This window comes from Culex pipiens, chromosome 3 (genome assembly GCF_016801865.2).
Source record: "Culex pipiens pallens isolate TS chromosome 3, TS_CPP_V2, whole genome shotgun sequence".
NCBI classification, from domain to species: Eukaryota; Metazoa; Arthropoda; class Insecta; order Diptera; family Culicidae; genus Culex; species Culex pipiens.
The window spans coordinates 145987890-146276247 of NC_068939.1; the positions used below are offsets into that span (position 1 = coordinate 145987890).

Consider the following 288358-nt stretch of genomic DNA (forward strand, 5'->3'; position numbering starts at 1 on the left):
ATTTTTTCACAATAAACATGCGTGGTTTTATCAGCAACTGTAAACAATTCTATTGTTTAGTTTCGGTCAACCATTTATGTAATTAATATGGAAAAATTTGCATCAAGATTACCTTTTTCAAATTATTTTTATGTTTACAGTGGTTTTTGAAACGTTTTCTCTGATCTTTTTCGGAAATAAATGTGTTTAAATGTCTGTTAGGTTTTTTGTTGTTTAAAGCCAAATTGGTTAACAAAAAATATTTGTTTATGATGAAAAGTGAGCAAAATCCATCTTTTATTCATTATATTTATCATAAGACCTACACCATGCATCAAAACATCAAATATCGGTAAAATTTGGTATAAAAATAACAGTTTGCCTATAGTGGACCCGGGTCCACAATCGGATTATGGACCCGGGTCCACTATAGGAAAAGGGGTCCATAACAGGCAAAAAAAACTTTTTTTTCAATTGGCTATTTTTCTGCTCAAAAACAAATAACTGATGAAACAAATAGTCAAAATTGTTCAAAAGACTTCAGATTTCTTTGTTTTGTACAAAGGGTTATGAAAAAGTGCTTAAAATATTGAAAATTTGTGAAAAATGTGCTTCGGCTCTACTAGGGGGTCCACTAATGGTTAAAATACCCTAGATATCTGTTCGATTAACCAGGGCTGAAGTCTAAATCGAGCATTATTTATTTTAAAATTTAATTTACCTTAAATATAAAGTTTAAATCTTACCTATGTAAAAGATTTATCAAGTTTTTATTTAGTTAAATGAGTTCTTAATTTTTCTTTAAAACAATACACCCAATTTTTAGTTTGATACCCCTTTTACGCGGAATCCACACACACACTAAAAAACGTTTGTTTTGATAGTGTGCGTGAGCGTCGTGTAAAAAGTGACAGTTCGTCACGTTTTAGTTTGACTTTGACCAACCAACGGGGTAGAAATGAAAAAAGTGTCAAACTAAAAAGTGGCCAACCACCGGGGGTTGAGGGTAGTTCATTTCTCATATCGAAGTATAAGCAGTTGTTCAAGCGCCAAGTTCAAAACTTTCATAGTATAATCTGTTTATATTTGGGGCTGCTAACTTTATCAGCAGTTTTCGCACCGTCGACAGCCCTTCTACAAATTCCTCCTATCCACAGCAACCTGCTACATCGGTGAGTTGAGTGGTGTTTCCCGAGCCAGTCTTATGATCAAACGCTCATTGTTACATCAGCTTGGCGTTGTTTGTACTGCTGTCTCGTTTCCGCGGAAAGAAACAATTCAAAGAGTTGGCATTTTTATTTCGGGAGTGAGAGAGCTCGACTGACGAAATGTTATTGGGTCTGTGAAATTTGTATTATTATAGCATTGTGTCAAATCAAATAATGTTTGCATAATTTTTAAAAGATTTAGTTAGTAATCTATTAAACGTTTAATTTCTTAACATATAAAAAAAATCTAATCTTAAAATATTTTTTTCAAACAAAATATCAAAATTATTAGAAAAAATAGATAAAAAACTGTTAAATATGACAAAAGTATGATTGTTTTGAAAAGAAATAAAATCAAAAATTATAGTCAACAATTGCATGGGTTTTGAAATAAAATTGTGGTGTGAAACAATTTTTATTCAAACATAGAGTTATTTATTTTATAATTGACTCACGTGAAAAAATCATTCTGGCAAGCTTTTAGTTCAATTCATTTGCACAGCTTTAAAAACCCGGAAATATGATTAAGCATAACTTGTACGATAAAAAGTCTAAAAAGACTTATTTGGCCCAAGCAAATATTTTTGAAGTTTTTCATTCCCCTATCCTTTCCAAAGTCCAAAATCAAGGCAAACAAATAATAAAAGTTTGGAACACCTCCAAAAATAAGCTTTCGGTTTTGAATCCTATGTTTAAAATGACCTCCAAAATAATTTAGTTACGGGTTAACATCAAGAAATAAAGCTTTAAAACACATATAAGTATTTTGAATTAAGGTTAGAATTTAAAATTAAGGTCGATTGAGATGAAGTTAAACAGTAACAAAAACAAAAATAGAGAATGTCGTAATTTGTTAGAAAATTGATTGTCCAAGATAAATAATGCATAGAGCAACTCTCTACGAAATCGGCCAATTTCAACCATTTTTATTTTTTGTTTTTTTTTTTATTTGACTCAAACTTTGTGGGGGCCTTCCCTGTGACCAAATAAGCTATTTTGCGTCATTGGTTCACCCATACAAGGCTTCATACAATTTTGGCTGCTGTCCATACATAAATGGTATGTAAATATTCAAACAGCTGTAACTTTTGAGTGAATTTTCTGATCAATTTGGTGTCTTTGGCAAAGTTGTAGGTATTGTTGAGGACTTTTGAGAAAAAATAGGTACACGAAAAAAAATTGCAGATTTTTTAATCAACTTTTTTTTACTAAAACTCAATTTCTCAAAATACATATTTTTCGATTTTCGAGATTTTTTGATATGTTTTAGGGGACAAAAATCCGCAACTTTTGAGCCATAGAGAAACATGCCCTAGTAACATTTTAGGTTTTAAGTAGGCCATAAAATCCTATTTAGGCCGTATGAGGGTTTTCAGAACCATGATAAAACCTGTAAGTTTAAAAATGTTACTAGGGTAGTCAATAAATCTGCCGCTGAGTTATGAATTTTTGATAAAATAGTGATTTTTGGAAAAAAATCAAAGTTTCATGCAAAAACAAGTTTGACATTTTTTTAATGCAAAATTGAATTTGCAATCGGAAAGTACTGTACAGACTTTTTGATAAATGGCTCCGTTTTCAAGATATAGCCAACGAATTTTTAATTTTAGCGAAATATTTGCAGTTTTTCAATTATTTAAAATAGTGACCATTTCTATTTTTTTTTTTTTTTGAAAAGTTCAGAAAATTTGCTATAAAATGGTCTAAGAGACATTGCAGATTGGACCTCGGGTTGCTGAGATAGAGCCGCTTTAAGAAAAAGAAACACGAAAATTGAAGTTTTCTTAATCTCACCAAAACAACCCACCATTTTCTAATGACGATATCTCAGCAACTAATGGTCCAATTTACAATATTAAAATATGAAACATTCGTAAAATTTTCCGATCTCTTCGAAAAAAAAATATTTTGAAAATTTTTAAATCAAGACTAACATTTTAAAAGGGCCAAACATTAAATATTACGCCCATTTAAAATGCTAGTCTTGATTAAAACATTTTCAAAGTATTTTTTTTCGAAAAGATCGGAAAATTTTACGAATGTTACATGTTTTAAAATTGAAAATCGGACAATTGCAACAACAAACTTCCAGTAATTTTTTGCTTTACATTATGTTCTTTTGATTAAACCTTTACATCTGGCGAACTTTGGATAAATTAAAAACCTAGTATAAATAAGCTCTTAAAAACTAACTTAATCCACCTATGTGGTTGATGCCATCCTCACTTTTTACCAACAATGGGTAATATGAGTGGTTTGGACACATATTTCAGCTTTTTTTTTTGAATCCAGAAAAAAACGTACACACATATTATTTAAGTAATTATAACTCGAGACAAGGTTGCCAGATCTTCAATGTTTTGGACTCGTTGGAAGGGTTTTTCGATTACCTAACCAACGATTGGTCAGATGATGGATCCGGACATCGTTTACATACATTTAAGTGAGATTCGGCTTCAAAAAAGTACATAAATATCACTTAAGTGGTCGTAACTCGAGACAGGGTTGCCAGATCTTCAATGTTTTGGACTCGTTGGAAAGGTCTTTTGATTACCTAACCAACGATGGGTTGGATGATGGATCCGGACATAGTTTTCATGCATATAAGTGAGATCCGGATAAATGTGAAAACACATTTTTATATATAACTTTTGAACTACTTATCGAAACTTCAAACAATTCAATAGCGATGTATGGGACCCTAAACCAAGTCGAATGCAACCGGTTTGATCAAAATCGGTCCAGCCAGTGCTGAGAAAACTTGGCAAGAATTTTGAACACATACATACATACACACACACACATACACACACACAGACATTTGTTCAGTTTTCGATTCTGAGTCGATAGGTATACATGAATATAGGTCAACGAGCTGTATTTCAAAAGTTCATTTTTCGAGCAGGATTATAGCCTTACCTCAGTGAGGAAGGCAAAACCATAGCAAATCATTTTTTGAATATTTTCTTCTATTTTAAAAAATCTAAAAAACCGTTTGTGTTTGAAAAAACTTCATCACTTAAAATGTGTCAAGGCAGTACCTGCAAATAATTTCCTTATTTCTTTTTTTTTTGTGTAACTTTTAACGATTTGAGCTTAAGATTTTCCAAACAAAATACATTTTTTGACAAATTGTTGATACCAATAAGCTTTAGAAACAAGAACTTATTTTTTGTGGCTGACTGGTTTAGTAGGATGTTCTGTAGAATCTTTTTTTTTTTTTTTGTTCAGGAATTAATGCAGTTGTTTTTGTTATTTGAAACTAGGTGAGCAATTCTCTACGGAATCGGTCTTTTTTCTTCAATTTTAATTTTTGTATTTTTTAATCTGACTGAAACTTTTTTGGTGCCTTCGGTATGCCCAAAGAAACCGTCCACGCAAAGCCGAGATATTTGCATTTAAGTGAACAAAAAGTGACGAATTTTCAAAATTCTTAGTATATAAGCGTTTTTAGCATAAAACATTGGCTACTATGATTACAAACGGGATGGCATATATTTTGAATATTTTTATTTTGCTCGCTCAAAAACTATATTTTTTAATAACATTTCATGAAAAAACATAAGATTTTCTAGCAATGTGACGTAAACGACAAATAATCATAAATCAGAAGTAATTTTAATATCGTTCATATCTTCAAGCTGTGAACGTGATTTTTTTTTTTGCATGAACTTTTGAATGAAACAAATTCATTTATAAAAAAAAGGTGTTTTCAAAAATAGTTACCCATAAGATTATTTGTTCATATCGCGAAGATCACAGAGCAGTACTTATAAATTTGTAGTTTACGTCACATTTTGAGAAAATCTAATTTTTTCATGAAATGTTATCAACAAATATTGTTTTTGAGCGAGCAAAATAAAAATATCCAAAATATATGCCTTTTCGTGTGTAATCATAGTAGTCCATGTTTTATGCTAAAAACGCTTACATACTATGAATTTTGAAAATTCGACACTTTTTGTTCACTTGGATGCAAATATCCCGGCGTTGCGTGGACATAAATTGAATGTTAAAAAAAAGCAAAATGATCTCCGTAAAAAAATTTATAATCTGAATGCATTAGTTTTGGCTGCAAAATTTTTTGGCTCGTTTAGGGGAGCGATTTTTGAAATTTTTAAGCTAAAAAATACTTTTTTTTCTCTCTAAAACGTCCTGCTATGCCTAAACACAAGCTTTTATGGACTATGTCTGTACAAGAATTTGTTCAGGGGACATTAAACTATAACTTGAAGCCCTAGGCGACCAAATTTGAATAACTTTAGTATGATTGTTACGCGTGCGAGTTGTAAACCATCTTTGGGAATTTTTTGTTGTATGAAAACATTGTTCCTGACATCCTTATCTATCATTCTAGGGGTGAGCACCAAAGATTTGATAACTTTTCATTTTTTTGGGACGCCCTACTGAATAAACATCAAACTTGTTGTACAATCAATAGCCCAATACATTTAGAAAAAAAGACAATTATAGTAATTTATAGATCAATACAAATAAAAAATAAAACAAAAATCGAACATGAAAAACCTACAAAAAGAGAAATTGCGTTCATTTTCACGAAGGTTGGGCTGTTGAAGATACCTTAGAAAAAAAATTTGAGCTGTTTTTGGATAAGTTGGTAAGCCTCAAATGTAAGAAGAAAACAGTTTAATTTCATCCTAAATTATGTACTCACCTGTTGCAATAATCTTGATTTAAGTAGTTTTTAACCCAGTGCCACCAGTATAATTCAGTTATCTCGGTTTCTATAACACCCCATCATATCGGCGTTGATTGATTGCGCTTAATTATTGATGTTTCAATTACGCGTTCTTCCACTGTCTGACCACCGACCCCGAGTCCAACTCGCGTTCTATATGGTTTCAATCCCATGTAGTGAAGATGACAATTCCACCCGAAAGAGGTCAGACCCGAATCAATTTGGGGCACGACCCCCTTGGCACCCGCCCCCTATCTGCGGCGGAGATATCTTCTATCTGCAAACCAAAATTAGACCCAGTAGATGATGGCTGCACAATCTAATTACCCCTGCAGCTGACGTCACGAACCGTGACGAACGGCGCTTAATTGGCAGAGCGCGCGGGTGCTAAACGATGATTAAGTGTCATAATGATCACCAACCAGAGTTTAGAATGTCGAGCTGATGTCGGAGGTTCCCAGAAAACATGTACACAAAACACGGACAAAGTTGTACACAGAACATCGTGGCGCAGGGTTTTAATCAATTTTACACCCCCAATTAATTCGTTCACTTAACCCATCAGAGGGTCAGGTTTGCATCCAGGCAGGGGGAAGTAGCTCATCAAGCTCGTTTGGGTGGTGCGTTGTTTTAGAACATGTTACAAGATCATTTTACATAACTGCGCACCCACAGGAATAATGACAGATTTCGGCATTCCTCTGGAACAACAGCGCAACGTGTCCCAACGATTAACGACAACTTCAATTAACCTTATCAAGAGCGATCATGCCCGCGCCTAAACTAGTTTTTATTAATGTCATGCTCTTCACAAAAAACACCACAAGCACATTACAAGCGTTAACTTATGACTCGAATAACTAGAACTTTACAACAATTACACTCGAGACCTTGAATGCACTTTCCTACAGTATAGAGACACAGCAACTACAGATTTTTGCATATAAAAATTAAAGTATCAAAATAAATCACACACAATCGCACAGAACGCACAGACTCAATCGTCAATAAATAGTCAATAAACAGTTGGATGGAATGGAGTTGAGAAGTTGTGTGATGTTGAAGTCGGTTGTGTTGTTACAACAGTCGAGGTGGGACTTATTTGAAGAGGATGGCGCAACGCATTAGCAACGTAGTGATTCCCACCAGGATGACCGCCGCCACGTTGCTGCTGACGGAGGACGCACCGTTGTAGCAAACCTTGCGCACCGAGTTGGTCGACAGGTTGCGGCGCTTGATCAGACCTCGAATGCTGTGGTTTTCCTGGAATTGAAGAGAAAGGTTTCATATAACATTAAATTTCTCATAAAATGACATGTTCCAAAAAATTTTACAGTCGAGTAACGGAAAATGGGTGAATTTTTAAAACTGTTTTAGTGATATTTTCGATGAAAAATACGTTTTTTCGAAATTCTGAGTACGCCATTAAATCGGGCGTCTATTTTTACATAAAAGTCTCTTTGACACCAAATTTCTATCTCATCACCATTTCAGGCTGCAAATTATTGAAAAACACCATGTTCTAAAATTGAAGGGGTCGTACCGCCCCTCCGTCACGAGATATCAAAAAACGGACCTCGGATTCGTGATCAGGGACAAAAGTTACCCCTTAGGATAAAGTTTCACGCAAATCGAAGAGGGGTCGGGGCAACCTTTCCCGATTTTGTGTGATTTGGTAGAGAATTACCCTGATGAATGTGTAGCAATGTGAAGCATGTAGGAAATTTCACCACGAACACTTTCTCTAAGAAAAATCGCAATTTCGATACTGCGGCGCCAAGATTTTTGGGTTTTTTGAACAACAGGGGCACAAGGATGGCCTATGTAGCGGTTGCCTAGAATACGGAGCATCTTCAAATTACTGTCGTATCAAGGGCCAAAAGGGAGTGGTTGGACGCGAACAGGCAAAATCACTCACGGTGTCCTCAGGGGAAGAGAATCGCCTTCCAACAAAAAACTTTTTTTACCTTTTCAATAAATAAAACTCCAGATAAAATGATTAGAGGTTGCAGAATGAACCGAAAAGCCAAATAAAATAAACGCAAATCAATGTATTTAAAAAATATAATAGTTTCTCGTAGATCAGAAGTTTCTCAAAAATGAAGACCTAAACAATTAAATTTTATCAAAATTGGGATTTTAAATAATTATACATTTTAGCTGCAGGCTATGCCTATTAACAATATCAAATAAGTTACACAATCAATGCATTAAGAACAATACTCTGAGATTTTGGTCATTCGATTTTTTTTGTATTTTTCAATCCGGCTGAAACTTTTTTGGTGCCTTCGGTATGCCCAATGAAGCCATTTTGCATCATTAGTTTGTCCATATAATTTTACATGCAAATTTGGCAGCTGTCCATACAAAAATGATACATGAAAATTCAAAAATCTGTATCTTATGAAGGAGTTTTTTGATCGATTTGGTGTCTTCGGCAAAGTTGTAGGTATAGATAAGGACTACTCTGAAAAAATGATACACGGTAAAAAAATTTCGGTAGTTTTCAATTTCACTTTTTGTCACTAAAACTTAATTTGCAAAAAAAAAAACACTATTTTATTTTTTTCCATTTTCTGATATGTTTTAGGAGACATAAAATTCCAACTTTTCAGAAATTTCCAGAATGGGCAAAAAATCTTTGACCGAGTTATGAATTTTTGAATCAATACAGATTTTTTTCAAAATTCGAAATACCGGTCGCGAAAATGTTTTCAACTTCATTTTTCGATGTTCATTCAATATTACGCATTTTTGAAAAGTTAGTCTTGATTTGAAAATTTTAAAAACATGGTTTTCGAAAAAATCGGAAAATTTCACGATTTTTTCATATTTTAACATTGAAAATCGGACCAATATTTGCTGAAATATCGACATTAGATAATGATGGGTTGTTAGGGTAAGACTTAGAAATCATCAATTTTCCTGTTTTTTAACCTTTGCATGGCAATATCTCAGCAACTAAGGGTCGTATCAACAAAGTTCTAGAAAGCAAAATATATAGAATTTTCTCAACTTTCAAAAATATTTTTTTCAAACGTGGGCAAACATTGGCACTAACTTTAAAAAATGAATAACTGAGCATATTTTGAAAAAAGTTACCTAAAAATGGCTATAACTTGAAAACGGTTCAATTTATCAAAATTTCACTAAAGTACTTTTTGATCGCAAATTCGAGTTCTTAAATAATTCAGTCTGGCTAGGAGTTGCATACAACATTTTTGCATTTCCACTTTTGAATCGCAATCTGTTTTCCGTTGGCGTCCGTTTGTTTGATCATCTCAAAATCCAAACGCAGAGTCGAAGAGTTTTACTTTTCTAAACAAGTGTTAAATGGTTTACTTTTTAAGCACTCAAGTGGGTGCTCTAATGAACTTTTTAGCTCTGTTATTTTTGGTAACGATAAGTAGGCCATTTCGTCAGTTATAGAATAACAGGAAAAGCAGTTATTTTCAAAACGGAATTGCAAAAACTATTAACAAGTTTGAGGACACACAATGCAGGAACTAATAAAGCATCTGAGGCATATCGGAACTGCAGTCTGAATGAGGACAGTGGATTTTACAAACAGTAACACGCTTTAAATTTGGAAATTAATATCTGTTGTACAAAAAAAAACCTTTCAAAACATATTTAACATGGCTCAATCAGCTACACCAATTCAACCAATAGGGCAAATTGGGCCCAAATTACGATACACAGCAAAAAATGGTAATGGTAAAATGCACAAGGTAATGTGTGTAAAAAGACACTCAATATTACACATTGCATGTACCGTTTTTTCTAAACACAAAAAAGTGGCAACCGACGGGATTGCTCGGCTATCAGACCTGGGTGTAATAAAATAATACAAAATTTCTTCTACACAGGCCTTAAACATGCACACGGTGTGGCTAAACGTCGAAAGTTTTGTTTTGCCGGCCTTGATCAGAATCTATAAATTTGGAAATATTCTATCGGTGAAAAATGCGTTCTTCAAAATTTTAAGGTTTTTGATTTTTGGTACATATTTTTAATTGATCTAGCCTCATAGGTGGATCGATCTTTGAAAATTACTTTTTATTACAAATTTGTAGAGAAATTTCTCATCTTTAAAACGCTGTTTAGGGTTTGTAAATCCGTTTTGATTGTCGAAAGATATTTCACTTAAAAGACATCCGTCTTTTATGCGAACTTCGTTTGACCTTGAACCTCTGGGACCATGTTTGCCACTAAAACATCATCCAAAATTTGGATTTTGGTTTTGGATGATGTTTAGTGGCAAACATGGTCCCAGAGGTTCAAGTTCAAACGAAGTTCGCATAAAAGACGGATGTCTTTTAAGTGAAATATCTTTCGACAATCAAAACGGATTTAAAAACCCTAAACAGCGTTGTAAAGGTGAGATATTTCTTGCAATAAATAATATTTTTTAAAGGTCGATCCATCTATAAGACCAGGATTTCCCGAAAAAAATATTTCCCGTTTCCCGGGAAATTTGTTAATTTCCCGGGAATTCCCGAAATTCAAGCAAAAGTATACATTTTCTTAAATTTTTGGATTTTTTTTTTGAAAATGCTCTGAAAAAATAATAAATGAACAAACTCAACATGATTTTGTTCAATTAAATTTATTGTTTGGTTAATATATAATTAACCAGATTATCAGAAATTATGATATCAGGATTTATTTCTTATAAAATTAATTTCTAAAGCAACTACTTGATGAGTATTAAATTATTACAATTAGGTAAGCTTTTTACAGATTGATGTTATTTCATCAAATTGAGATTTTTTTTACGTTTTTGTTCAGCATGACCAAATGAGATGATAATCGAATTCGTGCAAGATGAATTAATTTAATTGGTTGAATACCTAGTATTAAAGAAATTACAATTTGAAGTAAAGGAATTATGGAGCACTGGTGCAAATACAGGTGTTAGAGGGTTAATTGTGAAAAAATGGAAGACTTTTTGTGGAATGATGTTAATTTATCGTATAATTTAAATCATGTGGCATAATAATATATAAAAAATCATTGAAAAATTACTTTCCATTATTTAAGAGGTTCTCAAAAATGCAAAAATATATTCAAAGAGCTGAAACCAGTATTTGTCATAAAAAAAAAACATAATTTCTGCATGTTTTTTTCTCATTCCAACAAACTGGTCACACAGGCAAGTGTGTGTACCTGAGATATTTTTTTGAATTATTGTACGATTGGAGATTTAAAAATTAGAAAAAATGTACATTTTCTTGTAGTTGAATGATTTTGTACATGAGCAATTCCAGCTCAAATCAGGAATTTTTCTGGTACATTTGTACCCGACCCTCTCCGATTTCAATGAAAGTTTTTAGACATGTTATCCTAGGCCTATATAAGCCATTTTTGTGTATATGGAGCCAATAGTACTCGAAAATAACATTTGAGAAGGGCGTAAGGTATTTAAATATTTTTGTATTTTGTAATTTAAAAATTACTGTGTCTCGAAGCCATTGCGTCGTATCAAAAAGTGGTCCAAGACAAACTTGTAGGAAATTGGATGGGCTTTCTGAAAAAAATACACTGAAACAAAAATACACGCCACTTCTATGAGATTTTTTGATTTTTAAGTCTAAAACTTAAATTTAAAGGTGTTGTCACGATTTTTTTTCGTTCAAAATTTTTGAGGAAATAGCCTAAGATGTTACCAAAAGACTGACGAAAAATGCAGGATGGTATGCCTCTCCTAAAAAAATACAAAAATCATTTACTAAAACTGTTTTTTTGAAAAGTGGTCTAAACGTCAAAATTTTATAAAACCCACAGTGAGAATCGATTCTCCAGACAATTTTACATAAAAGTCTCCATATTGACCATTGTCCTATGTCCAATCCTTGGGAAGATACAGCGGTTTTAAAAATAAAAATGATGAAAAAATGGGTTTTTTGTGGTTTTTGGCATTTTCTATACGACAGACTTGGTTTTTCAGTCTCGTAAATATTTTTACCGGAAAGCTCGTCCAATTTCCCATAAGTTTGCCTTTGGCAGCTTTTTGATTTGACTCGTTTTGATATTTACGTAAGCTAATTTATTATCCAGGTTTCTACCACACTGAAAAAAATATTCTCTTTTCAGTTATTAACAATGTAATTAAGCTTATAACTGTAAGCCCTTACATCCAATTGAAATGCTGTCAAAGGCAAACTTATGGGAAATTGGACGAGCTTTCCGGTAAAAATATTTACGAGACTGAAAAACCAAGTCTGTCATATAGAAATTGCCAAAAACCACCAAAAAAACCATTTTTTCATCATTTTTATTTTTAAAACCGCTGTATCTTCCCAAGGATTGGACATAGGACAATGGTCAATATGATTCGATTCTCACTGTGGGTTTTTTAAAATTTTGACGTTTAGACCACTTTTCAAAAAAACAGTTTTAGTAAATGATTTTTGTATTTTTTTAGGAGAGACATACCATCCTGCATTTTTCGTCAGTCTTTTGGTAACATCTTAGGCTATTTCCTCAAAAATTTTGAACGAATAAAAATCGTGACAACACCTTTAAATTTAAGTTTTAGACTTAAAAATCAAAAAATCTCATAGAAGTGGCGTGTATTTTTGTTTCAGTGTATTTTTTTCAGAAAGCCCATCCAATTTCCTACAAGTTTGTCTTGGACCACTTTTTGATACGACGCAATGGCTTCGAGACACAGTAATTTTTAAATTGCAAAATACAAAAATATTTAAATACCTTACGCCCTTCTCAAATGTTATTTTCGAGTACCGTAAAACGGGGTGACTTTGATAGCCGGGGTGACTTTGATAGGTTTGCGATTTTTCCGCAAAATGAAGAGTACAATCAAAATACTTACAGAATTGTTTAGAAACATACTGACCGTGGTAGAGAAGTGTTCAAAGTACCTCAAAAAGAACTTTTCATAAAATTTTGAAAAGTTTAAAAAGTTAGTTAACTATAGTTAAGAAAATGTTGACGAAAGTCATTATTTTAAACTTCTCAAAGTGTCATGATTTTCTCAATGAACCTGATTTTGGATCGGAAAACGGAATGCATTTTCGGATTCTTTGGACAATTTTCCACTAGGAGAAAGTTAAATAAATTTGTAAAAAATAAATAATATGTGTTTTTGAAACACAATTAAAACAAATCTCCAAATTTATAGGCAATTTCAGTTGAACAAATTTCATGTAAAATGTGAAAACTTGTGATTTGTGCTTCGAATTCAGTATAAAATGCAATATAAATCGATAATTTTATAAACAAAACTAGTTTTAACAAATTTCAGGCAAAATTCCGACTTTTAAACAATTTTAACTAAAATTTGTATGTATTTTGTTAAAAAGCTTATAAACTTAGTTAACTAAATATAAACATTGATTTTTTTTTCTTAAAAACAATATCAGCTACTTCAGTGATGGCACATTTAACGTACACATAAAGTTTTAACATCTTAAATATGATTTTAACAAGAAAAACTATGACTATCAAAGTCACCCCGGAATTCAAACTAAGAATTTTTAACGTAACTATTTTTCTAAACACTATTGAAAAAACTTTTTTTCCAAAATAGTGCATGGACTTTGTGTGGCCTACCCCAGTACATGTTTTAAAAATAATAATGTTGAGAAAAACCTTAGCTGTTGGAATATATTCCAAAAACAAATTGAAATCCTATCAAAGTCACCCCGGTTTACGGTACTATTGGCTCCATATACACAAAAATGGCTTATATAGGCCTAGGATAACATGTCTAAAAACTTTCATTGAAATCGGAGAGGGTCGGGTACAAATGTACCAGAAAAATTCCTGATTTGAGCTGGAATTGCTCACATGCAGTCAAGCTTGATCTTGACACTTATTTTAACCATTGAAGTTGATGTCCTTGTACAATTTTGTTGCATAATATTAATTAAAACCAAGATCAGAACAATTTTCAATAAATTTAAAATTTCCCGGGAATTCCAGGGAAATTGGCTGAAAATTTCCCGTTTCCCGGGAAATTTGTAACCCCGGGAAATAGGACGCTCTAGACCAGATCAATTAAAAATCTGTACCAAAAATTAAAAACCTTTCACCGATAGAATATTTTAAAAAATACAGATTCTGATTCAGGCCGGTAAAACAAAATTTCTACGTATAAATCACCGACGGGGTTTTTTAATATTATAATATTTTGTTACAGCCACGCCGTGACGCAGCTTATGGTGGTCCAAATCCGGGCTTTCTCGAGGCTACCCCCTGAAATTAAAGATTGACCCATCACTAGGCTAAATTCCAAATTTGAGCTCATTCTGACCACGGGTAGCCCTCCTTGAAGTTTGTATGGGAAAAATCGGCAAAATGTATGGAGAAAAGCAACTGTTTCAGTATTTTACCAGTGGAGGACGCAATAGCCGTCCAATCTTTATCAATTCTCAAATGTAGAACATTCGTTAAATTTAGAACAACTTTCTCGAAGACACCATATTTTTAGGATTTTTTGCTGAAAAGTTATTAGCTTACGAAAAGAAAGGTTTTTGCGCGGCCATGATTGAATTGCCAATTCTTTTATAAATTTCATAAGCTTTGAATCGACCTATTTTTTACTCTATTTTTCTAATTTTAACAAGACAATCGAACACTCACCTCCGGCGACAGTCCCATCGGTTGGCGCGACAGCACCACCGTAAACAGCTGGCTCCCGGGCAGGCTCTGGCAGAACGTCAACACCAGCTGGTTGTTGACGGCCTTCAGGACCTGCACCGTACCGGAAAAGTGCACGTACGGCAGCTTGATCATCGTGCCCTCCTGCGGGCCCGACGACATCCAAAAGCCAGGCCGACTCTTGTTGAACCGCAGCTTGTACTCCAGGGTGTGTTCCTTCTCCTCCCAGATCAGCAGCAGGTGGCGCGTGTTTTGCTGCTGCTGTTGCCACTGGTAGTTGTAGTTCTGCTGCTGCTGCTGCTGTTGGTTCTGCTGATTTTGGTTTCTTCGGTTGCCGTCTCGATCGCCGGAAAAGCCGTAATCTGTGGCGAACCGAACCGGTGGGCCCTGATCGCGGGACGGGCTGTCGGTGATTTGGGACTGCGATAGAACACAAAGGAAGCATTTAATTTAAATTACTATTCCACCACAGATCGTTGTGATACACTTACAGTATTGGTAGTATCAGTCAGATGAATCACCACGCAAGTATCGTAGATCGTTTCGCCATCCTCGTTGCCGAGATGAGTTATGACTTCACTGCCGTACCAGAGACCCATGATCTGAAAACGACGCGCCCAAGCGAGAAAGCAAATAGATATGTACTCATATTTATGAACGTTAGTTATTAGTGCTGGGTGTCACGTGTAGAGGAAGCAGCGAGTCGATCTTTTTGCCCTCGCCCAAGTCAAGGACGATCCCGCGCATCTCTGATCAATGGTATGAATTCATAGTCCGGATGACGAATGTGAGTAAATACTAGAGGTGCACACTTAGCTGACAGACGATCGCACTGACTGGCAGAACTATCATTAGCAGAACGTTTCATGATGAGTGAAGAAACTGATCTGGAACAATGTTTAATTTATTAACAACAATTAGATCACGCGGTGCCAGCGTGGGATTACGTTAGGTCAGTAGATCGCTTGATGGCATTGTTGGTAGTCTCATTATTTGTATTTTGAAATGATAATTATGAATTTGAAAACTTGTTGCAATCAATATCGACTGTCAATATCCTTCGCTTTCTTAAATCAGTTTGTAGTTTTTGACTATATTTGAAAAGTATAGCTGTTTTATGCCATCAAAATTAAACAAATCTCACCAAATTCAAACTAATAAAACCAAGATATAAGAACAATTTCAAATCAAATGAAATCACCATCCCAGTTCGATTAAACTGGAAGTCGTTGATTCAATTGATATAATTGGATATTCTTTGCAGCTGGCAGGGCAGAGTAACTATTTGTACTTGCACTTGCATTTCCAGCATACATGCTGATTGCCAAGTGTTATTCGAGTAGCATCAAACGCCAATACATTTGAGAAGATTTTTTTTGCAAAGATTTAAATTGATAAACCTCTTGGATTTAAAAAAAAATGTTAACATTGGTTTAAAAACAAGACCTTTGAGATATTTTTAACCCTCTACCGCCCAAATTTCGTTTTCGAAAATTTTTATTTTTCCCGTGTTCATTTTGAGCAACTTTTGTTTTACGAAAAACTTAACTTCTCTTGTTTTATGATTTTCTTGTTTTATTTTTAGTATATTTATTTGCATTTATCTTGCTTAGTTTATCTTTGTTTTTGGTAGTATTTGACCAATTGTACTACCTCCTATCATTAAATTTGGCCTTTCTAATTTTTTCATGTCACTTTTTCAAATTTTTGCTTGTTTTTCCCTTTTTTTGCTCTAGAATGGCACCATTATCATTTGAATTTCATAAAAATGCGTGAAGGCATAGTCTAGAATACTACAAAAATATCTGCATACTTCTTTTAACTTAAAATATAGGAAATGTCACATAAAACAAGTCAAACTTCCAACCCAAACATTTGAAAATTCAGCTTGATTATAGATTGTGTGTGCAGCCGGGACCGTGGTGTAGGGGTAAGCGTGATTGCCTCTCACCCAGTCGGCCTGGGTTCGATCCCAGAAGGTCCCGGTGGCAAATTATGAGACGAGATTTGTCTGATCACGCCTTCCGTCGGACGGGAAGTAAATGTTGGCCCCGGACTAACCTAAAAAGGTTAGGTCGTTAGCTCAGTCCTGGTGTAGGAGTCGTCTCCCTGGGTCCTGTCCTGGTGGAGTCGCTGCTAGGCAGTTGGACTCACAATCCAAAGGTCATCAGTTCGAATCCCGGGGTGGATGGAAGCTAAGGTGTAAAAAGAGGTTTGCAATTGCCTCAACAATCAAGCCTTCGGACACCTAGTTTCGAGTAGGAATCTCGCAATCGAGAACGCCAAGGCAATGCTGTAGAGCGAATAATTTGATTTGATTTTTTTTTTGTGTTTTTTTAAGGGACAGTATTTGTTTTAGTCTCAAAAAATCGAAAAACATTATGGACTGTAGAGGGTTATGTTATTTTGTGATGCTTTCTGACTTTAAGAGAATGTATTTGAGAGACAAGACATCAAATATTTATTTTTGTGGCCTTCCTTATCTAAGGAGATATAGAAGGCTACACCCAACCAGCGGTCGCATGATTTTGATGCATGGCAGCATGAAAGTATATCAGAATCTGCATGAAAACTGTCCTCATGCATTTTTTGCGATATAGGGGTATGACATTTTTGCCCGTTACCGACAATTATTGACATTACCGACGGCAGATTGATTGTATTGCAGAAAAAAAAACCTTAACAGAACGAGGATTGAACCATCAACTTCTAGGTTGCTGATCCGACACGCTACCACCGCGCCATGGACGCTTGATGAATGGTGAGGGACAGAGTGCGAACATAATGTTCTCTCTAGATTGTTGCTCGGGGACGCGCCAGCATTCTATGTGTTGGTGAGAACTGCAGATCGCTGACGTGTTTACACGCGGGCAAAAATGATCTATGGGCTTGCTGCAAAAAATGTAATAAAATATAACATTTTCTGCAGCAAATTCACTGTTGCAGATTTTGAGATATATTTTTCGTTTGGGTGTAGAGAAATAATAACAAATGACTAAAAATACAAACATTAATTTAAAAACTAACTTAATCCACCTATGTGGTTGGAGCCTTCCTCACTCATTACCAAATTTCATCTATTTTTTAGATCCGGAATAATAAAGTACACCAATATCACTTAAGGGGCCATATCTCGAGATAGGGTTGCCAGATCTTTAATGTTTTGGACTCGTTGTAAAGGTCTTTCGATAACCTAACCAACGATGGGTCGGATGGTGGATCCGGACATAGTTTACATACATTTAAGTGAGATCCGGCTTCCAAAAAGTACAGCAATATCACATAAGTGGCCATATCTCGAGACAGGGTTGCCAGATCTTCAATGTGTTGGACTCGTTGGAAAGGTCTTTCAATAACCTAACCAACGATGGGTTGGATGGTGTATCCGGACATAGTTTACATACATTTAAGAGAGATCCGGCTTCCAAAAAGTACAGGAATATCACTTAAGGGGCCATATCTCGAGACAGGGTTGCCAGATCTTCAATGTTTTGGACTCGTTGGAAAGCTCTTTCAATAACCTAACCAACGATGGGTCGGATGATGGACCCGGACATAGTTTACATACATTTAAGTGAGATCCGGATATATGTGAAAACACATTTTTATACATAACTTTTGAAATACTTATCAAAACTTCAATCTGTATAAAGCTCGATCTATGGGACCCTAAACCAAGTCGAATGCAACAGGTTCAGGTCAAATCGGTTCAGCCAGTGCCGAGAAACATGAGCTAGTTTGTTGGTCACATACATACATACACACACACATACACACACATACACACACATACACACACACATACACACACACATACACACAGACATTTGTTCAGTTTTCGATTCTGAGTCGATATGTATACATGAAGGTGGGTCTACGACGTTTTTTTACAAAGTTCATTTTTAGAGCAGGATTATAGCCTTACCTCAGTGAGGAAGGCAAAACAGATCTTTAGGTCAAGGCAACAGCAAGCGTCCAAAGTAGAGCGTCCAATTTCCCAGGAATACAAATTTCCCGGGAAACGGGAAATTTTCAACAAATTTCCCGGGAATTCCCGGGAAATTTAAATTTATTTAAAATTGTTTTGATCTTGGTTGTGCTGCAACTAAGTTGTTTAGAACAGCGACTGAAAGGCTAAAACAAGTGTGAAGATCAATGGAGCATTTCCATTCGAGCAGTTTTTTGCTTTTTTCTACAATGTAGTGCTTCGATTTGGTTCAAAATTTTTCTGGGAGTTCCTTGGCCAAAATAATTAGACCCGTATTTTTTTGTTTGGCCATTAGGGTGGCCTACGTCGTGTTAGGGTGGTCCGAAAAATGGCCATTTTCGTCGATTTTCACAAAAACCACTTTTTTCAAAAAATCATAACTTCGCTCCATTCCAACCGATTTTAGCTGTCTAGGGTGCAAATGAAAGATGATAAGTTGGACTTCCAAGAAAAAAATAATGTGGAGTTTCAAAAATCTAGCCTAACATTTGAAAAAGTCTAATGAAAACATCAAATGCCGTTTTGACGGTGTCTGGACCAAAGAGCCTATATCTGAAAATATTTTTAACGGATTCCTCGGACAATTTTACATTACATATCAAAAATTGGGCGAGGTTTATTAACAGGATTCAGAGATATGATTTTTTGAAAATAAAATCCGGGTTTTTCGACGCGCCGCGCGCGAAAACGGGAGATTGACGAAATCGGCAAAAAATCAACTTTTTTCACTAAAACTGCGATAACTCGAAAATTTCAGCGATGACCTATAGATGTTAGGGTACCAAAAGTTGCGTATTTCAATTACGAAAATTTTGGTACCCTAACATCTATAGGTCATCGCTGAAATTTTCTAGTTATCGCAGTTTTAGTGAAAAAAGTTGATTTTTTGCCGATTTCGTCAATTTCTCGTTTTCGCGCGCGGCGCGTCGAAAAACCCGGATTTTATTTTCAAAAAATCATATCTCTGAATCCTGTTTTGTTTTGTTTTGTTTTGTTTTGTTTTTTTATTTGGAGGTGGGGAAAAGCCCCTTTGAGTTGTGTCAGAGGACACTCTCTCAGAGAGGCACAAAACCACCTCGTCTTAACGCATCAACAAGTTTACAAACTCCAATGATACAAGACGAGCATACTTAAATCTAACAAATTATTACAATTAACGATTAACATTTATGTCACTTTCCTTAAAAATAATATCACAGATCTTCGCTACAAATTCCTAAGATGATTGAGGACTCGATTTTTGATAGTGTTGCGAGGGAGAGAGAAATCAAAAAAATCAGAACAGGAATTGAAAATACGACACATGCTGGATAGTGGCTCATGATGTCCGTAATTCGTAAGTGCTCGGGGAACCCTCAGAAAGTAGTGGGTGCGGAGAGTGCGCCGGCGTATGTTGAAGTCGATGAGTTCCAAAACTGATGGGCAATCGATTGAGGACTGGAGAAGGTCGGTAACGAATGTTACTTTAGCCACATCACGTCGAGTAGAGAGAAGGTCAAGTTGTAACATTTTGCAGCGCTCGACGTAACATGGAGGATTCAACGGGTCGGCCCATAAAACGTGCCGTTGTGCATAACGAACAAATTTCCGTTGAACAGACTCGATCCGCTGGATACTGTTCTGATAAAAGGGCGACCACACAACCGAGCAGTACTCCAAAGTGGATCGGACAAGGGAACAGTACAATGCCTTGAGGCAGCTTATTTGGCGAAATTTTTTAGCGATTCTAAAAATAAACCCTAGAGTTTTTGAAGCCTTCGCTGTGGTGTATGCTAGGTGATCAGAAAATGTTAATTTGCTATCTAGCATTACGCCGAGATCCTTAACGCAAGATGTCCTTGACAAGAGTGTGTTAGTAAGTTTGTAGTCGAATGCAATAGCGGAGCGTTTCCGAGTGAAAGTGATTACAGCGCATTTGGAAGCGTTCAACAACATCCTGTTGTCCATGCACCAGTTGGCGAAGATGTTAAGCTGGTCCTGCAGGAACAATGCGTCACTACGCGTTTCGATGACGGCATACAGCTTTATGTCGTCAGCATAAGACAGCTTGTGGCACTTCAAAAGTAGATGTACATCGTTCATATAGAGCAAAAAAATGAATGGACCAAGATGGCTTCCTTGGGGTACGCCTGAAAATACAGCGAAAGCAGCAGAAACAACATCACCGATCTTGACGCACATCGTTCGACCAGCGAGATAGGACCTTAGCCAGTCAAGAAGCGAACCACCAAATCCCAGACGCTCCAGTTTTGCCACAGCTATACGGTGATTCAATTTGTCAAAAGCCGCAGACAGGTCCGTGTATAAGGCATCGATCTGCTTTCGATGTTGCATGGTCCGCAGGATAAAGGAAGTGTATGCCACTACCCAGTAAGAAAGACTCGAGCCGAAATGGCTCGAACCGCTCGCTAAACTCGAGCCGAATCTCGCTCGAATCGAGGCAAATTCGCCTCGAATTTGGCGTGTAAATGCCTCGAATTCGAGCTCTTTTGACACAAAAAATTCGCGCTACTCGAGCTAAGAAATATTTCACTCGCATCTCAGGAATTATTTCAAGTAGTTCAGACTTCAAACATAGATGTCGCTGTTCAATTAACCGACCGATGCGACCTCTAGCGGTGAGTAGGAAAATTAAGGGATTGTTTTGGTTTGATTTGGTAAACATTGCCAAATTTATCAAAAGGGCGAATTGACTAATAAAAGCCAATTCGCCCTTTTAATAAATTAAGCAATATACAAAAACTGGACAAAAAAATACTATGACACGTAAAGATTTATTATCAGGTAGATTTACAAATTTTATGTTTCGTTGGTTATGTTTTTTAAACTCTTGACGAATTCGCGGCACCACGACGAAATCGCGCCGGGAATCGGGGCCATCCGGAAGACGGACATGGAAGAGTTCACGATGACCTGCTCGTCACGTAGTGTGCCACGTTGCGCTTCAGGTAGATCAAGGCCAGGAGCAGTTTTCCTTGACGCGACGCAGAAAGTCCTTACGGCATCGGGACGACTTCACGTGCTCGATGCGCTTGACCAGAATTGTCCCGTTGACGCGCCTGTTCACGATCACATCGAGGGCGTAATTAACAACGTTGAACACGCGCCCGGCCTTGTAGAAAATGCCCTTATGAAAGGCATCGGTTCCGGCAAAAACGGTTCCAGTGAGTTTCCTGGAACAAGATAAATTATACTTTAGATTTCGGTTAAGTTTTAAAATGTTCATGACTTACTTTAAATAAATACGTCAATACAATTCGGTTCCGTGAACAGAAATTAATATTCCGACTAACTACGTGGGGTGGCACAAAACAGCTTGACTCCCCATCCCTTGCTACTTTCCTCAAACGACCGTCGTGGTTCCGGTCATGGCGGCCGACCTGGCGCTGCTGCTGCTGCGCACGGTCGCCATCGATCGATCACGGTTCCGCAGCAGGTTCTCGATGTGCTCCCGGATGAACGGATCGGCCATGGTGTTGTTCCGGTTGTTCCGCAGGATCGACTCGAACTCCATGATGTCGTTGTTCTTGTAGCTCACGATCAGGTTCGTCATGGACAGGATTTCCGGGCCGTTTTTGTGCGGTTTCGCTTCCTGCGAGTCGGGTTGATGCCGGACTTCTTGAGCACGTTCGCGAGGACGAGGTATTTGAGACAGGTCGTGCGCCGGGACGAGCCGTACTCGTCGTAGTTTTTAAACGCCTCGAAAAAGTCCGTGTGTACCTTTTCGAACTCGCCTTCGCGCGCACCTGCCGCCGCACTCCCAGGTGACGCCCATGATTAAGGGGTGCGGGATGGCTGATTTAATGTGCAGGGACTGTTCGTGAAGGGCCTTTAGCTTTTTGTTGTTTTTACGGTGTACATTTGGATCTCAAGCGCGTAGACTTCTAGCAGCTTTCCCTTTTTAAGGTCGTCCTCGCCGTCGTCCGTCTGGCAGGATTGGTGCAGCTGTTTGAGGATTTTCTGGAGCTTGCCAAAGTCGTTCCGATCGAAGTACAGCTTCCCGAGCTCCGTGTTGGTTTTGAACCAGAGCCGATTGTTCTTGGCGTCTTTGAGCGCTTCCAGCGTGGTCTCGTAAAAGTTTTGCAACTGCTTCATGTTCTTCGAGGTCGAGATGTAGTCCAGAATTGCTTGTACCGGGTCATGATTTCCGAGTAGTTTTTCTGTAAAGAATTCAATGGTTAAACAATAGATTCGAAGTCCCTACCGCGCCGTCCTTCCTCACCAATTTGAAGTTGATCTGAAGTTGGTCTTGTTCCATCAGCGGAATGTAACCAGCGTAACGACGGGCATGTCGATGCGGCTAACGCGGGCTTACCGCCGCAGGAAGTGATTCAACAGCGGAATGCCCAAGTCGTAGCCGATCGTCTTGAACTCCGCGCTCGCCTGCTTGCCGAAAATGTTGAACCGGGACCGGTTCGACGGTTTCTCGGCCGCGATCGTCACATCCTCCTCCCAGTTGATTTCGGCCAGGTCCGCATCAACCTCCGGCGGCGGGGCGTTGAACTCGACGTTACTCGTGTCCAGCAGGGTGCGTTCAAACCCGTTGAACACGGCGCTGGCGCTGCTGGGACGAATCAAACTCCCACACCAACTGACTGTCCACAAAGTCGTCCAGCAGGTTCGCGTTGTTCTCCTCCATCATGGATCGCTCGAGCCGGATGTACTGCGAGCAGGTTGCGCTGTTCTTCACGATCGAGTGCACCTCTTCTTCCCATTGCGATCGACTTCCTCCAGGAACAACTGGCTGCAGTTGGGATCGACGGCCTCCTGGTAGCTCGGGAAGTAATCATCGTCGTCATCGACCTGCTGAACGACCGCCTCCGGCAACAACCAGTTCCATCTGCTCGCTCTCCCAGGCGTTGAATGCTTGCGAGTCCAGCTGGTTCCTTTGGGATCTTCGGCTTGCTCGACGACGCCGCAATCTCGTTCGAGCTCTTGCGCTTTGGAGTGGAAATCCGCGACTCGAACAGGGACTTGCGCGAGTTCGGGATGATCGCGGAGAGTTTCCCGGGCGGCGATTCCTTCCGACTAAGCCAAACCATCCTGCACGGACTTCGCTCCGTCAGGGGAGTCCTTCTGCGAAATGTCCAGCACGATGCACTGGCTTGTACCGGAGGAGGAACCGGAATAATCCGCCGGCTGGAAGAAAAGCAAGGGATTAGTTTGTTTTATTTTTTTTTTAATTCTAAAAATCAACTCACTTTTGTACAACATTTCACTGAGGGATAAAGAAATGGCCAAGATGCGATCTCGATGGTTACTTGACGGCGTTTCTGTGGCATAGTATGACGCATTCTCAGCGTGGTCAATCTTACTACATAGTACTTCTTCAAAACGTTCGTCTCTGCAATCTGGAACCGGACTCGGGTGGACTCAGGAACTTGTGGGCTGGATGGGATACGTTGACGATTTTGATGGTGCTCGATGGAAAAGCAAAAAAATAAAACGAAAAAAAAATGATTACCAAATTAAAATGTTTACACAAAAAAGGAACAAGCTTGAAAAGAATCAGTCTTTTTTTTATTTTCTATTTGTATTTTTAAAGTATTATGTACAGTAGTTGTTCGATAACGTAGCCCAGTCATCGAGGGCTGCTCGCTAACTGGGCTGAACGAAAAATAACGAGGGGACCACCGATGCATAATATTTTCCTGATGAAATATAAACCTAAAAGTTACTCAAATGTATATACAATGCTTACTTTTCATGTTTCTTTAATTGTGAGTAACAATTGAATAAAAGTTTGAAAACTGTTTTTTTACTATTTATTGAACAGGTATTTGGCATCCATTAACCCCTCGGTCATTTCGGTTTGTTTTGGTTTTTTGACTTTTGTCGGTTACCGAACAATATTTATTATGAATATGATTCTGAAAGTTTGACTGTTGTTCTTCTTTTCTTTTCTAAAATTCTAAAATTCTAAAATTCTTAAATTCTTAAATTCTTAAATTCTTAAATTCTTAAATTCTTAAATTCTTAAATTCTTAAATTCTTAAATTCTTAAATTCTTAAATTCTTAAATTCTTAAATTCTTAAATTCTTAAATTCTTAAATTCTTAAATTCTTAAATTCTTAAATTCTTAAATTCTTAAATTCTTAAATTCTTAAATTCTTAAATTCTTAAATTCTTAAATTCTTAAATTCTTAAATTCTTAAATTCTTAAATTCTTAAATTCTTAAATTCTTAAATTCTTAAATTCTTAAATTCTTAAATTCTTAAATTCTTAAATTCTTAAATTCTTAAATTCTTAAATTCTTAAATTCTTAAATTCTTAAATTCTTAAATTCTTAAATTCTTAAATTCTTAAATTCTTAAATTCTTAAATTCTTAAATTCTTAAATTCTTAAATTCTTAAATTCTTAAATTCTTAAATTCTTAAATTCTTAAATTCTTAAATTCTTAAATTCTTAAATTCTTAAATTCTTAAATTCTTAAATTCTTAAATTCTTAAATTCTTAAATTCTTAATTTCTTAAATTCTTAATTTCTTAATTTCTTAAATTCTTAAATTCTTAAATTCTTAAATTCTTAAATTCTTAAATTCTTAAATTCTTAAATTCTTAAATTCTTAAATTCTTAAATTCTTAAATTCTTAAATTCTTAAATTCTTAAATTCTTAAATTCTTAAATTCTTAAATTCTTAAATTCTTAAATTCTTAAATTCTTAAATTCTTAAATTCTTAAATTCTTAAATTCTTAAATTCTTAAATTCTTAAATTCTTAAATTCTTAAATTCTTAAATTCTTAAATTCTTAAATTCTTAAATTCTTAAATTCTTAAATTCTTAAATTCTTAAATTCTTAAATTCTTAAATTCTTAAATTCTTAAATTCTTAAATTCTTAAATTCTTAAATTCTTAAATTCTTAAATTCTTAAATTCTTAAATTCTTAAATTCTTAAATTCTTAAATTCTTAAATTCTTAAATTCTTAAATTCTTAAATTCTTAAATTCTTAAATTCTTAAATTCTTAAATTCTTAAATTCTTAAATTCTTAAATTCTTAAATTCTTAAATTCTTAAATTCTTAAATTCTTAAATTCTTAAATTCTTAAATTCTTAAATTCTTAAATTCTTAAATTCTTAAATTCTTAAATTCTTAAATTCTTAAATTCTTAAATTCTTAAATTCTTAAATTCTTAAATTCTTAAATTCTTAAATTCTTAAATTCTTAAATTCTTAAATTCTTAAATTCTTAAATTCTTAAATTCTTAAATTCTTAAATTCTTAAATTCTTAAATTCTTAAATTCTTAAATTCTTAAATTCTTAAATTCTTAAATTCTTAAATTCTTAAATTCTTAAATTCTTAAATTCTTAAATTCTTAAATTCTTAAATTCTTAAATTCTTAAATTCTTAAATTCTTAAATTCTTAAATTCTTAAATTCTTAAATTCTTAAATTCTTAAATTCTTAAATTCTTAAATTCTTAAATTCTTAAATTCTTAAATTCTTAAATTCTTAATTTCTTAAATTCTTAATTTCTTAATTTCTTAAATTCTTAAATTCTTAAATTCTTAAATTCTTAAATTCTTAAATTCTTAAATTCTTAAATTCTTAAATTCTTAAATTCTTAAATTCTTAAATTCTTAAATTCTTAAATTCTTAAATTCTTAAATTCTTAAATTCTTAAATTCTTAAATTCTTAAATTCTTAAATTCTTAAATTCTTAAATTCTTAAATTCTTAAATTCTTAAATTCTTAAATTCTTAAATTCTTAAATTCTTAAATTCTTAAATTCTTAAATTCTTAAATTCTTAAATTCTTAAATTCTTAAATTCTTAAATTCTTAAATTCTTAAATTCTTAAATTCTTAAATTCTTAAATTCTTAAATTCTTAAATTCTTAAATTCTTAAATTCTTAAATTCTTAAATTCTTAAATTCTTAAATTCTTAAATTCTTAAATTCTTAAATTCTTAAATTCTTAAATTCTTAAATTCTTAAATTCTTAAATTCTTAAATTCTTAAATTCTTAAATTCTTAAATTCTTAAATTCTTAAATTCTTAAATTCTTAAATTCTTAAATTCTTAAATTCTTAAATTCTTAAATTCTTAAATTCTTAAATTCTTAAATTCTTAAATTCTTAAATTCTTAAATTCTTAAATTCTTAAATTCTTAAATTCTTAAATTCTTAAATTCTTAAATTCTTAAATTCTTAAATTCTTAATTTCTTAATTTCTTAAATTCTTAAATTCTTAAATTCTTAAATTCTTAAATTCTTAAATTCTTAAATTCTTAAATTCTTAAATTCTTAAATTCTTAAATTCTTAAATTCTTAAATTCTTAAATTCTTCAATTCTTCAATTCTTCAATTCTTCAATTCTTCAATTCTTCAATTCTTCAATTCTTCAATTCTTCAATTCTTCAATTCTTCAATTCTTCAATTCTTCAATTCTTCAATTCTTCAATTCTTCAATTCTTCAATTCTTCAATTCTTCAATTCTTCAATTCTTCAATTCTTCAATTCTTCAATTCTTCAATTCTTCAATTCTTCAATTCTTCAATTCTTCATTTCTTTAATTCTTTTTTTTCAGTTAGAGAAATTTTGAGAAGAAGATGTAGGAAAATTTGCTTCGATTTTTCTAAGTTACGCTTTGGTTAGATCATCGAGTATGAACGGTATCTTAAATTTGAAATCTGTAGATTGAGGATTTATTACAATTTTCAAATTTTATTATTTTTCTTTATTTAGCTTTGATTCAGTTTTTAGATCTCAATTTTTAAATATTGAAATTTTTTATTTTTTTTTTTGCCAAAATTTTGTTTTTGGCTTTTCCCTCTAGAGCAGTTCTCTAGGATTTCGGTCATTCGATTTTTTTTGTATTTTTTAATCCGACTGAAAATTTTTTGGTGCCTTCTGTATGCCCAAAGAACCCATTTTGCATCATTAGTTTGTCCATATAATTTTCCATACAAATTTGGCAGCTGTCCATACAAAAATGATGTATGAAAATTCAAAAATCTGTACCTTTTGAAGGAATTTTTTGATCGATTTGGTGTCTTCGGCAAAGTTGTAGGTATGGATACGGACTACACTGGAAAAAAATAATACACGGTAAAAAAAATTTGGTGACTTTTTTATTTAACTTTTTGTCACTAAAACTTGATTTACAAAAAAACACTATTTTTATTTTTTTTTATTTTTTGATATGTTTTAGAGGACATAAAATGCCAACTTTTCAGAAATTTCCAGGTTGTGCAAAAAATCATTGACCGAGTTATGAATTTTTTAATCAATACTGATTTTTTCAAAAAATCGAAATTTTGGTCGTAAAAATTTTTCAACTTCATTTTTCAATGTAAAATCAAATTTGCAATAAAAAAGTACTCTAGTGAAATTTTGATAAAGTGCACCGTTTTCTAGTTATAGCCATATTTAAGTGACTTTTTTGAAAATAGTCGCAGTTTTTCATTTTTTTAAATAAGTGCACATGTTTGAACACTATTGAAAAAAATATTTTTGAAAAGCTGAGAAAATTCTCTATATTTTGCTTATTCGGACTTTGTTGATACGATCTTTAGTTGCTGAGATATTGCAATGCAAAGGTTTAAAAACAGGAAAATTGATGTTTTCTAAGTTTCACCCAAACAACCCACCATTTTTTATCGTCAATATCTCAGCAATCAATGGTCCGATTTTCAATGTTAATATATGAAACAATTGTGAAATTTTCCGGTCTTTTCGAAAAAAATAATTTCGGAATTTTCAAATCAAGACTAACATTTTAAAAGGGCGTAATATTGAATGTTTGGCCTTTTTGAAATGTTAGTCTTGATTTGAAAATTCCGAAATTATTTTTTTCGAAAAGATCGGAAAATTTCACAATTGTTTCATATATTAACATTGAAAATCGGACCATTGATTGCTGAGATATTGACGATAAAAAATGGTGGGTTGTTTGGGTGAAACTTAGAAAACATCAATTTTCCTGTTTTTAAACCTTTGCATTGCAATATCTCAGCAACTAAAGATCGTATCAACAAAGTCCGAATAAGCAAAATATAGAGAATTTTCTCAGCTTTTCAAAAATATTTTTTTCAATAGTGGGCAAACATGTGCACTTATTTTAAAAAATGAAAAACTGCGACTATTTTCAAAAAAGTCACTTAAATATGGCTATAACTTGAAAACGGTGCACTTTATCAAAATTTCACTAAAGTACTTTTTTATTGCAAATTTGATTTTACATCGAAAAATGAAGTTGAAAATTTTTTACGACCAAAATTTCGATTTTTTGAAAAAATCAGTTTTGATTAAAAAATTCATAACTCGGTCAATGATTTTTTGCACAACCTGGAAATTTCTGAAAAGTTGGCATTTTATGTCCTCTAAAACATATAAAAAAATAAAAAAAAATAAAAATAGTGTTTTTTTGTAAATCAAGTTTTAGTGATAGAAAGTTAAATAAAAAAATCACCAAATTTTTTTTACCGTGTATTATTTTTTTCCAGTGTAGTCCGTATCCATACCTATAACTTTGCCGAAGACACCAAATCGATCAAAAAATTCCTTCAAAAGATACAGATTTTTGAATTTTCATACATCATTTTTGTATGGACAGCTGCCAAATTTGTATGGAAAATTATATGGACAAACTAATGATGCAAAATGGCTTCTTTGGGCATACCGAAGGCACCAAAAAAGTTTCAGTCGGATTAAAAAATACAAAAATTAAAATTGAAGAAAAAAGACCGATTTCGTAGAGAATTGCTCTCTAGTTTACCAAATCCTAGCAAAAATACATTTTCAGCGTTTCAAGATTCTGCGTTCTGAGATTACAAAATTGAATTTATTATGAAACTCTTTTATATGTTTGTCGCAAAATTATTTTTCTTAAAATGACGCGGATTGGGTTTTGGGATGGCGCGGATTTTTTTTTTTCGATTTCTCCGTAACAGCCCTGAATAAAGGAATTTGAGAGTTCAAGAATTTATAAAATATGGTCTCTTCGGAAAAGTTGTTTCAACTATTAATAGTTAGGACCCGGTGTCTGCGATTCCCGTTATAGTTTATATGGATTTCCAATAAGAATTTAACAGAAAAATCAGGCATCGGGTCCAGACTGTAAAGATCAAGCATCCGAAATTTCATAGGGATTGTACAACTACATTTTACGTATTTTTCCCAAACAACATTCAAGGGCTTACAAGGAATCTATTCCAAAACACCCAAATATCTAAGTTTAATAAAAAAATACTTTTTGAAAAGCTCGAGCAGGTTGCATTCTGTTTTTATTTTTATAAAATGTATTGATCGTGTGAATGATTGTCTGTAGGCTCTGGTCAAAGTAGAAAATATTTTTTTTTTTAAATGTTTTCTTCAAATATCCAGAAAACCGTTTACTTTTAATACAAACATTGTTGAAAAATACCTAGATCTTTTTTAAAACCGTGAAAAATTCACATTTAATTGTATATTTTTCTTAGTTTTTCAGTTTTTTTAAAAATCATTATTAAGGTTCTGCAAAATTACATATTTTTCCAAGTTTTTGTCTCCAAAACCTTTAGTTTTTTTTATAAAAACACAATCAAAAATGGCATCGGCCTAATTCGTTTGAAAATTCGGCAAAATACATAAATTTTATAATTAAACATGACTTCTTACTTTAATTCAAATGTTCAATTGATTTTTTTTGGAAAACTTTTAACTTTAAATTTTCTTTAGGAAATTAAGTGAAATTAACTTATCGTAATTTGAAATTTCCAACAATTTTAATTATTAATTATTTCTAGAGTTTTTTTTGAAGAGGTCCTATAAGCTACCTATTAAAAAAAACTCTAGATTTTTTGGTAAAGGGCAACATTTAAAATGACATCACCAGATAAAAAAAACATATGACATTTTTATGGTTGCTCATTTTGGATGTTCGATAAGAAAAAAATAATTGACAAAATAAAAAAAACGTTTTTAAGTTTTTGCAGAATCCATCGTTAAAAAAATAAAATAAAAAAGTCATTGAAGTTTTTCAATATCTTATATTTCCAATATTCAAAAAGGAAAATGTATGAAACCATAAAAACGCTCCAAACAATATGTTAGTAAAAAATAGAAAATACAAAAAAAAAATGGTGGTCTGGAGAGGTCAGGGTAAAGTCAGGGAATTTTATTTTGGGATTTGGATCGACACCATGTATATCAAATATGCAAATATTTTAAAACATTAAAGTATTTAAAGTACTTCAAGTATTTAAAGTATTTTAATAGTTCAAATATTTCCAGTATTTATTGTATCTCAAGGATTTCAAGTATTTAACGTGTTCAATGTATTTAAATTGTTCAAATATTTCAAATATTTAAAGAACTTCCAATATTTCAAGTCTATCAAGTATACATATCAATTATTTATGTATTCCAGGTTCTAAAGTATTTAAAGTACATATTCAAATTTTTCATATATTTTTAGTATACAGAGAATTTGAAGTATTTAATTGTTTTGAAGCTATAACATATTTGTAGTATTCTTAGTTTATATGAAAGTATTTCAAGTATTTCAAGTATTAAAATTATTTGAAATAGATCAAATAATTCGAGGGTTTCAAATATTTTTAGTTTATTAACAATTTGAAGGACATGAAGAGTTTCAAGTATTAAAAGCATTCAAAGTTTGTACAAGTATGCAAATATATTAAATATTTAAAGTATTTTAAGTACTTGAATGTATTGAAGTAATTCAAATATTCTTATTTTTTTAAGTATTTAAAGTATATCAAGTATTTCCAATAATTTATGTATCAATGTATTAAAATTGTTCAAATAATTCAAATATTTTAAGTATCTGAAGTATTTAAAGTACATTCAAGTATTTCAAGTATTGCAAGTCATTCAAGAATATCAAGTATTCAAAGTATTCACAGTACTCAAAGGATTATAATATTCAAAGAACTCAACATATTTGAAGTATTTAAATTATTTCAATTATTTTAAGCAATGAAAGTATTTCAAGTGTTTAAGTATTTAAAGTATTTGAAGTTTATCAAGTATTTCAAGAATTTTAAATATTTTAAGTATTTAAAGCACTTCTAGTATTATAAGTATTATAAGTATTTACAGAATTTCAAGTATTTCAAGTTACTTGATAATCTCAAATATTCAAAGTTCTCAACATATTTAAAGTAATCAAATAATTTAAGTATTCAAAGGACTAAAATAATCTTAAGTACTCAAAATATTATAATTGCTTAAATTAATTCAAATATTTGAAATATTCCAGGTATTTCAATAATTTTAAGTATAGAACGGAATTGAAAGTATTCAGTATAAGAAGAAGATCAAGTATGGCAAGTGTAAATATTTTACGTTTTTTAAAGAATTTAAAGTACATTAAGAGTTTCAAGTATTGAATGTATTCAAAGTATCTAAAGTTTTTAAATATTTGTAGTATTTGAAGAATATCAAGTACTTCAAGTATTTAAAGCATTAAAAGTATATCAAGTATTCAAATATTTTTCAACTTTAAAGTATTAAAAGTACTTCAAGTATTTAAAGTATTCAAATTGTTCAAATATTTCAAATATTCCAAATATTTCAAGAATTTAAAGTATATCAAGTATTTAACGTGTTCAATGAATTCAAATTGTTCAAATATTTCAAATATTTGAACAATTTGAAGTACTTCAAATATTTCAAGTCTATCGAGTATACCAAGTATTTCAAGTTTTTAGAGATAATAAAGTATTTAAAGTACATATTAAAATTTTTCATGTATGTTTAGTACACAGAGAAATTTTTAGTTTTTTTAAGTATTTGAGGCATATCAAGTATTTCAATTATTTTAAGCATTCAAGTATTTTAAGTATTCAAATATTTACAGAGTTTCTAGTTTTTAGGATTTTGAAGTATTTGATCATTTTATAGTATTTTAAGTAAATCAAGTATTTAATTAATTTCAAGTATTTCAAGTATTTAAAAGTAAAAAATACTGAAAGTACTCAGTACTTTAAGTATATCGAATAAATCAAGTATATCAAGTATCTCAAATATTCAAAGTTATGAAAATATTTGAAATAATGAAATAATTTAAGCATTTAAATTATGTAAAGTGCTTCAAGTATGTCAAGAATTTTGAGTAATCAAAGGACTAAAATAATGCAAAGTATTCAAAATATTATAATTGTTTAAATTACAAGTATTTCAATCATTTTAAGTCTTGAACGGAATTCAAAGTATTTCTAGTATTTAAAGTACTTCCAGTATTTTAAGTATTTACAAAAAAAATCAATCATGTCAGCACTTTGACGATCAATTACAACTCATAAAACTCGTTTTCAATCGAAATCGAGTGATAAATAGCCCAATAGGAAGTGAAAAATTGTATGAATAGTGAAAATCAGGTAATTGGATGGAGTTAGGAGCGAGTTACTAGAATTTTCCCTACTTTCCATAATTTGAAATTAATTCCAAATTTTTAAAATATCTATACATCGTAAATTATTCAGAACATTTGAATAGCTATAATAATTAAAATGTACACACTCAGATTTTTATGCCGAACTTCGGCAGAATTCTGCCGAAATCAGAACAACTTATCGCTCGGCAGAAAAATATGCCGAATCTCGGCAAAATGTGAGTCATTGTGCCGATTACTCGGTGAAAAATGACAGTTAATTTGCCGAAGTTCGGCATTTTTCTGCCGAAGAAATCAGTTGTTCTGTTTTCGGCAGAATTCTGCCGAGCTCGAAAACCAAAAATGAGTGTGTATGTAAATAATTTAAACTTTTCAGTTAATTGAAATCTTTCGTACACTCCTTTATTGCTTTCAGGACATAGGAATTATAAAAAAAAATACCTAAAATATTCAGAACTCTGAAAAACTTTAACTTCCTTGAAAAAAATCAAGCCTTAGTATTTAGAAAAAGAATTAAAATATGAATGAATGTATTCATGAAAACATTAAATACCGGAAATGTTTTATGCACTCGAAAGAATTGAAGTTGGAATACTTAATAATTTTGGAAATATTTGAAATACCGTCAGTGGGGGTGAGATTGGGTCAAAGTATTTTTTACGGATTTTACCATTTCTCAGGTACTTCTCAATGTAACTAAATTCTGTTAAAAGGGTTGTGCAAGGGACATCTTAAGATGACTTTTCTGAAAAAAATCTCGTTCCTAGAACAAATCCTGTCATTTTAGCAGCTGTCTAAAGTTGAGGTACGTTTTTGGCCAAAAATGACCTCTCGAAAAATCAACTTTATAATTTGTTTGTTGGAATTGATCAAAAAGTACCCAAATGTTTGAAAATCTCTACTTCAAATATTTTAGCATGTCAATACGATTCTCTCGAACAAGAAACACTGTTGGATGACTTGTTTTTACTATGTCTTTGTATTTGAGCATCATTTTAGTTTCATTTGACCCAATGTCACCCCCTCGAAGGGGTGAGATTGGGTCAATTTTCAAACGATTGCCATTTAAGGTAGAGTCCATCAAATTACACCATATTTTGGAAAAATGTTAGTAAACTTTCTAAGAACAATTATACGATAAAAGATTTTCGATGTTATTCAAATTGTTTTTGTTATTAAGAAATTACGAGAGGTGTATCGTTTTTTGACCCATAGTCACCCCCACTGACGGTACTTAATTATTCGGAACTCATGAATAGTTTAATAATTTTTTTTTCTTTTGAAAAACATGAAACACTTTGTAATTGAATTTTTGAAATCTCAGAAAAGACATGAAATTCTTTTAATATTCCGAAAAATTACTCCGAAATCATCAAATACCTGAAACACTTTAATTGCTTGAAATATTTTCAGCATCAAAATTTTACTAAATGTGTTAAGGCCAATGCAATTTTTGGTTAAGTTTTTGTCCCTCGGCTCTGGCCGGGGTCGAGGAGGAGGCAAAAAAAATGAAATAACAAACCATAATGTCAACATTTGTATGTAAAAAGTGTTTTTAAATGCATTTTACACCAGTTCAGACGTTTTGAAATTGAAATTTTCGTGTCGACTTTGAAGGGGGAGGGGAGGGGAGGTCTATCGTTAGCTCTAACGAAGGAAAAACTTGACACTTCTCATCTGCAAAAACTCTTCTGAAGATACCAAAGCTCTAAAGCTAAACCATTTCGTAAAATCATATTTCGAACTGCCTCTACTCACCTGCTCAGTTATATCCAGAAGGTTATGTTTGTCCTACACTTTCACCTTCTTGTTGTCCTGGCCCGCCTCCAATTCTACATTTCCTCGCTAGTCTGTGATCATATGAACCCGAACTGCAGCTAACCCGGGCTCGGTTTAAACGGACAACATGTTCAAACTGTTTGAATTTTCTTTGGATTTTTGATGACTTTTCCAACCTTATGTAAAACATTTTTTTAATTTTTTACATCACTTTTCACTTTTATCACTTCCGGTCTGAATTTCCCAAAATTGTTTTTTTCCTTTCATTAATTCGCACCGTTCCACAACACCCGGTTTTCCCCCCGTTCACCAATCAGTCAATATCAGAAAATCATGCGAGTTCAATTTCAGTTCGCTTCTCCGCGGCCGAATGCGTGCAAATCCCAACCGGCAGCTTTGCCACGTAAGGCCGCCGCGGCTTCTCCCCCCACCAAGCATCCCACCAACCATCCCAGCCCATGGTCCAACACGCCCAACCGAGGAGTGCCGTCGTTCCGCCGATGGCAACCCCAGATAGTGCCCGGGTCTGATGGAACAGATGGCAGGTGTGGCGATCGGTTCCACGGTCGGTCGTACTATTGGCCACGCCTTGACCGGCATGTCCTCCGAAAGCGGCACCGGTTCCGCAGCAGGAAGCGTCTCCAGTCCCGCAATACGCTGCAGCTGCGGAAGCGAACGCCGGTGGGTCGTGTTCGCGGAAGATTTAGCAGTTGTCCGGTCCGGCAAGAAATAACACTTTGTCCGCAGTCCGCACACGGCACCGGTATTTATGGGAAAAAATCACGACCGCTTTTCCTTTTCTTTAATTTTTACAACATGTCGATACAACACGTACCAACAACCTGAACATGGTCCCCACCATGTTCCAGATTCCACGTAAACCGATCAAAAGGATTTGCAGACGGCACCTGCAGTCGCGGTAGAGAAAATGCAAACATTGAAAATTTGGCTAAGTCCGATTTTGACAGCTCGGTTTTACGTCACCAGTGCAATATTTCAGCTTTTCTCAGCAGCTTCCGCCTTTCACCGCATGGTGGCGTCGTATTTTGAGCCATGCGACCCCTTTTTTTAGAAATGCGAACTAATTTAGCTCGACTCGGATTTTGGCTGTTTTACTGGGTAGGTTGGAACTGGTGGATCGTTTAGCCATGAACCCGTGTTGCTCCTGCGCAATGTAGCTGGAGCACTGGAACTTGATGAAGTCCAAAACAATCTGCTCAAACAATTTACTTGTTGCGCAAAGAGCGGCGATGCCACGATAGTTGCGAACATCACGTTTTGGCCCCTTCTTGTGTACCGGGAAAACGAAAGATTTCTTCCAACAAGACGGGAACACACCAGTACGAAGCGAGAGGTTGAACAAGAGAGACAATGGTGCTGCTAAGCTGTCCCCACATTTCTTCAGCACTAGGGCGGGAACGCCATCTGGACCACAACTTGTAGATCCTTTCAGGCGCAAGCAAGCTCGGCGGACCGCATCAGGATTCACAAACGGATGTTGTCCAATCGGAGGGCGAACTGGGACGTTGTTGGCAGCCTTAGAGATGATCGCGTCGTCTACGATCTCGTCGTTGAAAACACTGCTGAACTGGGAGCGGAATAAATCGCAGATATCCTCCGGGTTCGTCGCTTCGGTGTCATCACGAACCATCACGGTTGGTAGGCCGGATTCTTTCCTCTGCTCGTTGACGTGGTTCCAGAATTTCTTGGGGTCCCGTTTCAAGCGATTCTGGATGGAGTGTAGGTGCTGATGGTATAACCGATTGTTCAGGTGGCTGTATCGGTTACTAGCTGCCCAGAAAAAGTTTCTCCAGCGGTCGGTTGGATGTTTTGAGTACTTCCTAAGCGCAGCCCGTTTTGCTGTCTTTAAGATCCGTAGGCGCTCGTTTGTCCATGGTGGATATCTAGCGGGTTGTCGCTCCTTCCTGGGCACGAACGTGTCGATTGCTTGACGTAAGATGTTCATCAGAGTTTCGGCAGCTCCATTCGCGTCGAGGTTATGCAGCAAATCGTTCCAGTTGATGTTATTCAGGTAGACACACATACCAGCAAAGTCAGCGTTGTTAAAATCGTGGAAAAAGCTGCAGCTTGAAGCTCGAAAGGCATGAATTTTACATGAAATTGATACCAGTAGGGGACAATGGAAACGATCTATTTTTACAAGCGGCTGTGGAGCAGGTAGGAGACTACAGCAAGTTGGTGTGTCAGAGCTAACGAAACATAGATCTAGCACGTTGTTAGAGATGTTGGGGATATCATTCAACTGTTTTAAGTTAGCTACAGAGTAGTCGTCCAAAACATCCAGTTTAAGCTGATTCGTTGGAGTGTTGGCGAGGTTCGGTATGAGCTTGTTTGTCGGACTACGCGTCCAGCGGAGAGCAGGAAAATTAAAATCACCAATGATCATAACACTATCGTTAATTTTCATCATGGATGTCACCCAGGCCAGGGAATCTCTGTGTTGTTCGATCAGCGGCCGATCATTGTCACGTTTCGGGGGGATATAAACTACACAAATGAACAGCGTTGATGTAGCAAGTGGAACATTGACCCAGACCTGTTCGGGAATTGAACAATTTGGTGGAAACAGCTGGCGTGGCTTCAGAGCGGATCGAATAGCAAGTAGAACACCACCCCCTGACATTTTATCGCTATTGACAGAGGTGCGATCGGAACGGAACACTTCGTATTCGGGGCCGAAAAGCTGACTGGATAGAGTGTCAGCTGTCAGCCACGTTTCAGTAAAGGCGTACATATCGTAAGATGCATCAGAAATGGCGAGTGAGTGCTGAGCGATTGTAGTGTTTAAGCCACCAATGTTCTGGTAAAAAAGGAGCAGATTCGTTTCTAGGGCTGGAGGGACCTTAACTCGTTCCGTAGGTTTGGGTACAACTGGTACTGCGGTATCATCGGGAATGGTGTCAGGTATGGTGGCAACGGAGGATGCGGCAAGCGGAAGCCCGATGGAAAAGGAGTCTGGCCGTGGAAGGGTGGTAGATTGGTATTTCGTGTGTTCGGTACTGCACTTGGTAGGACATCTCGATCTCGAGAGGGAACGGTCGATCGTGTACGAGGAGGGCCGTTAGATTTGGATTTGGTACTGGCGATTGCACGCGTGCGGTTTTCCGTGAACGGTTGAATAGTTACGCCTTCAGGCCAAAAAGTGTGTGTGTTTACAATGGTTTCAATCGAATCTGGCACGGTTATTTTGAACGACAAAAATGACAAAGGCCTACCGTTTGATTTGTTGTTGCTTACGAGCTTGTTACATACTATCTGGTCTGGGTCACAGTTTGTTTTGCTTTGTATATACCTGATGATATTGGCAGATTTTTCGTGTGGTTGAAAACGTGTAACATAATACCATTTCTGAGTTGAATCGGTGGATGCACTTGCGGAGGCAACTGCAAGATTGATAGTGGCTGTTTGTTGAGCGTTTGCAGTGGCGGCAGTTTGTAAAGCCTGCTGGGTGGCGACCTGCTCGGCGGCGGCTTGCTGTGCGGCGGCCTGCTGGGCGGCGGCTTGCTGTGTGGCGGCATGCTGGGCTGCGGCCTGCTGTGCGGCGGCCTGCTGGGCGGCGGCTTGTTGGGCGGCGACCTGTTGGGCGGCGGCTTGTTGGGCGGCGACCTGTTGGGCTGCGGCTTGCTGTGTGGCGGCATGCTGGGCTGCGGCTTGCTGGGCGGCGACCTGTTGGGCTGCGGCCTGCTGGGCGGCGGCTTGCTGTGCGGCGGCTTGCTGGGCTGCGGCCTGCTGGGTGGCGGCTTGCTGGGCGAGTTGCCGAGCAGAGGCGGCATGCTGAGCAGAGGCGGCATGCTGAGCAGTGGCGAGTTGCTGAGCAGAGGCGGCGTGCTGGGCAGTGGCGGCATACTGAGCAGAGGCGGCATGCTGAGCAGTGGCGGCGTGCTGGGCAGTGGCGAGTTGCTGAGCAGTGGCGGCATGCTGAGCAGAGGCGGCATGCTGAGCAGAGGCGGCATGCTGAGCAGAGGCGGCATGCTGAGCAGTGGCGAGTTGCTGAGCAGAGGCGGCGTACTGGGCAGTGGCGGCATACTGAGCAGAGGCGGCATGCTGAGCAGTGGCGGCGTGCTGGGCAGTGGCGAGTTGCTGAGCAGTGGCGGCATGCTGAGCAGAGGCGGCATGCTGAGCAGTGGCGAGTTGCTGAGCAGAGGCGGCGTACTGGGCAGTGGCGGCATACTGAGCAGTGGCGGCGTGCTGGGCAGTGGCGAGTTGCTGAGCAGTGGCGGCTTGCTGAGCGGTGGCTACTTGCGACGCTGAATCTGCTTGCGTAGAGATCTGTTGTGGAGCAGTCAGCTGAAGAGTGCCGAGCTGGTCGGCGGCTAGCTGAGATGAGATTTTTGGCGAGGCGGGTGGGTTGGTTTGCTCGGTTGGTGCAGTAGAATATCCAGCGGAGAACTCCGCCGCAAGGGCTGCAACTTCTAGAGCAACCTTGGAGGCCGCGTCGAAGAGGGGGTCAGAACAAAACTGTTCCGTGTCAACAGCGAGATGGTCATTGGAGTCTGAAACGGGAGGGACTGTAATATTGGAAGCAGCAGTTTGGTTAACTGAAACGTCAACTCTCGTGATTTTCTCCGGCTGCGATAATGATTGTCTGGATAAACTGCTCGAACGTGGTCGTTTCTCGCCATTCATGGCGGATTCGAAAATTTCGGTGAAGTTCAGAGGATCGTTGCCTCCGGCTACGGTGTCAAGGTCAGGAACAGGTGGGCGGATGGTACTGCAGTTGGGTCGAGAGCACAAGGTCCTGGTTAGTTGGCTCAAGATCTGAACTGTATCCAGGAGGGCGCCAACTAATTTCATCGTCGATGTTGTCCGTTGTAGGATAAGATCCATGGTGTTGCTGTTAGATGTTGCTTTCCGTTTTACAGGGTCACGGCATTTCGAACACAACCAGCAAACGCCGGTGGAATCCCGTAGTGGTTTAAAGACGGTATTGTCCAGATTAGCACATTTTATATGCAAGCTGGCTGAACAGAATTCGCATCGAACGCGAGGCGAGCGATTGGCCGCTTTGCCAAGGCAAACATCTGCGTCGCAATTGCTCGATTTTGTCATTTCGATGCGTTGGATTGTTGTTGTTTGGAAGCGAAAAATACTATAGCGGGTCCGGGTGCGTGAGGGAGCGAGAAAGAGTGTATCGTTGGGAGACACTCGCAAGTTGTGATGTGTAATTAAACGACACGAAATCACTTTATCGCGTAAATTACACCTATCTATCACAGTGTCCTGTTAAATCCTTCACTAGTTTGCACCAAAATAGTACTCGCGAAGAAAAACGGTTAGTTTTACACTTGAAAAAAGCGATTTTAAAAGCGCGCATATGAAAGAGTTGTTTACGTTTACGCACAATGGGAGTTATTGAACCTCACCCAATTTTTGATATATTATGTAAAATTGTTCGAGGAATCCGTTAAAAATATTTTCAGATATAGGCTCTTTGGTCCAGACACCGTCAAAACGGAATTTGATGTTTTCATAAGACTTTTTCAAATGTTAGGCTAGATTTTTGAAACTCCACATTATTTTTTCTTGAAAGTCCAACTTAGCATCTTTCATTTGCGCCCTAGACAGCTAAAATCGGTTGAAATGGAGCGAAGTTATGATTTTTTGAAAAAAGTGGTTTTTGTGAAAATCTACGAAAATGGCCATTTTTCGGACCACCCTAACACGGCGTAGGCCACCCTAATGGCCAAACAAAAAAATACGGGTCTAATTATTTTGGCCAAGGAACCCCCAGAAAAATTTTGAGCCCGATCGGAGAACTTTTATTTTTTTTCTTTAACTTTCATATGGAACTGCTGTATATATACAGCAATTCCCCACGAAAACAGCATGGAAAAAAACAAAAGTCCTCGGATTGGGCTCAAAATATTTCTGGGAGTTCCCTGGCCGAAATAATTAGACCCGTATTTTTTGTTTGGCCATTAGGGTGACCTACGCCGTGTTAGGGTGGTCTGAAAAATGGCCATTTTCGTCGATTTTCGTAAAAACCACTTTTTTCGAAAAATCATAACTCCTCGCCATTTTAACCGATTTCAATTGTCTTATACGCAACTGAAAGGTGATAAGTTGGGCTTTCAAAGAAAAATAGTAAGAAGTTTCAAAAATCTAGCCTAACATATGAAAAGAGCGTATGAAACTTTAAAATGCCGTTTTGACGGTGTCTGGACCAAAGAGCCTATGTCTGGAAATATTTTTATCAGATTCCCCGGACATTTTTACATAACATACTAAAAAATGGGAGGAGTTCATTTACAGGATTCCGAGATATGATTTTTTGAAAATAAAATCCGTGTTTTTCGACGCGCCACGCGTAAAAACCGGAAAATGACGAATTCGGCAAAAAATTAACTTTTTTCACTAAAACTGCGATAACTTCAAAATTTCAGCAATGACCTATACATGTCTGGGTACCAAAAGTTGCGTCTTTTAAATACAAAAATTTTGGTACCATAACATCTATAGGTCATCGCTGAAATTTTAAAGTTATCGCCGTTTTAGTGAAAAAAGTTGATTTTTTGCCAATTTCGTCATTTTCCGGTTTTTGCGCGCGGCGCGTCAAAAAACACGGATTTTTTTTTCAAAAACTCATATCTCGGAATCCTGTTAATGAACTCCTCCCATTTTTTGGTATGTTATGTAAAAATGTCCGGGGAATCCGATAAAAATATTTCCAGACATAGACTCTTTGGTCCAGACACCGTCAAAACGGCATTTTAAAGTTTCATTCGACCTTTTCATATGTTAGGCTACATTTTTGAAACTTCTTACTATTTTTCTTTGAAAGGCCAACTTATCACCTTTCATTTGCGTATAAGACAATTAAAATCGGTTAAAATGGCGAGGAGTTATGATTTTTCGAAAAAAGTGGTTTTTGCGAAAATCGACGAAAATCGCCATTTTTCAGACCACCCTAACACGGCGTAGGTCACCCTAATGGCCAAACAAAAAAATACGGGTCTAATTATTTCGGCCAGGGAACCCCCAGAAAAATTTTGAGCCCGATCCGAGCACTTTTGTTTTTTTTTTCATGCTGTTTTCGTGGGGAATTGCTGTATATATATATATATAAAAGAAATAAAAAAAACATGCAGAAATTATGTTTATCATGACAAATAACTTTTCTAAAAAAAAGTCATAATGTTTTCCTTTCATGGACAAAATGGCCAAGCAAAAATCAAACATCTCTTGTTTGTTTTACTTCAAACAACTCAATGTTTTCAAACATTTGGAATTAACATCATGTCACAATCAGTCTTACATGTTTTGATATTTAACCTTCTAACACCCATTGTTACACCAGTGCTCCATTTTTCTTTTACTACATATTGTAATTTCTTGTATACCAGATATTTAACGAATTGAAATAATTCTTCTTGCACGAAACTATTTTAAAAATGTTAAGATACCAATTTGATTTGCAACTCATTAGATCATGGTAAAGAAAAACGTAAAAATTCTCAATTTAATATATTTTTTTATGAAATAACTCCAAATATTCTTGAAAAAGCATACTTAATTTTCCCCTAGCTTCAAAAATTAATATTATCTGATATCAAAGTGTCTGATAATCTGATTAATTGTATATGAGCTATAAATTTAATTTAATTGAACAAAATCATCTTCATTTATTTTTGTCTGAGCATCTAAAAAATGGTTCCAAAAAGTATAGAAAATGTGTACTTTTGCTTAAATTCCGGGAATTCCCGGGAAGTTTACAAATTTCCCGGGAAACGGGAAATATATTTTTTCGGGAAATCCCGGGAATTCCCGGGAAATTTTTTCCCGGGACGGGAAATTGAACGCTCTAGTCCAAAGCAGATTTTTGATTTGGTCTTATTTCCATTAATTTATTTTGATAAAAATTAAATACGCATTTCAGAAACTTGAAATACCTACTTAAAAGTGTCAAGGTTCATTTCTCGGGTTAGTTTTCAAACGGTCCTAGCACCAGTTGTAAATAAAGCCGTTTTTCGGTCGGTTCTCGTTCGATTTACGAATTATCAAATTCATATTGTTTTGAACTATTTATTTGCACGTTTTTCAAATGCTCTTCACTGAAAAACAATGAAAATTTGGTTTATTTCAGAGGAAAAATCAAATAAGTGTCAGTTGTTTGCAAACTAATCAGAGATTTGTATTTTTACAAATAAGTGACGACATTTACACATAGCATGATTTCACTTCACCGTTAAGACATTTATTATAGTTTGTGAAAAAACACTGCACGTCAAATATATAAAACGTTATGAAAAATTAATCTTGTTGACCATACTATTTTTTCTTCTTATAAATGTTTAAAAAATCAATGATTAAACATACATTTCAACTACACGGCACGACTTATCAATCACATGTTAATGCAAGTTTTATTTAAACCGCAATTTTTGGATAGCATAAAAACCAATCTAAAAAGGCAAAAAAACTAAATTCTAAACTGCATCAACCAATAAATCAGAACAACTATAAATTTCAACTTCCAACGTTTTTGCATTTTATTTTCCAGTTGCACCAAAACTCCGAAATACACTCCCCCTTTTTTCTAAACCATTTGATACTGCATATTTTTATCACACCTCACATTAAATTTATCACATCCACCGTGTGCACCGTCGCTATTGTTTGCCTTCCAGTCCGTCACACCATGAAACTCAACCAAGCGCGTAAATCGTACTCAACACTTGGGCGTAAACAACCGTTGAACGCAAACTGCTGGGTGCTTCAGAACTTGGCAAGTTCTGCGTAGCACGCACCATGTTCACTTCAATGGAGTGCTTTTTTTTGAAAATCTGCTGACTCAATTAGACACTTCCGTGTGAATTCAGCGAATTTGCTCTGGGTTGATGCTCCAGAGGGAACCACATACTTGCTCGATGTCCAACCTGGTCTGAGGGTTCAGATCGGTGCAGTACTGCGCCGCCGACGAGGCCCTGCGAATGAAATGAATTCGGTGGGTGTTAGAAGTTTGATTAGGAAGTTCAGGAAGTTCCTCTGTGAGAAGGCAAAAATAAAAATAACCTGATAATATTCCGTACCGATTCTCACTGGATGAGTCATGAAGCGCCGACAGGCCGGTTCCGCTGGCGAGATGTACTACCGTTGCCACAACCAAAACAACCAACCGCTTCATGGTGAATTCCACTTAGAACTTGCGCACCGCCAAAAAAAAAGCCGCAACTTCACCTTTGGTGGTCACCCCCGTTGTTTTACTTCTTTCTTTTTTTTTTGGGAGAAGGTAATTCGAGACTAATTAAATTAAGGTTCACTTCGCTTAGCCGGTCTTTTTCCACCAGGACACACACAAAAAAACAACTTTGATCCGCTTCCAGAACACTTGCCAGTGACGACGACCGAACCGTTCGAACTGCGACCGACGACTAAACGTAGAGTTCGAAACTATCGCCACATTTGGGTCCCCCCTTTTTTTCGTCCGGACGGGCCAGACTCTCCCGACTTCGCGGAGTGCTGATGATGTGCACAAACGAAACGAGTTGTAGTTGTTGGGATGAGCTGGGAGATTGTGGGGAACTGCAAATTTCAAATAACCTACAAAAGTAAATCCAACGTTAGCTGAAAGCAAACTTTCCCCAGGCTCTCCTAAGCTTTAGGATCGTCACTATGTTCGCCAACGACGATGTGCTGACGGTAGCGACTAGTATAGGTTCTGAGTGCGATACTCCCTCGCCAGTCGATCCATGGGACCATGCTTTTGCGAGCGCGCGGTTTGAAATGTGTACATTTTTCGCGCCACTCTTGTTTTGCACGGCGAACTAACCCTTGATACTGTTTTCACTGGACAATAGTTTGCTATCAAAACATCTGAAAAATATTTGTTTGTATTTACTTTGAACTTCTACTTCTATGTTGTTTCTCATTTTTAATAAGTTTAAAAAAATCTTAAAACGAACTCAGATGCTTTTAAGAATAATCTGGTAAAATACAAAAAAAAATATTTATTACAATTTATTTCATCCAATGATTTCTAATAACCCGATAATAAACAACTAGCCTCCTTCGCATAACTTGTTGTAAACATTAGTTTATAACCTGGTCTATTAGAGCGTCAAATTTCCCGTCCCGAGAATAAATAATTAATCAGGTTATCACAAATTATGTTATCAGAATTATTCCTGATAATATTAATTATTGAAACAACTGGGAATAGACCTTGCTTAATGAGTATTAAATTATTACAATTAGGTAAACTTTGAACAGATTGATGTTATTTCATCAAAACAATATTAACTCCTTACTTCCAAATTAAAATTGAGATTTTTTTACGTTTTTGTTTACCATGATCAAATGAGATGAAAATCGAATTTGTTCAAAAAGAATTAATTCAATTGGTTGAATACCTAGTACTAGAGAAATTACAATTTGAAGTTAAACCAAGTTAAAACCAAGATCATAACAATTTTCAATAAATTTAAAATTTCCCGGGATTTCCCGGGAAATTGGCTGAAAATTTCCCGTTTCCCGGGAAATTTGTAACCCCGGGAAATTTGTAACCCCGGGAAATTGGACGCTCTATGGTCTATGTAACCTGAGCTGGACAATCATCATAAATTCAGTGTTGGCATTCTCGTACCCTCGCGAGAAAAAAAATCATCTCTCTCGAGTTCTCGACGCGAGTCCCGAGCTGCCGAGAGCAACTCGCTGATTGCCCGTTCTCTCCGCCGCTCACGATCGAGCTAGCTCGCGAGAAATACAAAAAATTGGCAACGAAGAAAAAACAGCACAACTATTTAAGTTACCCCTCTTTATTAACTTTTTCACTGAGATCTTTTCAAACACGTACGAAGCAAAATGATCATCGTTCGGTCAAAACGTTCATCGTTTGTGCAAAACGAGATAGAATTGAGAGAAAAACTTCAATTTCCGGTCTCTTTTCGCTCAATTTTCTTCCATTTATCGTCGAATTCCTTCATTTTCTTGACATTCGCGTCCTATTTCCTGCTTCCTGATTCCTATTTACATGCATTGGAGTTCATTGTTCATGAAAGTGAGTTCATTTTAAGTGCTCGTTTGAAAACTTACCAATGAAATCGAGAATACCATCGTGTCGTTCGCATTCAGAAACCTGATAAACAAATTGCCATCTTGGAACGAATGGCAAGCACAAGGCGCTCGGGAGCGCTCTCGTCGAGAGCGAGAACGCGAGCGCGAGCGAGGAGAGAAAATGACTACAAGTTCTCTCCCTCGCCCGCGAGTGAGAAAAGTTTTCCTTCTTCTCACTCGAATCCCTTGATTTCATGCAATTAAAGTTTTTTTAAGAAATTACAATAACAATGAGAACTTAAATATGAAATATGACAAACATGAGCAATGAACACGAAACGTATTGTTTTTGAATTAATAATTAGACGAAATAATAACAAGATGTTTTCTTGTAAATAAATAATTATTAGAGAAATAAATAGGGGGTGAGGGGGTAATATGCACCCCCTAAGGGAAAACTGTGATTTCTGAACCATTACAGCATTACTGTGGAAGAATTTTGTTTGATGTTCTAAAACAACTATTATTATTTGTCATCCATGAGCATGAGCATGAGCATGAGCATGGTTGACTGCCAATGAGCTGCTACTCCGTTATTGACAGATCAGCTGAAGTTAAACAATGAATCAAAAATGATCAGTGGGAGCCAACCATACGTTCACTGTTTAACCTCTGAAGATCCCTACTTTATTAGTCAATACCGGCTCCCTCCCAAGAAGCCTGCAGTTCAACGAAAGGGAGGAATGTTAGTCCGATAGTTGAAGTTGCAGACTCATCAAGCACACAGTTTTTCGCTATATACTTGTTGATACCGCTTGAGACCGTTGAATCCACAGCATCTCCTTCAAGCATCACGTGATTATTATTTTTTTGGGTTAGTAGGATAAGGTATTGGAGCAATTCTCTACGAAATCGGTCTTTTTTCTTCAATTTTAATTTTTGTATTTTTTAATCCGGCTGAAACTTTTTTGGTGCCTTCGGTATGCCCAAAGAAGCCATTTTGCATCATTAGTTTGTCCATATAATTTTCCATACAAATTCGGCAGCTGTCCATACAAAAATGATGTATGAAAATTCAAAAATCTGTATCTTTTGAAGGAATTTTTTGATCGATTTGGTGTCTTCGGCAAAGTTGTAGGTATGGATACGGACTACACTGGAAAAAATAATACACGGTAAAAAAAAATTTGGTGATTTTTTTATTTAACTTTTTATCACTAAAACTTGATTTACAAAAAAACACTATTTTTAATTTTTTTTATTTTTTGATATGTTTTAGAAGACATAAAATGCCAACTTTTCAGAAATTTCCAGGTTGTGCAAAAAATTACTGACCGAGTTATGAATTTTTTAATCAATACTGATTTTTTCAAAAAATCGAAATTTTGGTCATAAAAATTTTTCAACTTCATTTTTCGATGTAAAATCAAATTTGCAATCAAAAAGTACTTTACTAAAATTTTGATAAAGTGCACCGTTTTCAAGTTATAGCCATATTTAAGTGACTTTTTTGAAAATAGTCGCAGTTTTTCATTTTTTTAAATTAGTGCACATGTTTGCCCAGTTTTGAAAAAAATATTTTTGAAAAGCTGAGAAAATTCTCTATATTTTGCTTATTCGGACTATGTTGATACGACCTTTAGTTGCTGAGATATTGCAATGCAAAGGTTTAAAAACAGGAAAATTGATGTTTTCTAAGTTTCACCCAAACAACCCACCATTTTCTATCGTCAATATCTCAGCAACTAATGGTCCGATTTTCAATGTTAATATATGAAACAATTGTGAAATTTTCCGATCTTTTCGAAAAAAATATTTTTGGAATTTTCAAATCAAGACAAACATTTTAAAAGGGCGTAATATTGAATGTTTGGCCTTTGTGAAATGTTAGTCTTGATTTGAAAATTCCAAAAATATTTTTTTCGAAAAGATCGGAAAATTTCACAAATGTTTCATATATTAACATTGAAAATCGGACCATTAGTTGCTGAGATATTGACGATAGAAAATGGTGGGTTGTTTGGGTGAAACTTAGAAAACATCAATTTTCCTGTTTTTAAACCTTTGCATTGCAATATCTCAGCAACTAAAGGTCGTATCAACAAAGTCCAAATAAGCAAAATATAGAGAATTTTCTCAGCTTTTCAAAAATATTTTTTTCAAAACTGGGCAAACATGTGCACTAATTTAAAAAAATGAAAAACTGCGACTATTTTCAAAAAAGTCACTTAAATATGGCTATAACTTGAAAACGGTGCACTTTATCAAAATTTCAGTAAAGTACTTTTTGATTGCAAATTTGATTTTACATCGAAAAATGAAGTTGAAAAATTTTTACGACCAAAATTTCGATTTTTTGAAAAAATCAGTATTGATTAAAAAATTCATAACTCGGTCAGTGATTTTTTGCACAACCTGGAAATTTCTGAAAAGTTGGCATTTTATGCCTTCTAAAACATATCAAAAAATAAAAAAAATTAAAAATAGTGTTTTTTTGTAAATCAAGTTTTAGTGATAAAAAGTTAAATAAAAAAATCACCAAATTTTTTTTACCGTGTATTATTTTTTTCCAGTGTAGTCCGTATCCATACCTACAACTTTGCCGAAGACACCAAATCGATCAAAAAATTCCTTCAAAAGATACAGATTTTTGAATTTTCATACATCATTTTTGTATGGACAGCTGCCGAATTTGTATGGAAAATTATATGGACAAACTAATGATGCAAAATGGCTTCTTTGGGCATACCGAAGGCACCAAAAAAGTTTCAGTCGGATTAAAAAATACAAAAAAAATCGAATGACCGAAATCCTAGAGAACTGCTCATTGGCTTTTCGATGCCTCCCGAGCTACGATGCTATGGGGAGGACTTTCATAACAGACCCGTCGACGAGCCTTCCGAGCAACGATGCTATGGGAAGGTCTTTTTGGTTTACACACAAAGTCACTCACACACAATTATTTCACTCCACTATTAATTAATCCAAAATGTCAGAGCGTTTTTCGATCATTATATAGAAATGGTTTTTTCACCATAAAAAATTAAACCTTATTCAAAAAATTATACACAATTTACCCGACGCCGTGCCTTCCGATCAACGATGATATAGGAAGGGCTTTAAAAATCACAAAACAATTAATTAAGATCTCAAAAAAAAAAACACAAAAAACACCAATTACTCAACGAAAATTATGCTCAAGACACAAATAATTCAGTAAGTCATGCTATTATTCGATCACCACAATCACTCACCCCTAACGAACAGCGACACAAAAGCACACAAAAAAATTAACCTGCATAATCACGATTTCGCGTCCCCACTTCCAGCGCACCAATCACAACTATTATTATTTGTCATCCATGTGAAAAAAGTCTTTAAAAAAACACAAAATTGCTCGAAAATATCAAATTTCTAAAAACATTTTTGATTCATTTCAAACAACCATGCGGGGCAAAATGCACCGGGTAAAAGGAGTTTTCACTAGTCACCACTAGATGACACCGATGAGCTTCACAGCGGTGCATTTTGCCCCGACCACGCTCATTGCAGAAAATTTAATCAAAAAGGCATTTTTTGATGTTTTTGAACTTTTATATCTACAAAATAATGAAGATTATGGCAAAAACTATATACCTCAACACTTACAATATCAATAAATGCTTTTTATATTGTCCAAAAATCATAATGAAAGTTCAATGAAAACACAACATTTTATAGTTTTACAGGGTGATCACTCAAATTCCATTTTTTTTAAAATCTCGACTTTTTCCCGACTTTTTTCCAGACTTTTCCAGAATGCTTAAATAATAGGCATTTCTTATCTAAAGAATGATTTCAAACAAAAAACTTTCTATAAGAACAGTCAATATAAACCAGCGAAAAAAAAATCACAATCATTTAAAAAGAAAATCTAAAAAAAACTTTAAAAAACTAAACAATAAATAAAAAACACTTCAAAAATGGAATTTCATTATTATCATTCAGAGTAGAAACACAAACAATTAGTCTTTGAAAAAATAATCGAAAGTTCAACAATACTTATAACTTCCATGTTATTTTTTAAATTGGCAAACGTATAGTTTTTGATACTTCGTTTCAACTGAAAATGACAAAAAGTTAAAGATAACTGAACTTAAAATAGCGTTCCAATTTTTCAAAACTTCATCATCATTATGATTGAAACATAATTGCTGTTATTATTCATTCAAAGGATTTAGAAAAATGTCAAGGAATTCATAAAATTTAATTTCAATTTTGTAATTTTTGATATTAAATTTTCTAATCAATTTTAATTTATCTAGTGGTCAGTATTTAACTTTTTTTTCAATGCAAATTAAGTTTGATATGATTTTATGTTTCCCACTTATTTTAATCAAAATAATTGAAGAAACAATTTTTTTAAACAATTTTGCAATAACTAAAAATTTCTTGGATTATTTTTTTTTTGCAATTTCAATATTTTCTTTATGTTTTCAAAACGTAAAAAAAAAATCAATTTTGGATTTTATTCGATATTAAGGTTTTCCGAAAACTGAAAATCAAGCTTTATCTACGGTAGGTAATTTAGCCATACTCACAAAATAAAGGTCAAGGGCAAAATTTGGAAAAAATATTTTAAATTCAAAAATCAAAAATCAAATTATTCGCTCTACAGCATTGCCTTGGCGTTCTCGATTACGAGATTCCTACTCGAAACTTGGTGTCCGAAGGCTTGATTGTTGAGGCAATTGCAAACCTCTTTTTACACCTAAGCTTCCATCCACCCCAGGATTCGAACTGACGACCTTTGGATTGTTAGTCCAACTGCCTACCAGCGACTCCACCGAGGCAAGACCCAGGGAGACGACTCCTACACCTGGACTGAGCTAACGACCTAACCTTTCTTTTTAGGTTAGTCCGGGGCCAACATTTACTTCCCTGTCCGACGGAAGGCGTGATCAGACAAATCTCGCCTCAAAATTTGCCACCGGGACCTTCTGGGATCAAACCCAGGCCGACTGGGTGAGAGGCTAAATGAATTTAGTTAAACAATTAAAAATATTCACCAAAAAAAACCATTGCCAAACACAAGTTGGAATCTGTTACCAAATATCCAATTATGTGACTAAATGAAATAGAATCATAATTCTAAGCTGGCCATTATGTTCTATTTTTATATTAGTTTTTCATTAACTTTACCTCTTGTTTGATGAACAAAAATTAAAGCGATCATTTGATTCATAAAAAAATATTATGAAAATCTGTGTCAAAGACTCCAATTTTCATTAAGATTTTGAATGCCTTTAACAGCTTTTCAGCTTTAACAGCTTGAAATAGTGAAAAGAACCTTAAATTTAAAGTAAGTTATTAAAGCAGAAATGAGTGAATTCAATTTGAAAATTTTGATTTTTGGCGGATTTTGGCGAATTCGCAACTTTTTCCCGACTTTCCCGATTTCCCGACTTGAGTGGCCACCCTGAGTTTTACAAATAACTTAAGCTGTTTTTATAATGCGATGCTCATATTTTTCCAGCATGGTTTAGCAATGTTTTGCTTTCTATTTCTAAGATTTTTTCCCCGGAAAATTCTTCCAAATACCGAGAAAAGCAGGGGGTGCATTTTGCCCCGGGGTGAATATTACCCCCTCTTCCCCACCAAGGGATAGACCCTTCTGTTATAATGCATTGCACAGTGTTCGGAATGGCAAAATTAAGTGGAATAAATTGATAACTCCTTTATTTGACGTCCTAGCCAAATCGTGTCTTCCGAAGAGTTGTTGTACTTGATAACGACCTTGCAGGGTCGATCGATCAATTTACCCTTCAATTTACCGATTATTACCATGTTTTGAATAAGATTCCGCTTAAAAATTATAAATAAATTGATTAAAAACCGTCAAATTCAGATTGAGATATCTTAAAATAGACACCGATAGACACGGAGATATTTTCAGGAAATGCAGTTGAAAATGTGTACTTTCAGGTGCATTGTTCGGTTTTGCGCCAAAATGCGCCTTTTTAAAAACATAGCAACTTGAAAATAGGCTCAAAATCACTTAAAAAAGGATATAACTCCTTAATAAAGGCTCAACACATTTTGCGGTCTTCGGCAAAGATGCGGAATTTTATGTCATAAACAACTTTTCACAACATAGTAGGCCGCTAAAATGCTAACATTTTAAGTTATCACCAAAAACGTGTTTTTTTTACCATTTTTGCAAAAATGACGTATATCTCGAGTAGATTAAGAGCTACAAACTTGGTGCCTTCGACAAACTTTCATGAAATTTTCTTCTCTGCAACTTTGCCGAAGACACCAAAGCCCTACAACGTCATCCAACAAAGTTAGTTTTTGGTTGAAACCCTTAACTTCAAAAGATAGCCCTTATCAAGTACAACAACTCTTCGGAAGACACAATTTGGCTAGGGCGTCAAATAAAGGAGTTATCGATTTATTCCACTTAATTTTGCCATTCCGAACACTGTGCATTGTTTCACTGCTACTACATTTGCACTTGCTTTGAAAAAGACAATAAACAACAAACAAACAAAAAACTACCAAAACAAAATAAGCGATCGTGAAATGCATCACTAGCAACCAAAATGCTGTTGGGAATAACTGTTTTTAAATAGCTCAATTTTAAAATTCTTACATCAACTAACAGAAAAGGCTCGCAATCAACTCCGTTTTGCTAGTTTTCGTGAAAGTTACTCAACATTCAAGTCCCTGTATCTCACAGTGCATGCAACCACACTTTATTAACAAATTAAATGCGACAACATACGGGTTGCGGTACAACAACACACCTAATTACGATAACAATCAACTTTTTGATGTTCCAACTCCAACGTGGATAATGAAAAAAAGCCGACAGAAGCAAGTGTAAGTGAAACCGGCGTTTTTGTTGCCTTACCTTTCCCCACACCAACAACACGACGAGGTGGCCGAGTGGTTAAGGCGTTGGACTGCTAATCCAATGGGCTCTGCCCGCGTGGGTTCGAATCCCATCCTCGTCGACTCATATTTTAGTTAAGAATTATTTAAATAGTTTGAGATTTAGAAAAGCTGTGCTCAAAAAAAGGTGGGGAGATTGCGGTTTTTGTAATAAAAGAAGTATTGATGATTTCTAAAACAAAGATTTCTAGATTTCTGTTGCACCCTTTTTGCGCACCAACAGGTTAACCTAACCAGCTTAATCATGGAATCAAAATAGGTCAAAGGTCTTCACTGCACAGCTTGAGCTCGTCCTAATTGAATCTTTAACCGTAAACTCCGTGGGGTTGGATGAGGCTAAATTAAAACATTTAACTTTTATCACCACCTTCTGCCCAGCTGGTCCTAAATCTTTCTTAACCAAAGAAAGAAAGTGCCCCGGAGAGGGGCCAACAGATTGGTCGTAATTACAAGCGTTAGGAATTCTGGTGCCAAACTATACCAACCTTATTCCCGGCCAGCTTTGGGTGATGACTGCTACTTCTGACGAGAGAGATAATTGTTCTAATCATCCAATTAACAAACTTCGGAAGGCCCCGCGGACGAATATGGTCAGAACTTCGAAACTCAGGCGTAGGTGGTCATCATCGGCTGGAGTACACGAACCCCGCGACATCTCTGAATGGTTCATAATTTTTTAATCACAAATTTCCTGGCCAAAAGGGGATGATTCAATTAAAAGTATTGCAAACTACGAGACAAAACGACACACTTTTTTCGCTGCTAATCCGGTTTAGATCATTGGACTCAGCTCAGCTGTACTCGAGCGATTCGATGTGATTCTGCTCGCAGATAAAGAGGTAGAACGTGACCAGTAAGACTGCGGTGGCCAACACGAATCCGGCCACCAGAAATGCAAACAGAAGCAGCAGCGAAGCTAGCACAACCAGCCAGGCCCAGTGGGTGTTCCGGATAAAGTGTTCCAAATCTTGCCAGAAGTGAGACGGTTCCGGTTGAACTGATTGCTCCAGGTCAATATTGCTTCCAGATTGTTGAACTTTGATTAAATTGTGCTTCAATGGCTCCATGCTGCGACTGCGAATTAAATTTATTAATCTCAAAACTATCAATTAAGCAAAATTCACCTGGGATATTCGAAGATCGATCCTCGATCGTCCAAAGTCAACCAACCAGTAAGTAACTGCGAACGAATTGGACCAAGTAACGAAATGTATTGTAAACAAAATTCAAAGCTGATTTACGAGAGAGGACTTCGCTCGCTTCGGAGCTTGTGATTAGATAGGGAAGCTTATTTTGCTTTTAAATCGTGGCTTTTTCTCTCTTTCTCTGTGTTTTAAGTTCAGTTCTGTTCGAAATGTTCAAAGGCTATCAAGTGTTTTGGTCGGCTTTTCAAAGGTGTGAGTAATACACACAGTAAACCAAATTATTTTGGGGAAGTTGGAAATTTTATGGATGAATATTTCCTCTTTTTCGATGTAATTTTACCTCATTTTATGTCGAAAAAGTACAATTGCCGTAACAATATTGGGCAGTAGAGTAACCCTAATAAAAATTATTATTTTCCATACAATAAAACAAATTATGGTAATACAGCATCTGGGTATAATGACAGATTGTGTGTCAAACATAAAGTTAAATATAGGGGAGAGTGGGGAGACTTGATCCCCTTTTTTGTATCGCACATAACTCTGTCAATTTCTCACAAAACTATGAACTTTTTGCATGAATTGGAAGCTTAAACATTCAACTATGTTTGGCTGATAAATGTATTTCATCAGAAAAACTCTTCGAATCATGCCAAGCGTTTTAAAAAAATATTTTAAACCGGCATTTTCAAAATTTTGGGGGTAATTTGATCCCCCTTTCAACATTTTGAAGAAATCTTAAGCAAAATGATTCTTATTCATCCAAACTTTTAATTTTCTATAAGTTACAGCAATTTCACATTAAACATGTACGTTTGTGTTCAAAATCTAACAAGTTAAGCATGCAAAATATTTAAAAACTTGAAATTTTCTTTTTTAGACAAAAATTGGGCATGTTTACAAAAGCTGGTAATTTTTGTTTACAAAACTTTTGAAAATGGCTCAAACTGAAGTTAGTTATGTACAACTATACTAAAGGAAACTATGTACGAAAACCCAGCCCAATTATTTAATCTTGAGGCTGATTCCAGTGACTGTAAAAATGCAGGGATCAAGTCTCCCTAAAGGCACTTTTTTAAACAATTGATTGTAAAAATAGTATGACGATAAATTTAAAGTCAAATGCGTAAGGGTTTTTTAGTTGATAAGTTTATCAAACAGTTCATGTATAAACAATATTTTTTTGAATAATTTGTGAGTGTTTTCTATACTTATAAAAACAAAGAATAAAGATCTCTTGGAAGTTTTTTGCAGCACTTTTTAGAAAAATGTGTGTAACTCAATCTAAACATTTTTAATTTTTTTCTTTGTTTTCTACAATGAGTTTTACTCAATTTCGCACAACTTTCTAGAACTAAGCTAATTGTTTTACCCACATGCTGACGAGATACAGGCTTGGGATCAAGTGTCCCCGGGGATCAAGTCTCCCCACTCTCCCCTAAATCAGTAACTGGTGGACACGAACTCTGTCCACATTTCCAGTTGTAATAGGAATCATCCATAAAGTACGTCACGCTCTAGGGGGGAAGGGCGGGTTTTCGCAAGCGTGACAAAGTGTGACAAGGGGGGAGGGGGGTCAATGAGACTGTGACGTCACACTAGATAATTTCTTGAATACTGCAAATTCAGTCTTATAATATATACAGAAAAATCATATAATGTTTGATAAACTTAACTCATAAATCAAACACATGTTTTAAATTTTGACCGATTTTAGCGTGATACTTTATGGATGACGCCATACTACTTGCAATTATTTTGTTTTTTTTTTTTTAACGTAAAACGTATGTACTTGAATATTTAATAATTAAATGTAGAGGCTAAAACAATATCTTTTCAAGAAATTTTAAAACTTAAGTGGAAAATCAAGAGCAAAAAAATTAAAATGCATTCATTAATTTTAAGCATGTTAAAGCCCATTCTAAAATCTTTTGAAATTTTGTGAATTTTGATTTACAGTACCGCAAAACATAATTTATTTATTTAAAACACTTTTTTCATCCAAATGTTGAAATAGAGGCTTGCAATGTCAAAACCTTGAAAAGTGATGATTTAAAAAAAATGTGGCATTTTTTAAAGGGTTAAAATGGATGAAAATAAACATATTTATGCATGTTTCTCTTGTAAAATTGTCTCAGAAGCACGAATATGATAAAATTATCACCAGAAAATAGGATCTAAGGGGTCCCCCGAGCAAAAATTCACATCCTAAAAATTCACTTAAAGTAAAAATGTCTATTTAATATGTTAAACTGCCTTACCCAAAGCGTTCTCAGTCTCAAATGGTAGTCCCAGATGTCCCCTACAAGCTGCAGGTCGAACCGAGTTGATATCTGGATGGAACACTTTTTTATATGAGTTTGAAAATAAAAATTGAATTTTGCCTAAGTTATAACCTTTTTATGATTTTTGACGTTTTTGAATCTTCAAACTTTGTGTCCCGATTTGCCCCAGTTCCCGTTGACCTAGAGTGCTCATATTTTGGCCAGATGCTAGTTTTATATGTACAAACAACCACTGAAAATTTCAGGCAGATTGGTGAGGTCCAAACGATGTCCCATACAAAGGGGTATGCCCTGTTCGTGGACTCGCTCCTACGGCTTGTAATTTCAATTTTATTATTTTCCAAAAAATCACAAAAAAAAACCCTTTGAATAGGTTTTGAAGTGAAAGAAACGTTTTTTTTTTCATTGATTATTGCAATAATGTTTTCCTACCACAAGTTTTTGGACGTCCTAATTTTAGATCTAAATAATTGAAAAGAGACCTCGGTTTTTACTTCTACAAACGAAACCAAAATGGCGACTCCAGTAAAATTTAATCTAGTTTTCTTTCCCGCACTCTAGCCCGGGAACCTCGTTGGATAAATGTACGACTCGTGCTGAAAAATCTTCTTTTTGCAACTTGTTGCATAATAGTAGTTTATGCAACAAGTTGCAAAAAGAGGATTTTTTCAGCACGAGTCGTATATTTATCCAACGAGGTTCACCGAGTTGGATAAATACAAAGAGTGCTGAAAATCAAGTTTTGCAACGAGTTCCATACAACATTTTTTGCAATTCCAAAAAACACACACTGAGTAAAATTTTATGTCAAATTTTCATGTATTTTGTGAATAAATCGTTTAAATCAAAAAAAAATGAAAAGTGTTACTTTTCGAAACAAGTGCTGAAAAACTTTTCAGCACCCATTTGAGTGCTGAAAAGTAGAACTTTTCAGCATTTATTTTGAAAAGTGTTGCTATTCGATTCTGTTATTTTTGGTACAGAAAAGTAGGCTATTTCGTCGTTCAAGAATGACAGGAAAAGTAAGTAATTTCACGACGGAATTGCAAAAACTAATATTTCAGCATCCATTCGTGTGCAGAAAAGTTCAACCTTGTAGACATGTTATTTCAGGCTCGTATATAAGCATTTTTTTGTGGGATTTAATTTTTCAGTATCGAATACAGTTTTACCAGAGAGCTCACTCAATTTCCTATAAATTTGACGTTGACAACATTTCATTAAACTCGTTTGTTTATTGATGTAAGCTAATTTATTACCATCCTACTTGCTACACTGAAATGAAACCAGTTTTCAGTTTTAAGCAATATAATTAATGTCGTAATTTAAAATTTGTAGTTTGTCGTAGCGCTTGCATCGTATCAAAAAGTGGTTCAAGACAAACTTGTAGAAATCTTTACAAGCTTTCTGAAAAAAATCAAAGCGAAAAAAACATTTACTCACCTCACCTTCAAATTTAAATATAAAAATAAAAAGAATCTCATAGAAAGAGCGTGTTTTTTTTATTTCAATGATTTTTTTTTTTAGAAAGCTAAGTCCGATGAAAATATTTTTCATTTGCATGGAAAAGTGTTTTAAAATGTTTTTCAATCATTCAATGTTTTTCAATCATTAAATGTTAAAAAATGTAAAATTTTACAAAAACAAAAATTTTAGCAAAAAAAAACCTTTTTGCGATAATAAGCATCGACGTTTTTCAAAAATTCAAAAGATTTTTAAATCAACCCAAACACGCTTTAAAAGATTTTAAATGCAAGGGAATGCATTTTAAAATGAATTGAACTGATTGCACATAAATTTTCATTGAAATATTGATTTTTTTGGCCTCCTGATTTTTTGGGCTAACTTTGAACGGGGGGAGACAAAAACTTAAGAAAAAAATGTACCAGCCTAATCGAATTTCCTACAAGTTAGTTTTGAACCACTCTTTGGTACGATGCAAGAGCTACGACCAACGGCAATATTTAAATTACTCATAGCTCACACAGCAGTTGCCCCGACCCCTTTTCAATTTTCCCCAATTCCCTGATCACGAATCCGAAGTCCATTTTTCGATATCTCGTGACGGTTTAGCGGTATCCTTTTAATTTTTCTGGATTGTTATTGTTATTTTTGTAATTTTTACTGTTTTTTTTTAATGACGGATTCTAGCAACACACGAGTCACAACAATCGTCAAAATCATTCTCATGCAAAATTAGCTGAACTTTTCAAAAAAAAAATACTTTCAAAAGCACACAGAAAAAAAATTATGGTAGTTGTTCGGACCAACGGTGGCCCTTCAAACTCGCGGAAGTGGACTGTATCGCGGCGGAAGATTGTCCGGGGAAGCAAACACTGGGAGGGTTTGGGTTTTCTAATTTTCTTTTATTCTCCTCCTCCTATCACTTCACTTTCTCGTCTTCCTCTTCTGTCTCTGCTTCTGCTCTGCTGCAGTGTGTTTTGGCTGCACGTGCGACGCGTTCTTTGGATGGATCGGGACTGGTCTGCGCGCAGTAAGCGGGTCGTTGTTGCTGTCGGTGAGGTTGACAGCTGCCGTTGCGCAGCGGCGTAGTCAGTTTCGCCGCACGGGTGGGGGCAAGTGTTCGGCCAGACCGAACATACTCCCCCCGTTGAGTCCTCTCAACAGCATTTCTGGATCTTCGCTCTTGTACCGCGGTTTGGTCTGGGTCGCTGATTGGCTTCGACGTGTGGCATGTCGACCCCGGGTCCCAGGGCCGCTTCAGGATCGTGAATGTTGGTCTGGCTTCTCCAAGCGGTCGTAGAGTTTCGCGTTCATCTGGTGTAAGGTTTGCTTCGGCGCGGTGCAGGTAGCTTGTGTTCAGCATCTTGGTTGCAACCAACTCTCGGTCGATGAGCCAATTCTGCGCAATCTTTTCGTCGTAGAGTGAATCGTTGGGCTTGCTCTGGGTGGCAGGTTTCTTGTCCTTGTTCTGGAAAGTATCTCGAGGTTCTTGGAGCAACTGCAGCACTGCCACAGCATGCCAGATCTTCCGTGGTGTCGTTCTTTCAGCACCTCCGTTGAGTGCCAGATCGTCGGTTCGGTCCGGTGCGTCGACGACGCCTTGCTTCTTGGAGACACTGATCGTTTCTTGTCGTTGCAGCGCACGAAACGGGTTGTAGCTCGCTGTTTCGGAATGGACGATCCTACACCGTCCGCCAAGCTTGATCGGGTTAATCCCAGTAGGCGTGGTTGTTACTGAGTCGCGGCGTGTCACTCTGCCGTTGATACGATTGGGTACTTGCAACGCACAATCATCGGTGACTGGGTCGCTGTCCTTGTTGTGGTCGATCTCTTGGTTGGTCACTTCCTTGGTCTGGTTCTGGGGCTTGGCACATTCTTGGCATACTTGGCGTGGCTGGCATCTGGTAGGAGGGACACCAAACGCGCGAGGTAGGGTTTTTTTCATGGTGCGGTACTGCTTGAGTTTCTCCGGAGCTTTTGACACTGGCGGCATCAGGGGGTTCTTTTCCGCAACGGTTTTCACCGTCTGAAAGCTGGTTTCGGGAACGATATCCAGGTGGACGCGGTGGGTATTCTTGACGGAATTGTGCACTCCAGGCACTCTGCTGCGGGGGATCATCTTCGTCACTTTGGAGCTGCTGTCCTTCGTGACACGACTGAAATCGGCCTTATCTTCTGGGTTGTTCAGATCCCTATCCGAATGGAAACGGTTGATGTCCGGGTCAAGCGCCACCGTCCGGTCCAGAAGCACAGCTTCAGGGTTTTGCTCGGGGATGCTGTCCGAATGGACTTCACAGGAACTCGCACGTTGACGACTTTTGGGAGATTCTTCGTCACGTTCGGAAATTTCACTGTTGGCGACATCTTCAGGAACTTCTGCGAACGCTCGGTCCGCCGAGACAATCGGCAGCCTTATCTTCAAACGCTGCGATCTGGTTTCGTTGGCTACATCGGACTTGGTGCCTCGATGCCGGTTCGAATCTTCGCTTTGCTGATTGTCACCACACGCTGCCATGGCTGACAACGACAACTTGAGACTCACCCTTGTGGCAACATCCCTGGACACTCTAATAGACACTCGGCGGTCAGCTGGATCTAGCTTGGTTGAAACCGCGGAAGTCTCCCGTGACTCGACTTCGTTGGGAGCGTCAGACTTGGAGTCGCTGTTTGTGGTGACACGGCTAGGACAGATATGTCTACGCTTGTCTGGAGCCTTTGCCGCCGACGGCTGCTGTAGCTGGTACTTCGGAACGGTCATCACCGTCTCAAAGTCCGTCTTGAAACTACCTACCGGTTCGGCGCAGTTCTGCTGGAGCTCAAAATCCGGAAGGTTCTTCGGTTCCTCGCTGTGGACACGGCGTGGATCAGGGTGTGTAATTGATCGATAGCGAAGGGAAACTTGGGCAGAGGGGATTGCTGGCATCACTGGGCCCGGCTCTGCTTCGCTGCTAGCTCATCTAGATTCTGGAGTGCCTCCGAAACACGGTCTGGCAAGGTAGGGCGAGCCCCCGGGACAGGACCCGGCAGGGCGAGGGATGCCTCCGAAGTGGTATTCGGCAGGACGTGGCTTGATTTCGGAACACGGTCCGACAAGGACGGGAAAACCTCCGGGACAGGACCCGGCAGGGCGAGGGATGCCTCCGAAGTGGTATTCGGCAGGACGTGGTTTGCCTCCGGAACACGGTCCGACAAGGCGGAAACAACCTCCAGAATGGGATCTGGCAAGGTGGGGGATACCTCCAGAACAGGGTCCGGCAAGGCTGCGGGTGACCTCCGAAACATGGTTCGGCAAGGCCAGGGTTGTCTCCGGAACTGGGTCCGGCCAGACAGGTGGAAGAAATCCGTGGCACGGAATTCGTCACTTAAACATTTTGGAATGTCACTGTTTTATGTCAAAGTGACACACACACACAGGTTTTCACTCGCGTGCAATGTTCAGGAAAACAACACGATCGGACACGTCAGCGCGGGCAGCAGCCAAAGCAGTCACTTTGGAATCCGGTTCGGTACGGACCGTTTATGTTCGGACCAACGGTGGCCCTTCAAACTCGCGGAAGTGGACTGTATCGCGGCGGAAGATTGTCCGGGGAAGCAAACACTGGGAGGGTTTGGGTTTTCTAATTTTCTTTTATTCTCCTCCTCCTATCACTTCACTTTCTCGTCTTCCTCTTCTGTCTCTGCTTCTGCTCTGCTGCAGTTTGTTTTGGCTGCACGTGCGACGCGTTCTTTGGATGGATCGGGACTGGTCTGCGCGCAGTAAGCGGGTCGTTGTTGCTGTCGGTGAGGTTGACAGCTGCCGTTGCGCAGCGGCGTAGTCAGTTTTGCCGCACGGGTGGGGGCAAGTGTTCGGCCAGACCGAACAGTAGTATTCATCAGGAAATGGTGACAGATTTTGTGGCAAAAAAAATGATTAATTTTACCCCAGAAAATGATGAATTTTCATCAGTTTTTGATGAATATTCATCAGGTTCACATTTTACACCTTTTTTATGTAATATTACTCAAAAAAAGAGGTAATATTCAACCTACCAAATTTTCAACATTCCAAAATTCAACTTTTTTCTGTGCACACGATCTAGTTTTAGCGGTTGTAGCTTCGGAAAAATGGTCAAAAACGTTCAAAATCATCACTTTTTCATTATTTTTTGTTTGTAAAATTCTGGTAATTCGTGAATAATACAAACAAACTCCATTTTAAAAAAGCCTGGACCGAAAAAAATGTTCTCCGATCGAGCTCAAACATTTTCTGGGGATGCCTTGGCCAAAATAATTAGACCTATATATTTATTTATTTTGTTTGGCCATTAGGGTGACCTACCTGGTCTCAAAAAAAGCCATTTTTCATCATTTTTAGCAAAAACATTTTTTTTTTTCAAAAATCTTAAATATAAGTTGTCTTGAACGCTAATGAAAGGGGCAAGTTGGTCTTTCTAAGAAAAATAGTCTTAAGACAGAAAAATTTAGCCTATCAATTGAAAAGATCGAATGAAACTTTAAAATGCAGTTTTGGCGATGTCTGGCCAAAAGACCCTTTGCCGGACAATATTTTTATCGGATTCATTGGACAATTTTACGTAACATACAAAAAGATGTTAGGCGTTCATTAACAGGATTCCGACAAATGATTTTTTGAAAATAATTTGAACTTGAATTTCCAACGCGAAAATACGAAACGAAAACGGTAAAAAATCAACTTTTTCACTAAAACTGCAATAACTTTCAAATTTCAGCGATGACCTATACATGGGTACCATTTTTTTGTAATTAAAAGCCGTAAATGTTTTTTCATGAAATATTGTAAACAGATATCAATTTTGAGCGAGCAAAATACATGAGCAGTTCTCTACGGAATCGGTCTTTTTTCTTTAATTTTAATTTTTGTATTTTTTAATCCGGCTGAAACATTTTTGGTGCCTTCGGTATGCCCAAAGAAGCCATTTTGCATCGTTAGTTTGTCCATATAATTTTCCATACAAATTTGGCAGCTGTCCAAACAAAAATGATATATGAAAATTCAAAAATCTGTATCTTTTGAAGGAATTTTTTGATCGATTTGGTGTCTTCGGCAAAGTTGTAGGTATGGATATGGACTACACTGAAAAAAAATGCTACAAGGTAAAAAAAAATTTGGTGATTTTTGATTTAACTTTTTGTCACTAAAACTTGATTTGCAAAAAAACACTATTTTTATTTTTTGATATGTTTTAGAGGACATAAAATGCCAACTTTTCAGAAATTTCCAGAATGGGCAAAAAATCTTTGACCGAGTTTTGATTTTTTGAATCAATACTGATTTTTTTAAAAAATCGAAATATCGGTCGCAAAAATTTTTCAACTTCATTTTTCGATGTAAAATCGAATTTGCAATCAAAAAGTACTTCAGTGAATTTTTGATAAAGTGCACCGTTTTCAAGTTATAGCCATTTTTAGGTAACTTTTTTGAAAATTGTCGCAGTTTTTCATTTTTTATAATTAGTGCCCATGTTTGCCCACCTTTGAAAAAAATATTTTTGAAAAGCTGAGAAAATTCTCTATATTTTGCTTCTTCGGACTTTGTTGATGCGACCCATAGTTGCTGAGATATTGCTATGCAAAGGCTAAAGAACAGGAAAATTGATGTTTTCTAAGTCTCACCCAAACAACCCAACATTTTCTAATGTCGATATCTCAGCAACTATAGGTCCGATTTACAATGTTAAAACATGAAACATTCGTGAAATTTTCCAATCTTTTCGAAAAAAATATTTTCAAAAATTTAAAATCAAGACTAACATTTCAAATGGGCGTAATATTGAATGTTTGGCCCGTTTAAAATGTTAGTCTTGATTTTAAATTTTTGAAAATATTTTTTTCAAAAAGATCGGAAAATTTCACGAATGTTTCATGTTTTAACATTGTTAATCGGACCTATAGTTGCTGAGATATCGACATTAGAAAATGGTGGGTTGTTTGGGTGAGACTTAGAAAACATCAATTTTCCTGTTTTTTAGCCTTTGCATAGCAATATCTCAGCAATTATGAGTCGCATCAACAAAGTTCAATAAAGCAAAATATAGAGAATTTTCTCAGCTTTTCAAAAATATTTTTTTCAAAGGTGGGCAAACATGGGCACTAATTATAAAAAATTAAAAACTGCGACTATTTTCAAAAAAGTTACCTAAAAATGGCTATAACTTGAAAACGGTGCACTTTATCAAAAATTCACTGAAGTACTTTTTGATTGCAAATTCGATTTTACATTGAAAAATGAAGTTGAAAAATTTTTGCGACCGATATTTCGATTTTTTGAAAAAATCAGTATTGATTCAAAAAATCATAACTCGGTCAAAGATTTTTTGCCCATTCTGGAAATTTCTGAAAAGTTGACATTTTATGTCCTCTAAAACATATCAAAAAATAAAAAAAAATTAAAATAGTGTTTTTTTGCAAATCAAGTTTTAGTGACAAAAAGTTAAATCAAAAATCACCAAAAAATTTTTTACCTTGTAGCATTTTTTTTTTCAGTGTAGTCCATATCCATACCTACAACTTTGCCGAAGACACCAACTCGATCAAAAAATTCCTTCAAAAGATACAGATTTTTGAATTTTCACATATCATTTTTGTATGAACAGCTGCCAAATTTGTATGGAAAATTATATGGACAAACTAATGATACAAAATGGCTTCTTTGGGCATACCGAAGGCACCAAAAATGTTTCAGCCGGATTAAAAAATACAAAAAAAATCGAATGACCGAAAACTCAGAGAATTGCTCACATACATTATTTTTTACAGCAAAATAAAAATATCCAAAATAAATGCCTTCCAGTTTGCAAACATAGTAACCAATGTATTATGCTTGTTCACTTATGTACAAATATCTCGGCTTTGCGTGGACATAAGTAGGATGTTGAAAAAAGCAAAATGTTCTCCGTGGAAAAAAATGGTTTATGGATTACAAAAAAAAAATCAAGTTCGTTTTTGTATTTAAAAAAAAAGAAACACTTTATTAGCTTAGGTCATTGACAGTCTTCAATATTTTTTTTAATTTACAGTCCAGACACGATTATCCGAAGTTTCCATTATCCGAAGTTTCCATTATCCGAAGTTTCGATTATCCGAAGGTTTGTATGGGACTTCGGATAATCGAATCACGAACAAAAAAAAATCGTATTTTTTTATTTTCTTGTTTTTAATATAACATTTGAGTTCTACGACCCCATTTTAGTCAAATTTGAGTTGTTGATTGCCTTTTAAAAAATAAAATGTTTTGTTTTTCAATATTGCATCACCGCCATTTTGGCCGCCATCTTGGATTTAAAAATTCCAAAAAATTGTAGCGTAGTTTAGAGGTCATACCTAAGGCTACCAACTGTACGGATTTTTTCCTTACCGTACGGATTTTCGACCTTCTCCGCGGATTTAAAAATTTCATTGCTTTTTTAATTGGGACAAAGCTTTCTCTAATAAGATATTTTTATTTAACTGTAAGTTTCAATCGGACCGCGCACTGGACTTACGAATCCCGAGGCGGGCGCAAAAAAAATCTAAGTTTAAATATAGGTCTTCGGTGCCCTCTCCCCGTGCCATACCTTCACACTTAGGAAACCCGGGAGGCGGAGTCTTGTCGCAAAAAGAACGATACACGCCTGTGGATCCGTTGACGAAACCGCAAGGTTTAAGAGGGCCACATTATAAGGTGTTACGTAGATTCCGTTTGCATAATTTTCCGGGTTTTCCTCAGTTCAAAATTGATTGTCAATGATTGTTCTTTTCAAATTCCTTACAAAACATATTTACTAAATAAAAGATCAAATTTTGGCTTGTGAAAACCTTGTGTTGTGCTTGTATTGTCGCTCTAGCACTAAACCGAATCGAGCGATTTCCACTCTCGCCGCACTTTTTCTCTCCGCCTTTTTCTGTCAAGGGACCATCCATAAACCACGTGGACACTTTAGGGGGGGGGGGGGGTATGGCGATTGTCCACGCTCCATACAAATAAAGTTTTTTTTTGTATGGACAATTGTCCACGAGGGGGGGGGGGGGTTGAGATTTCCAAAAAAGTGTCCACGTGGTTTGTGGATGGTCCCCAAGCTTAAATTGGTATTACTCGATCAGTGTGTAAGCCAACTTTGTTGTGATTCCTCCACATTGTTTTGATTGACGAAAATTTATATTGGTGGATGAACCAACTTTTTTTGTTTATTTAATAAAAAACAAAATATGCACTATTTTTACCTGCAGAAATGATCAACATCATCATCCAAAATCTCCAACGGCATCACGCAATCGTTGATGCTATTAAGCTTGACAGATAAAGGCGGAGAGAAAAAGTGCGGCGACAGTGCAAATCGCTAGTTTCGATTTGGTGCCAGAGCGACAAAATATTTTTTCAGTGACGTATATCCTCGTGTTCAACACAACTTGTTACACTCAGAATTAGACTTGATAAGTTTGTGAAACGTAGTGTCAGATAAGTAGCCGCGAAAATTCGATTTATCTCCGAAACCACAATATTTATAGGACCTTTCTAATAAAAACTATTTAAAAAAAACAGAAAGAAAAACTCTAGAAATGTTTTCGTGAAAACACTAACAACGATATTATTCGTAAAAGCAAACTTGACATTTCGTAAACTATTAAACGTTTAACAAAAATATTTTTAATTCCCAAATTCCAAACTTATCTAAATAATTCCTTGACAATTTTTGTTATACCATGGTGTCATATCGGTAAAGTCTACGGATTTTTGCTCAGCAAGAGTTGGGGAGCGTTCTTTTATTACGTAACGCGAAAAATCGGACTTTAAGACCCCCTCCCCCCCTCGTAACAAAATTTCCATACAAATTAAAAAAAAATGTATGGCGCGTAACACGGCCTCCGATCCCCCCTCCCCCCCTACTGCGTTACGTAATAAAAGAACGCTCCCTTGGTAGCCTTAGTCATACCTATGCTCAATCAAAAATTAGACAACGAAAAAAAAATTTTTTTTTCGTGATTCGATTATCCGAAGTGAAATTTTTCCGAGCCCTTCGTATAATCGAGTCTGGACTGTATTTCGAAATTTTCGTGCAATTTAGGATATTGATTTCTATCGAGAAATTAAATGTGCAACATGGAGTTAAATTTTCTGTCAAGCTGATGTGAAGTTTTCCATGACAGCTGGGAAAGTTTCACTCCATGTTACCGGCTCACATCTCTCTTTTTAATTTCTCGATACAACTTGATCAGAAAAAGATAATTTCAATTTGGCACTTTCCTGTGTACGATTGAAGTGAAATGACCCACATAATCTTTACAATATCTATATAAAAGATAGCCGGAAAATAGTCCTCAACATTCCGTCTTTCCCAATTTCCTAACTTGACTCAGTTAGACAGACTGTAAAAAGATTTGGCCGGCAATCATTTGCGAGAAAAAAAATGATTTGAAATCAATTGATATTTTTTTCTCATCCTAATTAAAAACGGCAACATTAACCAAACATCAACACCCTCTTTTTAACGAAATCTACACGCCAGTCTAAATCTAGGCCAAAACCCTGTCGCATTTTCCGAAGCAACAACAGACAACAAAGCTCCGCTCGTCTAGCCGAGATGACTTCGTGCCACCCCCTTTCTCTTCATTTGCTAGGCTTCCGGCTGAAAAGGCTAGTCCTGATTATAATAATTTCCATTTTCACCAACGTTCGTCGTGATTTCCCGCCCCAAGCCAAACAACATCAAAGCGACGCCGCCGAAACTAGGACAACGCTTTCCCTCCCAAACCCCACTATGCGACGACGACAATCGAAAACAAGTTAAACCAGGAGGAGGGTGAAATTTTCATGGACTTTTTTCGGCACACACAAATAACACAACACAACACCGCGCGCGCATTTGATTACAATTTGAGTTTTGTGTTTTTATTACTTTTGCTGCTCTCGCACACAACAACACACTTTCGTCCTGTCCTGTCTCTCGCTGCCGTTGTCATGGGGGGGGTGGTGTTGTCGCGAGCACTTTCGCGCTATTCACAAAAGAGACCCTTCTTCATCGTACTCGAAAAAACTAAATAAATCCTTTCTCATCGCACGCGACCTATTTGCAACTGTTTGTTTTTCTTTATGAGTTGTTTGTCATCTACTCGATACTACTGGAGACTGACGTTGAAGGGGGGAGGGCGGCAGATTAAGTCTTAATCTCTAGGAAATATGTCTGGTATCTGTGTTCTCAAGTTAAGGAGGGGGGAAAGGTCCAAGAAGTCCTTATCTAGAAGAGAAAGTTGACTCAGCTAGGCTTAATCCACACGCGACAATTCTAGTTACGTTTGAAAGAGTGTGTGTGTGTGTGACTTATTACTGCTTCTTTTAATCCTACTCGCTAAATAGTAATAACTGCTAATCGGCTCTCTTCTAGCGTTCCCTAGATTTTTTTTTTCGCTCACGACAGTAGGTTGATGTTTAGTACTTAAATTCTGGTCACTTCTAAAGTCTCTCTCTGTTTGTGATCTTCTACGAATAATAGTAATGGATAAAAAAAAGAAGAGGACTCTCTCACGTAAATGATACATATACTTTATGTGGTAGCGATGATACAATAAATAATTAATCTGTGTTGAGAATATTTTAAAATTAGTTAATAGAAGTCCGCGGGCAGACGCGCGCACTCCAAAACCACGATTGATGAATAAATGGAAGTTTTTTTTCTCTCTTAGTTTGCCTTGTTTCGTACACTTTCTAGTTTTAAACAGCGAAACAGCCCAGATTTGATCTCGTTTAGTAATGTTTGTGTGTGTGTGTGATCTTTGTTCGATTGAGATTCCAACCAGATTGGATTGCATTTTAGTTTTAGGTGTAAGTTTTGTTTTTCTTCACATTCAGTTTGTGAATCCTAGCTCCAAACGTAATCCTTAACGAACTAATATTTACAATTTTGTTGCTTTTTGGAAAACTTCTTCGTCAACCCAATTCATGTCCTTTTGATTCATGCTTAACTTTAATTTCGTATCAAAACTCATTCCTTTCCTTCGCAAACACGCACTTTTGTTCGTCACTATTCAAAAATAATGTACAAGATTTCAACCCACCTTCCGCTTAACCACTTTCTCCGTCGGGCGCTTCCACCTCCTCCTTCGCCTCCTTCTCAACGGTGGCAGCAGCAGCGGCAGCCGCGTCCAGTCCACCTCCATCCGCAGCTTGCGCGTCCGCTTCGCTCTCCCCGGAGGGAGGCCTCCCGTCTTCGGGTTGTCGCCCCCGACCGTCGTCGGCGGAGGAAGCTGCTGCTGCTGCTGGCTGCGCGTCACCCGACTTGCCGTCCGGCCGCACCGACTGTTAATCCTCCTGGAGGCTCTTGATGCGCTTGGCCGGCAGCTGCAGGTACTCGTCGAAGCTGTCCCCCTCGAGGTACTTGGGCAGCCACTTGGCCAGCTGCTGCTCGAAGAACTTCTCCAGCTTTTGGGCGTTCTTGAAGGTGGGGCTGTCCTCCTGTTGGTGGAAAAATGAGAAAACGCGGTGGTTAGTGAAGCTCTTCAGGGGGCTGAGATGTTTCGAGGTTGGTGAGACGGTTGGTTGGTTGGTTGGTTTTCCCTTCAACTTTCTCTCAAGGTGTTCGTATATTACCATTTTATCACTGTGTTGACAGCTCTGAAAATTAATTCGAAATTTTGAATTAGCAAACGGAATTTAACAGAGCTCATGTTATTATTGTATAGAGAATATGTACAAAAAATCATATGATAGCTATACAATGAGTTTTCTAATCAACTATCAACAATCAAATAAAAGAAGTTTTGATATGCCAACATTAGGCTGTTGCAAATATTTTCCAAAGTTATCAAAGCTAAACGATTTTCTATGTTGATTGAACCTTTTCAAATAAAACTCTTGATTTGTTGCTTGAAGAAACTCTTGAATTATGTCCACTGAGGTTGATTCAAAGTGAATACATGTACAGTCATCCCACATATTCGGAACGGTCTCAGATCGGCCAATGTTCAAAAAATCATAGCAAATCGATAATTGAACTAATCGATTCGCTTTTACCTTCATTTGAAAGCTTTTCTTGCGATCTTTCGAATGCTGTATCGAACATCTGCAAATTTTAACTTTTATATAAAGTTTTTGAAGAATTACTTTGACCCTTGAAGTCCACAAATTTGGAACACTTTTTTCTTACGAATGTAAACAAACTTTGGATCTTTCCAGGAGTACATATTTATTACCAAATAATGACTTCACACACTGAAACCAATGAAACTCAAGCTTAGTGATGTTTTATACATGGTTTACTAACTAACTTTTTTGTGAAAATATCAGTTAAATTCAGGTGTTCCACAATTGTGGGAGGCACAATAACATCCCACAATTATGAAACAGGCCATTTGGAGGCAGTGTTTTGCTGCCCTGCACAAAATAGTCTTGGAATGAAGTTTTTTTTGAAAAAGTACTACTTTTACTAGTGAAATAGCAAGATAATGTCCAAATGAAGGTTCTAAAAATCGTAAGGTCGACAGAAAAGCTACTTTTGGCATGCTATTGACAAATTATCATCAACGTGTTCCGAATTTGTGGGAGTTCCGAATATGTGGGATGACTGTACCCTAGTTTCCAAATAACCAAAACTTTAAAGAAAAATTTGCATTTTTTTTATCCAAGAGAATTTTGCAAGACAATTTGATTTTCATGAAACGACGGAAACGACCTGATTTTATGCAAGAAAAACGTTTCAATCATCTACAGATACATTTATTAGTCGAATAAACAATTTCACAACAATGCAAATTTTCATTTTCTGGAAAAAATAATAAACATTTAGAAAATAAAACAGAAAATGAACATTTCTCAGGAAAATAAGGCGAATGTATCATTTTTTTAAAGATTTTTCTTGAGATCCTTCATACATCGGAATCAAGATCGAAATCGGTTTGAATTTATTCGAGATACATTCATTCATATAGTTCCAAAGGTGCGCCTTACGCTCAGTTGTGGATCACAATTTGAACCGAGAATGAGTCGGCATGACCCACCCGTATGGATCAACCCTGAGGTCGCTGGTTCGAATTCCGCGGCGGGCGCCCTACAATTCTGAGTGTGGATTAATATCTGGAGATTTTTGGGTGTTTTTTTAATACTCCTGACTCAAGGCGGTTTCAAAAACACCCAAAAAGCAAAACCTGGAAATTTGGTTTATTGGACCTTTTCAAAAAAAAAAAACTCCAGACTTTTTCCCCGACTTCTCCTAAACCTCAATTAAAAGTAACAAATCAAAAAAATATTGCAAACCAAAATTTGTTCATGAAAAAATCCAACGATTATAATTTTAAAATAAATTTATCAACAATAAAATTGTCAATTTTTATATAACTCTCAATTTTGATGCAGAGGAAATAAAGTTAACAGTAAGTCTTTGATAGCAATGCATTGCATTTCAAGGTACATTAAATTTTTGAAAACGGTTACACATAATGTTTTTGCTCCTCGGTTTTAACTGAAAAATAAAAGGGATGGCAAAAAGTTTAAAAAACTAAATTTTAATATTTATTCCTGATTTTTATATCAACACACTGTGACGTTTTTGATTGCTTTAATAAATTACCCAGGAATTCATTTTTTATCAGGTTTAATTATTAAAATCAATGTTGATTTTTCATGTTTTCTATTGTTTTATGTTTCAATTTATTTCAATAAAAACTTTACTGTATCCACCTTTTGGTGGTTGATGCCTTCCTCACATTAATATAATTTTGATAGGGTTGTCAAATCATCATCCTAAACATATCTGAATTTAAATGTGTTTAAATAACACTTAAATGCTCATAACTTTTGAAGGGGATATCAGATCTTCGATGTTTTAGACTCGTTTGAAAGGTCTTTTGATTACCTATCCAACGATGATAAATGATAAAAACTTTTGATATGGTTATCAGATCTCCGATGTTTTGAGCTCGTTGGAATAGTAGTTTATGCAACAAGTTGCAAAAAGAGGATTTTTTCAGCACGAGTCGTATATTTATCCAACGAGGTTCACCGAGTTGGATAAATACGAAGAGTGCTGAAAAAATCAAGTTTTGCAACGAGTTCCATACAACATTTTTTGCAATTCCAAAAAACACACACTGAGTGAAATTTTGTGTCAAATTAGCATGTATTTTGTCAATAAATCGTTTAAATCAAAAAAATGTTGAAAAGTGTTACTTTTCGAAACAAGTGCTGAAAAGTTCAACTTTTCAGCACCCATTTGAGTGCTGAAAAGTAGAACTTTTCAGCATTTATTTTGAAAAGTGTTGCTATTCGATTCTGTTATTTTTGGTACAGAAAAGTAGGCTATTTCATCGTTCAAGAATGACAGGAAAAGTAAGTAGTTTCACGACGGGATTGCAAAAAGGTCTTTTTTGCAATTCCGTCGTGAAACTACTTACTTTGCCTGTCATTCTTAAACGACGAAATAGCCTACTTTTCTGTACCAAAAATAACAGAATCGAATAGCAACACTTTTCAAAATAAATGCTGAAAAGTTCTACTTTTCAGCACTCAAATGGGTGCTGAAAAGTTGAACTTTTCAGCACTTGTTTCGAAAAGTAACAATTTTCAAAAAAAAATGATTTAAACGATTTATTGACAAAATACATGAAAATTTTACATAAAATTTCACTCAGTGTGTGTTTTTTGGAATTGCAAAAAATGTTGTATGGAACTCGTTGCAAACTTGATTCTTTCAGCACTCTTCGTATTTATCCAACTCGGTGAACCTCGTTGGATAAATGTACGACTCGTGCTGAAAAAATCCTCTTTTTGCAATTTGTTGCATAAACTACTATTAGATACCTGAGCAGTTCTATTGATTTTTTTTTTCTGTATTTTTTAATCCGACTGAAACTTTTTTGGTGCCTTCGCAAAAAAGCCATTTTGCATCATTAGTTTGTCCATATAATTTTCCATACAAATTTGGCAGCTGATGAATGATGAATGAAAATTCAAAAATCTGTATCTTTTGAAGGATTTTTTTTGATCGATATGGTGTCTTCGGCAAAGTTGAGCTTTCCGGTAAAAATATTTACGAAGCTGAAAAACCAAGTCTGTCATATAGAAATTGTCAAAAACCACCAAAACACCTATTTTTTCAACATTTTTATTTTTAAAACCGCTGTATCTTCTCAAGGATTGGACTTAGGGCAATGGTCAATATGGAGAGTTTTATGTAAACTTTAAGGGGAATCGATTCCCACTATCGATTCTGAAAAATGTTGAAGTTTAGATCACTTTTCAAAAAAAAAACAGTTGTAGTAAATGATTTTTGTATTTTTTTTTTTTTAGAAGAGGCATACCATCCTGCATCTTTCGTCAGTCTTTTAGTAACATTTTAGGCTATTTCCTCAAAAATTTCGAGCGAAAAAAATCGTGACATCACCATAAAATTTAACTTTTAAACTTAAAAACTGAAAAATCTCATAGAAGTGGCGTGTATTTTTGTTTCAGTGTTTTTTTTTTTGGAAAGATCGTCCAATTTCCTACCAGTTTGTCTTTTACCACTTTTTGATACGATGCAACGGCTTCGAGTTACAGTTATTTTTTAATTGCAAAATACAAAAATATTTAAATACCTTACGCCCTTCTCAAATATTATTTTCGAGTACTATTGGCTCCATATACGCAAAAATGTCTTATATAGACCTAGGATAACATATCTACAAAGTTTGATTGAAATCGAAGAGGGTCGGGTACAAAAGTACCAGAAAAAATCCTGATTTGAGCTGGAATTGCTCAATATGGAAGAATCAATTTTTTAACCTGCCCTGCCCATGTTTTACTAATGGTACTAATTACCACACACGAAGGAACCAAACCCAATAAACCCAAACCTAGCTAAGTTAACTCACATAAAATATCATAAAATCACACAAATACACACCTGGTAGAAGAGGTACACGTTGTTAAACAACCGCTTCACGTCACTGATGAACGAGGGAATATCGACGTAATGGTCACTGTTGCTCATTTCCAGCTTGTCACGAATCATGATCAACGAGATGGGGCTGCAAAACAAAACAAAATCCAAATGAAACAACTCGTTCGACGGAACATAATTCGCACGCTTTGCACTCCGCACACAGTACAATGACTCACTTGCACACAATGTCGTAGTACGCCTTGTTGGTGTCCGGTTCCAGGTGCCGGAACGGCATGCTCGTTTCGTACTGGCAGAACAGCTCCAGCACGATCCGCTGCAGGATCTTCAGCTCGAGCGGCGAGATGCCGACGTTGCGCTTTTCGCCGAGGGGTTCTGGGGAAGAAGAAGAAGCAAGGTTAGATTTTCGGCGGCTTGCGCGAGAGTTGGGAGTTCTTACCCGGTGGCAGGTCGGCAAAGTTGTAGCACAGCAAACACTGCCAGGTTTCGCTCTCGTCGGGCAGCGAGTCGATCACCGGTATGTGACACGTCTGGTGGAACACTTTCGGACACTTATCACAGCACATCAGCTCGCCGCCGTCCATGCAGACGGCGCACCAGTCCTCGTTTGGGTCCAGCTCTTTGGGGATGTTTTTCTCGTCGACGAGTACGCTGCCGGGACCGCCGGCACCGCCCACCGCCGCCAGTGCCGCCAGAGCGGACGCGTGCTGACTGCTGGTGGTGCTGCTGCTGGAGGTTAGGTCGGTGGAGCTGTGCACCTGGGGGGAGGTTGTTTTGCCCCGGTGACCCTCGGGCAGCACCTGGACGCCGTTTGAGTCCAGCTTGGCAATGGTGGCCATCAGATCGTTGACCGAGTCCTCGCAGGTTTTGTCGATCGACTCGACGAACTCTTTGCCGGGCTATTGGTGGGGGGTGGAACGAGAGGTGTTTTAATTTGTTTAGCTGGGGTTTCTCGGTTGATTCCCTACCTCATTCGTGCTTGGCGAAGGGGTCTTCGGGTTGGTGGAGCTCACGTTGGGCAGGGCATTCGCGAGCTGTTGCAGGTGATGATTCTGCTGGAGCTGCTGCTGCTGGAGTTGCTGGGCTTGCTGTTGCTGTTGTTGTTGCTGCTGCTGCTGCTGATGCTGTTGCTGGAGGTGATGCTGCATTTGGCTGAGGGCACTGGCACCGGGGGAAGATCCACTACCGCCACCACCGCCGTTCATGAGCAGCGAGTTTCGCATCGTGTCCGGCGATTTCAGCGGGATCTTGAACGACTCGTTGGGACCGTTTCCGAACAGGTGTAGACCGGACGGGCTGCCGAATCCTGAAGATGGGATGTGGAGTTGGGTAGTTGTTGATAAGTTAAGTGGTTACACGGATTGAAATCATGTCCGCGATATCGACAAACATTGGTAATCTCGATGCCTCTGTGTTCTCTTATGCTAACTAGATAGGGAAACCAGCAAGCTTAGTATAAGAGAACACAGAGGAATCGATTTGCAACGAAATCGCAATTCGCAATTCGCAATTTTCAGTGTAAGAACGGGCCTTGACCGATCTTATGCACCAGGTTCCCGACGAACACGCACTGCCCTTACACCTACATCTCACCCTTGCTCTGAGTCAGTACGAGCAACACGCTAGAACACGCTTTGAGTGTTCGTGCCAGGCATGCACACCTTCTTTTCCGGTTACGCATTTTAACTCGGCCGGGGGTGGTACATTACGTAGGGTTTGATGTAAGTATAAGCGCCTAACCATTTATAGTGTGCCTATCAACTTTCATAAAGCAAAAACTGTTATATTTTTAGTTTGAATTCAAAAACTAATTGTTAGTTACTGTGTATTGTTTTCTCCTGAAATCTTCCCTATTGTTGAGTCGTGTTTATCTGTTGCTATTTCTTTTGTCGCGGTGTTTTGTTACAATATTTTGGTCCTAAGCATTTTATAAAAGTTTTTCAAAAGTACAATAGTAATATTTGCGTTAATCCTTTAATCATTTCATAAATTGAGTCAGGGCTCGAACCTCACTTGCTTAAGAAAAAGGTGAAGTTTCAAAACAATGGACAGTGAAAGAAATATACTATGTAAAGAATCAATAGTAAAAAAAAGATAGTAATTTATGAAGAAGATAAAGAAATTAACAATAGTTAATAAATAGAGGTAACAAACATGCTTAGATTGTATTGAGGGCAATTTACAGGGAAGATGAAAAATAATTGAAATAGATAAATAAAAAAAGGCACATGATAAACAAAATTGACATCGCTGCCAAATTAAGGGAAAGCAGACAGTTTGTTGCAGCAGCATCAACTAGTAAAATAGAGTGAAAAAGCGTTGAGAAATAAGAGAATCAAATAAGTAAAATCGAAATCAAATGAAGGATAGTAAACAAAAGCCGTTTAAGAAAATTAGTGAAACAAAATAAACAGATGATAGATGATAGATAAAAACGGAAAGAAGAGAAACCCCGTTGTGTGATGTTTCAGGTACATCTACAGCAGTTGACTCAACATACTGCGAATCAAAACAATACCGTCTACAATCACAAATTACTTCCCTTTCCCACATTGTCGCGCCCCTTTCTTTTAGCCGTCTCGACTCTAACCCTCGCTGGTCAAAGGTTTACGATCCGTTTCCACAGGCCACCAGCTAGGTCATCATGAAAACCAAGCCAACGTGGAGGTAAGAAAATAGGACACTTGCAAGGAACCAGAGCTATACTGTCCTGATCAAGAAAGATCTAACAGGACTACGGACGTAGTCAGTGACGCTCCTTCCAGGATGTTCCTCGCCTGAGCGTCAACTGAAGAGATATCATCAGAATCATTCGCACTTGGCCTGCGATTTGCAACGAAATCGACAACAAACGTCCTCGATTTTGAATCGTGACGATTGGTGATGCCTTCACTGCCGTTCCACGCATAATTGTCCCATGTTCAAAAAGGTGCAACTGAGAAAAACGCGATTGTAATGTTTTGACCGTTTTTTTGTGTTTCTACGCATAATTGTTCCATAAGTCCTCAAAAGTCTCTTATCATCCCAGTTAGCAGTTTATCACTCTTTTTTGTAATTCTCTTGCAATACAATAGGTAAACAAGATAAAATACTTCGTAAAAGTGATTATTTCGTGAAAGAAAATACTTAGTGGGACAATTATGCGTAGAAGTGAAGTGTGTTTTTCGAAAATTAAACGTCAAACTAAACCTAAAAATGACAAAAAGTCAGAATCGACCAAAAATGACATGGGACAATTATGCGTAGAACGGCAGTGCACCCTTAATGAAAATCATGGAAATCTGGGATTTTTTGATTTTAAGAATTTGGAAATTTGAAATCGAGGAATTTGAGAATTTGGGAATTTAGGAATCTGAAGACTTAAAATTTTTGAAACGATGAATTTGGGATTTGAGAAACTGGAAACTTGAGAATCTGGGAATTTGTGAATCTGCAAATCTGGGACAATAAGGGAATTTGAAAATACAGAACTTCGTGAATTTAAGACTCTGAGAATGTGGGAATCGGGAAATTTGGGATTTTGAGAAGTTGGGATTTTGGGATGTTGGGATTTTCGGAATCTGCGAAATGGGAAATATGTGATTTTAGCAATTTGAGAAAATAGAAATGTGGGATTTCAGAAATTTGGAAATCTGGGAATTGAGGAATTTGAAAATTTGAAAACTGATGAGTTTGTTATTCTTGGAATCAGGGAATTCATAAATAAAGTATTTTAGAAATTCGGGAAATTGGAATCTTGTTATTCGGGAATAAAGGATTTTGGGAATTTGGGAACCGAGAAATTTGGAAATTTTGGAATTTTGAATTTGGAAAATAGGAATCTGGGTGTTGAGGAATCTGTGAATCTCGGTTTCTTGAGATGTTGAGAATCTGCCTTTTGTGTTTTAGGAGTTTGAAAATTTGATATTCTGGGAATTTGGAATTTGAAAATTTGGGATTTCTGGAATTTGGGAATAAGGAAATTTGGAAATTCGGAAAAAAAATTGGGGAAATTTGGAAACCTTGGATTTTATGAATCGGGAACCGGAGAATCTGGGATTTTGGAAATCTGAGAATTTGGGAATTTGTAATTATATTTATTTGAAATTACGGGAAATCTGGATTTTTTTAAATCTTTGAATTTGAGAATCTGGAGGAATTAAGGAATTAGAAAAATTGAGGAGGGCAGGATTTGAAGAATCTGGTAATTCGGGAATAAAGGATTTTGGAAATTTGGGAACCTGTGAATCTGGAACCTGTGAATTTGGGATTTGTAGATTTTTGGATTTTGAGAAAATGGGATTTAGAAATTTGGGTACTTAAGATATTGGGAATCTGCGAATTTGCGATTTTAGGAATTTGAAAATTTGTGAGTTCGAGAATCTGGAAACTTTGAAAATCGGAATTTAGGAATTTGAGAATTTGGGAATAAAGAAATTCTGGAAATCCGGGAAAATATGTAAATCTTTGAATTTTCGATTTAATAAATCAGGGAATTCGAGAATCTGGGATTTTGGGAATCTGAGAATTTGTGAATATAGGAATCTGGATTTTTTTTAAATTTGGGAATTTAAGAATCTGGAATTTTATGAATTTAATAATAAGGTAATTTTAGGAGGGCACCTGGAATTTGGAGAAAAAAAATAATTTGAAAATAAGGGAGTTAAGGATTTTTAGAATCTGGTAATTCGGGAATAGAGGATTATAGGAATTTGGGAACTAGTGAATTTGAGATTTTTGGATTTTGCGAAAATGGGATTCAGAAATTTGGGTTCTTAAGATATTGAGAATCTGCGAATTTGCGATTTATGGAATTTGAAAATTTGGGTGTCTGAGAATTTGGAAACTTTGAAATTCGGAATATGGGAATTTGAGAATAAAGAAAAATTTGGAAATCTTGGAATTTTCGATTTAATAAATCAGGAAATTGGAGAATCTGAGAATCTGGACACTTGGGATTTCAGGAATCTGAGAATTTGGGACTTTGTAATTTTATTAATTTGAAAACATGGCAATATGTTTTTTTTTTATTTCAATTTGAGAATTTGGTATTTCAGGAATTCAGGAATAAGAAAATTTGAGAAGGTAAACTGTAAATTTGAAAAAAAAAAATGAATTTGTAAATAAGGGATTTTGGGATTTTTAGAAAGTGGTAATTCGGGAATAAAGGATTTTGGGAATTTTGGAGCCTGTGAATCTGGGAATTTTTGATTTTGGGAAAATGGGATTTAGAAATTTGGGTACTTGAGATTTTGTGAATTTGCTATTTTAGGAGTTTGAAAATTTCGTCAAAGTCTGGAATTTGGAAACTAATTCGGAATTTAAGACTTGAGAATTTGAAGAAAATTAAGGAATTTGGGAATTTGGGAATCTGGGAATTTTAGAATCCATAGTTTTGATCCTTACCGTTGTTCTGCTGGCCCTGCATGTTCTGGGGAATGTGCCACTTAGCACCGCCGCCGCCACCACCTCCACCTCCACCGCCGCTCCCGCTAGGGTGTTGGGGCTGCATCTGGCCAGGCTGGGGGGAGTTTGGGTTGAAGCCGGGCGGGGTTTGCTGGCCGGGAAACCGCATCGCTGCCTGCTGCTTTGGCGTGAGAAGAGTGGAGGTATTCTTTGATTAGAAAGGTAGAGACCTAGTTTGTTTTGGTTTCGGGCGCCGGACACTTACATTTCCCATCATGTGTCGCATGGCGGCCGGAGGCATCGCGAATCTTTGGAAGTTCTGGAACCGGGCCTGGTTGCCGCCCATGCCCATTCCGTTGCTGTTCGGACCGCCCGGTTGGCCCTGGGGAAAGTTCTGATGACCGCCCGGGCCGCCCATGTAGCCGGGTGGCGCTCCGCCCATCTGGCCGCCCATTCGGTGCGGCGACGGACCGCCGGAACCGGGCGGCACGTTGCCCATAAAGTTAGCTGTGTTAAATTGATTGTTAACATTAGCATTGCTGGCCGAACTGGGACCGTTGGGCGAGCCGCGACTCGGTCCGGATGACTTTTGATGGCTCAAAAGGTTACGTAAATCTAAAGTGGGGTGATGGAGTTTAGCAATACGAAAGCCGGGAATACGGGGAAGGTTTTGTGTGTGGGGGTTGAGGGAAGAAAAGAAAAACACAACGAAAAAATATGTTATGAGAACTGAAATTGGTTAGACCACAACCAAATATATGTACAGATGAGTGTGTATGACCATGAGTTGAACAAAACTAAACCATAACCAAACTCTGGAAAGTTGGATAACCGGCCGGCGCGAAACTCACCCATATTCTGAGGATGTGTCGAGGAGCTGACGTGCTGCTGAGGAGGCATTCCGTGCGGAGGTCCCATCGGAAACCGGCCAAAGTTACCGCCGGGACCGTTTTCCTGCTGGAAGGACCGTCCCATTGGGTGGTTTGGCGGGAAGGGACCGGCGACGCCGCCGTTTCCGTTGTACATTGGAGGTACGTTCGGGAAGCCACCGGGACCGTTGGCGTTGTTCGAAGTCATGCCGGGGCCGCCCGGCATTCCTGGCCTCAGCGGAGGTGTGATGTTTGGACTGGGCTGCTTAGAGCGGTTCTGGACGGGACCCGGACCGGGTGGCGGACCACCAGCACCACCGCCACCATTGCCTGCTGGACCTGGCGGCGGCGGGTAGACCTTGCCGTCCACCAGAATGGTACCGATGCGGGCAATGACTGAAAGCATAAACGTCGTTTTTATTTTAATCTCCAAACACGCACGCACCCACAAAAAAACTCACCATTTTGCAGCTCGGGCACGTTCGACAGAAACAGCTGCACCCGCACCGGTATCTCCGGGTTCGGAATATCCGCCCGCTGGCACTTGACCTTCTGCAGGTGCCTCGCCAGCGTCTTCTTGCTGTACAACACCGCACTATCGCTGCCCTTGTCCAGCGCGCACTGCACAAACTCGATGCAGTGATCCGTGTGGCCGGACAGCAACTGCAGCGCGTCCTTCTTCTCGTTCAACACCTGCAGTTTTGTGTCACAAACCTAAAAAAAATCATCCCCGACGATTAGTCCTTTGCTCTCGCAAACAAACCTCCCCCCCAAAACAGGCCACCCACCTGATTCAACCGGTAGACCAGCTGCTTGCCCCGCATATTAACCGCGTTCGTCAGCTTCACCACCAGGTCGGCGATCTCTTTGGACAGTTCCTTCTTCTTCTCGGTAATCAGCGCCTGCCGGTCGTCGATCACCTTCATCGCGCTCGACAGCAGCACCTTCTTGTAGCTGATCTCGCTGAGCAGGGCCTGCAGCGCGTTGCGCGTTTCGCTCGCGATCTCGTTCGCGAACTTGTACTTGTGGTCCCGGTGGTCGACGAGCTGGCAGTCGCGGCACGTCAGCCGGTCGCACGTTTCGCAGTAGAGGGACAGTTTTTCCTGAAAACAAAAAAAAGGAAGCTACTGTTAGAGATTCAATCGAATAACTGCGATGAGCAGCACTAACAACAACACGCAACAATGCACACGACAATTCGTGCATCGCGATTCATCTGCGAGGGGGAATTTTGGCTTCGAAATCGTGACGCGTGTGGAGGCGAGGGGGCATTTTTGCGGGAGCAGCCCGCACAACACAACAAACCGGCAGCGAGCATCGGGGAAAGCCCTCAAGCCGGCGCAAATCCGGTTGAATGCAATTTCCTTTGTTGTCACATTTTCCCCCGAAAACGTGTATACGCGAATCGGAACGAATCGCAATAACTAGGGTTGGCATTTCAGCTGTGGGAAGAGTTAAAAATTTCTAAAAGTTCGAAATTGTTTAAATATTTGTCAACGTACCCATCTACCTTCAATGTATGTGACATCGTTGGACCAGGTTAACACTGGAACGCCCAACGCATGTCCAACTTACACGGACGCCCAAGCCTCCCAAAAAAGGTGGAACGGTAACTTCAACTCGCTGGTTCTCGGGAATTACTCAACCAATCGGGACGAATCTTGTTTTCAGGTATTTGTTAGGATGTCTAGATGATCCTAGAACTTTGCAGAACACAATTTGATTGAATCTTTAATTTCTGCGACCGAAAACATCGTTCCAACTTTTTCAAAAAGACTGCCTCCGGGCAATTTTTGGCGAATTTTTTTTTACACGCGAAAAAAAAAGTTGGAACGATGTTTTTGATCGCAAAAATTACAGATTTCATCAAATTAAGTTCTGCAAAGTTCTAGAATCATCTAGACATCCTAACAAATCACTGGAAAGAAGAATCATCTTGATTGGTTGAGACATGCCCGAGAACCATTGAGTTGAAGTTACCGTTCCAACTTTTTTTGAGCCTTGGGCGTTGGAATGTTAAAGAATAATAGAATAAGGCCATTATCACGGCTGTGGTACAAGTCAAATTTAATATCTATGCATCATGCGGTGATTTATGCCTACAAATTCTAAAATAAACATATTTGAAAAATGTCGAAGTTCATCTATTTACACTCGATTTGTATCTACCGTACATCCTAACCAAAAATCATGATTTTCTGGGTTCATTATGTTTCATATTCAAACAATGTAAATCGGACCATTAGTTGCTGAGCAATTCTCTGAGATTTCGGTCATTCGATTTTTTTTTTGTATTTTTTAATCCGACTGAAACTTTTTTGGTGCCTGTGGTACGCCCAAAGAAGCCATTTTGCATCATTATTTTGTCCATAGAATTTTCCATACAAATTTGGCAGCTGGCCATACAAAAATGTTGTATGAAAATTCAAAAATCTGTATCTTTTGTCGGAATTTTTGATCGATTTGGTGTCTTTGGCAAAGTTGTAGGTATGGATATGGATTACACTGGAAAAAAATGATACACGGTAAAAAAAATGGTGATTTTTTATTTAACTGCCAACTTTTTAGAAATGTCCAGGTTGTGCAAAAAATCTTTGAGCGAATTATGAATTTTTGAATCAATACTGATTTTTTAAAAAAATTGAAAAATTGGTCGCAAAAATTTTTCATTTTAATTTTTCGATGTAAAATCAAATTTGAAATCAAAAAGTACTTAAGTGAAATTTTGATAAAGTGCACCGTTTTCATGTAATATCAATTTTTAGGTGACTTTTTTGAAAAAAAGTCGAAGTTTTTCATTTTTTTAAATTAGTGCACATGTTTGCCCACTATTGAAAAAAATATTTTTGAAAATCTGAGAATATTCTCTATATTTTGCACTTTTGAACTTTGTTGATACGACCCTTAGTTGCTGAGATATTGCCATGCAAAGGTTTTAAAACGGGACAATTGATGTTTTCTAAGGCCCACCCAAACAACACACCATTTTCTAATGTCGATATCTCAGCAACTAATGGTCCGATTTTCACTGTAAAAATATGAAACATTCGTGAAATTTTCCGATCTTTTGGAAAAAATTATTTTCAATTTTTTTAAACCAAGACTAACATTTCAAAAGGGCCAAACACTCAATATTACGCCCTTTTAAAATGTTTGTCTTGGTTTAAAAAATTGAAAATATTTTTTTCGAAAAGATCGGAAAATTTCACGAATGTTTCATATTATAACATTGAAAATCGGACCATAAGTTGCTGAGATATCGACATTAGAAAATGGTGTGTTGTTTGGGTGGGACTTAGAAAACATCAATTTTCCTGTTTTAAACCTTTGCATGGCAATATCTCAGCAACGAAGGGTCGTTTCAACAAAGTTTAAAAATGCAAAATATAGAAAATTTTCTCAGCTCTTCAAAAATATTTTTGAATAACATGTGCACTAATTTTTAAAAACGAAAAAAAAGTTACCTAAAAATGGCTATAACTTGAAAATGGTGCACTTTATCAAAAATTCACTTGAGTACTTTTTGATTGCAAAATTGATTTTACATCGAAAAATGAAGTTGAAAAAATTTTGCGACCAATATTTCGATTTTTTGAAAAAAAAAAATGTATTCATTCAAAAATTCATAACTCGCTCAAAGATTTTTTGCACAACCTGGAAATGTCTGAAAAGTTGGCATTTGATGTAAAACATATAAAAAAAAATAATAAAAATATTGTTTTTTGCAAATTAAGTTTTAGTGATAAAAAGTTAAATAAAAAATAACCAACAATGTTTTTACCGTGTATAATTTTTTCCAGTGTAGTACTTACCTACAACTTTGCCGAAGACACCAAATCGATGAAAAAAATCCTTCAAAAGATACAGAACTTTGAATTTTCATACATCATTTTTGTATGGACAGCTGCCAAATTTGTATGGAAAATTATATGGACAAAATAATGATGCAAAATGGCTTCTTTGGGCAGACCGAAGGCACTAGAGCGTCCAATTTCCCGTCCCGGGAAAAAATTTCCCGGGATTTCCCGAAAAAAATATTTCCCGTTTCCCGGGAAATTTGTAGATTTCCCGGGAAATCCCGAAATTTAAGCGGAAGTATACATTTTCTTAAATTTTTGGAACTATTTTTAAAATGCTCTGGAAAAATAATAAATGAACAAACTCAACATGATTTTGTTCAATTAAATGTATTGTTTGGTTTATATATAATTAATCAGATTATCAGAAATTATGATATCAGAATTATTTCTGATAATATTAATTTTTGAAGCAGCTGGGAATAGATCTTGCTTAATGAGTATTAAATTATTACAATTAGGTAAGCTTTTAACAGATTGATGTTATTTCATCAAAACAATATTAGCTCCTACCTCCAAATTAAAATTGAGATTTCATGATCAAATGAGATGAAAATCGAATTTGTGCAACAAGAATTATTTCAATTGGTTGAATACCTAGTACTAAAGAAATTACAATTTGAAGTAAAAGAATTATGGGGCACTGGTGCAACTACAGGTGTTAGAGGGTTTAATGTGAAAAAATAGAAGACTTTTTGTGGAATGATGTTAATTTATCGTATAATTTAAATCATGTTGCATACACATTGCAAAAACATTGAAAAATTAGTTTCTATTGTTTGTTCTCAAAATATGCAAAAATATATTCAAAGCTTGCTTCAAATATTTGAAAACATTGGGTTGTTTGGAGTAAAACCAACTCTAAAAAGCTTTACCTTTTGTTCAAGAGCTGAAACCAGTATTTGTCATGAAAAACATAATTTTTGTATGTTTTTTTCTCATTTCAATAAGTTGGTCACATAGGCAAGTTTAAAATTTCTAATTAAAAATACCAAAATACATTTTCTTGTAGTTGAATGATTTTTCACATGCAGTCAAGCTGTTTATTGATCTTCACACTTATTTAAACCATTAATGTTGATGTGTTATGCAATTTTATTGCATAATATTAATTAAAACCAAGATCATAACAATTTTCAATAAATTTAAAATTTCCCGGGAATTCCCGGGAAATTGGCGTTTCCCGGGAAATTTTTAACCTCGGGAAATTGGACGCTCTAGAAGGCACCGAAAAAGTTTCAGTCGGATTAAAAAATACAATAAAAACGTTACTTAATCCATCTTGAGGTGGTTGGTGCCTTCCTCACACTCATAAAGTAAAGACACTACACATCCTCAAAAAAGTGTATAAATAACACTTATTTTTTTATCAAATTGTCTGAGATCTGGCCTCAAAAAAAGTGTATCAAAAACACTAAAGTACTTATAACATTTGATAGGGTTGTCAGATCTTCAATCTTTTGGGCTTGTTGGAAAGGTCTTTTGATTGCCTATCTAACGATGGGTTCCATAATAGATCCGGACAATTTTTTATCAAAATATTTTAGATCCGGCTTTAAAAAAGTCTATAAATAACACTTTAGTGCTTTAATGCGTTGGAAAGGTCTTTCAAATACCTTTCTAATAATATATAGCATGACGGGTTTTCTTACAAAAACCACCCTTTTTTACAATCTTCCAAAGTTTAGCTAAAATCGTTTTTTAGCATATCTTTTGAAGTACTTTTCTAAACTTCATAATATTAACTAGGGTCTTGTGAGACCCCAAGACGGATCGAATGAGACCAAAACGGTTTAAATCGGTTTAGCCAGTCCGGAGATAATCGAGTGCACGTTTTTCGGTGCACGGACTCACATCCAGACACACGCACAGACATTTGTTCAAAATTTGATTCTGAGTCGATAGGTATACGTGAAGTTGGGTCTGCGAGGTCAAATAAAGAAGTTCACTTTTCAAGTGATTTTAAAGCCTTTCCTCATTGAGGTGGGGAAGGCAAAAATCGAATGACCGAAATCTGAGAGAACTGCTCTATTGCATTGTTATTTTCCTCATCATTTTTCAATCAGCTCAGTTCACGAGCAGCATTCGGTAGCTGGACTACGTTTTCTCAGCCAAGTTACCGAACACTCTATCTTCAATTCACACATTTTGGGGAGTAATTTGGCGAATAGATTGCAAAATCCTCAAAAAAATATAAAAGCCATTTTTTCGACTTTACACAAAATTATTCCTTTGCCATTTTTTTATTAAAAATAATATTTCTATTATAGCTACAATAGCTTCTGAAACAAATTTGACCTCAATGACAATGTCAATCAGATGTACCGTTCAGATTTTAGAAAACTTGCTTTTTTACATTTCTTACTTAAGAAAAGTATAGGATTTGTTTCTGGATTTGACAGTACGCTATCCGAATATTTTCAAAAAGCTTGAAGAATTGAAAAGAGAACGGTCACCCACTGTCACTTTAAGACTTCCATTGAACATTCATATATTTAATATTAAAGTAAATAATCACACCTCTACCCTACAGAACCAGACAAAAACCATTGGTAGATACTCAAAAAGCATTTTTCAAGCACTCTAAGGCAGCAGGGAATTGCGCACCGCACAGAAACAAACAGTATGAGTGGAGAAAACCACCAAAACCGCGGCAGCCCGACCACTCGTCTGTCATTTGGCTGGCTGGCTGGCTATGAATGACCAGCCACGTCGTGCCGTCGTCGATCATCCACCAAAACCGCAGCAAAAGAGATTTTACCGTCGAAGAATTTTTAAATCTGTTGAAAATGAGGATATTTTCTTGTTCAGATTCGCTGCGCTTCATTTGCTGCGGTTTTATTGCCGGCGACGGAATTCATAACTCAAAACGCCAGCCAAGGTCCTAGCATCCTTTTGGGGTAATCTTCACCAACGTGCAACATCTCACGAATCGCCCCTGCTAATCGCACGTTCCATCGCAACTCAGATTGTGCCTCGGATTAGAAACATCGGCCCGGGGGCACGTTCCGTCTGTCGCCGCCCGTTATGACGACCGAGATGAGGGTGTGCAAAAATTAAACAAAATTATTTGCCCCCCACGTCCACCGCATCCAATCTCGCTCACTCTGTTTTTGGAAAGCCGTGAAAAATCACGTCTTGGTCATGAACAATCAAAAAACGAACCTGCGAGTGGATGTGACACATGATGCTCTTGCCGGGCAGGCCACTACTGCCGGGCGCTTCGCTCGTGGCCGCCTCCTTCGGCTTGATCGTGTGCTCCTTGGTGATCTTGAGCCGCTGGTGCGCCTGCACGCAGCTATCACAGATGAATTCGGCGCACTCGACGCACCAGGAGGTCGCGATCGCGTCGTCGCTGCAGCTGCTGCACTTGATCATGTCCTTGGTGGACTCGACGCTGCCCGGGTTGTCGTCGGCGCTGTTCTCCTCCAGGAACACGTTGTTGATGATAAACTCCTGCCGGGACTCCATCTTGCACACCGGACAGTACAGCAGCGCCGCGTTGTGGGGCAGGTCGGCGAACTTGAGCTTCTGGCAGGCGTCGCAGGCCACGTGCAAACACTCGAGCAGCTTGGGGTGGTCCGACGGGGTGAGCAGCTGCTGGCACCAGACGCACTTGGTCGGCACCGGACTTTCCGTGGTGGCATTTGTCTCCGGGGCGTCACCCTGCGAATGGAAAACGGAAAGGAAAGAAAGTGTAAGTTAAAATTCAGCTGGATTTCTTTTTTCGGTCAAGTTGGAGGTCGAATAGAAGAGGTCAAACGTGTGTGTCATTCGCAATTTCAAATTCATTTTTTTAGGTTCGGGACGGGTAATTTGAAATTCAAACCTCCTCCTGGATGGAATTTCTAACGAGCGTATAAAATTTGCAATAGGACGAGAAGTTTCTGCATACATTTGCCGTGGCTCGGGGCAGGGCTTCTGCAGTAACATAGCAAAGTCTACTTTGTAAACTTTCCTTATTGACAGTAAACTGTTTGGAGCTGAATAAAGCGAACAAGTTCGTAACCCATTAAAGGAGTAAACAAAGAAGTGTTTGAGCACCATTCGACGAGTAAATATTTTTGGAAACATTCAAAGGCATTTGGAACGTCAACACATAGTGTAGTTTAATCTAAATATAGTGCCAAAGTAAACCAACCATATCGCAGATATTTCCGAAACATTTTATACAAAATCATTTTATTTTTCTATTGCAAGTTGTTTTGTTTCGCTGATGCTGCACTTGTTTAAGGGGGTAAGGGAAAATCTCCACGGTATCCCCGATGAGCCAGCAATTGCTTTGGAAGCACATATAAACAATAAAAAAATATGTACAGTGTTTTATTTATAGTATTTGAGAACAAACATTTCAAAAATGTTACAAAAATTAACCGTTTGAGCACATTTAAATTTAAGTCCAGATAACACATTGTGAATCGCATCGTAGTGGTTATTTCACTTGATCGAAATATTACGATCGTAATTTCTCAGTGGTTATTACGATCGTAATTTCTCAGCGATCAAAAAGAATCTCGAAGTCTGTTAAATGCCTAATTTAAAATAAAAAACAAAGATTTTAATATTTAAAAAAAATCAAATTATTTGCTCTACTGCATTGCCTTTGCGTTCTCGGTTTGCGAGATTCCTACTCGAAACTAGGTGTCCGAAAGTTTGATTGTTGAGGCAATTGCTTCCATCCACCCCGGGATTCGAACTGACGACCTTTGGATTGTTAGTGAACTGCCTACCAGCGACTCCACCGAAGCAGGACCCAGGGAGACGACTCCTGCACCTGGACTGAGCTAACGACCTAACCTCAAGGTAAGACCGGGTTCAACATTTACTTCCACGTCCGATGGAAGGCGTGATCATACAAATCTCGTCTCGAAAAATGCCACCGGGACCAACTGGGTGAGAGGCAACCATTCTAAAACTTCAAAATTCGGAAATTGAAAAGTGCGGAAGCAAAGAACTACAAAACTTCTGAATTCAAAAATGTTAATTTCGGAAATCTGAAATTTAAAAATGAAAAAAAGCAAACTCCTAAGGTTTAAAGACTCCAAACCAGGGGTGCCCAAGGTTATCGAATGTCGTGCAAAATTTGAAGCTCAAATAAACCTGCGGGCCAGACGTAAAAAAAGTTTATTCATATAATGAAATCACTTGATAACAATCTATGCATTTAATTAATGGATTTTAATTTTATTGAAATTAATAAAGACCAAAAATAACAATACTTTTTCATATATTTTTTTATTGGAATACACTTTACAGTTGGTCAACACTTTACAGTTGCAAAATACTTTACAGTTGGTCAAAGGGCCATTTTATATGATCATTCAAAATGGGTCCGCGAGTAACAAAAATTCACCTCGCGGGGCATACTTTGGTCACCACTGCTCTAAACTCCTATCATTCAGAAATTTAAAAATTCAAAAATTAATAAATAAACAAATTATAAAAAATAATACAATAATTCAATGTAAAAATTAAATTTGAAAATTAAAAACAAATATTAAAAAATTGAAACTATCAATATCAATAAAAATTCAATTCCAAAAATAGAATAATGTCGGTCATTCCATTTTTTTGTATTTTTTAATCCGACTGAAACTTTTTTGGTGCCTTCGGTATGCCCAAAGCAGCCATTTTGCATCATTAAATTCTCCATATAATTTTCCATACAAATTTGGCAGATGTCCATACAAAAATGATGTATGAAAATTAAAAAATCTGTATCTTTTGAAGGAATTTTTTGATCGTTTTGGTGTCTTCGGCAAAGTTGTAGGTATGGATATGGACTACACTGAAAAAAATGATACACGGTGAAAAAAATTTTGGTGATTTTTTTATTTAACTTTTTGTCACTAAAACTTGATTTGCAAAAAAAAAAAACAATATTTTTAATTTTTTAATTTTTTGATATGTTTTAGAGGACATCAAATGCCAACTTTTCAGAAATTTCCAGGTTGTGCAAAAAATCTTTGAGCGAGTTATGAATTTTTTAATCAATACTGATTTTTTCAAAAAATCGAAATATTGCTCGTAAAAAATTTTCAACTTCATTTTTCGATGTAAAATCAAATTTACAATCAAAAAGTACTGTAGTGAAATTTTGATAAAGTGCACCATTTTCAAGTTAAATCCATTTTTAGGTAACTTTTTTGAAAATAGTCGCAGTTTTTATTTTTTTTTAAATTAGTGCACATGTTTGCCCACTTTTTAAAAAAATATTTTTGAAAAGCTGAGAAAATTCTTTATATTTTGCTTTTTTGAACTTTGTTGATACGACCCTTAGTTGCTGAGATATTGCCATGCAAGTGTTTAAAAACAGGAAAATTGATGTTTTCTAAGTCTCACCCTAACAGCCCACTATTTTCTAATGTCGATATCTCAGCAACTAATGGTCCGATTTACAATGTTAAAATATGAAACATTCGTGAAATTTTCCGATCTCTTCGAAAAAAATATTTTAAATTTTTTTAAACCAAGACAAACATTTCCAAAGGGCGCAATATTGAATTTTGGCCCCAAAATCATCAAAAAAAATTTTTACCGTGTATCATTTTTTTCCAGTGTAGTCCGTATCCATACCTACAACTTTGCTGAAGACACCAAATCGATCAAAAAATTCTTTCAAAAGATACAGATTTTTGAATTTTCATACATCATTTTTGTATGGACAGCTGCCAAATCTGTATGGAAAATTATATGGACAAAATAATGATGCAAAATGGCTTTTTTGGGCATACCGAAAGGCAGGTTCAGTCGGATTAAAAAATACAAAAAATAAAATTCCAAAAAAGACCGATTTCGTGGAGAATTGCTCTAATGTGAGAACAAAAAATTCTAAAAAAATTATTTAAAAAATATTTGATAAAATAAAAAATCTTTAGTTTATAGATTCAAAAATGAAATTGTTCAGAATTTTAAACAATACAAAATTCAAATAAAATAGAGTCAAAAACTGAACATTTAAAAAATCAAAAATAAAAAAAATAATAAAATTAAAATAACAAAATTAAAAAAATCTTAAACAAGAAATTAAACAAAATAAGAAAAAATCTAAAATTCTAAAACTCTGAAAACTCAAAAAAAAAGTTTTCAAACTTAAAAACAATAAAATTTATTTTTTTTAACTCCAGACACATTTTACTTCAAGTTTTTCTTCGCTGTCATTTTTTTCGACTTTGTTTGATTGGACGTTTGCTGATGAGCTCATACAAATTTATGTATACAAACGAATCAATCAATAAAAAAAGTTATGTTTACATCTAGATTCAAACTACCGTTCGTTGGATGAGAATCCAACTCTTAATCACTCCACTACGAGATATTGTTAGAAGAGGAGAGGCAGGACGCATCCTTATTTAGTTTCGTTTTTTTGTGGATGCCAACGGAATTTTCAGTAGTTTTTCCACCATTGAGCAGTGAAATATTGATTGGATTGCATCGTTCAATTTAGCCCCCCTCATAGAACTTTTACTCGGTAGGCACGTCGTCAGTCAAGCAGATCCGAACTCCCTGTAAGACAGTTCAATATTTCCTCATCACAAAACTCACAACCGATGTGAAATTCGTTCAGAGTACATCGTTAAGAAACTTCGCTGATTCATCCCACCACTGAAAGTCACCTGTCGAAAGCATCATCAGAATTTCAAATATTGTGCTCCAAATACTCAACTCAAAGCGGGGGGATTCAAAAACCACTCCCAGGCAGCACCATCTGGTGGTCATTAAGGGGGTGGGGTGCCAGGATGCAACCCTGGAGGGAAGGAGGGGGGAGATGGGTTCAGGAAACCGAAATGCAAACGGAATACGAAACGCGTAAAATGGTGGTGCTGCTGTTGCTGGCCCGCGGAATTATATCCAATTTCTGTAATCATTGCCATTTCCATCAATTACAGTAATCAAACAAATTACTGCCGGAGTGAATTTAATGGGCGGATGAGCCCCGTTTGAGTGTTTGCAGCAGGCAAATGCGTTGGTGTGTGTGTGTGCGCGCGGAGGTAGCCAAGAATGAATGTGTACATTAGTGAAAAAAAAAACAAGTTTTTTAGAGTTGTTTTTTTCGTTGGCGTGCATTGACACTGTTTTGTTACGTTAATTGATGTTTATTTTTGAATATAACAATGTTGTTGTTGGTTCTAATGATGGTGGTTATTTGAATTTATTAATTTTGTGAATCTTAGCAAAAAAAAACACAGTTTGAAAGTCACCTTTAAACTTTGCAAGTAGGGTAAATATACCCTTTCCAATCAAACACCTATCTTCGTCATATGGAGAGTTTAATGTTCGATTAAAGCTCCAAAAATACTATTTAGGCTATAAACTAACCTGCAACAGCACCGCCTCAAGTAAGCACGCAAATTTATGCCATGTACTGGCCAAAAAGATCAATTTTAATGCACTTTTGATCATAATTTCTATTTTGCGAGACCATTTCTCGTCATTTTGGTGGCACACACAGTGACACACGCGAGAAACCCTCAAACGCTTAATGAATATCGCCAAAATCAACTTTTCACTTTCGCTTACTTTTCCACGGGGCTTCCGATACAAAACTGTCCCCCAACTTTCGACAACATGTTCTTTTGCACATTAGTTGGTCACTCACTTGAAAAATAATCCCGAATCATGTAAATAATTAGCAAGCGCCATCAAAAAAACAAACGCGCAAAGTCTTTTGACGTTTCAATTTTGACTACCCATTCCAATCGAAGATTGAAGAAAACCAAGCGAGAATCGAAGGCAAATAAAGAACAAAGGGTGGCTACCAACACCACCGCAGCGCCTGTTGGAGTGAGCCAGTGTTGTCAGGAAATTTGTTCTATAAATGCTACTTTTCGTGAGTGTTTGCTTAAAATTGCATGCAGACCCAAAAGAGCGCTGGAAGAAAAAAGAACTAAACTGAAAATAGGAAAATGGGCGTGGCCCAATGCATTCGTTTGATTAGAATACATTTTGGAAATATTTTTTCAAATGCTTGTGAAAGGAATAGAATAACTTTTAGTTAAAGTGAAAATAAGCAGAAATGTTCACAAAAAGTTGCTCTAATCGTTGGTGTACTGAGTTTTGGTAAATTTCAAGGAACACTCCAGATTATCCAGTATCATTCAAACACGACCGCTTATTAGGCTTAAAATGGGTTTATTTCCCCTAATCACGAAAAAATGCTTTTGACATCTGTTGAAAATCCAATTAAGTTTCGTATCCTTTGCTTCGCGCACCCCAATGAGTGATGGATAATTTACATGCAAATTGAAACGAATGCCAAAGTGTAAACTGATAAATTTTCTATTATTGCTTTTATCACAATCCCAGACGCAATCAATATAATGTGGCAGCTGATTGAAATGAAAAACAACAAACACAAAACAAAAAAAAGAATGCGATTCTGAAACACAATTGCTGCAGAAAAGTCCCTGAACGTGGGGCAAATCTACAAATAAAAAAAAACGTAACGAAATCAATTCCAATAAAGCCTGATCAAGATGGATGATGATTGATGCTGATGAATACTGCCAATATAACCAACCCGCGGGGTCTGCTGCTGCTGGTGGGGACCAGTGGGGTTATCTGGGCGCACAATCCATCATTATTGGTACTCCCATCCATACACTTTTCGAAATTGTGTTGTGTTGTTCGTTAGTGCGGATTTTTCATTAAATGCTGCAACACAACCCGTCGTTATCGTCGTCTCCTGCACATTTCGGTATCCAACCCTATTTTGGGCGTCGGTTATTGCGCGCTTGGATAGGGGCTTACCGGTAATTCGATAGTCGATTCCCGTACAATCGAAAAGAAAAATTAATTTTTGTGCATGTTTTGCAAAGTCGAATGTTGTGTAAAAACTTTCGAATAAAAGTCACAATATACGTCTTTCGACCAGGTGTCCATAGAACTCATTTGAACAAAAATCGTATATTATGTTTTCTATATTGATCTTTGTCCAGGATCTACGTTACCTTCTATGCAATCACCCTTTGTCTTCGCGTATTTCGACCTATTTGACGCAAAACCCACAGACACGAGGCTGATCGACAACAAATTATTGACAGATCAGCTGAAGTTAAACAATGAATCAAACATGCTTAATGGGAGCCAACCATCGTTTAATCTCTGAAGATCGCTACTGTGTTAGTCAATACCGGCGCCCTGCCAAGAAGCCTGCAGTCCAACAAATGGGAGGAATGTTAGCTACGATGCTATGGGGAAGACTTTCATAATAGACCCATCGGCGAGCCTCCCGAGCAACGATGCTATAGGAAGGTCTTTCTGGTTATCACACAAAAACAGCCAGAAATGATTATTTCACCGTGAAAATGTTACACATTCTTCGAAAAATTAATACACAATTAACACGACGCCGTGCCTTCCAATCAACGATGATATAGGTAGGGCTTTTAAAATCACAAAACAATTTATTTAGATTAAAAAGCCAAGTGATTTCACTCTTTCCACAGACCTAAAAAATAATATTCCAATTTGCACAATGACCACCCACTCCATGCAAAATGGGAACACAGATGAAACAAAAAGAAACACAAAAAATCAAACACGCGGTTTCGCTCCTTCCACTGAACTCCACGTTTTAATTTTTTTGTTCTAATTTTTTTTCTGCAATTTCTAAAAAAAAATGTCCACTTGGTTTTTGGATGGCCCCTTTTGAGCGAAATGTCTCTTGAACTGCTAGTTTTGGGCTTCAGATTAAAAAAAAAAGTAAAAACCTTTGAGAAGTTCTCTGCACTGTTAAAAACTGATTTCTGAACATTGTCTTCAGGTCTAAGTAAGTCATTTTGCACCATTGGTTTTTGCAAACAAATTTAGGGACTGTCCATAAAAAAGTGCTGTGCAAATATTAGAAAATCTATACCTCAAAATTCTGATGGTTATCAAACGAAATCAAATTTCGTATGCTTTTTCAATTAATGAGAGTTTTTTTAACACTAAAATTTGCAAAAATTACCGTTTTTTTTTCGAAAATACTCAAATTTTGAAAATATGCAATATGGGTATCGAACGAAGCGTGATTTTGCATGCTTCATAAATACATTAAAAAACTCTTATAAAGTGAAAAAGCAAAAAAAAAAATGCATCTCATTTGATACCCATGCTGCAAATTTTAAAAATTTGAGTATTTTCGAAAAATTCGGCATTTTGAGAATTTTTTTTAAGGCCGTTGCAAATATTTGTCAAAGATTATGTCGCCCCGCCCTCTTCAAAAATTTAATGGAAATAGAAGTCAAATCAACTTAAAACAATCTAAAACGCATTTTTCTGCTTTTATAATCATATTTAGCATGTTAGGGGCTAGATTGAAAGTATTTTTAATTTTGATGAAATTGCAATGTACAGCACCGCAAAAACTTTTTTTTTGCAAAAAAATACATTTTCGTCAATACTTAGGTATTTTGGAAACTAATGATTGCAAAACAACTGGGCGGGTGTAAAATGCATTTTGTCATTTTAAGGGAAATTTAATGTACTTTTCGAATCTACATTGACCCAGAAGGGTCATTTTTTCATTTAGAATAAAAATTTTCCTTTTAAAATTTCGTGTTTTTTTAACTTTTCCGGGTTATCTTGTAGAGTTCAACAATGTTCTACAAAGTTGTAGATCAGACAATTACAAAAAAATTGATGCATATACATAAGCGGTTTGCTTATAAACATCACGAGTTATCGCGATTTTACGAAAAAAAAATTTTGAAAAAGTTACTTTTTGGGACCATCCATAAACCACGAGGACACTTCAGGGGGGGGGGGGGGGAATGGCGATTGTCCACGATCCATACAAAAAAGATTTATTTTGTATGGACAATTGTCCACGAAGGGGGGGGGGGGGGGTAACAGATTCCTAAAAAAGTGTCCACGTGGTTTATGGATGGTCCCTTTTGCGTTTCTCTTTGTTTCGTCGTCCGTGTCTGTCGCGGGTGACCATGAACGGCCATGATCAACGACGACCAACATTTTCAAAACTTTTTTTTCGTAAAATCGCGATAACTCGTGATGTTTACAAGCAAACCCCTTATGTCTATATATCAAAATTTTGTTAATTGTCTGCTCTACAACTTTGTAAAACATTATTACACTCTAAAAAATTACCCTGCAAAGTTAGAAAAAACACGAAATTTTAAAATGAAAAATTTTGTTCTAATTGAAAAAATGACCCTTCTGGGTCAATGTAGATTCGAAAAGTACATTAAATTTCCCATAAAATGACATTTTCCAAAAAATTTTACAGTCGAGTAACGGAAAATGGCAGAATTTTTAAAACTTTTTTAGTGTTTTTTTCGGTGAAAAATACGTTTGCCGGAATTTTGAGTACGTCATCAAATCGGGCGTCTAATTTTACATAAAAGTCTCTTTGACACCATATTTCTATCTCATCACCGTTTCAGGCTGCAAATTATTGAAAAACACCTCTTTTTTCGCATGTTCAAAAATGGAAGGGGTCGTACCGCCCCTCCGTCACGAGATATAAAAAAAACGGACCTCGGATTCGTGATCAGAGACAAAAGTTACCCCTTAGGACAAAGTTTCACGCAAATCGAAGAGGGGTCGGGGCAACTGCTGTGTGAGTTGGCGGAGAATTACCCATACACAATTTCACTTCGTCTGATAGCCATATTGTAAATTACAAAAAAAATAATTTTTTTTTTTGAAAAAATGCGATATTTTGTGAAAAATTTTGAATTTTCAAAAAAAAACTCTTTAAATGTGCAAATACAAAGCAAATTTCGATTTATTTGATGCCCATATTTCGTATTTTGAAAATTTGAGTGTTTTCCAAAAAATACGATATTTTGAGATTTTTTTGTTTTTAACAAAAAAAACTCTAATTAAGTGAAAAAGCAATCAAAATTTCGCTTCATAGCTATATTGCAAACAATGAAAATTTAAGTACTTTCGAAAAAAACACGGTATTTTGTTAAAAAATTATGGTATACATTTTACTTACTAAACTTACTAAATTTTGAAAAAAAAAAACAACAAATTCTTGGTGAAAGCATTAGAAGTTTTACATGACATGGTTGAATTAAGTCGATTAGATTAATGATAGAACTATCGTTATTGTTATCGAGCCTCGATAATTTTATCGTTAACAACCTTGATCTTCAGCAAAGTTGACCAACCAAAAATAAAGGATTTCCAAACTATGTAGGGGAAAATGGGGCAAGTGTAACAAGCTAAGTAAATGCTCGTTATAACCCATTAAAAAGTAAAAAAAAAACTGTAGGATTTTATTATAATCATCTTATTCTAGGTCTTGACTAAGACTTTGTTAGAACAAGTTTTTTAAAAAATCCAGTTTTTTTATGTAAAAAATTGATTTTAATTTTTTTTATTTTCTGTATGTTCTATTCAACTAGTGGAACAAGACGAACAACCCGTTGGGGCAAGAGGAACAATGCATGGAAAAACATGTTAATTTGCTAACAATTGAACTGTTATCACTTAGATACATCAGATTAGAATGTATTTGAAAGGTTTCTTCCATTTTTAGATTAAATAATAATATTTTTCTAAAAAATATCGTTTTTACGAAAAAAATATTCCTTGGATGATAAATAGTAAATTTTCATAATATAACTATATTTTGTATGGACAACTTTTTTAACAATTGTTTATCAGTTTTTAAGTACTTTCATGTATTTATTTCCCTTTAAAATATGTTGTTGCAGCAATTCGTATTTTTTCCATACTACCTTTGTACTACCTGAACAAAGTTTTTTAAAAGCTCTCAATAAAAATAATCAAAAGTTAAATCATACTTTGTAATAGGTGCATGTCATTGGTAGGGACACAACTGATCTAGGAAAAATAGCATTTTGATAAAATGAGCCTTAAAACGAAACCTAAGCCTTATTTTGTACTTTCCAAATATTATAAGAAAACAAAGGTTTTGAAAAAAACTTCATTGAATCTTATGCCCCGTGGCGTTTACGTCGTTTTGGCGGTTATGTGGTAGTAGAATCAGCTAATTGCATTGCTAGCAACAATTCCTCATACTGGAAATAATCAAAATTGTAAAAATTACGGCCGTACGAGCGATTGTTCCTCTTGCCCCACCTTCCCCTATGAGCGTTTTGCTATTTCCTTATTATGCTCGCGTTTTTAAAATTTGAAATATTTTTATAGAGAAATGAGAATACATTAATTTTGTTTTAACATTGAAAATGTGATCGGAGATTGAAAAGTAAGTTTGTTTTTATTCTTTCGACCTTTTACATTTCGACAGCTGAGTAATTTCCGAATAATCTGGCAACGCCTCTCCTCCGCATTGGTGCTCGCAACGTTGCCGCTGTTTCAGAAAAAAAACGCTTTTACCCACATCTGGTTTTCCCTCTTGAGTCACCCCGGTCTTAATTAGCAAACGATCGTTATCTTATCGGTAATGGTTCGCCTCCGCCCTGGCAAGGTAAATATAATCAACGTCAAGAGGTTTCGTTTAAGGATGGCTTATCGTGCGTTGGTGCCCGTCCATTAGGCTGGGCTCCTCGAAAGGGTCGTAAAGCACACTGCACTTATCCCGATAGGATCTTCGAGCTGGGTTGAGTTGTATCAAGTGCCATAAAGATAAGCGAGCTTTTGTTATCTAGTTTTTTTTACGATCTGCCTCAGCGTGGCTTGGCGATAAACCTGGCAAGGATTAAGGTTTTTGAACGAAGGAATGCCGAATTTGGCGCGTCATAGCCAAACCGGTTTCGTCCTCGGCAAGAGTCACAACGAAGCATAACGTCTTGGCTGGGCAGAATCACCCCAAAACTGGTAATAGTTCTCACAGAAGAGCTGCTTGGTTGGTCATAAATCAGGATTCTGACAGTTTGGGGTGCTGCCTGCAGGGTTATCTGGATTTTAAAAGGATTAGTTCCCGCGGAAGATGGACCGGAATTTCAAGGAGTTTTAATTTTGCCATTTTCATGTGGAAGTAGCTTGCCTTGAAGAAGTTGATAACAATATCAGTAGAGTTTAGACAAATATGCACAGTTTTGTTTTTTCGTAAGCGTCCAAATCTGTCAAACAACAGATAAGGTTTGATGTTTGCTCTTCTGCCTTCAGCTTGTTGATTTGAGGAGACGAAAATTGATAACGTAACTGTACAAATTGAAAGTTAGAAACCTTTAATTTGCTGAAATTTACCACTTTCAATCGCACTGCAACGGTATCGATGATGTAACCACGAAACGATATGCAAATTTTTCGAGTTCAATAAGGTCACCATAAGCTACAATTCCGGGGGCCCACGCCCAGGCTATCAAATTACAAACCCAGCTCAAGAGTCACCAACATCTCCCACCTGTCCAGCACAACACTGGCTCACGTGGTCCAAAATCGAACCAGCCAACGCGCGTTAGTTTCGTTTTAACACGACCGAGACTGCGGAGACGGAGGTTTCCTTTTCCGGCAACTTGTCGCAATCGAGCGCGCTCGCGATTCGCGGGGGAAAAACCTCGAACCCAAAAACGGAAAACTCCTACCCACTTTCCACGACGAGAGCGTGCGCGCGAATTGGCACGATCGACAGACGGCGATGTCACACGGGCGGCGGGAGAAAAAGAGTCATAAAAAAAACGCTTAAACCCATTTGTCACCTGTGCGTGGGGTTTTTGGCTTTGGTGTTTTGCTTTTCGCAAATTTAATTTCAGCGAGTTGAATCGAATTTTGTTTGTTAAAGACACGCGTGAGCGAAAGTAGTTTGAATGAATTTTGACAAGTATCAATTTTGTATATTTGTATTTTTGTTTTTTTTTTTGTATTTTTGTATTTTTGTATTTTTGTATTTTTGTATTTTTGTATTTTTGTATTTTTGTATTTTTGTATTTTTATATTTTTGTATTTTTGTATTTTTGTATTTTTGTATTTTTGTATTTTTGTATTTTTGTATTTTTGTATTTTTGTATTTTTGTATTTTTGTATTTTTGTATTTTTGTATTTTTGTATTTTTGTATTTTTGTATTTTTGTATTTTTGTATTTTTGTATTTTTGTATTTTTGTATTTTTGTATTTTTGTATTTTTGTATTTTTGTATTTTTGTAGGAAGCCATATTGAACCGATGTTTTGGATGGATGTACTGATAAGTTCTGCCCCAACAATACACAATAACACAATTTTATTCTGAACGAGACACAAGGTTCCACTTTTCCATTAAAATCTCACCAACTTTTGAATTCAACTCGGAGAAAGTCGCAATAAAGTAAACGAGGCAAAGCTTCCATTGCAGCGGCAGCAGTCGCAATTTCAACCTGACGAGATGTTCTGCGAACCCCTCGGGAACGTCGAACGTGGGCCCGGGAAGAAAAAGTTCAAATCCGACGAGGGAAGTTTTATTGCTTTCTGGCATCTTTCGTAATTTCCCCAATTAAGGTTCAGTATACTTGCGAATGTCACCTTAATAACTCGGATGGTTAGAAGACCTAACACTGCAAGCTATCAACGAGATTAGTTTTTGGCAGAGCCGGATTGTTTTCGAGGCCTTCCGTCGAGTTTCAAGTTTTCCAACACAAAAGGATTCTTATACACAATCCGGACAAAGCTCCTCGAGTTCCATTGAAGTAAGTGCTTTTTTTCTGAGAAGACGTCTCTCCCGGGTAGTAACAAAAGGTCTCTTTCTTGTACCACTCGCATATATTCTCACATTCACGTGTCCAATGCGGGTACGAATCTTGCATATTCATCGCGCGCGCCCTTGTATTCCTTTCCCCTCGGCCCTCGTCAGTGATCGAGAAGCTCTTCAGAAAACGCTCTAGAGTGCCGGCTGGCCGGCCAAGCTGCTGGTGCCGGTGCACTTTGGACCTTCTCCACCTTCATCGAGCAGCAGCTGTTGCTACACCACTTTTTGTACCCCCCTCCGGTTGGCCAAATCGGTTTTGAGGCAGCGTTGCCAGATTTAAACCCTGTCAATGGGAACCGCGTTGTGGTTCATCAAGATAGCAAACTTCGTTATGTTTGTAATTTACGCGATTAATTTGTTTGTACTACAAAGTTCAAACCGTGGAACAAAATGGTCCATTGTTTTTATCGCCTTGGTTGAAATCTAACAAAAACCAACACACCAGACTCTCACTCAAACGCGTGAATAATGCAAACGATAGTTACTGGTACACGTACCTACAACCAGTCATTACCATCTCTCTCGCGTGAATATCACGGCAATTAACGGCCACAATCGGTTCGCAGCCTAATATCAGGCAGGCAGATGGTGTGTGACACATGTGCCAACAACAACAGCAACGACCGACATGACAAGTGTTTCACTAATGAGCTTCGGACCCTCAACCCACCTTCCTCCTCTCGTGTTTACTAATGGCATGGTTCTGGAGCATAATGTCAACACAGAATTATTGTTTATTTTTTTCTACTGTGAATGTGTTATTACTGTTGATTTAACAATGTGACATTATGAGTGGCGCAAAAAAAGTTCACAATGGTAATAAATACGTTTGAAAATGGCGCCAATTACCAATAAAGAGCAAAATGACGTTATTAGTATAAATATAATGATAAGAGATGTCAAACCAGGACGTTTTAATCAGCAGTATTCCAATTAAAATTCTGTCAAATGACAGTCAAAAACTTGCATTATCTTTCAGAGATATTTGTTCAGCAAAGTAACCCTAAACGCATAAAAAGCCCGCATCGTAAACAGTATTTGCCCGGAGCAAAACATAAACATCTTGTGCGGACCTCTTCGTCACCGTCAACAGCAGGGGGACAGAGATACGTAATCTCTCGGTTCGGATAAGCCAGTGAACGAAACATAGTTGGGATATTTTTACCAAGGATATCCGCAGTGAGCCCAAGCTATGCCAAGACTGCTTCTTGAAGGGCTACAAAATTCGTGTGCCCTGCAGCGTTGAAATGGGCCAGCTTGATAAACCATTAAAAGCATCTTGCTTTACAATGTTTAGCTTCAATTTTTGAATCATTTAACTATTCCACGCAATTAGGGATTAGGGATAATCATTAGGGCAAATCATCGGAGTAAATCAAAACAAACAGTGTATCCCTCTCACACTTTTTGTACACACTAGTGTTCTGACAAGAGAGACACCCAATCTACCTTATACCATGCAGAACCAAAAATCTAGAGTTTCTTTTGAAAAGGTCCTTTAAACATATGGGTAATTCTTCGCCAACTCACACAGCAGTTGCCTGACCCTCTTCGGTTTGCGTGAAACTTTATCCTAAGGGGTAACTTTTGTCCCTGATCACGAATCCGCGGTCCGTTTTTTTCTTTTCTTCTCGTGACGGAGAGGTGGTACGACCCCTGCTATTTTTGAACATGCGAAAAAGACATGTTTTTCAATAACTTGCAGCCCGAAACGGTGATGAGATGGAAATTTGGTGTCAAAGGGACTTTTAAGTAAAATTGGAAGCCCGATTTGATGGCATATATGGCGTCCAAATTTCCCGGGATTTTTTTTTGTGAAACTCTATGTTTTCATTATATTGTTATGTTTTTCAAGCTTAAAATCATAGAATAAGCTCAATCATATTTATTGGTGACATTCTACACTTCAATCTAAATGAGGACGACAGTAAATGAAAATAAAATAAGTTTTTTTTTTGTTTTTATGTTTTGATTTGGATTATAAATGAACTACAATGTGATTCAAATTGAATATATTTCTTTTTTATATGACATGACCAGAAAAGCTTGGAAAATTTCTTTAAAAATATCTTTTAAAAACAAGAGGCGACAACAAATAAAATGACACCAGGCAATCAAAAATGTTAGATAAGTTTTGAATTTCATGTTTTATATAATAAAAGTGTATGGAACAAGTGGCAAAAACAATCATTTTATACATTTATCGTATAAATCTGGATTACATTTTCAAAATGTCCAATGTACATAAAAATCTCTTGGCGCATTGCTTGTTTTGAAAAAGTAATGTACAAATACGACAAGTACTGTAAAAACAAGTTTTTTAGCATGTTGCTTACAACATTTTTTGCAATCCCAAATAAACGCATTTTGAATGGATTTTTTGCAAACATCCATGTGTTAAATAAATTCATAACAAAAAAATTGCAAAAAAAAAATCAATTATTGATACAAGTGCTGAAAAAACAATTAATTTGGAAATCGGTGTTCTGTGAAATCGTTGTTTTTTTTTTAAGTCATTCAAAACATCATGCAAAAAAAAATGGCTAAACAGCTGTCTCAATTCGTTTGATTTGTCCTGATTTGCCCCAAATACCGGTGTTTGATGAAAAATTATTTGATTTTATTTTTTCCAAATTTTAAATCGTACATATATAAAATTTAATCGGAAATATTTAAAGCGCTGGGCATTTTGCAGATCGGTAAACTAAAATTTTAACAGTTTTCTCTAATAAACCAAATTAGTGCTATATGAGCATATGCCGAATACTAAAATGCTTTAAAAATATTATCGTTTATGAGGTATTCAACTGTTCATCTATTTCCACAACCAAATCTGAATTTCCAGACCGATATTTGTTTTTTTTTTAATTTCGGGGATTCCCGGGACAAATTATAAAAAAATCCCGGGATTCGGGAATTCCCGGTTTTGCAAAAAATCCCGGGAATATTGTCCCGGGAAATCCCGGGTTGTACGCACTATTGGCATACTTATAATTCCGGAAAACGTATTTTTCTTCAAAAACGTTACTTAAATGTTACTAGGGTCGCATGATGAACCCGGACATCATTTTTATTGAAACATCTGAGATCCGGCCTCCAAAAATTGTATAAATAACACTTAAGTGCTAATAACTTCTTATAGGGTTGTCAGATCTTCTTAGGCTCATTTGAAAGGTCTTTTTAATACCTTTCCGAAAATGCATAACATGATAGGTTTTCTTGCAAAAACCGCCCTTTATACAATCTTTCGGACATACGCCAATTTTTTTTTAGCATGACTTTTGAAGTACTTGACTAACTGCTGATTTTAAAAAAAAAACCTGTGGGACCCCAAGACGGATCAAATGAGACTAATACGGTCAAAATCCGTTCATCCAGTCCGGAGATAATCGAGTGACCATTTTTTTTTGTCCGCCCACCTACACACATCCACACAGACATTTGCTCAGAACATGATTCTGAGTCGATATGTATACGTGAAGGTGAGTCTACGAGGTCAAATTAATAAGTTCATTTTTCGAGTGATTTTATAGCCTTTCCTCAGTAAGGTGAGGAAGGCAAAAAAAAAACACAAAAAAAGTTTTCAAAACTCTGCCTTTTTCGTTACTCAACTGTATTTTTTTTTTTTTTTTTTTAATATGGAAATAAGGGAAATTTAATGCACTTTTCTACATCTACAATCTACAATTTACATTAACCAAGAAGGGTAATTTTTACCATTTAGAACAAACATTTTCATTTAAAAAAAATTCTTGTTTAGAGTGTAATAATGTTCTACAAAGTTGTAGAGCAGACATTTACAAAAAAAAAAAATGATAGATCGCGATCTAAAATATGATTTTTTGTGATATTTTACATGTATGTAACCTCTTAAATGAAATAGTTGTATGACAGATTAAAATAAGACGTGAAGCTGCTGAAAAACATCATGAAATCTTGGATTTATCTTTTTTTTTTTTACAGTGGCACAGGCTTGATATTTAGTTCTCCACCCTCCCTTCCCTTGATGTCGGCCAGAGCAAGAGTATTTGCCTAATTTAATGATCTATGGAAAATTCTTTCGATTGTTAAATTTCCATAAAATTCCAGACTCGATCTTCCGAATGTTTGTTTTATGGGACTTGACATAACATGAAAAGTGACAAGGTTGTCTAATCTTCAATATATTAGGCACAACCTATTTACAAAAGCACGACTTTTCGAGTCAATGATTTCAAATTAGGACCCCAACACGATGGAAATCGGTTCAAATTGTCGTCGCGTATGGTGCTATCTTGTGACAATGACCTTTTAGTAGTTTGCTCAAAATTTGATTCTGCGTTGACATTTAAATGTTAAGGTGGATTTAGAAGAACTTATGAAGAAATAAATTTCACGAGTGTAATTAAAGCCAATAAGTCATTAATTACAAGGAATGCAAAAACTATTGGAAGCTCTCCTTTGATGTAGAAAATATTTGCCAACGCAAAAAGCAACTAAAAAGTAGAACGTAATAAAGCTGGAAAACATAACAATAACAGTATAATAAATGACAGCCCTCTTTTCCCTCTCTCTCTATTGCGCTGCGGGCGGAACCCCGTTGATTGGAAACGGTTCACCACATTCAAAAGCAGCAGACAAGGGGATTAAAAAAGTGCGACGTTGCCAAACTGCACGCGCCGGGTCCTTTGGTTGTAGTCTCCTTTTGAAAAGAACAAGCCAGCTGTCGGAATAACAACAAAATAAAGAACGGGAAGCCGGAAAGGACCCTTTTCCGTTTCGTTTCGGTTGCATCCAATTTCAAAAAGGGCATTCCCGATTATTGCCAGGGGCTTTCGCTCTCATTTTCTCGTGAAAATGCAATCAATTCCCCTTGATCTTCTTCTTGTTTTCGTCGTTACTTTCGAACTTTTATTACAATCTTAATTAATGCTACCAGCAGCAGCACCCCGTCGAAAGTGATTGAAAGCCAGTCAGGCTGATAATTTATTTTGAATTAATCCCCTTTTTCTGAAAGCGTGCGCGTGTATGTGTGTGTGTGTGCTTGCTCACCCAGCTTGAGTACCATGCGCACACACACACACGCCATGTGGTCTACACAAAAGAGTGGCATTTCGGAAAAAAAGGTTTTTGTGTGTTTTTTTATTACTCACTCTTCACTTCACTGCTACGATGCGGTGGTGAACGAGTGCCCTGTTGCCGCTTTTGAGAGGACGGAGCTGATCGTCGATTCTGCCCCCGTCGTGGGACGTGCGCCAATGCGGCAACGTTGCACGCCAAAGTTTTGGTCGGAATTTTCTCTCGAAACTCGACGAGTCACGTACCCCGCGCCGCACGGTTTTCACATTATTTCTGAAACGACGACCGTAAATTTTTATGGCTTCCTGCCCGGCAAGGGGCGACGCGACGTGGCCATGGCGAAGAAGCCCCGCCGGGCGGTCGGATGCACACGGTCGACGGCACACACGGGGCGGACGCGAAACTTGCTCCGGTGGGTCATGAAAATTTAATGCGTCCGGAGGGTATTAGGGACGGAGTTTTGATTAAATTTATGGAATATTTTGCAAAAGGTTAAAGGAAAGCTACAAATTTACTGTTAAACATAAATTTTAACTTAATATTACACTCTTGATCGGACTTTTTGGTTGGAGGGTGTCCCCTTAATTTAAATTACAGTCCAGGCTAAATTATTCGATTATCCAAAATTCGAATCTTCGAAATTTTTCAGAAATTGTGTTGTTACGTGATTCGATTATCCTTAGTAAAATTTTGTCGAGGACTTCGGATAAACAAATCTTGTTTGTAGATGTTATGCAAAATAAACTTAATAATTTTTAAGTTGTTTAATAATATTTGCAACAGCCTATAATTTTTTTCTGTTTGCTTTTTAGGTATATACAGCAATTCCATTTGAAAGGAGCCTAAACCGAAAAAAAGTTCTCCGATCGGGCTCAACATTTTTCTGGGGGTTCCTTGGCCAAAATAATTAGACCCGTATTTTTTTGTTTGGCCATTAGGGTGACCTACATCCTGCTAGGGTGGTTCGAAAAATGGCAATTTTCGTCATTTTTCGCAAAAATCACGCCATTTCATCTGATTTAAGCTGTCTTAGATGCAAAAGAAAGGTGATGAGTTTGGCTATTTGAGAAAAATAGTAAGAAGTTCCAAAAATCTAGCTTAACTATTGAAAAAGTCGTATGAAAACATAAAATGGTGTTTTGACCGTGTCTGGACCAAAGAGCCTATGTCTGGAAATATTTTTGTCGGATTCCTCGGAAAATTTCACATAACATATCAAAAAATTGGCGATGTCGAACCGTACGTTTCCAAGATATGATTTTTTGAAAATAAAAACTGAGTTTTTCGACGCGCCACGCGCAAAAACAGGAAAATGACGAAATCGGCAAAAAATCAACTATTTTCACTAAAACTGCGATAACATAAAAATTTCAGCGATGACCTATACATGTCTGAGTATCAAAATTTTCGTAATTGAAAGACGCAACTAATTGATTTTTTGCCGATTTCGTCATTTTCCTGTTTTTGCGCGTGGCGCGTCGAAAAACTCAGTTTTTATTTTCAAAAAATCATATCTTGGAAACGTACGGTTCGACATCGCCAATTTTTTGATATGTTATGTGAAATTTTTCGAGGAATCCGATAAAAATATTTCCAGACATAGGCTCTTTGGTCCAGACACGGTCAAAACGCCATTTTAAGTTTTCATACGACTTTTTCAATAGTTAAGCTAGATTTTTGGAACTTCTTACTATTTTTCTCAAATATCCAAACTCATCACCTTTCTTTTGCGTCTAAGACAGCTAAAATCGGATGAAATGGCGCGGAGGCATGATTTTTCGAAAAAAGTGGTTTTTGCGAAAAATGACGAAAATTGCCATTTTTCGAACCACCCTAGCACGATGTAGGTCACCCTAATGGCCAAACAAAAAAATACGGGTCTAATTATTTTGGCCAAGGAACCCCCAGAAAAATTTTGAGCCCGATCGGAGAACTTTTTTTTCGGTTTAGGCTCTTTTCAAATGGAATTGCTGTAAATATGTATTTGAAAGTACTTTTTTTTTCTTTATAAGAATGCTTTTTTTGTATTTTTTTTTTTAATCCGGCTGAAACTTTTTGAGTGCCTTCGGTATGCCCAAAGAAGCAATTTTGCATCATTAGTTTGTCTATACTTTTCCATACAAATTTGGCAGCTATGGACAAATGAAAAAATGAATATATTCAAAAACAAAAGTGATATATGAAAATTCAAAAATCTGTATCTTTTGAAGAAACTTTTTGATCGATAAGGACTACACTGAAAAAAGTGATACACGGTAAAAAAATGTTGGTGGTTTTTAATTTTACTAACACTATTCATAATAATTTTTTTTATTTTCTGCCATGTTTTAGGGGACATTAAATGACAACTTTTCAAACATTTCCAGAATGGACAAGAAATCTTTGACCGAGTTATGAATTTTTCAATCAACACTGATTTTTTTTAAAACGAAATACTGGTCGCAAAAAAATGTTCAACTTAATTTTTCGATGTAAAATCGAATTTGCAATCAAAAATCACTTCAGTGAAATTTTGATAAAGTGCACAGTTTCCAAGTTATAGACATTTTCAGGTAACTTAAAAAAAAAATCGCAGTTATTAATTTTTTTTAATTATTGCCCATATTTGCCCTTTAAAAAAACAAATTTCGAAGAGCTAACAATGTTCTTTTTATTTTGTTTTTTGATTTGATACGACCCTTAGTTGCTGAGATATTGTCATGTAAAGGTTTGAAAACAGTAAAATTGATTTTTTTCTAAGTCTCACCTAAACAACCCACCATTTTCTAATGTCGATATCTTAGCATCCGATTTTCCATGTTAAAATATGAAACATTCGTAAAAGTTTCTGATCTTTTCGAAAAAAAAATGTTTTCAATTTTTTTGAATCAAGACCAACATTTTAAAAGGCCCAAACATTCAATATTAAACAATGTAAAATAAATATGTTCTCGGAATTTCTTAAATTATTTTTCATTAGGGTGCTTTACCTTCTAAAAATATTTTTAATTTACAAAAAATATGAACATTTTTCGAACAAAAATCACCATAAAATGTCTTAATACACTTTCTCAACAAAAAAAAGTACACATAAAACAGGGGCAGCTGCGGCTGACTGGTTACGGTTTTTGCTTTGCGAATTGTTCTGGGTCTCTATTCCCATCTGTTTCCAACGAGAAAGTTAGTCCCTTTTTTGGATTCATAAGCAAAAATGCAAACCACTAGGCCATGGCGACTTGGTAAGTTTTGTTTGGAATTAGGGATTTCGTTATAATCAAGAGCGAGTTGGGGCGCTATAACCACGGCAATTAGTTCTCAAACTCAACCCATTTCAACGAATCTTCTCTGCGGTAAAAATTACGCAGTAGGCCTAGCCACATTCTAATGCACTTTATTCATAAAAAGATGCAATTTAAAAACTCAATAAAATTTTTGTCAATACTTAGAAGCTTTGGAAATTAATGATTGCAAAACAACTGGACAGTAGGGTGCCCAGAAAAAATGACTCCCTGCTCCACAAGCAAAAAAAAAATTTTTTTTTTTTTTGGTTATTTTAAGCATCTGTGCAAATTTTAAGCGAAAATGGTTGAGATTAACCCATTGATACCCGAGCCTAAAGTTGGTGAAAAAAATGTTTTTCATGCAAAAATGACATTTTTAAAAATCGTGAATAACTTTTCAGGATCGAGTTTTACAGCTTAGGTGTGTTCTACAAAGTTGTAAAGCATTAAATTTCCAATAAGAATCTCACGTTTGAGAATATTTGGATGGAAGTAGCGCACCGTGCAGACCAAACTGTAAGAAAATTGGGTTTTCCATACATTTTTTCGATTTTTCCCATACAAACTTCACCTTCGAGTATCAATGGGTAAATTTTGACGGTTTTGCTTATATTTGGCCCAGAGTCCTATAATAGGCTAAGGAACAATATTCAGCTTGTGGAGCGAGATTTTGAGGAAAAGTCCCATATTCTGGGCACCCTACTGGACAGGTGTATAATGCATTTAAAACACTTTTTTCATTCAAATGTTGATACCGGGGCCTGTAATTACAAGTTTTGAACTTCTTTATTTTATTTTTTATTTTGAGCCAAATTGGATAAGGTTTAAGTGCCGCTATTGATCGTTAATGTTTGTAAATATGGAAAAATCGCAAAACATATGAAGAAAAGCAACAAATTTAAAAATTCCACCAAAAGGTGGCGTTAAAAGTGTCGGATCATTGTCAAGTGTGAGATTATTTAGTAATTGTTTTTGACAAGCAGCTCTCATAAATGAGCCAAATTGTCAAAATATCGATTTTTGGTTATATAATGGGTTTCTATGGGTTAATAAGATGTAATTTTGGATGTAGTACGTTTATTTTTGATTTTTTAAGCAAATAAGACAGTTATAGGCTTTTTACAAATTTATAAACATTTTTAAATTGTTTGAAAATGGTTCTTCAACATTGCAAACTCTTTACCTCAGAATTTTTCAAATTAATTCTAAAGTTTACGCAAGAACATGCCGTGAACAGTTCGGGAATGTAAAACATTTTTTTTTAAGTTCCTTGAAAGCCTTTAAGCTTGGTCTTTATGATTTCCCATGACGAGTAACCACCCTGCGGGGATCATGCATGCTGCGCGCGGAGAAATTTCCAAGAACGAAGCATTTCGGCCAAAAATAAATAATGCGAAAAAAGAAGCATCGTGAAAGCAAAGTGAAGCAACGACGAACGGACGCGCGAATGTTCGTTTGAACTGTTTGGTTGCAGAACATCCGTCCGGTCCGTCCGTTTCACATCCACTTTTGGTACATCACCGCCACCACCACGAACGACGAACCGGGTCCACAATATCTCAAGTGCGAAGTGAAGTGAGAGAAAGGAGAAGAACTCCACCCAGCAGAGTGGATAGAAGCAGCATCGTCCGTGACGACTTGTGGTTGGTGCGCGCTGTTGCCAAGTTTTGCCGCTTCCCCAACTTCCTACGGAGATTCCGATCGCGCGCGCCGAGCAATCATGTACCCCCGATGCTTCACATGCTGTTTCTTCAACGCAGTACAAACAGACACACACACACCCACTTACCATGGCTGGTTTTGCCATGTTGGGGGCTGTACTAAAACAAAACCACAATCACGTACGTCCGTCCGGTCCCCCGCCCTTCCGCGGGTTTCCTCATCACGAAACTCGAATAGCTTAAAAAAGACATTGAGGTTAACAAATTTAAATTAAAATAAATGGCCGTTGGCGTTTCAGCTCCAAGTTCAGAATAAAGACCCGCCCCACCTACACCCCCTTCACCAACATGCGCTTCACAGTCGGTGAATGACGGCAACGTTGCGCGCAGCAGTTGTTCGGATTTGTGTGCTTATCTTGTTAATGATTTCTCTTCATGTTTGCCCAACCGACGGACGGAACAAGGGGGAGTCTGTAGACAGAGATGAAAAGCTTTCAAATACCACCCCCGCACGCTCACACTCGCGCTCGCCGGACTTGCACACAACAATAATGTCTGTCATTATGGTTGATTGAGTGTTGTTATCGGCTTTCGGCGAGAATATCCCATCAAGTTGCGGGTGACAGTGACGGACGGACGTTCTTCTTGGATTAGTTTGTTCGCCGTTAATTGTGTACAATTTGTGCGCTGTCAGTTTCGTTGCTGTTAAGCCCACGCAAAAATGTCAGGAACAAGCCCGAGTTGTGTTGTTGTCCCGCGGGGAGAGCGCACGGCTGCATGGAACGAATGCCAGGGTGGCCGTTTGTTTTTTTCCGTAAAAAAATCTTTCATTTCCAGAGATTTATTTTTAAATGGTCCATTAAAACAAAATCTATTTTTTTTTTTTTTGCTTTTTAGGTGGTTTTTTATACACCTGACTCAAGTCGGTTGCAAAATCACCTGAAAAGAATAAAAATATTTATTGGACCATTAAAAAAAACTACAATTTTTGATGCAGAGTACGTTTTTTTTATTTACATAAAAATTGCGTTCAAACGATACAGGAGAAAAAATTATATAAAAATCAGACGACAAATCATCATCATCGTTCACGGAAACAAAAGTCGATTTCCATCTGAGGTAATCAACTGAAGCCCGTAAACACTCTGTGCAATGTTGACACTGTTCATATGAAATGAAGTTCCGATCAGATCGAGCTATCCTGCCTTTAGACGGAGAAAAATCAATGCAGGGAGTGAATTTGACGTATCCAATGTGTTAGAGGTGGGCAAAACCGCTCTTTTTTAGGAGCCGCTCATTTTCGTTCGTTTTTTAAGAATCGTGAAGTGTTGACACTGTTCATATGAAATGAAGTTCCGATCAGATCGAGTTTTATCAAATTATAAAACTAAAACTTCACGATTCTTAAAAAACCGGCTCTTTTAAATGAGCGAACGAAAATGAGCGGCTCCTAAAAACGAGCGGTTTTGCCCACCTCTAGCATTTTGAATTTGACGTATTCACTCCCTGAATTGATTTTTCTCCGTCTAAAGGCTGGATAGCTCGACCTGATCGGAACTTCATTTAAAACTGAAAACGAGAAGATGCCCTTGAAAACCATAGGTCTTGGTGGTCTCTATGTCAAGATTTCTGCTCGAACCTAAACATTCGAGTAATTGAATGGCATCCAAACTTATATCTAGGATGTTGGAAAAATTGCAATTTATTTCAAAATTGCGTTTATTTCTGCAAGAATTGAACTAATGCTGATATTTTATTTGGAGAAGACATTCTGTGAACTTTTTTTTATTTTGATTCTGTGAACTCTTTTCTACATTCTCATTAATCGGTAAAGTCTATAAACACTAAAGTTTAATCGGTAAAACTCTAAACTATTCAGTAGATTTTTGGTAATATTTTACAAATTATGCAATTTCATATGTTCAAATTTGTATTCCAGTTATACTTCAATGCACAATGTTGTTGTTTAAAATCATTTACTTTTGGGATTAATTTTTGTAAGCATTGAAATATTTGAAATTGCATTTTCAATTCTCAAAAACAAAGTAAATACTATATTTTTTTTTTGAAATTCAATAAATTATATTTATAACAAAACTCAAGCCATCTTGCGCCGGTTCTTTCAAAAGACCGAAGTTTAAAAAAGGTTCTTTTTTTTGAGCCACGGTTCTTTGGCTCTTTTCAGTGAACGGGTTTTTTGAGCGGCTCGCTCTTTTTTTTTGCCCACCTCTAATCCAAACGAACATTTGTCTTTGAGTCCGGCGAAATTTTACAGTGTTGCCAAGTACAAAAATGATCTTTGACCAATCTCCCTAGTAAGGTAATTTCAAATTTCCAGTCTGATTTTCAAAGATTTTCGGCGAAATGTAAAAAAAATTGCAAAATATCAATAAGTTAATGAAAATATTTTTCTGCCTTTAACTTCCAAGTCTTTAACCGATCTGTGGTCCAAAAATTCAAAATTTGTTAAATATATGCAAATGTATGTATAGAGAATTTGCAGCTAAGCTAAAAGACACATGTCGCCACCTACGAACAAATAGCGTAAACCTATAATTTTTTGAAAAAAAATAGTTTTTTCCTTCATAATCAACATTTTTATAAAATTTATGCCAGATTCGGATGAGAAAAATTATTTCCAGCAATTTGGTGCACAACTTTCCAATATTTGTATAATTTTTCGCAATTTCGCAATTTTCAGTGTAAGAACGGGCCTTGACCGATCTTATGCACCAGGTTCCCGACGAACACGCACTGCCCTTACACCTACATCTCACCCTTGCTCTGAGTCAGTACGAGCAACACGCTAGAACACGCTTTGAGTGTTCGTGCCAGGCATGCACACCTTCTTTTCCGGTTACGCATTTTAACTCGGCCGGGGGTGGTACATTACGTAGGGTTTGATGTAAGTATAAGCGCCTAACCATTTATAGTGTGCCTATCAACTTTCATTAAAGCAAAAACTGTTTTATTTGTAGTTTGAATTCAAAAACTTATTGTTATTTACTGTGTATTGTTTTCTCCTGAAATCTTCCCTATTGTTGAGTCTGTTTATTTGTTGCTATTTCTTTTGTCGCGGTGTTTTGTTACAATTTTTGTTCCTAAGCATGTTATAAAAGTTTATCAAAAATACAATAGTAATATTTGTGTTAATCCTTTAACCATTCCATAAATTGAGTAAGGGCTCAAACCTCACTTGTTAGAAAAAAAGGGTGAAGATTGAAAACAATAGACAGTAAAAGAGAATTTATTTTATAAAACTCAAGTATCAATAGTAAGAGAATGATGAGCGTATTTTGAAGAATAAAAATGAGAAGCTAGATGTATTAGATGTAAAATTAGACAATAGTTAATAAATAGAGGTACAAAACATGCTTAGATTATAGAAATAATTTATAGGACAGATAAAGAATTATTCAAATAAATAAATTCGCAATAAAATCAAAAAAGATTAGGCGAATGATAAATAGACTTGATATTACTAGTACATTAAGGAAAAGTATATTTTTAAGGAAAAAAAAACAAAACAAAGTTTGTTACAGCAGTATCAATTGATAGAAAAGAGTGGAAAAGTTTTGAGAGATAAGAGAATCAAAAGTTAGTTAAATTAAAATCAAATGTTGGATATTAAATAGAAGAATCAGTGAAGAATTGGGAATCAGAAGAGCAAAATAAAAATAGGAGATAGGTGGTAGCTGAGAATGAAGAGAAGAGAAACCCCGTTGTGCGATGTTTCAGGTACATCCACAGCAGTTGACTCAACATACTGCGAATCAAAACAATACCGTCTACAATCACAAATTACTTCCCTTTCCCACATTGTCGCGCCCCTTTCTTTTAGCCGTCTCGACTCTGACCCGCGGTGGTCAAAGGTTTACGATCCGTTTCCACAGGCCACCAGCTAGGTCATCATGAAAACCAAGCCAACGTGGAGGTAAGAAAATAGGACACTCGCAAGGAACCAGAGCTATACTGTTCTGATCAAGACAATTCGGATGATCTAACAGAACTACGGATGTAGTTAGTTACGCTCCTTCCAGGATGTTCCTTACGTGGACGTCAACCGAAGAGCACGCAACAAGGTCAGTGCCATTGCATGCTCTTAGGTATCAATCCTTGGCCTGCAACTTTCCAATATTTGTATAATTTTTCTATGAGAAAACTGTAAATTTAGAAAAAGAAAGTAATTTGGACTATTTGGCAAGAAAGTCTGTCAAAAATCAATAAAAATTGTAGAATATACGTAAACACATCTGTTATTAGCTATATAACTGGTTATTTCATTAATATATACGGGAAAACTAATTTTATCGTGTTCCAAAACATGTTTTTTTAAGAAAAAGTTCACAAATTTTTGCGCGCCCGAAAATTGATGTCCATTATTTTAAAGCAAAAATTTTTTCTCGTCTTTTGCAACCAGTTTCATTAAGATTGATGCAGGGAATCATGGAAAACAAACGAATTTGTTATTCAATCCAGCAGAAAGGAATACGATTTTTGGCAAGTAACCTCATTTTGGCGCAACCTACATTTGAAACACAGTCGCGCTGCAAAACCTCAATTTGATTAAAAATAAATAATACAATGTATTCGAATAGTTAACAATCGATTTTACAAGTTTTTTTAAATGCCATTTTAAATTTGAGTCAATAATCGGTCCGAAAAATCAAGGAGCAAAACAATTTTTTTTTCAAAAATTTTATGGAAATAGAAGTCTAGTGAACTGAAAACAATAAGAAATGCGTTTTCCTGCGTTTAAAATCATATTTAGCAAGTTGGGATCGATCGAAACTATTTTGAAGTTAAGCTACAAAAATATCAAATAAAGTTTGCAATGGCTAATCGGCCCATGTTCGCATAAATGTCCCATATGCAAAAACAGCAAGCTGAGAAAAAAGCATTTGAAGTTTGTCCCATACATAAGGCTACGTGTTAAGTTTTCGCGAAAAAACTGGATTTCCGCCTGATTTCTAGAACAAAGTACTGGATGTTATAGGCTCTTTTAAAAGAGCACACGATTTTGAACCAAACTGCATCAAAAACTCAAAATCGATGAAAATGCATGTGGGACATTTATGCGATCAGGGGCTGTAATATAGGAAAACAGTTTGGAATTTTTCTGGAATATTTGCAGGGTTTATAAAATGTTTTACGACTAATCTTGTCTAAAAATATTTTTTTTATTCATGAATTGGGAAGTATTCACAAATACATGCATTTTCAATTTCAATAAAATGAAGCCTCCATAATTATTACAAAACATCATTTCAAGAAAAGATATTAAAAAAGAATGCCGTAGCGAAATCGATTTTCCAGTTTTGTACACCCGATTCCTAATTGAAGTCATCCATTTTCTCTTTTCTGCAATTCCCCGAGCTTATAGAATTTTTCGACATTGTTTTTTTTTGTCTTATTTTCAAGACATTGAGAAAAAGAATTACAAAATATTTCAAAGTATGCTACACTCCAGCTTCGTTTACTCAAAGTCATCGGGAAAATATTTCGGATGCTCAAAAGAGATTTGGAAATTTTAAACCAAACCAATTTGAAGGCCATAGTTCACATAAATTTGATGTTAACAGTGAGAAAAGCGTGTCATTGATTACTTTTATATTTTCAACGAAATAATTAAGATACGATGAAAAAAATAACCCCTACCGATGAAGCGCACTCTTAGCGGGGTTCGAACTCCCAGCCTTTGGGTTGGTGAACAAAAATACTGTTTACACAACCGTTGAGGCTTGTAAGCTTTAGAGGGATATAGTTATATAGAATGCAAGAATCGGACAAGAGTACAACGTGAAAGCTCAGAACTCTACAAGATTGCATAACTCAGGCGTATTTGAAACTGCATCTTCATTAAAACGAATAGGGTACGCCCGGGCGATTTATAGCCGGTTATAATCAATTTAAAAACTTAACTGTCAAAGTTGTATGAGTTAAAACATTTTAAAACAGGTTATAAGTAGCCCGTGCGAAAAAGAATGGAAAGCTTTCACATCATAAATTTTAAAACACGCCAACAACTCAGGGATATGTACCGTGGAGAATGTCCCTTATCCTCTCAAACAAACGGAGAATCAACAATTGATGCCTTGCAATGTCGGTTTTCCCCGGAGTAATCTTTACAAAAACATGTAGAAATCCAGTTTTTGAAATTAAACTTAATCGGTACAAACAATAAATTACTTCAATCATTTTCGTAAAATGTTTAATTTTTCCCCATCCTTTCGCAGAACCACCCTAACACACCAGGACACCCGTTACGTCGCAAATCTCCCGCACCGCGCGCGCTCCGGGTGGGGACCCAAAAAAAAAAAGGGAATCGCCAATAATAATTTATAAACACCGTGTTTTTCTGGGTACATTTTCACATTTTTTTTTAATGACCTCCTCCATCCGTCGTGCAGAGGGGGCGTACCGTGTCTCTGCGATCTCAAGAATGGGTGCGCCGCCGCCACCGGTTGGTGGCGTGCGACGTTGCCACGTTTTGCCGGCTCCGAAATCAAACACAGTAATTTATTTAATCGCCCGTCACGACTCAGATTGCGTGACTGATCGTTTGCTGCTGCCTGCCTGCCTACTACCTCAATATGGTCGTTAACGTGCTGTGAAGAAGGGATGCAAGAGGGGGTAGGGGGTTTTCGGAATACAAAGCTGGCTGTGTGTGTTGCCGAGGTGAAGGAAAGCGAAATTGGACGGCGCGCTGTTGCCAAGTTGTGCGACTGGTCGCGCGCCGTAGCGCTTGAACCTTGAACCAAATCGTTTGAACTTTTTTTTCGAAGTCGTCGTCGTCGTCGTGTTTCTCCTCCCATCTCTCGACTTTTACATGCCACTTATCTTCTTTTTTAGCGTTTGTTTTCATTTGGATTCCCATGCTGTTTTAACAGACACTCAGCGAGAGAGAGAGTTGAAAATGAACGCCAGTGTCTCGAGGTTTTCCACGCGACATGCATGTGGACATTTTCCTTCTTCAGACGGACGTTGGCGGATCTTCTGGTAGTCGAACTAATTGCTTCTCCCCTGGAGTGTGTAGTTGACGGTTCGTCACAGGTGATCACGGATGCAGGCAGGCGTGAAACGTGAAGTAGAACCGTTCCGACCCGTAGAATGTTTGAAAACTAACATTAGAACGTCTTCAGTCATAAGGTTTTTATGGACTGAAGTTTCAATCAATTTTAAATGAATAACAAAACAGTTACAGTCGTATTTTTGTTTACCAAATCTTGCTAAACATTGTTAATCTACTTATCTATTAACACTCAAGCTCATCGAATCATCCCTGCGGTAACTTTTACACAGTAGGTCTGGCCGCAAATGACAATTTTGATCATTACAGAAAATCTTAGATGTTAGATATACTCCCACGATTATTTTACTTCTTTTTTTTAGTCTTAGAAGCTTCAAATCTCCTCAAATGAATCTAATTAAAATGGATTTGTTCGTTCCCGGCCCATCCCCACACACGACTCTAGTATTTCCCTTCGGAGAAAGCTGTCACCGGGATCAACCCGCCTCCTATCCTCATCTCCGGATGAGCTGACAGATAGACAGATGCTTTGATTTATTCCTACACACTCATCACGTTCTGTACCCTTGGCTCCCGGCTTCCCTCACACGTCCTACGGCCGGCGACGACATGGTCTGCAGCTTACTGATCGCACTCCAGGGACCAGCCATTTGCATACGACGAGCACGACGGCATGTTCTTGACACATGTCATACGACAAACACGAGCGTCTGTGAGGTAACCCAGATTACTCTCCGAGAAGGGATGTCAACGTTGGACTGTACACAAAACAAACGGAGAAACTAATTTCTTCGCTTCTACACTGACGGATGCACTCCAATTTCTGTCGAGTTGTCGAGCGAAAAAGTAATTTTGTACGCCCTTCAAAAAGCTGCTGAATCACGACGCGATTGCTTGTCAGACTCACAAATTGGTATTGCGTCCAATGAGGGCTCAACCATGTGAAAATGAACACATGAGTCGTTGATTTGACATCCTGCCGGCTGTGAGGTGGGGTTCCCCGTCGCAGGATTATCACACTCGGGGCCATGGTTCGATAGAACGCCGATAAATCCTCGTTTGCGGAAATTACCTGTCACGAGCAGATATCGGCGATGAGTTAAGGCGCGGGAATTACTTCTCTTGGTGCATGGTGCTTAACTATGCGATTAAGCTTTTTTTTAGATTGGAAGTTTAGACCGGTTTCGAAACAGCGTACAAACCTGAAAATGAGAAAAGAAAACTTCAATTAGTGTTTGATTATTAGAAACAATTACGTCCAGCAATATAATATGATTTCTAGGTCATCCAATGTGTCCTGAAATATGACAGATCGTAGAGTCTATCGCTTTAAGGGGTTACATACATGTACACCCAAAGTTAAAGAACGAGCGGATAGTCCTCTCGATAAGAAATGAGAGGAAAGTACTATTTTGCGAGAGTATAGACCTCTCGCGCTCACAACAACAAATCGTGTTCATTCGTTCATTGAAACAGTTCATTCGATTGAGTGGCTTATATAGATAAATGTTTTTTAGGTGTTAATCGCCGCGAATTGATTTTTGGTTTTTTGATCGATTGAAAGTTGAACTTTTCAGCACTTGTTTCGAAAAGTAACACTTTTCAACATTTTTTTGATTTAAACGATTTATTGACAAAATACATGAAAATTGGACATAAAATTTCACTCAGTGTGTGTTTTTTGGAATTGCAAAAAATGTTGTATGGAACTCGTTGCAAAACTTGATTTTTTCAGCACTCTTCGTATTTATCCAACTCGGTGACCCTCGTTGAATAAATAAATGTACGACTCGTGCTGAAAAAATCCTCTTTTTGTAGCTTGATGCATAAACTACTATTTCATCTATTATCAAAACAAATTTGAAGACATTTGGATGCACCATTGCCGAGATATACACCCAAAGTTAAAGAATGAGGGGATAGTCCTCACGAAAAGAAACGTGAGGAAAGTCCTATATTGCGAGAGTATAGTCTTCTCGCTTGTTCATTCGTTCATTGGAACAGTTCATCCTATGAGTGGCTTATATGGACAAACGACCGCCACTTAGTCACCGAACCATGGTGGCCCATACGGCAAAGGCACGGTTCAATATGCCGAAGGTCTTGGGTTCGAGTCTCGGTACCGGTACTTTTTTTTTTGATAGATGAACTTTTTTGGAAAATGAACCATGAGTAAAGTACTCTCGGTAATTTCGGGATTTATCCTCTCCGTCCGCACACAGTACCATTTTACTATCGAATCGTGCTCTTTATCCTCTCGTATACCGATGCCCAGTTTTGGGTGTAGCTATTTGAAGTTAGCAGTTTTAAAAAACGGGTGCCACGATATCTCAACACTGCTTTGACCAAATCGGCTCAAAATTTTGGTTTGACAGTTCGCTTTGCGCATGGCAAAATCGTGAACTTAAATCGACTCTTACTCAGTTCAGTCACGATATATCTTCATGAAACTTTCAGGAGTGATTGATAATCATATTATTAGTAGTTTTATTTAATTTCCTGCAATATGAAATTTTGGGATTTTCTACATGTATGTAACCCCTTAAGAACCTAATTTTTCAAAGTTTCCGATGTTGATACATATCCAGAGATGTAAAATAGACTAAAGGATCTAGACCAGGCCTGCCCAACGTCCGGCCCGCGGGCCGGATCCGGCCCTTGAAGCCATTTCATCCGGCCCGCGACGGCTTTTCAAAAATGTTTTATGACCGGCCCTGTTCATGGACTGTTCATGAAATATTCAATAAATAAACTGAGTGTTTAAATTAAAAAAATAAGCATGAGATTAAATATTCACGCAAGCAAAAATTTAACGAGAAAAATTTTGGTTTTTTATTTGTTTTTTTTTTTTTGCTATAAAATGTTACTAATTCAACGTATTATTTGGATTTTGCCTTTGTATTTCCAAAGATTTTTGTTTCAAAATCTAACATTCTTCATGTTTGAATTTTATTCTTATCATTTCTATATTGATGACTTCAGATTTAATCAATTAACTGAAAAATGGCTTAAAAAAAAATAAAATTATCCATTTCGTGAGAATGTGAAATAAAACTGAAGTTTTTCTTTTTTTAGGAACTTGATTAAAATTGATTTTAAAATTCAAATATCGTTTTTTTCAGAACATCTTTTCAGTGATAAACTCGTGTTTGAAAAAAAAGCTTTTTAAAAGCAAATTATTAAGACCGAAGAAAAAATATTGAAATGTTAAAATGAGTCAATAAATCTGGGAGCATAAAATATATGACACGTTCTTCAGTATATTTTTCATAAACTTCGATAGTTTAAAGAAGTTCAAAGAACTAAACATGAAAACTACTCAATATATATTTTTCTACACGTTTTAAAATTTGTTTGTTTAAAATCTTTTAAAATGTTTTATAAAATATATTTCAATAAAGGTGAACAACAACGCAAAAACTGTTTTTTTTTGTTTCATTACGCTTGGATCCAAATTATTTGGAGCCAAATTTCGTTTAGATAGTTTTTGTCAAGCCTCATTGATTTCTTTTATACATGGTTGTGTTGGCAATCAAGCTTTCAAAAAAAACTTGCAACGACCAGTTAAATTTGAATGTTTTTGCCTTTTTTTTTACTAATTTTTAAATTAATTATATCAAGGTATTGAATAGCAATCTACAAAACCAATAACAATAAATGAAAAAAAAACTAAATGAAAATAAAAGAAATAAACACATTTTTCAATGTTTTGATTCTTATTTTCAACACTAGTTTATTCATTTGATTACATGAAAAGAACATATAAGAATAATTTTATGAAAAAAATGTTTACATTTTCAATTTTTTATCAAACATTGGTTCCGGCCCGTCACTGCTTCAGAAAAATCAGATCTGGCCCGCAGGGCACAAAGGTTGGGCACCCCTGATCTAGACTCCAGGACACTTTGGATGACCCAGAACATCCCAGAAGTAAATCACAAATGTCATTGCGATACCAGGAATTAAGGGGATATCTTTGGAAATGAAATCTTTGGAAATTGAAAATTCATAGTCGCTTCGAGTTGTTGAAGACGGTGATTTCAGTGGATTACATAGTGGATGTCGTCATGTTTATGGTGATAATTATCCAAGTCCAAGTTGGCTAGGAATTGATTACTGGGGGTAGAACCACCTGAACCAGCTGCTTTAATCTCTACCGCACACCAGAGAACAAAGATAGGGGATTTTAGAGACGGGAATTGGTGATGCTCCACTTTTTTAAGAGGATAAGGGAAATTCTCCACGGTATCTTCAAGTAAAAGTGGGCTTTAGAGTTCACAGTGATACTAAGTTGTATTTGGATAAGAACCTTATACTTATTTACGCGTACGTGAGATTATGCTGAGACATCCCTGAATACGAATCAATACAGCAATCTGGATGGAAACGTGTTATACATTGTTTTAGCCTTTAAAAAATCTACATTCCAGGAATCTTTTGTTGGCCAAAATACAATAAAATAATATTCTGTGCTAGTTTCTTTGTGTTCCTGACAAAAATAAATGATTGATAAATGATTCGACCCGAAATGGTTATGGAGACTCAGGTGGGAACTGGTTCCTCATAAAACTTTCTCCAATCAATTTGGAAGCTTTCTTCCAATTTAAACCAAAGTTTAACTCGCGGAATCAATTATTGAACCAACATTACCAACCATCTGAGTGCACACCACCAGCACACACACACTCCCGCACAAGATTAATGACGATAAAGAAAATTTCAAGTTCTGGCAGTACCCCTCAGCGTCCCACTCCAGCGCAGCAAAGTTCCTTAACGAGCTCCCCCGAGAGAACGGGGCAAAACTTGCGCACGTCCCATTACGGCGTCCACGGCCACCTCATCCATTATTCCGACGAGCCTTCAACCGCCCCCCAGGTTTTGTCCTGGTGGGGGGGAAAGGATAAGATGTATGACTTCCTCCCGAAATGGACGTTGATTGATCGAGAGCTGATTGACAACGGTGGTGGCATTGATTGATGAACCACACCCAGAACGGAGCTTGGCGAACACTTGGAGGTCGCGCATCCTGGAACCGAGTCCCGCCTCCGGCGGGGGGGAGTCGTCGTCCCAGATTCCGGACTTAATCCGACATGTGTCGCAAAGTCGCTTTAATCCCTGGCACCATCAACTTCAGCAGCGGGCTGGAACCAACAGAAATCGAAAAGCCATTCGTCGCATAAGCTCGTGGACGGTCTTACCTGCTGCTCTAATCCTTTGGGGATTACCACGGTGCACTCGGATCGAAATTTGTAATTTTCTCCGGCCCTGCATCTACCCGAGAGAGGTAGAAATTCAATCCCTCCAACGAGGCCATGTTTGGCACGAATCCCACCGTCGGTAATCGGATTCCGCATCTTGACATCGAGAAATCGAAAACGGAAACATGACACGATTTATTTCCAAGGCTTGTTCGTCTCACGAAAGCTCCAATTTCTGAAGCATCGGATATCGATCGCACTATCTGCGTGCCTCAAGATCATGGAAAGCTCCAACTTGCACACGCTCCGGGCTCGTTAACCCTGGAGATGAGTCATGAGTCGTTTCGTGAAGGACTCATGCCAGATGATATAGAATGGTGAATTCTTCCAGCTCGCTGCGCCGCAGTAAATGGGGTGTGAAGTCTGGCGTGCTGCGAAATCATAAACGGAGTGGGGGGTTGGGATGTTGCTTACTTGGACCAGCAGCTGCAGCTGTCCGGTGTCGTTACGTCATTAGGGAAGTTTGATGTGATACCCTAGTTGAAGGGGGGAACCTTCAAAACAGATGAGAGTCTAACACGAAAGGACATTGAAAACAATTGATGAGTTATTCTGAGAAATTATTACAAATCTAAATTGCGATGGGAAACGCAAAATCCAAGTATAGCTCCAAAGCTTCATAAAACTTGAAATTACAAGGATTTACTGCTTAGCAGGATGCACATAACACATTAAGAACCAGTAGGGTAGGGTAGTCATCAATGAGACACTTTTGGTTTTCACCATTCAAAGATTTTTGTATTTTTTTCATCAGCATGTTTTAATGAGCTTTTTGTTGCATTTACTTTCTTTTAATGTGTTCTAACATTGACCAAAATATGAGATCGATCCGACATCTACAGCCAGAGTTATTCAACTGTCTCATTGTAGACGCACTTGGCAGGAACAATGAGACAGCTGGGGAACAATAAGACACTCTACGAAAATCAACATTTTTTCTAGTAAAACATCATGTTTTTGTATTGTTCCATTGCAGGTGACTTGCCTTGAACATTTTAGAGCAATTTTGCCAACATGAAACTTTAATTAACAAAAGTTATACTAAAAAGTATTTAAATTTTTTAAAATCCATATATTTATACGAAATAACTTTGTATTTTTGGTTAAATGAAGTTAAAGCTCTATAAATATGCCAAAAATCACATTTAATTCATGTTTTGAAAGATTTCCATCGATTTTGAAAAGTTTATTGAAGAAAAATCAAAGTGTCTCATTGTTACCCATGGGCTGAAATGAGTGGGGAACAATGAGACAGCCCTGGATTCTTGGTATATTCTAAATTTTTGCCAAACCTAATGAAAGGACATTGTAGCCCAACTCAATCCCTATGGAACGTCGAAACAAATTTGAAGAAATATTAGTTTTGGTGTAAATGGCAGCCTACAAGCGAAAAAGTATTTTTTGTCCATTATTTACTTTTACACCCCAGAATCAAACATTTATGAATAACTTTTCAAGGGAGCGTCCATAACCAAAGCCACTATTATGGCAGATGTGTATCCAGTAGACACACCTTTCCCCCAAATATGAGCCTGATTGGTTGAAGCTACGACTTGTGAGAGCCATTTTATCATTGTTCCCCGTGTCTCATTGATGACTACTCTACCCTACAATCTTTATCCTTCACATGAGGAAGAACCGACGAAGAGGCGAACGTAATTTTACGATTTTACCAAACGTTCCCATAAAATGTGCAGCTCCGAAGGTTCCACAAACCATCAGAATATCGTACTAGTTACATGGTTTTTGTTGGCATTTTACGGCAGCTGGAATTACACATTATTCCGAGCGGCATCGTAATTGCAAGCGAACGTTAAAGTGTAGTAAAAAGGGATGATTGCGGGCAACGTAAAATTTCATTATTTCGGGAATGTGTGTCTTGAAATTACAGTTTATTCAACAATGTTGCTGACCAGGATGTGTGACATAACCTCTGTAACCCTCTACAACCCAACCCCGTCTCTAGACGGGCTTCCATCTAAAAAATTGCCAAAAATAATTTTTTTCAACCAATTTTCGGTTTTTAAAAGGCATTGGAAAGAATAACTTTTAAAATTTCAGAAAATTTTAGGGTCGGAAGTTTGACTTGCTTGATGTGACTTTGTCAATGTTTTTACTAAAAAAAATCCTATATTTTCAGTAAAAATAAGAATGCAGTAATTTTTGTAGCGTCCCAGACTATGCCTCTATGCATTTTTTGCAATTTAAATGAAAAACATGCAAAAAAATTAAAAAGTGACTGTGAAAACATGATAAAACTATACTATCAAAAACAAACATAAACTAAACATGATAAATGCAAATTAAAATACTTAAAATAAAACAAAACTAAAGTCGTTAAAATAATAAAATCAAAGCAAAAACAATACATATGTTGTAGATGGGAGTAGTTCTCCACGAAAATCACTTTTTGATTGCAAATTCAATTTAAAATCGAAAAATGAAGTTGAAAAATTTTTGCGCCCAGTATTTTGAGTTTTTGAAAAAATCGGTAATGATTCAAAAATAACTCGGTCAAACATTTTTTGCCCATTCTGAAAAAATGTGAAAAGTCGGCAATTGATGTCCCCTAAAACATATCAGAAAATGAAAAATATTGAAAATAGTGTTTTTTTTGCAAATCACGATTTATAATCACTAAAAAAAATTTACCGTGTATCATATTTTTTCAGTGTAGTCCATATCCATACCTACAACTTTGCCGAAGACACCAAATCGATCAAAATATTCCTTCAAAAGATACAGATTTTTGAATTTTCATGCATCAATTTTGTATGGGCAGCTGCCAAATTTGTATGGAAAATTATATGGACAAACTACTGATGCAAAATGGCTTCTTTGGGCATACCAAAGACACCAAAAAAGTTTCAGCCAGATTGAAAAATACAAACAAAATCGAATGACAGAAATCTGAGAGAATTGCTCATATACTATCAAAAACTAATAGGGCGTCCAATTTTCCCGGGTTTTGAATTTCCCGGGAAACGGGAAATTTATTTTTGAAATCCGGGGAATTCCCGGGATCCCGGGAAATTTTTGTATCAGTAATAAAATCTATGTTTTCGTGATATTTGTTATGTTTTCAAGCTTCAAATCGTAGAATTAGCTTAATAATATTAAATGGTGATAATCTACACTTCAATCTAAACAAGGAAGACAATTTTTAAATAGCCTAAAAGAAAATAAAAATTGATTAACCTAAATTTTGTTCTTTGCGGTGTTTGGATTTTAAATCAACTACAGTTTTTAATTTCAATTTGAATTGTTTTTTTTTTTATTTACGGTTCAAATTACATAAGTCTTTATGAAAATATTTTCTTTATATTTTTTATATGACATGAGTAAAACAGCTTAAAAAGTTTATTTTATAAGTCTAAAAAAACAAAAAAAAAACGACAACAAATATAATGATACCAGTCAATGTAAAATTTTAGATAAGTTTTGAATTCATTGATTTATATAAAACAAATTTAACAAATTAACTTAAAGTTACTACCGCCAACCGGAGGAAAATCGGGTCTAAAGTCTGAATAAGTACAGGAGATTTTAGAGCAATAATTTGGAAATCGGTGTACTAATTGTTTTGTTCTGTTCCTGTTTTAACTGAAATCAGTCAAAATATTTTTTTTTTGCTTAAGTAACATTTTTCATTATTTTCCCCAGATGCCGGTATTTAATTAAAAATATTTTAACATGAGATTTTTATTCAAACTTAAAAATCTAAATTTACGTAAATATATCGATTCTATTTAAAAAATAAAAGAGAAAAAAATTCAAGCGCTAGGCATTTTGCGGACCTGTTAACTAAAACTATAATAATTTTTACTAATAAGCCAAATAAATGCTGATATTCACCGAATACAAATTGAAATACATTTTATCGATTAATTAGTATTCAACTGATCTTCTACTTTAATTACTTAGTATTCTACTATTTCCACAATCAAATCTGAATTTCCAGAACAAGATATGATTATTTTTTTCAATTTCGGGAATTCCCGGGACAAATTATGGAAAATCCCGGGATTCGGGAATTCTCGGTATTGGGGAAATCCCGGGATTTTTGTCCCGGGAATTCCCGGGATGGACGCACTAAAAACTAAACATGGTAAATGCAAATAAAAATACTAAAAATAAAACAAGAAAAACATAAAGAGAAGAATAAGGAAAAACAAAACAAAAAAATTAGCTAAAACAATACATATGTTTTAGATAAAAGAAAATTTCATCGAGCTATGGCAGAAATTGGTCAAAATTCATAAGGCAGTGTTGTCAATTTTTCAAATATAGTTTCTAAAGCTTATAAAAAAGTAAAAAAAAACTGTTTTTTTTATTTTTAGATTTTAAATCAAAAACGTAGTTCAGCACGAGTTGTATTTTAATCCAACGAGGTTCACCAATAAAAATGACGAGTGCTGAAAAACTCTAGTTTTGCAACGAGCTGCATAGTATGCAAAAACACCCTTGTAATAGCATTTTAAGTCAAATGTCACTTCACAATTCAAAGTTAAACATTTCACCACTCATTTCAGTTTTGAAAAGTATAACTTTTCAGCCCTTTAATCGAAAAGTATTTCTTTTCGATTCTGTTAATTTTGCTAGAGAAAAGTAGGCAGTATAGCTCGAGAATGATTATTTTTGTCGAACAAAAACGTGACTTTGTTATTTGTATTAAAAAAAAAATTCTAAGAGATCAGATGATTTCCTACAAAATTGATTGAAAGAAAAAATATGTTTTTTATGCATTATTAACATCAAAATAGCCTAGATGCCCTAGATTTTTTAACGATACGACGATAAAATTAAACCTTATATTTGATATGGTCAAAAATAAATGTTATAGAGCCTTTTCAAATGTTAGGGCTGATTTAAATCTTTTGAAAAAAAATGGAAAAAAAAAACATTTTTATAACAGTTTTTTTTTTTATATGGAAAATCTGACGCATATTTGCTGAGTAATCGTCATCAAGCTTTGTAATGACTTCCTGAGGTACAAAAGTCACGTTTTTTAACTAAATAAATAAATTTCAGGTGATTATAAAGCAGGTATTAGACTATGACAAACAATCAAACTCGCACTTTCTAACAGTTTGCCTGCATTCTATCCAGAAACATAACGTCATGATTCGAAATCCGGACACTTAGTAGCATATCATTATTGTTATAGCTGACAAAAAATCATGTAATAAGTTGGAAATGAAGAAATATCATCATGATATTAACAGTAAGTTTTAAGAGAATGCTAGCAAATTATGTCTTTTCAAATAATTTTTAATCAGAATTTGAAAATTAAAATGACTTGTTGTGCTTCGAATCCCGGACACTGACAAAAGCTGATTCGAAATCCGGACACTTTTGCTTCGAATTCCGGACACTCGTTTCGAATCGCACAAATTTGGACTGAAATGTTAGTGAATGACATCATTTGGGTCTCAAAGAAGCCGTTAACATCAAAACAATCGATATTTTTTTATAAAAATTTGCTTGAATTTAAGGAAATCAAATCCATAAATTTCTGCTTAGCCTTCCCGGTGCTTCGGACGCCTATGAAATATTTCACGTGAAATGTTTCGCATTTTTGGTAATCTTATAATTTTATTTTATTTCATTGTTTTGACATTAACTAAAGCGTTCAAATAAACTTTAAATGTAAGTTGATGTTAGAATTCATCAAATAACACAGTTTTGACATTCATAATGCGAACTTATATCCAAATAATTGATAAAACAAGATGAAGTGTCCGGTTTTCGAACCGTCCGGGAATTCGAATTATGACGTTACATACATTTTGAACCAGATTCTCAACACCACGATGGCCATCGATTGCCGGACGCTCGTATCAACGAACAAGGAAAGAATTTGGACGAACGGACGTGTTGATTCTCCACTTTTTTAAGGGGATAATGGTAAATCTCCAATATCTGCAACATTCCAACGAAAACGGCCGTTTTCTTGGCCAAATTTTATTGGTCCAATTTTTTGTCGGTTTTTTTATGGTTCAAGAAATGTTCAATAATTTTCACACAAAAAACACATAAACCAGCTTAAGCTCATCACATACTACAAAAAAAAGATCATTCAAATTAAGTCAACAACCAAAATTTGCATTCAAAAAGATGAACCGAATCTCTGAAAAAATATCTTTCTTATGGTGAATCCTTTCATAGATATAAATTTACTCTCTACCTCATCTAAGACTGTAATAATACATGTTTTTTATTTAGAGCATTCAAAAACTAACCCCAGATTCTTCAGGAACAAGGATTACGTAACAATATTGCTTAACATTATATGATATGCTTTAAATCAAAATAACATTTCGATGAAAAAAAAACAAAAAAAGTCAATGCAACTCAGATCCGGATCATTGCCCTTCAGATGGTTCCACCCAATTTGACACAATGTAAACGCTCCTCCCATATCATACGTCAGTATATCGTATGCTCAAACCGACGCAAATGTCACTCGGATTGCTGCTGCTTCACTCTTCCGCCTGCCAACAATGACGAACAAACGACTGCAGTAAAATTGCAGTGTGCTGCACCTCCGCTTCCGGTTCCGTCAATCTCCTCCCGCTGCCAGTTCGGCAATGCAGAACGATGCAGTCGACATTCGTTTAGATAAAAAGATGATTTCTTCTCCATTTTTGATAAAGCCAACTTCCTTCTTTCGAAGCGGACACAATCTGCCAGATGAGCATTTTTGCAGAACTTTCTGTCAAAAAATTCTAAAACAAGAGATAACAACCCACTCTCTTATCACCAACAAAAAGAAAAAATAACATCACAAAGGAAGAAATGAGAAAGCATAGTACTGTTAAATTAACTTCCGTCCCGGCAAGTTGGGTTCTTTACCGGGGTGGGGGCCCACCAGACGGGGAAAAAAAAGTTTCACTGGCTGCCAATTTCCATTCTTTCCTGTGTGTGTGTGTCTGATTTTCCTTTTTTGTTCAGAGAGAGAGAGGAACAAAAAAATAAAACCTTATAACGGAATTCAGGCCAACGACGACGACGACGACGACCATGATGATGATTACGACGATGATGATGATGGTGCTGGCGGAAATAAGTTTTAGAGAAGAGGAAATTGAACACGTTATTAGTGCACTTTTTTTTTGTTGGTAGGTGCACGAAGAGAGAGGTGCTTCAGGGCTGTTCGGCGATGAGTTGGCACGAGTAGCAGAAGTCGTTCATGAATAAAGTTAAGCTTAATAACGTCTGAAAGTGAATTTTCAAGTACGGATTGCACGAGAAAGCTGCAACTGCCACACTCGAGTTGAATGGAACTGTCAAAGCTGATGAACAACTCAATTTCACTGCCATGTGAAGGTAATTGAAGGCAGTGTCCCTGAGAGGTAGGAACGTCCGAGAAACACTGAATATCTTATCACGTACACAGAAAAAAATCAATTCCCGTAATCGTGAATTAAGTTCACGAATGTGAGATCCACGAAGGAATTTATTCATGAGTATGGTGCATTTGCACCATAAACGTGAATATATTCCTTCGTGGTTCTCATAATCGTGAACTGACTTCACGGTTTCGAGAATTGATTTTTTTCTGTGTATACCATTAGCATGAAAATCCATCATTGTGACACACATGATGTGTTTGCATACACTCAAAATTAAAGTCCATGCGGGTAGTCCTTTCGAGAAGAAACGAGAGCAAAGTACTATTTGGCGAGAGTAAAAACCTCTCACACAACAACAACAACAAATCGTGTTCATTCGTTCATTAAAACAATTCATCCCATTGAGGGGCTTATATGAACAAATGACCACCACTTAAATACCGACCAGTGTGGCCGATACGGTAAAGGCGCAGTTCAATATGCCGAAGGTCTCTTGTTCGAGTCTCGGTATCGATACCTTTTTTTTTGAAGGGTGTTTTTTTTTGGGAAATGATCCCACGAGTAAAGTACTCTCGATAATTTCGGAATGTATCCTCTCCGTCCATTCACAGTGCCATTTTACTACCGAACCATGCTCTTTATCCTCTCGTATACCGATGCCTAGTTCTGTGTGTATGGTTGAGCCTTTTTTACACTTCATCAATCAAAAATAACAGTAGAGCAATTCTCTACAAAATCGGTCTCTTTTTTTGAATTTTAATTTTTGTATTTTTTAGTCCGACTGAAACATTTTTGGTGCCATCGGTATGCCCAAAGAAGCCATTTTGCATTATTAGTTTGTCCATATAATTTTTCATACAAGTTTGGCAGCTGTCCATACAAAAACGATGTATGAAAATTCAAAAATCTGTATCTTTTAGAGGAATTTTTTGATCGATTTTGGGTCTTCGGCAAAGTTGTTGGTATGGATACGGACTACACTGAAAAAAAATGATACACGGTAAAAAAAATGTCGGTGAGTTTTTATTTAACTTTTTGTCATTAAAACTTGATTTGCAAAAATAAACACTATTTTTATTTTTTTTTTATTTTCTGATATGTTCTATGGGATGCCAACTTATCAGAAATTTCCAGAATGGGCAAAAAATCTTTGACCGAGTTATGATTTAATCAATACAGATTTTTTCTAAAAATCTAAATATTGTTCGCAAAAAAAAACTTCATTTTTCGATTTAAATTCAAATTTGCAATCAAAAAGTACTTTAGTGCAATTTTGATAAAGTGCAGCGTTTTTAGCCATTTTAGGTAACTTTTTTGAAAAAAGTCGCAGTTATTCATTTTTTTAAATTAGTGCCCATGTTTGCCCACTCTTGAAAAAATACTTTTGAATAGCTGAGAAAATTCTCTGTATTTTGCTTTTTTGAACTTTGTTGATATGACTTAGTTGCTAAGATATTGCAAAGGTTTAAAAACAGGAAAATTGATGTTTTCCAAGTCTCATCCAAACAACCCACCATTTTATAATGTCGATATTTCGATATTAGAAACATTCGTGAAATTTTCCGTTTTAGTGACAAAAACTGAAATTAAAAATCACCAATTTTGTTTTACCGTGTATCATTTTTTTTTCAGTGTACCCCATATCCATACCTACAACTTTGCCGAAGACACCAAATCGATCAAAAAATTCCTTCAAAAGATACAGATTTTTGAATTTTCATACATCATTTTTGTATGGACAACTGCCAAATTTGTATGGAAAATTATATGGACAAACTAATGATGCAAAATGGCTTCTTTGGCTGTACCGAAGGCACCAAAAAGTTTCAGCCGGATTAAAAAGCACAAAAAATCGAATGACCGAAATCTCAGAGAATTGATCAATACTGAAAAGCAGTGTTCCCACGAGCCTAAGCCATCAGCTAGGCTAGGTTCATTTTTCTGGTTCAGGTTCACACCACACGTCGGCAAGCATCGTCGGCTCAGGCTCACTGAGTGCCGTGAGCCATGGTTCATTTGGTTCAAACCAGGCAAGGCTAGCCAAAATGAACCATTGGCTTGAACCAGGCTTGAACCTGGCTTGAACCTGATCAAAGAATGTTAGGCTAAACGGCAAGCTTTGTTACACCGTAGTATGCTCAAACCGTAACATTGTTACACCGTAACATTGTTACACCGTAACATTGTTACACCGTAACATTGTTACACCGTAACATTGTTACACCGTAACATTGTTACACCGTAACATTGTTAAACCGTAACATTGTTACACCGTAACATTGTTACACCGTAACGTTGTTACACCGTAACATTGTTACACCACAACAGTATTACACCGTAACATTATTACGGTGTAAGGAATGTCACGGTGTAATGATAGCTACGATGCAACTAATGTTGTGGTGTAACCATGTTACGATGCAACGAATGTTGTGGTGTAACCATGTTACGGTGTAACAATGTTACGGTGTAATGAATGTTACGGTGTAACAATGTTACGGTGTAACGAATTTTGTGGTGCAACAATGTTAAGGTGTAATAAATGCTGCGGTGTAACAATGTTACGGTGTAACGAATTTTGTGGTGCAACGATGTTATGGTGTAACGAATGTTACGGTGAAACGGATGATGCGGTGTAACAATGTTACGGTGTAACGAATGTTACGGTGTAACGAATGATGCGGTGTAACGAATGTTACGGTGTAATAAATGTTACATTGTAACATTGCTACACTATAAGATTTGTTACACAGTGCATTATTCCTATGGTTTTTATTAGCCTGGTTAGACTGGCTTAAGCCATGGTTCATGGTTCACTGAACCAGGATTGAACCACAAAGGGAGGCTTAAGCCGAACCAAGTTTATAGGTGAACCTAGCCTAACCGGTTCATTTGGGAACTCTGCTGAAAAGTTCCACTTTTCGACACTTGTGGCCAAAATTCGTTGTTTAGTTGACCAAATTCATGCTTAAAAATCATCATTTCGCAACTTGTCACCTGAACTTTAAGTTGTTTTTTCAACCAAACTTTTAAATTAGTACTGAAAAAAATTTAGGCAACGCGCACGGAAAAAAATGTATTTCGAATTTAAAGCATAATCTTAGAAAAAGCTACGTCATTTGGGGTTGGTCCTTACAAAATTGTAAGAAGGCTTGTAATTGTTTAACTAATTGATCAATTTAAAACAATAATATCAGACTAATAACCCTAACAGAAATAATTAATAAGTTTTGGTAATTTTGATTTTTGGGACATATATGCCCATCAAGCCTGAAAGTGTTAAAATACAAATACAAAAACCGCTTTAGTCCTGAAACACTCCGGCAACGTTGCAACTCCGAATACGTGACATCAGCAGTAACGAGAATATTTGAGATAACTTTTTTTTAACAGTATATCCCATAAACCTGGCCAGAGTGTGGAGCCCCCCACCATCTCATCTCGTTTATGGACAATTTAAATTTTATTCACATCAGCAGCAGTAGTGGTCCAACCGCAGGGGAATGGCATTTCGGGCTCCATCCCGGGGGTTTCATCACCATCATTGTTTGGCTCGAAATACATAAAAATGCGCCTTTTTATACCGATGGCTGCGTTACGAGGGGGTCTCCACAAGTTTATATTTATTAGCGAAGTTTTTTTTTGTGTTCATTTATGGTTATTACTATGGCATTTCGGGGTATTGGATTGTAAAATGTCGGCATTCGGGAATGTTTTTGGGTGTTTTCAACAATTTTGTGGGATGTCGGAATTCTGATTTGAGTGAAAGAGTTTGAATTTTTCCAAATTCAAGTCCAAATAATAAATTAATTTTGTTGAGTGGCTATGGATTGTTCAAGCCCAGATATCTCACGAATCGCGCTGTACACTGTTGCCATTTTGTACAATCTACGATGCGATTATCTTACCTGGGCGAATTATTCATGCAGAAATTTCCATTCATTTTATCATTATTTTTGCCCTCACCTCCAGTTCCGAACCCAGAGCTGGCTCATGTTTTATGTATCACTGTTGGATGTATTCGATTCTTATTCATTATTTATTTTGAATGCAATTTCAGGCCATACCTTTTGGAACCCCCAATAGCACGCTCAGATTTTCCAGTTTACGATTTTTGTTCGAGCATGAATACACACACACACACCCGGTTTCGCTTCACTGACAGTGCCATTTGTGTACCAATTTATAGCAAGGTTGTGTTCATTGGATCCAAACAAGCTCCAAAAAGGTCACGTTTGCCCTTGGCAGAATCTCATGTACAGGCGGGAAATCCCAACGGAGCTTACCGTAATTAGCATCCTAGAGATGTTCTTAGATGTGACGAAATTCCATTTTTCGGGGTCCTTGTACAGTTATTGAAGGAATTACGCCGCCATTTTGGCCACACACAAACTCCCCACTTTTCAACCCTCGAAAAAAAAACTAATAACGAAATGCTCGCGTAACATAAATTTTTATGATTGATGACTCCACTGCGGGAGGGTAATGGTGAAAACGCAAGTCACACCCGTAATGTGCCTCCATTCGGCTCTCCCCCCGAAAAAAAAAACAAACTCATAATCATTTATTATAAAATCTGTTCTCCCGTGTGGCGCAGCGCACGCTGAATATCTGAGAACATTTCTTAATACTTTTTTTTTTTTGCTTCGGCAAAGTGGAAATGACTTGCCGCGTTTGCCTAATATGTTTGGGATGAGGTTTTCCCTTTTTTTGGCGAGAGGAACGGCCGTTCATTTCCGAGGATGATTAGTTTATCACAAAGCGACCCATTTTCAAAAACATTTTTACCGTTTAGACGGTTTGAGATAAAATGAATTTCTTATCGTTGTGGCAAGCCGACCGGAATTTCCGCAAAAAAGTACCGAACAAATGTTGCGATAAGAATAATGCTTTGGCTTATCGCGAATGTTTCACTTCGAACGAAGTCCTTAATCTGAGATAAGCATTAAATCTTACCAAATTAAACTTATCAGCAGCTTACGTTGTGGAAATCCTTTTGCTCAGCTTTCTCATGTTCATTTTCCTTTTTTTATCTATTAGATAACACAGTAATTTTTGGTGTCTAAGTTTCTAACAAACAAATAAAAATAAAATCGCGAAAGCTCACGTAGTTTTACCAATTCAACGAATGTTATGACTCACAACCAAAGCTGGTCTGTAATATTTACCACAGTACACCTGTTTGACCGAATTCAGCTCTCCATCATTCTGACACAAGCTGTTACACCACACAAAACCATAACGACGATGTTTGGGGTTTAAAACCCTCCCTCGCTGCAACCAGAATGTTGTTTATGATGCACCATCAAAGTACAAAACAGTGAGCTAGCATCCAGGATCGGACGATGTAAATTCATATTAGAATAACAAAACTAGCAAACTGAAGAAATGCACAAAATGTCTCATGTTTGTATTTTGACCTTTTTTCAACAAATAGTTGTTTTCTCGGTCTCCAATTAAGTTTAGAAATTTAACATAAAGGGATCGGGTATAAAACACATCGACGTCGTCGTACTATCTTGTCGCACCCGCCATTTCGACGTTCCGAGAAAAACGCGTATTAATGTTTGACCTTGAATAAACAAAAACGAAAGCACGCAATGAAAACAATAACAAACACGTTTTGTTTGGCTGACCATTATGTGCATTGTCCCGAAGTTTTGATGAAGTTGGTTGCTGGAGACCTGAGTTATAACTAAAAATGTTCAAGGTAGTATAACTTGTACGTGCGTCAAACGCGTTCTGACCTGAAATCCCTTTGGCCAGTTGTCGCACTTACATGAATTTTCAGGGAGTGACAAGATAGCACGACAAGATTGAAACTACTTTCATATGAATAGCGATAACAATGCACTGAGTTTTTTTTTCGAATTTCGTTGAATATCTCAGGATTGAAATCGAATTTTGGGGATCTGTGAAGGTCAAAAGGTGAGGCATTGTGAGCTGCACAAAATGGCGTTCTTAACTCAATTTGGCCCAAAACGCACATACGACAAGTTAGCACGACGGCGACGACATGGCCGTTAAATTTAAATGTTGAAAGCCATGCCCATTCTAAACCCATTCTCCAAACATTTATTTTTGTAGCTTTTTAAACACGTTTTTGTTTTATTTCTTTATGTGCCTAAAACAGGCATTTCGGCCATACAGGTCACCATGTAAAATTTACAGGATGTATCTACAAAAATGGTATATAAATATTTAAAAGTCTGTATCTTGGGAAGGTAGTGGCCATGTATGACTATTTCTGAGAGTATTTTTCAAATATCTCCTCAATTTTCATTTTTGGACATTGAAAATCGGACAAATAGTTGATAAAGTAGAGCCTTGCAGAATGTTTGAGAAATTGAGAAAAATGAAATTTTCTTAGTGTTTTTCAACTAGCCTTTATCTTTCAACAGACGATACCTCTAGAATTAGTATAGCATAGCATTGGTGTCTACCCGTAGCTGCTGCTTCGTTATTGACCAGGACCCCCAAAAATTGCTCCGTCGACCACAGATGAAAAGTAGGAACCAATCATCACCCTGGTCAATACCGACGCCGGCCACGACCAGTGGTAAGACACGGGGAAGTGGATGGGAATGTTAGTCCGATACTTGAGTGATGGGACCGCTAAATCGGCTGCGTCAGGATTCACTGTGGTAGGTGATGCGACCATGAGCAATTTGTTTATTGGTTGAATGTTAATTATTTAGATTTTTTTTTAACCGATCGCGTGCCTTCCGAGCATTGGTGCTGTGGGAAGAACTTTTGATTTGCGAAAACAAATTAAATATTTAACGAAAAATCATAAAAATATTCAAATTGCGTGGCAGAACTCTCTAAAATTTCTTAAAAAGTGTCTACGTGGTTTATCGAAAAAAACTTTGAAAAACTTCAAAATCAAGTCTAACATTTCCTAAGAACCAAAACTTTTATTACATACCATTTGTGTAGCTGTAGCATTATGAGACTTGAATGGACGAACCAATTACGGTAAATGCATGACCAAAACCTTAATTTAAACAAAGCTTAGGATTCAACATGTCCATGCGCCATGCCCTTCCTTTTTTTAACTTAAAATCAATAAAACTTCAGTTTGTTTTGAGACGCTTTGATAAACATTTTCATTTTGAATAATTGAACTTTGAAATTTTAAAATTATATTATTTGAAAAAAAATAATTTACAAAATTCAAACCTTTTTTGAAAAAAATCCCGTATAATTCCAAGAAAAGCGATACTTCCGTGAATTAGCATTTATTTTTAATTTATTCCAAATTTTATTGGCTGAAATTATGAGTACTTTCTTTTTGAACAAGACATCCATTTTGCATCATTAGTTCGTCTATACAAATCTGCAAAAAAATGGCAGCTGTCCATACAAAAAAGCTAAAAAAAATCGCTGCCATAAAAATGTAACATTGGAAAAATTTTAGGTGAACACGGAAAAAAAATCTAGAAAAAAATGTTAGTCTTAAAAAAAATCTTTTTTTGCATGAAAAAAGAAACTGCGAAAAAACATTCTAAGGTGTTTTAACCAGTTTACACCCAGAACAAAATCGAGATTTTTTACGTTTTTCTACATTACTTGTAACTAGATCGTCCAAATTTGATGAAATTCTATAACATTATATGTAAACAAATGCAGGTTGAAGCTAGTTGAAACAATTTATTGTTGAAGAGAAATTTAATTTTGAACACAAAAAATAGTGATGCTCTGGAGTAACAATGGACGTTAGAGGGTTAAATTGCCTAGCTGAAAATGTCACTTTTTGAGTTATGACACAAATTCACCATAATTTTATTCAACACTCAATTTTGAACCGTCAAATTTATATTTTTGCTTTGAAAGATGGTACAACTACGAATGAGCTTATTAAACAACATTACCTAGTACAATTTCATTTGGTAATGTTACAATATTTTGAACAACTGATTTTCGAAAACGTCTAAAATTAAGGGCCCACCGGAGAGGGAAACTGGAAGATTTTTATTTTTATTGGAACCACTGCCAAAGAGGGGAAATTTCATTGCTACTATGATGACTTTGACGAAAAACATCAGTTCGTACCAAGGCGCGTGCAACGAGCCAATTGAGTTTGAAAGCAATCTATCGAGTTATTCTCATGTTCTGGTGATAGAAATGAAACTTGGGCGGGTGGTCGATTTTCCGTCTCCGGTGGTGGCTTAAGTCATACAATTTTTAACTGAATTTCGCTTCGCTAGGAGACGGTGATTTTAGCGGATTGCAGACTGGATTTCGCCATGTTAAGTGAATGGTTTGAGGAACCACCCTAGGCGAGTGGTAACGACCGTTTTTGCATTGTTGTTCGAATTCTTCGTGTGTTCTCAGTTCTAATGGGAAAGCTTTCAATTCTTCTCATATCTTATTAGATGAATTCTATCAGTCGCCCAGGCTATTTTTAGCGAGGTATTTTTAGATTCAATTTCAACTGCGCTTGCAATCTTGCATGCAATCTTGTTTTGAGTTCTGATATTCAACTTGCATTCAGTTTTATTCTTTGTCCGATTCTTGGATTCAACTATTTCAGTCTCAGTCCTCCTAAAGCTTTTTGCTTGCCAATCCTAAGGACAGTGGATCGGACCCCGCCGTGAGCTTCAAGTTTTTCATTTAATTCAAATTTTGATGAGTTCAGAACTTTCTCGTTGGGAGCAGATGGGTATCGAACCCAGGACCATTCGCTTATAAAGCGAACATTGTAACCATTCAGCCACAACCGCTCCCTCATACAATTTTTACCTGAATTTCTGAAATAAAATTAAAATCAACAAAAACTAAATTTTTGTGGTCATTTTGTTTCGACCTGAAAGTCATTGTTTGTATAAATAGTGACTTTTTAGCCAGTAGAAGTCATGATCAAGCAAAAATTTTCATCGAAAGTATCAGAAAATTTACAATTAATCTAAAATTTAAATATTTAAAATACCTTCAACTCAAAATTGTGACTATTGCTACAAATGTTTCTATTTTTTGATACGGGAATTTCTGGAGCAACAATTGAAAAGGGCGCATAAGCATTTTGACAGCTGGAACTTTTTTGCAAATTCCGAGACTACATGTAACTTTTTAACAAAACCCGCAGTGTTGAAAGGAAACTGAGCAGTTCTCTACGAAATCGATCTTTTTTTTATTAATTTTATTTTTTGTATTTTTTTAATCCGGCTGAAATTTTCTTAGTGCCTTCGGTATGCCCAAAGAAGCCATTTTGCATCATTAGTTTGTCCATATAATTTTCCATACAAATTTGGCAGCTGTCCTACAAAAATGATGTATGAAAATTCAAAAATCTGTATCTTTTGAAGGAATTTTTTTTATCGATTTGGTGTCTTTGGCAAAGTTGTAGGTTTGGATATGGACTACACTGAAAAAAATGATACACGGTAAAAATGTTTTTGGTGATTTTGAATTTCACTTTTTGTCACTAAAACTTTATTTGCAAAAAAACACTATTTTGTCATTTTCTGATATGTTTTCAAGTTATAGCCATTTTTAGGTAACTTTTTAAAAAAAATCTCAGTTATTCACTTTTTAAAATTAGTGCCCATGTTTGCCCACTTTTGAAAAAATAAAAGCTGAGAAAATTCTCTATATTTTGCTTTTTTGAACTTTGTTGATACGACACTTAGTTGCTAAGATATTGCCATGTACAGGTTTAAAAACAGTCAAATTGATGTTTTCTAAGACATTCGTGAAAATTTCCGATGTTTTCGAAAACAATATTTTCAAAAAAAATAAATCAAGACTGACATTTCAAAAGGGCGTATTATTTTGTCCCCTAAAACATATCAAAAAATCTCGAAAATCAAAAAATACGTATTTTCGGAAATTGAGTTTTTCTGAAAAAAAAAATTAAAATCGTCAAACATTTTTTCCGTGTACCTATTTTTTTCTCAATAGTCCTCAATAATACTTACAACTTTGCCGAAGACACCATGATCAGAAAATTCAATCAAAAGTTACAGAGGTTTAAGTATTTACGTACCATTTTTGTATGGACAGCTGCCAAAATTGTATGGAGACTTGTAACGTCATGATTCGAAATCCGGACACTTAGTACCATATTATTTTTGTTATAGCTGGCAAAAAATCATGTAATAAGTTGGAAATGTAGAAATATCATCAGGATATAGTATAAATAGTCAGTTTTAGGGGAATGCATGCAAAATATGTCTTTTCTAATAATTTTTCATCAGAAATTGAAAATTAAAATGACTTGTTGTGCTTCGAATCCCGGACACTGATAAGAGCTGATTCGATATCCGGACACTTTTGCTTCGAATTCCGGACACTCGATTTTACTTATGAATAGCACAAATTTGGACTGAAATGTTAGTGAATGGCATTCTTTAGGTCTCAAATAAGCTGTTAACATCAAAACAATTGATAGTTTATATAGAAAAAGGCTAGAATTTAAGGAAATCAAAACCACTAATTTCTGCTTTGCCTTCCCGGTGCTTCGGACGCCTATGAAATATTTCCGTTGAAATGTTTCGCATTTTTGGTAAACTTATAATTTTATTTTATTTAATTGTTTCGGGATTAACTACAGCGTTCAAACAATCTTTAAATGAAAGTTGATGTTAGAATTCATCAAATAACACAGTTTTGACATTCATATTGCGCACTTATATCCAAATAATTGTTAAAGCAAGTTGAAGTGTCCGGGTTTCGAAGCGTCCGGGAATTCGAATCATGACGTTATGGGTGAACCGATGACACAAAATAGCTTCTTTGGTCATAGAGAAGGTCCCCACAAAGTTTGAGCCCAATAAAAAAATACAAAAAATAAAAATGGTCGAAATCGGCCGATTTCGTAGAGATTTGCTCATGTTGTTGAGCAAAATTATGCCAAACTTCTTGAAACGTAGTGTAACGTTACAGAGATTTTGGGCCTTCAAATGGTTGTTCCTTGGTCTAAATTTGTAGGAAATTCAATGTTTGTTCCAAAAATGCCATAAAACGACCAGTTTGAGCCTAATTTGTTGAAATCTTTTTATTTACGATTCGCTTTCTCTTAATTATAGCAACTTCAATAGCTGTAATTAGAAACAGAAGTTTTCCGCATTCATCAAACAAGAGAAACTTCCAGTATTACTGTAAATGCTGGAAAGCGCACATTATTCACATCGCTAGAGGTGAAGGCCTGCTGCCAGTGTGGTAGTGTGAGACGACACGCGGACGGGACACACACGAGACACGCGGTGTGGGACAAAACAAAAACAACAACAAAAACAAACCTTTACGAAAGGGCGAAAGGGAACAGCAGAAGCAGGCATCGCGGGAAAAGAAGGGCGCGGGAGGGGGGGGGGGGGGAGTTTCGCGGCACCGAAGCCGGTTTTCTCGCGTGGCACACATTTACACGTTGAACTCGGAAGAGCACGACGGGGGTTGGTTGTTGGGGTTGTATGTGTGAGTTGAAGCATCAACAGCGGCGAGCGCGGGAGGCTCGACAGTTTTCACGTGTTACCACAATGTCTGCCAATGTCGGTCGGTTGGTTGGTCGTTGGCTTGCTGTTGCCGGGTGTGGTGGCATGTGGCTGACGGTGGAATGCCACCCCCACCCAGCAGGGAATACCTCAGTTTTTTTCCCCGGTAGGGGGTTTGTCGGTGGCCGCAGCAGACTGTGGTTGGCCGTGAAAATGAGCCCGATGTCGAGAACTGGATGCGGGGGAGGAATCAACCCGGGTGGCATCGATAATTTGAATCCAAAAAAAAAAATCATTATTGAGGTATAAAAAATGTGGGCCATCCAAAAACCACGTAGATATTTTTTTCAAATTTTTGAACTTTCTCAATAATGTTTAAAATACGTTTGAAATTTTAAATTTCCAGAATTTTGTTAATAAAAATCTGATGCAATTTCGACGGTGGACCAGCAGGTGACCATCTTCACACAGTGGGGGGGAGTTTACTTTCCATTATTCTGCACTGTGGGGGACATAAACCTCTCCTGTTACTTCCCTTCTACAATGGTTTGAGATAATAACGAGGTCACCGAGGAGGATACCTGCTGCGCTGCTATGGGCAGACCCTTTTGCAAGTTGTAGTTCTATTAAGAAGAAGTGTTTCTTTTTTAACAATGTTTCAAACTTGTTTAACACAATCACATAACAGTGACGGAAAGTGAAAGGCTGTCAAGTGCATGTTTGGCTGAAATTACTCTTTCATATTGCCCTCGAGCGCACAGCCCCCTGCGTTGAAAAACAATCCCCAAAATGAAAATCTCCCCGGTGACAGCTCCAGATTCTGTCAGACCTGCACTGCCAAGTTGTCACGTGTGTGTGTGTGTGTTTGTAATGTGACGTGACGTGTGATGGACAGCCGCGCCACAAAGGAGCCGGTAGGATTTCTTTTGTCTGCTTTTCAACTGTTGTTGTTGTTATTCTGTTGTGCTTTTTGCTGATTTTTAAAGGGAAAGGAGGAAAGTAAAATGACAAAAAAGAATGTTGTTTTCTTGCCATCGACGCCAACGCAATCCATTTCGAAGATTTTTTTTATTCAAAAAAAAATACACTCAAACCCCGATGGTTTGACACCACCTGTTGTCAAACGAACGGGGTCACTTTTTTGTTTGACACCCGAGTTCACACACATTACCAAACGATTGTTGTGATAGTGTGCGTGAGCTAACCAGTTCGTCACTTTTTAGTTTGACTTTGACCAACCCCAACTAAAAAAGTGTCAAACGAAAAAGTGACCAACCACCGGGGGTTGAGTGTAAAGGATTCGTTTGACATTCCGGGAAAGTTCGGCCCAGGCAGTGGATTCAATCTGGCTGCACTGACGGCACAGCATGCAAACAACGGCCAACGAAAATAAACAAAGTATCCCGCTGCATAACTACTGCAGCTGATTCCAATCACAGTAACGGTCGAAATTATTGTTAGTTAATTTATTTTTTATTGACTATATTATATATTATATTCAAAATACTTATCAAAAAGATTTATTTTGATGAAGAAAAAAAAATGTAAATATCAATCACTACAAAGCAATTGATTAGAATATACCAGCCCCAAACTTTCGCCTTTTACTGTACGAACATCAGTGTAAACAGTGTTTCCATCAACCAACGAACGCTGCTGCTGCCTGGTGGACAAACTTTCCTATCGTCAGTGTTGTACCAGTAGCGGTGCACTGTTTTGCTTCCACTTGACTGTGCGTGTGTTTGCACAGCCAGAATCAGCAGCGGCTGTGCAGATGGTAACAACCTGTAACAACCAACCGATACAGCGTAATTTTGCTGTTGTTACACCTGGTGAAAGTGGCGTTTTCGCCGAGCTCTAGCTGGATCGTCCAGAAACACACGATAGAAGGTGGAATCTTCTGGTGCTTGCTTCTATGGTTAGGCGGGGCCAGACAATGGCAGCAATTAGTGTCCGGGACTTCGCTTTATCAGCATAAACAAGTCGTAGAAGAAAATGGTTCTGCTTCTGAAAAAGTGGAGCATCAACACTTCTCTCCTTCAAAGTCCCATCCTTTATCCCTGGTGCGCGGTGGCTTTGGTGACCCATTTCTACGCAGGCTAGCCCGTGCGCGAGGTATCTTAGCATTTATCGACAAGCCCCGCCCTAATGAACGTTTGCATCAATTGGATTTTTAAATTCGTTTTATGTTCAAGAACTCCATCGGAAGGAACGCAAATATCACAAACGTTTAAGTAATGTTGAGTTCAATTCTAACCTAAAATATGACTTCAAACTCAAGATTCGAAAAATTCTGCAAATTTTAAAATTCTGTCGTTCTTTTTTAAAAGATCTAAAAATTGAAAAAAATAATTTAAAAATTTAAAAAATTGAAGAATTTTAGAATTTTAGAATTTAGGAATTTAGGAATTTAAGAATTTAACAATTTAACAATTTAACAATTTAACAATTTAACAATTTAACAATTTGACAATTTAAGAATTTAAGAATTTAAGAATTTAAGAATTTAAGAATTTAAGAATTTAAGAATTTAAGAATTTAAGAATTTAAGAATTTAAGAATTTAAGAATTTAAGAATTTAAGAATTTAAGAATTTAAGAATTTAAGAATTTAAGAATTTAAGAATTTAAGAATTTAAGAATTTAAGAATTTAAGAATTTAAGAATTTAAGAATTTAAGAATTTAAGAATTTAAGAATTTAAGAATTTAAGAATTTAAGAATTTAAGAATTTAAGAATTTAAGAATTTAAGAATTTAAGAATTTAAGAATTTAAGAATTTAAGAATTTAAGAATTTAAGAATTTAAGAATTTAAGAATTTAAGAATTTAAGAATTTAAGAATTTAAGAATTTAAGAATTTAAGAATTTAAGAATTTAAGAATTTAAGAATTTAAGAATTTAAGAATTTAAGAATTTAAGAATTTAAGAATTTAAGAATTTAAGAATTTAAGAATTTAAGAATTTAAGAATTTAAGAATTTAAGAATTTAAGAATTTAAGAATTTAGGAATTTAAGAATTTTTTTTTTTTTTTTGGGAAGGTGATCCAGCCGCACATCGTTGATGTCGAAACCTCTAAACTGGGCCCTCGTCCTGTCACGTCCGTCAGTAGTCTTGTCGTACATTACAACTAGAACCAGATCTGCCAATGAATTAGTACACTTCGACCAAATAAACACTGACGCTGTATGGATCTGACTCTAGAATAAATGCACAGTTGTGTGTTATATATAAGTCCAAAATCTTCAATTATTCATATAAGTCCAAATATTCTTTTGCGGATAACTACCTAACTTGAATTGAATACAAGATTTAAAGTAACCTATCCGAAAGCTACTCTTATCTCAAATCCCCGACATTTTAATTAATAGCCAAAAAAAATCTAGAACGTTTCTTTTAAAACCTGTCTGGCTTCTTAAAAAAAAACAAAAACAAACAAAAAAATAACAGTTGATATTTTACAAGTCGTGAATTGAAAAAGAGACGACCATTTGTTCGTCAGAATTCCAGTAGATCCTCGATTCGCAACAATGGTCGATACAATCATAATCCGACAACCGTTAGTTCAACAGATCAACGAATTTAGTCCGATATCATTTCACTATTGATTGATCGAGACTCTATGGAAATTTTGACAAATTAGAATGGTTTTTATGCTACTTGAATGAAAATCACCGATTCTGATAGAATTACTAAATTCACTGTTACTAATTTTGTCCCTAAATAACTAAAGGCAAAGTATAAAAAGTTGATATTTATAGTTAAAATCCTAAATTTTACAATCACTATTTTTTTAAACCCGCATCCTAACCTGACACCCACATTAAGATAGGGAAAAATCACATATGTAGCGGTTCATTGTACAAATGTGATATTTCCACTATCAGAGAACCTCCTTGTCTCGATGACAGCTTACCGGCCATCGATTAAGCCCTGAGACTACGCCAAAGTGGGTTCTCGCAGCATGAAGTGGTGTCCATGTGTAAAAATGGAAGCTTCAGCAATATACTGAACACTTCGATTTTAATTCCACATCGAATCAAATCATACTCTTTGCCAAACAAGCATCAAACCTATGACACTCATTATGACAAAGCCCAGGGAAGAATTTAGGAATTTAAGAATTTAAGAATTTAAGAATTTAAGAATTTAAGAATTTAAGAATGTAGGGATTGAGGAATAAAAAAACAGGAATTTAGGAATTCAAAAATTTAAGAATTTATAAGTTTATGATCTTTTAATTGTTTTTAATTTAAAATTTTGAATCTGAGATTGTTAAGTCCCAGCTCAAATCAAAGGCGGAAAGCCAGCTTCTGTTACGTCCAATCATGTTCATATTTGAGATTTGGCCACAGTTCGCCCGCCGGAACTTTCTTTAAAAATTTTGGTGGCCCTAAATTTTTGGGCAATTCAGCAACTGTTGGGCGGTGGCCGGGATTTCACGGGAGGACATGGTCGATCCGGTTCTTCGGCTGTCCGCATAAAGATGTCATTCACAAAGTTGTCCATGATGTTTTGGGCGAAATCCCAGTGTCCGGTTTGACCTACTTCAGCACTTCAGCAACCTTCCCTCAGGGCACTGTCTAAATGGCCATTTTCATGACCAGTATCAAAAATCATCATCTCTGCTTGGGACGTAAGATTCAAGTACCTAGAATGTCACGCCGAGTGTATGCGATGGTAACGGGCGACATCTTCATTTTTTTTGGATTGACACCGCAGATAGAGCTTTAAGACAAAGTACTTTGTCTAAAACATTACCTTATTCTCCGCACTGTCACACACGGCGGCCGAACTGGACGAGCCGGCCCCGCTGCTGCCACTGGCGCTGGCCGCCTTGTCCGCCGAGCTCTCAAACAGTTCCTGCTTGATGTTCTCCGGCAGCAGCGGCAGGAAGTCGTTCATCGTATCCGCCAGATCGTCCGTCTCCATTGGGGTGGCCCCCGGCAAAACCGGACCACCACCCGCCGAACCGGACGCCGCCGTCGAGGAGGACATTCCGAAGCTGCGTGTGTTACACCCGGCGGTTATCCAATTTCAGCCCGCTTTTTACTTGGAGGTTTGTTGTTTACTTTTTTTTTTTTTTTTTCTTTATTCCTTTAGTGACCCTTTCAAGGGTGGCCTACTTTGAGGTTTTCCACGAATAAAATTTCCACCCAAACTGAAAGGCGCACCGTACACAATCACAACAACACGGCGTGCGCGTACGCACACAGACACAATCACGCACACACGTGCACCGTGGCCCACTGCACACGTATACGCAGCAGGGAAGATGGCCGCACAATCTTCTGCGTGTATCCAGAAAAAAGGGCTTTTCCTCCGAGGTCAGGTTTTTCCTTCTTCTTTACACGTTTTTGCGCAACTTCTGCAATCGCAGTCGGCACTGGAAAATCACAATTTCAATTTTCTCGTGAGGTTTTTTCCTTGTTTTTTGCACAATAATAAATAACACCACCGAAAAAAAAAGCTCCCCACCGTCGAAAAGCTCTCCTCTTAAAGTCGTCTGAGAGAGAAACTTATTTTTTCCTTGTTGCCATTTTTGCCACTCACGGCGACGACGACAGACAAATTCGATTTCACTGCTGCTGCATCATTCCGGCTTGGGGCCCTGAACCGGACCGCTGAAGCGACGCCCGGAAGTAATCCCAGCGGAGTTTTCACGCAACAAAAAGGTGCTCGTTGTTTTCCACCTTCCCACAATCGAAAGCACTGGAACGGCACAATCTTGCACTCCCCACCGGAACAGAAAACGGGTGCAGGGACCGGAGAATCGCGACGACGACGACGATTTGCGACCGCAGACGGAGATTGAATGGTGTTGTCAAAACGGAACGGAGCAACGAAAAGCCCACCCAAGCAAGCGAGCAGAACGGACGGGGCGCGGTGGAACGCACACAAATGCATTGCGCAGAATGACAGTAGGACAGTTTGGGTAGGGCTGTGCAACTGTCAAAATTTGATGGTGCACGGTGATTTTGGAGTAGTCCAACGTGGGGTATACTGGTAAACAGCATTAAATTTTCACTTTTTTCAGTTCACTTTTACACACTTGTATGGGATTTTTCATACTTGAACTGAAAAATCCCATACAAGTGTGTAAAAGTGAACTGAACAGTGTGTAATGTTGATTATCAGTGTAACTAGAAAATGCACCCTTACCAAAAATCATGACTTTTTGAGTTCCAAATCCTACTTTTCATAACATTTCTTCAGTTCAACCCATAAAACCATTTTTATGGTTGTAGTACCTGAACTCAAAAAATCGTATTAAAAGTGGGATTTGGAACTCAAAAAATCATGATTTTCGGTAAGGGTGTGGACATAAAATTGAGTTTTTTTTTTGCTTTTCTTCACAAAAGTTTTTCAGCATCGGTTCAACAGATGAAACCAAAAAAATTTAACTTAAAAGTTTTTTGTATTTTTGTATTTTTGTATTTTTGTATTTTTGTACTTTTGTACTTTTGTATTTTTGTATTTTTGTATTTTTGTATTTTTGTATTTTTGTATTTTTGTATTTTTGTATTTTTGTATTTTTGTATTTTTGTACTTTTGTATTTTTGTATTTTTGTATTTTTGTATTTTTGTATTTTTGTATTTTTGTATTTTTGTATTTTTGTATTTTTGTATTTTTGTATTTTTGTATTTTTGTATTTTTGTATTTTTGTATTTTTGTATTTTTGTATTTTTGTATTTTTGTATTTTTGTATTTTTGTATTTTTGTATTTTTGTATTTTTGTATTTTTGTATTTTTGTATTTTTGTATTTTTGTATTTTTGTATTTTTGTATTTTTGTATTTTTGTATTTTTGTATTTTTGTATTTTTGTATTTTTGTATTTTTGTATTTTTGTATTTTTGTATTTTTGTATTTTTGTATTTTTGTATTTTTGTATTTTTGTATTTTTGTATTTTTGTATTTTTGTATTTTTGTATTTTTGTATTTTTGTATTTTTGTATTTTTGTATTTTTGTATTTTTGTATTTTTGTATTTTTGTATTTTTGTATTTTTGTATTTTTGTATTTTTGTATTTTTGTATTTTTGTATTTTTGTATTTTTGTATTTTTGTATTTTTGTATTTTTGTATTTTTGTATTTTTGTATTTTTGTATTTTTGTATTTTTGTATTTTTGTATTTTTGTATTTTTGTATTTTTGTATTTTTGTATTTTTGTATTTTTGTATTTTTGTATTTTTGTATTTTTGTATTTTTGTATTTTTGTATTTTTGTTTTTTTTTGTGTTTTTGTACTTTTGTATTTTTGTATTTTTGTATGTTTATATTTTTGTATTTTTGTATTTTTGTATTTTTTTTTTCATTTTGCTGGGCGAGATAGGATGCCGGTGGGAAGCCGTATTTTTTTAGACGATGAATCAGCACTTTTTCACTCTTGCACACCAAAAAACCCAGATGGCAGAGTTTACACCAAAAACCGGCAAAATGTTAGTAGAAACGGTGATTATTAAAATATTAAAATGTGTTTGTAGCTCGGTTTGTAGTGCCTATAGCGGTATACGCACTTCGGAAGGAATCGGTCGAGAAAAATTTCAAATGGGCAACAGCGGCAGAGTAAGCAAGCCAGAGAGGGTGAAGAAAAGCCCCAAGAAATCGTTCCCTCTTCTTTGTTCTGCTGTTCGTAAAGCTGTTTCTTGACCCCTTTCCTTCCGATCAGCGTACTAGCCTTATAAACCGTGGTAGTTGTTTATAATAAAGTGTTTTGTTCATTCAAACTTACACGATTTTTGTGCGTGTTGGACCATTTCAAAAAGAAACTCCAGAATTCAACTTTCATTCAATTTGTATTCTTTGTCCGATTCTTGGATTCAACTACATCAGTCTAAGTCTCTTTAAGCTACCAATGTTCCACGGTAAAGTGGAAAGCATCTTGCTTGCCAATCCTGAGATAGGGGATCGAACCCCGCCGTGAGCTTTCATTAATTCCAACGTTGCGTTATGTCATGAAGGATCTTTACGTGAAGTACTGTCAGAAAGGAACTTATTTTAAAATTTTATTTTTAAATGTTATGAAAACTATTATGTTTGATAAACAAACATTAATATATTTACGATCAGTTACGAAAAAAGAACCTATTTAATGAATAAAAACAAGATTTTAGCCTTGATTTTAGCTCTAATTTTGAAAACAAATGAAAATTTAAAATGTAAAAATTTCTAAATAATTAATAATTATTTCTGAAATTCTTTTTCAAATTTCTGTTTGTTTTTTTTCTTCCTGAGTAGATTTGAATTCGAGTATGAATTGCTCATAAATGAGTTAATTGAAATGGACGTGTGCGCACAGACCTATTTGTTGCGTGAAAATAATCGTATAACAGTTTACCAGAACGTTTTTACTTCTGCAGCATGCAAAATTAAAATCACTTAAAACGACGATTCCAGTTTAAAATCAGTGCTAAAGAATAACTATTTCACAATGACTTCCACCAAGGAAGCAGACGTAGGTAAGATTTTTGATAAGTAACTTCAGTTAGGTATAAACTAACAAGCTAAACTTCCAGAAACCGACACAATCCTCGAACTGCTAGAGATCTTCATCCACTCAATCCTTTTCGCGCGCGAACTCTACCCGGCGGCAATTTTCCGACCGCGCCGAGCCTACAACATTCCGGTCCAGGTTTCGATATTCAAACCCTTGAACGACTATCTGGAAAAGACGCTTCGTGCCGCCCGAGAACTCAAACGCCAACGCAAACTGCACAAGGTGGAACTGCTGGTGTACAAGGAGGAATCCGCCGGTCTGCTGGAAAGTTACGTCCTAGAGCTGGAGGACCGCGAGTTTCGGCTCGAATCAGACGAGCACATGATTCAGCTCGAGGAGCAGATCCGGCGCTCGCTGTTGAATTTGGATCGCCAGCTGAAGGCGCTGCGCAAGCTGCCCTCGGCGGCAACGTTCAAAATCTTGCTCCACACGACGGAGGCGGCCTTTGTGCGCCTCGGGAACGATCCCCGGCTGCAGGGCGCTCCGTTTGTGCAGGAGGCTGGCCAGGACGCGGGTCATAAAACCAACACGCAGTTGTTGCCCGTTTCGCATACGGCCACCGTTGGGGTGCAGCTGTACGTCGAGGAGTATCTTTGAGGTGGTTGATTTTGCTTAGGTATTTATTGTAGAAAGTTGTAATAAATCATTCAAAATATCTTATAATGATTGATGATAGTTAAATCACAAACCTTAAAGTTTAATCAGCAATGGTTTCAGATTATTGTTTGATGAAATCGATGAAATGCTTTTACGAATTTTAATTGAAGTACTTTGGATAAACGTGCAAAACAAAGGTTGTACACAGGCTTGCCCTCGGGCTTGCCACAAATACAGATTTTTCAGCACAGACCCGAAACACAAACGATTTTTTTAACAGTTAAAATAAATTTGAGCAGTTTGTTATTAAATTTTCCAAAAAGATAAACATTGTTAGCATCTTTTGGCATGTTCAGTTTTTGGTAAGAATATTATTCTTTGAAGTTATACTCGATTGAGTGTTTGGTATGTGCCAAAAAAATCTGTATTTGTGGCAAGCCTGTTGTACACGCTAAGCAAAGTTAATAACTTTAATTAGAAAATCTTTTTTATAATCTGCTAGATCCTACATTCCTAAACAATTTGAAATATTTTGATAAAAAAAATGGTTGGTTTTTCAACGCAACCGCTCAAACCAGCGCCGTTCAACGGTACCGCATGTATTTACAAGACGCATTCTCCTGTCAGCTTGACGTTTCCCCAAACTGTCATCGTTACACGCACACCAACAACTGACTGATTGTTTTTTATTTGCATTATTCACAGCTTTGCGCTGCCTTCTGCATTCAGTTTGTTCTTCGAACGGCGTGGTGCGAGTACCTCTGTGCCGGTTTGTGTGTTTTTTGCCAATTATTCCTCCAACTTCTTCTCTGCTCTTCCGCACCTCCGCGCGCCCCCCTCGCCAAATGCATTCGTCGATTTTGCTAGCAGCACAGAACTTGGCCACCAAGTTCAGTCTACTGAGCCAAGTCGGACGGGCAACAGCTTCGGCAGCGCAGCAGCAACGTTCTTCATTCCACACGTCCAAAATGGTCCAGATTAAGGTGAGTGTCGTCACTCGATTCCGGTCGCAATCCATCCTCATCTGTTATCTCACCTCCCGACACATTACATAATCCCGCAAGAGTGTATAGAGCGCTAGAAAAGGGGGGCAATTTGTTTGTCGAGTTCTGAAAAATGGCCTCCGTTTTCGGTTTTGGTAGTGGTGAACTTGAATTCCGTCCCGTGCACCTGTGTCCCTTCTCCTCCGTCGGGAACTCGGAGCCGGTGCGTCCTTTCCGTCCCGACGAAACACTTCAAGCTTGAAGTGTTTGCTCCTCGCTTTTCAATCTTTCCATGTTTGTCTACCACATTTGCACAAGTACTTGACGAGGAGTTTGTTTCCTCTTCCAAATAACAATGGTGTTCCGCCCTTCGGCCCACTTAACTTTGCTAAAATGGTAAAAAGTCGATACGTATGCGTCCATTAATTATGCAAATTTGTACTGCCGCTATCCTGGATTGCCCCCTTGTGGATTTTGGAATTCGATTTTATCTGTGGGTATTTTATGGGCTCGTGGTTGCGGGATCGCATTAATTTAAGTTGTTTCCATGCCCAAGTTATACATTGACAAGACGAGCTACTAGAATTGCTTTTTACCGAATAGAGTAAAAATTCTAGAGTTTTAGAGAATTCTTTCTTCTAAACTAAGTTAAGCTGTGTTACGTAGAAATGAACTAAACATTTGGGATCATGTAATCAAAACTTAATACCTACAATTTTTAACATAATAAAATGGGAAAACTGTATCAATCGACCAGTTCGAGGTGATATTTCAAAAGAGTGTTTGATTCGGTCAGTACGAGTCCAGAATTCGTCAAGCGTGTCCAAATCTAGGTTCAAATTAGAAATCGTTTGTAAATTTTATCACGCTTATCTTCTTTGTCTGGAGAATTTTAACGTCGTTCATAAAGAACTGCGTTTTTACCTAAACTTGACTGGAAATATAAATTAAATTTGAAAATTGTCGAGAGAAAACATATTGGCTGATGCACCTGATGCACGAAGTGATTTGTTTACCTTTTTTCGGCACCCTCAGCAAACGTCAAACCATACAAAATTGTTGCCAGATCTATCGAGAAATTAAATGTGAGAGTGTGTGCGTGCAACATGGAGTTAAACTTTTCAAAGTGCCATGGTAACCTTCACAGCAACTTCACAGAAAGTTTAACTCCATGTTGCACACACTCTCACTTTTAATTTCTCGATTGCGGGAGAAATTCGGAAAAAGATCCGGCAGCAACTTGTATACACTCAAACCCCGATGGTTTGACACCAACTGTTGTCAAACGAACGGGGTCACTTTTTAGTTTGACACCCTTTTTACACGGAGTTCACACACACTACCAAACGTTTGCTTTGAAAGTGTGCGTGAGCGCCGTGTAAAAAGTGACAGTTCCTCACTTTTTAGTTTGACTTTGACCAACCAACGGGGTACAAACTAAAAAAGTGTCAAACGAAAAAGTGACCAACCACCGGGGTTGAGTGTAGAGGTTTCTACGTGCGCATGTATTGCGTGTACGTACACAAAAAAGATTGAGGTTAAATTTTGTCCGGCCAGCAAAATCAGATGATGCGCTAGTGTGCGTACGCGAAACGTCATAAAGCTCTATTGATTTGACGTTTGCTGAGGGTGCCAAAAATTTTGGTTATGTTACTGCTTGCTGGCAAAGAGTTATTGTGGGGTTTCTTTTGTTTAACGTGTATTTTCATTATTTTAAATTAAATGTTCGAACTATGTCATTGCAAATAAGCGTGTAATCTGAAAATGAACCTGCAGAAGTTCATGCATGATGTCATTTTAACTAATAGCAACGAGGGGATTACCAATGCTCCTGTTTAAATGGCTAATGAAAGTTTAAAGTTTTTGATTATTCTTTTTTAAAATTGGGTACTAAAGCCCTATGTCAATTTTTATGTACAACGGTAAAAAACACGATAAAAAACCATTTCTGATCACTTTTTTTCATTTTAATGCAAAATTTTTTTTTGACAAGACAACATTTTTCCGATGGATCAACTATGGTCCCCTTGGAACGAGCTGTCAAGTAGGAGCTTTTCTGTCAAGAAGGACCGCGAGGTTAATTTTTCAAAATTGATTTAAAAATCCATTTTAAACTCTTTGTGCTCGTACAAAGGGTCATTGTACTCAGAAAAATAAGCTTTATCGCTGTAAACAATAATATCAGCAATCTAAGCTTCATTTTAGGACCCAATTGAATCGCAAAACTTCTTTAGAGGTATAACAAAAAGGAAGGAAATATATTAAATTTAATTTAAATGATTCTCTGAAATCAAACTGTAAGTGGCTATATCTTGAATACGGGGCCCCTTATAAAACAATTTGTGAAGTACTTTTCGATTGCAAATACAATTTTACATAAAAATAGGTCAAATAAATTTTAGGTATAATTTTTTTCCCAAAAATGCAGGCCAAGGGTGAAATGATACCTTTTCGGTTGACACCCGGTGAGGAACAACCTGGAAGGAGCGGAACTACACCCGTAGTGCTGTTAGCTGACCTTGGTCAAAACAGCTGCTCTGGTTCCTTGCAAGTTACCCATTTTCTTACCTCCACGTTGGCTTGGTTTCGTCATCATGATGACAAAACGTGACCTTGCTGGTGGCCTGTGGAAACGAACTCGTAAACCTTTGACCAGCGAGGGTCAGAGTCGAGACGGCCAAAAGAAAGGGATGCGCAATGTGGGAAGGGAAGATTGTAGACGGTATTGTTTTGATTCACAGCATGTTGAGTTAACTGTTGTGGATGTACCTGATACATCGCAATACGGGGTTTCTCTTCTTTCCACTTTCAGCTACTATCTATCTTCTATTTCTGATTTTCTAATTCGACTGATTTTCTAATTCGGATTCTGTTTACTATCCACCATTTTATTTTGATTGCATGATCCTTTGTTTCTCTTATTTTCATATACTCTAATGCATCTTTTTGTTTTGTTTTGTTTTTGTTTGTTTCCATTTCATGTCGTGTCTGGACCTACGGTTGGAGAACGATTGCACCACGACAACCACTTCGGAGTGATATTATCACACTGGAGACAACAGCAACAACATTAGAAACCCTGATTTCACTCAGGTTCCCGAAAGTAACTGTATCGGTATTTTATAGTGTTTATATTTTACTAACATCCCTTTCTTTGCAGAGCATGGACTACATCATAAAGCGCCAAAGTGGGAAAGGGAAGTAATTTGTGATTGTAGAAGGTATTGTTTTGATTCACAGCATGTTGAACGAACTGTTGTGGATGTACCTAGAACATCGCAACTCGGAGTATCTCTTCTTATTATCTCCAACTACTTTAGTCCTGTTTCACTTATCTGTCAAGACTCCTCTACTCTATTTGCCAGTTTTAACTGCTGTGTTTTCCCTAACATCCCCAATCGGCTCCTAAAGTTGTCATTAATGCTATCTAAGCTTATATGATATTATTTATCATTTATCAAATAGCTTTTTTCATAAATTATTGCCTATATTTTTAATTTACTTCACTCTGTACTCTTCTTTCTTTCAACATACAATTATTCTTTCAGTATCAAACTTTATCCTTTATTGTCTACAGCTTTCCTTTATTGTCTATTGTTTTAATCTACGCCCTTTTCTTCAAACAAGTAAGGTATGAGCCCTTACTCAATATATTGAATGATCAAAGTCACACACATTACATTATTGTACTTTTGGTAAACTTTTGAATAACATGCTTAGGTTCAAAACATTGTAACAAAACACCGCGACAGAAGAAATAGCAACAGATAAACACGACACAACACTAGGAAAGATTACAGGAGAAAACAATACACAGTAAAATAACAACTTCTTTTTGAATTCAAACTAAAAATAAAACAGTTTTTGCTTTAATGAATGTTGATAGGCACACTATAAATGGTTGGGCGCTTATACTTACATCAAACCCTACGTAATGTACCACCCCCGGCCGAGTTAAAATGCGTAACCGGAAAAGAAGGTGTGCATGCCTGGCACGAACACTCAAAGCGTGTTCTAGCGTGTTGCTCGTACTGACTCAGAGCAAGGGTAAGATGTAGGTGTAAGGGCAGTGCGTGTTCGTCGGGAACCTGGTGCATAAGATCGGTCAAGGCCCGTTCTTACACTGAAAATTGCGAATTGCGAATTTTTTTCCCAAAAATCATTTTTCAAAAATAAAATTTAACTTGGTGGCAGAATATTGGATCATAATTCTCAATGGCTCAAAAGTTGCAGGTTTTTGTCCCCAAAATCATGTAAAAAAAATCTCGAAAGACAAACAGATTATGGGATATTGAAAAAAATCGGTGAACCAGTTTCACTCGAAAATTACATTTGAAAAGGACGGATTTTATTCAAATAGTGTTGTATTTCGTAATTTAAATACTTTTAAATATTGCTGTATGTATCTCGAAGCCGTTGCATCGTATCAAAAAGTGGTCAAAGACGAACTTGTAGGAAATTGGACGGGCTATCTGTAAAAAATACTTTGAAAGACAAATACACGCCGATTTTTTTTTCGTTCTGAAACAGCCTTAAGGCTAGTATGCAGATCGGAAGGAAAGGGGTCAAGAAATAGCTTTACGAACAGCAGAACAAAGAAGAAGTAGCGATTTCTTGGGGATTTTCTTCACCTCTCTGACTCGCTTGCTCTACTGCTGCTGCCCATTTGATTTTTTCCTGACCGATTCCTTTCGAAGTGCGTATACCGCTTTAGATGTTACAAAAAAACTCACGAAAAATGCAGGATTGTATGTCTCTCCTAAAAAATACAAGCATCATTTTTTTCAGTGTGGTTAGTAGCATGGTACAATTTACATGGTACATAGCAGCCTGGATAGTAAATTAGCTTACATAAATATTAAAACAAGTAAACCAAAGACACAAAATGGCTTCTAGGGAAGGCCTCCACAAAGTTTGAGCCAATTAATAAAATACAGAAAATAAAAAAGGTCGGAATCAGAATTACTGATAAGACTTTTTAGTCAGAAATTTACCAACACATTCAATGTATGTTTACCAGGCAACTGGAAGTTTGTTTGCATCAGATTTGCTGTCTTTCTAGTAAAAGTTTTTTGTCTGGCGACTTTTAGCTGGTGTTTTACTGACCGCCTGAAGTTCGTCATTTTTGGGTTGAATTATATTTTTTTACTGGACCTATTTTTCCGGGTTTATTAAGAAAAAAGTTGCTGTTGCGAGAACTTTTGCGTATTCTTCTTCAAAGATGAAAATCCCCAAATTAAAATCAAATTGAATTGTTCATAGACAAATATGAAAATGCGGGAGGAAAATAAGCTCCCAAATATGGAAAAATATAAATAAATCGAAAAATGGGCAGTAAAGGGTAAAGTTAAAAGTTAGGTGGGCGATTTAGTTCGCCATTATTTGCTATTATTTGTTCATTTCGTCTTGAAATTTTAAGTCTCATTGAAAGTTGAGCAAAACTAGATAAGTCATAAAAAGTCCATTAGATATTCACAAAGTAACATTGCTTTTTCTTAACTTACCAAACTGAAATTACGTGTCCTACGAAACAGCAAAAAGACAATTTACAACTAACCTTCCTCAATCCATCACAAATCAATAATCATTTCGTATGCATATCCTGCCCATAAATAATAGATACGCCACCCATTCCTTCAGCAGACTCGCACCTAACGCTTCCTTTTCTCCCACCCCACCGCGCAGGAGGGTGACAAAATTCCATCGATCGATCTGTTCGAGGATTCGCCGGCCAACAAGGTCAACATTGCGGATCTGTGCGCCGGCAAGAAGGTGATTCTGTTTGCCGTGCCCGGAGCTTTCACCCCCGGCTGCTCCAAAACCCATCTGCCCGGTTATGTGGACAAAGCCGGTGATCTCAAGTCGGCCGGCGTGGCCGAGGTCGTGTGCGTTTCCGTGAACGACCCGTTCGTGATGTCGGCCTGGGGCAAGCAGCACAACGCCGGCGGTAAGGTTCGCATGCTCGCCGATCCGGCCGCCGTTTTCACCAAGCAGCTGGAACTGGGTGCCGATTTGCCGCCGCTGGGTGGGCTGCGCTCGAAGCGCTACTCGATGGTGCTCGAGGATGGAGTCATCAAGACGTTGAACGTCGAACCGGACGGCACTGGGCTGTCGTGCTCGCTGGCTGATAAAATTAAGGTTTAAACAGGAATCGGAAATCGGAAACCGCAGAAGAAAAAAACCATCTAGATGTGAGACATGTTTGCACTTTGAAAGCACCGCCCCGATATTCGAATTTATAACTCGTGTGTGATCCACTGCAACACCGCACACTGCGAACGAGATGAAGCAATCTCCTTGGATGTTCCCCGAAAATTTTCCTGAACACACTGAATGGATCAATTAATAGACTAATCTGGCTACAATAAAATAAATTGTTAATGCATTGGCCCCTTTATTCTTATAGCTGTAATCAAATTACAAAAACATGGTATTGACTGCATGTCATCCTTTATTAGATGTTTGTTTTCTATCAATCGCCACTTTAAAAAGGAAAACATTTAAGTGTGGAAAAATTAATGCGTTTGAGCATAAAGCTAGTTTTGTAGGTTCTTAAAATCAATAAAAGTTATGCCATAGTTAAACATCAAACTTTTATTACATGTTCGAAATCATGTTAAACACTTAATGAAGTCTGTACTGCTTTGTAATGACCCAAGCCAAGACCGCTGATCGGATAGATTACACGACCAGAACATACGAAAACCCGGAAAACAGACTTTGAAGACCGAATCGCAAATGTTCCAAACGTGCAAAACTAATTATTTTGATGATTGCAGACACAAACAAATATTCGTAGTTTAATAAAAAAAAATACGACGTACCTAGTTGATTCAATGCCATTTTTAGCTAGAATCATGACAATCATGTTGATGTTATTTAACAACGAGTTTGACAAAATACAGTACTTCAATTCAACGTAATGTGGTAATATCTGTGGTAATATTTCGAGTTGTTTCAATTATTTGCAAGGTTTGTTTCAACAAAAAGACCAAAAAAAGACTTTGTGACTTGACTTCAAGCAACAAAACATTTATTAACATTAATATTTTGTTGATTCAGACAGGCCCGATTTTTTGGTGCTACACCACCGTTCCCGGATATTGATATTTTTTGTCTTCGAAAACATGTTAAAATTGACGGTTCTAGGCAAATTCATTTGAAATGAGAAAAAATATTTTATAAATTAAATTTGTTATTTTTTAGAGTGCCGTTATTTTTTAACTGTTCTCATCCTGACCTCAAACCAATTGAATCAGAAAAATTACGAGAAATTAAAAAAGAAAGATGTAAGATGGTAACATGGAGTGAAACTTTTCCAGCTGTCATGGAAAACTTCACAGAAGCTTGACAGAAAGTTTAACTCCATATTGCACTTTTAATTTCTCGATTAAACAATGGATACAATTTGTGTATTTAAAACTTCATAATGATTTTCCTAAAACACGCCATCGTACCGCCCCTCGTCAACTGTCGATCAGTTCATCCGATGAATCCCGCGTCATGTTTTTTGTGCAACGCAAGTTCACTCGCGAATTTTCTCATTGTTCTCCAGTCAGCGAAGCCAAGCGGACATCTTTTGTGTGAAATCCTGTGTAAACTTTGTTTGCGGAGCCATTTTTTCGATTTTTCAACCTATCGAAAACAAATTTGTTTGGTCAACATGAATTTGCAACTTTTGGGGTAAGTTTTTCCTGAAAATGGTTCAATTTGTTTGGAAAACTTTTTTTTCTGTCGCGTCAAAATCTAACCTCAAAATGTTGATGCCCCTCCCGCCAGTGCCGGAAACTGCGACCTGTCGATGCAGGGCTACGAGGACATTGTGGAATGTCCGTACAACCGTGCCCATCAAATTATGTCCTTCCGGATGCAGACCCATCTGTACAAATGCCGCAAGAACCACAAAGACTTGAAATTCGTCAAGTGTCCGTTCAACGAAACGCACGATCTTCCGGAGCCGGAGCTCAAGTACCACAAGACGGTCTGTCCGGACCGGGAAACCTTTGACCGGTACAAGTACTGCATTCGCACTACGGCGGCCACTTTCGTAGCGGAACAGGACCACGCCACGGAAGAGCCCCGGGCGTCGTACGGAATGGACGGTGACGCCGACGAGGAGACCTGGGACCAGGTACCTGGAATGGTCAAGTCTCGTCCAGTTTTGAAGATAACCTTTGTTTTCCTTTTTTTTCAGTACGGTAAAGTCAAGGCATACAATCCGCGGGCTTACGCGTCTCGTCATGCCGTCATTCGGAAATGCACCGGAATGGCCCCGTCCGAAAAGAAGGCTTTCAAAGAGGCAGAACGCAAGCGTCTCGCCGATCTGGGCAATCGATCGGGCCAGAACGCGGAAAATAATTAGAATCCCGGTGAGTTGGGCGTGCTTCGCCCGTTTCTTATTTCTTTTAGTTTCTGTAACTGCTGAATTTAATTGGGTTTCTTTGTTATCGTTGGATGAATTTGAATTAGCTAAAAAGTTACGTTTACGGCAAACGTTCTCTCTGAAACAAAATGTAACATTTTTGTTTCCAATCACTGAATAAATCAAACCAAATCGTTACTACTCTATCAACGACTCGTTTTTATATAACATTTAATACAACTCAGTCAATTCGAAAACTCGACCTCAACTTCCCCCGGCGGCGGCCTGTTGCTCGCGACTCTCCAGCTCCTGTTTCAACTGTTTGGTCAGCTCATTCTGCTGCTGCAGGTTGTAGATGTTTTCGATCTTGCGCTGCTGCTGGCGCTGAATGTCCCGGATGACGCCCTCGTGCAGTTTTGCTCTGGGGGAAACAAACCTTGCTTAAATTTCGTCCGTCGATAGGGTGAAGCAGAAACATACCTGTCCGATGTCTGGCGGTAGTGCACGTAACCGATGGTACCCAGCGAAACGACGCAGGCTCCCAGGAACACCACCTTGGAGGTTGCGGACATTACTTTGCTTTTTCCACTGCGGGGAACGGTTTGTTTTTATTTGAGTGTGTTTGATTTTCTCGATTTTCTTCGCCGGTTACTCAATCTGTCAAAATTATTAAAAAAGAAAACAGCAAAGCAGAACGAAGAATGGCATCGGCTTGCAAAGTCGATTTTTTTTAAATTGCGTACACAGAAAAAATATGGGTAGGGGAACTGCACCTAATGCCAGCGTGCCTCTAATGTTGGTAGGTCAGAAATTTGACATTCAATTAAAGCCATTAAAGCTAATTAAGAGCGAGTTTTTCACCAATGTGTAACAGGTCGTATCGAGGTGCTCCGATTTGGGTGAAACTTTCAGCGTTTGTTTGTCTATCGAGAAATTAAAAGTGAGAGACGTGAAATTTTCCGAGGATTCCGAATATGACAAAATTGAGACCAAAAAGTGCCGCTATGGAGGCCTACAGGGCAAAAACTAACGTTGTAAAATGTTTTTTGTAGAAAAATCAAAAAAACTATGAGAAAAACTGCGATTGGCCAAAAAGTTAATACCGTAGGCTTATAGTCTATGAAATTACCTATCTTTTGACTTATGCGAGTACGGGTGTTGGAGGCTGTTGCAAAAAGATATTAAGGTTATAAAAAAATCAATTTTTAACAGTAATTTGCAAAAGCTATGAGAAAAGTCAAGCCGATCCTGGATGTCTATGGCCCATTTTGAAGTGCTTCAAAAGACCTTTCAAATGCATTTACGAGAGTTGGAATTGATGAAGTTTTACGGAAATGCGAGCAATTTTAAGATTTTTTAGGTTTTTTGGATCACAAACTTCGAAGCCCGTTTTACCCTTGGTTTTACCCAACTTTTCCTTTGTCGTAGAAGGCTCATATTTGGCATGAGTTCATCTCATGTATAGACAAACAAACGCTGAAAGTTTCATCCAAATCGGAGCACCTCGATACGACCTCTAGAACAAACCGAGCAGAATTTACAAATACTGCCTCTTAAATACATGAAAATAAACTTTTTTACGAGGTGAAAACAAAAGTTATAGATTTTCTCATGCTTTTTAATTTTTATACAATTTTATTCGCTTTAGTACGGTATGCTGATCGGAAGGAACGCGGTCAAGAAATGTTGCGTGTTCTTTTCGTGACCCCCCCAAGAAAAGTTGACAGTTCGGTATGAGCGCGATTGACGGTGTGCGCGCTTGAGGTTCTTTCGAGGAAAAAACAAAAAAAAAATAAAAATATTCAAAACTTAAAATTAAATAGATTAAAAGTGTTTATTCAATAACTTTTAACAACAATTATAAACAAAATTAAGAAATCAATAAATAAAAGCAAATTCAGAAATTCTTAAATTCTAAAACAAGAAAAACTAAAATTTAAAAAATATGTTATTATGAAATAAGGAAATTAAAAAAAAACAATGTAATTATGAAATAAGGAAATTCAAAAATTAGGAAATTAGGAAACCAGGGAATTAGGAAATTTAGAAATTATGATATTAGCAAATTAGTACAATAAAGAAAATGAGAAAATTATAACATTATGAAACAAGGAAATAAAGAAATTAGGAAATTAATATGTAAGGATATTAGGAAATTTGGAAATTCGACGCCAACATTTCAAAAAGCATCATGTACAAACCATGCGTTTTGAGAAAAACGCATTTGAATGTTGAGCATCCATTTTCAATTCCCATTTTAATATAAAAGCAAAATAAGATGTTCTAATGATAACAAACGATGGAAAACGTTGCTTTTATTGATACTTGATCATCCAAATTCAATAAAACATTATTTCCGTAATTTTATTTGAGAAAAACAAACATAACTTCTTTTGAAATCACCAACGTTTATATCACCCTGCTGGCATTGAGGGGGACGCTTTATTATGATTCGGTTTTCTTCGCCGAATGTACATGGCGCTTTTTTCATGTTGCTTTTTTTTCGTCACGAGGTTTATGTAGCCTTTTGTTTGACAGGTTGACAGGGCTATATAAACAGGGACTGCTGATGGCAGAGATTTTGTTTATGTTACTTTATTTAAAATCATGATTAAACAGACTTTACTGAAGTAACTTTTGCTCATTTTTGGTGGAGAGGTAGCTTATTAGGAGTACTTTCAGAATATGCAATAACCCAGAAAGTGTCAAAATGTACATGCTGTCTTTTGAAATGTTACCGTCGAATTAGGAAATATTTTTTTTTTAAATTAGGAAACTAGGAGATTAGGAAGTTAAACCATCGGGGTTTGAGTGTACTGGCTCTGCCCATTCGACCTATCACACCCTATAGAGCATTCTACGTGCGTATGTATTGCGTGTACGTACACGAAAATAAAGTGAGGTTAAATTTTGTCAGCCAGCAAAACCAAATGGTGCGCTAGTGTGCGTACGCGAAACGTCATAAAGCTCTATTCTTTATGTAAACTAATGTCAAAAACATAAACAATGACTTTTATATCCCGCCGTTTGACATGGAAGATTTTTAAAACCCGCCAAACAAATCGCAGCAAACTGGTGGTTGCGATGGAAAAAAAAATCTTGTCAAATGTTTGCATTTTTGTTGTCAGTCGCATGGTTCTCGCACGAGCGAATAAACTAGTTCGAATTGTTACAGCATTTGTCTATCGGCAGGACCGTTGGCCGTCGTGTCCAGCACATCGGCAGATCATCGACTATCCGGATCAGTTCACGGATTTGCGCAGAATTTGAACTTGTCTTTGTAATTCACTTGGTTGAATCGAGCGGTGCCATTTACGCGAGCTGTCCGCCACCTTCAAAACAGGAGTTGGCCCCCGTAGGACGGGACCACGAGATGCCCATCGAACTGTGCGTCAACCGTCCGCGGTTTGGCCAGTACGCTGTTTTAATGGTCGTCGAAAATTGTCCAAATTGTCATTGACGCGGGTTATCTGACCGAGGCAGATTCTGAAGCAATCAAAATATCGTTTTTAATTTTGTATCACTTGCTAGTTTAAATTTGCTTTTTCAATTATATACATTTGGTTTTTTTAAACATTTAATATTTAACTGTTCATGGTTTATAAAGCAATCGTGAATGATACTCAAAAAGATATGCGACTTGGACTGGACCTTCGAACGCAGGAGTTAGAGATTGATAACTTATCGAGAAATTTAAAGTGAGAGTGTGTGCGTGCAACATGGAGTTTAACTTCTCAAAGTGCCGTGGTAATCTTCACAGCAACTTCACAGAAAGTTTAACTCCATGTTGCACACACTCTCACTTTTAATTTCTCGATAAAACAGAAAAATGCAGAATTTTCTACTTCAAGAATGATTTTATTTTAGTATCCGAATATTTTTGATAAAAATTAAAGGCTTTGAAGCTTGACAGCGTATTCCGAACATGAACATGATCCGTTTCCTTGACTTGAACTTGCGCGGATTTTCCTAGACCGATAAGAACCGTGGATCCTAAAAAATCTGCACCGGGAACTAACTACGGACAAAGCAGACATCATAGTTGTTGGAATCGGGATCAACCGGTTTCAAGTTCTCCACGGTCAGGCTAGTGTCACTTAGGGCTAACGACCGTGCGGCATCCTTTTCCATCACTCATGCCAAAATTCGTTGGATCTGTCCTATGCCAGGAAGAGCCGGAAATCACGAATAACGGGTAAGGCCATAGATAAAACGAGGACAAACCCCAAAATTCATTCGCTGGTGCGAAAACCGTGCGGCTGAAAACAAAAATGCAAACTTTTGACAAGGTTTTTTTCCTTCGCAACTCAAAGTTTACTTTGATTTGTTTGGCGGGATGATACCAACCCTCATGCCAAACGGCGGGATATAAAAGTCATTGTTTATGTTTATGACATTAGTTTACATAAAGAATTACGGAGGCTTCACTGTAGTCGATGTTTTTTTTCTCGCCCACTTCTCGTTTCGACCAGCTTCGCCAAACCCGTTGCCTAGGCGTGTTGTTTTGATTGCGCATGGCTGTCAAAAGCAGCTGTTGTTTTTGAGTCAGATTCCAGCATGTTCTAGCTGTTTCTTCTCTAGTTTCTTCGCAAGAAGTTAGTTCAGTTTTACGAAAAAGTGCTTAAATTTGCAACAACGCGACTTAATTAACTTATTTGTTTGCGCTGACGAAATAGTAATGCAAGGTAAGTTTTTGAGATGGCTGGTGATTCAGTGAAGATAACGGAGTTCCTCCCGCCAGATGGATTGTTCCAACGACTGCTCGCCGGGCCCGTCTTCGGAGCACGAAAAGGACCAGGTCAAAACGATCGTGCGCTTTCTGAACGTCCAGAGCACGGCACCGTTTGCGCGGCTCAAGTGTAACACCGACCTCAACCTGCCGCCGTCCAACTGGCTGAGCAACTCGGCCGACTCGTACGGGTTGGGTCAGTTTCTGTCGCACCAAGGCGGCGGCTTCAGCAGCTTCCGGATGGCGAACATGTTTCCGGACATCATTGGGTGCGGGGTGGACGTGGTGTCGGACGCGGAGAACATTAAGCGGCTGCTGAAGTTGCCGTACTCGAGGAAGAGTGTGATTTCGATGATTGTGCACCGGGTCGAGAATACGCTGCTGATTGACGAGTTTGACGTGGCCAAGTATCTGCTGCGGCAGGAGGAGACGGAGTGGCACTGGCTGAGGTCGTTTATCTATGATAACATCTTGAACAGTTTGAGCGAAAGTGAGAAGAAGTTGTTTATTCATCCGAAGAGTCGCGAGGCGCTAGCGGCAAAGTATTTGACGTCCAAGTTTCTGTACTACAGCCTGAAGGCCGAGGATGAGCAGGGTGGCTCGGATTATGGGCCGTTGGAGGACGATGATGACGACGAGTGTCGGATGTTTAAACCGCTGCCGTTGGCCGGGCCAGTGCTTCCGGAACCGGACGAGGAAGAACACAGTCCCGATCCGCACCAGAACAAACATGTGTTCAATCGTAACGTGGTGTGGACGTTTGAGGACATTCGGATGTTGATTGGCACCGATATGCCCATCTTTGGTGGCGCGAATCGTCCTTGCATAAGTTTGCGGCTGAGGGACGAGTCTAAGCCGATCAACGTGCTCACCGGGATCGATTACTGGCTGGATAATTTGATGTGCAACGTACCGGAGGTCGTGATGTGCTACCATTTGGACGGTCTTGTGCAAAGGTACGAGCTGTTGAAAACTGAGGATCTGCCCAAGATGGAAAATTCCAAGTTTTCTCCGAAAGTGATAAGGAACGTGGCTCAGAATATTCTCGCATTTTTGAAGGCCAACGCAACCAAGGCCGGTCACACGTACTGGCTGTTCAAGGCGAAGAATGACGAAGTTGTCAAGCTGTACGATTTGACGACTCTCTGCAACAACGCTTGTCCGTCGGAGGCTGCGGTTGAGGAGGAACCCGAAGAAGAGGACCAGCACAATCAGAACCCCTTCACCATTCCGGTCGCGATGCTGCTGTACACGGTCGCCCGTAACATGAAGAATTCGCCGGAGGGAATTTCCGCGACCAAAGCCGGTGCCATCAAGACGCTGCTGGACAACTGCATAAAGCTGTTGCCGAAGGAAAAGTATCCTCAAATCGTGACCTCGTCGCATTACATTCTGTCGGATCTGCACATCCCGGCCGAGACCGACCCTGGGTCGCCCAAGTTCAACACCACGCTGGAGGACGAGGAAGACGATGAGTCTTGTTCGTTGTTTGGCGAGCAGACGGCGAGTTCGTCGCCGCACCCGGAAGAGTACGCCGAGCACACCGGAAACCGGCTGGAAGCGGCCATCAAAAGCATCGAGGAAACGTTGCAGGAGTACAGCGGAAGTGACGGATGGCGGTACAATGCGCGACCTCCGCCGCTGGTGGGTGGTATTGAAGAACGCTGCGAGATTGCGTTGCAACATATCGTTGATGGGTTGAGCTGCCTGCAGTACTTTGATAGCAGCGAAGAGCAGAAAAATCGAGAGAAGGAAAAGGCCGAAGAAAAGCGCAAGATTTACCACGAGGAAACCCATCCGAACCTGGCGAAATCGGAAGATCCGATACCGCTGCCGTACAGTCCGCTCAGGCCGGAACCGGAAATGGCCAACCCGGACGAGCCGATTCCGATGGCGTGGCGAGAAGACGCGGAAGGTCCGCGGGAGTGCGCAGCGAAGAAGCAGCTGAAGAAGAAGAGCAAGCGTAAAATTGAGAAGAAGCGGGTCACCGCCGACGGAACGGGTACGGAGATTGACGCACGATCGCTGCTGCTGAAGGGTGAAATCGGAGTCGTCAAGTCGTGGAACGTGCACCTGAAGATATTGCTGTTTGAGAAGGCATGCCTCACTTATGCCACGCTGGCCGAGCGGTTCTACGCGCAGGAACAGTACGGAACTTCGCTGCGGTTCCTGTACGCGGCCATCCGGTGCCAGCAGGTGGTCACCAAGTACATTTCGTGCGTATCGTCGCAGCGGAGTTTGCTGCTAGGTCGGATAGGCGATTGCTTCTTCCAGCTGGCGAAGAACTGGGCCAAGATTCGCCAGTATTTGGAGGAGTTTGAGCAGGAGAGTCGCGTCGATCAGTTGATAATGGAGGAGCTGGTGAAGGATATTGGGAGTGAGGTGGAACACTCGCTGCCCCTGCCGATGGAAAACGTTGAACAGCTGATGGTCACGAGCTGCGGCTGTTACGAGGCTGCCATCGAGTGTGCGTCGAAGGACGCCCGGGACGAGCTGAGTCGTCGGTTGGGCAGCGTTCGGAACGAGCTCGGCGTCAAGTACATGCACTGGGCCCAGGAGGAGTATCAAAAGTGGACCGAGTCGAAGCGGGAAGGCGAAGATTCGGAACCACTGTACCAGGTGTTGGCAAGAAAATCTTACGACTCGCTGCAGAAAGGAGTCGCGCTGTTTGAGGAAGCAAACGATGCTACGAATTTGGCATTTTTGCTGTGCAACATGGGTCGCTTTATGCGGTTTCGGGCGCACATCCATCTGGTCGGGGAAACGCCCAACAACGTGCACCTGCAGAAGAAGTTCTACCACGAAGCGTTCGCGTTCTACCAGCGAGCGCTGGGCGTTCTGGGCACTCGGAAGGAAAACCCCGACCTGTGGTCGCTGGTCACGTGGGAGCTGTCGACCGCGACCTTCAACCTGGCCAAGCAGCTGCAGGACCATAGCACAATCGACCAGGAGGGCGCCCCCCAGAACGCCGATGAACTCGAGCAGGAGGTTGTTGGAATGCTTCAGCGAGCGCTTAAAATCTGCGACCAAGAGCAAACCGGTCCCCGCCAGGTGCTGTACTCGTTCCGAGCTGCGCTGATTCATCACAGGTAAGATGGCTGGTACGTTTAACAAAATTTGAGTTATTAATAACTTCTTCCCCCCAGAATCGCCTCCTACCACCACTTCTCGTTCCGCTCGGCCGCCGAGGAGAACCGCCGCAAGACCACCCTCCAGCTGTGCAAACTGCACTACGAGAAGGCGGTCGCCATCTTCGAGAGTCTCAGCGAACCCCAGGAATACCTGCGCATCCAGATGGAGCGGATCGCCCTGCAGGAGTACCAGTGCGAGCTCGCCCAGACCATTCCGGCCAAGCTGCGGCAGCTGCAGCAGGCGCTCGAGCTGTGCAAGCAAAGCCGCGCCATGATCGAGTGCTTGGCCAGCGCGAAATGTGGCGGCGCCAACGTGGACCGCGACGAACTGCAGAAACTGCTCGAGCTGTTCGAGAAGCGCCTGCAGGTGATTCTGCGCACACTGACAAAGCTGTGCCAGCTGGCGGCTAAAAAGCCCGAGAACGATCGGCTTGCGGCGCACTACAAGACGCTATTTGGGGCAACGTTGCGACGACCGGTTAGTGACGCTGGCTCAGATTCCGCCCACAACGTGATTAAGGAACATGCCTTACATCTTGTAAACGTGCTGCAGAAAATTTGTGATCTAGATAAGACCGAAGGTTAAACCACGTTTTACACAAACTAACACACTTGTGCATTTTTAAGATATTAAGCCGTTGATCGCTTTTAAACTTCGTGTTATAAAAACAGGTACTCAAGAATAAAAACTCTTAATATTGTTCAAAACAAAATCATGTATTATTCTTTGAAATTCAGCATATGAATCACCTTCAACCCGTAATCAAAAAACAACGCGACATTGAAAACAACAACATCCATAAACCAAACCTCACAAAATTTCCCAAAAGCCGATGACCCACATTCTATTTTTTCCTGCGACACTTCCTCTTATGTCGTCGCGTCACACACCGTTGTCATGTCATGCTCTGCTGTGTTTTGCGTCGGCTCTTTTCAACATAGACGACGCGCCACCACGCCGTTTTCGCGCGCGGCTTAAAATTAGATGCCGGCATTTATGAATGGGCAAGGACATTGCCGCGGTAACGACGGCCTGCCAGTGAGGATGGCATTGGCAAACAAACCAACAACAACAAAAAATCATAAAACGAAAATTAGGAGCGATGGGAAACGTGTGACCTTGTGTCGCGATAATTTGGCAAAATGTACGGAAATTTGTGTCTTTTATCATTGGATTTACAAAGTTTTCTCTTTTCAAAAATTGATACAACATTACCGTCCACCATCAAAGAGCACACATTTTAATTCAGATTGGAAATGTATCATTTTTGAACAATTGAACAAAAGTTTTGAAAATTTCTTAGTTTTTTTTTTATGAAAAGCCCAACTTATCACCTTTCTTTTAGAACCTTTAAAACATAGCGAGCTGAAATTGGTACCGCCATTCTGGTGCCTTCTGTTTTGGACCATCCTATCTCGGATAGAAACAACCTAGTCGCCAAACAAAAAAAAATACACGGGTCTTATTATATAGCCAAGCAGTAAACAAGCCTAATTTGTGCCAAATCCGAGTACTTTTTAGCTATTTCCTGCTGGTTTGACGTAGAATTGCTGTATACAAAAATGGTAGATAAACAGCCAAAAATAAAACCGCCGATTTACGATAAAAAAAGAAAACATACCCCAAAAATTTATTTGTACAGTACTTGTTCGGTAACTGGGCTGAGAACGTAGCCCAGTCACCGAATGCTGCGCGTTAACTGGGCTGAACGAAAAATAACGAGAGGATCATCGATGCATAATATTTTCCAGAAGAAATATAAAAATAAAAGTTAGTCAAATATATTTATAATGCTTACTTTTCATATTTTTTTGATTGTGACTTGAAATTATATAAAAGTTTGTAAAAAGATTTTTATTTATTAAACAAGATTTTTGCATCCAGTAACCCCTCGGTCATTTCGGTTTGTTTTGGTTTTTTGACGTTTGTCGGATTTTTAACTGTGCTACGGCCCAGTTATCGAGCGCCCAATTAAAAGGCAGCCCGGTTAAACAACGCACAGTTACCGAACAACTACTGTATTCGAATAGTATTTACAGAAATTTTGATGAAGTACACCGTTTTTTATTAATTTTCCATTTTTTCCATAAGTGACCAGTTCTGAAATAGTAGTTTATGCAACAAGTTGCAAAAAGAGGATTTTTTCAGCACGAGTCGTACATTTCTCCAACGAGGTTCACCGAGTTGGATAAATACGAAGAGTGCTGAAAAAATCAAGTTTTGCAACGAGTTCCATACAACATTTTTTGCAATTCCAAAAAATACACAAGGAGTGAAATTTTATGTAAAATTTTCATGTATTTTGTCAATAAATCGTTTAAATAAAAAAAAATGTTGAAAAGTGTTACTTTTCGAAACAAGTGCTGAAAAGTTCAACTTTTCAGCACCCATTTGAGTGCTGAAAAGTAGAACTTTTCAGCATTTATTTTGAAAAGTGTTGCTATTCGATTCTGTTATTTTTGGTACAGAAAAGTAGGCTATTTCGTCGTTCAAGAATGACAGGAAATGTAAATAGTTTCACGACGGAATTGCAAAAATATCTTTTGTTAACTGATTACTGTTGAATCAACGCTAAACGTCAATTTTTGGTTTATTTTTAATTGAAATAGCAAAAATCACGGAAGATTTATTTTTTAACTGAAATTAGGCCGTTCAAATATTTTTTTAAGTTTATGTCCCTCAGCTCTGACCAAAGTCAGGGGGGGGGGGGGGGGGGTGTGTGGCAAAAAAAATATAAAAATTTAAATTACAAGCCTAGGTTTCAACATTTGGATGAAAAAAGGGTTTCAAAATGCATTTTACATGCGTCCAATTGCTTTTCAATCATTAGTTCTCAAAATACAACCCTATCAAAAGTTATTAGCACTTAAGTGTTATTTATGCACTTTTTGAAGGCCGGATCTCAGATATTTCAATGAAGATGATGTCCAGGTCCATCACGCGACCTGTCGATAGTTAGATAATCGAAAGACCTTTCAAATGAGCCTAGAACATCAAGGATCTGACCACCTTATCAACCGTTATTAGCACTTAAGTGTTATTTATAGACATTTTGGAGGCCGGATTTCAGATATGGTGATAGAAATATTGTCTGAATCTTCCATGCGAACTATCGTTAAATAGGTTTTTTACCAGACCTTGCCGATGAGCCAGAAATATTGAAGGTCTGCGAACCCTATCAAAAGAAATGAGTAATAAAGTTGATTTGTTAAACTATTAAGGCTAGTATGCAGATCGGAAGGAAAGGGGTCAAGAAACAGCTTTACGAACAGCGGAACAAAGGAGAGGGAGCGATTTCTTGGGGCTTTTCTTCACCCTCTCCCTTTAAGCGGTATACGCACTTCGGAAGGAACCGGTCAAGAAAAAAATCAAATGGGCAGCAGCGGCAAGTCAGAGAGGGTGAACAAAAGCCCCAAGAAATCGCTCTCTCTCCTTTGTTCTGCTGTTCGTAAATCTGTTTCTTGACCCCTTTCCTTCCGATCAGCATACTAGCCTTTAAGGGGGAATGTTGCTATTTTTACTGAATGAATTGACTTTATGAATGTGAGGAAGGCACCAACCACCTAAAGGTGGATTAAGCGAAGTTTTTTTTTTTTTTAAAAAATAAGGGTCATTCCAGGTCAACTGAGTACACTTTTGCAGGATTATTACGGACGGCGCAGATCGCGCGGATGGCGCGTTTTGTGCGTTTTGCGCGGATTTGGCACGGATTTGCTGGCTAATTTTGCTCATGCGCGGATTTCGCGCGGATGGCAATTTTGATAAATAAAAGAATTGAGAGAGATGGAATTACTTTCAAGTTATTAAGAGAGATATTATCAGGAATTACGATAATTTCTTTTTTCCTTTGAGTGCAAGAATTTCATAATTTTTATTCATTGAATTTTCTTCTGAAAATGTTTGTTTGTATTTTCTTAGTACAAAACGTCGAAAAATGAAGATGAAGATTATGTAGAAATTATTTTTCATATGTTTCTTGTCATTTCTTAACATCTCCGGCTCTGAATATTCAATTTCTTTTGAGTTTTGAGTGATGATTTTTATCCTTATTTATTTTTAATTTTATACTGGATTTATTCAATTTTTAATTTTGTAAATCAAATATTACAAACTATTCCCGAAGATATAGACATTAGAATGTGTAACAAAAACTATTATTGGGGCTTGTTCTGGTGGGCGCCAAATATGAGCTTGATTGGACGTAACAGAAGCTGGCCTCCAGTTTCGAATTTTGGAATGGAATTTAATCGGTAGAAATATTTTTTTTTCTAAATTTAAACATTCTTGGCGAAAATAAAATGATCAGAACATTCCAAATTCAAAGCTTCAGAAATTCAAAAAATCTAAAAAAATAGTTTTAATAGTTTTTATTATGACATAAAAAAATCAAAATACATATTAATTTTTTTTCGAAATTTCTAAAATCGTAATTTAAAAAATCTGAAATTTCAAAATTCAAAATTTTATCAATCTGAAATTCAAAATACCTAAAATTTTGTTAATCGAAAATTTGAAGATTTAAAAAAATCAAAATTTAAAAACTAAAAAATATCAAATTCAAATAAGGCTGGTACAAATATTTTTAAAAGTTTTTGTCACCCCCTCCCTTCAAAATTGGCCCGAAAAATGAGGGGGCAAAAAAATATTTTTACAATAAACTTCAAAATTTCAAAGAATATTCAAGTGCAACCAACTGAAATCAAATTAAAATACATTCTCCTGCGTTTAAAATCATTTTTAGCATGTTTGGGTTTATTCAAAAATCTTAAGATTTTTTGAAAATTTTCGATGCAAAATCTTTTTTTTTCGATACAATTTTTGTTTTTGTCAGATCTTAGATTTTTTGAAAACTAATGATTGCAAAACAACTGAACTAGTGTAAATGCATTTTAAAACACTTTTTTCATTTAAATGTGAAGATTATGGCTTGTTATTTAAATTTTTATATTTTTTTATTTTTTTGCCCCCCCCCTTGACCTCGGCCAGGGCCGAGGGACAAAAACTTTTTTAAATATTTGCATCGGCCAATATAGAAAAAAAATCTCCAATCTAAAATAATTTTAGTATTCTTAAGCTTATAGATTCTAAAATTCTTAAATTCTAAAATTCTTAAATTCTAAAATTTTTAAATTCTTAAATGTTTTTATTTTTAACTTCTTAGTTCTTAAATTCTTCAATTCCACAATTTTTGAAGTCCTATTTTGTGTAAGAGATTTTGAAATTATGAGAAGACATTATTTTAATTATCGGAAATTAAATTTCTTTCGGAGTGAAATTTTAGCGAGGATTTTGGATTACAAACTGTATAAAAATTCTTAGATTTTGAATATTTAGACTTTCGAAATTTAAAATTTTATCATATTATAATTTTAGATTTTGATTTAATTTTGAGGTTATATTTTTGAAGTTAAATTTTTAGGTTTTTAAATATTGTATTTTCTATTTTGAAGATTTTTTTTTTAATGTCCCTTGCCTAGACCGTCTCTTGAGGATTTTTTAATGGATTTATTGCTTTCATTCTTTTGGAGCCTTTAAACTAAAACGAGTTTTTAATCAAATACTTTCTGAATTAGTTTTTCTTCATTATATTTTTTTTTATGTTGGTCGCGATATTTTTTTATATGGCGTGGATTTCGCGCGGTTTCGGATTTTAGGTCGGCGCGGATTTTTTTTTCGACTCTCCCGTAACAACCCTGCTCTTGGGCTCGACCTTCACCGATTTGGACCAAACTCTATTTTTGGCACCGCCCTCTTTTTTGACGATTTTATTGAAAACTTTTTTTTAAATCATAACTTTGCAACTGTTTGATCCAAAGAATTTCTACAGGTTGCATTTCATAGAAAATTGTCCAAGGAATTCGATAAAAATAAAATTTTAACCCTTTCTAAAAATGTATAACATGATAGGTTTTCTTGCAAAAACCACCCTTTTTACAATCTTGCGGATATACGCCAAAATCATTCTTTTAGCATAACTTTGGAAGTACTTAACTAAAGTTGCTGATTTTAAATAGAGACCTATGGGACCCCAAGACGGATCGAATGAGACTAAAACGGTCAAAATCTGGTCCGGAGATAATCGAGTGACAATTTTTTTGTCCACATACCTAAACACATCCACACAGACATTTGCTCAGGACATGATTCTGAGTCGATATGTATGCGTGAAGGTGGGTCTACGAGGTCAAATTAATAAGTTCATTTTTAGAGTGATTTTATAGCCTTTCCTCAGTAAGGTGAGGAAGGCAAAAACCTAGTGAACTAATTTCGCGCCAGTACAATTAACTTGGACTAAAATTATAATTGAATGTAGGAGAATCTGCCAGGATTCTCCTTTTTTTACAAAATTATTAAAATGAAGAAATAATGACACAATAAAAAAAAAAACATTGTTAAACAATCACCTCCGAATAAAGGACAAATCGTCACTGCTCCAATCGTTTTTTTTGTTTGCAAGAAAATTGTCGAGAAAAAAAATCAACCTGCTTTTCTACAAGCTAATTTGGCACCATTCCCAGAATGCCGATACGCTCTTCTAGCTCGGTCAGCGTCATCCGCCTGACCGCCTCATAACAGAAGCTGAATCTCGTTCGTCTGGCGCGTAAATAAAAGTGAAACATTTTCTCGCAAAACCCCGTTCAAGTTCAAGGTCATTCGACCACGTTGGCCCTTAATCGTTCACGTTCGTGTGATAGCGGAAATAACGGCTTTTAAAAACATTTACAAGTGGAAACACTTTTCAGCACTCCTGTGAACATCCCACGCGGACAAATGAGCTAATCAGCGGCAACGAGTCTTTAAACGGAGTCGGACAACGGACAGCTAACTGATTGGCGGCTGTCGTTACACATATTTTCTGTCGTCGTTTTAAGAAGAAATTTCCGTTGAGCACAAAACATGGACACAAACTGTTGTTGTTTGATGTTTGTGCACTTTTTTTTTGTCTGATTTTCTCTATTGACTATTTTTAAAACCTTTTTTTTTTGTGCTCTCTCGTTTGAGCTTGTTTTGGGTTTCACACGATTCACAGCCGAACACGGTGAGCTGAGCTGTGAACGACTATATAATTTATATCGAATTTGTATATTGCGTGAAGCTTTTCTCTTTATTGCTGTATTTGTCACGAAAGAACGGGACGTGGTGAAATAGAGAGAAGAGATAGTCAACCTGGTCCGGATGGGAAATGATCGTGGCGCAGTTGAGATCAGGACGTCGGCTCGAGAGGATCAAAGATTTTTAAAAAGTTCAAAAGTTGTCTAACCAAGTGATTAAATATGGGTAAAGGCAAAGGTGGTGGCGGAGGTGGTGCCGGTGGAAACGCAGCTGCTGCTGCCGGAGGCAATGTAATTATCACACACGTGGAACCAATCCTATCGGTTGTGATCGTTCATAACCCGTGAGATTGGTTCTAAACCGAAATGTCCTTCGGCGACGGATTCACTCCATTTGAGCCTGGTTTCAGCAAAAAGGCGGCGCAGCCAAATCAAAAGGTGGAAATGACAATAAAGGTGCTGCTGGAGGTAAGGGAGCAGGAGACAAGGGAGGAAAAAAGGGTGGCAATAAGAAGTAGCGACGGCAGCGTCGTCAGCTTCAATCCCTTCCCCGGCCAACACCCGCAGCTGACCGCGTTCCGGAAGCGGTGAACTGGACAACCTGATGGACACTTTGAAGTCTGTGAAAAACAAAAAAACAAAATTGTGCTAAATTTATAACTCTCTAAACATGCAAGTATTTATTTTGTTTCTTCTCTATTTGTTTATTTTTAACGTTAAGTTATTGTAAATAAGACTTAAGACGCATTAAAATTAGGTGACCTTAATAAAGACGCAAAAAACGGTGCAACGGTTAATATTAGATCGGAAAAAAAATATCTTGTTTCCTTCCCCTTCTTACCGGAACCAGTCCTTGTCCAAGCCGAAGAATGCAGCCGCACCCTTGGCGTAATTTTGGGCCGTTACGGCGGATGATGATGACGACGGCGTGGGAGGCTCCCGGGAGGGTTCCCTGGCTTTCGGGGGCGCTTGGTTCTCTCTGGGTGGGGCGCGGCCACCGGGCTGCTTCTGCTGGGAATAGTGAAAAAAAAAAAAACAATTAAAAATAATTTTATTTAAAGCACATTACATAAGCAGCAACGGGTTGGTTTAGTTTGCTTGCAACGGTGTTAGTGAACATTTCAGGTTTGATTAGTGAGGAAAATGCACGACGCAATTAGGAAAATCACAGTCATATCAATTTCACCACCACACTCAATATTTCATTCATTGAACTGAACACAATTTTGAAATTGCAACTTCGACAATAAATATCAATAAATGATTGATATATTGATATATTGTTCGGTTAATTAAAATATATTGCTCAGACATTTGTCTGCTTTTTGTATTTTTTTCAGCCACATTTCACATTTCATTCCATTGCATAGTGATTTTTTAGAATATCAAAGCATTTCTTTTTTAGTACGTTTTGCTCCTGATTTTTTTTCAAACACAACACGTTTCTGAATCTACAGAAAAAGAAAATATTTGCATACAACTCAATTCACTTTAACGAACCATCATTGCGGGTAGCGAAATAAAAAATCAACTTAAAAGTCCAAAATATAAAAAAACTCATCCAAAAACTTTTAATTCTAGATTAAATTTTCAAAAGGTCCTATCTGCATAGGAATACCATAGATAGATTGTTTTGAAAACTTAATCTAGAATTATCGTAAAAAGGAATAATATAATAAGATGATTTTTTAATTGAAATTAATATTTTTGCGACCAAATTCAACCAGTTGGTTGTCTTATACATTACAACGCAAAATGTTACAAAACCTATCTCAATATCGCTATATTTCAGAACTCGGCACCGCTGTTAATCATCATCTTAAACTACAAAAAAATCGGATCATATTTCAGGTCCAGAGACACAATATTTAGTAAAATTTAAAAACAAAAAAAAAATGATTTGATCCACAGTGAAATTTTGGCGCGGACTACGGATAACTTGTGCTAAAGAATGTTTTTATTAAAGAATTTTAAAATTTATTAAACCTTTGATTTTTTAGATTTTTTTTTTTGCTTCTTTTCTTCTTCACTTTTTTCAAGGTTTCTTTTATTCATTTTAAAAGTTTTGACTTTTTATTTAAGAATTCAATGTTTTTTTTTTAATTTGAATCTTTTTGCCTTCCTCACCTTACTGAGGAAAGGCTATAAAATCACTCGAAAACGAAATTCTTAATTTGACTTCCTAGACCCACCACATATCGACTCAGAATCAAATTCTGAGCAAATGTCTGTGTGTGTGGTGGGATGTTGATCAAAAAATGTGCATTGAGTTATCTCGGCACAGGCTGACCCGATTTGGACCGTTTTGGTCTCATTTGATCCGTCTTGGGGTCCCATGAGTCGCCATTGAAAATTATAAAGTTTAGTCAAGTACTTCAAAAGTTATGCTAAAAAAACGATTTTAACAAAAGTCCGGAAAATGTAAAAAGGGTGGTTTTTGTTAGAAACCCGGTTATGTTCTACATTTTTAGAGAGGATTCAAAAGACCTTCCCAACGAGTTCAAAATATTGAAGATCTAACACCCCTATCAAAACTTATACGCGCTTAAGTGTTATTTATGCACTTTTTGGAGGCCGGATCTCAGATATTTTGATGAAAACGTTGTCCGGATCTATCATGCGATCTGTCGTTGGAAAGGTAATCAAAAGACCTTTCCAACGAGTTTAAAAGATTGAAGATCTGACCAACCTATCAAAAATAATATGCACTTAAGTGCACTGAAATATGAAGCTCTGACTACCTAATCTGATGGCATGACACTGAACAGGTCCGCCCTGTTGTATGCTACTGCGGCAAATGGAATGATGCACGGAAAACTGAATCATGCACGGAAAAAAAATTAAATTGTTTTTTTTATGTATAAAAAAAAATAAAAAAAAAAAATACAAAATAAAAAAGCAATAAAAAACTGAAATTAGGTAAAACAAAAATAAAAATTTAAAGAAAATTAAAAAAAAACAAAAAAAAATAAAAATTGAAAAAAAATCAAAAAAATAAAAAAAAATTAATAAATTGAAAAAATTTAAGGCTGTTCCAAATACTTTTCAAAGTTGAAGTCGCCCTTCAAAGTTGGCCTGAAAAATAAGGGGGCAAATTTTTTTTTTTCGAAAAACTTCAAAATTTTAATGAAAATTAAAGTTTAACCAACATTTTAAATTTTCATAAAATACCAATGTACAGTCCCACCAAAAAACATTTTTTGAGGAAAAAGGTGCAGGTGGTTATGTTACACATGACCAGTATGACAAAGAACTTTGCAAGATGGTTGTTGAAATTTTCGATTACATTGTCTGGTCCAAATTTCCCAAGATTCACTAGATTCATAATTACCATAAAAATTGATACCCATTTTGCCCCTACTCTTATGGTTCGGCAAATGTCCCCCCATCGGAACATCACCGTGGCCTCCGGCCACTTCGGATTGTGGCCACTTCTGCTGAAATGTCAAATTTCATATCTAGTATCAAAAATCATAAAGTTTGATACCCATATTGCCTCAACTCTTATGGTTCGGCAAATGTCCTCCCATCGGAACATCCCCGGGGCCTCCGGCCACTTCGGTTTGTGGCCACTGCTGCTGAAATGTCAAATATGAAATTTGACCAGTGAAATTTGATCCAGTATCAAAAATCATAAAGTTTGATACCCATATTGCCCCTACTTTTATGGTTCGGCAAATGTCCCCCCGCCCCTCGGAACATCCCCGGGCCTCCGGCCACTCCTGATTGTGGCCACTACTGCCGAAATGTCAAATTTCATATCCAGTATCAAAAAAACATAAAGTTTGATACCCATATTGCCTCTACTCTTATGGTTCGGCAAATGTCCCCCCATCGGAACATCCTCGGGGCCTCCGGCCACTCCGGATTGTGGCCACTACTGCCGAAATGTCAAATTTCATATCCAGTATCAAAAACCATAAAGTTTGATACCCATATTGCCCCTACTCTTATGGTTCGGCATATGTCCTCCCATCGGAACATCCGCGGGGCCTCCGGCCACTCCGGATTGTGGCCACTACTGCCGAAATGTCAAATTTCATGTCCAATATCAAAAACCATAAAGTTTGATACCCATATTGTCCCAACTCTTACGGTCCGGCAAATGTCCCCCCATCGGAACATCCCCGGGGCCTCCGGCCACTCCGGATGGTGGCCACTACTGCCGAAATGTCAAATTTCATGTCCAGTATCAAAAACCATAAAGTTTGATACCCATATTGCCCCAACTCTTACGGTCCGGAAAATGTCCCCCCCATCGGAACATCCCCGGGGCCTCCGGCACTCCGGATTGTAGCCACTACTGCCGAAATGTCAAATTTCATGTCCAGTATCAAAAACCATAATGTTTGATACCCATATTACCCCAACTCTTATAGTCCGCCAAATGTCCCCCCATCGGAACATCCCCGGGGCCTCCGGCCACTCCGGATTGTGACCACTACTGCCGAAATGTCAAATTTCACATTCAGTATCAAAAACCATATAGTTTGATACCCATATTGCCCCAACTCTTACGGTCTGGAAAATGTCCCCCAATCGGAACATCCGCGGGGCCTCCGGCCACTCCGGATTGTGGGCACTACTGCCGAAATGTCAAATTTCATATCCAGTATCAAAAACCATAATGTTTGATACCCATATTGCCCCTACTCTGATGGTTCGGCAAATGTCCCCCCATCGGAACATCCCCGGGGCCTCCGGCCACTCCGGTTTATGGCCACTACTGCCGAAATGGCAAATTACATATTCAGTATCAAAAACCATAAAGTTTGATACCCATATTGCCCCTACTCTTATGGTTCGGCATATGTCCTCCCATCGGAACATCCGCGGGGCCTCCGGCCACTCCGGATTGTGGCCACTACTGCCGAAATGTCAAATTTCATGTCCAATATCAAAAACCATAAAGTTTGATACCCATATTGTCCCAACTCTTACGGTCCGGCAAATGTCCCCCCATCGGAACATCCCCGGGGCCTCCGGCCACTCCGGATTGTGGCCACTACTGCCGAAATGTCAAATTTCATGTCCAGTATCAAAAACCATAAAGTTTGATACCCATACTGCCCCAACTCTTACGGTCCGGAAAATGTCCCCCCCATCGGAACATCCCCGGGGCCTCCGGCACTCCGGATTGTGGCCACTACTGCCGAAATGTCAAATTTCATGTCCAGTATCAAAAACCATAATGTTTGATACCCATATTACCCCAACTCTTATAGTCCGCCAAATGTCCCCCCATCGGAACATCCCCGGGGCCTCCGGCCACTCCGGATTGTGACCACTACTGCCGAAATGTCAAATTTCACATTCAGTATCAAAAACCATAAAGTTTGACACCCATATTGCCCCAACTCTTACGGTCTGGAAAATGTCCCCCAATCGGAACATCCGCGGGGCCTCCGGCCACTCCGGATTGTGGGCACTACTGCCGAAATGTCAAATTTCATATCCAGTATCAAAAACCATAATGTTTGATACCCATATTGCCCCTACTCTGATGGTTCGGCAAATGTCCCCCCATCGGAACATCCCCGGGGCCTCCGGCCACTCCGGTTTATGGCCACTACTGCCGAAATGGCAAATTACATATTCAGTATCAAAAACCATAAAGTTTGATACCCATATTGCCCCTACTCTTATGGTTCGGCATATGTCCTCCCATCAGAACATCCTCGGGGCCTCCGGCCACTCCGGATTGTGGCCACTACTGCCGAAATGTCAAATTTCATGTCCAGTATCAAAAACCATAAGGTTTGATACCCATATTACCCCAACTCTTATAGTCCGGCAAATGTCCCCCCATCGGAACATCCGCGGGGCCTCCGGCCACTCCGGATTGTGGCCACTACTGCCGAAATGTCAAATTTCATATCCAGTATCAAAAACCATAAAGTTTGACACCCATATTGCTCCTACTCTTATGGTTCGGCAAATGTCCCCCCATCGGAACATCCCCGGGGCCTCCGGCCACTCCAGATTGTGACCACTACTGCCGAAATGTCAAATTTCATATCCAGTATCAAAAACCATAAAGTTTGACACCCATATTGCCCCAACTCTTACGGTCCGGAAAATGTCCCCCCATCGGAACATCCGAGGGGCCTCCGGCCACTCCGGATTGTGGCCACTACTGCCGAAATGTCAAATTTCATATCCAGTATCAAATACCATAATGTTTGATACCCATATTGCCCCTACTCTGATGGTTCGGCAAATGTCCCCCCATCGGAACATCCCCGGGGCCTCCGGCCACTCCGGTTTATGGCCACTACTGCCGAAATGGCAAATTTCATGTCCAGTATCAAAAACCATAAAGTTTGATACCCATATTGCCCCAACTCTTACGGTCCGACAAATGTCCCCCCATCGGAACATCCGCGGGGCTTCCGGCCACTCCGGATTGTGGCCACTACTGCCGAAATGTCAAATTTCATGTCCAGTAGCAAAAACCATAAAGTTTGATACCCATATTGCCCCAACTCTTACGGTCTGGAAAATGTTCCCCCATCGGAACATCCCTGGGGCCTCCGGCCACTCCAGTCCAGGTGGTGGCCAGTTCCAATGATCGACTCCCGCGACTACCATGTCTTAGCTGGTCCTTGCCTCCAAGCCATCTGCTCCCAGACCTCCAGGCCGTCTGCTACCGGGCCACCAGGCCATCTGCTTCTGATGTGTTCTCGTCGACGTCCAGCAATAGAATGACTTTTCAGGACCGACCGAGCCGAGTTTTGTTGGCTCGTCGACGATCCGAAAATTATGTATGTGTGAGCATTTAAACAACCAACGCGAGGTCCGCTTCGGATGAAACCTCGGTAGGCACTGAATTTGTCTGAGGCTAAGTGCTAACTTAAATAGTATCGCACGGCATGTTGCAACCATGGTGCTACATTCTCGCGTGACAGTTCCACGGAAGGAGGAGGCAAGGCAAAATTTGCTAAGTGCTAGATACTTGAATCTGATTAATGTGTTCGGGAAAGGTTGCGCTTGACCAATCAGCGTTCGCTATTCTTTAGTAGTTTTATGTTAACTTTTAAGTACTTAAATAAATAAGTACTGTAATAAACATGTTTTAAGATCATTAAGTAAGTCTTCCCCTTTCGTTTGGTGGGTAAAACGTTCAAATTGGTCGAGAGGGAAAAAAGATACAATCGTTTGAAATCTTGCACTTTTTTCGAAAATTTGCTTCTACGCGTTACATTTCGCTTCGCGAAAAATCTGGATTGCTACCCTTGTATAGAGCCCTAAGACAAAGTTCTTTGTCAAAAGTTCAAGATGGTATGTCGTTTTCGTTTTCGTTTTCGTTTTCGTTTTACGGAGCAAGGTGGGGGACGCGGCCTCAAGTCAGTCCAAGTCCGGTTTCTTGTGGAAAAAAGGGTAGTGGCCGAACTAGTATTGCATACCAAATGAACACCACCGGAAGATATAGGGGATCGGGAGGGGGGAGGTGAAAGAAAATTAGTGTTGATGTGAGTAGTAAGAACTTGGATGATTTGAGCAGTTACGGTAATCTAAGTTTAACACTGAATAGAGAAAATCTGAAATTGTGATTCAAAGTAAGAAGGCCCGGAATAAATTAAATTATTAGTTAATTAAATAAGAAAATGTAACTAATCGGAGATCTATACAAAAGAAACCTATGATGTATTCCAAATTTAAAGGAAATAAAAAATACTAGAGAAAAAAAGATGAAAACTAACTGCCGACCTGTCACGTCCGTCAATAGTCTTGTCGTACATTACAACTAGAAACAGATCTGCCAATGAAATGTTACACTTCGTTCAAATCAACTAATCATTTAAGTCCAATTATTCATCTACGGAAAACTATCTAACTTTAATCAACAACGTAAACTAAACTGTCTGAAAGTAAATTTAATCTCAAATCCCCGAATGTTTTATTATAACGCCAAATAAGGTAAAGGATCTTGTTTTTAAACCAGTCTTGCCGCTTCCAAAAACCAATAAACATAAATGAATAGTTCATAAGTTGAACACTTGTAATTAAGACGACTATTTCATGCCATTCATTTCATTAGGGCATAGAGCTTTGCAAACAAGAGTGCATCTCTATTATACCTTATGTAAACTGTCATTTGAGTGAAGGAGACACACTCCTGTTCACAAAACCCATGCGCCCTTTTGAAATGTTAGGCTCCATTTGATCGTCAAGGCTCCACTAGACCCTCGATTCGCAACAATGGTCGATACAACCATAATCCGAAAACCGTTAGTTCAACAGATTAACGAATTTTGTCCGATATCATCGCACTATTGATTGACCGAGACTCTATGGAAATTTTGACATATCAAAATGCTACGTAATAATATTTTTTTTAAAATAAATTTAAAAATCTATTCTATCCTACAATGCCTAGAAGAGGCCTCTGTTTCTGTTGTGAGTAAGCGCTGGTTTCAGAGTTCATTTTTCAATTTAAAAGGGGTGGGAGACGACTAATTTGCTTCATGAACTCCTACTCGGCCTTGGGACCACCTCTTAAGACACTGATGGCTCCTAGCTAGGAATTAAACCTAGACACAGCGTCGAGGCCCGCTTCGCATGGCAAAAATGTTGGCTGGGGGGAAGTGATATTATCACGAAATTTTATTTTAAAGCCAACATTGCTAACGGCGTCGAGGTCCTTACTCATGCCCAAGGAAGTTCAAGATGGTATGTCAGAGACATAACCGAAAGACATAGGACCAAGCAATTTGAATGTGTTTTTGGATTGCTAGTGAAATCTGAAATAAGATTATTTTATTTTGTTTCATAGATTTGTCGGCAAAATTGTCATAAATGTTCTCCCAAGGTGAACCTTCTATGAGGGCACCGGCAACTCCAGGTTGTGGCCACTACGGTCGAATTGTCAATTTTCATGTTCAGTATCAAAAACCATGAATTTTGATATCCATATTGCCACAACTCGTATGGTTGTGTTAAAGACCCTCCGGGCCCCGGGGAAACCTGCTTTGAGATCACCGGTCACTCAAGGTTGTGGCCACTACTGTCGGAATGTCAATTTTCATGTACAGTATCAAAAACCATGAATTTTGATACCAATATGCCTCAACTCGTATGGTTCTGTAAAAAGTCCTCCGGGCCCGGGGGAACCTGCTTTAAGGGCACCGGCCTCTCCAGGTTGTGGCCACTACTGTCGAAATGGCCATTATGTTCAGTATCAAAAACCATGAATTTTGATACTCATATTGCCACAACTCGTATGTTTCTGTAAATGTCCCCCCAGGCCACGGAGGAACCTTCTTTGAGGGCACCGGCCACTCCAGGTTGTGGCCACTACTGTCAAAATGGCCATTATTATGTTCAGTATCAAAAACCATGAATTTTGATACCCATATTGCCACAACTCGTATGTTTCTGTAAATGTCCCCCCAGGCCCCGGGGGAACCTTCTTTCAGGCCACCGGCCACTCCAGGTTGTGGCCATTACTGTCGAAATGGCCATTATTATGTTCAGTATAAAAAACCATGAATTTTGATACCCATATTGCCACAACTCGTATGTTTCTGTAAATGTCCCCCCAGGCCACGGAGGAACCTTCTTTGAGGGCACCGGCCACTCCAGGTTGTGGCCACTACTGTCAAAATGGCCATTATTATGTTCAGTATCAAAAACCATGAATTTTGATACCCATATTGCCACAACTCGTATGTTTCTGTAAATGTCCCCCCAGGCCCCGGGGGAACCTTCTTTCAGGCCACCGGCCACTCCAGGTTGTGGCCACTACTGTCGAAATGGCCATTATTATGTTCAGTATCAAAAACCATGAATTTTGATACCCATATTGCCACAACTCGTATGTTTCTGTAAATGTCCCCCCAGGCCCCGGGGGAACCTTCTTTCAGGCCACCGGCCACTCCAGGTTGTGGCCACTACTGTCAAAATGGCCATTATTATGTTCAGTATAAAAAACCATGAATTTTGATACCCATATTGCCACAACTCGTATGTTTCTGTAAATGTCCCCCCAGGCCCCGGGGGAACCTTCTTTGAGGCCACTGGCCACTCCAGGTTGTGGCCATTACTGTCGAAATGGCCATTATTATGTTCAGTATAAAAAACCATGAATTTTGATACCCATATTGCCACAACTCGTATGTTTCTGTAAATGTCCCCCCAGGCCACGGAGGAACCTTCTTTGAGGGCACCGGCCACTCCAGGTTGTGGCCACTACTGTCAAAATGGCCATTATTATGTTCAGTATCAAAAACCATGAATTTTGATACCCATATTGCCACAACTCGTATGTTTCTGTAAATGTCCCCCCAGGCCCCGGGGGAACCTTCTTTCAGGCCACCGGCCACTCCAGGTTGTGGCCACTACTGTCAAAATGGCCATTATTATGTTCAGTATCAAAAACCATGAATTTGGATACCCATATTGCCACAACTCGTATGTTTCTGTAAATGTCCCCCCACGCCCCGAGGGAACCTTCTTTGAAGGCACCGGCCACTCCAGGTTGTGGCCACTACTGTCGAAATGGCCATTATTATGTTCAGTATAAAAAACCATGAATTTTGATACCCATATTGCCACAACTCGTATGTTTCTGTAAATGTCCCCCCACGCCCCGAGGGAACCTTCTTTGAAGGCACCGGCCACTCCAGGTTGTGGCCACTACTGTCGAAATGGCCATTATTATGTTCAGTATCAAAAACCATGAATTTTGATACTCATATTGCCACAACTCGTATGTTTCTGTAAATGTCCCCCCAGGCCACGGAGGAACCTTCTTTGAGGGCACCGGCCACTCCAGGTTGTGGCCACTACTGTCGAAATGGTCATTATTATGTTCAGTATAAAAAACCATGAATTTTGATACCCATATTGCCACAACTCGTATGTTTCTGTAAATGTCCCCCCAGGCCCCGGGGGAACCTTCTTTGAGGCCACTGTCGAATTGGCCATTTTTCATGAGAACCGCCGCATCATAGCGACTTCCACGCCGTCCGCTTCGCTCGAATTTCCTCCTTCTGCTGCCGGTGGTTCTTCCTTCTGGTTGCTGGTCCTCTTCTTCTATTGGCCGCTGCTGCTGCTGCTCCGCGCCGGCCCGACGTGCACAGTTCGAGTGCTCGTTCCAAAGTGACTTGCTTTTGCGAAATTTTCTGCTTAAATAGCGGCACAGCCGGAGAACGGCACAAAAGGGGCGCGGTCTCGAATGCATACGCTCGCTCTGATTGGTCATCTGTCCGATTTGTACTGAAAAATTACTCATTTTGATTGCATGTTTTAAGTGCTTTAACTATGTTTAGTCAGACTATCTATGTAGTTAAACAATAGCTGAAGTCTTCCTCTTTCGATTGGTGGTCCAATCATCTGGATTGATTCACAGGGAAAAAAGATATAAGCGTTCAAAATGTCCCCTTTTTTAACGCTTAAAAGTGACGCTTTGGATCGAATTTCTGAACTGGCCCCCCAATATAGTAAGTAAAGACATAGTCCTATGTCAAAAAAATCCGTCAATAACTCGATATTTTCAAAACTAATGATTGGAAAGCAACTGTACGCCTGTAAAAAAGCATTTTAAAACACCTTTTTCATCCAAATGTTGAAACCTAGGCTTGTAATTTAATTTTTTATATTTTTTGGCCTCCCCCTCGACTTTGGTCAGAGCCGAGGGACATAAACTTTGAAAAATATTTGCAACGGCCTAAAAAAAAAAAAAAATAAATAAAAAAAATTTAAAAAAAATAAAAAAATTAAATAAAAAAAATTAAAGAAAATTAAAAACATTTAAAAAAAATCATAAAAAAATTTAAAACTAAAAAAAAAAAAAAAAAAAAATAGGAAATAAAAAAAATCAAAAGAAACATAAATAATTGAAAAAATAAAAAAAAATATTAAAAAATTAAATTTAAAAAAAATAAAAATTGAAAAAATTAAAAAAAGTATTAAAAAATTAAATTAAAACAAAAATTAAAAACATGTTTAAAAAATTTAAAACATTTTAAAAAAATTAAAAAAACGTTTTAAAAAAAAATAAAATTAAAAAAAATAACTTATTAAAAGAAATTTAAAAAAATAAAATTAAAAAAAATCAAAAAATGAAAATTATTTGAAAAAATTGGAAAAATAAAAAAAATTACCGTTTTCATTAAAATATCTGAGATTCGGCCTTTTTTGTATTTTTGAATTGTTGTATTTTAAAATTTTAAATTTTTTGACTTTTTGAATTTTCGAATTTTTGAATTTTTGAATTTTTAAATTTTTGAATATTTGAAAAAAATTAAGCTGTTTAAATTTTTGAATTTTTGTATTTTAAAATTTTTGAATATTTAACTTTTTGAATTATTAAATTTTCGAATTTTTGAATTTCTGAATCATACACAAGAGCAGACATACAAAAATCTCTGTATTGTTGATTTTTTGTATTTTTGTATTTGTGTATTTTTGAAATTTTGAATTGTTCAATTTTTGAATTTTGGAATTTTTATTTTTATTTTTTTTTTTGAATTTTTGAATTTTTAAATTTTGAATTTTTGAATTTCCAAATTTTTAAATTTTGACTTTTTGAATTTTCGAATTTTTAATTTTTTGAATATTTAAAAAAAAACGATTTAAAGGCATTTTTGAATTTTTGCAATTTTGAATTTTAAAATTTTCAAATTTTTCACTTTTTGAATTTTTGACTTTTTGAATTTTTAAATTTTTGAATTTTAGATTTTTTTTAATTTTAGAATCATACACAAGTGCAGACATACAAAAATCTCCGAACCACGCATTCAAAACTTTGCCCCCGGCTTGCCGGTACCTACTTGTCGGGTATCAGAAAATGAGTACCCGACAGGTACTGACACATATTTTTCTTCAACAGATGCAGGGTTGTTACGGAAAAGTCGAGAAAAAATCCGCGCCAACCACAAAACCCAATCCGCGCGAAATCCGCGCCATATAAAAAAAATCGCGACAAACATAGAAGAGAGTAACACAATGAATGAAATTTTAAACGAAAAAAAAATAATACAGGAGGCATTTGGATCAGTACCGTTGATCAGTTGTGGATTCATATCCCACCTGTACTGAATGGAACCTTTTTTGCCATTTCTGAAACAATATTAGCATTTTTAAATATCGTTGCTTTCAAAACAAATTCAGGAAAAAATTTAAAACCATAAAATAAATCACCAAATTATAAAATCTAAGGATTTAGTACTTGATAATTCTCGCCAAAACTTTACTCTGGAAAATCGAAAGACGAAATTTCTATTATTTTCTTCTCTAAATTTTTCTAAACTAAAAAATGACTCCAAAATGATCCGAACTAATAAAATGACAAAAAAAATTAATTATTTAAAAATTTAATAATTAATTAATTTATAAATTTAATAATTTAATAATTTATAAATTTAATAATTTCTAGATTCTATTTTCAAAAGGTCCTATCTGCATAGGAAACCCATGAGGGATAGGTTGTTTTAAAATTTTAATCTGGAATTTAATAATCTAATAATTTAAAAATTTAATAATTTGATAACTTTAGAACTTTCTGGAAAAAAAATAAAAATTAACAAAAAAATCATTTGTAATATTTTCGTAATTTTTCAATTGAATAATTCGTACTTTTTTACGTTTTTTGAGTCTGTAAGTTTTGACAATTTCAAATTTTGAATTCAATTTTTTTATTATTTGAATATGTAAATTCTGAAATTATAAATTGTTAAATTCAAGATTTCTTATTTTTTTAATTTTAACATTAAATTTCGCTTTTAGACGGAGATTTTAGCAGATTCCTAAGTGAATTTCGTCATGTTGTGATAATTGGGAGTAGAATCAAATCTACCTGAATCAGAGTGGCAACAGAATTTTTCACTTTTTCAATAAACCAAAAATTTAAAAATTTAAATTTTTATATTGAAAAAACATAGAAAATCTGAAAAGTTTCACAGCTTAAAATTTTTAAAATTCTGTAATTTTTCTAATTTTGTTATTTTGAATTTAATAAAATTGGTATTTATTTGAATTGTTAAGCAGATGTTTTAAAAATAATGAGTTGTAATGTTATGTTAAATTTATATAACAAATCTCTATCAATTAAAAAAATCGCTCCTTGAAGATTATTTCAAAGTTTCGTATTAAGAAAAAAAAACAATCAATAAATTTTCTTCATTAACAACTTCTTAGAAATTGATGTTTTCGCACTAAACGAAAAAGATTGAATTTATTTAATTCCTAATAATATTTTCCTTTGTAATTTGAAAGAAATTATACAGTTCTCAATTATTTTGTTTATCAAAATTGCTATCCGCGCGAAATCCGCGCCTGAGCAAAATTAGCCAGCAAATCCGCGCCAGATCCGCGCGATACGCGCCATCCGCGCGATACGCGCCATCCGCGCGATCCGCGCCGTCCGTAACAACCCTGCAGATGAACTTGAGATCAAATTTGATACCTGATTTGCTCCGCGCGGTGGGAGACTCGGGGGCAAACTCGAGAGCAAATTTGGTGGGAATCAAATCGGGTAGCAAATGGTTTAACTTTCGACATTTTCGAAAAATGAAATTCTTTGAAATTTTCAATAGGATTAAATAGTTTAATAAACTTTTAGCATTTCTAGGCATGAATCAACACATAATTATTGATTTTGAAGGTAAACGAGAGCAAAAAATGATAAAAACCCATATTTGCCCCCCGCGGTGGGCTTGTTTCGGTGGCAAATTTGCTACCCTAGCGGTGGGGATGACGGAGTTTTTTCAAGGTGGCAAATTTGATCTCGGTATTCATGAGCCGGGTGCGAATTTGATTTGCACCCCAGCGCTGGAGATGCCCTAAGGAAAACGTTAATGAAAGGAGGTGGCAAAACAATCCAAATACTTTCAGAAACGAACATAAATCAAACAAAATAGGTAAATGCACATTAAAATATTAAACATGAAACAAGAAAAAAATAAAACGTGAGAGGTAAAATTTTTCTTAGATCAAGTTGCTAAAAACGACCTCCTGAACAAGGGAAAGTATACATTTTCGAAAACAAAATAACCGGGGCGAACAGAGGCTTTCGAAACAATTATGCGTAGAAACATAGAAAAAAAAAATCAATCGCGTTTGTCTCAATTGCAATTTTTCGAACATATCAGAATAATGCGTAGAACGGCAGTAACTTGCTGGGGATTTGTTTTTTAAGAATATTATATGATAAGCAGCAATCAGTAATTGCAAAATGACGATCATATCAAACACAAACACACACAAAAGATACTTGCTCTACACGTCTCGTGATCAGAATATATGAAATGTATCCTGTGGATTTTCATAAATCATAAAATTCCCTCCCAAACATTGCAAAACTCAACTCACCTTCTCATCCGCCACTTTGGCCACCTTCGGCGCATCCTGTCCCGCATTGCCCTGCGCCGCCGCCTCTTTCGTCACAATCGGCAACAGCGGGAACCACGTTTCACTCGCGCTGTTCGAGGCGAGCGCCAAAATGTTCGGATTCCGGTCCTGACCACTTTTGTTGGCCGTTGTCGTCGCCGACCCCCCCAAAACCGGCTCACCGTTGACGAGCAGCACACCGAAGAAGTGCTGCATCCGCGTGACGGCCCGCTTGACGTTGGCGTTGACGTGCGCGTGAAACACGTCGAAATCGAACGGATCGATGTGGGCGCGGTAGGTGGCGATCAGGGCGTCGGTCTGCTGCTTCTTTTCGCGATCCGCGGTGAACAGGAGTTGGATGAATTTGAGGTCGAAGTAGTACTGCAGGGAGCAGTTTTGGTTTCGCTGGACGAACTCGCTGGCGGCGAGGGTTTGGTAGTGGGCGAGGAGACGGTTCCCGATGAGGTCCAGGATTTGGGAGATGATGCGCTTGGGGATCGTGTGCGGGATGAGGGAGTTGAGGAGGGTGGCGATCACGTGGAGGAGCTTTTGAAGGGGGAAGCTGGGCATGGCGGGGACGCGGATGGTGGATTGAACGGGCTGGTTTTGCTCGTCGTTTTCCTCGATGGTCACCGTGTCCCAGAGCTGGAAGAGAGGGAAGGCAGGGTTAGGGATTTTGTTATTGGTTTGTAGAAGGTATACTAAACTCACCGGAAATTCCGTCAGCAGCGTGTGATAGCCTACGTTCCCTTCAAGGACGGGCCACTTCTTAACAAACTGCTCCAGCCAAAGCTTCCAGAATGCGAGGCTTTCTTCGTCCAGCAGGCCAGCGGCGTTGTTCCAGCGATCTTTCTTGGCATCCAACTCGGAATCTTCACTTTGCCAGGGCATGAGTGTTTCAGCGTTGCTCAACTGCGACGGCGTGAGGCATTTCTTCAACGCAGGGCAGAGTTCTTTGAAAGCCACAAGGAGCCTCGCCAACAGGACGTAATTTTCCGGCGAACGTTCATAGTCTGCTGACTTGATAGTTGTTAGCAGCTGGGAGATGCTTTCGGAGCTGCAATCGCTGTAGAATTCAATCAACTGTTGAGCCTCATCGGGGGTTGACGCACCCAAGAAGGTCGTCACGTCCTTCGTGAGCGATTCCAGTCGGTTGTCCAGAGAGGAAACCAGTTCAACCAGCGGAGGTGGGAATGCTCGCGACTTCATCAACAGCTGATGCGAGGCAAGATTTGCGCAATCCAGTGCGTCCTTCAAGTTCAGAGGAACATCTTCGCTGGACTCTTGCCAAACGTATGATTTCACATCTCTCAGCTGTTTGTTGCTGACATTCATCGTGAGCAACTTTGAAACGGCGTCACCATTTTGGGAAATCGTTTCCAGCCAGCACTGTTTGATAATGGTTCTGACTCTGGCGTTGATCAGCGGTTGATAAAACTTGTTGTAGAAATCCAACGATTCCTGCAGAGACAACTCAGCACAAGTTGAAGACCAACTTTCCGGCTTCTTGGCCACCGTCAGCGAAAGCTTTCTTATATCGTGCAGCACTTTAATCGACGGCACAAGGTTCATCAACTTGCTCAGCTGATTCGTCGCAATTTTCTCGACGTTCTGCAGCCAGATTTTTGAATGTTTACCAACTCTTTCGTCGCCTAACGCCTCAAGCTGTATTCTAGGTCTAAATCTGCTGATTATATCCGGCAATGTTTGAATGATTTTTGGATCTTCCGATTTGATCAACCCAATCGTAGGTTGGGCACTCTCACCGGTAATGAAGTTCAACTCCCGCATCAACAAACCATCCACCCCAACGAAGCACGTGTGAATCAGCTCAACCGTGTTCATCAACAGCTTCAAACTAGCTAAAATTTTATCTCTAACCTTCTCGTGACGTGATCCCTCCGCCAAAACGCCCGCGAACGCCTTCAACCGCATCTGAACAAAAACGGAAAGAATATGATCCAGCTGGCAGCTTTCCAGCAGCACCAGGCTGGCCAAACACTTGGCCGCCACTTCCGGCTGCAGATCCTCCCGCTCCAAGCAGCTCGAACAGTTCTGCTTAATCGTGAAGAAAAACTGACTCAGCACCGCCCACTGCTTCTTCGCCACCGGAAACTTGGCCATCAGGGCAGCGTTCGAATCCAGCTGCAGGCCCGTCGAAATGTGCCGCGAAAAGATAAACAGCTGCGTCGCCACGAAGAAATCCTCCCCGTCGATCGCACTCCAGATCATCTCCGGCAGGCTGGTCAGCAGCTTGATCTGCACGATCACGGCGTGGAAATTATCATTCGTAGTTTTGCGCAACTTGCGCTGCTGATGATCCGTCCGGAAGCCAATCAGCTGGTGGTCGTTCAACTTCCGGCAGGCCGCCTGAATCCTGTCCACGTTCTCGATTATCGACCCGGCCGTGGTGCGCATATCGCCGATGGTGTCCGCCGCCTTCAGCAGGTCCCGGTAGCGCTCCCTAAAAGCAAATTCTTCAATGAATACCAGTTTCAATGGCCAACGCAAACAATCGCATACCCAACCATCGTCCGGAGTTCCTCCCGCTTGAGTTCCACCTCGGACTGGAGCCGCTTGTGCACCAGGTCAATGTCCGCGACGCCGCACTGCTCGAACAGTTTGTCCACGTTGATGTGGAGCAGGTTCGTTACGTTGGCCATTGTGTTCGACGAGGCGGCGGGGTACTTATTTCGCGTAATTTCGGCACAATTTAAAATTTATGTTGGAACTCGGAAAAAAAAAATCTGACCAACTTGCAAGAGTGCAAACGCCAACACATCAGCGCAGCGAAAAGGCGAACGACGGGAAGCAAAACAGAACAGGAAATTCGATGATTTTGGAGGGAGGGGTGTCAGAAATTAGGTCGAAAATACATCGAAACAATTTTCGACATGAGTAATATTTACCTGGGATGGGATAAACAAAGAGAAAAAAACCTATTGTCAAACTCTGGGACGGGACGGCTGGATAGAGTCTTCTTTTTGAGTGTTTACGTTTGTATTCTTCTTCTGTTTTTTGCAAGAAAATTCGTGTTCGAAAACAAATATCAAGCAATCTGTGATTCAGATAGCTTGACAATTCAAATTTTCTTGATGATGTTTTTCAACTCAGTGCTCAAGCATGCGGATGACTTTTTCTTTGGTTGAAATGTTGTTTAGTTTTTCCTCGCAGATTTTTTTTGATTTGGCTGCTAGTTTGGCTGTTAAAATTTGCGGTTGTACGTGGGTGGAGAATCCTGAGTTTATGTTCCATCGATTTACGGTTGATCCGTTCATAAGGAGCTGCCTGATTCAAATTACTTGAAATGGTTGGCAAATCAAAGATGAGTCAAAAAATGATCACTTCTTCAATTTTTAATGTGTTTTTTTATATGAAAGATTTTTTATTTTCATTTGGATGTGAAAAATGCAATACGATTTAAATGCGTTTTCTTACTTCAATCTAAATAAAATCCTAAAAAGCCTGCAAGTCATTAAATGGGAGGAGAGATTTTTTCTTAGATCTGCTCCTGTCGTTGTCCCGTTACGCAAAGGAAGTAAATAAACCTTTCCCAGTTCCCCAAAGAGGAGCACGTCGAATTCAACGGCAATTTTTACTCAACTTTAAAGATATTTAACATTCCATAGGTCGCACGCCCTAAGGTGTCAGAATCGAAAGAAATGGCTGGCAAAAATTCAAATTTGTACCAATTGGGTCCTAAAGCCCTATGTAAATTTTTATGTACAACGGTAAAAAACACGATTAAAAACCATTTCTGATTACTTTTTTTTTCATTTTAATGCAAAAAAAAAAATGACAAGACAACATTTTTTCGATGGATCAACTATGGTCCCCTTGGAACGAGCTGTCAAGTAGGAACTTTTCTGTCAAGAAGGACCGCGAGGTTAATTTTTCCAAATTGATTTAAAAATCAATTTTAAACTCTTTGCGGACGTACAAAGGGTCATTGGACTCAGAAAAATAAGCTTTATCGCTGTAAACAATAATATCAGCAATCTAAGCTTCATTTTAGGACCCAATTCATTCACTTCAAAGAGCGAAAAAGTTTGTTTTTCAATTTGTGGCAATGTGTTGAAATAAAAAAGTGCGAAAAAATCAAAAAGGCTAAACTGTGGCCATTATTTTTGTTTGCTTTTTAAATCCAGTTCTACGGTGTTGTTTTTTCACGTCACATTTTAATTTCATAGGAAGCACAGGTTTAATATTGTTCAATCTAGATGACATTTCTATATAACGCGCAAAAAAAATAACAATAGTTTTAAATGGGCAAAAGAATAGTCAGTTCATGAAATGTATTGTTTTTTAAAATGAAAATGCTGATAAGTCAACATTCGGTGTACGATAGAAATAAATGCCTTTCAATTGAAAATATTTAAATTAATCTATTCATGCAATTTACAATTATTTGTGAAATTGGAAGGACTGGTTTAGGTTGACAGAAGCGGCCATGTTGAAAGTGGTTTAGTTTAGATATTTACACGCAGGAATTTATCTGGAGTTTTTTTTTTAAAAGGTCCAATAAACCAAATTTGCAGTTTTTGCTTTTTGGGTGTTTTTCAATACCCCTGACTCAAGGCGGTTTCAAAACACCCAAAAAGCAAAAACTGAAAATTTGGTTTATTGGACCTTTTCAAAAAAAACTCCAGTTATGTTAAAACTACATTCGTTGTATGTACATCCTGTTAGTGCATCTCCAGCGCTGGGTGCAAACATCGAAGCAAAGCTAATTTGCACCCGACGTCAACCCCATCGCGGTACCTGTCGCGGTAGCAAATTTGCTCTCAGTTCTTCGGGATTTCACTTTGCTACCCGGTATTCTGCCTGTTTGCTACCGCATCAAATGGAATTATGCACGGAAAATCGAATCAAGCACGGATTTTTTTTAAATTAAAAAATTTAAAAAATTTAAAAAATTTAAAAAATTTAAAATATTTAAAAAATTTAAAAAATTTAAAAAATTTAAAAAATTTAAAAAATTTAAAAAATTTAAAAAATTTAAAAAATTTAAAAAATTTAAAAAATTTAAAAAATTTAAAAAATTTAAAAAATTTAAAAAATTTAAAAAATTTAAAAAATTTAAAAAATTTAAAAAATTTAAAAAATTTAAAAAATTTAAAAAATTTTAAAAATTTAAAATTTTTAAAAAATTTAAAAAATTTAAAAAATTTAAAAAATTTAAAAAATTTAAAAAATTTAAAAATTTTTAAGAATTTTAAGAATTTTAAAAATTTTAAAAATTTTAAAAAATATAAAAATTTTTAAAATTTTTAAAATTTTTAAAATTTTAAAAATTTTAAAAATTTTTAAAATTTTTAAAATTTTTAAAATTTTTAAAATTTTTAAAATTTTTAAATTTTTTAAAATTTTTAAAATTTTAAAAATTTTTAAAATTTTAAAAATTTTAAAAATTTTAAAAATTTTTAAAATTTTTAAAATTTTTAAAATTTTTAAAATTTTTAAAATTTTTAAAATTTTTAAAATTTTTAAAATTTTTAAAATTTTTAAAATTTTTAAAATTTTTAAAATTTTTAAAATTTTTAAAATTTTTAAAATTTTTAAAATTTTTAAAATTTTTAAAATTTTTAAAATTTTTAAAATTTTTAAAATTTTTAAAATTTTTAAAATTTTTAAAATTTTTAAAATTTTTAAAATTTTTAAAATTTTTAAAATTTTTAAAATTTTTAAAATTTTTAAAATTTTTAAAATTTTTAAAATTTTTAAAATTTTTAAAATTTTTAAAATTTTTAAAATTTTTAAAATTTTTAAAATTCTTAAAATTTTTAAAATTTTTAAAATTTTTAAAATTTAAAAATTTTAAAAATTTAAAAAGTTTAAAAAAAAATTTAAAAAATTAAAAAACTTTAAAAAATTTATAAAATTTATAAAATTTAAAAAATTAAAATTTTTTTAAAAATTAAAAAAATTAAAAAATTTAAAAAATATATATTTTTTTTAAATTTAAAACATTTAAAAAATTTAAAAAAATTAAACAATTTAAAAAAATTTAAAAAAATTTAAAAATTTTAAAAATTTTAAAAATTTTAAAAATTTTAAAAATTTTAAAAATTTAAAAAATTTAAAAAATTTAAAAAATTTAAAAAATTTAAAAAATTTAAAAAAATTAAAAAATTTAAAAAATTTTAAAAATTTAAAAAAATTAAAAAATTTAAAAAATTTAAAAGATTTAAAAAATTTAAAAAATTTAAAAAATTTAAAAGATTTAAAAACTTTAAAAAATTTAAAAATATTAAAAAATTTAAAAAATTAAAAAATTAAAAAATTAAAAAATTTAAAAAATTTAAAAAAATTAAAAAATTTAAGAAATTTAAAAAATTTAAAAAAAATAAAAAAAAAATTAAAATTTTTTAAAAAATTAAAAAAAATTAAAAAACTAAAAAATTTAAAAAATATAAAAAATTTAAAATTTTTTAAAAAATTTAAAAAATAATAGGAAAAATAAAAAAAATTGCAAATATTTTTTGAAGTTTATGTCCCTCGACTCTGGCCCAGGTCGAGGGGGGGGGGAGGCAAAACAAAATAAAAATTGAAATAACAAGCTATGTTCTCAACAATTGAATGAAAAAAGTGTTTTAAAATGCATTTCACACCTGCCCAGTTGTTTTGCAATCATTATTTTTCAAAATATCTAATTATTGAAGAGATTTTTTTTTCGCCGAAAAAAAACTTTTTGCGGTGCTGTACATTGGAATTCCACAAAAATTGAAAATATTTTTGACCGAACCCAGACATGCTAAATATGATTTTAAACGCAGGAAAATGCATTTCTTATTGTTTTCAGTTGGATGGACTTATATTTCCTTTAAAATTTGGAAGTTTTTTGAAAACATATTTTTTTGCCGCCTGGTTTTTCGAACCGGGGGCGACATAAACTTTGCAGGCCAAGGGTGCATGATACTGATGATACTCGTCGGTTGACACACCTAGGCGAGGAACATTCCGGAAAGAGCCCAACTACATCCGTAGTGCTGTTTGGACAAAACAGCATGGCTCTGGTTCCTTGCAAGTGTCCTATTTTCTTACCTCCACGTTGGCTTGGTTTAGTCATCATGATGACAAGGTGTAACCTAGCTGGTGGCCTGTGGAAACGACTCGTAAACCTTTGACCAGCGAGGGTCAGAGTAGAGGCGGCTAAAAGAAAGGGGCGCGTCAATGTGGGAAAGGGAAGTAATTTGTGATTGTAGACGGTATTGTTTTGATTCGCAGTATGTTGAGTCAACTGCTGTGGATGTACCGTAAACCGGGGTGACTTTGATAGGATTTCAATTTATTTTTAGAATATTTTCCAACAGGTAAGGTTTTTCTCAAGATTATTATTTTTAAAACATGTACTGGGGTAGGCCATACAAAGTCCATGCACTATTTCGGCAAAAAAGTTTTTTCAATAATGTTTAGAAAAATATTTACGTTAAAAATTCTTAGTTTTTATTCCGGGGTGACTTTGATAGTCATAGTTTTTCTTGTTAAAATCATATTTAAGATGTTCAAACTTTATTTATACGTTAAATGTACCATCACTTAAGTAGCTGATATAGTTTTTAAGAAAAAAAATCAATGTTTATATTTAGTTAACTAAGTGTATAAGCTTTTTAGCAAAATACATATAAATTTTAGGTAAAATTGTTAAAAAGTCGGAATTTTGCCTGAAATTTGTTAAAACTAGTTTTGTTTATAAAATTATCGATTTATATTGCATTTTATGCTAAATTCGAAGCACGAATCACAAGTTTTCACATTTTACATGTAATTTGTTCAACTGAAATTGCCTATAAATTTGGAGATTTTTTTTTAATTGTGTTTCAAAAACACATATTATTTATCATTATAAACTTTTTTAACCTTCTCCTAGTGGAAAATTGTTCAAAGAATCCGAAAATGCATTCCGTTTTCCGATTAAAAATCATGTTCATTGAGAAAATCATGACACTTTGAGATGTTTAAAATAATGACTTTCATCAACATTTTCTTAACTATAGTTAACTAACTTTTTAAACTTGTCAAAATTTTATGAAAAGTTCTTCTTGAGGTACTTTGAACACTTCTCTACCACGGTCAGCATGTTTCTAAACCATTCCTTAAGTATTTTAATAGTACTCTTCATTTTGCGGAAAAATCGCAAACCTATCAAAGTCACCCCGGCTATCAAAGTCACCCCGTTTTACGGTACCTGAGCATCGCAGAACGGGGTTTCTCTTCTTTCCATTTCAGCTATCAGCTATCTTCTGTTTATTTTGTTTCACTGATTTTCTAAAACGGCTTCTGCTTACTATTCTCCGTTTGATTTCGATTTTACTTATTTGATTCTCTTATTTCTCAACGCCTTTCCACTCTTTTTTACCAATTGATGCTGCTGTAACAAACTGTCTGCTTTCCCTTAATTTGGCAGCGATGTTTCCACTCTATTTTACCAATTGATTCTGCTGTAAAAAAAACTGTCTGCTTTCCCTTAATTTGGCAGCGATGTCAATTTTGTTTATCATATGCCTTTTCTTTATTTATCTATTTGAATAATTTCTCATCTTCCCTGTAAATTGCCCTCAATACAATCTAAGCTTGTTTGTTACCTCTATTTATTAACTATTGTTAATTTCTTTATCTACTTCATAAATAACTATCTTTCTTTTACTTTTGATTCTTTACATAGTATATTTCCTTCACTATGCATTGTTTTGAAACTTCACCTTTTTCTTAAGCAAGGTTGGAGCCCTTACTCAATTTATGGAATGATTAAAGGATTAACACAAACATTACTATTGTACTTTTGGTAAACTTTTATAACATGCTTAGGACCAAAAATTGTAACAAAACACCGCGACAAAAGAAATAGCAACAGATAAACACGACTTAACATTAGGGAATATTTCAGGAGAAAACAGTACACAGTAGAATAACAACTAGTTTTTGAATTCAAACTAAAAATAAAACAGTTTTTGCTTTAATGAAAGTTGTTAGGCACACTATAAATGGTTAGGCGCTTATACTTACATCAAACCCTACGTAATGTACCACCCCCGGCCGAGTTAAAATGCGTAACCGGAAAAGAAGGTGTGCATGCCTGGCACGAACACTCAAAGCGTGTTCTAGCGTGTTGCTCGTACTGACTCAGAGCAAGGGTGAGATGTAGGTGTAAGGGCAGTGCGTGTTCGTCGGGAACCTAGTGCATAAGATCGGTCAAGGCCCGTTCTTACACTGAAAATTGCGAATTGCGAATTGCCTGGTTTTTCGAACCGGGGGCGACATAAACTTTGAAAAATATGTGCAACAGCCTAAAATAATTGAAAAAAATATTATTTTTTTTAATTAAAATTTTGTTAAAGTAAAAAAGAATTATTTTAAATTTTGGAATTTTTTATTTTTAAATTTTTGAATTTTTAAATTTTTGAATTTTTTAATTTTGTAAATTTTTGAATTTTCAAATTTTTGAATTTTTGAATTTTTAAATTTTTGAATTTTTGATTTTTTGAATTTTTGAATTTTTGAATTTTTTGAATTTTTGAATCACCCACAAGAGCAGACATAGAAAATCTCCGAAACACGCATTCAAAACTTTGCCCCCGGCTTGCCGGTACTTGTCGGGTATCAGAAAATGAGTACCCGACAGGTACCGACACATATTTTTCTTCTACAGATCCACTTGAGATCAAATTTGATACTTGCTTTGCTACGCGCGGTGGGAGACTCGGGGGCAAACTCGAGAGCAAATTAGGTGGAACTCAAATCGGGTAGCAAATGGTTTAACTTTCGACATTTTCGAAAAATGAAATTCTTTGGAATTTTCAATAGGATTAAAAAGTTTAATAAACTTTTAGCATTTCTAGGCATGAATCAACACATAATTATTGATTTTGAAAGTAAACGAGAGCAAAAAATGATAAAAATCCATATTTGCCCCCCGCGGTGGGCTTGTTTCGGTGGCAAATTTGCTACCCTAGCGGTGGGGATGACGGAATTTTTTCAAGGTGGCAAATTTGATCTCGGTATTCATGAGCTGGGTGCAAATTTGATTTGCACCCCAGCGCTGGAGATGCCCTTAGTATGGAAATACTGTTTTTATAACGATAAACGGAAAAAAATGTTTCTATTTGCAAGGCTGGTGGAGTTGTTGGTAAAGCGTTGCTGCCTGTCAACCCAGCTAGGGTGTTAGGCCTAGGTTTCTACATTTGGATGAAAAAAGTGTTTAAAATGCATTTTTTTACACTTTTCACACGCCCACTTGCTCTCCAATCATTCGTTATACATACATTATATATATTTATTACAAAAAATGACTTCACACTCTGAAACCAATAAAAATGAAGCTTAGTGAGGTTTTAAACATGATCTGATAACTTTTTTGTAAAAATACCAGTTAAATTCAGGTGTTCCACAATTGTGGGAGGCACAATAACATCGTGATAACATCCCACAATTATGGAACAGGCAATTTGGAGGCAGTGTTTTGCTGCTCTGGATAAAATTGTCTTCAAATGAGATTTGTTGTTCAAAAAGTACTATTTTTAATAGTGAAATATCAAGAGAATGTCCAAATAAAGGTCCTAAAAATAGCAGGGACGACAGAAAAGTTGCATTTTGCATCCCATAGACAAATTACCAAAAAAGTGTTCCGAATTTGTGGGTGTTAGGAATAAGTGGGATGACTGTACTCAAAAGTTTTTAAAATCCACATGGGACATGTATGTGAACAGGGGCAACGTCTAGATTTGAGTAGAAATCTTTAAAAGGTGGCCGCTTATAATATTATCTGTGCGTGATCGTGAGAATATTTTGAAATGAAAATGATAAAATTCAAATTCTGAGTCAGCTTAAAATGCTTTTTTTTTTAATTCAGTAAAGGCATTTTCTTTGGAAAACATAACAAACATCAAACGCTGGATTAATAACTTTATTCGATTACATAGGTGTGAGATAAGTTAGTTTTTTGTGTGATAATATTGACCCATTAAACCATAACCGTTGATAAATATTGTAATGAGATTAGTGTTATATCATTGTAAGCAATATCATATTAATCATCTTTAATTCAAAGCCGTCGACGACAGCACCGCCACACCCCGCTCGTAGAAACTGTGCGGATCCTGTCCGGGCGCGACCGTCATGTCGACCGTAAACAGCAACTCCGTGCGGGTCGAGTTCAGATACACCGGCAGCGTCAGCTTCGTTGGCCGTGCACCCTCCGCATCAATGCGGGTCCACTTGAGCAGCGTCAGCGGCAGCTCGGTCATGATGGCCGACGTCAGCAGCAGCTGGTTGTTCTTGCACTGGGCACCCTGCAACTTCAGCCCGGATATACCGAAGCTGCTGTCCTTCAGGTTGTCGAACCCGTCCGAGCCGTTCTCGGTGATGGTCACGTTCAGGGTGAGTTCCTCGAGTGACCAGCTGTTTGCCTGGGCTACGCACTGGCGCGTGGCCGTAATGTACGCCTCCGGGTTGAAAAGTCCGCCCAGCCACACGGGGAAACTCTGCAGTTCCTTGGCGCCAGCTTGCGAAACCAGCGTGGACACCTTTTGCAGCTGTTGGACACGCTGGCTAAAGTCCGTGACCCACTGGATGACCGTGCAACCGACAGGAACGGTGTAACGTCTCCAGCCGGCTGGTAGAATTCCTCGGACCAACTCGCTGAGCATCGTACGATGGTAGTTGGTTTGCTTCTTCTCGCCCTGGCAGATGAAGACGACGTCCTGCAGATCACTGACCACGGTTTGCAGCAGCTTGGCTCCGGAAGAGACTTCGCGTTCAAAGTAGCGGTAGAGTGGATCCTTGATGTTCTCCACGGTACGACGCAGCGTGGCCAGTTGCTTCGGCAGCAGTTCCAGCCAGGTCAGCGCACTGTTGTGCAGCGTCTTCATCCACGAGGGACGTCCATCTTCCTGGCGGGTCTGCACCGCGTCGAGGCTTTCGTCGTTGCTGTACGCAAGCTCGTCGTCGTCCTCCAGCTGCTGCATCTTCAACAGCTTGCTAATCAGATCGGTTCCGCGCGTGGTGAGCAGCACCTTTTCGGCGTTGTTCGGCAGCCCAAGCCATGACGGTGTCTGGCGATCGGCCAGCGCTTCGATCCACTTCAGGAAGTGGTCTCGCCGTGTTCCGTCCGGCATCGTGATGTGCCGTTGGCCGTTTGGACCGCCGGCAACTCCGTCCACGTTTGCCACCAGGGCAAACTCCGCTTCGAAGCTGTGCGCGGTGAAGAGCTTTGAAAGGAAGGAAGAGAGCAGCCGTTGATCAAAGTCGTTGTCGATCTTGCCACCGTAGATGCTTTGGGAAAGTAGGGTTACTAGCGCGTCCCACGGGACCTTCTCCGGGGGAAGATTTGTGCGACCCATGGCGGTAGCGTCGATCCAGGTGTCCAGCGTATCACAGGCAACGCGCAGGTCGGACTCGTTGAACTCGTACTTTTTAGCCCATCCCAGTGGGACGTAGCGAAGACGTTCCTGCACGATGGCATGGAACCACGAAAGAAGGAAGTAGAGTCGGGCGCGTTCGCTCGGGGGTTTCATCATGCGCGCAGCCGGTACGGTCGAGAACGTACGCAGCAAGTTGGCGCGAATGCCTGGCGGTGGTTCGTACACGAAGATACGACCGGCACGCAGCAGATTGACCGGAACTTTCGGGTTGATTTCCATCGTGAGGAACAGCCGGAAGCCGGAGTGGGGCTGCAGCGAGTGCAGTTTCTTCTCGAGTTGGACGAGCCATTGCGGGGCCAGGTGGACGTTCTTGAGCAGCACCCAGCGTCCGGTTTTGCACGCCATGTTGATGGCCCGTTCGGCTTGGTTGAAACCTTCGGCGGATCCGATGGCGATGCTGGAGATTTGCTTGTTCAGTTCGGCGGCCAGGTCGTCAACGCGTGACGAAGCGTCGTAACCGGTGACGGAGCAGAGCAGCGCCGGCGTGTTGCTTGCGATTTCCTTCTCCACACAGGCGGTAAAGTCGAGCTCCTTTTCGGCGTTGGGCATGAAGTGCTCTCCTAGTACGGTGGATACAAACAGATGGGCCGCGGCGATGACGCGATCCGGTCGGAATGCCTGGATCAACAGCAGCTGATGCATCGAGGATGAGACCGGCGACAGGGCTTTGGATTCGTCCCACAGTTGGGGCACGTTCTGTTCGGGTGATCCCTGCTGCAGCCAGGCGGACAGTTCTGGCATGGATTGGATCTTGTCGAGAAGTTTGCGGAAGATTGGTAAGCGGTTTGCGAGGCGCGTAACCGATTCCAGCTGTTCGGCGCTAACTCCGTCCACGTGGTGAGCAGACGAAACCAGTCCTTCCTTGTTGCGCAGGAAGAAGCTAAACTCTTGATCGAGGTTCGCTTCGTTGGTTCCCTTGAGATGGATTCGACACAGCAAGATGGCAAACGTAAGCCGGTCAGCGTGCAGCATTCCGCGAGCAACGCGATCGTAACAGACCGTGTACAGATCGGAGGTGATGATCGACAGTCGTGCCGTGTGGTCGGTTTTGCCGTCCAGTTTCGGGTTGTTGTGCAGCACGGTACTGAAGATGTCCAGGAACATCTTCAGCGAGTACTGGTACAGGAAGTGGACCTGGTTCAAGCTGTCCATGGTGAAGTAAATGTTGCTGCACGCTTGGGACAGTGAGAGATACTGTTGCGAAACAGTTTCGATCTCTCCGATGACCTTGTCGGTTTCCTCGACCTTCTGACCGATGTCGGCCGCTTCCTTCTTGAGCGTTTCCAGCGTGGTGATGACGGAGTCGTCGTCCAAAATCTTGCCCTTGGCGTCGTTCAGCGCCTGCAGCAGACTCTTTTCCAGCTGACGCAACCGCAGATGGAACTCACCCTGCAGCTTCAGCAGATCCGACCGCTTCTCGTCAATGTCGGGGCGTTCGGCCTTCAGCACCTGGTTCAAGCACTGCGATTGCAGCGAGCTTCTCGTCACGGTAAAGTTGACGAACGTGACACGAGAGCAGATGTCCGGTGGGAACTCAACGGTCGGGTCTCGCGTCGACAGGAAGATTACGAAGGACGGGGACAGATCGATGTCCTGGTCGCCGAGGGTTATTAGCACACGGCCACCGGTACGGCGCAACTCACGGTTGAGAACCGGGTTCAGGATCGGATCGTAGTTCTCGACGTCTTGCACGAGCAGTGGATTACCGAACCGGAGTGCCGACTCGAGATTCTTACGGAACGAATCGTCCAGGAAGCTGGTCTTAGTGATCTTTTTGTCCTTGAACTCGTTCATGATGAACTCGGTGGCTTGTCCGGACGGGTCGATAATCAACGGGTACCGGTTGAAGCGCTTCAGCATAATCGCGTTCTCCGTGCAAAGATCGTCAGTTGGCAGGGCGTTCGCTTGCCAGCGCAAACGCTCGTCCGGATTGGACAGATACTCGGTGCGGGCAATGTCCGCCCGGAACTGGATGTTGGCGGCTTGCAGGTGCTGGCACCAGGTCGAGAACAGGTTGCTACGGTAGTGCTGGTCAAAGTAACCGCCGTACGCGATGAAGGCCGCCGACAGCAGCACGTCTCCGATGATGGTGGACATCTGCGAGCGGAACGTCTCACTGGTGGCCTCCCAGCGCTCCCGCTCGATGACCAAACTCTTGAGCAGGGCAATCGACCGATCGACCTTGGCCTGGACGTTCTCCAGATCCGTCTTGATGGCCTGGGCTTGCGAAATTAGCTGCGCGTACTCTTCCTTGTACGAGGCGATACTCTGCTCGAGCTGCGTGATCAACTCCTTGACTTCCTGGCCGTGCTTGATGTTGGTGTCGGCACGACGCTCCAGCGAGTCCAACTCATCGCGCAGCGGTTCCACGCGCTTCAACATGTCCGCGTACTCGACCTACAAACATAGAAAAAGGTTATTTCTTGAGAATAAGATCAAGGTAAGATTCGATCAGTACCTGAGCAATGGCCCACTTGACCATGGGACCGCACGCCATCGAGGCGCGGTTGACCTTCTCAAAGTTGTAGTCCGGATTGCTCAGGTAGCGGGACTTCATCTTCTCGCGGACATCGTCACTAGATTAAAGAGAGTTAACATCAGAACGGGTCACAGGACACTTGGTACGCTATCAAGCAACGCGGGTTAGTTCGCAACGTTAACTACAAAGTGTTAGGACACGCAAAGCTACCGCAACCAGCATGCATTCAAAGCTTTTTACAGGTCGTCTATTGGGAAGGGGCAGCGAAACTCTTCAAAGGTTTGCTAAACTAACGGGGACGAAGAAGACTTTGAAGGTTCAGAGCTACTTCAAACGGGAAAGGTGGTGCAACTAGAGCACAACAAAGGAAGATAAAACCAACCAAACTAGTGTAGAAGAAAAATAAGAAGAGTGGAAACAACATGCTTACGTTATGTCTTCGGTACTGAAATTAGACACAATCGAATTGATAAAGTTCTCCCGCATGATGACGGCCCGGATCGACTTCCAGTCGGACGCGTTCTCGCCGAGCAGCAAACAGATGGACTCCAGCGCCAGCTTGACGACGGCCGGCGGATTCGCCATCGAGCGCACCTCGACCAGGTGCTGCTTCTTGATCGATTTGACCGCTGTTTTTTTTGTTGGTGTTGTTTTAGTAGGTTTGGGTTGGATATAAATATTGTTTTTTTTTGTTTGTGGTGCGGTGATGGTTAGCAAACAAGGTGTGTGAGCAGATCGAACAGATAATTTTGTTGTTGGTTTAAAACAGTGGTGATTGTTGGATGTTAGGCGTGGTGAGGTGACGACAATGATAAAGAAAGAGAGAAAGAAAAATCGGATCGTTTAGTTTTGATGATGCCAGCCAACATGACGAAACAATGATTGGATAAATATTTTGTTGAGTAATAAATAATTTCACATTAGTAGCGAGCAATTCCACATAAACTTCATCAACACCTCAAATTTGCTCCAATTTGCTCTCTGAGAATTTCTCTCTTGCTCACTGTCTTGCCTTGTAAAATAAAATGAGAAATTCTCTTGGAAATGTTCAAGATAAGCACCAACTTATGAAAAAAGTAAAAAAAAGTAAAAGTAAGTAAAAAAATATAGACTTTCTCAGTTATACCTAAGTCAGAATCGAAAAAATTACTTAGGTCAATTATTTCCAAAAAAAATAGCGGAACTCGGAAGAATAGAAGGAGACAACAGAAACGAAAATGCGTTTTTGACATTTGTTACCGCGTTGATTTATTGTAATATGTTTTGAAGAAAAATATCAAATGCTTATTTGAACAAACCTTTAAATAATTTAGTATTCTATATAATAATATTCAAATTCTACAATTGTCTCATAAGATAAGGCCGAATCTCAAAATTCAGAATCTTTAAGGGCCGAAATTTATCGTCGGATTTTGTTTCTTTCTCAAAATTAAGTGAAACAGAGGGAAAAGCTATAAAAGAAATCTGGCAAAAAAAATGCAAATTTAAAAATTTTAATATTCAAAAATATAAATATTGAAAACTTCAAATTTGAGATTTCAAAAATTCGAAAAATTGAAAAATTCGAAAACTAAATAGATCAGAAATTTAGAAATTCAAAAATTAGAAAAACGAAAAAATCAGAAATTTCCAAATTTAGAAATAAAAAATAAAGAATTCAGCATTTAATTTTTTTTAAATCGGAAATGCAAAATAATTTATTGTAAAATTTTGGAATAAAAAATGTCGAAAATTTTAGAACTATAAAGATTAAATTTCTGTAATTCTAAAATTGAAAAATTGAAAAAAAAAAACAATACTTAAATCTGAAATTCCAAAAACCAAAAAATTGACACATTCAAAAATTAAGAAGCTAAAAAACTTCAAAATAAAAAAAAAAAGAAACTAAATAATTTCAAATTAAAAAAAAATAAGAAGCTAAAAAATTTCAAGATTAAAGAAAACAATCAAAATTTAAAGAATACAAAAATATAAAAATTACAAATTTAAAAATCAAATTTCAAATAATAAATAATTTTAAAATTATAGAAGCTTCAAACAATTTTGATTTCAGAAATTCGAAAATTGAGAAATTCAATAACAGTTACTCAAATAACAATTTTGGAAGTCAAAAATGCAAATGTTCGAAAGATTTTTTCAAATCAGAAATCAAAAATTTAAGAACTCAATATTTTGATATTTTTATGTTTTTTGTTTCGTTTTGATATTTTTTTTTGAATTAAAAAATTAATAATTAAAAAAATCAGGAATTAACAAAATATTCGAAAATTGAAGAACTGAAAAGAATAAAATTCAGGAATTCTCTAAAATCCCAAGTTGTAAAATTCAACTATTCTAACTTCAAAATAAAATACTTCACATTCCCTAATTTAAAAAATCAAATATTGACAAATTGAAAAATTAAGAAGCTTAAAAAACTACAAATTCAAAAAAGGAAAACGTCAAATTGCAAAATTTTATAATTTTGGAATTAAACAAGAAGGCTTTTTAGTCTGAAATTTGCATCAGATTTGCTATCTCTTTCTAGCAAAAGTTTTTCGTCAGGCGACTTCTAGCTGGTTGTTTTTGGCTGATCGTCCGATATGTCAGCAAACATATTTCGCGGGGCTCGGTTATTGTTTGCATCAGGGCACTGTGACGAGGAGGTCGTAATTTTTGGGTTAAATTATATATTTTTTTCACTGGTCCAAGAAAGCCTTAATCAAAAATACAAATATCTTAAAAAATTCAAGAATTAAAATAATGAAAAATCTGAAAATCAAAACTTTAGTCGCAAAATTTCAAAATTAAAAAATTAAAAAAAAAACAACTAAAAATTCTACAATTAAAAAATTATTGATTTCAAAATAAAAAAAATGAAGCTCAAAAATTATAATTATAATTGATTAAAAAAATACAAAAATTATAAAATTGAATTTCTGATTGAAAAATTCGTAAATCTGGGGATTTTATTTTTATTATTATTTTTTGAATGTGTGCTCCAAATGGTCGAAAATTACCTGGTTTTATATAATTTAGGATAGTGCAAATGTGGTAGAATTTAAAATTTCTAAATTTTTTAAAAGAATTGAATTGGAAGAATTGAAATATTAAATTTATATTTTTGAATATACTTTTTATATTTTGAAATTATGATTTTTTTTTTGGGCGGTTACGCAAAGAAAGGGAATAGGAAAGTTGCGCCTTGACTGCGTTTCTTCCGAGCTCCGTACTTAGCTTTAATCGATTTGAGGTGAAATGTGACCCACATGGAATTGCTCCCCTTGTTTATGTTGTACGAGATTAGCACCCTTCCCGGCGGGGAATTAGAGGATTAATTTCGTACACGGTCCTCATTCCGCATTCGAGTGCCAAAAGTTATCACATTATATAATGGTTGGTTTCTGGTTTGTTTGTTTGTTTCACATCACTTGAAGCGGACACGGCTCTCTGGTTTTAGTTGTTCCAGCATTATTAGCGAAGGTTATTATTATCGTATACACATATCCGAAGGTACTAGGTTTGTAGAGATTCTGCGAACGATAATTACGTAAGTTGGGACGTGTCAAACTTGACGATCGACGTGATGAAACTATCTTTGACCAGTATTCCCCGGATGGCCTTCCAGTCGCCGCCGCGATCGTCCTCGCCGAGCAGCAGACAGACCGACTCCAGCGCCAGCTTTACGGGCGCCGGCGGATTGGCCATCGTGCGCACTTCGGCCAGCTGCTTCTTCTTAATATTGCTAACGGCTAACGTGTGTGTGTGTGTTTCAAAATGCATTTTTTTTAAATTTCAAACCCTGCGAAAAAAAGGCGAACCATAGAAGAGCAAACTTACCCGCTTGAGCGTCGATGACGGCCGGTTCGACCTGGGCCAGATCGGCCATCACGTCCTTGCGCTTCTCCTCGATCTTGATCGTTTGCTCGGCCAGCTGCTGCTGGATCTCCTGCGACTGGACCTTCTTCTTCTCGGCCTCCTGCTGATCCTTGAACATCTGCTTCAGCTTGGCGTTCGCCGCCTCGTTCTTGGAGTGCAGCTCCTGGGACTTGACCGCGAGGGATTTCTGCATCTCTTCAACCTGAAATGAGCGCTTGATGAAGAATTCCCTTCAAAGCCAGAGTTTAAAGATGACCCAACCTGCTCGACGGTTTCGGCAATCTTGTTGAGACCGACGTTCAGATGCAGCTGCTGCTCTTCCAGGTCGCTGCGCTTCTCCGAGTACAGCTTCACAAAGTGATGGATAAAGTCCAGATAGTGACGTGGGGTGATGGCCATCGTGCGGCCTCCGCGCTTCGCCAGTCGGCCGTTCGCCTTGTGCAGCGTCTGGTGCACGTACACGCACCCGTTGATGACGGCATCCCGGTGAGAGGGCGTGTTGTTGATGAGCGGACAAGCGGCGGGGAAAAAGTCCGGCGCCGACCAGGTTGGTTTGTCCAGGTCGACACGGGTGGTGAACTCTTTGCCCACCTGGAACAGGGCCGAGTCGGACCAATCGCCGAACCAGTTGAGCACGCAACGATTGAACAGGGCGGGGGAGGTCGCGGCACGATCCTTCAGGCCGTCCGTCGATGGGTTCATCGTGAAGACGACGTGCAGATTGCGCATGACCTGTTGCGTGAACCACTTGTACAGCTCGTCGCTGGAATCCAGCATGAGTCCCTCGCGTTGAGCTCCTTCCTTGCACTGGGTCATCAGAGTGGTGTACTCGTCTCCTTCGAACAGACCGGGCACTTCTCCGTTGGCCAGCAGCGTGTTCATGCGTTCCAGGAAGCCCGAGTCCAGCACGTTCGATTCGTCCAGAATGAAGGCGATCTTTTCGTCCTTGCAACCCGATCGACGCAGCACACAACGCAGGTCTTCGTCAAAGTCTTCGCTGGTGTACTTGTTGTGTACCTTGATCTGGAAGATCGACAGCCCGTTCATCCAGGCGACGAAACGGGACAGCGTGGTCTTGCCCGCACCGGACACTCCAATCAGCAGCAAGTGGCCCTGCGGTTGACGGAAGATACGATCGATACGCAGCACGTGCTCGAGCACTTCGTCAAACAGCACCAGCGGAACGTCCAGCTCTTCCTCGTAAAACACCTTCAACCGCGCCTTGACGTAGTCCCGCAGCTCGGCCCGGTTGACCGGCATGTAGTCCTTCGACAGCCAGTTGCTGTACAGAATTGGCCGCTCGAGTGCCTTCTCGCGATCCACGCTGGGGAAGTGCTTCATTGCGACCAGGTCGATGTTTTCGTTGGTCCAGCGACGTTCGGATTCCTCAACCAATCGATCCTGGAACAGACGAAGGGCTTCGTGGGCCCACAGCCGCACCAGTCCTTCGACGGCGAGGTTGTCCAGCGGACGAATAGCTTCACAGATACCGCGCACCCAGCGGGTCATCTCACGCGGCGAGTAAACGTAGTGCGGCTGCATGTCCTGGGTGAAGCGATCCTGCGACGACAGATAGAACTCGACCATTGCGTTGGTTAGGGGTTCGGCGTACCCGCGAAGGCTCGGCATCAGACGCAGCATAGCTCGGCTGAAGGTGCCGTAGATCTGCTTGAGCGACGTCTCTCCCGGGTAGTCGACGTAGATGATGGGGACGTGGCGCAGGAAGCGATGGGACAGTGGTTTACGGCCCGGGTCCGTCGGCGGGTTACAAGCTCCGACAAACTGGATGCGTTCGAGCGAAACCCAAGACTGATCTCCGGCACGGTAGAAGCCCTTGTGTTCCACCAGTTGACGCAGGAACGAAATGACACGCTGCGTTCCGTACGAGTCCATGTCGGGCAAGTTGATTTCGTCGCAGAACAGGACGAGCCACTTGCCCAGTTGAACCGGCGCCAGCACCACTCCGTTCGGAGTCTTGCGATACTCGCAGTAGTGGTCGAAAGTTTTCAACAGCAGCTCCGGAGTGGTAGCGGACGAGAAATTCAATCCGACCACCTCCATATCGGGCAGGGCACGAAGGGCCGAGAACAGGGTCATGGTCTTACCGGAACCGGGCGGACCGCACAGTACCAGTGGTTTGTGCTCCGCCAGCCACGTGTACAGCAGCGACTCGTGGCGAACGGTGTCCAGTGTGGGCACGACCACGTCCGGGGCGGCCACCTTGTGCGTTTCAACTTCGATGACCGGCACCTTGTTGGACCACGGCACCCAATCGCCTTGGATGTTGACTTCGTAGTCGATGATGGGACTTCCGCTTTGAGCTGGCAGCGTGACAGTCGTGACACTGCGCAAAAAGTCTCCCAGGTCGGAGCGAACCTTCAGCTTGGCGTCACCGGCAAACGACCACAGCAGCGAGTAGATCAACAACTTCGGGATGTACTGCTCGAGCTGCTCTGGAGGAACGGGGAAGTCCGGGTGTTGCTGGTTGAAGTTGAGCACGTTACGAGCTCCCTGGTTCAGCATCGAGAACAACGAGCTGAGCGCACGCAGTCGGGTAAAGTCCATAATGTGCTCCTGACCCATGGCGTACTCCAAGCAACGAACAACCAATCCGTCCGACGTAAAGTACGGCTGCAGAAGGGACGCGATTTCGCGCTGAGTTTGCAGCGCCGGCGTCAACTCGTCCTCCTTGTCGCTGGCCTTCGACGTAGTGAAGCTTTCCTCTTCGCCATCCTCGAGCGGAATGTTCTTGATGCGTGCCATGTAGTTTTCAAAGATCATCTCCGTCGACAGGACATCCTCCGAGAACCAGACCATACCGCAACGGGACACCGTGGCCAGCGTGGCGTACTTCAAGTCCTGCACCTCGAACATGATGCGCACATTCGGCGGTAGCGACAAACGCTCTCCGTTGGGCAGCGTCAGCAGCTTGTTGTCGTCCAGCACCGAGTTCAAATTCTCAACCCACTCGGGATCTACGTCCCCGTCGAAGATGATCCACTGCCGCTTGTTGATCTCACCGCGCACGTTATCGATGATCTTACGCAGAATGTGCGTGAACAAACCGTCGGTCCACTCGCGCGTGTTTGGATCCAACACACCGTACAGCGCCTCCTTCGAGATGGCCTTGGGGTCAATTACGTGCGCAACTCCCTCGGTGCCCTCGAAACGCTCCAGCGATTTGAGCAACACTCGCCAAGCCGTAGATTTACCGGATCCGGACGGACCCACCATCATGAGACCGTGGTTGAGGTTGGAGATTTGGTACAGTTGCAGCACCTGGAGGTAGACACGGAACCCGGTTAGAATAACCAACAGAGGGAAGTTGTAAGCGCAGATAAGGCGAACACAAAAGCAAAAAGCGATTTTCGACACCGGAACTCACTTTGTCCACCCAAGTTTCGCCAAATCCCTTCGAGTTAGTGTGTTAGAAAGAGAAATGTGTTAGTGTTAATGAGGGTCGCTTGGTCCCACAGCCGGGAACACGCTCAACTCACCTTCTCCATCCAGGCGCCGCCCTGTTCCTCTCCTTCGCCGCACACCAAAAACTCCTCGGCGCAAACCTTGCGGATCTCGTCCTTGAGGCCCTTCATCTCGGCCCGGGTGTAACCGACGTTCGGGAAGACGTCACTCAGCAGCGAGAAGAGGAGCGGGATGTCTTCGGCGACCAGTTTCGGCACCATCGTCTCACACACGGACTGGATGAGGATTTCCTGCTCGGGCAGGTTCTCGGCGATCGACGCTTCGTCGATGTTTTCTTCGCCGCGTTGCTTCATGAGTTCCTTGATGCGCATGATGCGGTCACGCTTGACGTTACCGGCGGACACCAGCACGGATTTGAGCGCACGCAGCCCAAAGTCGTAGTGGGATTGGTTGGACAGCTGTTCGTCGCAGAGCTTGAAGAAGGGTACGATCTTGCAGGCGAGCTTTTCGGCCGTGCGGAAGCCTTGACTGAACAGCATTACTTCGGCAATCAGTTGACGGTCTGGCGTTGTCATCGCAAGGGAGCGGAACAGTTTCTTGAGATTGTCGGGCAGGTTGGAACGACCGGCGTAGCCAGGGTTCATCGTGATGAAGATTGCCATGTCGGTCGAGACGCGCACCTGCTTGCCGACCAGCTCCACCGTGATGCTTTGGGCGTCCTTGAGACTGTCCTGCAGAGACTTGAGCGCCTCCTGGATGGTTTGGATCTGCTGCGAGACGGCCGACAGCATGCGTTCCTCGAGCCGGTTGAACTCGTCGAAGCAGCCCCAAGCGCCGACCTGGCACAAGCCAACAAAGATACGGCCCATGGCCTGGAAGTCGAACGTTTCGTCGCAGTTGAACACGAGCACAAACCGGCCCAGCTGATTACCAAGGGCCTTTACCGATTCCGTTTTACCAGTACCGGCCGGACCGAAAGGTGATCCACCAAGCCGTGCTTCGAGCGCTTGTGTCATCGTCAGGTAGCAGCGATCGGTCAGCGGCGTCTGCACGAGTCGATCCTGCACGCCCAGATATTCAAAGCCATAGTAGAACCGGGCGTTGGCCATGTGGATGGTCAGCTGCTGCAGCACTTCCGTTTGGCGCGGATCAAAGTAGAACCGCATCTCGCACAGCCAGTGGAAGGACTTTGGATTGCTCACTCCGTGGGCGATCAGGCGTCGCGTAACGGTACGCTTGTGGACAAACTCGTTGATCAGATGTTCCAGCTTCTTACGGCGCAGCGCCGGCTGTTCCTGCAGGACGGAATCCGCCAACACGTTCAGCGTAGCTTCGACCGTGCTCAAAACGCGATTCAGCGGAGATTTGTTGCTTGGGCTATCGGTGGCCTGCTGAAGAGCAGCTTCCACATCTTCGGACCACAGAATCTGCGCCGCAAGCACAACGATCTGCGCCTGATATTTGTCGCACCACTCCATGTACTTTTGCGGGTCGATTTCGTCCTTGAACTGCTTAATGTCCTGCACAGCCTGGGCCAGGTACGAGGCCAGCGTGAACCGCATTTCCTTCTCCACCAGCGTCAGCCACTCGTTGATCTTCGGGTGATCGATCGTCGAAACCGGCTTAATGAACTTCACCTCTTCGCCTTCGCGCGACGCGATACCCAAAATGACGGTGTTGTCTTCGTTCAGCAGAATGGAAGCAACTCCGGCAAACATCTTTTTAAAGTGCTTCTGCAGCCGGGCGACGTTCTTGCTGTTGCCGATAATCTCCAGCAAATCTTCGTCTCCGACAAAGTAGAACCGCGGGAACGACGTACGCTCACGCTCCAGGTACTCTCCGAGTGCTTTCTGGATCTTGCCGAGCAGATCGGCTAGCCGTTCGAGCGATCGCTGGACGGCGGGGATGTTCAGCACGTCCATAACCTTGGGCGATTTGGCGACCTTTTTCATGAGGCCCAAAAACTCCGAGCTGATGCTCTGGAAGCGGGACGTTTCGACTGGGAGCAGCGTCTTGATGTCGGCACTTCCGGAAAAGATGCCCTCCAGATAGACCCAGCGGCGCTGCACGTCGATCCAAACGTCAAACAGTGAGTTGATGCGGTTCAGCTTTTCCTCCCAGGTGAGCGCTTCCTCCTCGAACACCTTGTAGTACGGGGACAGCTTCATGGCGGCAACCGAGTTGATGTGCTCCTTGACCTTGTTGAACAGATCGTCCCAACCGCGGATGATGCGACACTTGTTCTGGTAGTTGATCAGATCCAGCTCGTAGTTTTGCCAGCTTTCGCGAACCTGCTTCAAGAACTCCTCCAGCGCCATTTCACCCTGGGCGACCAGGATGATGTCCTTCACGATGGACTCGTTCTTGAGTAGATTAACGTCCCAAACTTGACCCAGGGTCAAATCGGAAAGCACCCAGCTGACGCGCAGTTGCTTCGTGAGCTGCTTCCAGTGACGTTCCTTGAGGGCGTCCGACTTGAGCTCGACAATCATCATGTTCACCTTGATGTAGCTTTGAATGAGCTTCTTCACGTACTCGTAGCTTTCGTACATACGCAGACGGGCGGGAAGTTCCTTCAGCTGGTTCATCATTGCCTCGAGCGATTGACGCAGCTTGCGTGGCTGCACCGACAGCCATGGCTTCTCGCGGGTCTCATCGATCTGGGTCCAGATCTTGGACAGCTCGCTCCAAACTCCGCGCAGGTCTTGCAGTTCTTCCAGCACCACCGACATGCGTTCGGTGCTGTTGTTCGGAATGGCCGACTCTTGCAGCTCCAGTGCTTCCTTGGCCTTGGCCACGTTGTCACGTTCTTCTTTGAGGCGGGAGAACTTGGTCTCGAAGATGTGCAACTGCTGGAGAGCGTCGTCCGGCCGGGTGCGTCCTCCGGTTGGTTTGTTCTTTTCCCAGTCGTTCAAAAAGTCGACGGTTCGCGACTCGACGGCCTTGTCTTCGGCCACGATCTTGGCCTGCAGGCTGGCGACCTGCGTTTGGATGGCCGAGTCCTTGCGCTTCATGATCTCGTTGAAGGCCGACCATTCGCCCTCGATGTTGTCCACGTGCAGCCAGTTGTTGGGGAACTGGAAGCGCTGCCGCTCGAGAATACGCTGGGCTTCGCGGTACACCTCGACCTGTTTGTCCCAGACGAGCATTTCCTTCTTGAGCGATTGGACGTACGTGATGAAACAGACCGCGTCCGAAGTGCTGGCCGCTTCGATGCTCTGCTGCTCCAGATCGCTACGGCTCTTGGAGACCTTGGTGTGGAAGGTGCTCATCTCGTTGCCGAGCAGTTGGCCAAACTTGCTCAGGGCCTCCTTGTGCCACGAGTCGTACTTGAGTGTGACCTTGGCCTGCACCTTGGCGTAATCGATGACGATCGGTCCGTACGCGCGGCGCGTGTCCGACGTATCGAACGTGGTACGCGACTTTTTGATGTCGTTCAAGCACTTGATCCACAGGTTGATGTCCTCGCCGAGGCGACCGTACAGCGTGTCCGCTTGCAGATCCCACAGGCTCTGGTAGCGCAGCCATTCGTCGACGTAGTTGCGAACCTCGGAGATTTGGTTCTCGATCGCTCCGTACGAACCTTCCAGCGGGTCTGAACCTCCGGGGAGTTTGGTGAGCAGATTGCGGTACGTCTGCGAAACGGGCTTGTCCAGTCCGACCTGGTAGCGGGAACTCTGCAGGCGCGTTTGCGACGTTACAATCGCTTCCCAGGCGAACAGTTGCTGCATGATTTGGAAGCGTGCCTCCTCGATCGACGGGTACAGATACATCTGCTGGTTGGTGATGCGAATCTCGTGAATCGCGCGTTGAATCTGCGGATCGCCACCGGGCTTGATGGTCGGCTGCGCCGGAGCGTCCGTATCCATGGACAGATCAACCTCCTTTTTGTTTCCGGTGAGGGCATCGGTCCACGCTTGAATTCCGGCCTGCAGCCGCGCCGCCAGCTTCTTCTCCACTTCCTCGTCCAGCCGGGCGACCCACACGTGCAGGTTCGAGTACTGCTTCAGCGACAAATCGTCGACGGCGTGCTGGATCTTGGATAGGATGTCCGCGAAGGTAGCTGCGCTGTACGGGCACGTTTCGAGCGAACGCACGTCCACATCCAGCTGCTCCTCGACCACGAGCAAATCTTCGACCTTTTCCTGGAACGAGGTCACGTTCTCCGAGAGACGTTGCACGTACGGGTCCAGCTTGTAGCTCTCCCAGACGAGGGCGATTCCCTCGGAGACCAGTGCGAGCACCTCCTTGCGCAGGCCGGCCACCAGCGGGATGATCGAGGCGCGATCTTCAATCTGAGGGGGGAGAAAGGTGCATTAGTAATTGCTCGTAATGGTAAGGACGGTTTCTTTATAAATTGAAAAAAACTTGAGAAGCGAGAAACATCGAACAGATCGTGCAAAATGATCGAATCCGGACAGCGGCGGACAAGCGGAAGCGCGGCAACTGCGAGGGACGCTTCTGTGTTTGTAATTGGTGTGTTCAGGATGGGGGGGTGCATCTTTCCAAGACATATCGCGCAGTTGGATTTGACGTGGAAGGACGGGCGAATTTGGACAATTTTTGTATGATTTTTAGTTTGACTCTAAAATAAAATATGAAACATTGAAGAAGAGCACGTAAGCAACTAATAGTACAGCATTTGTTTGAGTTTTTTGAAATAAGCAAGCAATAAAAAGCATAATCATCGCTTGGTAAACAAAATTGAAGCAGCTGCAAATGTCGTTGAATTGAGAGTAGGTAGCCAACGCAAGAGACCAACAAAAAAAAACAACCAAAAATAGTTCTATATAACGAACAAAACAAAAAATTAAATAAAAACGAGAAGTCTTCTACAAATTCGCAATTTTTTTTCGCGATTTTCAAGTTTTCGTTTGTTTTTATTTGGATGAAACTTTGTCCATGCATTCCTTATGTCAAAAGAAGTCATCTATACAGTATCTCACTCTCTATACAATGTTGGGGGCTGGTTTTAAAGAATGGGTACGTAAATGTATGAAAATCTGTTTATTGAGAGGGGATTTTCGGATCGATTTGGTGTCTTCGGAAAGGTTGTAGGTTTTGATTATGACTTTTTGGAAAAAATAGGTCCAGGGAAAAATATTTCCGATTTTTTATTTGTCTTTTTAAACGTTAAAAATACCAAAATACGTATTTCTTAATTTTCGAAATTTTGTGATGGGTTCTTGGGGACTAAAAAAGACATATTTTAAGCATTTTTTTTTAAATATCGAAAATATAATAATCAGAATCTTGAGTTATATACCTTTTAGGAATATATTTTCGATTTTTTACGGTTTTGAGTATAAAAAAGTAATTCTTGAAAGAAAGGCATCATTAAAAACATGTTTGAAAGCAAGGGTCCTGATTGCTCAAAATCAACCACTCCATTCGCGAGCACAAATAGCAGGAGACGCGATACTGCCCTGATGTATTCCTACCGTTTGTCACTTTAACAACATTCGCACCCGAACACTCTCTTTTCTACTCTTCTCTCTCTCTGATCGGTTCAGTCTCCGAACGGTTCAGACTAGAGGTGGGCAAAAAAAGAGCGAGCCGCTCAAAGAGCCGGTTCTATGAAAAGAGTGAACGAACCGTGGCTCACAAAAAAGAACCGCGGTTCTTTTTTATACTCCGGTATAAGATGGCATGATTTTTGTTGTGAATATAATTTATTGAATTTCTGAAAAAAAAAAATATTATAAAACTGAATTGAATTGAAAAGGCATTTTCAAATATTTCAAAGCTTATAAAAATTAATCCCAAAAATAAATGATTTTTAAATCAAAACAAAATACTTTCATTGTACAACTGATTGTACATTATAGTTTTAACGGAATACAAATTTGAGCATTTTAAATTGCAGAATTTGTAAAATATTACAAAAAATCTACTGAATAGTTAAGAGATTTTGGAAAATATATATCCTTTTGTCCGATTAAACTTAAGTGTTTATAGAAAAGAGATCATACCAAGACCTATGGTTTTGGAGGGCATCTTCTCGTTTTAATTTTTATTTTTTGCCAATCAAATAATTTATAAAAGTCCAATGTAAAATAACTTATAAAATCACACGATTCTTTAAAAAAAAACCAACCTTTCATCCAAATTTTGAAAAAGAGCGAAAGAACCGTTCAAAAGAGCGGCTCTTTTTAATGAGCGAACGAAAATGACCGGCTCCAAAAAAAGAGCGATTTTGCCCACCTCTAGTTCAGACAGGCCGATCGTCTCCGATCACTCTGAACTGAAAACATTTTTTCTCTGATGCGCTGCGTTATACTCATTGATTTGGGTTGCTTAGAATCAATGTTATCAATTAAATTGTGCATTTATTTTGATTTCATAACATTATAGACACCATTCAAATAAACTTCCACCAAGAAAAAATCAAATTGATGACAAACTGAGGGTGTGAAGACAAAAAGACTGCCGCGCTGGCATTTTGTGAGAGTGGCTCTTCGCTGAGCATGGTAGTGTGTGAGTGTCGTCGAGCGACGGAGTCGGCAAATATTTTCACGATTTATTTGTTCGCTGAGTGAACAGTTCGGGCCACTCGCTGGCTGCTTGCGAGACTCATTCGCTCATGAATGCTAGCGGGTTGGAATAGGCGATGGATAGGCGATGAGTGAGTGGTTTCTGTTCATTGAACTGAAAATCAGGACCCTTGTTTGAAAGCTCGTGGACTATTTATTGGATATTCAATGTTTTTTTTTTTTTTTTTTTTTTTTTTTTTTTTTTTTTTTTTTTTTTTTTTTTTTTTTTTTTTGAGAGGGTGATCCAGCCGCACATCGTTGATGTTGAAACCTCTCAACTGGGCCCTCGTCCTGTCACGTCCGTCAGTAGTCTTGTCGTACATTACAACTAGAAACAGATCTGCCAATGAATTAGTACACTTCGACCAAATAAACACTGACGCTGTATGGATCTGACTCTAGAATAAATGCACAGTTGTGTGTTATTCATAAGTCCAAAATGTTCAATTATTCATATAACTCCAAATATTCATTTGCGGATAACTACTTAATTTGAATTTAATACAAGATTTAAAGTAACCTATCCGAAAGCTACTCTTATCTCAAATCCCCGACATTTTAATTAATAGCCAAAAAATCTAGAACGTTTCTTTTAAAACCTGTCTGGCTTCTTTAAAAAAAACAAAAACAAAAAAATAGATTAACAGTTCATATTTTACAAGTCGTGAATTGAAAAAGAGACGACCATTTGATCGTCAGAATTCCAGTAGATCCTCGATTCGCAACAATGATCGATACAATCATAATCCGACAACCGTTAGTTCAACAGATCAACGAATTTGGTCCGATATCATTTCACTATTGATTGATCGAGACTCTACGGAAATTTTGACAAATCAGAATGGTTTTTATGCTACTTGAATGAAAATCACCGATTCTGATAGAATTACTAAATTCACTATTACTAATTTTGTCACTAAATAACTAAAGGCAAAATATAAAAAGTTGATATTTATAGTTAAAATCCTAAATTCTACAAAAACTAAATTTTTAAAAACCCGCATCCTAACCTGACACCTACATTAAGATAGGGAAAAATCACATATGTAGCGATTCATTGTACAAATGTGATATTTCCACTATCGGAGAACCTCCTGGTCTCGATGACAGCTTACCGGCCATCGATTAAGCCCTGAGACTGCGTCAAAGTGGGTTCTCGTAGCATGAAGTGGTGTCACATGGAAAAAAAATGAAAATGCTTCAGCAATATACTGAAAACTTCGATTTTAATTCCACATCGGATCAAATCATACTCCTTGCCAAACAAGCATCAAACCTATGATACTCATTATGACAAAGCCCAGGGACTATTTATTGGATATTCAATGTTAAAAATTTAAACTTTAGCGAAATTTTCTGATCTCTTCAATTAAAATAAATTTAAAATCAGGATTAACTTTTGAAAAGGTCTACAAACAGAAAATTTTCTCTCTTTCATATTTAAGGCCAATTTTTTTTTTAATAATTGTATAAAGGATCGGAAAATGTAAATGTGTAGCATTAAAAATCGAACTAATTTAGCTAATTCTAGTTTCCGCGGTACCTGTCGCAAAAAATTTGAAATTCTTTTAATGATTTTATAATTATGAAATTTTTTAAAAAATTAAAATTTAAAAAAAATAAAAGTTTCAAAGATTTTAAGAATTTTAAAAAGTTCCTAAACATTTTAAAAATTTCAAAAATTTTAAAAATTACAAAATTATGAAAATTTCAATAATTTTAATAATTTCAATAATTTTAAAAATTTAAAAAATTTAAAAAATACCAAAATATTTTAAAATTTAAAAATAATCAAAAAATTTAAAAACATTAAAAATTTCAAAAGTTCATTTTGTTTAAAAAAAAAACAAAAAACTTTTAAAAAATTGAATTTAAAAAAAAAATGAAAAAAATTAAAGATTTCAAAAATTAAAAACATTTTGGAAATTTCAAAAACTTCAAAATTTTTAAAAATAAAAAAAAAACAAAAAAAAAATATTTTTTTAGAATTTTAAAAGTTTTAAAAGTTCTTAAAAAATAACCATAAAAATTTTCAAAAATTTCAAAATTTTAAGAGTTTTAAAAAAATATAAATTTTTTTTTTAAATATTCAAAATTTTCAATTTTAAAAATTAGCCCAATAAAATTTTAAAATTTCAAAAAAAAAATCTAAAATTTCAAAAAAATAAAAAACTTAAAAAAAACATTTTTTTTAATTAAAAAAATAAAAATTTAAAAAAAAAAATTTAAGAGCTTGAAATAATTATTGATTTTAAAGGTAAACGAGGACAAAAAATAAAAAAAATAACCTTTTTTTGCTTCCGCGGTGGGTTTGTTTCGGTGGCAAATTTGCTACCCTAGTGGTGGGGATGACGAAGGTTTTTCAAGGTGGCAAATTTTTGAGAATAATTTCTAAATTATTCTCAAAAAACTTATTAAAAATTAAAAATGAAGAAACTTTAACTAACATTTTATCAATTTTTTTTTTGGAATTAAAGTTTCAGTCAGTCAACAGAAAAAAACATTTTTTGTTTTCCGCGTACCTTTGTTTCTCTGGAATGTCCTAATCAAAACCTACAAGTTTGCCGAAGACACCAAATCGATCAGAAAATCCCTTTGAATTTCATACATTTACATTAATCATTTTGTATTACCAGCCCTCAAAAAATGTAAGGAGACTTGTATGGACAAACATGGTCAAAGTTTCATCTCAATCAATAACTGCCGTTCTACGCATAATTGTCCCATGTTCTAAAAAGTGCAACTGAGAAAAACACGATTGATTTTTTTCGACCGTTTTTTTGTGTTTCTACGCATAATTGTCCCATGGGATCCTATTTACCCTATAAGTCCCTTATCATCCCAGTTAGCAGTTGATCACTCTTATTAGTAATCCTCTTGCTATACAATAGGTGAACAAGACACAATAATTCGTAAAACTAATGATTTCGTGAACGAAAATACTTGGTGAGGCAATTATGCGTAGAAGTTCAATGATGGGACAAACAGACTTGTTGTTGTTTTTGATGAGTTTCCGAACAAAGTACTGGATTTTATGAGTTTTTCTTAAAGTGTACCTCAAATTAAACTTAAAAATGTCAAAAAGTCAGAATCGATCAAAAATTACATGGGACAGTTATGCGTAGAACGGCAGATAAATACAAACAAAAGTCGATTTGCGAAATTGTAGAAAACCTCTCTGAGTCAAAGAACGAAGCGAACCAATTCTGCGGGAAAGTAATACAAATAAAAAAAGAAGAGTAAACTAAGTTTGCTAACGTAGCTAATTCTACCTTGAATACTGAATTTTGTGCTACACTCCTATTTGTTAGCTGCATGGGAAAACAATATTGTTGTAAAATACGTTTGTTTCAAAACTGTACTCTCTGTGGGACATTTTGTTTGTGTGATTGTGTTGCACTGAGAGAAAGAAGTGTTCTGGATGATGTTCAACATTATACTATGTGAGTGATGAGCAACATTTCGTGTAGAAGCAGAAGGAGGACTTGCTTACCTTTTCCAGCGTACGCTCGTACGTTCTGACGCTCTCGATGAGCGAAATCGCAAACGGGTACAGCTGGTTGGCCTGGTGCGCCTTGTTGACGATGGCCAGCGGCACGCGGAAGCCCAGACTCTTCAGGTTGCGCACCTCCTTGTACAGGGTGATGATCTCGGGCAGGAAGTTGACGCGCAGTTTCAGCGTGTTGCCGCGGCCGGTCCGGGAACGGGTCGATTCGATCAGGAAGATTCGACCGGTGATGCCGGTGTTGCGCTCCTGGACCTTGCGGGCCCACTCCTGAAACACCTCGGCGGTCGAGAGCTTGGCGCGGAAGCTGTCGCCGTCGGCTTTCAGCTTTTGGCCGTCAATGTGCGACTCCCAGCCCTTGCCCAGGACGTCTTCGACGCGCTTGAGATACATCGTGAGTTGGTTGTCGATCTGGCGCGCCCAGATGATGGAGCCGGCCACCGGGGGAAGATCGCGAACGACCGAGAGGCGGCAGTCCTTGCTCTGGGGGTATTGAACCTGGAAGAGAGACGTTGGTTTTAGTGACGCTCGCCCAAACGATTCCACGCGATCTTACCTTGAACTTTTCGTGCAGTGCCTCGATGTCGTCCTTGACGCGTTGGATCAGCTGCGTCTGGTACTCGCGGATGGCGCCCCGGATGTGGGGCCGCACGAACAGCGCATTGAAGCGCGAGAAGATACGGAACATCTCGTTGGCGTTCTTGGCCGTGCCCAGCTGGTCGCGCAGGTGAGCCGTGATGCGCGTCTCGACCCGGTCAATGCGCTCCTCGTACCGCTTGATGGCGGCGTCCCACGCTTCGGAGCCCTCCTTCGAGATGTCCAGACACTCGATCTCCTTGACGTTTTCGTACGCCAGGTTGACCTCCTCGATGGCGTTCGCGTCGGCGCTGTCCAGACTGTATGGTTGCTTGGGGTCGGTTCCGTTGCCGGCGTCGCTGCTGCCGGCCGGTTGACGGGCGGGACGCAGCACGCGCACGATCACCGTGCGCAGCTGTTCGTGCTGGCGCCGGAACTTGCGCATGTGCTCCATGCGCTGCTGCAGCTTCTTGTGGGCCGGAGCGATGCGCCACACCATCTTGATGTGCTCGTCGCGCTTCTTCTTGACGATGTCCCGCAAGATGCCCTGCAGCTTGTCGTACTCGTCGTCCCAGCAGCTAAACACCTCGAAGCACTGGTTCATGACGCGCTCGAACTCGTCAAACGGAATGTGCATCAAACGGCGCGTTCCCAGCACCTTCAGCAGTTGCTGGCTAAGATCGCGCGAAATCGCTTCGATCAGACGGAGACAGCGTTGGATCGGGTACTTGGTGCTACGAATCTTGCGCAGATGGTTGAAGATGGATTGAACGGCCTGGCGAATCTTGTCCAGCTCGGTAGCCGACAGTAAATCGTTGATCGGGAAGTCCTTCATCAGCGGGTTGTAATCGGCGACCATGGCCAGGGTTTGCTTCAGTCCGGTGTCGGTATCAAAGGAGACAGTTGCGTGGAATCGTTTGCCATGTTTCAGAATGTTCAGCGTCAGGGCGACCTCCGGAGATTCGCGCTTTTCCTGGATACGATGCAGCGCGCGCTCCAAGTTCAACCAGAAGGAAATCTCCTGCAGCGCCGTGCCCGAAGACGGATCACGGTCCAGCTTGGTCACCTTCTGGATCTCCTTGATCCACCGGTTCACTCCGTTCTGCAGCGTGTTCAAAAACGTCGAATCCTCCACACGATCGCCAAAGTCCGTAATCTTAGCCTTGCGGCCCTCGTCCGCGCACTTCTTCACCACCTGAATAACCGTCGAGTTGATGTTGAGCGTCACCTCCGGGATGTCGATGTTCTGCTGCAGGTGCAACAGTCCCATCTCCAGCTCCGCAAGCTTCTTCTCCACCGACGGGGCCATCTTGTCCCCGTCGCGATCAGCCCGGCCCGACTCCTTGACGTAACTCTTGAAGTACGGCGCCAGTGTCTTGCTGATGAACGAGTGCAGCGTCTCGTACGGCGAACCTTCGGAAAAGTTGATCAGCCGCAGCTGCGAGTGGATCGACTTGTCCGCCTCGATGACGGCACCGCGCTTGATGCACACCAGCGACGCCATCCGTTGGTTCGTAAAGTGGACATCGTTGCTGATGTAGTACTCGGTGTACTTTTCCTCCTTTTCGGTTTCCTCGTTTTCGTCATCTGGAAATGAATTCAAATTAAAATTAACGATTCAGCGCAGTGAAGCGAAAACAAAGTGAAATAAAAACAAAAACAACTCGCAGCAGCCTGCTTGTCGTTGTCGTTTTTCGATTCTTCACTTTCCACCTTCATTCTTCCTATTTCTCTCCAATTCCCATCCCCACCCCCCACCCACTTTCATCGACATCCCCCAATCGAAAGAGACCGAAGAAAAAGTGATGACTCAGCGCCCCCCCAGAATCAACGGCCGCCATCTTGGCACTCTCACCCACCCTTAAAGCAGGACCGCTGGATGTACAGGGCCTGCGTTTGCGGGTCTGCTAGAAACTTCCGGATGCACTCCTGGTTGTCCGGCTCGTCCAGCGCGGCGTTCAACGGCACCGGCACGACGTCCTCCTCCGGCAGCAGGATCGTCACCGCCTTCCGGATGTAGTTGGTGAAGCCGTCGTAGTCCATGATGGCCACCGACTCGGCGTCCACCACCACGGACGGCGGCGGATCGCTGCCCATGCTGCTGCCGACGGTCGCCTCCAGCGAGTCTCCCATTGCTCGGGCGGGAGATTACGCGACAGAAAACCTAAACTTTTTCCTCAAATTAATTTGCACAATCAATAACGGGATACGGGGAGCGAAAAACTGCGACACGTCTGCACTCGGCAGAAAATTTTTGACAAGTGAGGAGAAAATTTCAAGGGCGTTGACAGCTTTGACGGCGCGTTTTGACAGGCAGGGTTGCGCAAAACCGATGGTTCGTCGATTTTGGAGTGCACGGTGCGATGAGAATGTAGAAAAACATTTAACATTTTTCTAGTTTTTTTTTAATTTTTCCAAAAATATTTATAATTGACAATTGTCAAACATTGAAAAAAATATGTATATTTTTTTAGGTTTTTTATGTTGTATGCATGTTTGTTTAGCGATATTAATTCTTGTTATGAGAAGAAAAAAATAAATAAAAAATCCGCAATCGCTTTCAAATATATAGGACGTAATCAAGCCTGTTTTTGCTTTTAGGATCTTTTTTTAAAAAAAAAAAAAAAAAAAGAATTCTCAAATTTCAAGCTACTATAAAATATCTCAAAATCTCGCTCAAAATTCACTATTATAAAAATTTTAAAACTCAAATTTCAATTAAAAATATTTGCCAGGTTAATTGTTAAATTGATTCAACATTGTTAAATTATTCTGCATTGAATTTTCAAATTTTAATAATTTTGTAGTCTAGAATTTCAGTTTTTTTTACAATAAAAAAATGTAAAATATTGTAATATTGGTGCAACTTTTGGTAATTTAAAAAAAGTTTCACTTTTTTAATCTCATTCACAATAAAAAAATAGAATTAAACAAAAAGCACCGGATTCGAGTGGTAGAAATGACAGTTCTCCCATAAGGAATACATTGTAGAAAAAAGCAAAAACTGCTCGAATAGAAGTGCTCCATTGTAGAATTAAATTGAGCTTGAGTTTTTTTTCTTATTTCTGGAGTTTCAAAATTTCATAATATAACCGATCTTTTTAAATTTTTCTAATTTCTGGAGTTTTTGAATTTCATTATTTAAAAAAAAATATATATTTTAAGCAGTTATTTTTTATTTAATATTGTTTTTATGTTGCAAATCATTTCAATGAATAATTCAAAAAAAATCAGATTTATGCATAATAATTTCTAGGTCTGGAAATGTGACAGCTTAAATGGTTTTCCACCATAATTTAAGATATTTATAATTTGGAAATATCGAACCATTTTTTTTTGTGGGATTTAAGACTACTGCGACCATTTAGTTGATCTATTGTAATGTACCCCTAATTACTGTCGCATATTTTCAGGGTGACAAGTCACCATTTAGGGTGACCGCCACTGACTGAGGATGCGATATACCCCAGTTTGGCATTGCTTCGAGAATGAAGTCAACAACCGAAGTGGGATTTTCTGAATAAATTTCTGAGGGAGTTTAAATCCCTTTATTGAAAAATTTAATTCTTTTTGCAATCAGTGCACCACACTCACACAGTAAGTGCCTTGAAGTTTCCACTTCACAGTCACAGAGCCTACAGATATCAGTTTGACTTCACGTTAGCTTTTTCAAGTGATACCGTGATGGGCAATGTCCTGTAATTAATCCAATGTATATGTTTAGTGACCGTTTATTCAGACCAAGTATTCGCGACGTTTTCTGTTTGCTAGGGGTGATAAACAACTTGGATTGCTTTGCAGAATGCGAGGCAATCCAATTCTGTTGTATCATGGAATTTTCCCATTTTGTAATTTCCATTTTCAGAACGCATTTCGACACTCCACAGAATGGCTCCGGACCAACAAAAAGGTCATCTGAGCCTTTCCTGGCAAGCAAATCGGCCTTTTCATTCCCTTCAACCCCGCAGTGGCCTGGAACCCAGTACAAGAATACTCGATTTTTATTACCCAGTTTTTTCAGAAGAATTACACACTCCCAAACCAATCTAGATTGGCATTTGGAAGAATTCAAAGCATTCAAAGCAGCTTGACTATCAGAGAAAATACAGATTGTAGAATACCTATAGTTTCTCTTCAGACATGCTGATGCACATTCTAAAATAGCATAGATCTCGGCCAAAAATACAGTAGTCCAGCGTCCCATAGGAGCCGAAATACTTAGTCCTGGCCCCGTGATCCCCGCTCCTGTTTTATTACCCATTTTTGATCCATCCGTGTAGAATATGATTGCTCCCGGAGGTAGGCTTGGACCTCCTGATTCCCATACTTGGCGATCAGTTAAAATCACTTTGTATGTTATATCAAGGTTCAAGGTATATTCCATCGAACCATATAATTTTTTTATTTTAGAACTTTAGAATTTTATATTTAAAGATTTTAAGATTTTAAGAGTTTAACAAATAAATAAATTTAAGGAGTTCGAATACCACAATAGCTTACAAGCTTATAGGACCTTTAAAAAAACTCTAGAATTTTGAAATTTAAGAATAATTAAATAAAAAATAAAATAAATTAAATTATTTGAAAATCGCAATCGAGAACGCCAAGGCAATGTAGAGCTGTAGAGCTTATAATTTGATTATGATTTTTGATTTTGAAAAGAATTTAAGAATTTAAGAATTTAAGAATTTAAGAATTTAAGAATTTAAGAATTTAAGAATTTAAGAATTTAAGAATTTAAGAATTTAAGAATTTAAGAATTTAAGAATTTAAGAATTTAAGAATTTAAGAATTTAAGAATTTAAGAATTTAAGAATTTAAGAATTTAAGAATTTAAGAATTTAAGAATTTAAGAATTTAAGAATTTAAGAATTTAAGAATTTAAGAATTTAAGAATTTAAGAATTTAAGAATTTAAGAATTTAAGAATTTAAGAATTTAAGAATTTAAGAATTTAAGAATTTAAGAATTTAAGAATTTAAGAATTTAAGAATTTAAGAATTTAAGAATTAAGAATTTAAGAATTTAAGAATTTAAGAATTTAAGAATTTAAGAATTTAAGAATTTAAGAATTTAAGAATTTAAGAATTTAAGAATTTAAGAATTTAAGAATTTAAGAATTTAAGAATTTAAGAATTTAAGAATTTAAGAATTTAAGAATTTAAGAATTTAAGAATTTAAGAATTTAAGAATTTAAGAATTTAAGAATTTAAGAATTTAAGAATTTAAGAATTTAAGAATTTAAGAATTTAAGAATTTAAGAATTTAAGAATTTAAGAATTTAAGAATTTAAGAATTTAAGAATTTAAGAATTTAAGAATTTAAGAATTTAAGAATTTAAGAATTTAAGAATTTAAGAATTTAAGAATTTAAGAATTTAAGAATTTAAGAATTTAAGAATTTAAGAATTTAAGAATTTAAGAATTTAAGAATTTAAGAATTTAAGAATTTAAGAATTTAAGAATTTAAGAATTTAAGAATTTAAGAATTTAAGAATTTAAGAATTTAAGAATTTAAGAATTTAAGAATTTAAGAATTTAAGAATTTAAGAATTTAAGAATTTAAGAATTTAAGAATTTAAGAATTTAAGAATTTAAGAATTTAAGAATTTAAGAATTTAAGAATTTAAGAATTTAAGAATTTAAGAATTTAAGAATTTAAGAATTTAAGAATTTAAGAATTTAAGAATTTAAGAATTTAAGAATTTAAGAATTTAAGAATTTAAGAATTTAAGAATTTAAGAATTTAAGAATTTAAGAATTTAAGAATTTAAGAATTTAAGAATTTAAGAATTTAAGAATTTAAGAATTTAAGAATTTAAGAATTTAAGAATTTAAGAATTTAAGAATTTAAGAATTTAAGAATTTAAGAATTTAAGAATTTAAGAATTTAAGAATTTAAGAATTTAAGAATTTAAGAATTTAAGAATTTAAGAATTTAAGAATTTAAGAATTTAAGAATTTAAGAATTTAAGAATTTAAGAATTTAAGAATTTAAGAATTTAAGAATTTAAGAATTTAAGAATTTAAGAATTTAAGAATTTAAGAATTTAAGAATTTAAGAATTTAAGAATTTAAGAATTTAAGAATTTAAGAATTTAAGAATTTAAGAATTTAAGAATTTAAGAATTTAAGAATTTAAGAATTTAAGAATTTAAGAATTTAAGAATTTAAGAATTTAAGAATTTAAGAATTTAAGAATTTAAGAATTTAAGAATTTAAGAATTTAAGAATTTAAGAATTTAAGAATTTAAGAATTTAAGAATTTAAGAATTTAAGAATTTAAGAATTTAAGAATTTAAGAATTTAAGAATTTAAGAATTTAAGAATTTAAGAATTTAAGAATTTAAGAATTTAAGAATTTAAGAATTTAAGAATTTAAGAATTTAAGAATTTAAGAATTTAAGAATTTAAGAATTTAAGAATTTAAGAATTTAAGAATTTAAGAATTTAAGAATTTAAGAATTTAAGAATTTAAGAATTTAAGAATTTAAGAATTTAAGAATTTAAGAATTTAAGAATTTAAGAATTTAAGAATTTAAGAATTTAAGAATTTAAGAATTTAAGAATTTAAGAATTTAAGAATTTAAGAATTTAAGAATTTAAGAATTTAAGAATTTAAGAATTTAAGAATTTAAGAATTTAAGAATTTAAGAATTTAAGAATTTAAGAATTTAAGAATTTAAGAATTTAAGAATTTAAGAATTTAAGAATTTAAGAATTTAAGAATTTAAGAATTTAAGAATTTAAGAATTTAAGAATTTAAGAATTTAAGAATTTAAGAATTTAAGAATTTAAGAATTTAAGAATTTAAGAATTTAAGAATTTAAGAATTAAAGAATTTAAGAATTTAAGAATTTAAGAATTTAAGAATTTAAGAATTTAAGAATTTAAGAATTTAAGAATTTAAGAATTTAAGAATTTAAGAATTTAAGAATTTAAGAATTTAAGAATTTAAGAATTTAAGAATTTAAGAATTTAAGAATTTAAGAATTTAAGAATTTAAGAATTTAAGAATTTAAGAATTTAAGAATTTAAGAATTTAAGAATTTAAGAATTTAAGAATTTAAGAATTTAAGAATTTAAGAATTTAAGAATTTAAGAATTTAAGAATTTAAGAATTTAAGAATTTAAGAATTTAAGAATTTAAGAATTTAAGAATTTAAGAATTTAAGAATTTAAGAATTTAAGAATTTAAGAATTTAAGAATTTAAGAATTTAAGAATTTAAGAATTTAAGAATTTAAGAATTTAAGAATTTAAGAATTTAAGAATTTAAGAATTTAAGAATTTAAGAATTTAAGAATTTAAGAATTTAAGAATTTAAGAATTTAAGAATTTAAGAATTTAAGAATTTAAGAATTTAAGAATTTAAGAATTTAAGAATTTAAGAATTTAAGAATTTAAGAATTTAAGAATTTAAGAATTTAAGAATTTAAGAATTTAAGAATTTAAGAATTTAAGAATTTAAGAATTTAAGAATTTAAGAATTTAAGAATTTAAGAATTTAAGAATTTAAGAATTTAAGAATTTAAGAATTTAAGAATTTAAGAATTTAAGAATTTAAGAATTTAAGAATTTAAGAATTTAAGAATTTAAGAATTTAAGAATTTAAGAATTTAAGAATTTAAGAATTTAAGAATTTAAGAATTTAAGAATTTAAGAATTTAAGAATTTAAGAATTTAAGAATTTAAGAATTTAAGAATTTAAGAATTTAAGAATTTAAGAATTTAAGAATTTAAGAATTTAAGAATTTAAGAATTTAAGAATTTAAGAATTTAAGAATTTAAGAATTTAAGAATTTAAGAATTTAAGAATTTAAGAATTTAAGAATTTAAGAATTTAAGAAATTAAGAATTTAAGAATTTAAGAATTTAAGAATTTAAGAATTCTGTAACAACTTTTCAATAGGGCGAAACCCTCAGATGTAAACAAACTGAGTTTTTGTCAGAATCATATAAAGCGAACAAAACTGATTCTAAAACACCCTCCATCATCACAAAATTCCGAAAATACGTAGTTTTACAAGCAAAAAACAAAAGGGCTAATCAACAACATCAATCAAAACAAACCAAAGTGAGTTTCCGCCCTTGTGTTTTCACCCAATCATGAGGGGCGAATGTAGTATTTTCTGCAAGTTCCGACGTATATTTAGAAACACAAAATTTTCGTTATAATTTTGTAAATTTTAACCTGACAATCCTCAAAATGGATCAATATGTATGTTTCTGATGTCTCTGACCACAATTTCACAACAAACACAGATTTGTATGATCCTAAATACATAACTTTTTAATTTCAATTATTGTAGTATCAGATCTGGTCTGGATTCACAATCTAGATATGTAGGTCCATAATTTACCGGTTCTTGGGACATCCGGGGATTCTGGGTCGAGCAGTTGCAGGACAAAAAGTTAGTGTAGGGAGGTTTAGGAGGAATGCCGTACAAAATCATCGCCTCCGTAACCATTGAAGCTAAGCAAAGCTTGAGAAGGCAGGATGGTGTCGCGGGGTGGCCTAGTCGTCAGGTGCCATGTCTCCCACTTCCGGCGGGGACACCCAAGGAACGTCACTTCAATATAGACCACATCGTCAAACCAACTTGCTACTTACGGTGCTCAACGAGTCTTGGCCTGATCCGGACTCCTTATGAAGGCTTTCTAGACCAATTTTTTATCACTGAGGTTGCAAATATCACTGTATTATCACTGACTGTAACGTTTCACAATGATAAAATAGTTGTTTCACCACTTTTTTCTTTAAAAACCCGAAAAGTGAACAAAAACCAAAAGGGCGAATCTGTTGTTTACATTTGCTTTGTGGCGTAACCTGACGGGCTAAACCGTTGTTTTGGTTGAGTGGGTGGTGAATACAGTGGGGCGAAAATGGAGGCACGCTCTTCAAAAAGGCGTAATTTGTTTTTCTCAATTTTTAAAAGCAAAAACACCTTAATTAATTTCAAATTGCTCTCTATGATGAAATTATTGCTATTTTCTATTACGTTTTGAAAAAAATGATAGTTTTCATGCTTTTTTTTGTGGAAATAGGAATTGATTGGAATTGCAAAATTTTGAATGTTGATTTTCCCGAAACGGCAGGATCGTAGGTTTCGCCCTTTTGAAATGTTGTTACTGAATTTAAGAATTTAAGAATTTAAGAATTTAAGAATTTAAGAATTTAAGAATTTAAGAATTTAAGAATTTAAGAATTTAAGAATTTAAGAATTTAAGAATTTAAGAATTTAAGAATTTAAGAATTTAAGAATTTAAGAATTTAAGAATTTAAGAATTTAAGAATTTAAGAATTTAAGAATTTAAGAATTTAAGAATTTAAGAATTTAAGAATTTAAGAATTTAAGAATTTAAGAATTTAAGAATTTAAGAATTTAAGAATTTAAGAATTTAAGAATTTAAGAATTTAAGAATTTAAGAATTTAAGAATTTAAGAATTTAAGAATTTAAGAATTTAAGAATTTAAGAATTTAAGAATTTAAGAATTTAAGAATTTAAGAATTTAAGAATTTAAGAATTTAAGAATTTAAGAATTTAAGAATTTAAGAATTTAAGAATTTAAGAATTTAAGAATTTAAGAATTTAAGAATTTAAGAATTTAAGAATTTAAGAATTTAAGAATTTAAGAATTTAAGAATTTAAGAATTTAAGAATTTAAGAATTTAAGAATTTAAGAATTTAAGAATTTAAGAATTTAAGAATTTAAGAATTTAAGAATTTAAGAATTTAAGAATTTAAGAATTTAAGAATTTAAGAATTTAAGAATTTAAGAATTTAAGAATTTAAGAATTTAAGAATTTAAGAATTTAAGAATTTAAGAATTTAAGAATTTAAGAATTTAAGAATTTAAGAATTTAAGAATTTAAGAATTTAAGAATTTAAGAATTTAAGAATTTAAGAATTTAAGAATTTAAGAATTTAAGAATTTAAGAATTTAAGAATTTAAGAATTTAAGAATTTAAGAATTTAAGAATTTAAGAATTTAAGAATTTAAGAATTTAAGAATTTAAGAATTTAAGAATTTAAGAATTTAAGAATTTAAGAATTTAAGAATTTAAGAATTTAAGAATTTAAGAATTTAAGAATTTAAGAATTTAAGAATTTAAGAATTTAAGAATTTAAGAATTTAAGAATTTAAGAATTTAAGAATTTAAGAATTTAAGAATTTAAGAATTTAAGAATTTAAGAATTTAAGAATTTAAGAATTTAAGAATTTAAGAATTTAAGAATTTAAGAATTTAAGAATTTAAGAATTTAAGAATTTAAGAATTTAAGAATTTAAGAATTTAAGAATTTAAGAATTTAAGAATTTAAGAATTTAAGAATTTAAGAATTTAAGAATTTAAGAATTTAAGAATTTAAGAATTTAAGAATTTAAGAATTTAAGAATTTAAGAATTTAAGAATTTAAGAATTTAAGAATTTAAGAATTTAAGAATTTAAGAATTTAAGAATTTAAGAATTTAAGAATTTAAGAATTTAAGAATTTAAGAATTTAAGAATTTAAGAATTTAAGAATTTAAGAATTTAAGAATTTAAGAATTTAAGAATTTAAGAATTTAAGAATTTAAGAATTTAAGAATTTAAGAATTTAAGAATTTAAGAATTTAAGAATTTAAGAATTTAAGAATTTAAGAATTTAAGAATTTAAGAATTTAAGAATTTAAGAATTTAAGAATTTAAGAATTTAAGAATTTAAGAATTTAAGAATTTAAGAATTTAAGAATTTAAGAATTTAAGAATTTAAGAATTTAAGAATTTAAGAATTTAAGAATTTAAGAATTTAAGAATTTAAGAATTTAAGAATTTAAGAATTTAAGAATTTAAGAATTTAAGAATTTAAGAATTTAAGAATTTAAGAATTTAAGAATTTAAGAATTTAAGAATTTAAGAATTTAAGAATTTAAGAATTTAAGAATTTAAGAATTTAAGAATTTAAGAATTTAAGAATTTAAGAATTTAAGAATTTAAGAATTTAAGAATTTAAGAATTTAAGAATTTAAGAATTTAAGAATTTAAGAATTTAAGAATTTAAGAATTTAAGAATTTAAGAATTTAAGAATTTAAGAATTTAAGAATTTAAGAATTTAAGAATTTAAGAATTTAAGAATTTAAGAATTTAAGAATTTAAGAATTTAAGAATTTAAGAATTTAAGAATTTAAGAATTTAAGAATTTAAGAATTTAAGAATTTAAGAATTTAAGAATTTAAGAATTTAAGAATTTAAGAATTTAAGAATTTAAGAATTTAAGAATTTAAGAATTTAAGAATTTAAGAATTTAAGAATTTAAGAATTTAAGAATTTAAGAATTTAAGAATTTAAGAATTTAAGAATTTAAGAATTTAAGAATTTAAGAATTTAAGAATTTAAGAATTTAAGAATTTAAGAATTTAAGAATTTAAGAATTTAAGAATTTAAGAATTTAAGAATTTAAGAATTTAAGAATTTAAGAATTTAAGAATTTAAGAATTTAAGAATTTAAGAATTTAAGAATTTAAGAATTTAAGAATTTAAGAATTTAAGAATTTAAGAATTTAAGAATTTAAGAATTTAAGAATTTAAGAATTTAAGAATTTAAGAATTTAAGAATTTAAGAATTTAAGAATTTAAGAATTTAAGAATTTAAGAATTTAAGAATTTAAGAATTTAAGAATTTAAGAATTTAAGAATTTAAGAATTTAAGAATTTAAGAATTTAAGAATTTAAGAATTTAAGAATTTAAGAATTTAAGAATTTAAGAATTTAAGAATTTAAGAATTTAAGAATTTAAGAATTTAAGAATTTAAGAATTTAAGAATTTAAGAATTTAAGAATTTAAGAATTTAAGAATTTAAGAATTTAAGAATTTAAGAATTTAAGAATTTAAGAATTTAAGAATTTAAGAATTTAAGAATTTAAGAATTTAAGAATTTAAGAATTTAAGAATTTAAGAATTTAAGAATTTAAGAATTTAAGAATTTAAGAATTTAAGAATTTAAGAATTTAAGAATTTAAGAATTTAAGAATTTAAGAATTTAAGAATTTAAGAATTTAAGAATTTAAGAATTTAAGAATTTAAGAATTTAAGAATTTAAGAATTTAAGAATTTAAGAATTTAAGAATTTAAGAATTTAAGAATTTAAGAATTTAAGAATTTAAGAATTTAAGAATTTAAGAATTTAAGAATTTAAGAATTTAAGAATTTAAGAATTTAAGAATTTAAGAATTTAAGAATTTAAGAATTTAAGAATTTAAGAATTTAAGAATTTAAGAATTTAAGAATTTAAGAATTTAAGAATTTAAGAATTTAAGAATTTAAGAATTTAAGAATTTAAGAATTTAAGAATTTAAGAATTTAAGAATTTAAGAATTTAAGAATTTAAGAATTTAAGAATTTAAGAATTTAAGAATTTAAGAATTTAAGAATTTAAGAATTTAAGAATTTAAGAATTTAAGAATTTAAGAATTTAAGAATTTAAGAATTTAAGAATTTAAGAATTTAAGAATTTAAGAATTTAAGAATTTAAGAATTTAAGAATTTAAGAATTTAAGAATTTAAGAATTTAAGAATTTAAGAATTTAAGAATTTAAGAATTTAAGAATTTAAGAATTTAAGAATTTAAGAATTTAAGAATTTAAGAATTTAAGAATTTAAGAATTTAAGAATTTAAGAATTTAAGAATTTAAGAATTTAAGAATTTAAGAATTTAAGAATTTAAGAATTTAAGAATTTAAGAATTTAAGAATTTAAGAATTTAAGAATTTAAGAATTTAAGAATTTAAGAATTTAAGAAATTAAGAATTTAAGAATTTAAGAATTTAAGAATTCTGTAACAACTTTTCAATAGGGCGAAACCCTCAGATGTAAACAAACTGAGTTTTTGTCAGAATCATATAAAGCGAACAAAACTGATTCTAAAACACCCTCCATCATCACAAAATTCCGAAAATACGTAGTTTTACAAGCAAAAAACAAAAGGGCTAATCAACAACATCAATCAAAACAAACCAAAGTGAGTTTCCGCCCTTGTGTTTTCACCCAATCATGAGGGGCGAATGTAGTATTTTCTGCAAGTTCCGACGTATATTTAGAAACACAAAATTTTCGTTATAATTTTGTAAATTTTAACCTGACAATCCTCAAAATGGATCAATATGTATGTTTCTGATGTCTCTGACCACAATTTCACAACAAACACAGATTTGTATGATCCTAAATACATAACTTTTTAATTTCAATTATTGTAGTATCAGATCTGGTCTGGATTCACAATCTAGATATGTAGGTCCATAATTTACCGGTTCTTGGGACATCCGGGGATTCTGGGTCGAGCAGTTGCAGGACAAAAAGTTAGTGTAGGGAGGTTTAGGAGGAATGCCGTACAAAATCATCGCCTCCGTAACCATTGAAGCTAAGCAAAGCTTGAGAAGGCAGGATGGTGTCGCGGGGTGGCCTAGTCGTCAGGTGCCATGTCTCCCACTTCCGGCGGGGACACCCAAGGAACGTCACTTCAATATAGACCACATCGTCAAACCAACTTGCTACTTACGGTGCTCAACGAGTCTTGGCCTGATCCGGACTCCTTATGAAGGCTTTCTAGACCAATTTTTTATCACTGAGGTTGCAAATATCACTGTATTATCACTGACTGTAACGTTTCACAATGATAAAATAGTTGTTTCACCACTTTTTTCTTTAAAAACCCGAAAAGTGAACAAAAACCAAAAGGGCGAATCTGTTGTTTACATTTGCTTTGTGGCGTAACCTGACGGGCTAAACCGTTGTTTTGGTTGAGTGGGTGGTGAATACAGTGGGGCGAAAATGGAGGCACGCTCTTCAAAAAGGCGTAATTTGTTTTTCTCAATTTTTAAAAGCAAAAACACCTTAATTAATTTCAAATTGCTCTCTATGATGAAATTATTGCTATTTTCTATTACGTTTTGAAAAAAATGATAGTTTTCATGCTTTTTTTGTGGAAATAGGAATTGATTGGAATTGCAAAATTTTGAATGTTGATTTTCCCGAAACGGCAGGATCGTAGGTTTCGCCCTTTTGAAATGTTGTTACTGAATTTAAGAATTTAAGAATTTAAGAATTTAAGAATTTAAGAATTTAAGAATTTAAGAATTTAAGAATTTAAGAATTTAAGAATTTAAGAATTTAAGAATTTAAGAATTTAAGAATTTAAGAATTTAAGAATTTAAGAATTTAAGAATTTAAGAATTTAAGAATTTAAGAATTTAAGAATTTAAGAATTTAAGAATTTAAGAATTTAAGAATTTAAGAATTTAAGAATTTAAGAATTTAAGAATTTAAGAATTTAAGAATTTAAGAATTTAAGAATTTAAGAATTTAAGAATTTAAGAATTTAAGAATTTAAGAATTTAAGAATTTAAGAATTTAAGAATTTAAGAATTTAAGAATTTAAGAATTTAAGAATTTAAGAATTTAAGAATTTAAGAATTTAAGAATTTAAGAATTTAAGAATTTAAGAATTTAAGAATTTAAGTATTTAAGAATTTAAGAATTTAAGAATTTAAGAATTTAAGAATTTAAGAATTTAAGAATTTAAGAATTTAAGAATTTAAGAATTTAAGAATTTAAGAATTTAAGAATTTAAGAATTTAAGAATTTAAGAATTTAAGAATTTAAGAATTTAAGAATTTAAGAATTTAAGAATTTAAGAATTTAAGAATTTAAGAATTTAAGAATTTAAGAATTTAAGAATTTAAGAATTTAAGAATTTAAGAATTTAAGAATTTAAGAATTTAAGAATTTAAGAATTTAAGAATTTAAGAATTTAAGAATTTAAGAATTTAAGAATTTAAGAATTTAAGAATTTAAGAATTTAAGAATTTAAGAATTTAAGAATTTAAGAATTTAAGAATTTAAGAATTTAAGAATTTAAGAATTTAAGAATTTAAGAATTTAAGAATTTAAGAATTTAAGAATTTAAGAATTTAAGAATTTAAGAATTTAAGAATTTAAGAATTTAAGAATTTAAGAATTTAAGAATTTAAGAATTTAAGAATTTAAGAATTTAAGAATTTAAGAATTTAAGAATTTAAGAATTTAAGAATTTAAGAATTTAAGAATTTAAGAATTTAAGAATTTAAGAATTTAAGAATTTAAGAATTTAAGAATTTAAGAATTTAAGAATTTAAGAATTTAAGAATTTAAGAATTTAAGAATTTAAGAATTTAAGAATTTAAGAATTTAAGAATTTAAGAATTTAAGAATTTAAGAATTTAAGAATTTAAGAATTTAAGAATTTAAGAATTTAAGAATTTAAGAATTTAAGAATTTAAGAATTTAAGAATTTAAGAATTTAAGAATTTAAGAATTTAAGAATTTAAGAATTTAAGAATTTAAGAATTTAAGAATTTAAGAATTTAAGAATTTAAGAATTTAAGAATTTAAGAATTTAAGAATTTAAGAATTTAAGAATTTAAGAATTTAAGAATTTAAGAATTTAAGAATTTAAGAATTTAAGAATTTAAGAATTTAAGAATTTAAGAATTTAAGAATTTAAGAATTTAAGAATTTAAGAATTTAAGAATTTAAGAATTTAAGAATTTAAGAATTTAAGAATTTAAGAATTTAAGAATTTAAGAATTTAAGAATTTAAGAATTTAAGAATTTAAGAATTTAAGAATTTAAGAATTTAAGAATTTAAGAATTTAAGAATTTAAGAATTTAAGAATTTAAGAATTTAAGAATTTAAGAATTTAAGAATTTAAGAATTTAAGAATTTAAGAATTTAAGAATTTAAGAATTTAAGAATTTAAGAATTTAAGAATTTAAGAATTTAAGAATTTAAGAATTTAAGAATTTAAGAATTTAAGAAATTAAGAATTTAAGAATTTAAGAATTTAAGAATTCTGTAACAACTTTTCAATAGGGCGAAACCCTCAGATGTAAACAAACTGAGTTTTTGTCAGAATCATATAAAGCGAACAAAACTGATTCTAAAACACCCTCCATCATCACAAAATTCCGAAAATACGTAGTTTTACAAGCAAAAAACAAAAGGGCTAATCAACAACATCAATCAAAACAAACCAAAGTGAGTTTCCGCCCTTGTGTTTTCACCCAATCATGAGGGGCGAATGTAGTATTTTCTGCAAGTTCCGACGTATATTTAGAAACACAAAATTTTCGTTATAATTTTGTAAATTTTAACCTGACAATCCTCAAAATGGATCAATATGTATGTTTCTGATGTCTCTGACCACAATTTCACAACAAACACAGATTTGTATGATCCTAAATACATAACTTTTTAATTTCAATTATTGTAGTATCAGATCTGGTCTGGATTCACAATCTAGATATGTAGGTCCATAATTTACCGGTTCTTGGGACATCCGGGGATTCTGGGTCGAGCAGTTGCAGGACAAAAAGTTAGTGTAGGGAGGTTTAGGAGGAATGCCGTACAAAATCATCGCCTCCGTAACCATTGAAGCTAAGCAAAGCTTGAGAAGGCAGGATGGTGTCGCGGGGTGGCCTAGTCGTCAGGTGCCATGTCTCCCACTTCCGGCGGGGACACCCAAGGAACGTCACTTCAATATAGACCACATCGTCAAACCAACTTGCTACTTACGGTGCTCAACGAGTCTTGGCCTGATCCGGACTCCTTATGAAGGCTTTCTAGACCAATTTTTTATCACTGAGGTTGCAAATATCACTGTATTATCACTGACTGTAACGTTTCACAATGATAAAATAGTTGTTTCACCACTTTTTTCTTTAAAAACCCGAAAAGTGAACAAAAACCAAAAGGGCGAATCTGTTGTTTACATTTGCTTTGTGGCGTAACCTGACGGGCTAAACCGTTGTTTTGGTTGAGTGGGTGGTGAATACAGTGGGGCGAAAATGGAGGCACGCTCTTCAAAAAGGCGTAATTTGTTTTTCTCAATTTTTAAAAGCAAAAACACCTTAATTAATTTCAAATTGCTCTCTATGATGAAATTATTGCTATTTTCTATTACGTTTTGAAAAAAATGATAGTTTTCATGCTTTTTTTGTGGAAATAGGAATTGATTGGAATTGCAAAATTTTGAATGTTGATTTTCCCGAAACGGCAGGATCGTAGGTTTCGCCCTTTTGAAATGTTGTTACTGAATTTAAGAATTTAAGAATTTAAGAATTTAAGAATTTAAGAATTTAAGAATTTAAGAATTTAAGAATTTAAGAATTTAAGAATTTAAGAATTTAAGAATTTAAGAATTTAAGAATTTAAGAATTTAAGAATTTAAGAATTTAAGAATTTAAGAATTTAAGAATTTAAGAATTTAAGAATTTAAGAATTTAAGAATTTAAGAATTTAAGAATTTAAGAATTTAAGAATTTAAGAATTTAAGAATTTAAGAATTTAAGAATTTAAGAATTTAAGAATTTAAGAATTTAAGAATTTAAGAATTTAAGAATTTAAGAATTTAAGTATTTAAGAATTTAAGAATTTAAGAATTTAAGAATTTAAGAATTTAAGAATTTAAGAATTTAAGAATTTAAGAATTTAAGAATTTAAGAATTTAAGAATTTAAGAATTTAAGAATTTAAGAATTTAAGAATTTAAGAATTTAAGAATTTAAGAATTTAAGAATTTAAGAATTTAAGAATTTAAGAATTTAAGAATTTAAGAATTTAAGAATTTAAGAATTTAAGAATTTAAGAATTTAAGAATTTAAGAATTTAAGAATTTAAGAATTTAAGAATTTAAGAATTTAAGAATTTAAGAATTTAAGAATTTAAGAATTTAAGAATTTAAGAATTTAAGAATTTAAGAATTTAAGAATTTAAGAATTTAAGAATTTAAGAATTTAAGAATTTAAGAATTTAAGAATTTAAGAATTTAAGAATTTAAGAATTTAAGAATTTAAGAATTTAAGAATTTAAGAATTTAAGAATTTAAGAATTTAAGAATTTAAGAATTTAAGAATTTAAGAATTTAAGAATTTAAGAATTTAAGAATTTAAGAATTTAAGAATTTAAGAATTTAAGAATTTAAGAATTTAAGAATTTAAGAATTTAAGAATTTAAGAATTTAAGAATTTAAGAATTTAAGAATTTAAGAATTTAAGAATTTAAGAATTTAAGAATTTAAGAATTTAAGAATTTAAGAATTTAAGAATTTAAGAATTTAAGAATTTAAGAATTTAAGAATTTAAGAATTTAAGAATTTAAGAATTTAAGAATTTAAGAATTTAAGAATTTAAGAATTTAAGAATTTAAGAATTTAAGAATTTAAGAATTTAAGAATTTAAGAATTTAAGAATTTAAGAATTTAAGAATTTAAGAATTTAAGAATTTAAGAATTTAAGAATTTAAGAATTTAAGAATTTAAGAATTTAAGAATTTAAGAATTTAAGAATTTAAGAATTTAAGAATTTAAGAATTTAAGAATTTAAGAATTTAAGAATTTAAGAATTTAAGAATTTAAGAATTTAAGAATTTAAGAATTTAAGAATTTAAGAATTTAAGAATTTAAGAATTTAAGAATTTAAGAATTTAAGAATTTAAGAATTTAAGAATTTAAGAATTTAAGAATTTAAGAATTTAAGAATTTAAGAATTTAAGAATTTAAGAATTTAAGAATTTAAGAATTTAAGAATTTAAGAATTTAAGAATTTAAGAATTTAAGAATTTAAGAATTTAAGAATTTAAGAATTTAAGAATTTAAGAATTTAAGAATTTAAGAATTTAAGAATTTAAGAATTTAAGAATTTAAGAATTTAAGAATTTAAGAATTTAAGAATTTAAGAATTTAAGAATTTAAGAATTTAAGAATTTAAGAATTCAAGAATTTAAATAATTGTTTTTTCAAAGCACATAGAAGAAAATGGAATCTGTCTACTTTCTACTCAAAGCATGAGTAAAGAATTTGTACAGAAATCATTTTCATGCTTTTTTTAACCTTTATTTTTCGCCGTGTACATTTTGATCGATTCCTGCAGGGCTGGCCAAACGTAAACAAACACCGGTTGCGCCTGCTGCGCATGCGCCAAAAACGCCGGTTTGTTTATAAAACAATCGATCAAACTCGTCAGCTGATGGCCGGCGTCGCTTAAGGTGAAACCAAAATCACCATCAAAAGACCGCAAATGGCGCCGATTCCCGATGGTTTGGCGGAAAAGATGGCTCCCGTGTTGGTTTCACCTTAAGTGTTCCGCGGGCTCATGTGCACATTCGTTTTGTTTTGCTCGCTGTCTTCTGACAGTTCGGGTTCAAGTTGTGTAATTTACGCGGTTTCAGTAGAGTTTTACGCAAAATGCTTTGGTTTTTTCTTGTGATTTTTTATTAGATTGAAAGAAATTGTGGTGAACTTTAAGTTTGAACGATGAGGTTACTGAAATTAGCTGGTTCAGGACCATCTTTTGCCAGATATTCACTCGGAAACAGATCAACATGGCTCCGGAAGTTTTGCTCCGCAACCGGCGTGAATCTATCGGTGAGGCCGATCAATTTTTGTTATTTTTTCGAATTAAATTAGATTGCTTTTTGCAATAGGACCGCGACCTCACGTCCGCCATGAAGCTGGATATGGAGCGCAAGTGGCGCTCAAAACTGGGCGATGCCCGGTTTGATCCGACGAGCGATGCTCCGAAGCGATACGTGCTGGCCATGTTTCCGTACCCGTCCGGGAATCTGCATATGGGCCACGTGCGTGTGTACACAATTAGTGACGCGATGGCACGGTTCTATCGGTTGAACGGGGCCAACGTGCTGCATCCGATGGGTTGGGACGCGTTCGGATTGCCGGCGGAGAATGCGGCCATTCAGCGACGGATTCCGGCGGATCGGTGGACCAAGCAGAACATTGGCCAGATGAGGGAGCAGCTGGAGATGTTGCAGTTTAGCTTCGACTGGGGGCGCGAGTTTGCGACGTGCGATCCGGAGTATTACCGGTGGACGCAGAAGCTGTTTTTGATGTTGTTTGAGGATGGGCTGGCTTACCAGAAGGAAGCGCTGGTCAATTGGGATCCGGTGGATGAGACGGTGTTGGCGGACGAGCAAGTTGATGATAATGGGTGCTCCTGGCGTTCCGGGGCCAAAGTGGAGAAGAAGGTGCTGAGGCAGTGGTTCATCAAGACGACGCGATTTGCTAAATCGCTGCTTGATGGACTGTCCGATCCGACGCTGGAAGACTGGAAAGATATCATAAAGTTGCAGAAACATTGGATCGGTGATTGCGACGGGTACACGTTTGAGCTGAAGGTTGTTGGTGAAGACCGGAGGGTTCCAATTTGGAGCCAAGATCCGAAGCATTTGAAGGAAGCGCTGTTTGTGGCGATAAGTCCAGAGAATCTGCTGAATAGTTCCAAGATTACTGGAGGCAAATTGCTCCTCACATTGGAGAATCCAATTTCAGGAAGACCACTTCCGGTTATCGTAACAGAAAATGTCAAATTCCCCGAAGGCAACGACTTCTACTTGGGCGTAGCTTCAGTTGAAGAAGATCGTCAGCTAGCCGAATCCTTCCAACTTCCGACAAACGTATCAAATGCTGAAGATTCCTCCAACGAAAATATTCTTCAACTAGCCAAAGAACACAACCTTGGCGCCTACCCGGTCAGCTCGAAGCTCCGCGACTGGCTCATTTCCCGACAACGCTTCTGGGGAACGCCAATCCCAATCATCCACTGCCCAAGCTGCGGAACCGTCCCCGTTCCAGACTCGCAACTACCAATCGAACTCCCGCTCGATTCCGTTGGCATTCCCCTCGCTCAAAATGCCCAATGGCTCGCAACGACCTGCCCCAAATGCCAATCCCCGCAAGCGAAACGCGAGTCCGACACAATGGACACCTTCGTCGACAGTTCCTGGTACTTTCTCCGTTTCCTCGACCCCAAAAACGAACAGGATCTCTTCAGTCCCAAACTCGCCCACCGTCTCATGCCGGTAGATCTCTACGTCGGGGGGAAAGAGCACGCCGTCCTGCACATGTACTACGCGCGCTTCATGAACCACTACCTGCACAGCAAGGGTCTCATCTCTTCATCCGAACCGTTCAAACGCCTACTCGTCCAAGGCATGGTCATGGGGCGCTCGTTTCGACTTAAAGGCAGCGGCAAGTACATTCCGGCGGCCGAGGTCGATCTGGTGGACGAGAAGAAGAACAAAGCCGTGGAGAGGGCGACGGGAGCGCCGGTGGTGGCGCTATGGGAAAAGATGTCCAAGTCCAAGCTGAACGGCGTCGATCCGCTAGATGTGCTGAAGGAGCACGGCTGCGACACGCTGCGGTTAATTATGCTGGCCGATGTGGCGCCCACCTCGCACCGGAACTGGTCGGATGCAAGTGAGTTAAGATGTTTTTTCTTTGCCATTTTACAAAAATGCAAAAATACAAATATAGAAAAATACAAATATAGAAAAATACAAATATAGAAAAATACAAAAATACAAAATACCAAAAATAATAAAAATACGAAAAATACCAAAATTACCAAAAGTATCTAAAATAACAAAAATAACAAAAATAACAAAAATAACAAAAATAACAAAAATAACAAAAATAACAAAAATAACAAAAATAACAAAAATAACAAAAATAACAAAAATAACAAAAATAACAAAAATAACAAAAATAACAAAAATAACAAAAATAACAAAAATAACAAAAATAACAAAAATAACAAAAATAACAAAAATAACAAAAATAACAAAAATAACAAAAATAACAAAAATAACAAAAATAACAAAAATAACAAAAATAACAAAAATAACAAAAATAACAAAAATAACAAAAATAACAAAAATAACAAAAATAACAAAAATAACAAAAATAACAAAAATAACAAAAATAACAAAAATAACAAAAATAACAAAAATAACAAAAATAACAAAAATAACAAAAATAACAAAAATAACAAAAATAACAAAAATAACAAAAATAACAAAAATAACAAAAATAACAAAAATAACAAAAATAACAAAAATAACAAAAATAACAAAAATAACAAAAATAACAAAAATAACAAAAATAACAAAAATAACAAAAATAACAAAAATAACAAAAATAACAAAAATAACAAAAATAACAAAAATAACAAAAATAACAAAAATAACAAAAATAACAAAAATAACAAAAATAACAAAAATAACAAAAATAACAAAAATAACAAAAATAACAAAAATAACAAAAATAACAAAAATAACAAAAATAACAAAAATAACAAAAATAACAAAAATAACAAAAATAACAAAAATAACAAAAATAACAAAAATAACAAAAATAACAAAAATAACAAAAATAACAAAAATAACAAAAATAACAAAAATAACAAAAATAACAAAAATAACAAAAATAACAAAAATAACAAAAATAACAAAAATAACAAAAATAACAAAAATAACAAAAATAACAAAAATAACAAAAATAACAAAAATAACAAAAATAACAAAAATAACAAAAATAACAAAAATAACAAAAATAACAAAAATAACAAAAATAACAAAAATAACAAAAATAACAAAAATAACAAAAATAACAAAAATAACAAAAATAACAAAAATAACAAAAATAACAAAAATAACAAAAATAACAAAAATAACAAAAATAACAAAAATAACAAAAATAACAAAAATAACAAAAATAACAAAAATAACAAAAATAACAAAAATAACAAAAATAACAAAAATAACAAAAATAACAAAAATAACAAAAATAACAAAAATAACAAAAATAACAAAATAACAAAAATAACAAAAATAACAAAAATAACAAAAATAACAAAAATAACAAAAATAACAAAAATAACAAAAATAACAAAAATAACAAAAATAACAAAAATAACAAAAATAACAAAAATAACAAAAATAACAAAAATAACAAAAATAACAAAAATAACAAAAATAACAAAAATAACAAAAATAACAAAAATAACAAAAATAACAAAAATAACAAAAATAACAAAAATAACAAAAATAACAAAAATAACAAAAATAACAAAAATAACAAAAATAACAAAAATAACAAAAATAACAAAAATAACAAAAATAACAAAAATAACAAAAATAACAAAAATAACAAAAATAACAAAAATAACAAAAATAACAAAAATAACAAAAATAACAAAAATAACAAAAATAACAAAAATAACAAAAATAACAAAAATAACAAAAATAACAAAAATAACAAAAATAACAAAAATAACAAAAATAACAAAAATAACAAAAATAACAAAAATAACAAAAATAACAAAAATAACAAAAATAACAAAAATAACAAAAATAACAAAAATAACAAAAATAACAAAAATAACAAAAATAACAAAAATAACAAAAATAACAAAAATAACAAAAATAACAAAAATAACAAAAATAACAAAAATAACAAAAATAACAAAAATAACAAAAATAACAAAAATAACAAAAATAACAAAAATAACAAAAATAACAAAAATAACAAAAATAACAAAAATAACAAAAATAACAAAAATAACAAAAATAACAAAAATAACAAAAATAACAAAAATAACAAAAATAACAAAAATAACAAAAATAACAAAAATAACAAAAATAACAAAAATAACAAAAATAACAAAAATAACAAAAATAACAAAAATAACAAAAATAACAAAAATAACAAAAATAACAAAAATAACAAAAATAACAAAAATAACAAAAATAACAAAAATAACAAAAATAACAAAAATAACAAAAATAACAAAAATAACAAAAATAACAAAAATAACAAAAATAACAAAAATAACAAAAATAACAAAAATAACAAAAATAACAAAAATAACAAAAATAACAAAAATAACAAAAATAACAAAAATAACAAAAATAACAAAAATAACAAAAATAACAAAAATAACAAAAATAACAAAAATAACAAAAATAACAAAAATAACAAAAATAACAAAAATAACAAAAATAACAAAAATAACAAAAATAACAAAAATAACAAAAATAACAAAAATAACAAAAATAACAAAAATAACAAAAATAACAAAATAACAAAAATAACAAAAATAACAAAAATAACAAAAATAACAAAAATAACAAAAATAACAAAAATAACAAAAATAACAAAAATAACAAAAATAACAAAAATAACAAAAATAACAAAAATAACAAAAATAACAAAAATAACAAAAATAACAAAAATAACAAAAATAACAAAAATAACAAAAATAACAAAAATAACAAAAATAACAAAAATAACAAAAATAACAAAAATAACAAAAATAACAAAAATAACAAAAATAACAAAAATAACAAAAATAACAAAAATAACAAAAATAACAAAAATAACAAAAATAACAAAAATAACAAAAATAACAAAAATAACAAAGATAACAAAAATAACAAAAATACAAAAAATACAAAAAATACAAAAAATACAAAAAATACAAAAAATACAAAAAATACAAAAAAAAATACAAAAAAAAAACAAAAATACAAAAAATACAAAAAATACAAAAAATACAAAAAAAAAAATACAAAAAATACAAAAAATACAAAAAATACAAAAAATACAAAAAATATAAAAAATACAAAAAATGCAAAAAATACAAAAAATACAAAAAAATCAAGAAATACAAAAAATACAAAAATCACAAAAATACAAAAAATACAAAAAATACAAAAAATACAAAAAATACAAAAAATACAAAAAATACAAAAAATACAAAAAATACAAAAAATACAAAGAATACAAAAAATACAAAAAATACAAAAAAACCAAAAATACCAAAAATACCAAAAATACCAAAAATACAAAAAATACAAAAAAAATACAAAAAATACCATAATCACAAACACTAACAAAAAATATGGACAAATTTTAAACACTTTTTTTAATTCCTAACCAAATTTCATCACCTCCTTTTCCAGCCTTTCCCGGCATCCTGAACTGGCAGAAGCGCATCTGGATGACGATGCACGACTACCACAAGCTCCGCTCGGAATCCGCCCTGTCCCCTCCGGACTCCCCCGAATTCCGCGCGGCAGACCTCAAACTGTGGGACGCGCGCAATTACTTCACCGCCGGCGCCACCTTCAACTACCGCCACTCGCACCAGCTGAGCGTGGGAATCTCCAAGATGCAGGGTCTCACCAACGCCATCCGGAGGGCCCCGCCCGAGGTGGTCACGTACGGGGCGCACTACGAGCGCGCCATCGCCGCCCAGATCGTGATGCTGGCCCCGATGGCACCGCACTTTGCCTCCGAGCTGTGGGAGCGGTTTGTGGCGCTTCCGGGGCGGATCAACGGGGAGTGCGGGGAGATTCGGTGGGATCGGGGCGTGTTTGAGCAGCGGTGGCCCGTCGTGGACGAGGAGTACGGGCTGGATTTGACGTTCAAGGTGAGATGATTGTGGGGGGGGAACTGTTTGAAATGTTTGGTTTTACAAATTGTAATTTCAGGTCAACGGGTTCGAGTGCTGCGTGCTCAAGATTCCAACCAGAGAGCTCAACCAGCTGACTCACGAGCGTTCGCGCGAGCTGGCCTTCCAGCAGGACGACGTGCTTGGCTACATTGGGCTGCGCAAGGTGCGCGCCACCGACTTTGTGCTCTATCCCGGCTGTGATGCGATTCTGAGCATAACGCTGGAGCAGCTGTCCAAGGAAGACAAACGACAGCTCGAGGGCGAGGGCAAACTGCTGGCCAGTAAAAAGGACAAAAAGAAGAAGAAAAAGCAGAAGCAATCGGTGCAGCAATAGTGAATATAACAGTTGATTGTTTGTGAAAAGTTTACCCAAGTGAGAGTTGATTCTTCCGAAAGCCAAAAAGTGAAAAGTGGAAAGTTCGTAACGAAGTGGTTCAGTAGAAATGTGTGGAGAAATGGAAGCCCTCACCATCGATGACCTTCGGTAAGTACCAACTACAAATCTGGGAAAAATCTTTCAATTCTATCAGCATTCCTCAAACCAGCACTGCGATAAGTATTACTCTTTATTGGTTGGTCTCTAATTTCAAGGTTGTTGTCTTTGTACATGGGTTTGTTGAGAGTAAAGAGAGGGAGTGTGTGTGTTCGCTGCTGCTAAATCTAGCTTGCACTACTTAAAATCCGGCTAGTTTATTGCACTACAATGACGCGTACGTTTCTAATCTGGTGAAAAGAAGATCGATCGATCGTATAGGAAGAGTGTTGTCCGTTTTTTAAAGAGATAACAATTGGTTGAACACAGGCTAACTTTTATCGAAACGCTGCTTGAGCCGTCTCAGTATCAGTACCCTTTTGGTCGTTGTCGTTGTCGCGGTTGATGGGGTGGCAGTTGTGCTGGAAAGACTACTGAAAAAGGGCAGAGGAGAGCGGTTATTTGGACTTGCTACAGGGAACTTTGGGGCAGGGTTTTGTCACGTTATGACTTTTTGCATCTTTTGTTGGACATTGAGACTGATTGCTAGTTTTTTTCAATTGATAAACCACGTAAATTTTACTATCGGTAGCTGAAATTTACTCATTTAAAAAAGAACGTTGGTGGATATTTCGAATTCGGAAAATATTTCTGTTACTAAGATGATTCAAGTTAGCCACCCCGAGCAGTTTAGTTGTTCAGTAGGGTGACAAGAAAAATTGAAAATTTCGGAAAATCGCAAGAGATACCCCCTGGGTCGATTCTTTAGGCAAAAACAAGTAACTGTGCCAATTTTGAGCCAAGTTTATATGGGAAAATCGCAAAAATGTATGGCGAAAAACATCGCTTCAGGATTTTTGCAGCAGGTGGCGCAGGTCTCGGCCAAAATTGTTCAAGTGTGAGATTCTTGTAGGAAATTTAATTACCTACAACTTTGTAGAAGGGTGCAAGAAGATCCGAGTTGATCCTGATGAGTTATTAGAAATGCGATGAAAAGAAATCGGCTTATATACTTGAAAGTATACAAGGGGTATATAGGAAGTATATAAGAAAATATTTTTTTCTAGAAAAAACACAAATAATCAGGATCAACTCGGATCGTTTTGCACCCTTCGACAAAGTTGTAGGGAATTAAATTTCCTACAAGAATCTCACACTTGGACAATTTTGGCCACCTAGCACAAAATTATTGAAACGTGATCTTCAACGATGAAAAGCGACCCCTTAGCCTTAACCGATTTGGCTCAAAATTGGCACAGATACTTATGTTTGCATTAGGAATCGAGTCAGAGGGTATCTCTGATATCGATTTTTTTATTGTCACCCTATTGTTCAGTTATTAAGCGTCGAACTAAAATAATTGTTGTTTCGAGAGGGGTGAAATGCAGATTGTATGGCGGTCAGATCTTGTTGGCGTTCATTTCATATGTTGATCGGAGCGTCCAGTTACGTCGCCTTTCCCACATCTCCGGTGCGCTTTTATCGTGTGATGAACATAGTTCCAGAAAACATGGAAAATGACATGAACGTTTGGGTTCTAAATCCAGAACAGTAAGTAAGCAAGATTGGGACAGAAAAAAACATTTTTTCAATTTCCATCGTGAACACTTTTCCTGTCATGTTCGAGCGACGAAAAGGCCTACTTTTCTGTACCAAAAATAACAGAAATGAATAGTTACACTTTTCAAAATAAATGCTGAAAAGCTCTACTTTTCAGTACTAAATGGAATTTTAAATAGTAATACTTAAAAAAAATATAAAACGATAATTGACAAAATACATGAACATTTGACTTATAATTCCATTCAAAGAGTGTTTTTTTGGAATTGCAAAAAATGTCGCTGCCAAACTTTTTGCCTTCCTCCCTTCACTGAGGCAAGTCTATAAAATCACTCGAAAATTGAACTTCCTAAAAATACCTTCTAGGTATACCTTCGCCTATACATATCGACTCAGAATCAAATTCTGAACAAATGTCTGTGGGGATGTGTGTAGACATGATTTTTTTCCACACGATTTTCTCAGAACTGGCTGAACCGATTTTGGCCGGGTCAGCCTCATTCGATTCGTTCTGGGGTCCCATAAGACCCTATTAAAATTTATTCTGTTTAGTAAAGTATTTAAAAAGTTATGCTAAGAAAAAGATATTTGTATCTACAAAAAAAGGGTGATTTTTTGCATAACCTCAAAAGGCTGGGTCTTTTTGTTTACGTGCGTGAGTCGCGCCAGATGAGAAACGCCCGGTTGCCACATTGCTTTAAATGAGAGTCTGCATGTTTTCTGGAAAAGTCTGTATCAGATATATATTTTTTCATAAACTTATTTTCATTATTACTTTGTAAATATGAGGAAGGCTCCAACCACCTAATGGTGGATTAAGAAACATTTTTGCCTTCCTCACCTTACTGAGGAAAGGCTATAAAATCACTCGGAAAATGAACTTTTTAATTAGACCTCCTAGACCTACCTTCATTTGTACATATCGACTCAGAATCACCAGCTGAGCAAATGTCTGTGTGTTTGGCTGTATGTAGACATGTGTACCAAAGCAATGTCACTGGAATATCTCGACACAGGCTCAACCGATTTTGGCCGGAATGGTTTTAATGGATCCGTCTTAACGTCCCCTAAGTTGCTATTTAAATTCATGCAGTTTTATCATGTATTTAAAAAGTTATGTTGAAAAAACTGTTTCATATTAAATTAAAGTTATGGTAAAAAGGGTGGTTTTTTCATGAAACCCTCACATGTTATATATTTTTAGAAAGCATATGAGAAGACCTTTTAGGTGGAGTAAGAATTTTCAAGATCTGACTTACCTATCTTAAATCACAAGCAGTTTAAAAAATGGTCTGAATTTACATAACCTCAAATGGTCGCCACAAAAATGCGGGCAGAGGGATGCCATTTTCCTCAAAGGCGGTGTCTGTACAGTCTTGACAAAAAGTCTGTAGGTAGTCTGTTTTTTACTCATCACTTATTTTTATTAGGACCTCTTAGGTGCTGCGAACGTAAGGGGAGATCCATAAACATGTGGACACTTTAGGGGGGTTGGAATCACTATAAATGAGAGGAAGGCACCAATCACCTAATGGTGGATTAAGTAACGTTTTTATTTAGCAAATTGTTGCATAAACTAATATTTCATCGATATGCACCATGCTACGTAATCAGCCTGTTATTTTAACCGACGATGAAAAATGAAAGATTATGTGAAAATTTCTGATGTTTTTAATAAAAATACAGTAGTTGTGTTGCTGTTGCTCGTTAACTGGGCTGAACAAAAAATGACGAGGGGACCACCGATGAATAATATTTTCCAGATGAAATATAAAAATAAAAGTTATTCAAATTTATTTACAATTCTTACTTTTCATATTTCTTTAATTGTAACTTGAAATTAAACAAAAGTTTGAAAAATGTTTTTTTTTAATTTATTGAATATGATTTTTGCATCCATTAACCCCTCGGTCATTTTGGTTTTTTGACGTTTGTCTGCTTTTTAACTGGGCTACGGCCCAGTTTTCGAGCGCCCAGTTAAAAAGCAGCCCAGTTACCGAACAACTACTGTATTACTAAACAAAGTATATTTTGATATGAGCTGTGAAATTATGACGATTATCTATTTTAAAGACCCTTTCAAACGTAAAGTTCAACTACTTGGACAACTTTATTTTATCCATACAACCATATTACACCCTGATGGCCCTACTTTTGTACAGCTTTTTTTTTGTTTCTATTTTGAAACACTCTTTTAACAATTTTTTTTTGCAAAGCTCATTTCGCAGTTGGCGACCGCCAAGGGCGCCAGCCCTTGGGGGCGCCGAAATCGATGATAGTACAAAATTTTCATGTCAGTTATAACATTCTCATTAGGTATTTGCAACAGAATGTGTGCCAAATTATAAAGTAGAACTATAAATAACTAGATAATTTGGTTTTTAAACCAAATAAAAAAAAAAAATATAAAATATGATTTGGGTGCTTTAAAATCAATTATATGAATATTTCTACCGAAATGTTTTTGAAAATTTATTTTTTTATCAAAGAAGGGGCGCTCAAGTGGCAGAAAGTTCAAGGAGTTCTAAAAGAGCTTCTCAAAATGAATACAGCATTAAAGCTTCATTATAAAATTATAAAATTCATTATAAAATTATAAAATTTGAAGCAAAAATTTGTTTTCGCAATCAAAAACGTAGTTTTTTATTCATAAATATGATTTGAATAATTTGAAATTTTCGTGAACACAGTTTTCAAACTTTATTTCAATTGTGGACAATTATGCGTAGAAGTACAACGATGGGACAAACAGATTTGGTGTTGTTTTCAATGATTTTCTAAACAAAGTACTTGATTTTATGTGTTTTTCGGAAAGTAAACGTCAAACTAAACCTAAAAATTACAAAAAGTCATAATCGACCAAAAATGACATGGGACAATTATGCGTAGAACGGCAGTGAAGGTTTGTATGGGACTTCGGATAACACAACTCGACATTTTTGAAGTTGAAAAACCCGTTTCAGTTTCATCTAGGTATGATAGATGTGCAGCGCCGTACCTAGGGGTTGGCGCAGTTGGCGACCGCCAAGGGCGCCAGCCCTTGGGGGGCGCCGAAATCGATGATAGTACAAAATTTTCATGTCAGTTATAACATTCTCATTAGGTATTTGCAACAGAATGTGTGCCAAATTATAAAGTAGAACTATAAATAACTAGATAATTTGGTTTTTAAACCAAATAAAAAAAAAATATATATAAAATATGATTTGGGTGCTTTAAAATCAATTATATGAATATTTCTACCGAAATGTTTTTGAAAATTTATTTTTTTATCAAAGAAGGGGCGCTCAAGTGGCAGAAAGTTCAAGGAGTTCTAAAAGAGCTTCTCAAAATGAATACAGCATTAAAGCTTGGAACATTGTATAAAGAAGTTTAAGTAATACCTTCCTGACTACAAAAATTTACAACCATATGTTATTTTAATTTGGATGTCAAATCATAATCAGCCAAAAATGATGGTCATATTTTGAGCTTCTTTGAAATTGGAATTATTTTTACATTTTAGGCCGTTGCAAATATTTTTCAAAGTTTATGTCGCCCCCCCCCCCAGCTTTACGAACAGCAGAACAAAGGAAAGGGAGCGTTTTTTCTTTTTGGGCTCTTATTCACCCTCTCTGGCTTGCTTTCGCTGCCGCTGCTGCCCATTTGAAATTTTTCTTGACCGATTCCTTCCGAAGTGCATACACCGCTTTTAAATGCAAATTCGTGCATTGAAATTTGCCTACGCTTTTTTCAAAATACTAGTGTTTTGAAATAGGAAAACTGCTTTTAATTTTCACTAATAAGATCAACATTATTTTTTCAAGAAAAAAAATATTTTTCAGAGCACACAAAATGATCTAAACATCACTTTTTCAGTTTTAGCTTAACCGGTGTTGTTTACTTTTTTAATCGTCTAAAAAGCTTTGGTAATGAGAAACGATTCAAACTTTTTTTTTCAGTTAAAAACAAAAAAAAATATTTTTTCAAGGTTTGAAAACATTGATATAGCTTTGCTTAAAAAAATAATTTTCTGAAACATAAAATTTAATATCACGAATTAAAAATATACCGATCAAAAAAATCAATGCAAAATATAATTATAAATATAAAATTATGATAAATATTCTCAAGCCTCGTATGGGCGAATCACTTAAAATGAATGAAAATTTCTTATCTTGATATTTTTGCCCAAATATTAAAATAAGTTTCATCATGAATTGCGTTGGATTTTGAATGATCTTTAATTGATTTTGACAAAATATGGTTCTGCCGCTGCATGTTGAAAAATTATACTTCGATGCCGGTTTGCTCTTTTGTACTAAGCTTGCTGGGATTCCTATCTAGATAAAACAAAAGAGTACACGGGCATCGACTAATTATTTTTTTATTTTGAAGAAAGATTTTTTTCTTTTTTCTAATTGCACCAAAATGAAATCCAAAGCCAAATCAACTAATTATTTTACGAATCCGGTAAAGTTCTTTGCTTATACAATAAATTTAATACTAGATCAGATTTATACAGGCTTAGAAAAAAATATCAAATTTGCCAACAAATTAAAGCAACATTTATAGTTCAATACTGTGCATTTATCTGAAAAATAAATTAATAATAAACAAAACCTAGCTTTCATTATCGTGTTATGAAATCTGAGAAAGATTCAGCCAACGCAATTCCCACAATGAATTTTGAAATCAACCTATCTAATATTATTTAAAAATTAAACATAAGAAATAATAAATAACTGTGTTTCTGAATTTAACCATATTAAGGTCTCCAATTGCAATTATAAAATCAAAACTCATTGAAGCAATCATTGAAAATTAACCTCAATTTTAAATTTCTTGTAAATTTGGGAGGGGCGCCAAATTGATGCTTCGCCAAGGGCGCCGTGGACCCAAGGTACGGCTCTGGGTGGGCTCCTTGAACACGCTCAATCGACAGAATTTTTTGTTTTTTGTATTTTCTGATAATCAATAAAATTGTAAATTTTGGATATAAATGCTATGGAATTATCTTAAGCAACCATGCGCACCCACGTTTATGTGTGGAGGTACAGTTAAACCTCGCATAGTGCGCAAGCGTTACGCTTTTTATTTCTTCGATTACTTTAAAACGACATAATATTTTTGCAATCTTTTTCAAGCAACTTGTTCGTCTTGTTCCAATCTACTCATAGCTTTAAAAAGATTGCAAAAATATTATGATGTTTTAGAGTAATCGAAGAAATACAAAGTGTAACGCCTGCGCACTATGCGAGGTTTAACTGTAGCAAAAATAATGGGATGCACATGATTGCTTAATGGGAGCGTTCTTTTATTACGTAACGCGAAAAATCGGACTTTTAGACCCCCTCTCCCCCCTCGTAACAAAATTTCCATACAAATTTTAAAAAAATTGTATGGAGCGTAACACGGCCCCCGACCCCCCCCTCCCCCCTACTGCGTTACGTAATAAAAGAACGCTTCTTAAAGGCTCTGAATGGTATCATTCTAGGCCAGGGGGTAGCGAAGAAGCCACCATCTTGGAAGTTCAGATAACAAACACTAAGAATCAGTGTTATACATATTACTTTGGTAAAACGAAGTAAAAAAAAAAAAAAATGCAAGGGGAAAACCACTCTGCACAGTGCCCCTGAGCAGGCTGTGCCTTGAAGGTGCCCAACGTGCCCGAAGGTGCCCGATTAAAGGTGCCCTGAGGCAAAAATCAACAATCGGTGGGTGATGCTAAGCAACCATTATATTAGAAATGTTTACATTTTTTTGAACGGTCAGTTGACATTTTGTAAAAACAAAATTTGATTTTCAAACTGGTCTGTCTTTTTCGAGGTGGTAGCGAGTCGATTCCAACTGCAGGCAAAATTGTGCTAGGAACTACGGAACAAGGACAAGAAGGAGATGACCAAGCAGCTCGAGTAGCTCACCTGAGCTGCTAAAGTTGTTCGTGGCTGAGGCCACAGAGTGGTGCTTGCTGTCTAAAATCAGCGTTGTCCGCAAGGCCATCTCCCGGGTGTCCATGAAAAAGGCAGAGGAGAACCAAGAACTGCGTGTCCCTGGATATACGTAACAAAAAGACGTACCCCGTGCGTATGGCCCTGAGCAGCCAAAGCGCGCCAAGATCCAAGAGCATAAGCGCGGCGTCAAGGCTTAAACACGTCGGTCAAGTTTACTTTTTCCTTCAACAAAAAATCGCTGGAATCGTGAAAATATTGTCTGTGCGAGACAGCCGTTTATCCGCCGAAAACAAGGACCGCATCCTTAAGGACCGCGGCCTCGGTGCAGAGAACACGCCCTTCCGCTCTGAATTTTGGATTAGAGAGGGATGCAAGATGTTTTCCTTCGAAACAAGATGAAAATTTTATAAATGTATTGTTTTGTAAACTCAGTGAAATAAAATCGTGAATAAAAATGTATTTTTAGTTGGACACTTCCTTTATTAACTTTTATGTTAGCCAACTTTCTTTTCTCCCGTTGTCAGCTATCAGTGGAGCTAATTCTTTTCCGTATCCTGAGAGTTGTCCATGGGATTATGCAGCACGGTAACAATGGAACCTCCTTGCCGTGTTGACCGACGCTGCAATTGACAATGTTTGAGGTGTTCTTCTTGAACAGGTCCTTATTTTTGCCCTTGGTCGTCACCGTGGGGGGTTGTTCATCCGCGAGGAATCGAAAAACTGGTCCGCTGAGCAGGGTTGCCTTCGAACTAAAGTTGCTGTCGTTCCATGAGAGGACGCTGTTAACCAATTTCACGTCAAAAACGAATCTCTTAACAATTTAGAGGTAAACTCACTTTGAATCGACACCATCATCACGAATTTAAAAAATAGTCTTAAAACTTCATCCGATTGTTAATTTTCTCGTATTTCTGTTGGGAAACTGCAAACCGACTATATAAATCAAATTTGTGGCCGAAGTTATAGTTTTCCTCACCGAACTGACAATGTTTACAAATTTTAACCTGATTACTAAGATAATTTGCTTGATATGCTGTCAAAATAGGTGCCGAACCTCGTGCCGAACTGTGCCCGAAAGGTGCCCGAGAGGTGCCAAATCGTGCCCGGGGCTCTTTGATCAGAGTGGTTTTCCCCTTGAAAAAATGTGTAAAACCAAAAAAAAAAATGTGTAATGCCGATTCTTAGTGTACGGGTGCACTGTTTGATCGACCCAAAGCAAAAAAAGGTAAACAGAAAAATCACTTTTTTCGATATGAATTTTCAGCCAAAATTTGGATGGAATCTCCAAGGATATGATAGAATCTACCAGACTTTCCTTTTGACGGGTGCGACAACGGTTTGCTATGATACCGGTTTTTCTATGCGCACCATTTCTCGTCACGAAAAAAAACCACACACAGCTCGGTAGCTTGATCGGTACACCGAAACCAAAGTTTGGTGTGACGTCGGTGTGGATCGGGTACACAAAACTGACTTGGTTTCTGCGCCTACCACACGGGAGAAGTTTAGAACTCTTGATGCCTAGCAAGCCAGCTGAAATCAACACTTCTTAATGGTGTGGTTGTCAAAGGCACTGCATTAGTATGTTAAAGGTTCTTGGTTCGAATCTCGACAATTATTTTTTTTTGAATGTTTTTATTTATTCAGAATAATTCTTTAAGAATAGAATTTCGTAGTGTCATGAAATATAAACTCTAACTTCTAGTGCATATAATCCTGAAATAGGCATTTTCAGCCTGCATAATACAGAACGTTTTCTCTATTCCACTACAAAAATCCATTCAACTTTTTAACCCTTTGACTAGAGCGTCGCAGGTTCGAAGAAGTTTTTTTTTCAATGTATGTAATCACTAATTTTGATAATAAAAATTGAAAAAAAAAACCTCAAAAATATTTATGTCAGGATTGAACCAGGAACCTCGTGATTAAAACACGGAGATCAAAACCGCCAGGCCACCCCGAAGATGTGAATATTGGCTAACAAACCTCAATCAAAACAATGTCGCCTCCGGTTTACTTGGATCAACCGTTCTGTTAAGTTGCATCTTGGTATACAGTTGGGTGCACCGGTGGTGTACCAAGGTGCTTTCGGTACAGTTGCTATGGTGTGACAATAAACAGCTCGGTTTGAGTTCTAGAGTGACACGAAAACCGCACCACGGCGCACCCGATCTTGGTGTTCAGTGAAGCCTGGAATCTACCATCAGCAACACAATTCACGTGTTTTTCAGATATTTATCGTTTGAATTGCGGGAAATTTGAAAATCAAAAACCCAAACAATGATTTGTTATGGGCTACCATTTGACAGTTAGTGCTTTTGTTGTGGGCTCTCATTTGACAACCGTGCTAATGTCAACTGTTGTCAGTTTGCTTAGGTCGGAATAGGGTTGCCATCCCCCCGTTCTAGGCCGACTATTTGGCGGCCATGTTTGATTTTAAAAATCATTCAAATCTTGATTCAGAATGCATCAATCAAAGATTGGTTTTCTACATATTGTTTGTAAAAGCATTAGAATTTACTATTTCTGGGCTCTGTATCCATTCATAAATCCAAAAGTGAATGACACAATCTACGACCTTAAGATGATCCCAACGCATTTATACCCAAATGTTCAATTTCATTTATTGAAATGGAATTCCCTGAAATTCAATTTTGTCGATTGCAGCGTGTTCAGGGAGCCCGAATTTAGTCACCAAAATATGGATTAAACTTGAAAACGATGCACTTTATTAAAATTTCACTAAAGTACTTTTTGATTGAAAATTTGGATTACATCAAAAAATGAAGTTGAAAAATTTTTGCGACCAATATTTCGATTTTTTGAAAAAATCAGTATTGATTCAAAAGTTTATAACTCGGTCAAATATTTTTTGAACAACCTGGAAATTTCTGAAAAGTTGGCATTTGATGTCCTCTAAAACATACCAAAAAAAAATGAAAAAAATAAATAAAAATAGTGTTTTTTGCAAATCAAGTTTTAGTGACAAAAAATCAATTTTTTTTTACCGTGTATCATTTTTTTTCCAGTGTAGTCCGTATCCATACCTACAACTTTGCCGAAGACGTTAAATCGATCAAAAATTCCTTCAAAAGATACAGATTTTTGAATTTTTATACATCATTTTTGTATGGACAGCTGCCAAATTTCGATGGAAAATTATATGGGCAAACTTATGATGCAAAATGGCTTCTTTGAGCATACCGAAGGCACCAAAAAAGTTTCAGCCGGATTAAAAAATACAAAAAATAAAATTGAAGAAAAAAGACCGATTCCGTTGGGATTTGCTCAGTTATAGAAATTAATTTCCATATTTATTCAAATCTGACAAATAATAATTTCAAAACAATCGAAACATTCTTTACAATTTTCGATTTCGGACAGTGTTAATCCGCCCTTTGGTGATTGAGGAATGCCTTCCAAAGATTGGAAAATAATGGAAAGTAAGTTTTGCTAAATGTGGGTTGATTTTGACATGAATTACTAAATTAGTAGAGCAGCGAATGGTTAAAGCTGCCAAAAATAAATGATTTAACAACAACAACTAAAGCAGTGACACCAAAGAATTAGATAGAAATAAATAAATAAATGATAATATGGCTATAACTTTGAAAAAGGAGCACTTTATCCAAACAACTGTAAAGTCATTTTCAATTGGAGATTTAAATTTTGCATTGAATTTTTTTTTTTTGCTTGACAACTTTTTTGTTATGTTCTATTTGTTTTTCATCATCCTAAACTCTGGCACAAAAGATGTATTTTTTAGTCGCCTAAAATATTTAAACAAAACTCGAAAATTCTGGGTTTTTTTGTGAAAGGTCCTAATTATAACCTACATTTTTCGATTTTGAACGAAACATTAGGGCATTGATGGAAGTCGTCCCCAAGTCGCCAAAAAATGTGTGACATTCTAAAGAATTACTCATCTCTAGTTTTCGTAATTCTCTGGAATGTCTCGTTAAGCCTTTATGTAGGTCTCATACCTCAGGAGGTCCGTACTGGCCCTCAAATGTGACGAAACCCCGCCCCACACGCACCTTGCTACCCGCAAAAATAAGCCAGGTGCCTACTACTTACGCTGTTCCAGCGGCAGTGCATCATTTCATCAGCTCGAGCAGCATGTTCCGCACGTACACGTCAATCTGCGAGTAATCGATCAGCGTGTTCCGGATCATCTCCATGAGCATCGTGTTCCACATGTTCTCCAGCTGCTGGAGCTTGTCCACGGCGTTGCAGGTGTTGTCCAGCATCCGGGCAAAGTAGGCCTTGCCCTTGGTACGCATGATCGCGTCGTCCTGCGTGGTGCTGTGCTTCTTCCACTGGAGAGCTTCCTTACCGACAATGTTCTTGAGCGAGGAATCGGCCGCCATCAGCCACTCTTTGGCGGTCATCTTGGTGGCGTGGGCCGTTTCCTCGAGCCGCAATCGCTGGAGCAACGGTTGCAGAAGACCCTCGGGCAGGGACCACAGCACCAGGTCGGACAAGCCGGCGTACATGTTTTCGGCGGTTCGTACCTCCTCCTCGGTGATCTCGATCCCGTTGATCTGCTTGAGACCCCAGTGCGAGAGGCGATAGATGGCGTAGTTACGCCAGGGTTTGGTCGCGATCGGGTTCCCCTCCGGGTCGATGGTCAACGAGGCGATACCTTGACTCTCGGCAAGGGCGTTGATCTGACCCAGACAGGTGATGTTCGTTTCGCGAAAGATAAAGTTCTCCGCGTTGACGAAGCGGACCTTGATCCGGCACAGGATCGCCGTAATGTTGTTGAAGTTGATGTAGCTGAACTTGACCGTGTGCACGTCGGCCGCTTTCGACATGTTCCACTGCTTGTCGATGAAGCGAAGCGCTCCCATCCCGTACACGTTCAGGTAGCGGCCGCAAATCTCGATAAGGTAATCGCCACCCTGCTCGCGTTCTCGGTCCGTTACCTTGCTTTTGGGTATCTGTATGGTGCTGCTGATTGTGGCATTGCTGCCGGACAAACCGGACCCGGAGTTCGAGGACGTCGAGTTGAGCGCAGTTGGATTAGCGAGATTTGACGTGTTCGCTAGGCTGCTGGTGCTGCTCGCGACGGTATTGTTGCGTGAGGTGTTTGTCCGTACGAGCGTTCCTATACCGTACCGTTTGCTGCTGGATTGTAGTGGCTTCGGCTTTTGACCGAACGCTGCTCGATTGCTGTCGGCGTCCGAGTTTGAGGATGTTGTGAGCAGCGAATCGGAAGTGGTCTTTGCCGATAGCGTGGACAGTGTCGAGCCTTTGTCGTTGTTCAGCTCGTCTTGATTGTTGGTGTTAGCTGCGGGTTCCAAGTCCGGCTTCTTGTCCTCTTCGGGCACTTCTTTGGGTGTGGGTGAATCGAAAGCTTTGATCGGTGTTGGAACCCGCTCTATCGTTGGTGAGTCCTGCTTGTCGGACTCCTTGTCCAGATCCTTTACGTGCAGCAGTTCCTCGTTGTCGGAGCTAAGCGCACTGGACACGCTCGAGTCCGCGTGCTGTCCGGTGCTGGACTCGGACGAGTCTATTTTGCTAGTCGAGGCAACAGTAGGCGGATTCTGCTCAAGGAATGGCGCCAAAATTGGTGGCAATCGAAAGTAATCCTCACCACCCTGTTCGGACAGTTGTGATCCGGAGTTGTCTTGGGATGACGATCGCACGAGCTTTCGGGCCGGGGGTTTCTTGGTCACTGCACGCGAGTTTCGTTGGTTGGTGGCGGCTGTGGTTGTGCCGTTCGTGGGTTGTTTCTTGGCTTTGGTGGTTCGGTTTAGATCGGCCAGGTTGCTGGACAGGTCAACATCGACGTCTTTCGCTAGAGTTGCGTGGTTTCCGTTGGTGATGCGTTGTACGTTGCGGCAGGCAGTCGATTGCTGCGAGCGGAGCAGCTCCCAGTTGGTTCGTGCGTTCGAGATGATCTCCTCCCGTCGGATGCTTTGACACACGTCGGTGGAGAGGTTCGTGTAGTTGAGGTCGGACAGTTCTTTGTTCTTGCGCCAGGCAGAGGCCGCGCGTCGAACCTGCTCAGTTATCTGCATCTGGCTAAGCGAAACCAAGCCGGGTAAATAGCTGACCAGAAACGAAACGCAGTCACCCGCTAGCGAGACGGGGTTGTTTTCGATGGTGACCTCTTTGAGGTTGATGGCTTTCGCGATCGCCGACATGTCTTCGACGCACTGGAGATCGTTGTGGCAGAGCCAGAGCCGCTCGAGGCAGCGCAGATCGTCGAAGCCGTGGATCTTTTTGATGCGGTTCCGTTTGAGGTTCAGCTCCTTGAGGTTCACCAGGCCGTTGAAGTCGTGGACGTTGATTTGACGCAGCTGGTTGCCGGCGAGGTTGAGCGATTTGAGCTCTTGCAGTTGGTTTATTTTGGACGTGATGTTGCTGATTTTGTTGCCGTGCAGGTCGAGCACTCGCAGCGTTTGTCGGAGGGACACGAGTCCGCTGATGTCGACGATGCGGTTTTTACCGAGGAGTAGAACGGTGAGACAGCGCAGTCCGTCGAGGCAGGAGACTCTTTCGATTTGGTTGTCGTAGAGGTCTAGGAATACCAGGTTTTGGAGGTTGTAGCGTGGTTCGGCTGCGGATAGGATTGGGGAGATGTGGGTTTGGGGGTTCACGTACTGCTGCTGGTGGTTGATCCCGTTGGTTGGGGTGGTCTTGCCGCTGTTGTTGTTGCTGTTGGTGCCGTTGGTGGGCGGTTGTTGTTCGTTGCTGGATTCGTTGACGATGTTCAGGTTGTCGATGCTGAACGAGGGCGTTAGCAGAAGCTTGTTTTTCAGCTTCATGACGTTGGCCGAGGGTTGCTGGGTCGGTGGCGACGGGAAGAGCGTTGCATTGCTGATGAAGCTGTTGGACTTTTTGAGCAGGTTGCGCTGCTGGGTGCTGATCAGGATCGAGGCCGGTTTCTGGAGGAACGTGTTGGTTGGACTTGTGGCACTGGGAGGCTGGCCGTTGGTGGTGATCAAGCCGTTGAGGGGCGGTTTGGCGCCCAGGGTAACTTTGCTGGCTAGGTAGTTGATGCTGTTGTTGTTCATGTACAGCTGACTCCGGGAGGTGGACTTTTGCCGGAGGAACTGCTTCGCGTGGCGACTGGCCGTGAAGTTGATCGCTGCGGCTGTCGGTGCTTGACCGTCCTTGACGGACGGCGGGCTTGAGGTTCCGTTGACTGGAGCAGGTGGTGGTTGTGGTGTTGCCTTCTGGGGTGTTTGGTTCGTCGGGGATGGTGGTGGTGGTGCTTGCTTGCAGGTTTCATTGTTGTTGTTGGTGTCGGTTTCCGCTGGTATGTGGAAGGCGTTGATGAGGTTGTGCTGAAGCGACAGCAGTCGCAGGTTCGGCTCATCGTCGATGATCGGTATCGAGCTGAGTCCTTTGCGATCGAGGTTCACGCGATCTGGGTGTTTTTCGCGATCCTTGTCCGAGCGCTTTATCGTGGTGACGCCATTTTGGACCTGGACGGAACCGTCGGGTTGTTGGTCGGTAGGGCTGGATTGGTCCTTCCGTGATTCGCCGATCGCTTCACGTGGTACAAATACCCGCTTTTCACTGACTTTCCGCAGGTAAGACGTACTCAGCGTACTGTGCGATCGATGAAACGTTTTGAGCTTGTTCGAGTGGCTTTGGTTGGTGGTGTTGGTGACGCGAGCGGTCAGTTTTGGCACAACGGATTCAATTTTGAGCAACGTGTTGTGCGAATTGTTGGTATTGCTGCTGCTAGCACCGATTACGCTATCATTGATGTGTATTGCCGATTTCCCCCGAAGTTTGGATGTACTCATTGGAATTTTGTGCAATCGTTTGCTTCTTCTTCGTGTCTTGGTGCTTTTGGCTTTATTTGTGTTTAGTTCCGTGGCGTTCTGCCCCCTGCCTCTGCTGGTGGTAGTTGTGGTGCGACTGCTATTTCGAATCTTCCTCCCCTCACCTCTCACCTTCCCAACCCACCCACTCGTTTCCCCCTTGCGTTCCACCTTCTGTGTGCAAAACGATGAACCTGTTCATGAACCCATTGCTCCGAACAATCAATGAAGTTTCATAACTGGACAAACTTTTTTCTTGTTCCTATTATTATCCCACACACACAAACACACAAACTACCAGCACCACCACGCCAATCCCCAGTGGTCACGTTTCTCGAGCACGTGGTCACTTGCCGCGGTCCGGAAGTGGGTCATTTCGCAAACCCCCGTTGAATCCCAACTTGGAACGCACTTTTGCTTGCTGCCTACCTTCCAGGCGCGCACTCACTCACAGCAGCTTTCGCCAAACGACGACGACGACGACGATGAAGAAATTGGCAAAACTTTCCGCGGCGCGGTTTCGTTCGTTCGGGTTGTCGTGCCGTCGTGGACTGCTGAACCCTCGCTCGTTCGCTCTCCCAGGACACCTCTGCTTCTGTCGAGTCCGAGCCACATAACACAGCCAGCAGCTCCCCAAATGTATGCGCCGCGCTCTATTGAGGTTAGACATAAACAACTCCTAGAGAGTTCATAGGGCACGAAATACAACAAAAAAAAAAGCTCGTCCCTAGCAATTCGGTGAATGTTGTTAGGGAAAATTGCTCGAGTGTGTTTATGGTTGTTAGCGTGCGCCGCGCACCCGGGGCAACCTAGAAATAAAAAAACGGAAAACACCCCCCCCGCGAGCGGACAATCCGGCGAGGAATCGGGTATTGGTATCTCCCGCCGCAGGGAAAGGAGTTGGACTGCGGATACCTGCAGGGTGGATTAGTTCGGGACCTGGTTGCCGGAACTGTTCGCTGCTCATATGACCTGCGGCCGGAGAATGGATTCGGGAATAGTTGAGTCGGTGGACATCGCGATCGTACGAGGGGTGACTGAGTGTTATTATCAGTTGAGATCAATTCAGGTCAATCAGAATATTTTTTTTTGAACTACTAAACAATGATTAACCCGTTTTTTGTTTTATATAAACACAATTTCATTCAAAATTTATTTCCGATTTCTAACGTTAGTATTGGCTTTGAATACAGTCCATACCTCGAAGTGTAGAATCCGAAGGCCTTGGTAAAATTTCACTTTTCTTATTAATTGTTGAGCTAAAGTATAATCCCCAAACTACTCATAAGTAGAGCTGGGACTTTGGATATCCGGATAATTAACTTTTTTTTTCTATATAAAATCAGATTTCATCTTTTCAATCAAACCAAATCAAAAGAGATGTTCGAAAATCGTATCAGAACTGAAAATTATTTGGATAAAAATATTTGATGAACCCAAAATAGATTTAAGAATAAAAATTTAACGGATCGGATAGTTTTTCGGATAATAGTATTTGGCCATAAATCATGTGATACAGAACTAAAGGTCTTTTGAAAACCTGAAAAATTATTTTGTTTCATCTTTATGTCACCCCACAGTCGTAATTCAAAGCTGGCTTGTGTATGTTTGTTCATTTTCTAATAGAATTATTAATGCTGCAAAATACCCGGATATCCGAAGTCCCAGCTCTACTCATAAGTGATTTAGAATCCAAGATGGCGGCAAAAATGGTGATGATGGAATATGGTGATGGTGTCGCAGAACTCGAATATGTCGTTCAAAGTAAAAAAAAAAACGATTCCATTTTGATGATTCTATTTTCCGAAGTACCATACAAACCTTCGGATAATTGAAACTTCGGAAAAATGAGGCTTCCAATAATCGAGGCTTCGGATAATCAAGTCTGGACTGTCAATATTGTGTAGTTCAAATACTGATTTTTGATAAACAAGAATACTTTAATTTTTTTAAACTTTTCGAAAATCGAAATTTTTGGCACTTAAAATAATATACAAGATTTAAATAATATTTAACAAACAACTTTAAAGTTTATCCCTTTAAGCAGTTTTGAAATTCTGTATCTTGGGCAGATTATGATTAGGAGGACTAATAAGAAAAAAGAAGTTCCACTCCGAAAAAAATCCCTTTTACCTTTTATTTACTAAAAGTTAGATTCCAAAAATACGTATTTTTTAAATTTTTTATGTGGACTCAAAAATACTTATTTTGAGCCATAGTTTATAATTGTACAAAATCTGGTTGAAAAGTAACTTTTTTTTTGAAAAAAAAAAATGATTTTCGGGAAATATCTAACATTTTGTAAAATAAAGAGCTAAATCAAATTTGCATTTACTTTAATTTTAATGAAGGAAAGCCAACCCTGCAAAAACAAGTTTGAAATGCTGAGAAAGTTTACTATATTTTTGTGGAAAAAACTTGACTATGAAAATCAAACTGTTAGATTCTGGGATACAGCCTCACAAAGAATTCGAAACGATGAACATGAGTTTTGTTGGGGTGTTACCTAATTTGCCTGTAAATTACAACTACCGGTATCTAGAAAATTATTGGTTCGATTTCCCATGTGGGTAATTCTCTACCAACTCACACGAAATCGGGAAAAGTTGCCCCGACCCCTCTTCGATTTGCGTGAAACTTTGTCCTAAGGGGTAACTTTTGTCCCTGATCACGAATCCGAGGTCCGTTTTTTGATATCTCGTGACGGAGGGGCGGTACGACCCCTTCCATTTTTGAACATGCGAAAAAAGAGGTGTTTTTCAATAATTTGCAGCCTGAAACGGTGATGAGATAGAAATTTGGTGTCAAAGGGACTTTTATGTAAAATTAGACGCCCGATTTGATGGCGTACTCAGAATTCCGAAAAAACGTATTTTTCATCGAAAAAAACACTAAAAAAGTTTAAAAAATTCTCCCATTTTCCGTTACTCGACTGTAAAAAATTTTGGAACATGTCATTTTATGGGAAATTTAATGTACTTTTCGAATCTACATTGTCCCAGAAGGGTCATTTTTTCATTTAGAACAAAATTTTTCATTTTAAAATTTCGTGTTTTTTCTAACTTTGCAGGGTTATTTTTTAGAGTGTAACAATGTTCTACAAAGTTGTAGAGCAGACAATTACAAAAATTTTGATATATAGACATAAGGGGTTTGCTTATAAACATCACGAGTTATCGCGATTTTACGAAAAAAAGTTTTGAAAAAGTTACTTTTTGCGTTTCTCTTTGTTTCGTCGTCCGTGTCTGTCGCGGGTGACCATGAACGGCCATGATCGATGACGACCAACTTTTTCAAAACTTTTTTTCGTAAAATCGCGATAACTCGTGATGTTTATAAGCAAACCCCTTATGTCTATATATCAAAATTTTTGTAATTGTCTGTTCTACAACTTTGTAGAACATTGTTACACTCTAAAAAATAACCCTGCAAAGTTAGAAAAAACACGAAATTTTAAAATGAAAAATTTTGTTCTAAATGAAAAAATGACCCTTCTGGGACAATGTAGATTCGAAAAGTACATTAAATTTCCCATAAAATGACATGTTCCAAAATTTTTTACAGTCGAGTAACGAAAAATGGGAGAATTTTTAAAACTTTTTTAGTGTTTTTTTCGATGAAAAATACGTTTTTTCGGAATTCTGAGTACGCCATCAAATCGGGCGTCTAATTTTACATAAAAGTCCCTTTGACACCAAATTTCTATCTCATCACCGTTTCAGGCTGCAAATTATTGAAAAACACCTCTTTTTTCGCATGTTCAAAAATGGAAGGGGTCGTACCGCCCCTCCGTCACGAGATATCAAAAAACGGACCTCGGATTCGTGATCAGGGACAAAAGTTACCCCTTAGGACAAAGTTTCACGCAAATCGAAGAGGGGTCGGGGCAACTGCTGTGTGAGTTGGCGGAGAATTACCCATGTTAAAAATGAAACTTCTGTGGAATTTTCTGATCTTTTCAATTAAAAAAAAACCTCAAAAATTTAAATTTGGTCTGAAATATGAAATGAGGAAAATTATCTATTTGGAGATTTTTTCAAATGTTGTGCCTGACTTTAAAATTTTGGAATTATCTAACCAACATTTTCTGAAATATCGTCCAGTTAAAAATTACATGCTTAATAAGTGACAATAAGAAAAACGCATTTTCATTGATTTGAATTTTTGTGACGCTGTATTTCAGAAACTAATAGTCAAATTTTCAAATTCTCAGAGAGAAATTTGTCAAGGTGCTTTTCTTCCGAGAAGTATTTTTTTTACATTAAAAAAAAAAACAGATGAAATTGAAAATATATACTCAAGAGTATTTATATCTTGAGAACAGCACATTTAAAAAAATATAAATACCCACGCTATTTTTCGATTGCCAATTATTTGATTTTTTTAATCAATACAAACATTTTAAAAGGGCCAAACATTCAATATTACGCCCTTTTGAAATGTTAGTCTTGATTAAAAAAAATCAAAATTTTGTTTTCGAGAAGATCGGAGAATTTCACGAATGTTTCATATTTTAACATTGAAAATCGGACCATTAATTGTTGAGATATCGACATTAGAAAATGGTGGGTTGATTGGGGGAGATTTAGAAAACTTCAATTTTCATGTTTCTTTTTTTAAGCCGCTGTATCTCAGCAACCAGAGGTCCAATCTTCAATGTCTCTTAGACAATTTCATAGCAAATTTTCCGAACTTTTCAAAAAAAAAAAAATAAATAATTTAGAAATGGTCACTCATGGTCCCTTTTCTAAAAAAATCGTATTTCGTTAAAATCAAACTTTTGGTGGCTATATCTTGGAAACGGAGCCCTTTATCAAAAAATCTGTAAAGTGCTTTTCGATAGCAAATTCAATTTTGCATGAAAAATTGAGGTCAAATTTTCTTTTTTAATAAAATTTTTCGATTTTTTTTCCAAAAATCATCATTTTTTCTAAAAATCATAACTCGGTGGCAGATTTTTGACCATGTTTCTCTATAGCTCAAAAGTTGCGGGTTTTTGACCACTAAAACATATCAAAAAATCTCGAAAATACAAAAATACGTTTTTTGGGAAATTGAGTTTTTGTGAAAAAAATGTTCATTAAAAAATCGGCATTTTTTTCCGTGTACCTTTTTTTCAATAGTCCTCAACATTACCTACAACTTTGCCGAAGACACCAAATTGATTAGAAAATTCACTCAACAGTTACAGCTGTTTGAAAATTTACGTACCATTTTTGTATGGACAGCTGCCGAAATTGTGTAAAGACTTGTATGGGTAATCCAATGACACAAAATAGCTTAGTTGGTCATAGGGAAGACCCCCACAAAGTTTAAGCCTAATCAAAAAATACAAAAAAATAAAAATGATCGAAATCGGCCGATTTCGTAGAGAATTGCTCACATTTAAAAACTCTATTTTTCTAAAAAATCATATCTCCAGAACCTAAGTCCTAATCATAACCAACAACCTAGCCAACGACACCAAATCTGTAAGAAAAATCTTTCTCAAGATACAGAGTTTTGTACATTTATATGCCCAGCAGTGTTGTAAAAATATCAAACTATAAGCTCTCAGCGATAGTGATATTCTCGGTTCGACATTCTCCTTTTCTCTCTCATTCCCGCTTTCACGATCATTCTACCGCAACAGCGTTTAACCAAAAAAAAAAAAAAAAGCCGCCGCATAACAAATATCGCAAGCGTTCTTTCATTGCAGTTTTCGGAGAGATTGAGAGACTCAGCGGTGAGAGAGCATAGTCGAGGAGAAAGGAGAAGTGATAGAAAGATAATGCCTTCGCTGGGAATCACGAGATAAAGGAAGATAGGGTAGAGGACCCAGAAATCGCCCACTTTATAGTGGCAATCTAGGAAATTTGATGAGAATTTGATGACAATTTATGGTTTTTGGTTCTATTTGTTGTAGAACGTTGATAAACTATTTGATTTTAAGTTTCCACAAGGTTTTTATCATTTACATGTTCATTTTTGATAAAATTTTGCGTTTTAATAAAGTGCTCTGAAGAGCCTATTTTCGCCCCCCTAAATCCAATTTTCGTCCACCTTTGGAACCAGTTTTCGCCCACGACAAAAATCAAGAAATCAAATGAAATTATAACACAAAGCTAAGCAAATATGGTCTCCTATTGATACACAACATGTTTCCGAAGCTAAATTTCATTGATTTGCACATATTTTGTCGTACACATATAAATTGAGGTTCAAAAAATCCTAGGAGTTTTTTTTTCAGATATCCTACTTATTTTGAGATTCTCTGTCTATTATAACTATAATCAAAACATGTTCTCACTCTCACTAAAAAAATATGACTGAATAAAAATTTGTGATAGAACTCACGAGTCCCTGTTCACCCAAGATAAGAGCACACAGTTACAATTAGCTCCATGTTGTTGTTGATTTTGTTAGGGGAGCTTTAACCCTATGGGTCATTTGCTCCCGAATTTACTCAATATAAAACATCGAGTACCTCTTAATACAAATATTAAAGCACATGTGTAACTACTTTTCCATCCTCTGCTTAATTTGTTCTCCTATGTACCAGTAAACTTTTACAACATTTGAACCAAAACCCCTTAGGGACCATCCATAAACCACGTGGACACTTTAGGGGGGGGGGGGGGGGGTATGACGATTGTCCACGATCCATACAAAAAAGTTTTTTTTTTATATGGACAATTGTCCACGAAGTACTAAAAATGAATGAAAATGTAAACCTGCATAATAAATTCAACAAAAAAACGGTATGAGTTTGCTAAATACAGATTAAATCCAGTAGGTGGGCGAAAACTGGAGCAGGGCGAAAACTGGGTCCTCTACCCTATCTCACAAGCTATGGTGACGGTCGCTATACTCTCTGATATTTTGGTGCAGAGATAAATCAAATGATAGCTTCTTTTATCACTCATTTGCAACACTGATGCTCAAATTGTGACAAAGTTTCATCCAAACAAAAAATAAAATAAAATAATAATAATAAAGCGATTTGGTTGAAAACGTTGAGAACTACTCATCTAGAGTATTCAGATTCAGTTTTCTTTATCTAAATTACTGAAATCTGGCACTGTGTTTTACTGTGTAGATAATTCTAACTCGAAGTTATTTTCCATCGGTTATCCCCTCGCTTCTTCATGGAGAGCCTCATGAATGAATGAATAAAACATAAAAAAGAAGCTATTTACCATCATCGCGATGGTGACTTGCACTCTCATTCTCGTTGCAGCTGCGTGGGCGGTTGACAGTGGATTAAGCTTTTCATTTTAATGCGGCTGTTATTTAAAAAATCGTTGCTTTTTTCAACAATACTTTTACTATTACGATATTTTTATCAATTCAATAGTTGTTGAATATCAATAACATGTGGATTATATTTTTGTATTAATTTTATTTTTATACTTCGATCGTATTGCATACACACACGTCTGAACAAACGTCGAGGGTGCAATACACGTGCAATGAATAGACTACACCTTTGTGACGTTTTTTTTTTTATGAACAGTATCACAAGCCGCAATGGCGTGACTCTGCTGTGTCACAACGGCTGGGAATGCAAAGCCAGAGTACCAAATTTGGGGGACCCCTCTCGCAGCCACTTCTTACATGACAAAAATTAAGTGCCGCCAGGTTTGTCATGTTTAAATTAACTTCTTTTTTACAACTTTACAAAACGACTTCCACCAGTTTTAAAGACCTAAAAAGGCTATTTTCCGGTCCGGAAGTGACTGCCTTATTGTATGCAAATATGGCACGACAACTATGGCGACTTTGGGGGAAGGGTGACACCAGCCCGGGAGAAAAAAAAAGTTTCTTTGACAAACTTTGTAGACTCTGCAACGGCTCAGGGTGCAGTCAGTTAATTTTAGTGACATGTTTGCTGTTTTTTTTTTGCATTCCTAGACTTGCATGTACGAGGTTTTCCTAAAATAGAGGAAGTGGTATTTGGAATTCAAATATTTCCTCAGGATTATAAAATAAGAGGGGAAGTTTCGCCTGATTGATTTTGTTTTCAAATTAGTTTAAGATAACAATATCATTCTTCTATCAAAAATCACACCTTTTAAAATCTGGACTATAAACATGACATGAAGGTACACTAAACACCACACATAACTTACCTTGGACTTGTTTCATGTGTTGTCTTCATCGTGAAGTAACGTGAGAACGAAATTATCTTCTGCACGTTAGACTGGTTCGACGCTTTTCTCACCAAAATTGTGGCACACTGGGGAAACATACGCAAGGATCCACCTGCTGCACGTATGATATCCCAGCCAGAACACGCAATCTTGTTTCGTTAGAATGGTTCAGACTAAAAAAAAAATGCTCGAAATTTTCTTCAGTAAAAAAGGTTTAACTGGAATCCAGAGCATCAAATTGTTTTGCCTTCCTCACTGAGGTAAGGCTATAATCCTACTCTAAAAGTGAATTTTTTATTAGAAGCTCAAAGACCCACCTTCATTTATACATATCGACTCAGAATCGAAAACTGAACAAATGTCTGTGTGTGTGTATGTGTGTGTGTATGTGTGTGTGTATGTGTGTGTGTATGTGTGTGTGTATGTATGTATGTGACCAAAATTCTCACTGAGTTTTCTCAGCACTGGCTGAACCGATTTTGATCAAACCGGTTGCATTCGACTTGGTTTATGGTCCCATACATCGCTATTGAATTGTTTGAAGTTTCGATAACTAGTTCAAAAGTTATGTATAAAAATGTGTTTTCACATATATCCGGATCTCATTTATATGCATGTAAACGACGTCCGGATCCATCATCCGACCCATCGTTGGTTAGGTAATTGAGAGATATTTTCAACGAGTCCACAACATTGAAGATCTGGCAACCCTGTCTCGAGTTATGACCACTTATGTGATATTTATGTACTTTTTTGAAGCCGGATCTCACTTAAATGTATGTAAACGATGCCCGGATTCATCATCCGACTCATCGTTGATTAGGTAATCGAGAGACCTTTCCAACGAGTTCACAGCATTGAAGATCTGGCAACCCTGTCTTGAGTTATGACCACTTAAGTGATATTTATGTACTTTTTTGAAGCCGGATCTCACTTAAATGTATGTAAACGATGCCCGGATCCATCATCCGACCCATCGTTGATTAGGTAATCGAGAGACCTTTCCAACGAGTTCACAACATTGAAGATCTGGCAACCCTGTCTCGAGTTATGACCACTTAAGTGATATTTATGTACTTTTTTGAAGCCGGATCTCACTTAAATGTATGTAAACGATGTCCGGATCCATCATCCGACCCATCGTTGGTTAGGTAATCGAGAGAGACCTTTCTAACGAGTCCACAACATTGAAGATCTGGCAACCCTGTCTTGAGTTATGACCACTTAAGTGATATTTATGTACTTTTTTGAAGCCGGATCTCACTTAAATGTATGTAAACGATGCCCGGATCCATCATCCGACCCATCGTTGATTAGGTAATCGAGAGACCTTTCCAACGAGTTCACAACATTGAAGATCTGGCAACCCTGTCTCGAGTTATGACCACTTAAGTGATATTTATGTACTTTTTTGAAGCCGGATCTCACTTAAATGTATGTAAACGATGTCCGGATCCATCATCCGACCCATCGTTGGTTAGGTAATCGAGAGACCTTTCTAACGAGTCCACAACATTGAAGATCTGGCAACCCTGTCTTGAGTTATGACCACTTAAGTGATATTTATGTACTTTTTTGAAGCCGGATCTCACTTAAATGTATGTAAACGATGTCCGGATCCATCATCCGACCCATCGTTGGTTAGGTAATCGAGAGAGACCTTTCTAACGAGTCCACAACATTGAAGATCTGGCAACCCTGTCTTGAGTTATGACCACTTAAGTGATATTTATGTACTTTTTTGAAGCCGGATCTCACTTAAATGTATGTAAACGATGCCCGGATCCATCACCCGACCCATTGTTGATTAGGTAATCGAGAGACCTTTCCAACGAAATCACAACATTGAAGATCTGGCAACCCTGTCTCGAGTTATGACCACTTAAGTGATATTTATGTACTTTTGAAGCCGGATCTCACTTAAATGTATGTAAACGATGTCCGGATCCATCATCCGACCCATCGTTGGTTAGGTAATCGAGAGAGACCTTTCTAACGAGTCCACAACATTGAAGATCTGGCAACCCTGTCTTGAGTTATGACCACTTAAGTGATATTTATGTACTTTTTTGAAGCCGGATCTCACTTAAATGTATGTAAACGATGCCCGGATCCATCATCCGACCCATCGTTGATTAGGTAATCGAGAGACCTTTCCAACGAGTTCACAACATTGAAGATCTGGCAACCCTGTCTCGAGTTATGACCACTTAAGTGATATTTATGTACTTTTTTGAAGCCGGATCTCACTTAAATGTATGTAAACGATGTCCGGATCCATCATCCGACCCATCGTTGGTTAGGTAATCGAGAGACCTTTCTAACGAGTCCACAACATTGAAGATCTGGCAACCCTGTCTTGAGTTATGACCACTTAAGTGATATTTATGTACTTTTTTGAAGCCGGATCTCACTTAAATGTATGTAAACGATGCCCGGATCCATCATCCGACCCATCGTTGATTAGGTAATCGAGAGACCTTTCTAACGAGTCCACAACATTGAAGATCTGGCAACCCTGTCTCGAGTTATGACCACTCAAGTTATATCTGTGTACTTATTTTTGTGGATCTAAAAAATAGCTGCAATATGTGTCCAAACCGCTCATATTACTCATTGTTGGTAAAAAGTGAGGAAGGCATCAACCACATAGGTGGATTAAGTTAGTTTTTAAGAAAAAAATTACGAATTTCATGAAACATTTTATTTTATTTCACTCTGGTTCTAAAAATGTAACGATTTAACATAAAAAGAGAACAACTGTCCCGCTTGTGTACCCTTAATTTTGGATTTGCACAAAATTTACTTCAAAGCTTCTAGAAGTGATCCACCCTAACCGCAATCAAATCAACAATGCTGATGGGCACCGCGATTCAGTTCAGGGTGGAGGCAATTGATTCTTCACTCAGCTGTACTTACCACATCACGCTTCGACAGTTGAATGTTCGCTTATTCGCGTGAAGTAACGGAAAAGGGTTTCGGGGAATATGGGTTAGATATTGAGGTCAGCTGGGTTCGAAATTGTGATTGATAAATCGTATTGTGTGAGAAATTGTTTATGTGAATTTTAGTCAAAAACTTGAAATAAAATTGACAATGGCGATAAAAAAACTAAGTTAATCCACCGTTGTGGTTGATGCCTTCCTCACTTTAGCAAGGATCCGGAATCTTTTTAGAATAAGTTGAAAAAAAAAACGCAATTTTCTTGACATTGATTTTATGGCAGATCTTGGGACCAAGGCTATTCTGACTATGAAATTCCTTATAAGATAAAAACTAATAAACCAATCCAAATTAGTTTAAACCTCTACACCCACACCCAAATTTAAGCGCGACGAAGGCAGGTGAGTGTCTCGGTATACTTGTCAAAATTGTACTTCGTTAAAAGAGATGTCTGCCAGATCTTGTCAAATGATTGGCATTGCCGACCAATCACAAGGTCGTACAGATCCAAATCCCTGAGTGGTTGGAGAGTTGAATATCTTGACGCTTCTCTGCTGAGCGATTCTCTACGAAATTGGCAGTTCAACTTTTATTTTCATTTGCATTTTTTTTTTTATTTGGCCCAAACTTTGTGCGGGTGCACAAACAAATGACCAAAATGTCATTGGTTCACCCACACAAGTCTCCATACAATTATGGCAGCTATTCATACAAAAATGGTACGTAAATATTCTAAAATCTGTATTACTTTTGAAGGAATTTTCTGATCGATTTGGTGTCTTCGGCAAGGTTGTAGGTATTGATGGGGACACTGAAAAATAGGTACAGATTTTTTTTCTCACTCACTTTGCTCGAAACTGGCTGGACCGATTTTGTCCGGATCTGTGTTTTTAGATCCGTCTACAGGTCCCATAGGTCATATTTTCATACCATTATGTTTAGTAAAGTACTTCAAAAGTTATGTTAAAAAAACGATTTTGACTAAAGTTCGCAAGATTGTAAAAAGGGTGGTTTATGTAAGAAAGGCCGTAATGCGATACATTTTTAGAAAGGTATTTGAAAGACCTTTCTAACGAGTCCAAAACACAAAAGATCTGATAACCCCATCAAAAGTTATAAGCACTTAAGTGTTATTTATACACCTTTTGGAGATCAGAGCTCAGATATTTTGATGAAAACGTGGTCCAAATATATCATGCGACCTATCTTTGGATAAGTAATTAAAAGACCTTTCCAACGAGCACGATTTGGATTAGAGATCTGACTACCCTATCATAAGTTGTAAGCACATAAGTGCCCTGCAATATGAAGATCTGACTACTCAATCTAGAATAATGAGTCAAATTGATAAAACACTGAAAAACACCGCCCTTTTGTGTCTATTTTGGATAGCACCCTTTAAATTTGTGGAAGGCACCAACCACCTAAGGGTGGATTAAGTAACGTTTTTTAAATAGTGTTCATGATTGTTCACCTCTGATTTTTTTAAAGTTTTAACAAAATTTGCAATAAAATTGTCTAAGATACATTGAAGATTGGACCTCTGGTTGCTAAAATACATGAAAGAAATATAATAGAAAAAGAAACAAGAAAATTTAAGTTTTTCAAGTCTCATCCAAATATTCCCAAAATTTCTTATGCCAAATCTTCCGATTACTTTTTCAAAATAACCAATGCGCCATGGGTTTTCTATGTACATAGGAGTAAGCGAAATCTCAACAACTAATGGTCCAATTTTCAATGTTGAAAAATGAAACATTGCTGGAGGATTTTTTTTAATGGTCCTATTATACAAAATTTTATTTGTAATACCCCTGAATCGAGGCGGTTTTTAAAACAGCCAAAAAGCAAAAATTTAAAATTTTGTTTGTAGGACCTTTAAAACAAACTCGCATTTGTGAAATTTTATGATTTATTCGACAAAAATATTTGTAAATTTTGGAATCAAGACTAACATTTCAAATGGGCGTAATAATTAATGTTTGGCCCTTTTGATTTTTTTTACTGAAAATTTTTTCTCACATTTTTTTAAATCATAATTTGGCGGCAAAATTTTTATCCATACACTTTTTTGGTGCCTTCGGTATGTCCAAAGAAGCCAAAAATCAGTATTGATTCAAAAAATCATAACTCGGTCATAGTAATTAAAAAAATAAAAAAAATATTAAAATAGTGTTTTTTTGCAAACCAAGTTTAAGTGACAAAAAGTTGAAATAAAAATCACCAATTTTTTTTAACCGTGTATCATTTTTTTCAGTGTAATCCTTATCTATACCTACAACTTTGCCGAAGTCACCAAATCGATCAAAAAATTCCTTTTTTAAAATTTTCATAAATCATTTTTGTATGGACAGCTGCTAAATTTGTATGGAAATTTATATGGACAAACTAATGATGCAAAATGGCTTTCTTGGGCATACCGAAGGCACCTCACAGAGTTTGAATAAAAAAAAAAAAAATAAAAAAAAAATCTATTTCCGGTTTTGGTGGCGAATTGTTCTATTGTAAAAGGTTTTGCCATTGGATGTAAGAAGACGACGCTCTGACATCCGATGGGGTCGCGGTCCTGCCAAATTTTTGTTCTAACTGAAATGACGACTCTTCTGGGTTATTGCAGATTTGAAAAGTACAGTCATCCCACATATTCGGAACGGTTTCCAGATCGGCCAATGTTCAAAAAATCATAGCAAATCGATAATTGAACTTAATAATTCGCTTTTACCTTCATTTGAAAGCTTTTCTAGCGATCTTTCCAATGCTGTATCGAACATCTGCAAATTTTAACTTTTATATGAAGTTTTTGAAGAATTACTTTGACCCTTGAAATCCACAAATTCGGAACACTTTTTTCTTACGAATGTAAACAAACTTTGGATCTCTCCAGGAGTACATATTTATTACCAAATAATGACTTCACACACTGAAACCAATGAAACTCAAGCTTAGTGATGTTTTATACCTGGTTTGATAACTTTTTTTTGAGAAAAAATCAGTTAAATTCAGGTGTTCCACAATTGTGGGAGGCACAATAACATCCCACAATTATGAAACAGGCCATTTGGAGGCAGTGTTTTGCAGCTCTGGACAAAATTGTCTTGGAATGAAGTTTTTTGTTCAAAAAGTACTCTGTTACTAGTGAAAAAGCAAGATAATGTCCAAATGAAGGTTCTAAAAATAGTAAGTTCGACAGAAAAGCTACTTTTGGCATGCTATTGAAAAATTATCTTAAAATGTTCCGAATTTGTGGGTGTTCCGAATATGTGGGATGACTGTATATAAAATTTCCCAAAAAATGATATAAACCAACAAATTGTATAGTGTATAAAAATGATAGCGGTCGTACCACCCCTCCGTCACGAAATTTCGAAAAATGAGCTTCGGATTCGTGATCAGTGACCAAAATTACCTATTAGAACAAAATTTTACGCAAATCGATGGGGGTTCAGGACAATTTTTTCCTATTTTGTGTGGGTTGGCAGAAAATGACGCATTAAAAAGGGGGACATTTAAAAAAGTCTAGTGTTGTATGCTTTTTGAACTATTTTATATATAAAAAAACATTATCTAGTTTTGGGAACTTTGTGGAGATATCGTCTGTTGAAAAAGTAATGCTAATTAATTGACATTCAGTTTAACTTCTTTTGTAAAAATAAATAAATAAATATGTCAGCATTACGCATTGAACTGAAAATCACGAATTTCGTATGAATCAAGTTTCGTTAGGATTTTTCAGCTGCATGTGTTTGTGTGTGTGTGTGTGTTTTTTTAAAGTTAATTTAAAAAGTGAGTAGGGAGTAAAAATCCTTGCAAAAATATTTGCGATGGCAACTAGACAAATCTTAATAGGATCGACAAAAATGCGTTGCGTACGCAACTAATGACTTCCGTCTTTCGCGACCGGAAACCACCTCCTAATCAAATCACAGCCGGCTCATATTTCGTACACTTGCTGTTTCGCCTAATATCCATCATCTTCTGTCAATCAACCTGTGTACTGTTGCCACGGCCAAGCGCTACGTAACAAGGTGTCGCGACAACTTTTCCCACCTCACCTCGAGCTGAAAATAATCCAATTAGAGACCGGATGTTAATTTGTCCTTTTTGATGCTTTATTTGCTTTCTTGTTTTTCTTTTTTTGTTCGTTGTGTTACAATATGGACTGATTGGACAGACTCTTTGGCATGCAAGTGTATCGTGTGTGTGTATTTAGGAAATTAATAGTATTTAAAATAACCTGCTCATTCACAACTCACTGTGGTAACTCTGCAACAATTTAATCTAAGCTGTTTTTAAATAAGTCTCCTCCAACAATATTGAATACTAACTACTCGATTGCTTTCACCCGACAATGCTTTCTGGGAATCGATTACGGTTTTATGTACACAAACAACCTCAAGCAGTTTCGGCCTCGGCACTCACGTAACCGGCGTGCCTATTTCTATCGGCGTGTCGAACAGGATTTGGTATGGCCACTCGCGGTGAATTACGGGTCCGATGTCGCCGTTCAGAAGCGTTATCAGATCGTCCAGGTAGCGGACGTCCTCAAGGTCATCGGACAGCTTGCGCGTGTCGGCTATTAGCCGGTTCGTGGTGGCCTCCAGCGACTGAAATGAGGGACGACCATTGAGTTGAACTTCTTCCAAAAAACATTACCAACACACTCACCACAATATCTTTATGCACTTCGACCGATTTGTACATCAGCGAATGGATGTTCGTGTCCAGCTTCCCAATATCCTCGATTTTGTCCGCAATGTCCTCGATCATGCTGGACGCCGTCGAGCTGTAGCTGGTCTGGCCCGACGAGTTGGCCGAATCGTACTCGCTTCCGTTCTTCCGCCTGAAGTTCTGCAGCTGGAAACTGCTCAGGATGTTCGACTCCAGCAGCCCAAAACACTTGTACCGGTCATTTCTCAGGCTCGATTTACTCCGAAAGTCCCCCGAACTACTACTGCCGGCTCGCAGGTGAAAGTGATCGTGGCCACCTTCCGCACCGTGGTCACACTCCGTCCCGTGGCACTCGGGTGAACTCCGCGAAATGCACGGGTCGTCGTCATCATCGTCTTCGCTGGGTACGCCGGAATCCCCGCCGGCCCGGAGCCGTTCCCGCGAGCTGGATTTGGACTTTGGCTGGTGGAAGGGCGACGATCGCATCAGGCCGCAGCAGCAGTCGACGTTCAGGTTCAGCGTGTTGAGCGTGTCGGTTTGCTCGAGCTCTTCGTACAGCGTTAGGGCGCTTTCCTCGTCGACCGACAGCGTTATCTCCATCGTGCGCTGGGGGTAGTTTTTGTTGTGGGCCGACGCCGGTAATCGATCCTGATGGAATGAGATAATAAATCAATGTTTTAGAAAAGTTTTTTTTTAGAGGCGTTCATGTGTATATTTATTTCTCAAATCATTTTTCTGTGAGGCATGGCAGGCAGCAATTTCTTGTATTAGTTTTAGCTTATCAGCATTTTGCCTGTTTATTGTTATCTTCTGATTTACGGAAAAAATACAGCGGTTGGAAAATGGAAAATGATGTTCAAAAAGTCAAGACAATAAAGCTGATAAAAGCTTGTTTTGCTTTAACCCTTTGAGGTTTGACACAGGGAATTTTTTTTTTAGATGTCGATGGGAAAATATTGTTTTGATTTTTTTTTCTCTTAATTCTTTTTGTTATCTCCTTAGCAACAGCTCATAAAATCTTTTTTTATTATTTTGAACTATGTTTTAGCACCTGAAACACCTGAAAATTTTATAATTTTTTTTTTGTTATTGTTACAGTAAATTAAACATCTTGAGATTGAAATTTATCATAACACAATGAACTCCAACTTAATAAGTTCTTTTTGTGCATGGTTAATATGATGATGATAATTCAAGAAATCATCGTACGGCTTGTTCCGATACATTTAGGGTGATTGTGGGTCAATTTTCAATTTTCCTTGGACCTTGTTGCTGAGATACAGCCTCTTAACCCTCCACCGCCCACATTTTTTTTCGATTTTTTTATTTTTCCGGTGTTCACTTCTCTTGTTTTATGTTTTTCTTGTTTCATTTTTAGTATTTTAATTTGCTTTTATCTTGTTTAGTTTATGTTTGTTTTTGGTAGTATTTGGCCTATTCTACCACCTCCTGCATTTTGCCTATCTAATTTTTTAAAATGTTTTTACAGTCACTTTTTTCAATTTTTTGCTTGTTTTTCACATTTTCTGCTATAAAATGGCACCATTATCATTTAAGCTGTAAAAAAAGCGCAGAGGCATAGTCTGGGACACAAGAAAAATTACTGCATACTTAAAATTAAAGGGACTTTTATGTAAAATTAGACGCCCGATTTGATGGCGTACTAAGAATTCCGAAAACACGTATTTTTCATCGAAAATAACACTAAAAAAGTTTCGAAAACTCTCCCATTTTCCGTTACTCGACATTAAAAAATTCTGGAAAATGTCATTTTATGGGAAATTTAATGTACTTTTCGAATCTACATTGACCCAGAAGGGTCATTTTTTCATTTAGAACAAAATTTTTCATTTTAAAATTTCGTGTTTTTTCTAACTTTGCAGGGTTATTTTTTAGAGTGTAATAATATTCTACAAAGTTGTAGATCAGACAATTACAATTTTTTTGATATAAATACATAAGGGGTTTGCTTATAAACATCACGAGTTATCGCGATTTTACGAAAAAAAAGTTTTGAAAAAGTTGGTCGTCGTCGATCATGGCCGTTCATCGTCACCCGCGACAGACACGGCACGGTGTGTTTTTTAGAACAAACTAATGATAAAAAAAATCGGTATGTCTGATATTTGGCACCGTGAAAGAAGGACTCTTTCCCGACATTTTGCGGGGTATACCGAAATATTTCGTCGGGGGGTCTAGAGCAACTTTTTTTTTGAAGATTATTTTTCGATTTTATGGGATATTTGTTCAAAAAAGTCACAGAAAATCGGTGCATTCATGTTGATATCACTCAAACTTCTTATAAATATGCCTTAGGGACTCTAACCAACTATATTTGACCTCCACCAAAAAAGTCGAACCAAATTTGTCAATTTGTCATGAAAATACAGCAACACATTGCCTGGATACGAATTTGAGCATTAAACAATGCAAAACATGGATTATATAATAAATAAGCTGTTTATCGCCCAATAGGCTCCGAAAATAATTTTTTTGCAATTCCGTCGTAAAACAACTTACTTTTCCTGTCATTCTTGAACGATGAAATAGCCTACTTTTCTGTACCAAAAATAACAGAATCGAATAGAACAGAATCTTTTCAGCACAGAAATGGGTGCTGAAAAGTTGAACTTTTCAGCACTTGTTTCGAAAAGTAAAACTTTTCAACATTTTTTTGATTCAAACGAATTATTTACAAAATACATGAAAATTTGACTTAAAATTTCACTCAATGGGTGTTTTTTGGAATCGCAAAAAATGTTGTATGGAACTCGTTGCAAAACTTGATTTTTTCAGCACTCGTGCTGAAAGATCCTCTTTTTGCAACTTGTTGCATAAACTACTATTGACATAGGACTATGTCTCTACTTACTATATTGGGGGGCCAGTTCAGAAATTCGATCCAAAGCGTCACATTTGAGCGTTCAAAAAAAGGGGACATTTCGAACGCTTATATCTTTTTTCCGTGTGAATTAATCCAGACGGTTGAACCACCAATCGAAAGGGGAAGACTTCAGCTATCGTTTAACTACATAGAAAGTTTGACTAAACATAGTTAAAGCACTTAAAACATGCAATCAAAATGAGTAATTTTTCAGTACAAATCGGACAGATGACCAATCAGAGCGAGCGTATGCATTCGAGGCCGCGCCCCTTTTGTGCCGTTCTCCGGCTGTGCCGCTATTTAAGCAGAAAATTTCGCAAAAGCAAGTCACTTTGGAACGAGCACTCGAACTGTGCACGTCAGGCCGGCGCGGAGCAGCAGCAGCAGCAGCCAATAGAAGAAGAGGACCAGCAACCAGAAGGAAGAACCCCAGCAGCAGAAGGAGGAAATTCTTACAAAGGCGCACCAAGCGGACCGGTGGAAGTTACCATGATGTGGCGGTTCTCTTGAAACATGGCCATTTCGACAGTAGTGGCCACAACCTGGAGTGGCCGGTGATCTCAAAGCAGGTTCCCACGGGGCCTGGGGGGACATTTACAGAACCATACGAGTTGTTGCAATATGGGTATCGAAATTCATGGTTTTTGATACTGAACATGATAATGGCCATTTCCACAGTAGTGGCCACAACCTGGAGTTGCCGGTGATCTCAAAGCAGGTTCCCCCGGGGCCCAGAGGGCCTGTTACAGAACCATACGAGTTGTGGCAATATGGGTATCAAAATTCATGATTTTTGATACTGAACATGATAATGGCCATTTCGACAGTGGTGGCCAAAACCTGGAGTGGCCGCTGCCCTCAAAGAAGGTTCCCCCGGGCCTGGGGGGACATTTACAGAACCATACAAGTTGTTGCAATATGGGTATCAAAATTCATGGTTTTTGATACTGAACATAATAATGGCCATTTCGACAGTAGTGGCCAAAACCTGGAGTGGCCAGTGCCCTCAAAGCAGGTTCCCCCGAGGCCCGGAGGGCCTTTTACAGAACCATACGAGTTGTGGCAATATGGGTATCAAAATTCATGGTTTTTGATACTGAACATGATAATGGCCATTTCGACAGTGGTGGCCACAACCTGAAGTGGCCGCTGCCCTCAAAGAAGGTTCCCCCGGGCCTGGGGGGACATTTACAGAACCATACAAGTTGTTGCAATATGGGTATTAAAATTCATGGTTTTTGATACTGAACATAATAATGGCCATTTCGACAGTAGTGGCCACAACCTGGAGTGGCCGGTGCCCTCAAAGCAGGTTCCCCCGAGGCCCGGAGGGCCTTTTACAGAACCATACTGCCCCTGATCGCATAAATGTCCCATATGCATTTTCATCACTTTTGAGTTATTGATGCAGTTTGGTTCAAAATCGTGTGCCCTTTCAGAAAAGCCTATAACATCCAGTACTTTGTTCTAGAAATCAGGAGAAAATCCAGTTTTTTCGTCAAAACTTAACACGTAGCCTTATGTGTGGGACAAACTTCTAATGCGTTTTTCTCAGCTTGCTGTTTTTGCATATGGGACATTTATGCGAACATGGGCAACATACGAGTTGTGGCAATATGGGTATCAACATTCATGATTTTTGATACTGAACATAATAATGGCCATTTCGACAGTAGTGGCCACAACCTGGAGTTGCCGGTGATCTCAAAGCAGGTTCCCCCGGGGCCCAGAGGGCCTTTTATAGAACCATATGAGTTGTGGCAATATGGGTATCAAAATTCATGGTTTTTGATACTGAACATGATAATGGCCATTTCGACAGTGGTGGCCACAACCTGAAGTGGCCGCTGCCCTCAAAGAAGGTTCCCCCGGGCCTGGGGGGACATTTACAGAACCATACAAGTTGTTGCAATATGGGTATCAAAATTCATGGTTTTTGATACTGAACATAATAATGGCCATTTCGACAGTAGTGGCCACAACCTGGAGTGGCCGCTGCCCTCAAAGAAGGTTCCCCCGGGCCTGGGGGGACATTTACAGAACCATACAAGTTGTTGCAATATGGGTATCAAAATTCATGGTTTTTGATACTGAACATAATAATGGCCATTTCGACAGTAGTGGCCACAACCTGGAGTGGCCGGTGCCCTCAAAGCAGGTTCCCCCGAGGCCCGGAGGGCCTTTTACAGAACCATACGAGTTGTGGCAATATGGGTATCAACATTCATGATTTTTGATACTGAACATAATAATGGCCATTTCGACAGTAGTGGCCACAACCTGGAGTGGCCGGTGCCCTCAAAGCAGGTTCCCCCGAGGCCCGGAGGGCCTTTTACAGAACCATACGAGTTGTGGCAATATGGGTATCAAAATTCATGATTTTTGATGCTGAACATGATAATGGCCATTTCGACAGTGGTGGCCAAAACCTGGAGTGGCCGCTGCTCTCAAGAGGGTTCTACCGGGCTTGGGGGGACATTTACAGAACCATACGAGTTGTTGCAATATGGGTATCAAAATTCATGGTTTTTGATACTGAACATAATAATGGCCATTTCGACAGTAGTGGCCACAACCTGGAGTTGCCGGTGATCTCAAAGCAGGTTCCCCCGAGGCCCGGAGGGCCTTTTACAGAACCATACGAGTTGTGGCAATATGGGTATCAAAATTCATGATTTTTGATGCTGAACATGATAATGGCCATTTCGACAGTGGTGGCCAAAACCTGGAGTGGCCGCTGCTCTCAAGAGGGTTCTACCGGGCTTGGGGGGACATTTACAGAACCATACGAGTTGTTGCAATATGGGTATCAAAATTCATGGTTTTTGATACTGAACATAATAATGGCCATTTCGACAGTAGTGGCCAAAACCTGGAGTTGCCGGTGCCCTCATGGAAGGTTCAACTTGGGGGAACATTTATGACAATTTTGCCGACAAATCTATGAAACAAAATAAAATAATCTTATTCCAGATTTCACTAGCAATCCAGCAAAGCAATCCAGCAAAAACTCATTCAAATTGTTTGGTCCTATGTCTTTCGGTTATGTCTCTGACATACCATCTTGAACTTTTTCAAACCTCTGCCACATTACACCATTACATTTTAAAACATTTCAGAATCAATCACATTGTAGAGAACAGTTTTCTGAACTAATTCAATAAAAAGAAACAGTTTTGGTTCAATATAAGCAGAGATATGCCCAATTTCCTGAAATAAATAGTGCCATTCTCCAAAATTTCTTAATTTAATTACTTTTCACATGATGGGCACTGCCTGTTGAGTTTTGTAATGAACGATATAGAACAATTTTCATGAATTTCGTCAAAACTTGTTATAATTTTTATGTTTCAATAAAATATTATCATCATAAAAAATATCAGAGTAGGCAGTGCCCATCATGTGAAAGGTAATTAAATTATGATTATTTTGGAGAAAGGCACTATTTATTTCAGGAAATTGGGCATATCTCTGCTTATATTGAACCAAAACTGATACTTTTTTATGGAACTTGTTCAGAAAACTATTCTCTACAATGTGATTGATTATCTTGGACATAATGCATATTTTTTATGACAAAATCTCATTGACATTGTGCGAGTTTTGATTTAAAATTGTATGGCGTTATAGCCGATTCAGAGAAAATTGTCCGCAATCTGCTAAGAAATCAAGGGTTGGCTTGAGACATTTTCTCTGTAATAGCAATAAAAACCAGATTTAAAAACCAATCTTATTATATTAATCATACCGTTTTTGTTTTCTCGACTTTCGATTCGATTTTCTCTGAAATATGCAATGTTTTCAAAAATTTAAATTATTGTGCTGGCAAATTTGGACTCACCAAAAGCTACTTACTAATAATCCAACTCTAAAAAAACTGCACTATTCGTTCACTGGCAGCGATTCTAATAGTAACGAAATTTTAATTCTGCAAGTACCTATATTTTGAGTTTTTCCGCGCGCGCCAGGTGAAATTCAATCACCATGACTAGAAATGGATACCACCGGACGAATGCATTGTTCTGAGTAAAGCTGCGTTTAGGAAAAACAAGTAGGAAGCTCAACCGCAAAAACGTATCTACCGTCAAGGGGTGCTGGTTTAACCTTCGACAACCCTTCTTCACCTTCAAAAATCGCCAAAAAATATTTTTTCAATCAATTTGTTTTCTTTTAAAAATAAATTCTTTAAAAATAAATTGATATTGATACAAAATTGACGTTTTTCGGCATATTACGCCTTACTAATCAAATCCATTTCCAATTTGCTCTAAATTGTGAACAAAAAGAAATCAAAGGCTGAAATTTGTTTTACAGAAAATAAAAACAAAAACGAGAAATAAATGAAAAAAATAATGAGCATTTGCTACTAAATATAATATAGATGGACTCAAAACAAAAAGCATTTAAACAAATTGCTTAAATTGACTATCTGAGTAAAACAGTAGCACTGCTTAAATCTCACATTTAGATTGTTTAAGAATTGGTGTTGACGAATTTTTGAATTACCTTTCCAGGTGACTCCTGAACCAGACTGCTCTGAAGTTCTCGGATTTCTTTGTCCAGTTACTGAGAAATGTAATCCATCATCACGGTAGCTTCACAGTCTCCTCCTTTTGGCACAGTTTGTGCCAATCACGTACTGTTTAACGGTTGCATCCATTTTATCGTTTATCCAAATAGAAGCACTTTGAGTTTCTTCCTAGAAAAATTCCCGATGCTCAGATTTCACATATCCACTGATTTTTCGTAGCTTTTTTGTGTGTGTTGTTTTTAACTTTTCCACTTTACCAATCTCGACTCGTTTGCTTCGTTTCGTTCACTTCCAAGTTCGCACTGTTTCTGTGTTTCGAGCTGTTGGCAAAATTACTTGAGCAAATTTGCACGTCGTTTCTGCCGCTGCTACTGCTGTTGATACATCATCATCGGCCAATTTAGAAAACTTGCTTGCTTGCTGCACTCTGAGTACATAACATTCATTAGGTACGGGTAGGGCACTATTTGCGTGTTACGGTTGATACCGAGCTTTTTTTTTTCAGAATTTGTGTTTCTTGTCGCTATTGAACTGATTTTGACTTTATTCTCAAATATTTGAGAAACTCGACGAATTTGCTGATTTCAACCCTCGCACACGGCGATCTCCCACACACACTTCTCAATGACCATGAAATGTTCCACTTTGTCGTTGCTGATTCATCAAAATCAATTAGTTGCCTCACTGAACTTGTGTGTTCCGTTCAATCACTACTGCTCGTTGGTACAAAACTCGCCAGCACTATCAGCAGTGAGAAATTCAACCTGTAAACACACTGCACACATAGTTCGATCGGTGTTTTGATTGCAATATCCCGTGTGACTCTATCAGCGCCGCGAACTCGAAAAAAAAATCGTTCAAATTTCGCCTCGAGAAGCTCCTCGCGTTCCGCGCTCACTCGCGATTCGATACCACACTGCTACTGAGCCATAATGGCATAATTTTTCTCTCTTCCTCACAAACACACACTCACACACACTCGAACAAATTCCGCCGCGGCCAAAAAATAAGCAAACATCGGCTGTTCGGATATACGGGAAGTTTAAGGTGGAGTAGGAACGAGTTTTTGTCAAACTGTTCAAAACAAAAAGAAATCTCAAAATAATATAAATATTTGAAACGAGAACTAAACAATAAATAAAAAAATTATTAACAAAAAATATTCTTAGATCACCTTTTGACACTTCTCCCCTTAATAACAACTCTCACGTGTACAATAACGCACGAAGCCCCATATATCGGGGCGCGAACTTTACTGTTAAGGAGTGTGCCGTGGATAACAGCCGCGTGAGATCATCGTGGTTTAGGAACGCGTTTGTGTGGTTGAACGGAAAATAAACGCAAATAGATGCGAGCGAGTGAGTTCTTAGTTACTATAGGTATAGTTGCGAGAGCGTCGTCTTTCTCTCGCGAGTTTTGAGGCGCGTTTGTGGAGACCGGACGGCAGCAGCAGCAGCGTGTGGATTGTGGAGCGAAACGACGACGTCGCGACGACCGACGTCTGTTTTTTTTCTCTCTGTATTTTTTATCGTGACGCACTTGGGATGGAAAAGT

The 288358-nt window shown here is 37.1% G+C and overlaps 13 protein-coding genes, 2 long non-coding RNA genes, 1 other non-coding gene and 1 pseudogene across 32 annotated transcripts; 8 read left to right on the forward strand and 9 right to left on the reverse strand.

Annotated features, from left to right (window-relative positions):
• Nucleotides 1–6375: 6375 nt before the first annotated feature.
• On the reverse strand, nt 6376–53269 carry LOC120419085 (uncharacterized). 2 transcript variants are annotated; one of them, XM_039581668.2, is made up of 6 exons: nt 53055–53185; nt 43671–44181; nt 43502–43565; nt 15003–15113; nt 14494–14931; nt 6376–7149 (listed from the first exon to the last, which is right to left on the reverse strand). In XM_039581668.2, the coding sequence occupies exons 2-6, from the start codon at nt 43763–43765 to the stop codon at nt 6985–6987; spliced, it is 873 nt and encodes a 290-aa protein (XP_039437602.1). In that variant the 5' UTR covers nt 43766–44181; nt 53055–53185; the 3' UTR covers nt 6376–6984. The 2 variants fall into 2 exon arrangements, with proteins under 2 accessions (XP_039437602.1, XP_039437603.1); XM_039581669.2 differs by lacking the exons at nt 43502–43565; nt 43671–44181 and having other exon boundaries at nt 53055–53269.
• Nucleotides 20864–35067, reverse strand: LOC120419088 (uncharacterized; annotated as a pseudogene).
• Trnas-gcu (transfer RNA serine (anticodon GCU)) lies at nt 52550–52631 on the forward strand. Its single transcript has one exon. It is a non-coding gene; the product is annotated as a tRNA-Ser (tRNA).
• On the reverse strand, nt 53224–53834 carry LOC120419087 (uncharacterized). Its single transcript, XM_039581672.2, has 2 exons — nt 53694–53834; nt 53224–53643 (listed from the first exon to the last, which is right to left on the reverse strand). The coding sequence occupies exon 2, from the start codon at nt 53634–53636 to the stop codon at nt 53361–53363; it is 276 nt and encodes a 91-aa protein (XP_039437606.1). The 5' UTR covers nt 53637–53643; nt 53694–53834; the 3' UTR covers nt 53224–53360.
• A 14543-nt stretch (nt 53835–68377) lies between these two features.
• On the reverse strand, nt 68378–146980 carry LOC120419104 (transcription intermediary factor 1-alpha-like). 4 transcript variants are annotated; one of them, XM_039581698.2, is made up of 13 exons: nt 145855–146980; nt 86606–87106; nt 80372–80686; nt 80045–80297; nt 79566–79979; nt 78980–79329; nt 78715–78892; nt 74298–74635; nt 73769–74228; nt 73548–73704; nt 73333–73456; nt 69045–69068; nt 68378–68909 (listed from the first exon to the last, which is right to left on the reverse strand). In XM_039581698.2, the coding sequence occupies exons 1-13, from the start codon at nt 146089–146091 to the stop codon at nt 68757–68759; spliced, it is 3504 nt and encodes a 1167-aa protein (XP_039437632.1). In that variant the 5' UTR covers nt 146092–146980; the 3' UTR covers nt 68378–68756. The 4 variants fall into 4 exon arrangements, with proteins under 4 accessions (XP_039437632.1, XP_039437630.1, XP_039437633.1 ...); XM_039581696.2 differs by having other exon boundaries at nt 78715–78922; nt 145855–146979; XM_039581699.2 differs by having other exon boundaries at nt 78715–78922; nt 78980–79221; nt 145855–146977.
• Nucleotides 146981–149395: 2415 nt separating this feature from the next.
• Nucleotides 149396–150267, forward strand: LOC120419106 (DNA polymerase zeta subunit 2). Its single transcript, XM_039581700.2, has 2 exons — nt 149396–149552; nt 149610–150267. Exons 1-2 carry the CDS (start codon nt 149525–149527, stop codon nt 150185–150187), a joined length of 606 nt encoding a protein of 201 aa, XP_039437634.1. The 5' UTR covers nt 149396–149524; the 3' UTR covers nt 150188–150267.
• A 656-nt stretch (nt 150268–150923) lies between these two features.
• LOC120419108 (peroxiredoxin-5, mitochondrial) lies at nt 150924–157754 on the forward strand. Its single transcript, XM_039581702.2, has 2 exons — nt 150924–151170; nt 156856–157754. Exons 1-2 carry the CDS (start codon nt 151033–151035, stop codon nt 157312–157314), a joined length of 597 nt encoding a protein of 198 aa, XP_039437636.1. The 5' UTR covers nt 150924–151032; the 3' UTR covers nt 157315–157754.
• Nucleotides 157755–158693: 939 nt separating this feature from the next.
• Nucleotides 158694–159738, forward strand: LOC120419115 (gametocyte-specific factor 1 homolog). The gene is made up of 3 exons (XM_039581709.2): nt 158694–158853; nt 158950–159301; nt 159365–159738. Exons 1-3 carry the CDS (start codon nt 158834–158836, stop codon nt 159530–159532), a joined length of 540 nt encoding a protein of 179 aa, XP_039437643.1. The 5' UTR covers nt 158694–158833; the 3' UTR covers nt 159533–159738.
• Nucleotides 159728–160190, reverse strand: LOC120419116 (protein PET117 homolog, mitochondrial). Its single transcript, XM_039581710.2, has 2 exons — nt 160013–160190; nt 159728–159953 (listed from the first exon to the last, which is right to left on the reverse strand). Exons 1-2 carry the CDS (start codon nt 160102–160104, stop codon nt 159797–159799), a joined length of 249 nt encoding a protein of 82 aa, XP_039437644.1. The 5' UTR covers nt 160105–160190; the 3' UTR covers nt 159728–159796.
• A 3858-nt stretch (nt 160191–164048) lies between these two features.
• LOC120419099 (erythroid differentiation-related factor 1) lies at nt 164049–168109 on the forward strand. The gene is made up of 3 exons (XM_039581690.2): nt 164049–164217; nt 164274–167350; nt 167408–168109. The coding sequence occupies exons 2-3, from the start codon at nt 164274–164276 to the stop codon at nt 167976–167978; spliced, it is 3648 nt and encodes a 1215-aa protein (XP_039437624.1). The 5' UTR covers nt 164049–164217; the 3' UTR covers nt 167979–168109.
• A 5800-nt stretch (nt 168110–173909) lies between these two features.
• On the forward strand, nt 173910–175045 carry LOC120419094 (uncharacterized). 2 transcript variants are annotated; one of them, XR_008212553.1, is made up of 2 exons: nt 173910–174736; nt 174856–175045. It is a non-coding gene; the product is annotated as an uncharacterized LOC120419094 (long non-coding RNA). The 2 variants fall into 2 exon arrangements; XR_008212552.1 differs by having other exon boundaries at nt 174576–174736; nt 174863–175045.
• Nucleotides 175046–175096: 51 nt separating this feature from the next.
• LOC120419093 (conserved oligomeric Golgi complex subunit 1) lies at nt 175097–192577 on the reverse strand. Of its 4 annotated transcripts, none has more exons than XM_039581684.2 (5): nt 192302–192577; nt 190490–192242; nt 189761–190423; nt 189667–189703; nt 175317–175456 (listed from the first exon to the last, which is right to left on the reverse strand). In XM_039581684.2, exons 1-4 carry the CDS (start codon nt 192439–192441, stop codon nt 189683–189685), a joined length of 2577 nt encoding a protein of 858 aa, XP_039437618.1. In that variant the 5' UTR covers nt 192442–192577; the 3' UTR covers nt 175317–175456; nt 189667–189682. The 4 variants fall into 4 exon arrangements, with proteins under 4 accessions (XP_039437615.1, XP_039437614.1, XP_039437618.1 ...); XM_039581683.2 differs by having other exon boundaries at nt 175323–175453; XM_039581681.2 differs by lacking the exon at nt 189667–189703 and having other exon boundaries at nt 175097–175453.
• Nucleotides 192578–200666: 8089 nt separating this feature from the next.
• Nucleotides 200667–224828, reverse strand: LOC120419118 (dynein heavy chain, cytoplasmic). 8 transcript variants are annotated; one of them, XM_039581714.1, is made up of 11 exons: nt 224431–224828; nt 222552–224158; nt 221984–222493; nt 221763–221801; nt 212032–216252; nt 211920–211946; nt 208796–211813; nt 208496–208736; nt 205107–205305; nt 204656–204773; nt 200667–204594 (listed from the first exon to the last, which is right to left on the reverse strand). In XM_039581714.1, exons 1-11 carry the CDS (start codon nt 224702–224704, stop codon nt 200815–200817), a joined length of 14034 nt encoding a protein of 4677 aa, XP_039437648.1. In that variant the 5' UTR covers nt 224705–224828; the 3' UTR covers nt 200667–200814. The 8 variants fall into 8 exon arrangements, with proteins under 8 accessions (XP_039437648.1, XP_039437647.1, XP_039437652.1 ...); XM_039581713.1 differs by lacking the exon at nt 205107–205305 and adding an exon at nt 208206–208407; XM_039581718.1 differs by lacking the exon at nt 221763–221801.
• Nucleotides 224829–241758: 16930 nt separating this feature from the next.
• Nucleotides 241759–248270, forward strand: LOC120419096 (leucine--tRNA ligase, mitochondrial). The gene is made up of 4 exons (XM_039581689.2): nt 241759–242010; nt 242070–243858; nt 247404–247873; nt 247935–248270. The coding sequence occupies exons 1-4, from the start codon at nt 241900–241902 to the stop codon at nt 248229–248231; spliced, it is 2667 nt and encodes an 888-aa protein (XP_039437623.1). The 5' UTR covers nt 241759–241899; the 3' UTR covers nt 248232–248270.
• Nucleotides 248271–248445: 175 nt separating this feature from the next.
• LOC120419095 (uncharacterized) lies at nt 248446–264803 on the reverse strand. Of its 2 annotated transcripts, none has more exons than XM_039581688.2 (2): nt 259940–264803; nt 248446–248800 (listed from the first exon to the last, which is right to left on the reverse strand). In XM_039581688.2, the coding sequence occupies exon 1, from the start codon at nt 263626–263628 to the stop codon at nt 259960–259962; it is 3669 nt and encodes a 1222-aa protein (XP_039437622.1). In that variant the 5' UTR covers nt 263629–264803; the 3' UTR covers nt 248446–248800; nt 259940–259959. The 2 variants fall into 2 exon arrangements, with proteins under 2 accessions (XP_039437622.1, XP_039437621.1); XM_039581687.2 differs by having other exon boundaries at nt 248446–248803.
• LOC120419097 (uncharacterized) lies at nt 255512–256333 on the forward strand. The gene is made up of 2 exons (XR_005605661.2): nt 255512–255678; nt 255738–256333. It is a non-coding gene; the product is annotated as an uncharacterized LOC120419097 (long non-coding RNA).
• Nucleotides 264804–278903: 14100 nt separating the features above from the next.
• LOC120419111 (uncharacterized) lies at nt 278904–287830 on the reverse strand. Its single transcript, XM_039581707.2, has 3 exons — nt 286780–287830; nt 279387–280037; nt 278904–279325 (listed from the first exon to the last, which is right to left on the reverse strand). Exons 2-3 carry the CDS (start codon nt 279987–279989, stop codon nt 279137–279139), a joined length of 792 nt encoding a protein of 263 aa, XP_039437641.1. The 5' UTR covers nt 279990–280037; nt 286780–287830; the 3' UTR covers nt 278904–279136.
• Nucleotides 287831–288358: the final 528 nt, after the last annotated feature.

Excerpts from the sequence above, each read along its gene's own strand:
- LOC120419099 (XM_039581690.2), top strand. The coding sequence starts at position 164,274 with ATGGATTGTTCCAACGACTGCTCGCCGGGCCCGTCTTCGGAGCACGAA. Across the intron at positions 167,351-167,407 it reads GCTGCGCTGATTCATCACAG|AATCGCCTCCTACCACCACT; the intron begins GTAAGATGGCTG and ends TCTTCCCCCCAG.
- LOC120419095 (XM_039581688.2), bottom strand. The coding sequence starts at position 263,628 with ATGAGTACATCCAAACTTCGGGGGAAATCGGCAATACACATCAATGAT.
- LOC120419087 (XM_039581672.2), bottom strand. The coding sequence starts at position 53,636 with ATGGAGCCATTGAAGCACAATTTAATCAAAGTTCAACAATCTGGAAGC.
- LOC120419104 (XM_039581696.2), bottom strand. The coding sequence starts at position 146,091 with ATGTCCTCCTCGACGGCGGCGTCCGGTTCGGCGGGTGGTGGTCCGGTT. Across the intron at positions 80,298-80,371 it reads TGGTCTACCGGTTGAATCAG|GTTTGTGACACAAAACTGCA; the intron begins GTGGGTGGCCTG and ends GATTTTTTTTAG. Across the intron at positions 68,910-69,044 it reads GTCAACACAGTGATAAAATG|GAGGACAGCCCCACCTTCAA; the intron begins GTAATATACGAA and ends TTCCACCAACAG.
- LOC120419115 (XM_039581709.2), top strand. The coding sequence starts at position 158,834 with ATGAATTTGCAACTTTTGGG. Across the intron at positions 158,854-158,949 it reads ATGAATTTGCAACTTTTGGG|TGCCGGAAACTGCGACCTGT; the intron begins GTAAGTTTTTCC and ends CCCTCCCGCCAG. Across the intron at positions 159,302-159,364 it reads ACGAGGAGACCTGGGACCAG|TACGGTAAAGTCAAGGCATA; the intron begins GTACCTGGAATG and ends CTTTTTTTTCAG.
- LOC120419085 (XM_039581668.2), bottom strand. The coding sequence starts at position 43,765 with ATGAAGCGGTTGGTTGTTTTGGTTGTGGCAACGGTAGTACATCTCGCC. Across the intron at positions 43,566-43,670 it reads GACTCATCCAGTGAGAATCG|GGCCTCGTCGGCGGCGCAGT; the intron begins GTACGGAATATT and ends TTTCATTCGCAG. Across the intron at positions 14,932-15,002 it reads TGACTGATACTACCAATACT|TCCCAAATCACCGACAGCCC; the intron begins GTAAGTGTATCA and ends GTTCTATCGCAG.
- LOC120419106 (XM_039581700.2), top strand. The coding sequence starts at position 149,525 with ATGACTTCCACCAAGGAAGCAGACGTAG. Across the intron at positions 149,553-149,609 it reads CACCAAGGAAGCAGACGTAG|AAACCGACACAATCCTCGAA; the intron begins GTAAGATTTTTG and ends CTAAACTTCCAG.
- LOC120419093 (XM_039581680.2), bottom strand. The coding sequence starts at position 192,441 with ATGGCCAACGTAACGAACCTGCTCCACATCAACGTGGACAAACTGTTC. Across the intron at positions 192,243-192,301 it reads GAACTCCGGACGATGGTTGG|GGAGCGCTACCGGGACCTGC; the intron begins GTATGCGATTGT and ends ATTTGCTTTTAG. Across the intron at positions 175,457-189,760 it reads CCAAAGTGGCGGATGAGAAG|CAGAAGCAGCCCGGTGGCCG; the intron begins GTGAGTTGAGTT and ends CACTATTCCCAG.
- LOC120419108 (XM_039581702.2), top strand. The coding sequence starts at position 151,033 with ATGCATTCGTCGATTTTGCTAGCAGCACAGAACTTGGCCACCAAGTTC. Across the intron at positions 151,171-156,855 it reads CCAAAATGGTCCAGATTAAG|GAGGGTGACAAAATTCCATC; the intron begins GTGAGTGTCGTC and ends CCCACCGCGCAG.
- LOC120419096 (XM_039581689.2), top strand. The coding sequence starts at position 241,900 with ATGAGGTTACTGAAATTAGCTGGTTCAGGACCATCTTTTGCCAGATAT. Across the intron at positions 242,011-242,069 it reads CAACCGGCGTGAATCTATCG|GACCGCGACCTCACGTCCGC; the intron begins GTGAGGCCGATC and ends TTTTTGCAATAG. Across the intron at positions 247,874-247,934 it reads GGCTGGATTTGACGTTCAAG|GTCAACGGGTTCGAGTGCTG; the intron begins GTGAGATGATTG and ends TTGTAATTTCAG.
- LOC120419118 (XM_039581713.1), bottom strand. The coding sequence starts at position 224,704 with ATGGGAGACTCGCTGGAGGCGACCGTCGGCAGCAGCATGGGCAGCGAT. Across the intron at positions 222,494-222,551 it reads CACTGCACGAAAAGTTCAAG|GTTCAATACCCCCAGAGCAA; the intron begins GTAAGATCGCGT and ends TCTCTCTTCCAG. Across the intron at positions 204,774-208,205 it reads TTTGACACGTCCCAACTTAC|TGACGATGTCCGCGAGAAGA; the intron begins GTAATTATCGTT and ends TCTTTAATCTAG.
- LOC120419116 (XM_039581710.2), bottom strand. The coding sequence starts at position 160,104 with ATGTCCGCAACCTCCAAGGTGGTGTTCCTGGGAGCCTGCGTCGTTTCG. Across the intron at positions 159,954-160,012 it reads TACCGCCAGACATCGGACAG|AGCAAAACTGCACGAGGGCG; the intron begins GTATGTTTCTGC and ends TGTTTCCCCCAG.
- LOC120419111 (XM_039581707.2), bottom strand. The coding sequence starts at position 279,989 with ATGGAGATAACGCTGTCGGTCGACGAGGAAAGCGCCCTAACGCTGTAC. Across the intron at positions 279,326-279,386 it reads AAGTGCATAAAGATATTGTG|TCGCTGGAGGCCACCACGAA; the intron begins GTGAGTGTGTTG and ends CCCTCATTTCAG.